The sequence below is a fragment of the Peromyscus leucopus genome, chromosome 12 (assembly GCF_004664715.2).
Source record: "Peromyscus leucopus breed LL Stock chromosome 12, UCI_PerLeu_2.1, whole genome shotgun sequence".
NCBI classification, from domain to species: Eukaryota; Metazoa; Chordata; class Mammalia; order Rodentia; family Cricetidae; genus Peromyscus; species Peromyscus leucopus.
Window position 1 is genome coordinate 4709402 of NC_051073.1, and position 244514 is coordinate 4953915.

The 244514-nt window shown below is 48.3% G+C and overlaps 4 protein-coding genes across 9 annotated transcripts; all 4 read right to left on the reverse strand.

Moving 5' to 3' along the window:
• Positions 1–11188: 11188 nt before the first annotated feature.
• Positions 11189–59172, reverse strand: Morc3 (MORC family CW-type zinc finger 3). Of its 3 annotated transcripts, none has more exons than XM_028879979.2 (17): positions 59034–59172; positions 51102–51174; positions 48888–49020; positions 47446–47660; positions 45548–45695; positions 43587–43734; positions 38232–38360; positions 37536–37655; positions 35921–36018; positions 29084–29188; positions 26863–26985; positions 26687–26761; positions 24108–24150; positions 21963–22126; positions 15887–16778; positions 13660–13817; positions 11189–12495 (listed from the first exon to the last, which is right to left on the reverse strand). In XM_028879979.2, the coding sequence occupies exons 1-17, from the start codon at positions 59070–59072 to the stop codon at positions 12342–12344; spliced, it is 2817 nt and encodes a 938-aa protein (XP_028735812.1). In that variant the 5' UTR covers positions 59073–59172; the 3' UTR covers positions 11189–12341. The 3 variants fall into 3 exon arrangements, with proteins under 3 accessions (XP_028735812.1, XP_028735813.1, XP_028735811.1); XM_028879980.2 differs by having other exon boundaries at positions 13660–13775; positions 24108–24153; XM_028879978.2 differs by having other exon boundaries at positions 24108–24153.
• An 18154-nt stretch (positions 59173–77326) lies between these two features.
• Positions 77327–184689, reverse strand: Dop1b (DOP1 leucine zipper like protein B). 4 transcript variants are annotated; one of them, XM_037209630.1, is made up of 39 exons: positions 184553–184689; positions 184024–184118; positions 181087–181251; positions 159493–159674; positions 158663–158833; positions 151763–151952; positions 150199–150297; positions 149443–149566; positions 148226–148335; positions 147595–147709; positions 143847–143967; positions 141901–142020; positions 139652–139754; positions 138824–139015; positions 136744–137422; positions 135251–135522; positions 134675–134827; positions 133558–133658; positions 132836–133026; positions 127318–128950; positions 126150–126261; positions 124444–124632; positions 121125–121247; positions 120638–120772; positions 116055–116110; positions 115039–115074; positions 114431–114535; positions 114263–114329; positions 99247–99391; positions 87517–87599; positions 86883–86992; positions 86634–86780; positions 85010–85071; positions 83483–83611; positions 81337–81473; positions 80762–80817; positions 80026–80184; positions 78475–78604; positions 77327–77813 (listed from the first exon to the last, which is right to left on the reverse strand). In XM_037209630.1, the coding sequence occupies exons 3-39, from the start codon at positions 181222–181224 to the stop codon at positions 77562–77564; spliced, it is 6927 nt and encodes a 2308-aa protein (XP_037065525.1). In that variant the 5' UTR covers positions 181225–181251; positions 184024–184118; positions 184553–184689; the 3' UTR covers positions 77327–77561. The 4 variants fall into 4 exon arrangements, 2 of the variants coding, with proteins under 2 accessions (XP_037065525.1, XP_028735814.1); XM_028879981.1 differs by lacking the exon at positions 115039–115074; XR_005092496.1 differs by lacking the exons at positions 77327–77813; positions 78475–78604; positions 80026–80184 and having other exon boundaries at positions 81337–81403.
• A 6376-nt stretch (positions 184690–191065) lies between these two features.
• On the reverse strand, positions 191066–198196 carry Cbr3 (carbonyl reductase 3). The gene is made up of 3 exons (XM_028879982.2): positions 197763–198196; positions 196228–196335; positions 191066–191552 (listed from the first exon to the last, which is right to left on the reverse strand). The coding sequence occupies exons 1-3, from the start codon at positions 198049–198051 to the stop codon at positions 191116–191118; spliced, it is 834 nt and encodes a 277-aa protein (XP_028735815.1). The 5' UTR covers positions 198052–198196; the 3' UTR covers positions 191066–191115.
• A 44894-nt stretch (positions 198197–243090) lies between these two features.
• On the reverse strand, positions 243091–243790 carry LOC119088843 (carbonyl reductase [NADPH] 1-like). The gene has a single exon (XM_037210002.1). It carries the CDS (start codon positions 243773–243775, stop codon positions 243251–243253), a length of 525 nt encoding a protein of 174 aa, XP_037065897.1. The 5' UTR covers positions 243776–243790; the 3' UTR covers positions 243091–243250.
• Positions 243791–244514: the final 724 nt, after the last annotated feature.

Here is a 244514-nt window from a genome sequence, read left to right on the forward strand (position 1 = left end):
ACTAAGGCTTCATATAAGCAAGGTAAACAATCTGTAAGCAGATGTACAGTAAAGGGCAATCACCTCAAAATTGTGACAATATACAAAATATCTTAAACAGAGGTAGAAATGTATAGTGCAATATGCAATATGACAGCAATATCCTTAATATGTATCAATATACAAACTATCCTAAATAGAGGTAGAACATACATACAGTGTGACAAATACAATTTTACATTTGTATCAGTATGCAAAATATGTCAAACAGGAGTAGGAATATATGTACAATACGATGAATATAGTTTTATATTTGTATCAATATACAAATTATCTTAAATATGAATATAAAAAATAGTTTACAATATACAAGAATCCATAACAGTGCAAATTATCTAAAGCTGATATTTTACTAAATTATTAGTAGATATAATAATCTACCTTAATATCTTATACCTATCCATTCCTCTTTTTCTTTACTTAAGGAGAATATTTAGTCTAATTTTTATTGTTCCATCCCCCAACCCTATAACCATTATCCATAACCCAGAAAAAAAAATGAAACCTTTGGGAAAGGGGGTATCATTTTCTTAGAATTGTTTCTTGTTGTTTAGGGAGCAAACATATCTCTGGGTTTCTATAAGAAAGCTTAGATAGCCAGGTGGTGGTGGTGCATGCCTTTAATCCCAGCACTCAGGAGGCAGAGCCAGGTGGATCTCTGAGTTTGAGGCCAGCCTGGGCCACAGAGTGAGTTCCAGGAAAAGCACAAAGCTACACAGAGAAACCCTGTCTCGAAAACAACAACGAAAGAAAGAAAGAAAGAAAGAAAGAAAGAAAGAAAGAAAGAAAGAAAGAAAGAAAGAAAGAAAGAAAGAAAGAAAGAAAGAAAGAAAGAGGGAGGGAGGGAAAAAGAAAGAAAGAAAGAAAAAGAGAGAGAGAGAGAGAGAGAGAGAGAGAGAGAGAGAGAGAGAGAGAGAGAAAAGAAAGCTTAGATAGTTAGGTCTCAACAGGACTAGCTGTAGATTGTAGATTCTGGAGTCAGTCTCAGAGTAATGGGTAAGATGTCTGAGATCTGGCTAGAAATGTAGTATGATGGACTATCTCACCTTGGAACTGTCCTGGAGTGTTTTCAGCCCAAAGTTGATCATGGGCACCATAGCATCATTCTGGACTAGATAAAGTTGTTGTTGTGGGCCCCATCTTCCTTCTGGAGACTTAAGAGATTGCTGTTGGAAAGACTTATTTTTTACTGTGGAAAACTTGAACATTATTAATATCAAAATGGAAAGTTTGGATTTATTCTGGATAGAGAAAGGATTCTCTGAAAGCAAGGACAAGCATGGAAAAAAATAGAATCTTGACAACAATGGTCCCTACATTATTGGTTTTCTTCTGTCTCACACCAATTGGCTCTTTCTATATGATACAGGATCACCAAATTCTTCTTATAGCAACATGCTTGGGTTTAGAGAAGCCAGCTTGGTTTATTATTGAATCAGGACCATAACTATTCTAGAGTTAAAGAGATAATGATGTTAGGCAGTTAGATATTGCCTCGAAGTATATACTGGTACCAATAAGTCTTTCTTTTCTGCTGCAGATGTCTAGGTGTCCAAGGCCTTATGATTTTCAGAAGATGGGTATTCCTATTATCCTGTAAAGACAAACACCAGAATCCTGCCCCAACCCTTGTTTGTTAAGTTTTTCTTACAACTTGTAGAATTGTCACATTGGTGTATGAGTTATTACTTCTCTTCATCAAGGTTTCTCCTGTTCAAATTGAATTTTTATTAATTTTGTTGGTATCTATAGTTTTTCTTCTCCTGTATAAACAAAAGCAAAACCCCTTCCCCAACATAGGATGTATCCCGGTTTCCACCCTGAGATCAACATAATGAAAGAACCTAGCCCTTCAGGCTTACACCCCCAAGCCTCAGGAAAGGAGAAACTTCAAGCACCAGGAAATGAGAAACTAAAAATCTAGTTCCAAGAGAAAGCTGACTCAGCCATTGTTCAGTCTCCCCTGCAACCATATAACAATATAAAGAGATTTCTGTTAAGAGATGTGCTCAACTGTGACTGGGATAATTGCAAATGTTCCAGAAAAGACCACTGTGACCTTTGTGTAGACTCCACTCCCGCCCTGATACCCCCTTGAGGTTTCGGGAAGAATGTACCTGTTGACGTGACTGTACCCCCTTTGTGATCACTCTGTGATCAGACCATGATCTTGTGAAACGAAATTGTATGGGAATTGTAACCTTATGGCTTTTGTGGGTTTTTCCTTTAAAAGCCCCCATGTGGCTGCAGTAAGATGCGACTCTTGCTCTCAGGACAAGGCTTTGCCCTTCTGTACAGAAGCTTAATAAATCCTCGTGCTGTTGCATCAACTGGACTGGAGTCTGGGTTCTTGGGGGGCCCACTCGAGACCCCCAGATTTGGGGTCCAACAATATCTTTGAAGTAAACCAGTTGGTTTAGCTCAGGAGTTTTTTCTGTCATCCATTGTCTGTCTGCAGCTGTTGTTCCTTTCTCATCAGCATTGAGAAAATTCAAGGTTAATAAAGTACTATGTAATCTATTTCTAGGGGTCATTGTTATCTCTTTCTGTTTATTTAACATATCCTTTAAAGTTTGATTAGATCATTAGTTTCTATGACTGCTTGACCTGTGGGATTGTGTGGTATACCTGTAACATGGTTTATAGTATAATAAGCAAAACAACAACAACAACAAAAAAAAAAAAAAACACCTGCCTCATTTTATTTCAGACACATGCTGGGGCATTGTCAGTCTTAATTTGTACAGGTTCCCATGATGGCCATAATTTCCAATAGGTGTGTAATTACAGAATCAGCCTTTTCAGAACTCATAGGAGTTGCCCAATGAAATCCTGAATAGGTGTCAATGGTATGGTGTACATAGTTTAATCTTTTAAATTCTGTAAAATGAATTATCTCCATCTGTCAAATTTCATTTCTTTGTATACCTTTTGGATTGCTTCCAGGTAATGGAGTTTGGTTGTAGAAGGAACAAGTAGGACATATTTTTATAACTTCTTTAGCTTGTTGCCAAGTGATGGGAAAGTCCTTCTTCAAACCCTTGCTATTTACATTGTTTTTCTAATGATATTCTGAGGCTTCTAGCATATTATCTATTAATAGCTGATCAAGCTCATCATTACCTTGTGCTAGGGGACTTGGTAGACCCGTATTGGATCTGATGTATGTTACATATATAGGATGTTCCCTATTTCTGATGACTTCCTATAATTGTATAAATAGTGAAGTTAATTCTGTATTATTAGGAATAAATTCAGCAGTTTCAATATGTAAAACAACTCTCTCTGCATATTGAGAGTCAGTGACTATATTGAGGGAGTCCATGAAGTTCATTATTATTATAAGAATGACATACAGTTCTGTCTTTTGTACAGAATTGAAGGGGCTTTGAACCATTTTACTTAAGTCTCCTGATTTATATTCTGCCTTTCCTGATTTATTTGTATCAGTATAGAATGTGGGGACTCAAGAGTTGGCTTTTGCCATATAATGTGAGGAAGGACCCATTCAGTTCTTCTTATGAATTCTATTCTCTTACTTCGGAGATAACAGTTGTTCATCTCTTCCAGAAAAGTTACTGCAGGCTCTTTGTCAGTATTCATTATCTTTCCATAAAGAGGAAATCTCCTCATTTGTTAAAAGCATTAGAATTTTGCCTGGTCCATTCCTGTCAATTTATGAAGTCTTAATTTTCCCTTTAGAATCAAATCAGAGATCTTTTCTACATATATCTTTAACTTCTTACTTGGTTTACATGGTAGAAATATCCATTCCAATATAATATCTTCCCTGTGCATCAAAATACCTATGGGGGAATGTCTAGAGGGGAATATGACCAGAATGCAGTTAAGTTCTAGATTAACACAATCTACATGTGCCTCTTGTATTTTCTTTTCTACTGAAGCCAATTCCTTCTTAGCTTCAGCTGATAATTCTCTTGGACTAAGTCCTTGTCCCCTTTTAGTGTATTGGCTAAATTTACTAGTCCATCTTTAGGTATTCCAATGATGGTCTGTAAGTTGGAAATGCTTCCTAACAATTTTTGAAAATCATTGAGAGTCTGCAATCTATCTCTCTTGAGTTATACCTTTTGGGAGTCTAATTTTTTGGAGATCTATATTATATCCTAAGTCATTAATAGAATTTCCTCTTTGTATCTTTTTAGAAGTAATTTGTAGTCCCCAGTGAAGCAAAACTTTTTTTTTATTTATTTCTTTAAACGTATTCTCTAAGGTACCTAACTTTGGATCAGCTAATAAGATATCATCCATATAATGCTAAATTATGAATTGTGGAAATTTCACATGAATTATTTTCAATGTTTTTGCATAAAATATTGGCACAGGCTGGGACTATTTAACATTCCCTGTGGGAGGACCTTCCATTGATATCTCTTGATTGGCTGAGAATTAATATTATCAGGTACTGTTAAGGCAAATTTTCTCTATCCTTTTCTTGTAGAGGTATGGTAAAGAAACATTTCTTTAAGTCAATAAGTATAATAGGCCATTCTTTTGGTAACATAGTGGGCAAGGGCATCCCATTCTGTAGGGAGCCCATAGGCTGAATTACTTTATTAATGGCTCTCAGATCTGTCAGCATTCTCCATTTACCAGATTTCTTTTTAATAACAAACACAGGAGGATTCCAAGGGCTGATAGATTCTTCAATGTTGAGCATTTAACTGCTCCTGAACCAGCTGTTCTGAAGTTTGTAGTTTCTCTTGTGTCATAGGCCATTGTCCAATCCAGACAGGTTTGTCAACTAGCCATTTTAAAGGTAGGGCTGTTGGTACTTTTGAGCGTTTAATGGTAGTTGTGCTTTGTTTATGTACAGCCTGAATGGTTGGTGGCTGGTTTTTTATAGTATCTTATAATGTTATTCCTAGAAATATGTATTGGTCTGTATTCTCTTTCTGAGAGTGTAGGAATTTGAATCTGGGTATTCCCTGCTGTAACAGATCTCAGCCCCAACGATTCACCACTACATTTTGTAGAGAGCTGCCTGTAGCCATGCCTCAAAGATGGCACTGGCTTCCGCCTTCCACCCTCCCGACTGTGAGTGCTCTCTGTGATAAACAACTCCTTATTTGGCTAAGGCTAAGGATTTGGCTTGCTTCCGCATACCTGGACCTATCCGCAGTACCCACGTGGCAGATTGGGGTTGGATGCCCAGAAGCTATTTAGGTTGTGGGTGGGCTTTCCCAGGGGTCAGAAGAAGATTGTTTCAAGGTTCCTGAATAAACTGCTTGGAGAAGAGCCTGGTGTTGCGTCTTCCTTGCTGGTTGAGGCAGATGCGACATTTGCCACCTATGGCCTCAGCCTTCCTCTCTGTCCTTCTGGCCCTGTGCATTCAACCCATCTCGAACTCTGTTTTAATTGAGATAGGGTGCCAGTCTCTAGAAACTGGACATCTACCTCTTGAAGAAGCCAATTCAGATGCCATGATTTTGGTGTAATTATAATCATGTCCACATCTGTGTCTACCAGGCCTTTCAGAACATCGCCATTAATTTGTACTCTAAGCTTTGGTCTTTGTTCATTTATGGAAGTCTGCCAAACTATTTGTTTTATGGTGTGTTTTTGGAAGTTTTGGAAGATCCATCTATCAGAGCTGTTCTATCTTCCAGTGCAGTATTATTCTTTACATTAGACACTCAGTTATTTAATTGTCCTGGAGAGGAATTTCCTCCACAGTGGCTGGAAATGTTTGGACCATGTTCCATCTGGGGGCCTGTGAGAGGCCCTCTGAGGCATTTCCCACTGGTAAAGGGTTGCCTCGGACATGTATTGTTGATCTGCATTCATTGGTCCAATGTCAGCCTTTGCCATGTCTTCTGCATAATCCAGAGGGTTGGGGTCTCCCGTTTGGGTTATTTCTAGAAGCATTTCTTCTAGGATCATCCTGTGTACAATTTCTTCTCATATGACCTGGTATACCACAGTTAAAACATTTGGTACCTTGAAGCCTTCTTCCACCTCTGGAAATGGCCTCTCCTATCCAAGCCTCATTACCATAGTTGAGACTTAACACCGTTTATATATTGAATCCATTTTTCTAAAGGTGCTGGCCTGACCTTTAGAGGTGTAAGTATTCTGTGAGTTCAAAGCCACACTGGAAACACCCAGGCATGGTGACACACACCTTTAATCCCAGGAAGTGATGGCAGAAAGCAGAAAGGTATATAAGGCGTGAGGACCAGGAACTAGATCTGGTTAAGCTTTTAGGCTTTTGAGCAGCAGTTCAGCTAAGATCCATTCGGATGAGGATACAGAGGCTTCAAGACTGAGGAAACAGCTGAGGAATTGGCAAGGGGAGGTGGCTGTGGCTTGTTCTGCTTCTCTGATCTTCCAGCACTCACCCCAATAACTGACACTGGGTTTTAAGATTTGTGCTACAACTATCAGTGAAATAGTCCTCACCAAGAATTTGAACTTGGGAGATCTCAAAACCTCTGATCTTACCTTGTTGTTCAAAGACTTTAGCCTCTTCTCTAGACCAGCTTTTCCATTGTAATTGCTGGCTGTATTCTAAGACAGCTGAGATTAACTTATTCCAATCATCTGGTGTACCATAGGTGACCACCACTTTCTTAATGTTTTTAAATCCCTCATATGAATAGGCTGCGAGATATATTCTACAATGACTCAGGATGTTTATTTATCATCTGCTGGCTTCTCACGTATGGTGACAGGATAAGCCATTTTATCAGAGCCACCTGGTGATGTTACTACTTGTATGGCTTTGCCCTTTGCTTATTAGTTTCTTTGTTATCTTTACTGAGAGACTCTTCCAGAGCTTGAAATCGATTCACTAACACCTGTTGCAGTGTTTGATCCTCCCATTTTAAAGGATTCTAGAGATTTCATGGAATCATACAATTTTATAAGTCCATCAGAAACATATGATTCCATAGACTTTATTCTATCAGCTAGCGATGACCTTTCCTCCTTATAAATTATCTGAATGGCATTAAGATTGCTCTGAAAAGTTGTTTTATCCATTAAGTATTCCTATTTATTATCAATAAAATTAGATCTCGTTGTCCAGTTATTATTAATTGACTGAAGTCCTTATAGTAAGTTAGCAGATTACACGGAAAGAATCTACTTTGTTAAATCCTCATTAGTATTCTGTAAAGCCTTAAGCTCTTGTGGTAAATTAGGAGGTTCCATAGAAAGAATCCGTCTATTTAAGTCATTATTACCAGTCTGACTCTATTTAAAGAGCAAGGGAATTTATTAGGGGGTAACTCACTACAGCACAGGTATTTATCATAGAGTCCAGGAAAGTCAAGCTATGGCCCACACTGATCTTCTTCCAAGATCTGCTTGGTCAGTTCCAACATCCAAACTATGAGCAAGCAACGAGAGCACCACATATGTGCACCCTAGGTCTTAAGGGTCCCAAGTGGCCATGCCTGGGGGGAGGGCATATACATTAAGGTCATAGGCAGATGTAGCTGTTACCTGCTGCCTCACTGGGGCAGTGCTTCAAGGTCATTAGCTAGAACAGCTACCCACTACAGCAGTAGACACAACCTGCTGATAAGTACATTTTTTTTCTTTTCTTTTTATAGTTTTTTTTTTAAATTTATTTATTATGTATACATGTTCTGCCTGCAGGCCGGAAGAGGGCACCAGATCTCATTATGGATGGTTGTGAGTCACCATGTGGTTGCTGGGAATTGAACTCAGGACCTCTGGAAGAGCAGTCAGTGCTCCTAACCGCTGAGCCATCTCTCCAGCCCCCATCTTTTTCTTTTCTTTTCTTTTTTTTTTTTTCTTTTTTGTTTTTTTTGAGACAGAGTTTCTCTGTGTAGTCCTGGCTGTCCTGGAACTCTATAGACCAGGCTGGCCTCAAACTCAGAGATCCACTTGCCTCTGCCTCCCAAGTGCTGGGATTAAAGGCGTGCACTACCACCACCTGTCATGTAAGCACATCTTGAATGCAGACTTTATTCGGTGTTTTTCCAGTAGACAAATTCCAGAGTTTCAGTAATAGCTATCGTTGGTTTTCATGGCCACTTTGCCTAGGCTTTGTGTTTACCCTTCTTACATACAACTCCTGTGCTGGTCTGAATAGGAATGGGCCCCATAGACTCCTGTGTTTGAACGCTTGGCCCATAGGGAGTGGCACTATTAGGAGGTGTGGCCTTGTTGGAGGAAGTGTGTAACTGTGGAGGAGGGCTGTGAGGTCTCAGATGCTCAAGCTACGCCCAGGGTGGCACACAGTCTCCTTTTGCTGCCTGCAGATCAAGATGTAGGACTCTCTGCTATGTCTCCAGCACCATGTCTGCCTGCCTGATGCCATGTTTCCTGCCATAATGGACTAAACCTCTGAACTGTAACCTAGTCCCAATGAAATGCTTTCCTTTATAAGAGTTGCTGAGATTATGGTGTCTCTTCACAGTAATAGAAATCGTGACAACCAACCCCCTAGTATCACCTACAATTTTTCTATTTTATAGTCTTCCTTAATTATCAACATGTTACAGAAGATCTTGGTTTACTGTTTAGTGGTGGCTGCACCGGCAGTCAATTTGACTGTGCAATAGTTCCTTTCCAGAGCCCTAAAATTAACATTGTAACCAAGAACCTGAATTCTGAGAAGCAATGGCCATGGTTACACTTTCTTTTCCACTAAGCTGGCATTCATGGTTTTGGGGACCTGTGGTTCAGTGTCCAAAGGACAATTTCAGGATCTAGGAATCCACTGAGACTCTCTTAAGTGAATCCATGCATGAAATAAAGTAACTAGTGTTTTCTGATATAGCTGCCTGGATGTTATTAGTGTTTATGGATACATCAGTACAAGCTTTTAGATTCATTACAGCAGCAAAACATGAAAGAGCAGGCAGAGAAAAAGGTCAACACTTTCAACCTAAGACAAAGTGCAACTGTCCTGTTTTTATACATGTCAAATCACTGAAAATCAGTATGATGTACAGATTTTTGGGGGGAGAAGGGGAACAACTCATATACTTAACTGCACAAAGGAATATAAATCCCTGCAACATCTTTGATAAACAATAAAATGTACATTCTCCAACCTTATCAATATTTCCTGCGAAGAACTTACACTCCAGATATATTTGAAAAGGTAATTTGGTATTTATTCATTTGCATGGTATTTTTGACATATTAAAAGACAAACAACATATGCATGGCCCTGTTTCCAACTCCTACACAGCAAAAGAAAACCACAAATGAAGACTTGGAGCACATTGCTCTCAGAGAATGCTGCTAAGATCCCTGGCTGTCAGTAGTGCAATTCAGCCTGTCTTGAACCTTTCTCAAGAAGTGATGCTGAAATGTTACCAACATCTTGCTAAGTACCACTGTAAGTTGAGACATAAATTCAGTAAGTATATGAATGTTTCTATGTATGCAGCTATTTCTGGAAGGCCATACTCAAAGGAGTATGGCTTCAGACCATGGGGAGGCAGTCTCTACACTTCCCACTGGAGTATGACTCACTCTCTTTTCTTGCTTGCTGATTGTTCAATTCACAAACTCCTTGAGTACAGTGCTTGTGGATACCCATCCATGAGCTACAGAATACGGGCTCATCACCAGCGGCAGCTGGAATTAACTAGGCAAGTGTTTTTTAAAAAATGTGTTTATTGCTGGCCTAGAAGCACACACCTATAATCCCAATACTTGGGAGGCAGAGGCAGGTAGGCTCCCTACCACGGGTCCTAAACCAGACTGGCCTACGAGTTCTAGGTCAATTAGGGACATACAACAAAAACAAACAAAAAAACCTGTTATTGGGTGCTGTGGGATGATCTGTATGTCAAATGCTCTGATTGCTCAATAAATAAAACACTGATTGGCCAGTGGCTAGGCAGGAAGTATAGGTGGACTAACAGAGAGGAGAAAGGAGGGAACAGGAAGACAGAGGGAGACATTGCTAGCCACCGCCATGACAAGCAGCATGTGAAGAGGCCAGTAAGCCACGAGCCACGTGGCAAGGTATAGATTTATAGAAATGGATTAATTTAAGCTATAAGATCAGTTAGCAAGAAGCCTGCCATGGCCATACAGTTTGTAAGTGATATAAGCGTCTGTGTGATTATTTTATTAGTGGGCTGTCGGACTGCTGGGGCTTGGCGGACCCGGAGAGAAAACTGTCCGACAAAGCCGTAACAGCTACAAACACAGGCAGCACAAGACTGCTGCTGTAACACTGCTCCTTTGGCTCCTCAACTGTATGGTTCTTGTGTGTGAACTTCACGGATGACAACCTTGTGTCAGTGTCAGCATGAAGAGGCCTGGAGCGTCACGGACAGAAGTGTGAAAATCAAAACATCTGAGATGACGGGCAGTGTCACAGAGGAAGCAGGCACAGAGGGGTCTGGAGTCCAACCCAGGGACACGGGGATGTGCACACCACTCCTATTCTGCGGGATCTCAACTTTCTCTCCGCCTGCAGCCTTAGCTGACTAAAGCGGGTTCTGCTTGTGAGAGACTCTATATCGCTCTGGCTGTCTTGCTTACAGTTTCTGTTTTAGATTGTGCATCAGAACAGGAAGATCGCTCATTTAATCCTGTGCACCAGTGAAGCCCATGCATTTCTCTTTATCTCCACCTTTCAGCCTCTTTTGCTAAAGGGTGGAAGATATGAAAACAACTCAATTATAAGCAAATTATTTTAGGAAGCCTATGATTGATTTCTCATGAAGTCACATCATAGCCATATAAAATACATTTTCAGGGGTGTAGCCAACCAAAAGAAAGATGGCATCTTCCAAGACCCCTTGTACCCACCTCAAACATTCACAAAACTTCTATGACCTACACAGGTGCTGTCACTCAGGCAAGATGAATGGTTTACACAAAAGCTTTCATTTTGGGCTGGGAATGTGGCCAGTAAGATTCATCCCTAGGACCGTGAGAGTCTTCCTGAGCACACAACTCTTACCCTCGAGAGCAATGAGCCTGGCCTCACAGAAGGGAAAGTCTCCTAAGAGCATAGCTTATAATTAATAGAGTACACTATGTCAACTGAAGGCCCAGTGGGTATGTGCTTAAATATCTGAATTAACACTGATTCTTCAAAAGCATGTGAGGATCTGTCATTACATACACTTAGCATGTATTAAAGAGAAAATCAGCTTGACACCAAAAATAACTATCACCTTTATCAAGTAAATAAACAAAAACTTCATTTATTTGCAATTTCCAGAAGGTAATATACATAAAGACTCAATGTTGTATACAACAGATGTGTAACTAACCACACACACAAAATGAATATGTACTGAATTTTCAGAAACAAAAGTTAAAATAAATAGCAACAATAAAACTTTGGAAAAAATAACACATTTTAGTTGTGGAAAATATGATTCTTAATTATATACAGTTCATATGTAATAAAAGGCCATCTCCTCTTTTCAGATTGCACAAGACTTGGGACCAGTAAAAGCATATTTTCCGGCGTGTGACTCTGTAACCGCAGGCCCGTTTGTGATTAACTCCAGGATAAAAACATGTACATTCATAATATCGTAGAAGATACGCAGTACTGTGTGAGAAAGACCGCCCTCTCAGCTCACGTTGATCTGCAGTAACCCTACAGAGGCTATACAGGAAATTTCACAAAAAGAAATCTCAAATAATTATTGTGCCCACTTCATGCTGAATCAACAGCCAAAAATGGGCTTCTAAGTAAACATGGTTTTCGCTGGATATTTTTAATACTTCAAAGATCTTTTCGTTGTCCTGGAAAACATTTGACTTGATGACTAGCAATCTCAGCACAAGAAAAAGCCAGGCGAAATGAAGCTAGCTTTGGCTTTCCTTTCTCCTCTATGTAGAATGATCTCCGACAGGAGTTTACAGAGAAAAGCACTAGCCTCAGCTCCCTTGCAAGCAGTCCTCATCAGGAGGGTCACTACATTATTGAGAATCTTACTTATGCTCATTGAAAAGAAACAACAGTAGCAACATATCCATTTACATTATGGCACAGCCCTCAACTTTGAGAAAAATACATTTTAGGGAGCCAGAAAAATTGCACAAACCGTAGGAACAACCTGAAAACCTCCTGGTGAAAAACACCAGTCTCTAGGGCAATAAAAAAATACGTGTGGGCTCAATACAAATATTTACATTCAGAACAGAAGCTAGGGTAGCTACTAAGTTGCTCGATACCAGCCAGTCACAGGTTATTTCCAAAGTGTGTCCACAGGAGCTGTGACACTGGATGCATAGAACACAGTGAAGACGCGGTCCTTCAGTCTGCTGCCTGTTCAACTGAACTTGCCATCATGAAGGCTGCACCGCATGTCTGCACCTTAAGCACTGCTGATCTCACTCATTTGCTCCACCACCTGTCCTAGAATCTCATCCACCACATCAACGTCATAGTTGACTTGCTGAAGATCCAGATCAGGCACAATCATAGCTAGCAGCTGTCCTACATTGACTCGAAGAGAACGAAGTTTGAGGCTGCAAACACAAGTATTAACTGATTAGGTGAGCACTGCAATATAAATGACTTCTCTTATGGGACTTAAAAATTAAAAGTGAAAATACAGAAACCTCTGTGGAATGATACAGAGTAAAATGACAAGTAGAAACTCCCTCAAAAACTGGATTTAATTCAATAACCAAATGACTCATCAGATGCTAGGCTAAATCCAAGTAGAATATTTCATTAAACTAGAGGCTCTTGAGATAACCTGGACTAGAAAAACACACAAATTAGATGCTAGTTCCAATTTGCTGTCACCTAGGAAGACAGCAATAAGTGAGAACACAAAGAACTAAAACACGGAGCTTTGAATTTCACCTTCTATTGGAGGAAAATAACCTGAACTGTACTTTACTTATGTTAGGAAAAAATTCTGTGGTCAAGTAAGTACCCAAAACCGTGGTTTGAATACCACGAAGCGGGCTTTGTTCACCTGTGAGACTTCTCTAATGTGTGTCCTAGTAGGTTAACTGTTAAGCTGGTACAGCCTAGGCCGCCTGAGAGCAGCTTCAACAGTCAGGCTGGTCTGTATCAGTGTCTAAGGTGCATGAGTCAGGATGGAAGCCAGCAGCAGCCTTCTGCCTCAAGCTCCTGCTCTGACTCCCCTCTTGGAGGGATTGCAACCTGGAAGCTTAAGCCAAACACTCTTTACTCCCAAGTTGCTTTTGGTCATAGAAGAAGCCAACTGAGATCAGGTAATAATTCATTTATTGTTTAGACTTGTAGATCTTACACAGAACCCTGCACCCACGTAGTAAATAGCTGAGATCCTGTATCAAAAAGAACAAAACTCACCACCATCACCTAAAGCTAAACAAAAGCCCAAACCTGAATACCCAGCTCTCACTCAGGTAGTTATCCATTGTTCTGGCCCACTTTTAATGGAGTCCTAGGTCATGGTCATGGTGAAATTCAGCCCAGTGTTCATTTTTTTTTTTTTTACCCAAATAACCCAAACCATTTCCTATCCCTTAATTTAGCAACTTGAAGCAATGTTCCTTCTCTTAACCTTCCGTATCAGCAGCTCTGCCAGGACCACAATGTGTGCAGTGACTACAGAGAAGAGTGTCTCCGGAGCGTATGTGAGCAGAGGTAACTGGTGAGCGGACAACCCCCACTCTGTAAACAAGCTCCAATACCTTTCCCCGTCCACACAACTGACGGATTCCTCAGCATTGCTTGAAGTTGAAACATCTGCTCCTGCCGGCTGACTCGTGGACTTCAACTGTTCAATTTCAGTTTTGAGTTCTTCACACTGCGAATGAACATGTGATTTTTCTATTTCCAATAACTGAACCTGACAAAAAATACAGTTTATAAGCATAAAATTTTAAAAATACAGTCCAAGTGCAAGTCTAAGCGAAGAAATGTAAAGAACCACCCTGATAAAATTACCAGCTGCTAAAACACTCCAGCAAAGTTTTTGTTTTCTTTTTTCTTTTCTTTCTTTCTTTTTTTTCGAGACTGGGTTTCTCTGTGTAGTTTTGGTGCCTGTCCTGGATCTTGCTCTGTAGCCCAGGCTGGCCTTAAACTCAGGGATCCGCCTGGCTCTGCCTCCCAAGTGCTAGGATTAAAGGCATGCACCACCACCGCCTGGCTACCTTTATTTTCTGGGGCTGGGAATATAGGGTCTTGCTCTTATAGGAAACCCATCACTGAGCTACATTCTAGTGCTCAGTAACTTTTCATTAAACAAGTTTCATTTGCTTAAAGTGTTAATGACCATTTGACACACTGTAAGTGGACCCTAGAAAAGTGAAACACCAAGATGTTAATGCTGTTGTTTGAAAAGGCTCTCATTTCATCCACTTAATATTATTAATTACAGTAAAAGCTTGTATTAACTTGCTTGTGTTTTATCATTTAACACAATAACCTATCATTCAGAGTGCATACAGGGCTGGAAAGATGACTCACTGGTTAAGAGCACTGGCTGCTGGCAGTTCCCGTTCTAGGGGAATCCACACTCTCCATGCACCAGACACCCACAAGGTACAAACACACATAGAGAAAACACCTATACACATAAAATAATAAAGTAAAAAAAAACTTAAAAAGCTAACGTTACATTGGATGTGGTGGCACACACCTTAATATAGCATTTAGAAGGGAGAGACAGGTAGATCTCTCTTTCTGAGTTTGAGGCCAGCCTGGTCTACACATCAATTTCCAGGACAGCCAGGGCTACACAGTAAGACCCTATCTTAAAAATAAAATACTTTAGCCGGGCGGTGGTGGCGCACGCCTTTAATCCCGGCACTCGGGAGGCAGAGGCAGGTGGATCTCTGTGAGTTCGAGGCCAGCCTGGACTACCAAGTGAGTCCCAGGAAAGGCGCAAAGCTACACAGAGAAACCCTGTCTCGAAAAACCCAAAAAAAAAAAAAAAAAAAAAAACTTTGCAAATCTGAAGTAGGACATATGCACAGGCTACCATTCATAGCTAATGCTTTTCTTTTTCCTCTGAAGAAAACACCTTCAGTAACTGCATTTTCCAGGCACCGATCAGCCCAGCAGCATATAAACACTGCTTTCCTGCAGCCTGGAAGACACACGTGCCATGACTGGCCCTGAGGAGCCATCTCAGACCACACTTACTGTACACAAGGAGTCTGTGTCTGAACTGTAGAGTTGCCATTTGATTGGACTTTATTATGTTGCTTGCACTCAGAGGTCTCCTCCACAAAAGGAGGGTACTACTGGCTACCCCACATGGTTGTTAAAAGGTGTACTAGTTTTACACGCCAAATTCTGACTATACTGAGTAAAAGTTACTCAGTCAAAGCAACATCCCACTCACTACAGGACACTCACCACCGTAACTGACCATTGCCCAGTTTTCTAGTACTCTCAAACCTCTTTTTTTGCGGGCAGGGGGGATGGAAGGCCAAGGAGGGGAGACAGAGTCTTATGTAGCCCGGGCTAGCCTCAAACTTACCATGTAGTGAGGATGACCTAGAACTCCTGATCTCTGACTCCATATCCCAAGTGCTAGGACTATAGGTATTTACCAGACCTGGTTTAATACATAGCATAAATTTATTTTACTTTTTTGTTTATTGGCGTGTGTATGTGGAAGCCTGAGGCAGACATTACTAACTCTTGCTTTTCATTTACTGAGGCCGCATCTCTTGACCCTAGAGCTTGCGAACCCCAGATTAAACTGCCACACCCACTGGGGTTTTATGTAGGTGGTGGGATGTGAACTTCAGTTCCCATGCTTCTAAGGCAGGGGCTTTATTCACTGAACCATCCAGTCAGTCCCTATTTTAGACGTGTCTAAGAATCGAACAGCGTCTCCGTACCCCTCCAGCCGCCAGAGGCCTCTCCGGTAAAGGCACCCGAGGGCTGCTGACTGGCGGCACTCACCTCACTTTTATACTGGTCCCTCTCCACGATGCACTTGTCCAGCTGTCTGAACACATCGTCCAGCTGCACAGCCATCTCGTCCATCTCGCTCTTACTCTCGCTGCTGCCGGAGCACTGGCTGCACTCCGTCTTCACGTGCTGCAGGGCGCTGCACTGCTTCTTCAGCCTCTCTATCTCTTCCAAAGCTTGCTGATACTGCGACCCCACAGGGTCCGGGCTTTCCGACTTCCCGTTAACACTTTCGAGCACAAACACAGCGTCGGTTTCGGTGGACTGGTGGCAGGTCTCCTTCTTCACGCATTTGTCGTTCATCTCCAGGATCCTCTGCTGGAGCACTTTGATCTCATCAGTGTACATCTCACACTGTCTCTTGTAGTCATCCCTCTCCTGTGTGACGGAAAGCAGCTCACTCCTCAGATCCTGTAACTGACGGCCAGCATCGTCCGCTGACCTCTCCAGGGCCTCCTGCGCCTTGGCTTCAGCACTTACACAGGAGGACAGTGTCACTGGGTCACTCGTCGCACCCGGCTCGCCATCGTCAACACTCTCCTCCTTTTTAACAATTAAACCTGGCGCGTCAGTCTGCGTGGAGCCCACAGCAGTGCCCAGGTCGCACTTGGAGGTGGAGGTGCTGGCTGCACTGGCCTGGGCACAGGGTTCAGGGCTGCCTACAAGTTCAACCTGCACAGCACTCTGTTCCGAGTGGCTCTGCTCCGACTTCACTTCAACATCATGGTCGACCGCAGGTTTGGGGGTACTGTTCTCTTCTAAGATGATGACATCTTCATCATCATCATCTTTGTAAGCTTTTGAATTTTCAAAGGGAGGATTATTTAATCTCCGAGTCTTTGCATTCAGAATTGATGAACGAGTATTAAGTCTCCGTTTCAGGCTGGAAGAAATTATAGACATAAAATGTAAGTTTGTAAAACATGGGCATGACAAACAAACAAAAATTTTACCAGGCGGTGGTGGTGTACACCTTTAATCCCAGCACTGGGGAGGCAGAGCCAGGCGGATCTCTGTGAGTTCGAGGCCAGCCTGGTCTACAGAGTGAGATCCAGGACAGGCTCCAAAGCTGCACAGAGAAACCCTGTCTCGAAAAACAAACAAACAAAAAAACATGGGCTTGACAGAATACAACTCTCCCTGGTGCTGTGTCAAAATATTTGACAAAAGCAATTTAACATGAGAAGAGGTCATTCGGCTCACAGTGTGAGGACACAGTCACCGTGGGAAGAGGTCACGTGGTACAGTGTGAGGACGGTCACCGTGGGAAGGGGTCACGTGGTACAGGGGGAGTCACGTGGTACAGTGTGAGGACAGTCACCGTGGGAAGGGGTCACGTGGTACAGTGTGAGGACGGTCACCGTGGGAAGGGGTCACGTGGTACAGTGTGAGGACGGTCACCGTGGGAAGGGGTCACGTGGTACAGTGTGAGGACAGTCACCGTGGGAAGGGGTCACGTGGTACAGTGTGAGGACAGTCACCGTGGGAAGGGGTCACATGGTACAGTGTGAGGACAGTCACCGTGGTACAGTGTGAGGACAGTCACCGTGGGAAGGGGTCACGTGGTACAGTGTGAGGACAGTCACCGTGGAAAGGGGTCATGTGGTACAGTGTGAGGACAGTCACCGTGGGAAGGGGTCACATGGTACAGTGTAAAGACACGGTCACCGCGGGAAGGGGTCACGTGGTACAGTGTGAGGACACAGTCACCGTGGGAAGGGGTCACGTGGTACAGTGTGAGGACAGTCACCGTGGGAAGGGGTCACGTGGTACAGTGTGAGGACAGTCACCGTGGGAAGGGGTCACGTGGTACAGTGTGAGGACAGTCACCGTGGGAAGGGGTCACGTGGTACAGTGTGAGGACAGTCACCGTGGGAAGAGGTCACGTGGTACAGTGTGAGGACAGTCACCGTGGGAAGGGGTCACGTGGTACAGTGTGAGGACAGTCACCGTGGGAAGGGGTCACGTGGTACAGTGTGAGGACAGTCACCGTGGGAAGGGTCACGTGGTACAGTGTGAGGACAGTCACCGTGGGAAGGGGTCACGTGGTACAGTGTGAGGACAGTCACCGTGGTACAATGTGAGGACAGTCACCGTGGGAAGGAAGCCATAGCAGTAGGAGGTTCGATGGGGATGGACACGTGGAGCTGGGACCCCCCCATCTTGGCAGAACCGGCAGAAAGTAGGGCCAGCTCCACACCCTCCCGTCTGTCCCCCGTGAGGCACGACTCTTCAGTTTCAGTCTTCTAAACCAGCTCCACTAAGGACTCAGTGCTCAAAGGACTTGAGTGATCATTCCAACAAGGCACTCAACAACTCTCTAATTATCTTGAAATTCTAAGACATGCCCAGGTTGACTTTTTCAATGTCACACTATTCAGTCCTAATGCTGAATTAATGACACAAATTATTTTCTACTTTTACTATTAGGAAATAATTGACTACTGAGATCTCTCTCTCTCTCTGTTTTTGTTTGTTTGTTTGTTTGTTTTCCTTCAAGGCAGGGTTTCTCTGTGTAACAGCCTAGCTGTCTTGGAACTCACTCTGTAAATGAGGCTGGCTTCGAACTCATGGTGATCCACTTGCCTCTGCCTCTCGAGTACTACGATTCAAGGTGTGAGCCACCACTGCCGGGCTCTTTTGGGTTTTCAAGACAGGGTTTCTCTGTCTAGCCCTGGAACACATTCTGTAGATCAGACTAGCCTGAACTTAAGAGATTCACCTGCTTCTGCCCCCCAAGTGCTGGGATTAAAGGCGTGCACCACCACAGCCCACCACTGATCTGTTTAGAGTACCAATTGTCTATGCTGACAAACATCTCTTCACGGGTGGTTTCCAAGCACTACAATAAATACAAGGCCTAAATCAGAACCCTTCTTGAAACCAACAGTGATCAAAGCCCAACAGATTCTCTATTATTGTGTGTTGAGAGCTAGTCTAATCCAAGATTTTCATTGAAATATTGTAAAGCAATGTAGTTCCTTGTCTAAAATCAGGAATGAGCTTGGTAGAGCCAGTAATGGCCTGGGGCCAGGCAGGACCTTAGGGGGCTGTGGATGCTGAGAGCCCAACTCCTCCTCCTGCACAGGGTGATGACCCTCAGTCCTCAGGCTGCCGTGTGCAATCTGAATGTTCCCTTGTGTATTACTGTCTGACTAGCTTCCTACTGAAGCTAGTCCTTCCCATTTTCCCTTTCAGGAAAACCTGTGCATAAGATGTTGTACTGAGCTATGTGCCTGCTTGGCATAAGACATAGCTTGTGCCAGACCTCCTGACCTCAGTTTTCCTTTCTTCTTCACCTTCCCATCTGCTGCCCACCTCCCACTTAGGACCCCATCATTGAAGGATGACCTGCTGGCCCAAGTCAATTTCATATAAAATGATTCCCCCAAATTGGAAATTGTCTTGAGGCTGGGGAGATATCTTAGGAGGTTAAGAGTACTTGCTGTTTAAGAATGAGGCCCTGATGCCAGTGGTGATGGCACACACCTTTAATCCCAGCACTTAGGAGGCAGAGGCAGGCGGATCTCTGTACATTCAAGGCCAGCCTGGTCTACAAAGTAAGTTCCAAGACAGCCAGAGCTGTTGCACAGAGAAACCCTGTCTTGAAAACCTAAAAAAGAAAGAATGAATGAAGACCTGAGTCCACATCCCCAGCACCCAAGGGGAGAAGCTGAGCAGGTGCTGCAACGCCAGCCCTGAGCACTAGAGGGTGGAGACAGACTAGGACTGACTCAGTGATGCTGTACCAGACTCCTCAATCAGCCTATCAGACCGCACAGAAAGGAGAAAGCTGGCTGAGCACTAGAGGGTGGAGACAGACTAGGACCGACTCAGTGATGCTGTACCAGACTCCTCAGTCAGCCTATCAGACCGCACAGAAAGGAGAAAGCTGGCTGAGCACTAGCATTCACTGCGTCTGAGTCCCGACCCTAGATGCCATGTGACAACATGCAACAAGTCCTGCTGCCACAACTTCCCTGGTGATGGACTGTACCCCAAGCTGAGCCACAATGAACCTTCCCCAGTTGTCCTTTTTCTTTAATTTTAAAAATCTTATATACATGATATATATATAGTGTTTTGTCTAAATGTTAGTCTGTATATCACATGCATACAATACCCATGGAGGCCAGCAGGGGACGTCAGGTTCCCCTGGGAATCCACACTGGACAGGCGGCTAGTGCTCTTACTCGCTGAGCCATCTCTCTAGGCTCCGTAGGTGGCTTTTGTCAGGGTGTTTTATAACAAGGACAGAATAAATAACTAAGATGGTCACTGGCCATTATAAAGGCAGCGATTTTTATACTACATACTGTTAACAGGCCCCAGACGTTGACACAACTGACACCACGTCAGAGGCGCCATTCTGAAAACTCGCCAAAACAGGAACAAAAGAGCTACTCCACCAAAGACTAGGTCCACCGGTCCAGGAAAGATCTACTCCATCAAAGACTAAGTCCACAATTCCAGGAAAGATCTACTCCATCAAAGACTAGGTCTACAGGTCCAGGAAAGATCTACTCCATCAAAGACTAAGTCCACAGTTTCAGGAAAGAGCTACTCCATCAAAGACTAGGTCCAGAGGTCCAGGAAAGATCTACTCCACCAAAGACTAGGTCCACAGTTCCAGGAAAGATCTACTCCACCAAAGACTAAGTCCACAGTTCCAGGAAAGATCTACTCCACCAAAGACTAAGTCCACAGTTCCAGGAAAGATCTACTCCACCAAAGACTAGGTCCACCGGTCCAGGAAAGATCTACTCCACCAAAGACTAAGTCCACAGTTCCAGGAAAGATCTACTCCACCAAAGACTAGGTCCACCGGTCCAGGAAAGATCTACTCCACCAAAGACTAGGTCCACCGGTCCAGGAAAGATCTACTCCACCAAAGACTAGGTCCACGTCAGGAAAGATTATACCAAAGACTAGGTCCACCGGTCCAGGAAAGATCTACTCCACCAAAGACTAGGTCCACCGGTCCAGGAAAGATCTACTCCACCAAAGACTAGGTCCACCGGTCCAGGCAAGAGCTACTCCACCAAAGACTAGGTCCACAGGTCCAGGCAAGATCTACTCCACCAAAGACTAGGTCCACCGGTCCAGGAAAGAGCTACTCCATCAAAGACTAGGTCCACAGGTCCAGGAAAGAGCTACTCCATCAAAGACTAGGTCCACCAGTCCAGGAAAGAGCTACTCCATCAAAGGCTGGGTCCACCGGTCCAGGAAAGAGCTACTCCATCAAAGACTAGGTCCACAGGTCCAGGAAAGATCTACTCCATCAAATACTAAGTCCACAATTCCAGGAAAGATCTACTCCATCAAAGACTAGGTCCACCAGTCCAGGAAAGAGCTACTCCATCAAAGACTAGGTCCAGAGGTCCAGGAAAGATCTACTCCATCAAAGACTAAGTCCACAGTTCCAGGAAAGATCTACTCCATCAAAGACTAAGTCCACAGTTTCAGGAAAGAGCTACTCCATCAAAGACTAGGTCTACAGGTCCAGGGAAAGTCCCCACATGCACTACCCTTGCTTTTTTGCTTCTGTAGTTCTGCTTCTTGCTAACTACACTTGCTAACTCAAGTGTGTCAACCAGGGTGTGGTTTCTGTGGCTTGTGCACAACAGGGAGGTGCTCACACAAACTATAGTCTTAGGTCTCCATGCTTCTTGCTTTGAGATGGGGTGTATAAAAGCCTACAACTCTTACTCTGTAGCTCCAAGCAGACCTTATACCCAAGGAGCTAGGATTATAGGCCTCTGCCACCAACCCAGCAAGAGGTAGAGATCTGATCAAACCACACACCCACATCCATGTGCCTGTAAAATCTTGCTTTTCCCCCCTAAAACAACAGTTTACATAGGCTGGCCTCAACTCTCCACAGGCGAACATGAACTTCCTGAGTGCTGAGATTACCAGTATGTGCTATTATAGCTCTCAGTTAGTGGTTTTTAGCTAACTTAACTATGTAGTTGAAGACAGTAGGGAAAATCCTTGAGAATTTTCCCATTCACATGAACTCTAGTTTCTTAGAATTGCATTATTGCTGAACAAGGACACCACTAACCTGCTGCTCTCAGGTTCAGACTGAGGTGGAACAAGGTGGTTACTTAGAAGCCTTGTTGTAAAGGGACTCCCGACTTCTGAAAGATGTGGTCTTGGAAGACTCTCCTTCATCGGAGAAAAGCTCTGACTTGAAACACTTGTTGGATACAATAATTCAGGATTAATCTGTTGGAGGAAAAAAGAAAAAGGACCTTAGAGGAACTATTTCAATGTAATAGTTACCAAACACAAGATACATACAATCCATTTTCCTTTTACCTCGGAAGATACTGAGAATCATCCTAAGCATGTGGATCTCTCTTTTTTTTAAAGATTTATTTATTATTTATACAGTGTTCTTCCTGCATGTATATCTTCGAGCCAGAAGAGGGCACCAGATTTCACTATGCATGGTTGTGAGCCACCATGTGGTTGCTGGGAATTGAACTCAGAGCGACCTCTGGAAGAACAGCCAGTGCTCTTACCTGCCAAGCCATCTCTCCAGCCCCACATGTGGATTTCTTTTGCTAATTAGAAATGGGTAAATGGACCAGTAAACTAATCCAGCCTGCTACGAGGGTGGCATGGTTTCACATCTTATTATTGTTTGTATATGTGCACGCATATGGTTGTGTGTACATGTGTGCACATGTGGACTCAAGCTTGTGGAGGGCAGAGGCAGGGCTGGCTGTCTTCCTCACTCCCTCTCACCTCATGTTTGACACAGGGTCTCACTGAACCTGAAGCTTGCCCATTTGGCTGGAATCGCTGGCCAGAAACCTCCTGGGAACACCTGTCTCGGCCTCCCAAGCGCTGGGTCACACACACTCACTACCAGCCGTTTACTCCTGGGTGGGTGCCAGGCAGCCGCACCTCAGCTCCTCACCCGTGCACAGTGTGCTCTTAGCTGCCCGAGCCATTCCAGACTCCAGTGTGCCAGTAAAGAGATAAACAAAGCACACATGAGACAACCTCTAAGTAGCCACAAAGGCAAAGAGATTCACTAGGCTGTGAACCTCACACACACACAGCTTAGAAAACAGAACAAAAACATTCTTTTGAGAAACTGGAATCAAAGTGAAAATAATCATACAGTACTTTCAAAATCAAAGTCATCCCACTGTTCTTCTCCTAAGTCCTGTACTCCCCACACCACACGAGAAAGTATTGCAATGCAATTACAAGTAAACCTACACCCCAGGCAGAACAAAACTTCCTGTCCAAGAAATATTTACAGTCAGCCAAAATATCCCACCCAGCCTACCCATAGCTTATCAGACTGCCTGGCCTCCACCTCACGACTCCCTTGTCAGCCTCCCCCACATACAGCTCTCTAATAACAAGATTCTTTGAAATCCAATCCCGGCTGCCCTTATACCAAGTAGTGGAGAGGTCCACTGGAGCCAAGTCAACCTACAGGAGCCATACCCTTAAAGAAAACTGACCCACGGGACTAGAGATGGCTCAGCGGTTAAGAGCACTGGCTGCTCTTATAGAGGACCCTGGTCCAATTCACAGCCCCCACACGGCAGCTCACAGTTGTCTGTAAGTCCAGTTCTAGGAGATCTAACACCCTCACATGGACATTCATGCAGGAAAAACAAAAACAAAAAACTCCAATGCATATAAAAAATTAAAGGGAGTTAAAAAAAAAAAAAAAAGAAAGAAAAAAGAAAGGGAAAGGGAAAACTGACTCCCCAGTGCCATCCGCAGCTGACGAGGGGAGCTGACTGTCTGACCTTGTGCTGACAGTCACCGAGCTCTCAACTCTCTCCTCCTGGCCCTCTGTCCTCATCATCTTCCCACCACCTCTTCCCTGATGTTTCCTCAACGTGAGGGGAATGAGGATGAGATCCATGCCCCCTTTATGGTTGTGCACTCCACAGACATTTATTCTCCTCATTTCAGCAATTCTGAGTGCCTGACAAGATTTGGAAAGGCTGCCTTACCTCGATGATACACCACTAAGTATTAATAGGACAGTCTGAAGACGCTGTTGGGCTAGGAAGACTTGGGGAAAAGAGCAAGAATGGGCACCAAAGAAAGAGTGTGAAAGCAACAAGTCCCTCTCAGCTGGTCATAAAAGCCCAAAACTTTAGAATTCAGCATCAGTTACACCAAGTACTTCTAAAAATTAAGACAGACATAAAATGGAAGGATTCATTACCCGAGGGATCATTTCCAGGTGTCTGATCCTGTATTTCTCCTTGCTGCTTTAAAAGAAAGATGAAAAATGAACATCTTGAGATTTAGCCTATTAATATTTCCACAATCCTATTTTCAAATGATATATCTATTTTACTACCAAGTTACTCAAATATCTACAATAAACTTAGCTTTGATTTCATTATGATCACTGGTAAACATTTAGACTATGGAGTACCCCCACCCCATACACATTCCCTCCTTTAATTAAAAAACAAGAAAAAACCTTACTAACACTCTGCCTGAACCACAGATCATAAACAAGGATATTAAAGGCTTTAAAGTGGTTTCATTATTTCCAAAACCACTCTAAAATTATGTAAATACTAGCAGACCATGGGTGTGTGTGTGTGTGTGTGTGTGTGTGTGTGTGTGTGTGTGTGGTAACTCGGTTAGCAAGGTGCCTGCTGAGCAAACCTGCGATGAGAAACCAAGCTCAAATGCCCTAGACTCCAAGTACAAGCTGGGCACGACACACATCTAACCCCAGTGCTGCAGAGGTGGAGCCTGGAGGGGCCCTGTCCTTCACTGGCAGGCCAGTCAAGCTAAAAAAAACAGGACAGGAGAGCCTGGTGCAATGGCGCACACCTTTAATCCCAGTACTTGGGTGGTAGAGGCAGGAGGATTTCTGTGAGTTTGAGGACAGCCTGGTCTACATAGAATGTTCTAGGTCAGATGGGGTTACATAGTAACACCCTGTCTCAAAACAAAAACAAATAAAAAAAAGAGCGCAAATGAAGACAGCTGACACTGACCTGGTCTCCACACACACACACACACACATCCATGTAACACACACAAAACGTTCTTGGCCTTCTATGTTCAGTGCATTACTTAACTGCTCCATAGCTCATCTCCGATTCCTGTTTACCCCTAGTCACACTGCTTGAGCCATACAAATGACTGACTGTACCCACATACTAGTCTTCCCACCCGGCGAAGACGGATTATAGAAATGACCTCCTTCATGAAACTTCCTGGTCCATACCATTCCTGCCGTCCCTGGCCAGGCCAGAAGAACTGTCCTTTGAGCTCCTAACACAGGACTGTGCCCTTTACAGACAGACTTCACCTGTTTTAATGCATGTATGTTCTGCCTGCATGTCTGCCTGCGTACCACATGTGTGCACTGCCCTGGGAGGTCAGGAAAATGCTGGGTCCTCTAAGACTGGAGTGTCAGGTGGCTATGAGCTCCCACATGGGTGCCAGGAGTCAAATCTGCATCCTCTGGGAAACAGCTTTTTAACCTCGAGCCATCTCTCTGGGCCAGGCTCATCAACTTCTCAGTGTTAATGTACATGGCACCCTTTCTGTCAAGACGGAGGCCCCTAACAGGAGTGTTTCTGCACAGCTCGTCTAACACAGCCCCAAACGCCAAATTCTTCTTAGCAGAGCACGTGCAGCTGGGCCAGCAAACCTGGGTCCTCACAGCACACGCTGACACAGAAGCAGCATGCCAGTGCTCTCACGGGATCACCGCTCACCACTCTACCACACTGCACACACCAGTGCTCTTCACGGGATCACCGCTCACCACTCTACCACACTGCACACACCAGTGCTCTTCACGGGATCACTGCTCACCACACTGCACACACCAGTGCTCTTCACGGGATCACTGTTCACCACTCTACCACACTGCACACACCAGTGCATTCACGGGATCACTGCTCACCACTCTACCACACTGCACACACCAGTGCTCTTCACGGGATCACTGCTCACCACACTACACACACCAGTGCATTCACGGGATCACTGCTCACCACTCTACCACACTGCACACACCAGTGCTCTTCACGGGATCACTGCTCACCACACTACACACACCAGTGCATTCACGGGATCACTGCTCACCACTCTACCACACTGCACACACCAGTGCTCTTCACGGGATCACTGCTCACCACACTGCACACACCAGTGCATTCACGGGATCACTGCTCACCACTCTACCACACTGCACACACCAGTGCTCTTCACGGGATCACTGCTCACCCCTACCACACCAGCTCTTCACGGATCACTGCCACCACACTGCACACACCAGTGCATGCACGGGATCACTGTTCACCACTCTACCACACTGCACACACCAGTGCATTCACGGGATCACTGCTCACCACCCCCCACACTACACACACTGCACACACCAGTGCATTCACGGGATCACTGCTCACCACACTACCACACTGCACACACCAGTGCTCTTCACGGGATCACTGCTCACCACACTCTACAACACTGCACACACCAGTGCTCTTCACGGGATCACTGCTCACCACACTGCACACACCAGTGCTCTTCACGGGATCACTGCTCACCACACTCTACAACACTGCACACACCAGTGCTCTTCACGGGATCACTGCACACCACACACTACAACACTGCACACACCAGTGCTCTTCACGGGATCACTGCTCACACTACAACACTGCACACACCAGTGCTCTTCACGGGATCACTGCTCACTCTACCACACTGCACACACCAGTGCTCTTCACGGGATCACTGCTCACCACACTCTACGACACTCACGTCTTTTTGTAGGTTTTCTCATACGTGGGATGGACCAAGTCCTCATCTTCAGGTTCTTCTGGAACTTCACAGTTTCTAAAAACAAGGATGACAGGAGGGTCACGCGTCAGCAGCCCCACCCGCCCCTCCCCAGTGCTGTCTGCCTCTCAGGAAGGGCACTGCCGTCTGGTTGGTACCTGAACTGTGGGTCAGGGTTATTGTAGCAGTACCATTTTTCTGGAAGCTGATCTATTCCATCTGGTAATTTTCGCCACTTTAGACAAGAATCACACTGAACCCATGTCTGATCAGGGCGCTTCCTTTAACAAAACAAAAACAAAATATTAAAATGGAATTATGGACTCAAGTATTACATTTATTTTCTACATTGTTTCCACACTAAATATTTCCTTATCTCCAATCCTGAAAACTGTGTGATCAAACTATATTTAATGTATAATGAAGTTTTTAAAGTGGGCAACTTTGCAGAGTTAAGGTCACATACTGTTTTAATAGAACAAATGTCTCTTTACTCCTAGCCCTTGGAAGGCAGAAGAATGTCATTAAGTTCTAGGCCACCCAGGGCTATAATGAGGCCCCGTCTTGGGGGGTGAGGGTAGGAGGTGGTGATAGTGTACACTTTTAACCCCAGCACTTGGTAGGCAGCAGAGGAAGGCAGATCTGAGTTGAGGCCAGCCTGGCCTACAGACCAAGTTCCAGGAGAGCCAGGGCTACCTAGAGAAACCCTGTCTTGAAAGACAAGGGGGAAAGTGAGGGAGAGGGGGAGGGAGGTTGTCTTAGGAAGAGGTGTACACAGCCAGCTAGAGAGAGAACTCATTGGATAAGAGCACTTGCTTCTTTCTAGGAGACCCAAGTACAAGTCTCAGCACACACTTGTAATGCACAACCATCTGGGACTCCAGTTCCAGGGCATCCAACAGCGAGGTGGACACCAGATACTCATGAGCTACACAGACATGCAAGCAAAACCATATACTTAGGTAAAACATTTTAAAAAAAATTATGAAGACACATTTTACATAGGACTTTCTTAAGGGTTTCAACTCTAGACTGACTTCAAACTCTGTAGACCAGGGTGGCCTCACCTCAGAGGCCCACCTACTTCGGCCTCCTGAATACTGAAATTAAAGGTGTATGTCACCATGCCCAGTTGGCTTCAAATTCTTCGTCCTCTATTCTCTGATCACTGAGTGCTGAATCACAGAGCTGACTCACCAATAACATTTTCTTTGCTGTGAATGCTTGTGTGCACCTATGCTTGTGTGTGCACGTGCTCGTGGAAGGCAGAGGTCAACCTGCAGTGTCTTTCTTTAGCAACACCATCCACCCTAGGTTTTTGAGGCAGTTCTCTCGTGGGCCATGTAGGCAAGGATTACAAGTGCATGTTCCCATGCCCAGCTGTCACACCTGGGTTCTAGAATCAAACTCAGATCCTCATACTTGCCAGCAAGCACTGTATTGCCTGAGCCATCTCTAGGCCCTCACCAATAACTTTTCAATAGTTTTAAACAGTGGGTAGAAGCAGAGAATGGGGCACACGCCTTTCATCCCAGCACTTGGGAGGCAAATTTGAAGCCAAAGTAAGCTTAATGGGTCCTTGTTGCAGGCCACAAGAGCTGAACTACAGCTCACTGACATGCTTGCCCAGCATGGGCCCAGGGTGAAGCACAGATGCAGAACAGGTACTCTGTATAAACAAGGCCTCATGAACGTACAAGTTCAAATGAACTCAATGTTTACAAAATTAAGAAAGCAAACTAACCTAATAACCCTTGTTCCCTAAGATTTCTAGGATTTCAAATCCTGGCAAGGTCTTTCATGCTCACAAAGGCACAGGCCCAGTACCTTTCTAATGTTGCCTATCACTGCACAGGGATTTTACTCACTGTTCATTTGTAGAATTATTAGTATGCGCTACATGTACTAATGAGCACATGCCAGGGATCATACTGTACAATTGTTTTTCTTTTTTTCTTCTTTTACTTTATTGTTTCATTTTATGTATGAGAGTTTTGTCTGCATGCATATCTATGCACCAGGTGAGTGCCTGGTGCCCAGAGAGGCCACAAGAGGGTGTAGGATTCCCTGGGACTGAGTTAGACTGTTGCTGAACCACCATGTAGGTGGTGCTGGGAGTCAAAGCTGGGTCCTCTGGAACAGCTCTTAACACTGAGTAATCTCTCCAGTTCCAGTCCTTCAACACCCTCTCCAGCCAGGAATACAAGTGGTGCACAAAAACATACATGCAGGCAAAGCACGCGTACACAGGAAATAAATAAATAGATATCCACTCACTACTGTGGAGTATGGTTATTTACTTTCTCGTGTGAGCCCTACGTTTGTGCAAACCCACAGATGCACCGTCACCTTTAAAAGGACCTAGCACTCAGTACTTACTGTATGTCTTCGACCGGCAAATTTAGAGGGTATTCTGCATTTTTCTTCACTTTCATTTCATTCCAGTAATCATTCAGCTTTTCTCCTAATGCTAGTATTGTAAGCCTTAAAAAAATAAATCATAACATTAATTCAAGAAAAAAAAAAACATCAATTCAAGATCAATTTTTAAAAAGTAAACATAAAACAAAGGTAATCTAACAATGATTATAACAATATTGTGAGCAGAAACAAAAACGTCCAATTGTATGACTAATAAAAAACATTCAAGTATGCCACCTTTCTTAATGCAAAGATTGTTGTAAATTCCTAGATTATTGGGGGGGGGGTATGCGAAAAGTGAGGGAAGGGACAGGAAGGACTGGAGGCACAGCTCAGCAAGAGTGCACTTGTCTATATGTACGAACACCCAGAAGAAAGAGCAGTGGGATACTAGGAGCTAACACTGCTGAGATGCACACTATTGTCTTAGTTGGGGTTTCTACTGCTGCGACAAAACACCATGACCAAAAAGCAAGTTGGGGAGGAAAGGGTTTATTTGGCTCACACTTCCAGATCATAGTCCTGCGTTGGAGTATGTCAGGACAGGAACTCAGGAATTCCTGGAGGCAGGAGCTGATGTAGAGGCCATGGAGGGGTGCTGCTTACTGGCTTGCTCCCCATGCTTGCTCAGCCTGTTTTCTTATAGAATCCAGGACCACCAGCCCAAGGATGGCACCACCCACCATGGGCTGGGCCTCCCCTCATTGATCACTAGATGAGAAAATGCTTTGCAGTGGGGTCTCACGGAGGCATTTCCTCAACTGAGGCTCCTTCCTCTCTGATGACTCTAGCTTCTGTCGAGTTCACACATAACTAGCCAGTACAGCTGCAAAGCAATATACCGAGAGAACCAGAAGACCCTTGCATTTCAATCCTAACTAATAAAGTCACTGCTTCACAGCTTTCTCTCTCTCTCTCTCTCTCTCTCTCTCTCTCTCTCTCTCTCTCTCTCTCTCTCTCTCTCTCTCTCTCTCTTTCTTTCTTTTCCTAATTTTTCATCCAGAAATTCACTATGTAGACCAGGCTGACCATGAACTCAACGATAACACCTCTCCCTGCTTCTGAGAACTATCACCATGTAACTTATTCCCACTCAATGCCCGGCTGGAGGCTTTGTTTTGACCCCTCAGGAAGTGCTTCTGTCACTGACGCACAGATGCCCTAATGACAGCTCATCTTCCTTCCTAAAGTCACACCTGTATCTTTTTATCATCACTCACATAGCTCAAGCTATTGAACTACATTCCTTTCTTCTTAGTGGGAACACGGCTTCAAAGGATGTATATTAATATACAGTTAATATAATATATAATTGTTATATAATTAATTAATTATTATATTATTATTAATATATTAATTATATCATATTTATATTATATAATTATCTTATTATATAATTAATATAATATATAATATAATAGACTACTGTTTTTCAACAATAGCCAATAATCCCACAGCTATCAAGTGATTTAAGAATGCCAACCCTGTTACATGTGTCAACATCTACCAGGTCCTTTCCATTTTTTAATTTTTGTCTATGCTACCAATGTTTTTGGTCCTACATAAAGAACCTGCCTAACTGGGATGGAATCAGTGGTAGAGCACCTGCCCAGCAAGCTTGAGCCAGTACTGCCACAAGCCAACATTTTTAGAGACGATCACTTTGCTACTATGCTATGTCTGTCCTCTACATCTTTTTTCTTTCATCTTATTTTTTTCTTTTGCTCTAGAACATAAAATACTGAAAAAAAAAAAATAAAAAGCTCATGGTACTCTTATAGACTGCAAGCACTTTCTGATTCTAGTAGCTGGCACTTCTAGTGAGGCGAGAATCTCAAAACACCAAATACTCAAAACACATTTCATTCTTTCTTCTGTAGGGACTTAGTGAACAGAATATAAAACAGGCTTATTAAGTACTGACGCCAACACACATGTGTTTCAAGAAATCACCTTCAATTCCATCCCACAATGTTTTATGGTTTAATTTATATGTCTCCGTACTCTCAGATAACAGACTCTTCATAAAGGTGATATTTTTCCCCTTACTCTATTACTACTACTACTATTATTATTGAGCTAGAGTCTCACACCTCATTCTGCAGACCAGAGGAGTCTTGCATTAAATTCTCCTGCCTCAGGTTCCCTGTTACTGGGATTATAGGTGTGAGTCACCAGCCCAGCTAATTGTTATTTTTCTTTCCAGTTTCCTAATATTTGAATTAAATGACTTATATTAATGTACGATGCATGTGTGGGTATAGATGTTGAAGTCAGAGGACCACTTCCAGGAGTGTTCTCCTCCCTCCTTTAACACAGGCTCTGGGGATCAAACTTGGGTTGCCAGGCTTGCGCTTCATTTACCTTCCCTGGATTATGTCAGCTACTGCCCCTGGAACAATGGTGAACAGCTGATATTCTCATTCATTCTCGCTGTTAGAGGAAACCTACCACTAAATTGCCATTAGAAATGTTACTCACTTCCTTTATAAATTAACTCGGCTTAGCATGCCCTTGGTTATAAGCGGTTCCTTTAAAAACCTCACAAATGGGGGCTGGTTATGGTATACACCTTAGATCCCAGCAACTTAGGAGGCCAAGGCAGGCTGATCTTGGAGTCTGAGGCCAGCCTCGTCTGCATAACAAGTTCTAGGCTAGCCAGAGCTACATAGTGAGACCCTGTCTCAACAAACGAGGCTAGAGGGATATCTCAGTGGTTAGAACACTGCTATTCTTCCACAGGACCCAGGTTTGACTCTCAGCACCCACACGGCGGCTCATAACCATCCATAACTCCAGTTCCAGGGGCTCAAAGTCACCTTCTGGCTTCCACAGGCATTAGACATACAATTGGTACATAATTATAGATGCAGGCAAAACACCCCACACATAAAATAAACATGCAAACAACAAGCCAAAAAACCCAAAACAAAAAGTTCACAAATGGGTTCTGAACTTAATGAAGAGCACATAAAACATACAAACAAGCCAAAAAAAAAAAAAAAAAAAAAAAAAACCAAACTCCAAAAGTTCACAAACAGGTACTGAACTTAATGAAGTACACTTCCCCATGGATATGAAGACACCTGGTATTTTTGCTTTTTTTCAATCAATGTGATCAATGACGCTGATTTTTCATTATTGAAACTACCCATCAGGGTCCTGGTATCACACAGAAGTGTTTGTCACTGATTCTGATGGCCCCTTAGGGTGTATGGTGGTAGATAGCTGACTCCCTGAACTTACTGACTTCCTTATGAACCACACAGATGCTCAAAATAAATCAACATAAAACAATTGTTACCAGTAATCTCTCAGAATATAACTCCTTTGGTTTTAATAGTATTTGCTACTATTTTAAAAAAGTAACCGGTCCATATAACCTTCTTTTCACAGTGTGCCTGGGTTTATTATCAAAGCTATGTACTTTCATAATAGCTTCCAAAGAGTTTGTGAGATTCATAACACATCTTCCTTAAATGTTTGCACTTAGAAAATATTACTTATTTTCTGAGTCTGTGAAAATTAGTTCTGTTACCCTCTTAATGGTCTTTTTTGGAGACAGACCCTAATTCTTAAATTTTTATTATATTTACTTACTCTGTGTGTGTGTGTGTGTGTGTGTTTGTGTGTGTGTGTGTGTGTACAGCATGATGCCCTTTAGAGGTCAGACAACTTGGAGGAGTTGGTTCTCTCCAGCTACCGTGTGGATCCCAGAAACCAAACTCTGAGCAGCAGACGTGGCAGCAAGTGCTTTTTTCCCAGTCAACTCCCTTCAGGGCCTCAGTCTCTAAGCTGCCTCAGCTCACAGGTTCCCTTGCCTTAGGCTCTTCAGCACGGGATTACAGGTCTGCCTCATATCTTTCTCACTGTGACCGCGGACACAGACCCGTGTTGGCGTCCTCCCGTCTCACTGTATCTTACACACTTGCTGGTGTGCCCATGTCGGCCAGCATGCTTTCCGCTCCAAATCCAGTCCGGGACAGTGAGGACTCTGTGTTTACTTTATGCTGAAGCATTTTTGTGTCTTCACTGTTACTGAACTTCTGGTCTGAAGGCAAGTGCTCCAGCTGTGCCCAGCTGTGCCCAGCAAGGCTGAGAGCAATATGGACTACTGGGGCGCAGCTCAAGAGGATACAGAAGGAAACAATGTTACAGCTGGGCTAGTGACCATTCAATTGGGCCAAGAATCTGGGTGTTTTTTGCCCTTGTCCTAAGAATATGCCTGAGGCTAAATTGAAAATCTTCAGAATAATTTTGTTGGCAGGGGAGATTTCAAGATAGCCTAACATTAACATGGTTATTAGTGACTATTTTGTTTGTTTCTTTTGGTTTTTTGAGACAGGTTCTCTGTGTCTCTGTGACTTAGAAATCACTCTGTAGACCAGGCTGTCCTGGAACTCACAGAAATCTGCCTGCCTCTGCCTCCCCAGTGCTAGGACTATAAATATGTGCTACGATGCCCAGTTTATCCGTTTTTTTTCCCTCGTTTTTCTAGACAGGCTTTGGAGCCTGTCCTGGAACTCCCTTTGTAGACCAGGCTGAACTCACAGAGATTCTGCCTCCAGAGTGCTGGGGTTAAAGGCACGAGCACCACCACCACCAGGGTTAGCAATTATTCTTATGCAGATACCACCCAGCTAACCTTCCAACTGTACAATGAAAAGGCCTAGGAACTGTCTGTTCCTAAAAAGAAGCAACAAAGGAAAACTTATGTGTAATATGAATCGTAAAGGGTCTAATTAATAAAAAAACTGGGTGCCAGCTATTGGTGTAAATTCTGAAAGGTTAAAGGTGTGTGTGAGCACCACTGTTTTCTGGTCTCTATGTCTAGCTAGTGGCTGTTCTGTTCCCTGACCCCAGATAAGTTTCTTCGGGTGCACAATATATTAGGGGACACAATATCACCACACTTATGCAAATGAATTTCAGGGAGGGGTCAGTCTCCATCCCAAGCAGGAAGCAGAGGCAAAGTGGGGTGAAGGAGCTGTGGAAACTTCTTCCTCAGTTAAGGAAAGCTGCTGAAACCAGCTGTATTGCGGGAAGTCCCTGTATGGAGGCCCGAAGAGGACACTGTGTGAAGCTGTTCAAGTGAAGTCTGGATTGTGCTGGAGACCCTTGGATGTTAGAGGGGCCAGCTGTAGGGTGTCTGCCATGGAGAGTACAGACAGGGTGTGGAACCAGCCCGAGAGGGAGAAGTGTGTTGCAGTCAACAAAGCCTCTAATTCCAGTAGAAGCAAGAGGATCTTTGTGAGTTCGAGGACAGCCTGCTCTACACAACAAGCTCCAGGACAGCAAGGACTACAGAGAGAAGCTCCTTCTCAAAAACAAACAAACCGCTGAAAGAGAAAAGCTATCTAAGCCTTGTGACATCAGGCATAAAGCTATAGGATTGAAGTTTGCCAAGATAGGTTTGGATCTTGTTTTGGTCCAGTATTTACTTCTTTTCTGCACCCTTCCTTACTCCTTGCTTTTGAATGACAACCTATATTTTGTGGAAGAACACAGTTTGCTTTTTTCTTATTTTCCAGGGGTTTTTAAAAGATTGCCTGAGTCTCAGAAGAGAATGAACTTTTGACCTGTGCTGAGACTGTGAAAGACTACAGGGACTTTTGAAGGTGGACTGAATGAACTTTGCATTATAGCTATGACCCTACCTGGGCCAAGGAGTGGACTGTGGTGGACTGAATGAGAACAGCTATCCTAGGCTCTTATGTTTGAATACTTGGCTCCTAGGTTGGTGGAATTATTTGGGAAGGATTAGAAAAGCGTGGCCTTGGAGGAGGTGTCACTGGTGGGTGAGCGCTGAGGTTTCCAAAGCTCACACCACTTCCCAGTTGGCTTTCTTCTCTGCCCTGTGCTGGTGGGCGGATGAAGGTTCGTCACTGCTCCAGTGCTGTGCTTACTTGCCATCATGTCCCACTCGTGATGGTCATGGATTTAACCTCTGAACTGTAAGCCCCAAATTAAATGCTTTTTTTTTTTTTTTTTTTTTTTTTTTTTAGACAGGGTTTCTCTGTGTAGCTTTGCGCCTTTCCTGGAGCTCACTTGGTAGCCCAGGCTGGCCTCGAACTCAGAACTCACAGAGATCCGCCTGGCTCTGCCTCCCGAGTGCTGGGATTAAAGGCGTGCGCCACCACGCCCGCTTAAATGCTTTCTTTTATAAATTGCTTTGGTCATAGCAAATAAAAAGACATCCAGAAAGAAAATGTATGGGGCTGGAGAGATGGTTCAAAGGGTAAGAGAGCTTACTGCTCTTGCAGATGACCCGAGTTCAGTTCCCAGCACCGAAATCAGATGGCTTACAATTCAGCTCCAAGGGACCCAACCCTTTTTTTGGACTCCGTGGACATCTGCATTCACATGTGCACAGATCCACACAGACACACATATGTATACATATTTAGAAAATAAAAAGGAGAGCAGCCCTACACTACAGAACTTTAAAACGGTGAGTAACTCATATAGGAAAGGGGCTGGTCTTCTCTTCCATCTCAGAATTTGTTATCTATCCCACCATGCGGAGAATAGACAATTCTGTATCTCAACAGGATACAGAAAATAGAGCAGATCTCTGCCTGTGGATACTGGGGTACCTACCTGGAGCTGCAGCATTTGGGAGGTGTAGGAAGGACTGTCAGAAGTTCAAGGCAGAGTAGACTACATAGCTAGTTCAAGGCCCGTCTACACAGATCTACCCCATCTCAAATATGTCCTCTGGCTAAAGGGGTCAATATTCCAGCCATCTCAGGAACATGTTTGCTCAGAACATTAGTATATAAATGGGCAACATACCTGTACTCATTAGTATAGTCAAAATCTTGCTTATTATGAGTTGGCTTAAGGAAATTACATTCTATAATTCCAACCACTCCAACGCCCATGTTGTTTGCCTGAAATATAATGAAACAGCATTTCAGACATAACACATGTTTACTATATCCTTCAACAAAGATTTACATCATAAACTGCTTTCTTACACTTTATATGACTCTCCTGAAATTTCCTGGTAAGTGCTTAGTGTTTTTTATTAAGTTAATTCCTGGATATATTAGAGCTTCTTCCACACCCACTCCTGGCAGGTGTCCGTCTAGATGAGAACTGTGAGCAAACTAACAAAGGAAAGGACCACACGGAATTCAGTGCAGGGACTTTCACAAGCCCAGCCACGGGTGAGCAGTCCTGGTGTCGGCGCACCCACACCAGCAGCCCTCACCCTGCTGCCACCTGTAAACCACTCTACCACAGGCACCTGCAGCTTGTGGTTCATGTCTCCTTCTTACACCTGGTACAAACAAGTCTAAACGAATCCACACTACGATGCCGTCAGAACGTATAATACATTCTACAGGAACTCCGAATAAGTTGAAAAGAATGAAACCGAAATACTTGGGGACAAAGAGAAAGCGCGCCTGAACCCTTCCCACGTGCTCACTTCAGCAGCCCATGCAAAGCTGGAAAGGCACACAGGTTAACACGGCCCCTGTGCCACGAGAGTCCTTATCTAAATCAAACAACACACAGGGCCGTGTGTGCTCATGATTATCACCCAATACTAGAAAATAGAGACGCTCTGATGTATGCAGAACAAACTACACGGTGGGTTATGACTAAAAACCTAAACTAATATTACAACAATGAAAGTTACTTAAAAGGGCAGTAATTCTAGAAAAATGGCTCGGGGAACAGGCCCCTGGTACCAAGCCTAACCTGCAGCTCACATGGGAGGAGGGCAGTTCTAACCTATCAGCTACTGCTTTTCAGGCTGGTTCCATAAATACCAATAGAAACAGCCAAGTTCAACAACAAACGAACACCAATCAAATTCATTTCATTAATCACGTGACCCATATCCAAAGGCAGTTGAGAGACTGGCATCTACAGGAGTCATGCTAGCTCAGTTTGAGACCAGCCTGTGATACATAGTGAGATGGTCACACACACACAAAAGACAAAACACCCAAACTTCCCTCCAAACAACTCAATCCAGAGATATACCTCTGCGTCTGAGAACCACACTCCCTAAGTTTGGGGCAAACTACTTATTAGTCCCCAACTCCAAATCTGTAAGATAAAGTAAATCCTCCGTCTCCTCTTGTAGGATGGAGAACCAAATGACAAGTGACCACGGCCAATGACAGGCGAAAGCTGCTTTAAAAGACTGATATCCAGCCAGGTGTAGTGCACGCACCTTTAATCTCCGCACTCGGAGAGGCTGATGGATCTCTGTGAGTTCAAGGGCAGCCTGGTCTACACAATGAGTTTCAGTACAGCCAGGGACACATAGAGGGACCCTGTCAGAAAGCAAACACCCCTTCCCACCTCCAAAAAGACTGACACCTAAAAAGCCATGAGCAAAAAATAAATTATTCTTTTGCTAAAATCATTTTTTTTCAAATATAAACCTTACCTTTAACTGACATCCCACTTTTTCATAAGCCTTGATGAGTCTATTTTTGTGATACATCATTATCCCATAATGATCTTTATTTCTGCAGTTGAACCCAAAAGTAATTCTCACTGTTCTAGTCTTGAAATATTAAGGAAAATTCTGAGCATAACACTTCATCCCCTTGTATGACTCTTTCTGTATACTAATAAACCCCGACATACAGGGACTGCAGAGACGCTCTCCTTCCATGGGATGCAAGTTTGAGTCTCAGCATCTATATGGCGCCTTACAGCCATCTCAGTCCCAGGGGATCTCATACACCACTGGCCTCCTTGAGCACCAGGCACCCGCGTGATATACACACATGCAGGCAACACATCCATACATATAAAATAAAACTATATAAATCTATTAAGAATAAGTACGTGCCAAAGTACACACAGAAAGCAAATCTGGAGACCAGACTGCTGTGGGGAGGGCTCGTGAGATGGAGCAGCAGGCAGGACTGGCCACGAGCCTGGCTAACACACAGACTTCCACCCCTGGGGCCCACGGTGAAAGAGGAGGGCTCCTGCAAGCCGTCCTCATCTCCATGCACCCACTAACCAACACACAAATGAACCTAACTCCGTAACGTCCCAGGAACAGAGAGGGAAAGAACAGCTGACTCTGACTGTGCGTCCCCTGTCTGCACAGCTCAGACATGAAGGATACTAGAAATTTAGGCCGGTACACATCACGTTCAATGTAGGCAAGGCTCTTGGAGACCAGCTGCGTCTTCACTTTCTGTCCACGCAGGATGATCTGCATTCGTGGCTTTAGGTATAAAATACTGCAGTAAGCCTGGAAAGAAACAAAGCAAAATCTGTCTTTTCCAAAGACTTATTCACAGATGGATTCAGTAGTACTCAGATATGAATGTAGTAACGAACGCCTTAATTCCTCACTAAAGCAACACAGATATAGAGGTGGGGTACAGTTCATGAAAAAGGTATGAACTGAACATGTAGGAGGCCCTGGGTTCCATCAAGTATCAAGCAGTGAAAACAACACGAAATGACATTAGTTATTCTGATTTCAAAAGAATTTTTTTTGAGACAGGGTCTCAAAATAGCACAAACTGCAATACGAATTTCTAAAAATGGTCTTTTAATAAAAATCCCGGATCCAGATAATGCTGGAAGCTCAGAGAGACCGGGAACAAGCCACCGCCACACCTCACCTCCAGCACTCCTCAGCCTGAAAAGCCTCTGCTCCTGTCTCCACACGCCTTATATAGCTTTCTCTGCCCAGGCATCACTTCCTGGGATTAAAGGCGTGTGATTCCCCAATACCTGAACAAGATTAGAAGTGTATGTACAGTATATTCTAACAATTTACCTCAAATGTGTATCAATATACAAAATTTGTATACAATATACAAAAACCCAATCCAATGAAAAATATGTAAAACTAGTAGCTGCTTTTTAAAAGTAAATTCAATAATCTACCCTCTTATATCTATATCCTCCTCCTTTGCTTTTCAGAGTAGGTTGAATAATGTGCCCTTTTATCCTATTACTTTTTGTTTTTTTGTTGTTTTTCAAGACAGGGTTTTTCTGTAGTTTTGGAGCCTGTTCTGGAACTCACTTGGTAGACCAGGCTGGCCTCAAACTCACAGAGATCCACCTGGCTCTGCCTCTCAAGTGCTGGGATTAAATCCATGTGCCACCACCGCCTGGCTTATCCTATTATTTCTATGTCTTTTTTTTTAGTAGATTCAATAACCTACCTTTCATCTTATATCTATATCCTCTTTTTTTCTTTTCAGAGTAGATTCAATACCCTTTTATCCTATCATTTCTATTTTTTTTTTAGAGTAGATTCAATAATCTACCTTCTTATCCTATCATTTCTATATAATACATTTCTATATCAACAAGCTACCTAGAACTCAACATATAGCTAAAGACGGCTTCTACCTCCTCAAGGAGCAGTTCGGGGGTGCACCAGCACACCTATAAATTCCAACACTCAGAGCCCGAGCAGGAGGATCTCCACTTTGTGGCCACCCAGTGAGATCTTTCTCCAAAACAAACTCAATTGTCAGAACACAATTCAGGAATGGAGCCGTGTGAGGAAAATACTTCACGCTTGTGAGAACACTTAAACAAGAGTCTTGTGACTTCAGTTTCTTCAGGAAAAACTGTTTTTGGCATGTGCTTTCATGGTCCTCCCGGATGCAGGGAGAGGAGTGAGTTGACTTCAGATTATTCACTACTGCTTGCTGCTGTTATTCAATTAAATGTTTAAACTACCCTTTAGATGTTTGCCTCTACGGGAAAATGTTTTTGCCCTGTGTGGCTTGTCCTTGGGATTGTATACAGCGTGAACTCATGAGAATTTTTTGTTTCTTTGAGACAGGGTTTTTCCGTGTAGCTCTGGCTGTCCTTGAACTCAGAGATCCACCTACCTCTGCCTCTTGAGTGCTGGGATTAAAGGCATACTAACCTCAGAATATAAACTGTCCGAGGCTCTGAATAAAGTTGGCTATTGCATGAGACTTTAGTCTCTTGATTTATCTCTCCTTCTCCCAGGTCCTACCACTTCTAGAGCAGTGACACTCAATGACACTAAGACCAGTGAAAAATGTACATAGACACTGACACATTACTGAATCAAAGTTGTCAAGTGCTATGTATAAATATCATTTAAAATTTGTTTTTTTTTCAAGACAGGGTTTCTCTGTGTGGCCCTGGCTGTCCTGGAACTCACTCTGTAGACTAGGCTGGCCTTAGAACTCACAGAGATCCACCTGCCTCTGCCTCCTGAGTGCTGGGATTAAAGGTGTGCACTACTGCCTGGCTTTATTTAAAGTTTTTAGAAAATGTTCACATATACCTGACTGAAACCTGCAGGAAGGAGGGTCTAAACTTCAAGATGTCAAAGAGGAGGGCCAGGAGGAGAAAATAAAGCTGACGGCTCATGCCAGCAAGTTTATTAAGCTGCACAGCCTCCCATGCACTGTTACAGGGAAAACGGGACAAGGTCAGCTGGACTAATCAAGTCTGGTTGTGCAAAGGGAACACACGACATCTTAAGTGTGTCACAGACCAGCATACCATGTCTCAGGGTAAAAGTTGGGTTCCCACAAAACCTTGACTCCCTAGAGGCCATGTCCCCAGCCCCAAACCAGACCTTGCCAAGTCTGATCCTAGGCAAGGACACAGTATTCCCTTTGTCCTTTCTTCAGGATCTCTCAGAAGGCCTTGGATTGGCTTGGTCCCAACAGGAACCAGGAGTGAAAGCTCACACCTATACCCACCCTGTAAAGTAGAGGGAGGAGAATCAGAGCTCAAGGTCAGCTTTAGTACAGAGTAAGTTTGAGGCCAGCAAGCGAAGAGACCCTGCTTCAAAAGAACAAAGGGGAAGAGAGGGGTGGATATGAACAAAAGACACTGCATACATGTACATATTCTCAAAGAATTGTTGGGGGAAGGCGTTTTTTGAGATAGGGTTTCCCTGTGTAGCCCTGGCTGTCCTCGAACTTGCTCTGCAGACCAGGCTGGCCTTGAAGTCAGAGATCTGCCTGCCTTTGCCTCCCAAGTGCTGGGATTATAGTCATACACCACCACTGCCTGGCCAAAGAATATTTTTTTTTTAAGTTAAAAAAACAGCAACAAATAAATGGATGAGGAAAAAAAAAAACATACAAAGGTACCAAAAAGGACATTTCCTGACCCTGACCTTTCATTACTGGTATTATAATTTAAAGACAAACTAAAACAATGTATTAGGCAAAAAGTAACAAGCGATCTGGAACTCAAACAGGAGAACGTTGTCAGCTTGGCAGGTGTTTTTCTCGGGAGGCCTCGACTCCAATTTATTTCCATGTAGCTGAGAACGACTGTGTACACTCATCCTCTGCCTCCATGTCTCTCCAGTGGTGGGTCCCAAAACTGTGCTAACACGCCCAGCTCAGAGCATGTTTTCATTCCTTTTCTTTTTGGGGGAAAGATTTTTGAAATGGGGACTCACTCTGCAGTCCAGGACAGCCTTGAGCTAAGAGCAATCCTCTTGCCTGAGCTTCCAGAGTGATAAAGAGAGAGATGTGAGCCACGACGCCCAGCTTGTCTTCACTTAACTCGGGACAACCTAAGCTTGGCATAATGGCACGTGCCTGGATCTCAGCAATTAAAAAGCCAAGACAGGAAAGACTGAGATGGAAGGCCAGTCCAGGCTACCCAGGAAACAAAGAAAACCTTAGAAAACTGAAAAACAACCAGTACACGCTAAAACATGTTCTTCCGTCTCCCCATTACTGTAAGAAATCTCTGAACAAAATGTGTTGGATAATTCAGAGAACAGATGAAACTCTATAGAAAGGTAAAATCTGAACATTTCTTACTTTTCCCCTGGCTTCTGATTTCAAGGACACGGTAATGATGTCTTTTCTAAAACCCACCATGGTTTCTGAAAGACTGCAAGGTGAACTGTCTGCTCTCACTGCCTGGGATCTGTTCCACCCTTAACCATGACTTTAACAGGATATGACGAACAGTATATCCTGTTATTTTGTATTTGCTATTGTGTATACCTGAGACCTCGGAAAATGTACATTGTAAAGGTCAGAGTCTTGGCTTGGGTTATGTAATAACTTTAGCACAAAAAGCCTAAGATTAGTATCCTCTCATTCAAGTCAAGAAACACTGATCCTGTTACAACATCGCAGCACTGCAATTTGTGAGTGTGCACACGTGACGTTCACACTGTCAACCGCACAGGACTGAGAGTCACCTTGTGTGTGTGCACACGTGACGTTCACACTGTCAACCGCACAGGACTGAGAGTCACCTTGTGAGTGCACACACGTGACGGTCACACTGTCAACCGCACAGGACTGAGAGTCACCTTGTGTGTGTGAGTGTACACACGTGACGTTCACACTGTCAACCGCACAGGACTGAGAGTCACCTTGTGAGTGCACACACGTGACGGTCATACTGTCAACCGCACAGGACTGAGAGTCACCTTGTGTGTGCACACGTGACGTTCACACTGTCAACTGCACAGAACTGAGAGTCACCTCGTGTGTGCGCATGTGACGTTCACACTGTCAACTGCACAGGACTGAGAGTCACCTTGGAGATAAATCTCTGGGGGTGCCAGTAAGGATTTTCTACATTAGATTAATTTACATGGAAAGATCCACCCTAAAAGTGGGTGGCACCTGGGTTGGGGTCTCAAAATACATAAGAAGGAGAAAGCTGGCTCAGCAAAATCTTCCTCCTTCTGTCCCCTCTGCCTCTTCCTTCTATCACAGCTTCCTCAAGTGTAAGCGGAAGTAAACCATTCCTTCAAGAGCTACTGTAGGGTGTCTGCACCGAGAGAAAAGTAACCAGCACACTTCCTCGCACAAACATAACCCTACTTCTGCAGTCAAACCTCAAGAGATACTTAGTACAAATGTCACTACTGTATATATCTGGTCAATAATGAGTTACTTTAGAAGACAAATCAAGGTGTATTAGGTGTGTATCCTGCAGCATCACATTTTTAAAACACTGATTTGGTGTTCGGTGATTGGAATCCATCAGTATGGTAACCTAACATGTACGGATTGGCCAACTCCAATGAATGCAGTGTACAGTGGAGAAGCAAAAGCACCATATGAACTGATGTCTTCAGACTTAAACAAGGTTTTCCTCCTCCCTGCTCTCTCTGAGACTGTGTCTCCTGTAACCCAGGCTGGCCTCCAACTCTGTAGGCAAGGATGACCTTGAACTCCTGACCCTTTGGCCTTCACCTCCCCTGTTCTGGGATTACAGGTATGCACCACCATACCCAGCTTATGTGGTACCAAGGGTCAGACCCAGGGCCCTGTGCACTTACCAACTAAGCTATACACCAACCCACCTATTAAAAAAGGGTTTTCACAGCAAATAAACCAGCAGTGCCCAAATGAGCAGGTTAGTATGTTGACTCATGTCTAACACACTTTCAGTAGAGACAACCCAAGTGGCTAATGCAAGCCTGCTAAGAGCTCAGTGCTTTCGGAGTTCTCGTTTCCAGCGACAGCTGAGTACATACCCTTAAGGAGTAGTCACTCTCAGGGGCAATCTGGTCCATCCTCTCTTGTTTCTTGTACCCTTTCTTCCCTGCAATGTCATCTAAATCCTCGGGAATTCTGATGTCATATTTATCCTTTTCAAAATCAAATTCTGTTGCATTTTTGTAACTGTAAGAAAAGAATTCAGAAAGAAGCAAAATTTAACTTCACATCAAGAAAAATAAGCCAATACTAAGTGGTAAGAAAAAACAAATAAAAAAGCAAACAAACAGTAGGACAGGGGTCAGGGGTCAAGTACAAAGCAATCCAAGACAAAGAAAAAGCACCAGGAGGACTCAGGAAAACCACATCAACCAGGAGCTGCTGGGCAGAACATAACATGGCACAGTGCCCCTGGAGAAAGCCTAACAACACAGAAACTCCGTTCCTGGGCATTCCCAAGGACACCGCACTGATTTTACAGCCGTCTCTGGTGGTGTCAGGCTATGCACAATCCACATGCTTCTGAACAGGTGAGGTGGTGAACAACTGGACCGGAACTCCCATCAGTGTGAAAAGCTGCCAACCACCGTGCTGATAAGTACAAGAGCTGGAGACACCTGAGGACCCAAGGGTCTCACACTAGTTCCCTTTGGCCGCCTTCTGAAGGGACAGGACCAAGCAAAGGTCAGGGGCTCCTGACTAGAGAAGCACAGCAGAGGAAGCGAGTGTGGCTGCAGCACAAGGTGGGTGCTGCCTGAGCCACGTGCACCGCACTGCACCCTAGGGACGCAAGAGCCACCGCACATGAACTACCAGTTCCTGAAAACCAGCGAGCTTGACTGACGAGAAGAGAACCAACCAGGAAGAGGGACGAGAAGGTGAAGGCAAGCACAAGGAGATGCAGGACATCAGGAAAGCAAACGCTAACGTGCTTCAGTCTCACACCATTGTGCTCTGTTTCCACGGTTCAATTACTGCAGGCTTCTAACAACTACTTACTGAGATTCAAAGCTCTTGACTGTAAAGGAGTGTATCCGAAGACAAAGAAGGACTAATTTTAATTTTTCAATTTATTTCATTTACGTATTGTGTGCATGAGAGAGATAGATTTAAAGATTTAAGAACAACTTTGGGGAGTTCACTCTTCTTCCACACCATCTGAGGGACTGCAGGCGTGGCTGCAAGCTTATCTTTACCCATTGAACCATCTCACAAACTCAAGAACTATACATTTTTAGCAAGGCAAAATTTTGCTGGATTGTTAGCTCATGCAATCTAATTTTTACAAGCTATTCTTCCTAGCTAATATTTCATCTTTTTTTCTTTCTTTTTTTTTTAAGGTAGTTTTTGTTTCTGAGCCTAGGAATGGAATAATAGAGACATAATACTATTAAAAACTAATGATATCCAGGTGGTGGTGGCACATGCCTTTAATCCCAGCACTCGGGAGGCAGAGCCAGGCGGATCTCTGTGAGTTCGAGGCCAGCCCGGTCTACAGAGTGAGTTCCAGGACAGGGCACCGAAACTGCACAGAGAAACCCTGTCTTGAAAAACCAAAACCAAACAAACAAAACTAATGATAGGACCAGGAAATTTTTAGAGCAATTTGAAGTAATTCTTTGAAACCAAAGTGGGTTCAATAAAACATCCTCAGAAAACACATGTTACAGGGCTGGAGAGATGTCTCAGAGGTTAAGAGCACTAGCTGCTCTTCCAGAGGACCTGAGTTCAATTCCCAACAACCACATGGTGGCTCACAACCATCTATAATGAGGTCTGATGACCTCTTCTGGCATTCAGGCAAACATGTAGGGAAAACACTGTATACATAATAAATAAAACGGGAGGCGGGGGAGAAAGAGAAAATAAAAGAAACCACAAATCAGGAAGTATACCATTCATTTCTGGTCTGTGTAACAAGGCTAAACATAATGCAACCAACTCTGTGCATGGACTTTACTTCCCAAATGGTCAACTACCAACAGAGGTCTACAATTACCTTCTAAGATTCCAAATGATGATCCTTGTCCCCTTCTTACCCATAATAGCATCAAGTTCTGCCACTAATTTCTGTTCCGTAGAAAACAGAGAATGTTCCAGAATTGCTGCTAGGCTTGCTTTTGATTCTGCTAAATTAATCATCTGACGTATGTCCTTAGTTAAAGATTGAACTCAACAACAAAATTTATACAATTACAATACAGAAGCAAACTTTAACAAACTCAAAGTAACCAATCCCTAAATTATTTATAACTCTTAAAAAAGCAATGTGATTTCAAATGAACACAAGGAAAGATGAAAAGTGAGCATGTCCCAGGGCTCAGTGGAATCTACCCATAACCCAGCTGGGTGAGGTAAGAAAGGAGGGTGAGTTCCAGGCAACTCACTTCAACTGTAAAAGGGGGAGGAAAAGAGAGCAAACTCATTATTTCTAAATAACTTAGTGATTTATGTCAATAAGTTCCTCAAATCATCCTGCTTTTTTTTTTCACTATTAGGAAAACTTTCAAGCCAGGCCAACACAGTCTTTCTCATTAACCCACATTAAGCTTGAAATAAGGAACTATATATAAGGAAGGCAAAGCGGCTCAGGCCTGTAATCCCACTGCCTGAGAGGTGGAGTCCAGTCATTTCCACCACACACTGAAGCCCTGTCGAAGAACAAGGAAAGCTATGGAGGAAGCTTGCCCTCCTGTGGTCTACAGACCACACCCAGGTCCTCTGCTACTAAGCTTCACCTGCAGCCTGGAAAACAATCAACAGACTAGACATGGCGGCACCTGCACCTCCAATCCCAGCACGCAGGAAGCAGAGGGAGGGCAGGCAATTGCTGTGGCTTTTCAGGACCAGCCAGGGCTACCTGGTGAGACCTTGTTTCAAACCAACCAACCAACAACCAACCAACTACAACCATAACCTCATTATGTTGACGATTTCCACAGCAAATTTCCAGTAAAGAAAAAAACAAACACTGGGCTTCAGGCACAGGGTAAAAGAAGTATATACAGACAAGAAATGAAACACACATGATTTAAAAAAAAACAAGAATTAGGGGGCTGGAGAGTTAGTTCAGTGGTTAAGGGCACTTGTTGCTCTTGTAGAGAGGGTTCTATTCTCAGTACCCACATGGCAGCTCACAGCCATTTCTAACTGCAGTACCAGGGGAACCAACACCCTCTTCTGACCTCTACAGACACCACAAATGCACATGGTGCATATCCACTATGCAGACAAACAATACACACATAAAATAATTTTAAAAAGAACAAAATTTTGCATGAGTATACTGGCTGGTTTTATGTGTGAACTTGACACAAGCTAGAGTCATCAGAGAGGAAGGAGCCTCAGTTGAGGAAAGGCCTCCATGAGACCCAGCTGTAAGGCATCTTCTCAGTTAGTGATCAATGGGGGAGGCCCAGCCTATTGTGGATAGTGCCATCCCTGGGCTGGTGGTCCTGGATTCTTTAAGAAAGCAGGCTGAGCAAGCATGGGAAGCAAGCCAGTAAGCAGCATCCCTCCACGTCCTCTGCATCAGCTCCTGCCTCCAGGTTCCAGCCCTGCTTGAGTTCCTGTCCTGACGTACTCCAACGCAGGACTATGATCTGGAAGTGGAAGCCAAATAAACCCTTTCCTCCCCAACTTGCTTTCCGGTCATGGTGTTTTGTCACAGCAACAGAAACCCCAACTAGGACAATGGTATGGTGCTATGTGCTCTTAACTCCAGCTTTTGGTTGGATGGGATGGAAAAATCAGCAGTTTGGAGGCAAGCCTGGCTAACATGGAGGGATCCTTTCTAGAACAAAAGACAGGGCAAGACAAGAATTGAGGGAGATAAAAAGGAGTGTTCCAGATTTTTTTAAGTTTCTCTGCAGATTAATTCCAAACTCAAAAGGATATGGTGTTTGTTGAATGTCACAATAGGGACAACAACATGTTCCGCCTTTATGACTTCCAAATAGGTCTGAGACAAGAATCCCACACTCATGGTCTCTCCATTTTTGGTAAAAACTATTGCATCTTTGCCCAGTCTCATAGAACCCGACTTGAATCCATTCCCGTACAATCCAACCGGGACGTGACCATTCACGGTGACTTTGTCACTGAAGCCGAAGCTATAAAGAAAAGGGAGATTCAAACAATAAACACTCATTTTTAAAAATTCAGTGAGTATAAGTACCTTTTGAAAATTTAATACCAAATAAAAAGCCTGGATTCAAATGCTGATTCCACCCACCCCGGGTGTATAAATAATCTTGAGCAAATGACTTTGACCTACCTTGATGTGTTTCCACATCTCTGAGAATGGGTTTCAGGGACTTACACCAGCTCATCACCTGGAATGTATGGCCTAATGTCTGGGCTGTAACAGAAGGTCTACAAACCTTCAGATTTCAGGCCACAGATCACTTCCTCTAGATATGAACAATTCTCTTGTTCTAAACAAGGCTATGTGGCATGATTACTGATGGGGTCAATTTGGCTTTTTGGCAGCATAAGGAACATTTAAGAAGACAACTGTAGCCATAAGTTTCTCTAGTCCACCTGGCCCCAGCAGTCTCGAAGACACTTATAAAATAATCACTCAGAGGCTTAATATTAACTGCAAATTACATGGATTATGGCTCAGGCTTCTTGCTAGCTAGCTCTTATAACTTAATTCAACCCGTAACTATTAATCTATGTATCATCATGTGTGCCATGGTTACCTGCGTCCCATGGTTGGCGGTTTGGCGTCTCCCCCCACTGTCCTTTCTCCTCTCACTCTCTCTCTTGGATTTTCCTGCCTGACTCCATCCTGCCCTGCCATAGGCCAGTGCAGCTTTATTTATTAGCCAATCGGAGTAACCCATATTCATGGCATCCAGAAAGACATCCCAGAGCAGACAACAGAAGGCTTCTGCTTCTGAATTCTCCCTCTGCTCTATACTGTTAGTTCTGTACCCAGTGCAGACACTTCACCGAGGCCGCATGAATATTTTCTGTCCCTTCATTCCCCCAAAGACATCCTCGATTCCCACAGTAAACTCTATAGAAACTCTATTAGGTAAGCCTAATTCACACCAAAGTAGAAACAGTGTGCTCTACTACCCGTGTGCTCCACCCCTAAAGGGATGCCGGAGTTGCAGGTAAGGCAGACGCGGGGGGAAGGGTGACGAGCACGGAGGGAGCGCCTACTAATCCAGGTGTAGGAAATAATGAAAGACCTGATCACACTGTGGAGACGGCATTTTGGGTTTAAAAACAAACTTCAGGACATGAAATGGCGTTTTGTATGACACAAGTAAATTTTCAAATAGGCAGAAGCCATCACTTTCCGAAGTATAACGCGTTGTACACACCTCAGCATTTTATGTAACTTATCTGCAGTCATCCCGTTGCCATTATCAGTGAAAGTCAAGCATATACGGTCATTAATCACTGTTTTATCAATCCAGATCTGTTTAGCATTCACATCAGGATCATAAGCATTATCTGGAAGACAAAGGGTTTTGAGAAGTTCTGATTCTGTATTTTAAAGAAGCCATTCATTAGAACAATGTTGTAACAAGCACTAGAATACCATTATTACTTTAAATACTTCCTACGGTTTGAAACACACAACTACACTGCCTCCACTGACCGCATCAGAATTAGTGCTCCCCCAGCCCTTCACAGCACGCAGGGAATGAAGACTGGAGACCACCACACTCAAGTGTGAGACACCATGCTCCCAAAGACCTAAAACCAGCCTGTCTGTCTATCCCGAGGGAAACAGAACTGAGGGCAGAGTACTAGGAGTCGACAGAGAAGCTAACTAACGGTTCAGAATGAGAAGGCAGTATCCCTTTCTTCTAAGCTACATCCAGACGGACGGAAGATTCACCTCCTCCAAGTACCTACCATTGGGATTCGTGTGAAGTTTCTTCCTACTGTACAACTCCATCACTCTACACTTCTCACTTTAACCCTAACATCTTGTTTATATACTCACTTCTCAGAACAGGCACGATAAAGGACTATGTTAAAAAAGAAAAATATTTAACTTATCAGTAATAAAATCAATTTGTGACTTATCCAAGAGCCATGTGAACAGCCCCTAATTGAAATATACTTAGAAGTATTTATTAGAAATAATGAATATTATTTTGAGCCCTTTTCCTCACACTGGGTCGCCTTATCCAGCCTTACTACAGGGGAAGTGCCCCGTCTCACTGCAGCTTGCTAGGCCATGTTTGGTTGCTGTCCATGGGAGGCCTGCCCTCTTCTGAATAGAAACTGAGGGGGGAGGGGAGGGGGAGGGGGAAGGGAAACTTTGGTCGGATGTAAAAAAAAATAATAATAAAAATCAAACTGGGCAGTGGTGGTGTACCCCTTTAATCCGAGCACTTGGAAGGCAGAGGCAGGTGAACCTCAAAAGTTCAAGGCCAGCCTGGGTCTACAGAGTGAGTTCCAGGACAAGCTCAAGCTACACAGAGAAACCCAGTCCTGAAAAAAGCCAAATTAATAATAACAATAACAATAATAATAATCAAAAAATGGCTTTTAAACTAGTGTTCTATAAAGGATCTTAATCTCTTCCAACCACTTCAGGAAAGATAAGATAGTATCTCACTGAGAACTTAACTTGTGAATACCCCAGGGGGCACAGCTGTCAGGCCAGGTTGTCTCTGCTAGGCTGCCATTTCAAAACACAGAACTCTCACAGTGCTGCAGCACATCCATTGTAGAGTTGGGGAGAGAAAATACAGTCAACTGGATGCTCGTTGGCTCTGAGGTTAGAAAAACCTCAGTAGTGTGCCAAAGGCAAGGGGCTCCTGCAAGCTGGGCAGGGTGCTTTCCTGCAAGTCCAGCACTGGAGAAACTGAGGACCAAGACTTACTGTGAGTTCCAGGCCAGCCTAGAGACCCTTCCTTAACAAACAAACACTCAGAAGTCCCTCCTCCTCCTCCCATATCTCAGGTAGGACCTTCCTTTGATAAAGATCCCACTGTAAAATATACAAAGAAATTCCTGAGAATAACATTTCCCCCTTTAAAACATAAGCCTACGTTGAAAAATAAAAACAAAAACAAAAACTATTCTTGCTCATGTAATTTCCTAAGAAGAAAATCATGACCTCATGATACAAATCTGAATATAACTTATATATTGCCTCATGCTCAGTAGATAAAGGCATATTCCTGGACCTCATCATTCCCTTAGAGGAAATAAGAAACTATCATAAATTTAACATATTAATTCTAACACATGAAAAATGAATCCACTCTATATGTTACACACACTGTGAAGCATAATTCTTATTTTTTTACTTTCACAATTAGTAAAAATATTTGCACTGTAAGTGCTTTGTAAACTTAGCACATTAAGAACTAAAAGAAAGCTATGGAAACACCTGGTAGTATGGGGAAGGTGAGGAGTGATTCACGTGCTATGAACTTAAACAACTGTTAAGTCAGCTTTTACACCAATGTTGTTCAGGATCTATTTTAACAAGTATGGTTGCATATTACTTTTCAGAAGTTATTAAGTTATAATTACATTAGAGATAGCATATGAAATACCAATTTACATACCTATTAATTCAGCAACTGCACTGAATGGCCAAGTATGACTAGTAGAATTTGTATGTAAAAACTTCGGGCAAAGCTGAAACAAACAACAATTCATATAATTTAATGTATCCTTAATTATGAGCACAAGACCCAATATACATTGTCTCTGTGTTAAACAACGCTGAGACGAAATAAAAAATGACTTAATTGCTTGTTCCAAAGAGAGAAAACCTTGAAGCTTCCTGGAAGGCTGGGGAAACAACTCAATAGCTTACCCATCAAGACCTTGTCTCCTTATGTCCACGATGCCATAGCTTTCCCATTTCCCTTGTAAGACCTGTTTTTAAATGACCCAGCTGAGACCCTAAAGTCTGACAAACATCATTTCCTAAACCTCACTACTTTGAGACAAGACGTGTTTGCTCATTAGTATCCTGACTGGTCTAATAACCTTACTAAGTAACCACTGCTGGCAGCCTCACAGAGACTTAGTATTGACACTGAGTTGGTTGGATTATCTATTCCAAGTTTACTGAGGTTGAGCACTGGCCTGGTGTGTACCCATGCCTTCTTCAAATCCAAGTTTACTGAAGTTGAGCACTGGCCTGGTGTGTACCCATGCCTTCTTCAAATCCAAGTTTACTGAGGTTGAGCACTGGCCTGGTGTGTACCCATGCCTTCTTCAAATAACAAACCACCGCAGTTTCCAAGGTGTTAAAGCATGACTTTACTCTCAATAACAGATATGAAGACACGAAGGAGGGGAGGCCAATCAGCCCTATGCTATAGGAAGCTTATTGCACACACATAATCACTTAATTTAAACACTTTTTTTTTAAAGGGCAGGGATGGAAAGATAGCTCAGTAGTTGAGGGCACTCACTGCTCTTCCAAAGGTCATGAGTTCAATTCCCAGCTCACAACTGTGGGAAGTCATCCTCTGGTGTACATATGTACATGCAGACAAATTACTCATGTACATAAAAAATAAAATCTTTAACTGGGCTTGGTGGTACATGCCTTTAATCCCAGCACTTGGGAGGCAGAGGCCGGTGGATCTCTATGAGTGAGTTCAAGGCCAGCCTGGTCTACAGAGTGAGTTTCAGGACAGCCAGAGCTACCGTGAGCTACTCTTTTGGGGTGTGGGGGGAGTTGTATATTCTAGGGTAGCCTAGAATTCACCTTAAACTTCTGTTCCCCTTGCCTCTACTTCCCCAACCCAAGAGGATGTAGCTCAATACGTAGACCACTTGCCTAACACACATAAAGTTCTGGGCCTAACCCCCAGCACCTCATAAAACTGCGCATGGTAACCAAGAGCCTGTAATTCCATCACCTGGGAATCATGATATCAGAAAGTTAAGGTCATCCTTATCGAGTTTAAGTTGGGAGCCAGCATGGGCTGTTGAAGATCTCAAGAAAAAACAAACAAATAAAACCTAGGCAACAGAAGACATCAGCTCCCTACAGGATAACCTGAGCAAGCTGCGGCCTCCTAGGACAACCAGATCCACACTACCAAGTCAGCAAGCAGCCTGCAATCAACCCCTATACACACACTGTGAGTGCCGAGATCACTCACAGGATAAAGGCCTTTTCAACAAATGGCACTGGGAAACCAGATTCCTAAATTACAACACATACAGGAATTAAGTCAAAATGGATCAAAAACCTAAAATAACATAAAAAAAAAAAAAGAAAAGCTTCATGACTTTAGATTTGGAAATCATTTCTTGAATAGAACAAAAGTGTATATAAATCAAACTATATCAAAACTTAGAACTACACATCTAAGGGCAGCGGCAACATGAAAAAATATAGCTCTCACCTCAAAGGGGTAAGAGGCAGTTCACTGTAGAGCCAAATCTAAGTGACCATGGCTGGAACACAGGTTTAGGTTACCTTGCACCCATGGTCCAGTATGGGAATGGTTTGATGAGATATTTACAGTAGCAGAACAAGGCAGACACATGTCAAGACCTCTGGTCCATCAGACTCCAGACACAGTAAAGCTAGGAAAAGAAAACACTGCTTTCAGCACCAGCAGCTCTGGACAGCAGTCCTTGACCCTTTGGCTGGATGGAAACCAGGGGTCTATTTGTATGTTTCAAGTGATTTACCTAATGGGCCAAAGCCACAGAGGAGGGCAGTACATGGTTATTAAGGGGGCCAAAGGTGTCCTAAGGTAACTTGGCTCTGAACTTACAGCATCCCAACCTCTCCACACCACAGCTGTCGATCGGCCTCCATAGCACACCCCACTTCCTAGTAACCCAACTAACAGTGAAAACGGGGGTGGGGGTGGGGTGTGCCCATACACTAGGAGCAGAGGACTTGCTTAACAGGTACACGCATCTTGGGTTTTGAAGGGGTTAAACTCTCCCACTTTCACAACTGAACTCGGGTTCCAGTCCTCTGAGAAGGGCAAACAGGTGTCTTCTCCAACAAAGGACCATTTATCTACAAGACCCTTACATTCAGGGCTAAGGGAGAGAATGAACACAGAGGGTCTAAGTCAGCCTCGCAGTGTCTCAAGGACAAACCCAGCAGCCCCCTTCTGAGTCACATCCAAGCTTGGGCAGATGTGTCCAAAAGTGATAAGACTAAACCTCAGCTGATTAAATATATACTAATGTTAACTGCTGCTTGCTTACCCAATTATGTAGCTGACCCTGAAACTCCCCTTAGTTGTGCTTAAAAGGAGCCTACAAAAATAAGCCAGTTGTCAGTGTAGCAAGAATCTTAGAGAGTCTTATTAATAAAATCAAACCTGAGGCCAGTTACCGGGGTGAATGCTGGTAGATCAGAGAAGCAGAACAAGCCACAGCTTCCTCACCTTGCCAGTTCCTCAGCTGATCCTGTTTCCTCAGACTGGAAGCCTCTGAGTCCTCATCCAAATGGGTCTCAGCTGAACTGCTGCTCAAAAGCCTAAAAGCTTAACCAGCTAAAAGCTTCTAGTTCCTGGACTTCACGCCTTATATACCTTTCTGCTTTCTGCCATCACTCCCTGGGATTAAAGGCTCACTTCTTGGGATTAAAGGCGTGAGTCACCATGCCTGGCTGTTTCCAATGTGGCCTTGAACTCACAGAGATCCAGAGGGATCTCTGCCTCTGGAATGCTATGTGAGTGCCACCATTTTCTAGCCTCTGTATCTAGTGGCTGTTCTGTTCTCTGACCACAGATAAGTTTATTAGGGTGCACAATATTTTGGGGAACACAATACATCCACATGTCAGGACCAAAATAAAACCAGGGAAAGCCACATAGGGAGGGAATATCCACGAAAGTATCTGCCAGGTAACAGAAACCATCACAAAAGTTTGCTAAGACCACAGCCTTTATATAGATGAAAATAGTTGTGCGATGTCACCTGTCCAGAAACTTACTCATCAGCCTTGGGCTAACAGGATCCTTGCCTCCTGGTCCTTGCAGTCAAGGACAACTGTTCAAAACACAACCCTTTCCTGTTTCCTTTTAGCATGCTTGTCTTCCTTGGCCTCGCTACATCCATGATGGTTACTATATTCTGCCTGCAATTCCCTGCTAATGCAATCTGCTCTTCTGGAGAGCCATTCTGTTATTTAGGCTGACACTTGGTGGGAATGTAAAATGTACAGCTGCTATGGAACACAGTATGATGGTTCCTCAAAAACTTAAAACACAATCCTGTTATGGGTAAAGTTACCACACTCATCCTTCGGATTGGAATCTTGGGCACAAAGGAACTACACGTCCAATCATCTATGTCAGGAGTGAGGTCATGAGGGCAGGCCCAGCCTATGCTGTGAATCACTAAGCGAGGGCTTACTAAGGCAGTAAGTCTCAACAGTCCTGTGGAAAGGTTAAAGGAAGTCCCCAAGACAGGACTATTCAGTCAAGGACTCCCCACTGATAAATGCTGGGTGTGTCTGAAAAGAGATGAACCCGGGGTCTAAACAACACCCTATTTGGCAACGCTGACAATTTTAAGGAATTTGGTTTGCTTGCTTCCTTTCATTTAATCTTTACTTTTGAGACAGGGTTTTACAATGCTACTCTGACTGGCCTGGACTCATCTAAGTAGATGAAACTCAAGAGTTCACAGAGCTTACCTCTACCTCCAGAGTGCTGGATTACAGGCACAGGCCAAGCTTTCTTGTTTGTTTGTCTTTATGTATACTGGGGATGGGATCTAGAGTCTTGCTCTTGCCAGGCCAAGTGCTCTACCATTAGGCTATATCCCCAGTCCTTATATTTTGAGACAGGGTCTCATTAAGTTGTCCATCCAGGCTGGCCTTGAACTTGTGATTCTCCTGCCTCAGTCTCTTGAGTAACTAGAACTATAAAAACACACTACCAGTCCCAGTATCAATTCAATCTTTTTCTGTGTTGGGTGTCCATGTGTACATGAATGTGAAGGCCAGGGTTGACAATTATGCTCACCTTATTTTTGAGACAGTCTTCCACCAACCTGGAGCTGACCAGTCTGTCTAGACTAACTGGAGAGTGAGCTCAAGATACCTCCCTGACACTATAGATAGATTATGGACACTTTATTGGGGACTGGGGATCTGATCTCAGGTCTTCATGCTTTCAGTGTACTTTACTAAACTCAGCCATTCCCCTAGCCCTTCACGCCCATTTTGAAGAGTCAGAGAATGTAATATGTAAGGAGGTGGGAACTCGATCCAGAACCAATTAAACATCTAATTCACCTTTTTCTCCTATCATGACTCTAGCTGGGAGTACTCTTCAGGCTGTGGCTTATCTTTCTTATTTAGGAAAAGGGCCAAGAAACATGGTCCAAGCTGGCCTGGAACTCTTGATCCTCCTACTTCAGCCTTCTTAGTGTTGGGCTTTATATGTAGTTGGAACTTTCTTTGGGCTACCAACCAGCTCCCAAAGAGACACAGAGACCTATTTGAATGCTCAGCCTTACTTTATGCTTGTTCCATTGCTTTTCTAACTTAATTAACCTGTTTCTCTTCATCTACATCTTGCATCAGGGCTTTTTACCTTTCTTTCCTTCTGTATGTCCTACTTTCCTGATTCCTCCCAGTCTAGCTGACTGGCCCCTAGCATCTTGTCTCCTTTTCTTTCTTCCTCAGGTCTAAATTCCTCCTCCTACTTAACTCTCCCTGCCCAGAAGTTCTGCCTACACCTCCTCCCTCACTACTGGCCGTTCAGCTTTTTATTAGACCAATCAGGTGCTTTAGGCAAGGTAAAACAGCAACACATCTTTACATATTTAAACAAATATTCCACAACAATTATATGTGTGTGCAACTACGTCTGGTCACTTGGATGTGGCTTTTAAAGGAAATAGCCCTTGTCTTTTTTTTCCGTACTGGGGTAGCACCAGGGGCCTAGCACGTGCTAAGTGTGTGTGTCATTACACTAGGCTATATCCCTGACCCAGAATAGAAATTTCAAACTCTATAGCAGAACTAATAATATCTGAGGCTAACTGGTGTGAATGGAAGCTCCCTGAAGCTTCATCTGTGTTCAAGAGCCTGTACGTGTCTGGCAGACTACACACCATGATTGAGAAATGGAATGTTGTAAAGCAGCCAAAATTCCCTTGAACTATCTTTAGTGCCCGCCTCTCAAGTGCTGGGGACTGAACTTCGGCCTGACACATGGAAGGTAGACACTGTCCCACTGAAATACAGCCCGAGTCTGCTCTCCCTTCTATTTTGAGAACGCTGTCCAGGCTGGCCTTGAACTCACTTTGTAGCCCAGGCAGGCCTAATTTATACTCCCCCTTCCTCAGCCTCCAGAGCAGATGAGATTACAACCTGTGCCACAAGGCCTGACTTAGAGCTCTTTACCATCATCAACCCCGTACCTGACCTAACCTTCTCAGTAGGTAAAACTCTCAATGTAGTTAGGCACAGCAGAGCTCTCCCTGCTCTGGACCTGACACTCTAGCCAATTATGTGGCAAATGTACTCATCTATGACTTTATTTTGTTTTTAGAAGCTCCCATAGGACTGGGGCTACAGCAACAGGACACTTTCCTGGCAGACAGGACGAAGACCCTTGTTGGATAACCCCTAACACACACCACCACTACCACCTCATTACTCAAGGCAATCTATATCCCTGCTCCAGGACCTTGGTTACCCAGAACTGACACAAAATAATTTTTCTTTTTTTTTTTTTTAATAAAGATTTATTTATTTTATGTATGAGTGCTCTATCTGCATGTACACCTTTATGCCAGAAGAGGGCATGAGATCTCATTATAGCCGGTTGTGAGCCACAGTGAGGTTGCTGGGACCTCTGGAAGAACAGCCAGTGCTCTTAACTGTTGAGCCACCTCTCCAGCCCCGACACAGAATAATTTCTATTATTTCCCTGGGAACAGGAACCCTTTTGGCTCTAGAGTGGTGAGTGGTATTACTCTGTCCAGAGTCACCCAGTTGGGGAGAAGAACTAAGAACTCGTAGAGAAAGGATAAAGTTACTCTTTTAACTACTAAACACCATTTCATTAAACAAACTATTTAACTAAAGGTCCTTGACCTGGAATATGTAAACAAGTCTCATAAACCAGTACGATTTCTCTCTCAAAAGAAAGGGGAATAATGAATGACAAACTAGGGCTCTCGAGAATTGGCTCGGTGGTAAGAGCACCTGCTGCCCTTACCGAGGACCAGGGTTCAGTTCCCAGCACCTCACAGGCAACTCACTCCCTCAGTAAGTGAAGGGACCTGAATCCCTCTTCTCATCTCCAGGCACACAGGAGGTAACATACATGCACACAAGCAGGCAAACCACTCATGCACATAAAATAAATAAATGTGAAAAAATTTGGGCAAACTGTATGCACAGGCAATTTAAAACAAAAACATAACAACAACAACAAAAAAAAGTGAAGAATGCTCAACCTCACAAAGAGGCAGAGGCAATAAAAACCAGGCAACATTTCCTGCACACTCGGACTATCACACCCCGCGTGAAGGACACCGCCAAATGAATGAATGAACGTGGAGCAGACGCATTCTTCCAGGGCCAGCGAGAAACCGCGGAAGGTGCACCCGGAAATCCTTACCGCCCAGCAATGAAATATTCACAACACGGAGTACCTTGCCGTGCTTGTCTGAGGCAGGGCTTCCCCGTACCCCCGAAACTGTCCTGGAACCGGCTTGCTTCAGTCAGTCGCCCTTTGCGCGGGGTTTGCAGGCGTGCCACACCGCAGCCCCCCGACACCCCAACCCCAGCAGCCACCCTCCAGGCGTCCACCTCCTCCTCCTCCTCCTCCGCGGCCGAGGAAGTACTTTCCCCGGCCTAGAGCCTCCTCCGGGACCGGCAGATGTAAAAACTTCGCAGGGATCATCAGGTGAGGAGGCCACGCCCACCATGTTTTGGGTCCCAAAGTCTGGAGTCGTTTGGTGCCGCGACCCCTCCCCAGCGCCCCGCGAGCGTTTGTCAGAACCGGAGCAGAGGCAGCGAGGCAACCCCGGCAGGCGGGGAGGGGACGAGAGGTCGGGGGCCCCGGGGCCTCCTCGGGGCCGGGCCCGCGCGGCACGGGACAGCATCGGCACCGGGCTGCCGCGCCCCGACGGAGCCGTGCGGCTCGGCGCCTGCGGGCTGCTCGGGGGCCGGGCGGGTGCCGGCCGGGGGAGGGCGCGGCTGCGGCGACAGCTGGCGGCCGCGGACCGGCGGAGAAGAGGAAGCCGGCCGCCGCGGGCGGGGACGGCAGCCCGGCCCGAGCCGCCCGGCGCGCACCGATCGCCTCCCGGCCGGCCGCTCCTCCTGCGAGCGCAGCGACATGGCGGCGGCAACGGCGGCGGCGGCGGCTCCTCGCGGCTCCTCGGCGGCCGCGCCGCGACCCCCCCCGGCCCCCGGCCCCCGCCCCCGGCCGCCGCGCCGGGGCCTCGAGCCGCCGCCGCCCACGGCCACCCTCCTCGCGGGCCCGCCCGCCCGCCCTCCTGGGGCCCGGCCCGCTCCTCCCCTCGCGGCTGCTCACCGCGCTGAGGCGGATCCCGCTGGGTGACTGCGCCGCCATCTTGAGAGGCGAGAGCGAGCTACAAAGCCAGGCCCGGCCTCGGCCGCAACCCGACTGGGAGGCGCGGAGGCCGCCGCGGGGCTCCTGGGTCCCGCCCACTTCCGGGGCGGGCCGCCCCGCGCGGGGCCCCGCCCGCTCACTCACTTCCGCCTCGGGCCAAGCCGAATCGGGAAGGTGGGCGGCAGGAGAGCCGGACTCGGCGGGGGCCGGCTGCGCGCGCAGCTACACCCCCCCACACACCCCCACACAGTCAGGCGTCAGGCGCATGCGTGCGGCCAGCGGGCACAAACTGCTGCTAGCTGGACCTGCTGACTGAAGGTTGGCGCCAAGGATCATGTGTGTGGAGAAGCTAGATAAACTCGAATGAGAATCGCACTGCAAAATTGTAATCCATGTCCACTAGTAAGGATGCTATTGGAACCTTACGAGACAAAACAAAGAAAATAAGTGCTTTTTTGGATTTGCCTGAAAATGATCAGCTTTTATCCTGGTGGTGGTTATGCCATGATTTCGGAGACCCCTGAAAGACCGCAGGAGACGAATCCATACGCAAAAGCAAAGAGCCTTTATTCAAGCATATGCAAAAGCAAGAGCCTTTATTCAAGCTCAAGCTTGGGCTCTCCGTCTGTCTGACATAGCGGTAAGAGCAGAGAGCTCCAAGCCTGGTCGGGGTAGGGATTTTATCATAGCAGAGGTTGGGGTGAAGGGACTTCCAGGGTTCAGGACCCCGATTGGCTGACATTTGTCTAGGGGTATCTTGGTGAAAGGGGGTAGGCATGTGCTGGGCCCAGGGACATCTGGTGATCTTATCTGTGATGGTCAGAAATCCCGAGTTTGGAATGTTAGGTATGTTCCCCTTGGATGCTGATTGGCCTGCTCTGGGGTGGTGCCAGTTTATGACTTTTCCTGGAACTGGGTATTGCCTTACAGTAAACAGAAACTTAGGCCTGCTCTCTGACTGGTTCTTATTGAGCCTGTCTTGGCAGCAGTTTAGCCACGGACACGCTAATTCATCGCGTGTGTTGAGCCCAGTATTGCTCCAGGTCGGATGTACAAATGAATCAAGCAAGGGCTGTCGAATAGTACAAGACCAGGTTGAGAAGTCTGCAAGAATATTTACTGCAACCTTATGAAAGTCATACATTTTTAATAGGTTTTTCTGTAACGGGATAATGGGTTTCTCTGCCGACGCAGTAAGCCAGATCAAGTCGAATTGAAAAAGTAAAAGAACAGGTTTATTTGAGCAAAGCAACTCCCGGGTGAGTCCTCCAGCCCCAGAGATTGGGGCCAGAGAAGTTATGCATGTAGGGTAAAAGAGCCAGCCAAAGAAACACACCCTGACCCTGAAACCAGAGCCAAAGAAACACACTCTGCCCCTAGCCAACTCAGTACAAAAAACAACCAATCTCTAAGCAAGAAAACCAACCAATCCCTGAGCATGAAATCAACCAATCTCTGAGCACAAAATCCAGCCAATCTCTGAGTTTGTCCAAGCTCGGGAATTGAAATCCAACCAATTCACACCCTAGAAATCTCCACCCTGGAAAAACTCCACTCCTAAAAAGACCTACACAAGCCCTGTGCCTGTTCAGGTTTCTGCTGCCTTCTCCCACCCTGGCAAAGGCATCCACCCTCCTGGATTCTTCCCTCCTAATAAATCTCTTGAATGAGGTCTGGGTGAGACCTGCTTTTGCCAGAATGGAGCAGAGCTGAGCAGAACTGGAACACTTTCCCTGGGGAAACCCTCCCCTGCCGGGGCAGGGATGTTACATTGGGGAAACCTTTCCCTGGAGCAGGGCTGTGAGCTGCTGTGTTTACAGTGACTTTGTGTTACTCCTCACCTTCCGACTGCCAGGATCCTTTTCCAGCGGACCTGCAATGCTTACAAGGCAGCAGAACTAAAGCAGGCAGCTCATATACCCTGTAGGCCAGGGGGTGATGACGTGTCCTCCACAAGCTGGGTTTGTGCCCAAGTGTGGTCAAAAGCTGACCAGTTTAGGTGGGGACTTGGGCCGCTGGCAACTTCAGGGGAGGAGCTGCCGCAGCCGCCAAGAATGCGGCACTGGGATTTTGGTGCCTTTTCTTTGTTGGAGATTCTCTGAGAGGGTGGGGTTTGGAGAGAGAGAGAGGAATGAAGCTTTTTGGGATTCAAGCAGGAGTGAGCTGGAGATTCCAGCCAAATAATTTTATTTGTAAAAGTTCAAGTAATACAGAAGCATAAAATTTACCCAGTTCCTCTTGTGCAGATAAAGTGCTCTTTATTCCAGACCCACTGTCTATTAACACTGCCTGCCTGAGACCAGAAGAAGCCATTAGATGCCCTGGAACTAGAGTTACAGGTGTTTTGTGAGCTGCCATGTGGGGGTTGGGAACCAAAGCCAGTCCTCTGGGAAAGCAGCCAGTGCTCTTAACCACTAAGCATCTCTCCATTCATGGATTCTATTCATCTTAAGAATGTGATATTCGGGCTGGAGAGATGGTTCAGTGGTTAAGAGCACTGGCCACTCTTCCAGAGGTCCCGAGTTCAATTCCCAGCACCCACATGGTGGCTCACAACTGTCTGTAATGAGATCCAGTGCCCTCTTCTGGCCTGCAGGGACACATGCAGGCAGAACACTGTATATGTAATAAATAAATCTTTGAAAAAAAAGAAAATTGTGTGTGTGTGTGTGTGTGTGTGTGTGTGTGTGTGTGTGTGTACATGTATATCTAAAAGAATGTGATATTCTTGCATCTAGAGAAGAACTGGTGGGCTCTGGCTGCCCCTTGTCCCCCATCCTAATCTTATCTTCTTTCTTTATGGAGGAGGTCACATGTACCTTACGAGGAGTTTCGATGTAGTCATGCCTTAAGCCCAAGTTGAGAGTCTGGGGAGGATGATTGGAATAAACATGAGTCTGGGGGAGCCAGCTGTGGCCTGGGCCTACAGACAGCACAGAGGTCACCAGGCTTCTAACCACATCCATTCCCAGCCTTCTGAGTGAAAAGCAGACTATCCATCCTTTGAAGAGACAACCCTGCGTGTCTGATCGGTTTCATCTCAACATAATGTGGGGGTTGGGGTCTAGGCACAGCCGGCAGTGTGACCTATGTCCGGTTGAGAATGGTAAAGGTTCTGATAAACTCTTTCCAGCCTCCTGAACACGGAGGGGCTGGCTCTGCTGATTCCTGAGCCTCTATCCCCTAGAGTTATTAAAGGAACTCCTGGGGAAATTGGATTTCAGGGCTTGCCACCTTAGGGGGCTCATGTTCTGGGGGTACCCAGATGGGCCAGTTTGGGCCAATGGATCAGAGGACCCCAAGGGGTTTTTGTTTTCCTGGGACAATGAAGGGATCACCATGCTCCAGGAAGACTTGGTTTCACAACTGAGCACAGTGGTATTTGCCTGGCTCCTGGCAGCTCAGGGAGCTGTCAGCTGGGCAGGCATGGTACTACATAGACTGTCTCTTCACTGGTGGGCTCACAGCCCCAGAGCTGTGTTCCTCCCCAGGAGGAAGCAAACCATCCGTCCCCCGGCAGCCTCTGGGTGTAATATTTTACAGAGCTCTACCTGGAAGGCCGGTTGGGTCTCAGAGAACAGACTGGCCATGAGCTCCTGGGCCCAGTCTTTCTTAATTCCCATACCCAAGTTCCTGGCTCATAGGGGCCTTGGGCCTTTCCCACAGGGAGACAAAAGGACAAAATAGAACAACCATAATTATAGGGTGCATATCAGTCTTATTCTCAGGGGGTCAGATGGCCTGATGACGATCCACCTGTGATTGCCCTCTGTAGCCTCCTTCAGTGAGGTGTGGTGGATCCATGGAATGACATTGGAGGTCTTCACTACTGTGGGAGTGGTGATGACCACGGGGTATGGATTGTACCATGCTGGCTGCAGACTGTGGGTCAGGACCTCTTTACCCATACAAAGTCTTCAGGGTGGAACTTGTGGGCAGGCTCAGATATAGGCACAAGAGCATGACCTCTTGAACCGTCGGGTGAGTAGCCCTTTGGGTCTGTTGCAGGGCCGGTAAGGACTTGAAGAGGAAGTGGATAGTAACTTCTGCTTTATGAATATTTCAGGGCGGGGGAGGTCTCCTAAACATGATTTCAAATGAGGTGAAAACACATGGATATGGGCGGCACCTGGTGCTTAGGACAAAAGGTGGGAGGCTGGTCCAGTTTTCACTGGTCTCAAGGATATACTTAAAGTCTCCTTTAAGGTTCCATTTGCTATGGGATATCTTTCTGTATGCTGTGAATATATGTTGTTCCAATTGGTTAAAAAAAATAAGCTACTTTGGCCTATGGCAAGGTAGCTTAGAGGCAGGCAGGAAATCCAAGCAGAGATACAGGAAAGAGAATGGAAGGATGGGGGAGACGCCAAACCACAGTCCAAGGAGCAACATGTAATGAGACACAGGCAAAGCCAGAGAGCATGTGGCGATACTTAGATTAATGGATATGGGTTAATTTAAGATGAAAGAGCTGGCTAGCAAGAAGTCTGTCATAGGCCATTCAGTTGATAATTAATATAAGCCTCTGAGTGGTTGTTTTATAAGTGACTGTGGAATCTCAGGGCCGGGCAGGACACAGGAAAACTTCCAACTATACCCATTCATCTTTTCTATCTGTCCTGAGCTCTGTGGCCTACAGGCATGATGCAGTTTCCAATCATCAATTAAGAACGTTGCCAGATTTGGCCATGAAGACCGGGCCATCATCAGACCCCCTGGGAAAGGGGCAATCCAAATTGAGGAATGAACTCTTGAAGGACTGTCTTGGTGACTATTGAGGCCGTTTGATTAGGATGGGAAAGACTTCTACCTACCCAGGGAAGGTGTCGATGAAAACTTCCCAGTACTGAGGAGGAACAGTTCCTGCCCAAAGTCAGATGGTCGGCTTCTTTTGTTAGCACGACTGTAGTGGCAATGCCAGCAAGAAAAGTCAGCCAACTGGCAGGAAAAGAATGAAGTCCTTTGGCTGGATGGCCACAGCCTCGGGGTCCTGGGTGCTCAGTGGACGGAGCCCCGGTCTATCAGCCATGACCCAGGCCTTCCTTCGTTACTGTTTTAATTGGGACATTTAGTTTTCCAGTGTCCTTTTTGTTTACTTTGTGGCTAGAGTTTTCCTGCTTTGCCCACAGTCAGAACAAATCTCTGTCACCTGCCAATCCCACAGCCGCTCAGGCCCAACCAAGTAAACACAGAGACGTATATTGCTTACAAACTGTATGGCTGTGGCAGGCTTCTTGCTAACTGTTCTTATAGCTTAAATTAATCCATTTCCATAAATCTATACCTTGCCATGTGGCTGGTGGCTTACCGGCGTCTTCACATGCTGCTGGTCATGGCGGCGGCTGGCAGTGACTCCTTCTGCCTTCCTGTTCTTTCTTTTCTCTTCTCTGTTAGTCCCGCCTATACTTCCTGTCTGGCCACTGGCCAATCAGTGTTTTATTTATTGACCAATCAGAGCATTTGACATACAGGCCATCCCACAGCAGTTTACAATAAGCACATTGGTCCCTCTCTACTCTCCCTCTCCCAGTGTCTCTGGCTCCCCCCCCCCCCGGATCTCTTTTATTGGTCTTTATATTTATAGGAAGGTTGAGAACTGCTGTTCTACAGAGTCACAGTTATTGCAAACCTTGTGAGCAGTCTCTAATAACTGTGACCTATTTTTATCCTCAAACCCTTCCAACTTGTGAAGCTTTTTCTACTACCTGGTGCTGACCACGTAACAAAAGCAGTATCCATTGCTTGCTGTTTTTCTGGAATATTTGGGTCTACTGGGGTCAACAGCAGGCAGGCCTCTCAGAGGCACTCCAGGAAGCCAGGGACAGTTCTTGGGTCTCTTGTATTTCCTTGCTCACCTTAGACACATTAGTGAGTGTCGTAGCAGCTGCTTTCAGTCCTCCTAAAAGGGCCCTGTTGAAACTATCCAGAGTTTCCCGGCCTCGGTCAGTGTTGGGGTCCCAGTCAGGTCAGGAAGAAGGGAACATCTGCTTTATTCAGGAGGCACTGTCCTCAAGCAATCCCCCACCCTGCGGGAGGGCTGCTTTCTTACCCTCTTCATGTCTGAGGTGATGAGGTGGCCAGGAGCTGTTGACAGTCAGCCCAGTTCAGCTGGTGGGTGTAGAGACAGCAGTCTCCAGAGGCTAATGAAAGCCTGAGGTTTTTGGAGAATGGTGGGTTCTGAGTTTTCTCATTGTACAGATCCTTGGTTGAAAGGCATACATAAACCATGCAAGGAGGAGAGTGGGAACTTTCAGGTCTTGGGTTCCCAGACGTGCCTCCCATAAGGGAAGGATGGAGGCTTCCTCTGCCTCAGGGAAATTCCTCCTGAAGTCCTCATAGCCAGAGCCACTCTGTGTGGCGGGAAGAGGGGGTCTGAGGTAGAAGAGACCACCCACCCACTGCTACCACCAGTGCTGCAGGGGAACTATTTTCCCTTTCTTGTACATGCTCCCTAGACAAGAGGAGAGAATGGTGATGCTTCTGCTCGAGGACCAGAGAGGGACCAGAGGAGGGGTAGGGAAAAGGGGCTGGCTAGAGAAACCCACCCTGACCCAGAACCAGGGCAAGAAACACAGCCTGGATCTGGGACCTGAGCCAGAGAAAGAAACACTCTGTCCCCAAACCCAAGGAAACATGCCCTGACTCTAAAACCAGTTCCAAAGAAACACTTTGTCCCTAGAATCAGAGTCAGTGAAAGAAATGTGCCCTGGCCTTACAATTAGAGCCAAAAAGCTAAGAAAGGCCAGTGAAAGAAACACAGTTTGGCTTTGAGATCAGGGCCATCTTTGCCCCTAACCCACAAAGCTAACCAATCCCTGAGCAGAAAAAACTAACCAATCCCTGAGCAGAAAAAACTAACCAATCCCTGAGCAGAAAAAACTAACCAATCCCTGAGCAGGAAAATCTAACCAATCCTTGGACAGAAAAATCTTCTCCCTGTAGAAACTCCGCCCACAAGAAACCCTATATAAACCACCCTGCCTGTTCAGTTGTTGGCTGTTCTTTCCCACCCTGGTAGAGGCAGCCACTCTCCTGGACTCTCCTTCCCAAATAAATCTATTTCTCAAAAGACTTTTGGGTGCGAAAATCTTCATTCACTGGTGCAGAGAAGAACCTTGCTGAGACGTCCCTTAAGGAACTAAGCAGAAAAACCCTTGCAGAGATGTTCCCTTAGGAGGCCGAGCAAGGCAGAGCTGAACAGAAGAACCTTGCTGAGATGCCCCTTAGAGGACTGAGAGCTAGGTGGTACAGAAAAAGTAACAACTTTTTGCTGGAGCCAGAGGAGATTGCTACATTTCTGCAGGGGTTTCCCCTTTAGCAGAGTGAAGCAAAAGAAGCAACATCTTGGGCCAGAGGAGAAGCAGAGCTCTGCTGGCCCCTTAAGGGGGCTGAGCAAAAGCTCAGCTGTAGCAGCTCTCTAGGAGAGGAGCAGGATTGCTATATCCTGTGGGGAGACCATCTCCCACCACACCAAGTATAGCCTGACTCCCCCAAGCAGTCAGGATACCTCTCCCTCCAGGGCTGAGCTGTCCCAGCAGCTCTGGGCCTGACTCCCCCACCCCCAGCAGTCAGGCTACCTCTCCCTCCAGGGCTGAGCTGTCTCATTGCGGCTCCAGCTGTCAGAGCTGTCCTAGCAGCTCGAGGTGTCTGGGATACTTTCCCACTAGGGCTAAACTGTCCCATTGCAGCTTCCGTTGCCAGGGCTGTCCTAGAAGCCGCCTGACTCCCGAACAGTCAGGATGCCTTTTCCCCAGAGTTGCAACACACTCACCTACGGGAGGTGCTCCCAGAGTTGAGAGCACCATTCTGGGGAGCAGAGCGAGGACACGGACTGAGACAGAAGGTGACAAGCAGTCAGAGCCAGGGTGGGCATGCTGGGAGGAGCTGAAGGAGGGGTTTCTAGGTGATGTCGGAAGAGAGGGGGCTGAGCTATAAGAGACTAACCCCCAACACACACACTGGCAGGGCAAGAGGCACTACTTTCTCCTCCCTGGTGAGTCCAGGGGCTACAGTGAGACATACGGAGGGGAATGTCAATTTCCTGCCACAGGGCTGAGAGAACAGGTGGAGGTTTTGGGCTTCTCTGGGTAACTGGGTAAGGATTTGGTCACAAACAAGGCGGCATAGGTCTTGAGTCAGGGAGGTGGGTCTTGCCCAGAGAGAGCCAGTGCTCAGTATATCCATCCTAGTCTGTAGACTCCTCCCAGACCTGTTTCAGCATGCACCTCAACGGTGTCTTGGTACTGCTCACTCCCCCTTCCATTTTAGATCTGTTTCTCCAACCAACAGACGTGACAGAGACACACAGACTGACAACAATAAAGACAACCATGGGTGACTACCACTGACTGAAACAGGGTGATCCAGTGACGTCTCATGCAGATCCCAGGCAGGAATTAGGGCTTTGTCCTGTCCAACGCAGAAGGTACCATAAGCAGACTTCCCTTCAGACGGGACAAGCCAGGTGACTTTCTGTAGTTTCTTGTTTAGGGTGAAGGCATTAGGAACCTCTGTCTATAGGAGCAGAGACAAGAGAAGTCCCTGGGGTCCTGGAATGTCTCAGAACGCACACCACCTAGGAACTGTATATTCCCCAAATGTTGGCCACCCAGGGGATCTAAGACCCCTGGCATCCTGATGTTTCAGTCTCTGGAATCTTGCTGGCATCTCCAAAATGCTGTGAGGTAAGTCCACCAGAGAACACACAGAGACACTCTGAAAGCTGAATAGAAAGTCTGTAATTGCTGGCCAGCATCTACACAGGGAACTTGCCCAAATCATGCATCCCCTTTGTGTGGTTGACCCCCATCAGTTAGTAAGAACAGTTAGCAAGAAGCAGAACTACAGCCAGGTGGTGGTGGTGCACACCTTTAATCCCAGCACTTGGGAAGCAGAGGCAGGTGAACAAGATCCAGGACAGCCAAAGCTACACAGAGAAACCCTGTCTCAAAAAGAAACAAAAACAAACAAGCAAACAAACAAACAAAAAGAAGGCTTCCCCGATAAATGTGTTCCAGCTCTGCTTTGGGTGAAGGTTTCCCCAGTGCGTGTGTAGCAGCTCTAAAGGGAAGGGAGTCCTGCTGTAGGGAGCCAAGGAACACCACAAAATCACACCACATAACGAACCTCACACAAGAGACTTATTGGGAGGGCAAAGCAGCAAAGGACTGAGCAGAAGACAGGGTTTATATAGGATTTCTTGGGGGAGGGTGCTTTCCAGGGTGACCTGGGATTGGTGGGATTTTTGTCGCCTGATCTTGGAGTAGGCTTTGGGATTGGTGGGATCATGAGGTCAGATTCTGTGACAAACTCAGGCATGGGATTGGTGGGATTTCATGCTCAGGGATTGGTGGGATTCTGTGGCCTGATCTTGGGGCAAGCTCAGGGATTGGTGGGATTCTGTGGCCTGATCTTGAGGCATGCTCAGGGATTGGTGGAATTCTGTGGCCTGATCTTAAGGCGTGCTCAGGGATTGGTGGGATTCTGTGGTCTGATCTTGAGGCATGCTCAGGGATTGGTGGGATTCTGTTTCTTGGTTCCAGTTTTGGTCTTGCAGGTCAAGTCTGGGTCAGGGTGGTTTTTCTTGGCACTTATTACACTAAGGTGTGGGGGCCTGTTACAATTATGTAGATTAGCATCTGTGTGTACACTTTGAAAGCATCTTACTGTGTACATCTGGTTAATGGTTTATTCTGAGTTAATCTTACATCTAGATGTCACCCACATTGGTGGCTGAGAAGGAATGTAAGACTCAGTGGACTTGATGTTTGCAACTGCCCCCCATACACACCACCCCCCCCCACAGTACTCAGTGGTGGGGGCAGAAGTTGAGGTTGAAAGAGACAGGGAATCTGACCCACCAGAGGAGAGGAGCAGGACAAACTTGCCATATTGCCATTGCTCTGGTTCTCTATAAAATTGCTAATGATAAAAAAAATAGATGTTCCTCTGACCCAGACTTCCCAGACTGTCTCTGGATGAAGCTCAGGTTTGGCTCCTGGTTTGTGTTTATGGGATGGGCAGCGGTGGCTGAGCGGCGTTCACCAGCTTCTTCTCTAACAGTATTCGTCCTGAATGTTCACTGGTCTCCTTTGCCCCATTGAGCTATAAAAAGGTACCTGGTGGTGTCTGAGATAGAGGAAGAAGATGCATCCCCCTCACCCCCCAACCCCTATCCTCCACCCATCCTCCATCCCTATCCTCACCCCCATCCCCAACCCCCATTCCCATACCCCACCCCCTGGGCGGCCAGGCATAGCATTCTGAGTTCTTTTCATCCACAGAACCTTCCTTTCACTGCAGAAAAGAATATGACAACCAGTATGAAACAGTTCGAGTTCATGGCACAGATTAAACATAGGAGTTAATACAAAGAGGGGCACTTTGGAAAAGATTAATATATACCCAAGTGTGAGTATAGGCTTCTCAAGGGAGAGTCACATCTTTTATATGGATCCTGTGGCTCCCCCCCCCCCAGCCCCAGACAGAGCGTCTCTGTGTAGTTCTGGCTGTACTGTAGACAGCTCTGGCTCTGGCTCACTCTGTAGACCAGGCTGGTCTCGATCTCACAGAGATCCTCTTGCCTCTGCCCTCCCAAATGCTGGAATTAAAGGTCCACACCATCACTGCCAGGCTACGGATCCTGTGGCTTCCTAAGTTCTATTGTCTAAAGAGCATAATTCACAACAAGTTTGAAAAGATTGAGTGAAGCTTAAATCCAAGCATCTGGCCGTGTCTACTTGTTTTCCTCACTAGGAGGTTCCTTTGTAAATGAAACTGTGCCCTGGCTCCCTGGAGTGTGGAGCCTGAGCTATTGGGTCAACAGGCTGAAACTCAAGGTTACAAACATTCTGACCCAAAGTAGAGCCCTGTGAGGGGAAGGGGAACCCAGTACAGCGGCCAGGAGGCCCAACAACAGCGGGGGTAACCTAAACAATTGGGAAGTATGGGGAAGGGCAGCCCAGCCCTCTGGGCTGGAGAAATTTGGGGAGGGGGAGGGGCCTGCAAGCCAGTGGGACCCTGTAGGGACAGAAGGTGCAAGGGAGAACCTGGAACTAGGTTGGCTTTGATATGTTAAGTAGGCATCTTAGCCTTTTGACCCAGGGTTTGTGACTTAAGACTCTTCATTTGCTATGTTTGAGTTGTCTTTGGGAAAACACACATTCTCTCTGCAGATGATTGGCTGTATCCGTGGTGCTGGAATTTCTTGACAGCAGGGAAGACAACTGAATTCCAGGTTTAATAGCTTCTTCCTGTTCCCCTCCATTTCCTTCCTTGCCTGGGGAAGGCCTCCTCTGTGCTGTGGCCCCAGGACAGGCTGGTTTCCAGGAAGTTGTGGCTAGGTGGGGCAGCTCAAGAAACCAGTACTAACCGGCTTTCACTGCCTGCTGCCTCTTTCCTGTTCCGGATTTCTTAACACCAGGCTGACAGTGCGGAGCTCAAGGGAGTCTGAGGGACTTTTGGTTTCGATTCCTGGCCTCAGCTCTGCTGCCTTGGAAATGTTAACAGAACAGGAAGAATCAAAACCGTGCGTGTGAGGTGCTGGGCACCCTGCCCGGTCCCTGCAGCAGGGATCGTTTTGTGCGTGTACACACAGTCTTCACTCAGCCGACACCCCTGAACTTCTTTGTCTCCTAACTCCGGGCTGTTAGAAAACACCACGAGTGTAGAGTGTCGTTGTCTGTACCTATTACCCTTGGCCAGCACCACCTCTACCAACACACTGCCTACACCAGTGTGGCGACTCTTTGGGTCAATCTCACTCTTTCTGGGAGGAGAACGGAGCCGGGGCAGTGGACTTCCTGGTGGGTACAGACACTCATTCATTGAGGAGAAAGAAAATACGAAACTGAGGCACAGATGGATTGGAGATTTGGCTCAGTTGGTCGAGTGCTTGCTTAGCTCTGGGTTCGAGCACCCACACTGCAGAGGCTGGACGGCATTGCACACACCTGTAATCCCAGCATGTAAGAGGCAGGGGCAGGAAGATCAGGAGTTTAAGGTCATCCTCGGGGACAGAGACATTTCGAGATCACCCTGAGATAGATGAGACTCCATATCAAAAAACAAAGACAAGAAACTGAGGCATAGAGTGTCTGCCAGACGAGGACATGGGCGTGGAAGCTGCTGTGGAATAATCCCTTTGTACACTATGAAGATGTGTGGCTCTCATTTGTTTGAGAGCCAGCTGGCCAATAGCTAGGCAGAAAGAGGTTAGGCGGGAGAGTGAGACAGAGAACTTGGGGAAGAAGGGCAGAGTCGCCAGCCAGACACAGAGGGAGCAGGACTTGAGGCAACAAGCCATGAGCCATGTGACATCATGTAAATTAACAGAAATGGGTTAATTTAAGTTGTGAGAGCTAGTTAGTAACAAGCCTTAGTTATCGTCAGAGCATTTATAATGAGTAAGTCTCTGTGTTGTTTATTGTGGAATCGGTGGCCCCGACCAAAAACGCCGCCTACAGGAAGCTGAGTCAAACTCAGACAACTTGAGTCCACATGCCGCCACATACGCCTTCGAAACAGCGAAGAGGTACATTCACATCACATTGTGATGTTTTCTTCTTGGGTACCTTGCATAAACCTACTTAGTAAGATCCTAGTTAATAAATGCAGATTGTTATATCTGGTGTTTTCAGAAATCAGTAAGATGTTCTAGATACCTGCTAGGTCTCAGGCCCTCTGTATGTCTAGAAATGAGCTCAAGCTAGACTATAGGGTTTCAGTGTTTGGCAGGAACTTGTGAAATAGGCTTTTTATCCCCAGGAGTCCCTCCCCTGAGCTACTCAGTCCCTTTATAAGTCCCCATGCCTAAGCCCTCTGACTACCTTCTCCCTCCCTCCCTCCCTCCTCTCCCTCTCTGTGTCTTTTCTCTCTTCCACTTCCCTAGCCCAGGCCATGTACAGTGCTTTTTTTTTTTCTCTCTCTAGAGTCTTCCAGATGCCTCTGGATAGTTCCTCTCTCTTATCCACAATAAGAACCCTCCCCCTAATGGAGAGGTCATGTCAATGGTTACTTTGCTGCGCCCCCCTCACATGCAATATCAAGAAGAAAAACGGTGCTTGTCTTAGGGTTTCTGTTGCTGTGATGAAACACCATGATCCAAATATAGAAGAAAGGGTTTACTTGGCTTACACTTCCACATCGCCACTGTTCATCATCAAAGGAAGTCAGGGCAGGAACTCAAACAGGGCAGGAACCTGGAGGCAGGAGCAGATGCAGAGGCCATGGAGGGGTGCTGCTCACTGGCTTGCTCTTCATGGCTTGCTTAACCTCTTTTTTTTTTTTTTTAACTTTCTTTTTAATTTATTCGTTGTGTCTTTCACATCATGTGTTATGCCCAGATCGCAGGGACCCCTCGAAAAACCACTGTGGAGACCGAATCCCACATGCGAGTGTTCACAGTAGTGAGAACAGAGAGCCTGAGCCCCGGAGGGCTTTTTCTTCATAGCAGAGATTGGGTGAGATTTCCAAGGTTCAGGACCCTGATTGGCTGACATTTATTTGTCTAAAGGTATCTGGGTAAAAGGGGAACAGGTGTATGTTAGGCTCAGAGATGATCTTATCTAATCATATCTAAATGTTGGAATGTTTGGAATGTCAGATACTTCCCCTTAGATGCAGGCCCATTCGTGGGTGGTGCCATGGTGGTGTATGACTTTTCCTGGATCCGGGTATTGCCTGCCAGTAAGCCTGTCTTGGCAGCTGTGTGGTCAAGCTGTTTTGGGCAACCCCCCACATGCATCCCGATCCCACCCATCTCTGGTCCCCTTGTATCCACCCTTGCCCCTGCAACCCCCCCCCCCCCCCAAGATAAAACAAAATAAAATTTAAGATAGAAAAGGGAGGTAAAAGGAAAAAAAAGGGGGAAATGTCGTCATGGAATCTGCAGTGTGACACAGTGAGTCACACAGTAAACCCCTTTATCCGTACATCTTTATATTCAGGCGTTCATTGCAAAGAATCGCTGGTCTGGCTTGAGGCCCCTGGTCTCTGCTACGCTATCAACACTGGTCCCTCACTGGGACTCTTCCTGGACACCCCGTAGCTGCCCTGTATCCTGGAGGTCCTGCATCCTTGGGTCCACAGGACCACTGCTCCCCCTCCACCCCCAGAAGATCACAGATGGGGTGGATGTTGGGTTGGGCCAACACTTAACCCTGGTTCTTGGCTTCGGTAGTTACAGTGTTGGTCAGCCCGCCCGCTCTCCCCATCTTCACCGCCAGGGTGAGCTCTCCTGCACTGCCCTGGCTAGTTCACCCCTTGCAGCGATGAGCAAGGGCGGGGCAGTTCTGTTTTCACACCCCACACCTAGGGCTGGCTCTACTGAATTGCCCAGGACTGGCTGATAAGGGGCAGTTATGACCTCAGGGCCAACTCTCCCATCTGGGGTAGGTTATATCTCTCCCCAGCCCGTGCCACCACATGACAGATGAGGAATGGGGACAGCACTCCCATCTGCCTCAGGCTCAACCTGCTTTCTTCTAAAACCCAGGGCCAGCAGCCCAGGGATGGCACCACTCGCCACGGGCTGGGCCCTCCCCCATCAATCACTAGTTAAGACAATGCCTTGCAGCTGGATCATATGGAGACATTTCCTCCTCTCACATGACTTTGGCTGGTGTCAAGTTGACACAAAACTACCAGCACAGTGCTAAATTTGTAAATCTCCACATAGACGTCAAGAGTTGGAATTCATGGTCTAATAGAAACTGATGACGTAAAGAAGATACTGATTTGTGTTTTCTCCTTTTCTTATACTTAATGTGTGTATACATGTGTGTTTATGTATGTACCCATGTGTGTGCACACGTGTGAGGTCCGGTGACAGCTTTTGGGAGTCTGCTCTCTTCCACCTGGGTGCTAGAGAGTAAACTCAAGTCACTGCGCTTGGCGGCGAGCGTCTCCACCAGCTGAGCCATCTCATTGGCCCTGGGTTTTTCTTTTTTTAATGTGTGTAAGTGTTTTGCCTGCATGTATATCTGTGCATCCCATGTGTGCAGTGCCCAAGGAGACCAGGGAATGGTGTCAGATCCCTTGGAACTGGCGTCACAACCATTTGTGAGCCTCCATGTGTGTGTGTTGGGAATTGAACCCAGGTCCTCTGCAGGAGCAGTGTCTTAGTTAGGGTTTTTCTTGCTGTGAAGAGACACCATGACCACAGCAACTGTTATGAAGAAGACATTTAGTTGGGTGGCTCTCTTACAGTTTCAGAGGTTCAGCCCATTATCCTCATGATGGGGAGCCTGGTGGCCTGCAGTCAGACGTGGTGCTGGAGGAGCTGAGAGGGCTACGTCTTATAGACAACAGGAAGTCGACTGTCAGAGTGAAGCTTGAGAAAGACCTCAAAGCCCGCCCCCACAGTGACACGCTTCCTCCCACAAGGCCACACCTCCTACTAATGCCACTCCCTTTGGGGGCCAGGTTCTTCCAAACCACCACAGGCAGCCAGTGCTCTTCACTGCTCGGCTGTCTCTCCTGCCCCTCCTAGTTTTCTCTGATAACAGGTTTCCTCGGGCATTCTGCCTCAGCCTCACAAATGCTGGGGTGTACGGGTAAGTCATCAGGTCGGTTGGTTTTCCCCCTTTTCCTCCGAGACAAGGTCTTGCTGTAGCCAAAGCCGGTCTGAAACTCTGGACACAGCTCAGGCTGGCAGAGATCCTCCTGCCATAGACTCCAATGTGCCGGGATTACAGGCGTGAACTCCCACCCGTGATTTTTGTCCTATGTTTTGACTGTGACGTGACACTGATTATTAGGCAGGGTGTGGCTACTTCCTCATACTGTGAATTGTTTGCACCTACGAGTACAAGCAAGTGTGAGTCACAGAACTTCCAAGTACGAGCAAGTGTGAGTCAGTCACAGAACTTTCAAGTACGAGCAAGTGTGAGTCACAGAACTTACAAGTACAAGCAAGTGTGAGTCACAGAACTTACAAGTACAAGCAAGTGTGAGTCACAGAACTTCCAAGGGAGCAAGTGTGAGTCACAGAACTTCCAAGGTTACACGGATAGACTTTAGTGACCCATTGACAAATGCTTTTACTTTAAGCATATTCCCTTGACCACCATGCCCATGTGATTTCCAACAGGTATTTGTGTGGCTACCCATACACCTAGATGTATTTTTAAAATATACGTTCCAGCCCTTGTTTAGGCAGACCAGGTCCTGGGAGCCCCCGTGCTGTGTTGAGACCTGGGACATAAACTGCTTTTCTGTTGTACAAGATGTGAAATGCTGAGAGAGGGTTAAGAGGGCTCAGTGGATAAAGCACTTCCTGCCAAGCCTGAGGTCGGGAGTTCAATCCCAAGAACCTACAAGACAAACTGGAACTGACTTTCACAAGTGACCTCTAACTGCCCCCCCCATTAGAATTAACAAAACAAAACAAAAAACAACTCGCACTTCAAAAACAACACAAACAAAGAGAGCAGTAGTAATCAAATTCAGAACTCCCAGCATAGTATAGTAGGCGTAGTAGGCTCCGAGAGCGCGTGCCTCACGAGGCCTGGAGAGTAGAGTACACAGTGCTCTTGCCTAAAAAGTGTCGCCAAGCAGGCAGGTGTGGAAGGCCCATGGCACTCCCTGGCAGAGTTAGACGTGGCTCCAAGCCAGGACGTAAGTAGGGGAGCTGGCAGGAGACAGTGAGAGCCGATGCCGCCAAGCCCAAGGGATCATTTTACTGCACAGCAGCGTCAGCAGAGCGGTAAGGAGATCCCGGGGAGGAGAAAGCAAAGGGAAGAGGCCGGAGATCAGCAGTCCCGACTGCTCCAGGCCGTCAGGGCAAGACTTGAAGAGTACCAGAGGTGGCACTAGCTAGGGTCACGGCTGTGGGGGTCTGAAAACCACACGCTTCTTATACAACTGGACAGTACAAGTGTGCATTTAACACGCCCAAAGAGATCGATCTACCTAAGTGCTCCGACAGGCTAGTATTGCTGTTGAGAGCAGGTCTCGGTATCCAGGCCGGCCTTGAACCTGCTATGGAACGGAGGACGAGGAACCTCTGATCCTCACGCCCCCACGCCCCTGGTGCTGCAATTACAGGCTGCAGTGACCTTCTCTGTGGATGCCAGGCGAGCGCTCTACCAGCACAGCTGTATCTCCAGCCCTGGGCTATTACTGGTTTTGAAGAGGAATATGGGAAAAAAATTGTATGCTTGTAGCCTGTACGCATATTTCTGAATGTACTAGGACTGATAGCTGCTCCGCCCCTTGCCCTGCATTCTCCCAGTTAGGGGGAAGGCAATTTAAATGACCCTCGACTATGTAAACATTTTAAACTCACACCCTCTAATCAGTAGCAGTAAATCCTGGATCCCCCTCCATCTCAGAGGAGCCTGGAGAGTGCTAGTTCAAGACACCGGGACGCCCGAAATGGCATAAATCCTCAAATGTACTCTCTGCGCAGTGCATAACCTGTGGCTATAAAAGGAGCTTGCAGCCCTTCCTCGGGGTTACAGAGTCAAATCATTCTCTGTAGCTCTGACTAGTAGAATCTCTTCCCGAGCTGATTTTGAATAAACGTTGCTTCTGGTTTTTAGACTTCGGTGTTCTGCTCCCTGTTGTTTGCACAATTCCAGGACCCTACAGTTATTTTTTTTTTTATACCTCAACCAAAGTTCCCCCACTCCACCCACTCCTCCTCTGTTTCTCTTCAGGTACAGGTGGGTCTCCTGTGGCTATCAGCCCGCCATAGTATATCGAGCTGCAGTGAGACCAGGCTCCTCTTCTTCTGGGTAAGGCTGGGTGAGACAATCCGGCAGGAGGAAAGGATCCTCAGAGCAGGCAAGAGTCAGAGACAGCCCCTGCCCCCACTGTCAAGAGTCCCACAAGAAGACCAAGTCACACAACTGGAACATATATGTAGAAAAAATTTCAAACTGCAGTACCAAAGTAAGTGCTTTCAAGGTGATTGTGTGAAATGTTAAAATTACACTTTTGATAACCATTAAGAAAAAAACAAAACCCAAACACCCTTTAACTCCTTTAAATAAAATTAAGTGTGTCTATGTGTGTGTGTGTGCGCGCGCGCGTGTGTTTATGCGTATGTGTGTGCTTGTGCGCGTGTGATGTATGGAGGTCAGAGGACAATTTGGGGGAATCATTCTCTTGTCATCCATCTGTGGTCCCGAGGACTTCACCTGCTGTCACCCTGCCAGCCTAACAACTTGCTAAAAGTTTTAGAGAAACAACAGAGAACAGACCTATGTATTTGCTTCAATAAAGACAAGGACTTTCGCATGACAATCATGTGTGGTTAGATTATATATTAATTTTATTTCCATTACATAAAGTGAGGAAGAAACAGAGAGACTGAAATATATTACAAGGCATTTAAGGGAGGCGTGTTTGGCGGCTGGACAGAAAATACCTGACTGGACTTTCAGGGCTGTGGCAGAGTTCATTCAAATCCTCAGCTCCCTTCTTCCCAGAATATCCTGTCCTCTTCAGGGACAGAGAGAAGCATGAAGAGGCCCTCCTGGGGCGCTAACACTCTGGATGTTCCAGGAAGTCATGCTCCACACACTCCTCCAGCTGCTGTAAGACCCTGGGGCTCTCCGTGACAGGGAACTCCGGCACAGAGCTTCCCGGAGCATCGGAGGGCAGTTGGCTTTGGGTTTTGAAAGCACAGTTTAACGTCTTGAAGAACGGCATCAGTTGCCTGACGCTGGATACGGAATGTTGGCGCAGAAGGGGAAACTCACTCTCCCTGGTGATCTCATCCGAGCTGCCAATTTCCTGCAGAGAGACCCAGAGCCGGGGAAGTGACCTTGGCTAGCGCTGAGATGCCCGTGCACACCTGCGGCAGGCTGTCGGCTCATGCCGGTGCTAATAACAGAGGCGGGGCCTCACATTCTGATCTTTCATCCTTTCTGTCGGGTGTCGGCCCAAGCCCAGTGCAACGCCAGGCTCCGGCCATCCCTCCTAGCAGGCTCCTCCTCTAGACTCAAAACCATAGAGCAAGTCGGGAAGAAAGTCGACTTCTACATCACCGGTACCCAGGAAGCTTTATTTCCCCGCAAGAAAATGAGGGATGGAACTTATAACCATCCCAAGCTTTAAAACTAAGAGAGGAGGCTTCGAAGTTCTTAAAAATCAAGAGACACTAAGGGCTCTGTCACTGCTTAGTCTGGACGCCTCGCTGGGATCCTTTTTTGTTCTTTTTTGAGGCAGCGTCCTTTATAGCCCAGGCTGATCTTGAACTCACTATGTGCCAAGGATGACCCCCAACTCCTGATCCTTCTAGCTCTACTTGCCAAGTGCTGGGATCACTGATATGCACCACTCACCCTGTTTACACAGCGCTGGAACCCAGGGCACTGTGTGTGCCAGGCAAGCACTCTGCAGCGGAGCTCCGTCTCCGGCCTGTGAATGTGTCTTTTGAAAGGAAAGCACTTACCCCGTATTTTGACTTTAGAAGTTCTAGAATCCTGACAGTGTGAGGTCTGCATTCTTGGTGATTCTCTTCTAGCTCTGACAGGAAGGCAGGGTGCTCAGTGTCCACTTCTGGAACAAACGCCCATCTATAACTGCAGGGCACAAACAAGGCCAGGTATGCTGAAGCAGAGCTCATGGAAACTGTCTACAGTAGTTCGAGTGAAATAATTTTTACATCCCACGACTCAGGTGCTTAATATTTTCATAGACTGCATTGTATAGCAATGCACACAATTGATTTCTGTTCTATTAGCCCAAGAAGAAATCCTGTCTCCCTCACCATTATTGCTCAGTCTCTAGGACGAAGACCTAGGCAACCCACTAACCTATTTCTAACTGTAGATTTCTCATCTGGACCTGAGGAGTGGAATCAGACATGCTCCTGGGGGGGTGAAGGGGGCAGCCTCTGTCATGGGTGTATTCTCAAGTGTCAGCCATGGTGGAGTAGACATCAGCATCTCCTTGCTTTTTATTGCTGACTGATGTCTCATTACATGGACAGACCACATTTGTCTGTCCATCTGTTGCTGATGGACACACAGGCTGTCTCCAGCTTTTGGAGACCATACATAATGCCATTGTTCACAGTGTCCATGGGAATGCTCTTCTTTCCGTGGCCTCTTGTCTTAGTCTCGCAGCTAAACGGAACAGCAGTGAGGTTTCCTCAGATCCGAGGTGGCCATGCACAGCCCTCTACAGACACCACACAGAGCACAGTGTGGCCACCGCTTGGCCTCTACTGGCAGGCACCTCCCACTCAAGCCTATGGTTTCTGTTAGGTTCCCTTGATGCTGCAACGAGTACTGATCTGTCCACCAGCTGGGGGCCAGTGCAGTTCCACTGCCGTAAAACTGTGCCCACCACCCCACATCTGTGCCCCCCGCAGCCACTGCCCTTCTCCCTTGTTCCTAGGGTGGTGTACTTTCTAGAGTATCACACAAACGGAATGATACAGTGTGTGGCCCTTTTCAGCCTGGCTTCTTTCATTTGATAAGAGTGAAGAGAATGCACACGTGTTTTTACCCATGACTCCTCTCTTCCTGGGGGGAAGCTAGAGAGCAGTAGCCTTTGGGGCCAGGCATGAAACTCAAAGCAGGAACAGCTGTGTTAAGCCTGGGGAAGTGCGTGCCAAAGAGGCCAAGTGACCCGGAGAGGCGGCGCTCCAAACAGAGCCTCCACATCTAACTGCAAAAGACAACTGGAGCTATACAAATGCAGGGAGGATCAGCAGCGGTGACCGGTTCAGAAGCATTCCGTAGCGAGAGCCACCTCAGCAGACATAAAAATACTCATCGGTCACGGGGCCACATTTGCAAGCCTGCCCGTGAGTGAGCCAAGTCATGAAACCACAGCTGTTTGGGGAAATCTGAAACCTGGGCTGTCGTCGGCTCACAAGCTGCTGGGGTGCTGCGGCTTCTCACACACTCACTGCACATGAAAGGAAAGTGCAGTGCTGCAAGGCAGGCAGGGAAAGCCACCGACTTCAAAGGGGGTGTGGTCTCCTCTGACTTACATCTGAAACAATGGCATCTTGTCAGGTGGGAAGGAGAGCGCCGTGTCCAGGAATTTGCAAGCAGAGAGGTACATGATGAGATCACTGGGGGACACAGCCCCGCCCGAAGGCCCGTTCCCATCGGCAACTGGGACTTTTATTCTGTTTTTGTTGCTGTTTCTACAAATTCCAAAAGAAATGTTCATTATACATTCACCCACAACTTCTGCTCTTCATTCACTTGGGAAAAGTCCTTAGACACATTTCCCTGGAAATAGATCTTCTGACTATGGGCGCAGTGATGCATGCTGGCTGGGGCTGTATGGCGGGAGCATTCACTCAAGGTCACCTTCAGTTACAGAGTCAGTCTCAAGACAACGGACCATATAGGAGACCCTGTCTGAAAAACAGGAGGCAGCCAGAGAGTCGGCTCAGCAGTTAAGAGCCCTTGCTGCTCCTCCAGAGGACCCCACTTCAATTCCCAGCACCCACACTGGGAAGCTCGCCGCTGCCTTTACCTCCAGTTCCGGGGGATCTGGCACCCTCTACCAGCCTCCTCAGACGTTTCATGGACATGGTGCATACACACACACAAAGGCACACATGTGCATACGCAAAATAAATGCATCTTGAATAGAGAGGGGGAGAAGTCTTCACGCTAGCTAGTCCCATCACAAGGACTCCCAGAAGACGGTAGGTGGTGTGATGGCCTGCACTGTCACCTCCCAGCATGCAGTGCGGAGCTCCCATGGCTTACCTCAACGATTCATCTTCCTCTTTCAGATCTTCTTCAAGTTGTATGAATGTCTGGATCTTAGGAAGAAAATGTATATTTAAGTCACTATGTGGGAGAGATCCCATTTATCTAAATGTATCTAGCTATAAAAAACCAGCAGGCAGGGCATGGGGACACACATCTTTAATCCCAGCACTTGGGAGGCAGAGGCAGGTAGGTCTCTAAGTTTGAGGCCCAGCCTGGTCTACAGAGTGAGTACCAGGACAGCCAGGGCTACACAGAGAAACCCTGTCTCCAAACCAAAGCAAACTAAAACAAAAACCTGGCAGATGGAGCCCAGGTAGAGCCTAGAGAGCAGGGAGGCCCTGGGGTAGATCACCACAAACCAACAAAGAGGAAAACTAGCAAATAATATCATAATGTGTGTAGGTCACAGAATAAAACATTTTCTGTTCAGCTGAGAGGTAACTATGTGCTATCAACACGATTACAAACACCTCTTAGAGAAGTCAGATGCCCACAGAGTGGATATTGTCCGACAACAGAAAGCATTTTAAAAGCGTCATCTTGTCCAAGATGGACACAAGTGCACTCACCAGCTCAGAGACCATGATTGGCCACAGTGAGGTCAGATGCTGAGGAGATATTCTTAGCAGCAGAACTCTGAAAAAAAGAAACATCTGAGCAGCGACTGTGGATGTCTGTCCGACTCGGAGGTTGTCTGTCAGGCGCTCTGAGGAAAGAGATTGTAGAGAAGTCATACAAATATGCAGGGTGGGCTTTCTTGTTAGCTAAAAAAGAAGAAACCACTTTGATATTGTGATGACGACCCAGTATAAGTGATGAATCCTTTCTGGACATGCAGGCGCACACCTGTAATCCTGGGCAGAGGCAGGAGGACTACCACAATGCAAAGCCAGTCTGCTCTACGCAATGAGTTCTGTGCTAGTCAGGGCTATAGAGTGACTTCTACTCCCTGTCTGTGATGGAGGAAAAAAAAAAAAAGGGGTAGGTGGAGGATGCAGCTTAGTTGGTTCAGGCTTGCCTGGTGTGCATGGAGTCCTTGGTCTCCTTAACACTACATAAGCTGGGCGTGGCAGCACACACCTGTCATCCAGAGGAGTTTGAGGCCAGCCTGGACTATATGAGACTCCTGAGATAGATGGGGAGGCAAAAAGTATGTGTTTGTGCCACAAACACCCAACAGGGTCCTGTTATGTAGCCCAGGTTATCCTCCAACACAGTGAGCCTGGCTCAGCCTTCCAAGTGCTAGAATGTGCCACCACACATGTCTGTCCCACCTACCCTGGTGACAATCACCCTCTGATCACAGTTGCTGGCTGGAGTCCTCACGCCATGCACCTCACCTCACCCTCATGCGGCAGGTGCATCTGCAGTACTGCATGCAGCCAGTACCGCAGGCCTCCCCATTTTCCCATCACGCTAATGACGCTGTCACTCCCAGCCAGGTGTGTGCTCAGCTCTGCCCTCTGTGTACTATGCCCAGTGATGCCCTTCAGCACGAGAGCCCAGGCCTGCCCCGTCAGGACAGTGGTCACTCCTGAGGAGGCCGCATACCACAGCCAGGAGAGACTGGGTGATCCCTGAAGCTCTCTCTCGGACGGGTGTGTACTTCCTAACAGCAGCTTCTGCCTCACGGCTCTAACTAGAACACGGCTCCTCCACACTCCTGTCATGTATACTATGTTAAATTAGATCACATGATACGAAACTTCCCATCAGCCCCCACCAAAGCTTATTAAAAGTCTGCTTTTTCCTTTGTTTTGGGGATTTTTTCAGGGGATTTATTCCAAAGAGGCTCCTTCCTCTGCCGGCCCTCAACATCCCTCTCATAGCATGCCCCCATCTCTCATTTCTCACTCCTTTTAAAAGAGATTTTTTTTTTTATTAATTTTAACGCTGTGTATGTGTGTATATTCACACGAGTGTAGGTGCCCAAAGAGGCCAGAAGAGGGCGCCGATAGCCTATGGAGCTGGAGTCCCATAGGCAGGCGTCAGCTGCCTAACTTAAGTGCTGGGAGCTGAGCTCGGTCGGTAGAAGAGCAGACTCTTCTCTTGGGTGTCAAGCCCGCTCTCTAGCTGCCACATTGTAGCTGTAAGTTTACACATATGGTGCACACATGTGGATATGTATGTGGTGTATATATGAGGTTCACACTATCACACTGCCTGGCTCTCGTTCCCCTTCAGTAGAAAGACTTCTCAGAGCTGTTTGCTGGAACTCTGCTCGCCCCTGCTTGAGAAAGGCTGCTGTGTACTTTATTTACTTTTTTGGGACAATACAATGAAGTGACCACTTACTGAATAATGCAGGCATATATCTAGAGACTCATTATATCCAGCTCTACCACAGTGACATAATACAGGAGCCATTCTGTCTCGTAAATAGGAACCTACAGTTAGGTGGTTACTGATGCCTAAGCAAAGCCTGGCTTCTACACACCCTTGCAATTCTTTAGCCCTCTGGGCCTCACCTACATGTCATGGGAGATAGGGAAGAGGAGGAGTATTCAGACTGGAAGGACTGGGGTGCAGCACACCCCTCCCCACAAAGGTGGAGGCTTTAAGGGAATGAGGCCCAGGACGCATGCGGCAAGCAGCCCTGGACTCTGCAGCAGCTCCAGGACTGTGAGCAGGGATCATTTTGTTCACCGTGAAACCCCCAGCACCGGGTCTTCTGCGGCACAGCTCGGAGCAGCCGATGGCGGGCGGGCGTCTCACCTTGTATCAGAGGAAGGTACAGGTGGTACTGGTCAAGCTCGCCACTGAAGACAGCAAAAGCCTGGCGCTTCAGCAGCATGGCCTTCTGCTCCACACTGGAGAAGAGCTTTAAGGAGCTGCTCTGCATATCTGCAGTGAAAACATCACAGTCAACTCGTGAGAAGATCATTCAGTCTGTGACGCTGCCCCATCCCTTCAAAGAGTCCGGTTCTCCTGTGAGAACGTACAGAAATCAGTCCTGCACACGTTAACAAAACAAAACACTGCCTATCTCGGCTACAAATGGCGGTGCACGTCTATAATCTTATCACCTGAGAGGCTGAAACAGGAGGATTGCCAAGAGTTTGTGGCTAGAGTTGGAGTGGTGATGGTGGCGCTCGCCTTTAGTCCCAGCACTCAGGAGGCAGAGGCAGGCGGATCTCTGAATTCAAGGCCAGCCTGGTCTACAGAGCGAGATCCAGGACAGCCAAGGCTGTTACAAAGAGAAACCCTATCACAAAAGACTAAAAAAGAACAAAAAGAAGTTTGAACCCAGCCTAGACTACGTAATGATGGATTCCAGGATAGTTCTCTAGGCCACAGATCTAGACCCTTTCTCAACAAAACAAAATGCCCAACCCAAAATGATAATACCACCAAACCTAACCCTACCCCCAGGAAAGAAACCAAAATAGTTGCTCTGTGGGCGAAAGGCAAAAGTTTATTCCAAACTGCCAAGACTGTCTCCTGCGAAAGCAAGGAGCAAGGGGAAGAGTTGGGGGGCAGGGGGTGTGATGACTGAGGGAGCCTAGGGCTAGCGTGGACCTGACAAGTTAGGAAGCACCACAGCCACACGTTAATGGAAGAGCCACATGTCCTCTTGCCAGAGGTGAGGAGAACGCTCTCTTTTTAGCAAGCAGGAACTTTCTTCAAGCCCCTGAGGGAATAGGGGCTTTTGTCTAAAGGCTGGACCTTGGAAAAAGGAATTTCTTGGGGGACCAGACACCCCCAAACAAACAATTCATGACGCACTATGTCAGGGAATCAGGAAAGGCCTGGGCTGGGCATGGCAGTGCTGGCCTGTAAGGGGCATTTGGAGGCCAAGGGAGGAGGATTGAGAGTGGGAAGCCGGCCAGGGCTACAGAGTGAGAGCTGCCTGAGACAGGAGGCTGACTTGAGCTGTTCCACGACAGCTGCCAGGCTGGGGCCCACGGCCTTCAGCAGCCTCTCTCCTGGAAACTGTGAAACACGGGCAGGCAGGGCTGCCAACAGCCTGGGCGACTACTCAGTCCTCTCCAAGTCTACACACCCCACCAGCCGTCACTCAGCACCAAGGAAGCTTTTGTGGAGGGGCACGGTGGAGCACGCCTTTAATCCCAGCACTGGGGACGCAGAGCTACACAGATCTCTCTGAGTTAAGAACCAAGTTCCAGAACAGCTAGGGTTACACAGGGGGACCACCCCCACCCGTCTCAGAAAAAGTGTGACATGGCAAAAGCTGATTATGAGGGTACCAGTCCTGAAGCGTGCAATTAATTTGAAACTCACTCATTAAATCCTTAAACATTGTTTTCTCATGAGTCAGAAGATGGTCTATAATGGATTTCCAGCTGGATATGAAAAAGAAGCAAAATTAGTTAAATATGCAATTAATGACAATTTGATTAAGAGCATCAAGAAAATAACATGCCTTTCTAAGAGCTATTAAAACTGCTCTGCGGAACTGGGGAGATGGCTCAGCCAGTAACAGCACATGCTCTGAAGCCCAAACCTCAGCAGCTACGGAAAAGCCAGGCCTGGAAGTTGACATCTGCAGCCCCAGCACTGTGGGCTACGGTGTGTGTGTGTGTGTGTGTGTGTGTGTGTGTGTGTGTGGTGTGTGTGGGGGGTGTGTGTGTGTGTGTGTGAGGTCACTGGGGCTTACCAGCTGCTAGCCTTGCCCAAGGTTCAGTGAGAGACCCTGTCTAAAAAAAAAATAAGGTGCACCTGGGGGCGGGGTGGGAGGGGAAGGGGATGGTGATGGTGGCGGCGGCAGCAGCACGCCTTTAATTCCAGCACTCTGGAGCAGAGCCAGGAGGATCTCTGTGAGTTCGAGGCCAGCCTGGTCTACAGAGTGAGATCCTGTCAGAGTGAGATCCAGGACAGGCACTAAAACTACACAGAGAAATCCTGCCTCTCGAAGAAAAAAAAAAAAATGGAGAATGACTGAGGAAGACACCTGAAGTGAACCTCTAGCCCCAACTTGCTTGCTTGCTTGCGCACACGCACACACACACACACACACACACATACTCGCGCATGCGTGTGTAGCTACATTCATCCAGAAGTGTAGACAGGTTTTTCTTTGGGTCCCCAGCTCACAAAAGAAAAAAAAAAAAACAAAACCACAACTTGGAGAGTTAACCCACATCGTTTAATCTATGTTCTTTTATGTGGCTGGGTTGCCTTTCCTCTGTCCTCCCCAGTCTGCTTCCTCTCCATCTGGCTGGCGACTCCACCACCTTCTTCTTCCCAGAGCTCTCTGTCAGGAAGTCCTGCCTACACCTCCTGCCTAGCTACTGGCCGTTTAGCTTTTTAGTAAACCAGTCACAGTGACAAATCTTCACACAGTGTCATCAAATTTCTTGCAACACAGAAGTGTACACACACACACACACACACACACACACACACACACACACACACACACACACACACGAACTTGGACTGCATGGGCCAGGAAGCCGGGCAGAAATACTGCCAGGGACACCATGGGCTCTACTATCTCATGACTGAGATGGACAGGGGCAGACTGGGCACCCCCAAAACCCCCCACCATGCTCCTTCCGAACGACAGGCTCCCTCAATCTAGTGTAGTGCTTCTTTTGATAAAAAGCCACCTCGGTATTTCGAAGGATTTAACATCTTTTCAGCAAACACTAGACGGACGTGAGCACCCATGACAGGGACATCTTAGGGGGTGTCACTATCGGTCTGCTTTCATTTCAGCACTGAGAATCATGCAAACCCAAGCACTGAAGACAGAGCACATGTTTTGAGACAGGGTTTCTCTGTGTAGGGCCCGGGCTGTCCTGAACTCAGAGCCTGCCTCTGCCTCCCTAATGCTGGGATTAAAGCCATGCGCCACCACTGCCTGGTCGGAGCACGCGTTTATGGGAAGAGCGTTTCTTACTGAACGCAGGAAGTATCCATCTGAAAGAAAGTGGGGTCCAGATACAGTTCCAGCACTTCCTTCTTCCACGCCCGTTTGGTATAGGCATAGCCGCTCAGGGAGCTCAGCAGCTGGGCGCCGGCTCGGAAGCTGGGAGCGTTGTAGGCACTAAGGGAAGAGGAGGGCCAGGGTCAAAGACTGTCCAGGACCACCACTGGGCCCACGTCTCAAAGGACACATCTCCGTGTGTGGGCGGGACGACGCCGTCACCTGTGATTGCGCAGGTAGGGAAACACGTAGTAGAGCAAACGGGAGATGAGTGGTACGGCCTTCTCTTTCTCGTCACTTCGATACACCATGTCCAGGAGAGAAGCCAGAACCTAAAAGAACGAGGAGGCCGTTGAGAAGACGGGCGTCTGGAGTGGCAATCAAAAGTGCCACACCACAACCTGATGTCTATTCTAATTTGATCTAGAGTGTCCCCCTATGTGTCAGAGACTTGGTTGCCAGCCTATGGCACCACTGAGAGAGGCAGAGACTTTAGGAGGTGAGGCCGAGGGGCAGGAGAGAGGTCCCTGGCGGCATGCCCTGCTTCCTGAAAACCAGGAAGCGATGCGCCTCCACACACTCCCACCACGAGGCTGTGCCTCACCACAGCCCGGAGCAACACGGCCAACCGCCCGGACTGAAGCCTCTGCCTTCTTGAGCCAAACAGACCTTCCCTTCCTTTAAAACGAGTCTCTCGGGTATCTTCTGTTGCAAGCACAGAAAGCTGACTGACTCAGGTCCGGACGTCAGAACTCATGCAAGAGGAGTTCTGGCGTCCAGAATGAATACAGGCCCTCACGATGGCTGGAGAGGGAAAGCGTTTCCACAAGGGACCCCACGTCGGGCCCGCGTTTACCTCTGCCAAGAGGGAGAGCGCCTGCACGCTGTACACGGAGGGAGCAGAAGCGGACACCATCGCCGAGGCCGCAGCAGCAGCATCTGCGGCAGAGAGAGAGGCATTGGTTTAGCTCTGAGGCCGAAGCCCGCACTTCGTCCCCAAGCACCTTCACTCTGGATTTGCATCACACTCGAGTTCACCCACGAAGGATGTCTACGTTCCGCTTCTATTTATTTCTGTGATAAGGATCACGACCAAAAGCCAACCGGGGAGGAAAAGTTCACTTCGGCTCACAGCTGTTATCCTCCATGGAAGGAAGTCAGGGCAGGAACCTGGAGGCAGGACCTCAAGCAGAGACTATGGAGGGGTGCTGCTGACTGGCTTGCTCTCCATGGTTTGCTCAGCCTGCTTTCTTATACAATGTAAGACCACAGGCCAGGCATGGCACGGCCCCATTATTCTGGGCCCTCCCACATCAATCACTAATCAAGAAGATGTCCTTCAGACTTGCCTACAGGCAATCGGATGGAGGCATTTTCTCAACTGAGGTTCCTCTTCCTGGATAACTCTAGCTTGTGTGAAGTCATACAACCTCATCGGGACAAAGAATGTAGGTATTTGGATCAAATACACCAGCACCAGCTCACTGTCTCCAAGTCCTTTTGGGTGACCAGCCAGCACTGTGGTCTCGATGCTCAGGGTCCATCGTCCAATACTGGCTTTGCTCCCAGTCTACCGATGGCCTTGGCGCCCAGCTCTGAGCACACGTGACCGTCTCTTGAGCTCCCACACAGCCTCTGCCCCTGAAGGCTGTCTCCACTGTTGGGGAGCTGCTGTGGGACACACTCCTCCATCTCCACACAATCCTGCCTCTCACCCATCTGTGTCCTCTACTCTCCTGCTTCCTCCCTCCCTCAGAAGGGCCCACCCAGGAAACGGAAATGCTGGCCAAGCCCACTGAGTGTAGGTGTGATGATGATTTGTCTCCTCTGGAATTACTGCGCGGTCAGTGAAATTCCAACCTGCATTTGCTGAAAGCAGACTAATACCAAAATTAAAAGAAACCTTCTAAAATGAGTATCCATGTATGGATTTTGGTTGATAAACAATGATGTCTGTTATCTGGGTCAGTTGGGGTTGGCGGAGCCAGTGACTCAATCCCTCCTCGTAAAACTCAGTTAAAAGATGTCGCTGATGTACCCCATTCCTTCCCCGACGTGATGTTTTCTGGGCTGTTCAATAAATACGGAGCAAAGTCCTTTGTTAAGCAGACACACAGTCACACAACAGCCAGACACAGGCACACTCAGACACAGGGATGGAGTCACGAGACGGCACTCGGGCAAGCACACATTCAGACAGACAGACACCGGACAGAAGACGCAGAGAGCACGAAGCAGTATTCAAATCTGGATTCACTCTTGCTTCAGCGACTCCAGGGGGAAGTGCTTTTATTTCTCCCCTTAAAGCGTTATTGGTGACTCAGAGTTAAACACTAATGTGTCTCATGTACGCAGCACAGGAGAGCTCCCTGCCCATTTTATACATTGTTCTTAAGTAGTCACCTTGCTGTACAATAGCTCTCTTGAAGGTACCCTTCCTGCCTGAATAAAATCGGTGTGTCCTTTGACTAACATTCCCTCCTCCCTTATACAATCTACTTGCCAACCTTTAGCAATAGATTACAGGTTAAAAATCTTTTTTGAGAATTTCATATATGAGTACTGCCTTCACACCATTTCTGTCTTCCCTCTGTGATGGCTCCTTAATGGTCAAGAAACTCAAAACTGGTCAAGATGCAAGGAATAAGGTCCATGGGGGCACAGTCCCAGTTGCTCCATCTATAACGGAACTGCTGCACCTAAGGCTCACTGAACGAGGTGGAAGAGGAGGTGGAAAGACTTAAGAGCCAGAGGAGCAGAACATCTGCTGCTTGGTAGTGTCTGAGAGGCATGACAGACAGGGAGGGTGACTGTGGGAGCCCGTTCTCGGGTTCCTCATGGCTTTACCCAGCAGGTCCGAATAGAGGATGATCAGGACCACGGGCCTGAGTGCAGGTGTCTGAGATGGCCTGCACTTGGCTGTGCTGGAGGAGGAGGTCTTTTGCTCCACCCCTTGGCGTCTCTATAAAAACCCTGGGCCAGAGACAGTCGGGGCCCCGTTGGAATAGGTTCCAGGCCCTCTCGAGGCTATCCTTTATTTTCTATCTGTTTATCTCCGCAATATTCTCCGCTATAAATCCTTCTATCTAATATTTCCTGCTGATCGCACTCAAGAAAACTCTGGGGAACTGTGGGGTGGTGGGTAAACGCCCCACAGTGCACCCACAGAACCTCAACAATATGACAGCCTGAATAAACCTGCACAAACACTCCGTGGACGTGATAATCAGGGGGGATTCCTCAAGGCCCTGCCCCTAGATGAAGAGCTACAGGCAATCTATGGCATAGAGAGGGAGAATTGGGGGAGCCCACAAAGGTTTCCTAGTGAGATCTGAGCTTGCTTTACCCAGCAGGGCTGCATAAGGGGATGGACTGACTGCGTGCATGCGTGCGTTCGTGGTTACAGGTGTTTGGAAGGGTCTGCACTTGGCTGTGTTAGGGGGAGGTCTTTTGCTCCTCCCTTGGCATTCCTATCAATAGCCCTTTAGAAGAGCCAGAAGGTGCTGGTGAGTTTTGATCCAGGCCTGCCTGAGGCGATCCTGCGTTTCTAGCTGTCTCTCTCTCATCTATTTTTCTATCTAGATCTCTTATCCCTCACTCCTCAAGAGTCTCTGGGGGGAAAAGTGGGAGCTGGTCCCCCACAGAGAATCAGTCTTCTCCAGGGACAAGCCACCCGCTGGGTTATCCAGTCTCAAGTGCTCAGCCCCAAATACATAAACATGGGAGCAACAACCAAGCAGGGTGTTCATAAAACAGTAGTCATAGAAGAAGGTGTCGTGAGCTTGCGAAGAAATAAGGGGACGTAATGGGGGAGGGGGAGGAAAAGGAGGGGTGGGCATGATGTAAATACAGTACTCTGATATGAAATTCTCAAAAAATGCAAACATTTAAATTTTACAAAGATGGATAGATGACTTTTATGAGGGACTGGGTTAGTTCCCGTGAGAACAGGTTGTTAAATGGCAACTGTTCCTGGGTAGATGCTTGCCCAGCATGTATGTGAGGTCCAGCATGTATGTGAGGTCCAGCATGTATGTGAGGTCCAGCATGTATGTGTGAGGTCCAGCATGTATGTGAGGTCCAGCATTGTGTGTGAGGTCCAGCATGTATGTGTGAGGCCTAGCATGTATGTGTGAGGTCCAGCATGTGTATGTGAGGCCCAGCATGTGTATGTGAGGCCCAGCATGTATGTGAGAGTCCAGCATGTATGTGTGAGGTCCAGCATGTATGTGTGAGGTCCAGCATGTATGTGTGAGGCCCAGCATGTATGTGAGGTCCAGCATGTATGTGTGAGGTCCAGCATGTATGTGTGAGGTCCAGCATGTATGTGTGAGGTCCAGCATGTATGTGTGAGGTCCAGCATGTATGTGTGAGGCCCAGCATGTATGTGAGGTCCAGCATGTATGTGAGGTCCAGCATGTATGTGAGGTCCAGCATGTATGTGTGAGGTCCAGCATGTATGTGTGAGGTCCAGCATGTATGTGTGAGGTCCAGCATGTATGTGTGAGGTCCAGCATGTATGTGTGAGGCCCAGCATGTATGTGTGAGGCCCAGCATGTATGTGTGAGGCCTAGGACTCAACCAGAACTACCGCCTGTCATCCCAACACGAAGAAAGTGGAGGCAGATGGACTGGGAGTTCAAAGCCATGCTCAGCTATATACTAAGTGTGAGGCTAGGCTGGATTGTGTGAGAGTCTGCCTCAACAGCAACAAAGTCCCTAAATCGAAAACAAAACAAGCAAGCAAGCAAGAAGCTGGAAGCCAACAAGAAGCCAGCAGCAAGCCACAGCATTCTAGAGTCCTTATTGCTAACAGGTCATGATCCTGAGACCCGGCTTTGAGGGGTCCTGAGCATCAGTCTCCTACCTGCCTCTTCTCTGCTGGCCCCACCCAATGCTCCCCCTCCATCCTGATCCTGGCCAGATAGGTTTCCAGACATCATCCTTCCAATCCCTGCTCTACCAACCTACTTCAGTCACACACACACACACACACACACACACACACACACACACACACACACACCCGTCCTCCCCGCCCCTTTGGGAATTCCACCCCAGAATCTATTACTGTGCGGGCTGTTTTCTCAGCTGGTGACTTCTGACTCACCCTTGGGGGTCATCTCTCTTCTCCTGACATCTCATGTGTAATGCTAACTCACCTCTCCCACTCTTCTCCAAGCCAAAAACCTCAAGCGTCCTTGACCACATTTTCAGACCACGACATCTAAGCTCTGGATCAATGGCAGACCTCGCGGGCCCTGAGCTTAGATGACTTCTCTCAACTAGCTTTGCTGCCAATCAGCACTGTTTCTTGTGCAAACCACTCTGAAATCCTTTTGACGGCACTACTGGTTTCTGCTCTTGCACAATGTAGCCAGCCTTAACAACAGTCAAAGTGCTGTTTCCTGATGATGGAGTATGATCACATGACTGCTCTGACTAATGCGGCCAGGGTTCTATGCCAAGCCCGACAGCCTCCAGTCTCTACCTCATTTCTGAACAGTTTCATCAAGACAGTGTTCTCCACCTTGAGAGACTAGGAGATAGGCAGACTCCCTGGTAGGCAGAAAGACAGGGAGGGGGGCCATGGCTGGGAATAAAGGTGGCGAATCACCAAGATGGCCGGCTTCTTCCTCACCCTCCTGATGAAGACAAAAGCCTGGCAGCGTTTGTCTCTCACCAGCAGGCTGCCTGCTGACGGACTAGCCAGTCCACACAACAGCTGCGGACCAGTCAACCATCCTGTCTGTCTTCAAACCAACCAAGCCTAGTTAGTGCAAGGGAGGAAAGCTCTTCAGAGGCTTTAAACCTCAGATGAAGCTGGATCTTCAGCTTTCCAAGACCCCTCTGCTGTGTGAGGGTCTTTCTCTCTGCTGTGTGCATGTCCACCCCCCCAGATGCCTTCCTTCAACAGCTGATTCTGTCTGCTGTGTGCATGTCCCCCCCAGATACCTTCTTTCAATAGCTGATTCTGTCTGCTGTGTGCATGTCCCCCCCAGATGCCTTCTTTCAACAGCTGATTCTGTCTGCTGTGTGCATGTCCTCCCCCCGATGCCTTCCTTCAACAGCTGATTCTGTCTGCTGTTGTGCATGTCCCCCCAGATGCCTTCTTCAACAGCTGATTCTGTCTGCTGTGTGCATTCCCCCCCAGATACCTTCTTTCAATAGCTGATTCTGTCTGCTGTGTGCATGTCCCCCCCCAGATGCCTTCTTTCAACAGCTGATTCTGTCTGCTGTGTGCATGTCCTCACCCCCCCATGCCTTCCTTCAACAGTTGATTCTGTCAGCTGGGTGCATGTCCTCACCCCCCCCATGCCTTCCTTCAACAACTGATTCTGTCTGCTGTGTGCATGTCCTCACCCCCCACGCCCTCCTTCAACAACTGATTCTGTCTGCTGTGTGCATGTCCTCACCCCCGCCACGCCCTCCTTCACCAGCTGACTCTGTCTGCTGTACTTGAGAGCTCTCTGCTGCCACCTGTTGTACTTCAGATTTTTCCTGCTTTTTACCTCTTTTACTGGCAAAGAAAAGAAACCCCTATCAGGACCCCTAGACTGTATCAACTGGGGCTGGGGAGATGGCTCAGCGGTTAGAGCACTGGCCTGCTCTAGCAGAGGACCCGTCAATTCCCAGCACCCACACAGCAGCTCACAACCATCTGTAACTACAGTTCTAGGGGATCCAACACCCTCTCTTGCTTCTGTGGGCAATTGGCATACATGTGGTATGCCAATAGATAGACACACGTGCAGACAAAACCCCCACAACACCTAACTGCTGTGGGATGTCTTTCTGTATGCTGTGAATATGTGTTGCTCTGATTGGTTGATAAATAAAGCTGCATTGGCCTATGGCAGGCAGCTTAGAGTCAGGAGGAAAATCTAAGCAGAGATACAGAGAGAAGAAAGGAGAGGAAGAGGAGATGCCAGCTGTCGTCCAAGGAACAAAGATGCCAGCAGACTGGTAACACCACGTATGGATGAATAGAAATGGGTTAGGTTATAAGAGCTAGCTAGCAAGAAAGCTTGCCATAGGCCATACAATTGGTAATTAACATTAAGCCTCTGAATGATTATTTTATAAGCGGCTGCGGGACCAGAGAAACCTTCCAGCTACACATGACAGACAGACAGACAGACAAACGACGCTTGTTTTCCAGTACAGGTGTCTCAACTTGATGCAAGGGTGCCCCTGAGCACCTGCACACATCCTGGCAGCACAAACACGTCAGGTGGAGGGGCGCCCCACTGCGGACAGCTTCCCACGGCCGACACGACGGCGGTATCTGTGCATCACCACTGCCACAGACGCAGCCGGAAGCCCAAGTGCTGCGTGCTGCTGTGACCTCTGCCGAGCAAGGCTTATGGAGAGGCTGGGAGTGGGTCACAGCGCTGTCACCAATCAGGCGGAGCTGGGCGACTGAACAGCAGACAGGCGACAACCCCCGGTACAACAGAATGGGTACAGCCGCAGGGGGCGTGCAGCTTGGCGGCGGCTGCGACCAAAGAAACAGCTCAGAGTGCGCGGTCGGGGTGGGGGTGGGGCGCTCTTTCCCTGCAACCACAGTCCTAACCACAGCACCGTCTGGGAAAGAGCGGTTATTGGCCTAAAGCAGCAAAGGAAGGGGCTGGAAGAGAGCTCGGTAGACAAGCGCGGGTGCAATCCTGAGGCCCGAGTTTGTCTCCCAGAACCGTGAAAAAAAAAAAAAAAAAAAAAAAACTGGGCACAGTGTCTGGCTCCCGTGACCACGGTGCTGGGGAGGCAGTGAGTGGTGGCTCTCAGAAGCCGAGAAGCCGGGGGGGGGGGGGGGGGGGGCAGCCAACTAGTCCAGTCAGTAAGCTCAGGTTCCAGGGAGAATACCTGTCCCAAGAAATGAGGCCTGAAGAAAACTGAGGCCGACCTCTTGCCAAACCCAGACCATATCATCACCATCACCACCACCACCACCACCACCACCACCACCACCACCACCACCACACCATCATCACCGCCACCATGGCCATCACTGCCACCGCCAACTACCACCACCACCACCACCCACCGCACACTAGCAGAGCCTCCCCGTGACAGATTATCACTACGGGACAAAGTATCACTATTTCTCAGCTATCCAGCAGCTGGACAGGACTGGTGGGCTGAGCAACCAGGTCTGTCCCTCCTCTTTGGGTGGCAAGATATACCACGTGGCTCCACCCCTTTCAAACAAAAGATTTTCATTTTTGTTTTTAATTACATGGGTAAGTGTGTCTCTGATGAGAATTTGCGCATGTGAGTGTGGTGCTGAGTCGGTCAGAAGGGGGCATCAGATCCCCTGGACCAGGAGTGACGGGCAGTTGTGAGCAGCCAGCCAGGGATGCTGGGAACAAAATACAGGCCCTCTGCAGGAGCAGGAAGCACTCCCAGCTTCTGGCCAACCTCTCTGGCCACAGGCTCCAGCCCTTTTAGCCCCGCTCTGAGTCAGCCTGTGCCCCAGAAAGAGCCACCCAGAGTCTGCAGAGAACTCCACTTAAGCACTGGGCTTGGATGTGCCTGGAGCCTGATACCGATCAGAACTTCTCACCTGTGAGGTTTCGGTTTGTGTTCTGGTTTCTCATACACCAAGACTCACCTCTGCGTCCTCAGCTCTCTGCACTCACCTCTGCACTCACCTCTCTGTGCCACCTCTGTGTCCTCAGCTCTCTGCACTCACCTCTGCGTCCTTAGCCCTCTGTGCCCACCTCTGCAGAATACCAACCTGCACACCCCAAGCAGTTTCTCAGTGCTGAGGCTTGGGGATGATGTGAGTGTCCCTTAGGGCTTTACGTGTTAAACTGAATCCCCGGCTGTGAGGTGTTCAGAGGATGAGGACGTAAGCCAACTATGGTATCCTGGGGTGAGGCCTTCTGGTGTGGCTAGGGTTACATAAGGTCATGGGGTGACATCATCTTACTTCGGAACTGTACCAGCAGGGAGGATGCCACCAAATGTGACCCCCTAGGCTGTGCCCCCAGGACCACAAGCCCAAATCAAACTGCCTTCCTTGGAACAGCTACTGGCAACCGAAAATGGACTAGCATGCCCGCCTGGGAAGACCAGCCACACAACACAACTCAGGGACAGACATGCCCCTCCCTCAACTGCAGTGGGCCACACCCCAAGACCTGCAAGGGACAGCCCACACTGTGGCTCCTTTGGGGCTCTTGACCTCTGCCCTGGGAAGCTCTGGTTACAGCGGCATCCCCAGCACTTCTCAGCCTTTGGCCAACATCAAGCGGACACAAAGCCATGGAACTCCGAAGCCTGGGAATGAGCTGGGATGACACTGGGGGATACCCATGCCTGGCCGATTGCTGGGTGTTCTCTCCACACACCTCCGCCCCTACAAAGGAAAACCACATGCTCTGTGTCTATCACCAGGATCTTGTATAATTGGATGCTACTCTGGAGACTCCCATCTAGGTTCAGAAGAAGTTGACTATGGCAGCCTATGTCCCTGGCATCCCAGAGATGATCAGAAGTGAACCAGACTTTCTCGCTGGGATCCCCAGGGCCCACACCGGACTCCGGTAAGCGCCTTGCTCAGCCATCGCCGGGGAAGGGAGCCAAGGAGGAGACCCTCAACAGGACAGTGTGACTTTGGAGCACTCAGTCCTAACTGGGGATATCTCAACCAAACCCCTCCACGCAGGGCTCAGTGCCCAGGAGGAGGCAGGGGTGGGGAGGCCAGAGGGGATGGAGGACTCCAAGGAGGCGGTGTCTCCCAGACACAACAGACGGACACACACGTCAAGTCACACAGACTGTGGCAGCACAGGTGGCATCACAGAGACCCAGCAGAGCCGAGCCCCGTGATGGCTGCCAGGCCACCTCTGGTTCTCATCTCCTCTGGTCACATACTTGGGGCACTTCTAATTGTACAATTTGAGGATGTTGGGTTGATGGAAAATTCCTTATGAGTCATTTATGCCTTCTCCCCAGGAATGCTGCTGCTAAGCTTCCCCAGGACAGTCCTGAACATACTATCCCCCCCCACACACCTTCAGGGAGATATCCTTATCTACTTGAAGGTCTTCCTTATGTCTTGGAGGTTGTAACACATAAAGAAGCCAGAGGTCTCTTTATGAGGCTATGAGACATTCTTGAAACATCCGTCCCTGTACTTACTCAGAAACAAGATATTCAATACACAGTAAAATTAAAAAGGTCAACAAGATTTGGTGGGCTAGAGGAATTGTCCACAGTTCAGATTACAAGCCTCTTCCCATTGTACACTCAGACAATTACGTGACATACAACTCTGCCCTACATAGAGACACATTGATGAGCAAAGTGTGGAGTGGAAAGATGATAAAAGTATGAGGTGTCAGGACCTCCCTCTCTTAGAGTTAGCTCATGTAGAGCTACTATAATGTCATATGACCAAGGAACAACAGAATGCCAGGATTAGACATATAAACCAATTCTATAAAGATAGAAATGTGAACATTGATTATATTATGCCAGAATTTGAATAATAACAGCAGCTTTGGCCTGAGGATTTTTTCCTGGGCACTCTGACCACTAAGAGTTAATAGTACATTGCTTGAGACATGACAAAATGCCCAGGGTGGTTGAAGATTTTGTTTTGGTCTAGTGTCCTTGAAGCAACCAAAACAACCAGCTTGAGCACAGACTGCCATATGCCTCTAGATTCTCAAAAAATTGGGTTATGGGTTTTATGAGTAAGAATGATAACTCTGTTTATTAATGATGTTAAAACTTGAGGGAAAATGATTGGAAATGGTAACTCTGTTCTGTTATAGTTTATTAATGATGACTAAAAAAGATGAGCAAAAGGAAGTGAAACACATGTCCAAATACAAAAATGATATGATCTATGTTTTGGAACATCATGAATGTATCCCTGCTAACTAAATTCTGAATAAATAAAGAAACACTCTGGCTGCTAGTCAGTAGGCTGCAAGATTCTCCTGACCACCATGGCCTGGCTCACTTCCTTCTCCCGCCGACTCCTGACATCCTCTACAGGACCCCTCCACCGCTGGGGAATGGCTCCTGCCACACAGGGACTGCACAGGCCCAAGTCAGACGGTCTCAGTTGTGAGAGGAGGAAATGGACACCATTTCCCACCCCTCACCAGACGCTTCTCCAATCGACATCAGCTCACAAAGGGAAAGCTAGTTCTCTCCAGGGGAGTCTCCCTGGGTATACTGACCACACTCAAGGGAGGCCCCACACCCATGAGCAGGTGGTCAGCACAAGTGACCTCAACAGTAATGTTGTCTCATGTGGCTTTGCCCAAGCTCTTTTCCCCCTGACCCTTTGCCCGTATATTATTGTTTACTGACAACTTTGTGTTTTCATGGTTTCTGTGGATCGTATATGCTTGTGTGTGTTTCTTATGCTTTTTCTTTTTCATTCTGTTTTCTTGTTTGTTTGCCTGTTTGTTTTCTAAAGAGAGAGAGGGAGAGATCATGGAGTTGGCTGGGGTGGGGAGGATCTGGGAGGAGTTGAGGGAAGGGAAACCATGATCAGAATATATTGTCTGAAAAAATTATCTTCAATTATATATATGCATAAATATATATGTACACACACACACACACACACACACACACACTCACATAAAGCACGTGAACATGTGCAGTCACTTGGACCACAAGGGCACGGATTCGCAAGATGGAATGGGGTGGGAGCCTGGGCCCATGACCAGCCTAAGAAGGCAGTGTGCTTGTTTGTGTGCTTAAAGTGGGTTTTCACTTTCCAGCGCCTCCTGAAGCTCAGCCAATGATATCTGATGGGTAGAAATGGCGCACATTGAAGATTACAACCTGATGTTTCGATGTATGTCAAAACTGTGAGGTCATCGTAATCAGGTTCATTAACATCACTCCTGTCCCCACACAGACCCTGCGCTCTCCCCTTTTTGTATATGAAGAAGACTGAATGAACACTGACACTTGGTGAACAATGCCTCGGGAACTGTGAGGGAGGCTCCAGGAAAGGCAGAGGGTGTTTTACCTCAGGTACATTTTGTTCCCTGGATTGTTCTTGGACATGATTTCGTGCCTCTCACAACAAACATTAACATCCAGTTTACAAGACGTGTTTACTCTTGTTGGATGTCAGATCACAGCTCTAGAAGCCAATCTGGTGAAAGGGTGTGCTGGGTGCTGTCCTCGGGGCACCCTGAGTCTGGATATGGCTCTCTGCCTCGCTTTCCTGCTCTCCCAGACAAAATCTACAGAGCAGGCCAGGCAACTGTGTTGAACTGATCTTTCCTGAGAAAGTTCTGGGAAAGGACTGCTCTGCCCGTGTTTAGCATGTGCTTCCTGGGGTTATTTACATGTTTTTCTGTAGCCAAGAAGCTTCCTTGGATCATCACTTTGTTTCATTCAGGTATAAAGCACACTGAAACTGAAGTACAGTTGTCTACAGCGTTAGACTGTATCTGCCCCATTTTTTCAGGTCCTCAGATCCCAGGTCTCTCTGATACAGAACTGCATAGGTCAATGAAAGTCCAAAGAACACCTTTTTCTTAAAAAACCAGAACTTGAGCCCCTGGCTGAGGCAAGCGTTTCTTCCGAACCCTCCTCCACATACCGTGAACATCGTCTTCAGCATCAGACTCTTCCAGAGAGACCTGAGGCTGGGCTCTCACCTCCAGGTTTCTGCTCAGCCAGCTGGTTTGTTCCAAGGAGGAGCCAGCAATGGTCCCTACCGCTTCCAGGATTTTCTGCGTGATTTCCTGGAGAGCCAGCAGAAGCAAAATGGGACTCAGTTAGGCAGAAGGAAAGCTAAGGTCCAGTAGAAACAGGGTACAGGCTACCATCGGGAGCCACTGCGGCAACATCAGACTTAATAAAAGATTCTCTACCTAAAAGATACCAAATAAAACAGTGTCGTTCTGACTGGCCACGCTCCAAGTCTTCACTCAGCACCTGGGGCTAATGGCTGCTGTTCTCTACCAGCCGGCAGACATAAGAGACAGAGCTCAAAGTCAGCAGGACTGATAGGAAAGCTGTACCTGCACCCTTTACTAAGCTGCTGCATCAACCCTACCACGCTAGGACGAAAGGGGGACATGGAGTCACTCATGCTGAAACCCTCCTCACTGGCAGGGTGGCAACACTTTCTCTGCCTTAATCCTCAGGCAGAAGCAAAGCAACATGGACCAATTGCATTCTGCTCCTGTCCTGCCTCCCCTTGCGCTCCTGACAGGGAGAACCTCTGGGGCAATTTTATCCTTCGGTTTTGTTTTCCGGAGTCTTTCTCTGTCTTCAGAACCACTTACTCTAGTTCATGGGACGAAGTATTACCTTACTCTAGAACCACAATAAAGCCAGTCAAGATCTGTGTAAATCACGCAGTGTGCAGTAGCGCATGCTTGAAATCCCAACACTTGGTAGGCAGAGAGAGGAGCATTTGAGCTGGTGCTACACAGGGAGACTCCTCTCTCTCAAAGTTGTCTTTAAGATAAATGGCTCTGGAGTTGTTATTTGCATGAGAAATACATCTTTCAGTAATATAAGACGAAACAAAATTAAGTAAACAAAGTTGGCTAGACTGGGGTGACATGAGCAGACATTTGCAATCAGGAGCATTGTCAGACGAGCACGGTGTAAACATGAGGACCTGAGTTCGAATCTCCAGCACCGACGTGGTTGAAAGCATGCCTGTGACTCCAGCATTGCGGGGCATGGACAGAGAGGGGACCACTGGCCTCGCTGGAGGCCAGTCTAACTCCAGGTTCACTGAGAGGCTCTGTCTCAAGGGAGTAAGGCAGAGAGCAGCTGAGGAAGACAGCCAATGTCCTTCTTTGGCCTTAGCATGTGTGCACATGGTAGAACACACATGTGCATACACCATACACACAGACACACATACACAAAAAACAAACAAACAAAACTACCCCAATAAATTCTTTAAAAAGGAGACAGACAGACAGACAGACAGACAGACACACACACACACACACACACACACACACACACACACACGGTGTCTGCTCAGGGGCTGGGATGTAACCCAGTTGTTAGAGGACAGCATGAAGCCCCCCGGGTTTGATCTCCAGCACTGCACATAGCCAGGTATGGCACACACCAGCAATCCTAGCATTAGAGAGGGGAGGCAAGAGGATCATGAGTTCAAGGTTTTCCCCAGCGTCAGAGAGTTCAAGGCCAGGCTGGGATCCATGAGACCTTGTCAAAAAAGAAGAGTCTGGTCAGTAGCTAGATTCACAGGATGCCTGAGCAGGTTCCTACCACTACCACCATGTGTCACCAATGAAGAGTATCGATGTCCTCTGACATCTGAGAACGTAACAACCCTAGTGTGGCGTGAAGATCCAGGTTCCACAGGACTGATGCAAACCCTGACTGTGGACGGCTGGGACGATGCAGACCCACGGCTGCTGGCTCTTGGGTCGTGTTCACTTCCCTCAACAGCCATTTTGCCACGCCTGTCTGACCCGGCATCTTTATGGATGTCAGGGAATATGAACTTAGATGAACACTAGTTTCTACTTGTCCAGAAGTTCAGACATCATCAGTGGCAGCTGAAACCCACAGCCAAGATCTCTCACCTCTACTTAGACACAGAAGTCTGGTGAAAGGGGAGGCACGGGGCCCTCACCTGGATTGCCTTTCCTGCTGACAGGAAATTTCAATACCACTGTTGAAACCAGAATTGCCTGAAGAGACAATCCATGCTATGCAAAAGTTATCTCAAACAAGGATGTCAGGTATGGTACATAAACTGTGTTTACTCACTTTGGGCAAAATGACCTATGACCTGGAAGTTCCAGTTCTCTCATGAGTGAAAGTTCCTGAAGAGAAGCTGTCTCTTCTGTGAAGAGAACTCCAGGGAGGAGTCTCTGTCTGCAGAGACTGATGGACTGATGGGAGTTATAGTGGAGACACTACAATTTTCATGTTCAGAGGCTAATTACTTTATCTTGGGCTGTTTTTAGCTTCTGGAATGGCCATTCCTTGCCCAACTCCGTATCTGAACTAACACCTCATGATAATAGTTAAAGACCTCTCAGGAGCTATTAACTCAGCAGAACCCTGGCGTCCACCAATCCAGGAGCTAAGGAAGCTCTCAGACAGCCTCCTGGGCCTAGAGCACACTCCGCCATCTCTTTGTAACCCGCCTTCTGGTCTACCCACCAATGTATTTTAAAGTTGTCTTGATTTATGACTTCCTTTGTTCTGAAAAACTGTAAAACCTTCATGAAACTGCTTCCGAGCTGGAACATGGGACTTGTGGTAACCTAAACCTGTGTTCCCGGGCCATGTCATTCAATGGATCCTGTGGTGATATCATGTCCCCCAAAATATTGTACACCCTAGTAAACTTATCTGGGGTCAGAGAACAGAACAGTCACTAGATACAGAGGCTAGAAAATGGTGGCACTCACACGCCTTTAATCCTAGCATTCCAGAGGCAGAGATCCATCTGGATCTCTGTGAGTTCAAAGCCACACTGGAAACAGCCAGACGTGGTAACAAGAGCCTTTAATCTCAGGACGTGATGGCAGGAAGCAGAAAGGTATATAAGGTGTGAGGACCAAGAACTAGAGCTGGCTAAGCTTTTAGACTTTTGAGTAACAGTTCAGCTGAGATCCATTGGGATGAGGACTCAGAGGCCTCCAGTCTGAGGAAACAGGATCAGCTGAGGAATTGGCAAGGTGAGGTGTCTGTGGCTTGTTTTGCTTCTCTGATCTTGCAGCATTCACCCCAGTACCTGGCTTCAGGTTTGTTTTCATTAATAAGACCCTTTAAGATCCGTGCTACAGGCTCCAGTATAAACGATCTCTCGTTCTCTTTAGGATGACAGCTGTGATTTTTTACACACTTCTCATTGCTAAGCCCGGACAGCACCCCTCATAGACCCACCACACAACTTTGCTCACAAAAGGAAATTCTTTAACCTTCGCATATGAGTCACACTCTGAGGATGTCACTTGGAAGCCACAGCACCACCGTACCGTGCACACAGCTGTTGTGAGGACAGTAAACAAGACCCGCCTTTGAGAAGCTCTTATCCACACTTACCTTCCCTGAGAGTCCCTTTCTCCCCTGAGCCTTGCGCTTAGAATCTGCACTGCAGTTTCTCTTAATAAGCTACAACAGTGTTACCCTGGTTTGTCCTAAAATCTTCCTGTGTAGAAGCCAAGAGTCCTGGCTTGCCTGGACGCAGCTTCCAGGGGAACAAAACTCCTCAGACTAAGCTGGTGACGGCTCACACCTCCACCCGTGTATCTGAAAATGCCTTGAGTCTTGGCTGTCTGAGTTCTATAACCATGCAAACTTCATGACGCCATCTCTCCACTGGACCACGGTAGTGAGGACAACCCAGGCCAGTCACTCTCCCCGCCGACTCCCTCTGAGGTGAGGGCGGTGTTCTGTGTGATCCTGTGAACACAGCTGCACTACTTGTAAGAACACATCTGTTGTAGAGGTGAGAGCCCGGTGCCCCCCGGGCAATCAGCTGGTGGGTAACTTGGGTTCGCCCAAGGCAATGACCAGAAGGAAGGGCCATAGCAGGGACTGTGGTTGAGAGGCGCCTCCAGGAGTCTCGGGGCCGAGCCATGGGTGTGACACTCAAGTTCTTCCTGGTATACAGTTCTGAAAATTCTCGATGGCGATGAGCCAGCCTGCTTCCATCTTGGGCTTAGTAGCCACCTTACAGGAAAGACAAACTAGGCCCATTCCTGTTTAGGACTGACCTCTGTTTCTCAAGGATTGGGCTGTGCCCCACCTGTAACCTTAACTACAAATGGTTCGGTACCTCCTGTTCCAGGAAAGGGTAGCCATGTCTTTGTTCCAAAAAGTTATTAGAACCATCTTGCAGCACTATCTTTGTTTCAAAAGGCTCTTAGGACTGCCTTGTTAGGACCACCTTGCAGTCATGTCTGTTTCAGGAGGTCGTTAGACTAACTTGTTACGCTCATGTCCTGTTCCTGGAACCCTGCCTATTTTGCCCGCCAAACCCCCATTGGAAACTGCCTTCTGCTGAGCCTGTAAAAACCTTGTCTTCCTCACATCTGATGCTGACCTCTCAAACCCCACCTTAGGGGGAGGCCGCCCGTGCTTTAATTAATTTGGCCACGATGGTTTGGGTTGGTAGTCTTTCTCATCCAATCTTTGGGATTAACAGATAGCACTCCCCAAAATCCTTAAAATACAAAACGATAAATGTCCTTCTGAATGTTAATAATCTGACCAGTGTCTGCGAGTCCCTGGAGCGCTTCAGGGATGCAAAGACCAGGGCGGGAAGAGAGGGTTGAAATGTGCAGCCCTGCCCCTCAAACTCTCAGGGTGGCTCTGAGAGTTGGACTGACCACTGACAGCCAGTACCCCACTCAGCTCCTTCATGCGGGAGCTTCCACAGCCCTTCAAGGGGTTGTTAACCAGCCCTGGGAGGGGAGAGCCCGCAGACCGACAGTGGGGTCCTGGAAGGACAGTGTTGGGCAGTGGCTCTTCACCTCTGGTGTCCTTGGTAACAAGCTGCCACTGTGCTTCCAAGCTGTCCAGTTAGAGGAGGGACTGGGAACCCCAACTTACAGTCCAATGAGAAGCTCAGACAAAGTCACCCGGGGGCTGGCCAAGGTGGCACAGTTTGTGATCTCAGCACTCTGGAAGCTGAAGTGAGAGGGCTGCCCACAGAATGAGACTAGCCTGGGCTACGTCGGGAGACTCAGTTTCAAAGAAACAGAACAATACCCCACCCCCCCAACACTCCCCCTCAACCCGGGGCTTGTGATTAGCACCTAAGGGACAATCACTGGTAATGAGCCCCACAAGGTGACAACTAAGGATGAAGTGCACTGGCCACTGCATCCCTGCCTCTCCATCTTGACCCTCTCTGGCTCTGCATGAGCCTCTTTATTTTCTCGCAACATGGCAGTGGATAAACATCTTCATGACATGGGCCTCACAGTATCACTGAGCTGCGCCAACTGTAATACCGTCTCACCAGAACCGGACTGTGCCCCTCAAGTGAGGACACCCACAGAACCAGTATGGATGCCACAGCCAGACCACATCTTAGCCAGGACTGCCATGACCACCTCTTGCCCCTGCCTCAATTATTGCTCTACATAAACCTGAAGTGCCCGTCAGGGCTCTGAGGATGGACTTGGGGCCACCGGAGCCCTTTGTCTGCCCTCTTGGCTGGTGTACTGGGACCAGTGGCTGAGCCTAGCTCAAATGGGGATTCTAGTAGTTTCTTTTCCCATTGCTGTGACCGAGCATCTGACAAGAAATAAGTAAGGCAGGGGGGAGGGGTTTTCTGGCTAACAGTTGGAAGGAATAGCTCCTGGGGAGGACATGGTAGCCTGGAGAGGACATGGTAGCCTGCGGAGGCCAACTGGATGTCCTCCATTCATCTCAGAAAGCAGAGAGTGAACCGGAAGATGATGTCAGTAACACACTTCTCCAGAGAGACTCCCACTCCACAATCACCAAGAACAGTGCCACCAACCAGGACCTTGATTTCAGCATACAGCCTGTGGAGGGCCGCGCAAGTGCTTTCCGGGCTCGCACAAGGCCCTGGGATCCTTCCCTCCTCTAGTTTTGGCTTCCTACGGTTATACGATGCTGAGAGCGAAAGCGGGTTGCCTCCAGAGCTGGGCCTCACCTCCCAGACCCTGGCTGTGCCCAGAGACTCATCTCAGTAACCGGGGCTGTCACCAGGGCTGGCGGCTCAGCCTCCGGGTGTGTTTGCTGGCCGCGACTCCGACCTTTCTAGAAGGCACATCACTGCTTTGGGCAAACCAGAGACAACTAAGAATTTCTCTCCAACTATTTTAACCAAAAGTATCCATACATCCACTTTCCTATTTATATAAATATATTAATTACTTTATGGGCAAGTGTTCTAACCCAAAGCCAGGTCTTGTGGCAGGGCCTCTAGTAACCCTGGTGACCGTGGATGGACAATTCATGACAGTGTCACATGGACGTGTCACTTCTCGAGTTGACGCTGATGGCTCACTGGCTTTGGACAAGAGAGTGTCAGGAGGCAGACAGGATGAACTGCCTAGCAAATCAGACAAGTCCATCTGCCTAGAAGATCCCCAGGTCAGCCAAGCGGCCTGGAGAAGCCAGAGACCAGTCAAGCGGCCTGGAGAAGCCAGAGACGGGCCAAGCTGGCTGGAAAAGGCAGAGACCGGCCAAGCGGCCTGGAAGAGGCTCACATCAATTGAGTAGCCAGGAAACAGATACTCAACAATCCTCCATCTGCCTGCAGGCTGTCAGTGGTCCAGGTCCCCAGCTGTCACCCACGCTGGGGTGGGCTCCGGGGTGCAGCTGTCTTTGAGTCATTTCTGCCCCTGTAGCCCCTCACCCATACGCCTGTACGCAACCCCTGTAAAACTCAGCGGTTCACCAAGTGGGACTCTGGTGGGTCCCTTCTCTTGGTCTGTCATTGTTCCTGTCTGGGGCTAGAGGATGTTTGCTCATGTCTCTCAGGAACAGCATCACAGGACAGATACAAACTGAATTCTAGAGGGTTGTAATTAAGTGCTATATTCTTATCAGAATTTTTAAACTCAAGAAATGTAATTTTGTTTTTTCTTTTCTTTTTCAAATTAACTAATTTATTTTTTATGTATATGACTGCTCTATATGCACGTATGATAAAATTCCTGGCCACTCCCCCAGCTACATGACTGCACATGCGCGGTCCAGAAGCCAAGGAAGAGGCTTAGTCATCCCAGGGCCTTACGTCCTACACCATCCATGTAGGGGATCATGTAATCGATGCCCATGCATGGCATATGCACATGTGTGAAGGGAATCTATAAAAAGCGGGCTCCATCTTATCCCTTCTCTCTCGTCCTGCACAATCATTTCCCACAGGCCTAGCACCCCCTTCTGTTCTCTTCCCCAATAAACCCTTACAGTGGGTTTTGTCGTGCCTCGTGGCTTTTCTTGCACAGTAAACAGCGCTGCCTAATGAATAACAAACACAGCGCCACATAATAACTAACAATGTACAGCTGCACTCCAGAAGAGGGCACCAGAGCTCATTACAGATGCGTGAGGGAATTGAACTCAGGACCTCTGGAAGAGCAGCCAGTGCTCTGAACCTCTGAGCCATCTCTCCAGCCCCTATTCTTTCTTTTTCTTGTCCCTAGCCTGAAGTGGACACAAATATGTCAACAGTGGATTTAAAAAGCACCAACAGCACACACATCACTAAAGCCCTCTAGGAATTATAAAAGTTCTAAACTACACTGGGAGAGCTGTAAACCACTGGTTTTATAGAAATGATTTGTATCTAATTAAGCTGGCTATAAAAGGGGGCACTATTCATATTCTAAGAACAAAACTTAATGCACATACAGAAAACCAGAATCTAGGAATCGAACTACCTCAAGACCCAGCCATCCCACTCTTGGGCATATACCCAAGGAATGCTGATTCATACCATAAAGATACATGCTCAGCTACGTTCATAGCAGCACTATTTGTAATAGCCAGAACCTGGAAACAACCTAGATGCCTGTCAACGGAAGAATGGATGAAAAAAATGTGATACATATACACAATGGAGTACTACTCAGCAGAGAAAAACAATGAAAGCATGAAATTTGTAGGCAAATGGATGGAACTAGAAAAATCATCCTGAGTGAGGTAACCCAAACCCAGAAAGACAAACATGGTATGTACTCACTTACAAGTAGATTCTAGATATAAAATAAAGAACAATCAGACTACAACCCACAGAACCATGGAGGCTATATATATAGCATGGAGGTCCCTAGGACGACTGTGGCTTATAATAAATTTTGGTTTTACTCAATTACTGAGCAAGCCTCAATGAAACATCTCACTATTAAGATAAGAATACATACTCTATCAAGATGATAATAGAAAAATTAATAAATTAATTAATTTTAAACAATAAAAAATAAAAATAGAAAAATTTGAAATATTAAACAAATAAACAAACAAATATTTTACTAAAGTTAAAAAAAGGGGAGAACTAGGGACTCATCATTCCTCTCCTCATTCTATTCTTTCCCTTGTTTTATATATTTTAAATTTTTTTATCAGTGAATTCTGCTGGAGGATCCGATGCAGATAAGCACTGGAGGGCTCCTGTTGCAAATCCCCCTCTGAAGCGATGGAAGGATCTTTCTACTAGCATGTGGAGGAGACCCGATCTAGTGTTGGTGTGGCCCCAGAGTTTGGTTTATGTCTTTCTTCAGGACAATGAGGTTCCTCTTTGGATTCCTGAGCACTGAACGCACCCTGTGGCTGCTGCTGAAGCCCAACATGACAGAGACCTAATGGGTCATCATGAAAAAATCTACCCTTCTGATGCCAATGGAGATTGAGAGCCCAATATGGCCAGCTTTGGCAAGCATTAATGTAAGCATAGGAACTGTAGCCATGAGATTGGATTCTCCAGAACAGCTGCCAGCCAAAGTCATGCTCGGATCAAGAAAAACGGGCCTTGGCGGTTCATGTTCCTAGAGTTGTATCCATGCCAGTGGATGTCCACACAATCCAGAAGAGAATTTGACATTGCTGCTGCCGCTGTTGCTGTTATAACAATGGTGCACACCACTGCTACTGTTTCTGGGATTACCATTTAATAATTGCTTACTACAGCTAGCACAGTGGAGACCCTGGCAACAAAAGTTGCTACCACAGTTAGTTAATCTTCCATTCTATTTGGGCATGATAAATTTAATTCAATAGTTATATACATCTTGATTGGCTTTGAAAATTATAAATTTATAAACTCAAGTTCCAGTTGCTTTTGGGATACTATCTTACAAGGACTCCAACATACAGTATGGCTCAATAAGGAAGGGAATGGCTCAGTTACCTTTAGCCTACTGGCTATGGGTGAGATAGGACCTCTGTTGGTCTTTTCTGTATCGAACACACAGATTGCAAGCCCAGTGCCACTTTGAGATCTTTGGCAGCAATTAACCATGCAGCTCACACGATTGAGCCAGTATGATAATGAGTATTCAGAGACGGGTAATGCCTGGGGGGCACTCACCAACCTAAGACAGAGCGCCTGTGTGGCCTGGGCAGGCGTCTCCATGACGGGTAAGGTGACCTGCTGATGTCCCACGCAACCCAAGTCAGAAGCTCATTTTTTAATAAAAGGGGGACCTGCAGGGCCCTGGCCCCCTTTTTGGGTAACTGTTGCCTTGCTTGCGGACCTTGACCTTGATATCCTTCCAATGCTAATTCCCTGCCAGGTTCCACCCTCCTGAATGCTTAAGGGAAGTTCCTTGTCTGTGTATCCTGAATAATGGGCATTAACAGTTTAGATGCAAGATTGTAAAACATCAGTAGCAAACTTCTGCCCTCCGGGGTTCTCCCGTTATGCTGTAAGCCTGTAATTAAGACCTCTTACCCCCTTCAAGAAATGACATTCGACATTTAAAATTTATATATATATATATATATATATATATATATATTTGAATAAATACTGTAAATGTAATCTATGAATACCACAAATGTGATTAACATCATGAGTGTAATCTAAAAAAAAAAATTTGAAAAAAAAAAGTCTTGGTGATATTTTAGCTTTTATACACACACACACACACACACACACACACACATACACATACATATGCATATATACACATATATGCATATATACACACACATACACGTATATATATATATATACACACACATATATATATATGTATGTATGTGTATGTATATGTATATTAGCTGATTCCTGTAATAATTTTCTTGTGTGCTATGCATGGTTCCAAGAACTCCTAACAGTGCATTTACCTGAAATTTGTCTCTAGCATCCTAGGCATAGCTTTGTTTCTTGTGCAAATGAAGCTCAGACCCTCCTTTCTCTCACAGCCCAAATGGTATTCCAGAGCAACTGACTCAGAACAAAAGGGCTTTTTGCATACCAGGTGCAGTGTAGCTATGAGGTAGGTTTCCCAGCTCCAAGCAGAGTTACCCTGCCCTGCCAGTACATGGCAGCATAGGAAAATAGAGGCAGTTTTATTTTAGTAACTTATAGAATCTGTTACCTAACCACCTGTAAGACTGTAGTTTGAGCACATTTATGATAGACTTGTAATGTTTCACCTAACCACTTATAAGAACATATTTTGAGCGTATAAATTCCCTTTCTGGCTTTTTCCAAGCCTAATGTGACACTACCTCCTCTATTCACTCCCCTTTTGGGTTGCAAATGAAGCTGGCTATTCTGGCTCTTGTGAGGAGCTTGGAAGCTTTGCTTTGTATTTTAAGAGTCAGGCTTTAGTCTCAGCACTTGGGAGGCAGAGCCAGGCAGATCTCTGTGAGTTTGAGGCCAGCCTGGTCTACAGAGTGAGTTCCAGGACAGGCACCAAAACTACACAGAGAAACCCTGTCTCGAAAAACCAAACCAAAAAAAAAAGAGTCAGGTTGCTGGGACCACAGGGGTGGGGGTGGGGAGAACCAAGATGGAGAAGAATATGAATGAAGATGAGGAAGGAGATGGAAAAAGGGTCAGAGTTATGAGAAGACAGGAGAAGAAGGGACCGAGAAGAGATAAATATGAGAACAGAATTGAAGCTGTGTAGACAGAATTTAACCTCAGAGGAATAAAGTAGATGACGAAAGAGCATCGTGTCCTTAGATCGTTTTCCTACAGATTACCCCCGCCGTCGTTAGCAGCGTCTCTTCTGAGCCCCTGGTGTTAGGATCCTGTACATGTGCAGCTGGTGACTACATGATAACACAAACTGCACCTTAAAAAAGTCAGACATGGACCCCCCACTCTCTCTGTTCTCTCCCTGCTCCCTGCTCTGCTCCCTCCCCTACTTCCCTCCCACCAGGCCTGGCTCTCTGCTCTTCCCCCACCTCCCCGCCTTTCCCTCCTAATAAAGCTCTAAAAGTCCCACTGGGTTCTGTCGTGACTGTGACCTTCCCACACAGTAGCCAGTGCTGATAACTGTCATTTGGTGCCCTGACTCGGATAGGAAATTCCTCACCTCCAGCCCTATTCACTTGCTTTTTATAATAAGCAAAAAGTCTGGAATGTTAGGATCCTGTACATGCGCAGCTTGCGGCTCTCATCTTATGTCATCAGTGGGCACTGGTGACTACGTACCTGCCTTGTGGTCACGCAATCCCCACCTTAAAAAGCTGGACTCGGACCCCGCCCTCTCTCTCTGCTCTTTTTCTGTTCCCTCTATGCTCCCTGCTTTCTGCTCCTCCCCCACCAGGCCTGGCTCTCCTCCCCCACCCCACCTTTCCCTCCTAATAAAGCTCCAAAAGTACCACTGGGTTCTGTTGTGACCGTGACCCTTCCATGCGGTAACCAGCGCCGCTTACTATCACCTGGGTAGGAAATTAAAGAGGCTGGACCTCAACAATTTCTGAAAGGTAATGATGAGGAATGAATGTGATCAAAACACATGTGTGAAGCTGTCAAAGAATAAATTAGAAAAAGAGAAAAACTGGCCCACTCTTAATAAAAGTCACAAAAGCAAGCGGATTTAAATTAAAGAACAAAAGTTTTTACGCAAGATAAGCTCTTGTAGGCTTCACTGTTTCTCTCCTTAGAGAAATTAAATCTTAAGAGAATCACTATATTTTAGCATCTGTCTGTTTTAAGGCTGGCTTTAACCTCCCCCCAGAGGGTCTCAGGTAGAACAGGCTGGCTGGTCTTGCCCTAAGAAAAACCATGAACTCCCAATTCTCTGCCTCCACCTCCTGAGATCCTCCTCCTGAGATCCTCCTCCTGAGATCCTCCTCCTGAGGTCCAGGGCGTTCAAGCATCTCTGGCACAGCGGGCTAAAGGTATTTTCTTAACTGTACTGTTTGCGGTCACCTAGAAGCTAAATTGCAAGGAACACTTAATATGTGTGTGTTCTTAACTTCTAGTAATTTTTTATTTATGTGTACACAGCTCTGTGTGGGTGGATGCTGGCAGAGGCCAGAAAAGGGTGCCAGATCCCCCGGGGCTGGAGAGTTGATAGTCTGCTCCCTGTTAATTCCAGGACCCAACAATAGCTCTGTAGTTCTGGTTAATCCTCAGCATCTCAAAAACAGACTGGGAAACAGCCCTAGGCATGGTGGCACGGGCCTATAGTCCAAGCATGAACACTGAGGCAAGAGGACCATTTTTCAAAAACCAGGGGCTAGGAGGAAGGAAAACCGGATTAGATGTCCATTAAGAGACAAATGGGCTGGGTGGTGGTGGTGGCGCACTCCTTTAATCCCAGCGCTCAGGAGGCAGAGGAAGGCGGATCTCTGTGAGTTCGAGGCCAGCCTGGTCTCCAGAGAGAGATCCAGGACAGACTGTTAGGATTCTGCCACTCCTCCAGCTACATGACCGCATACACATGCAGTTCAGTAGCTAAGCAAGGGGTCTTACGTCTTAGATCATCTGTGCTCTGTGTGATTACGTAATGCGTGCAGTGTGGTCACGTAATCTGTGGTTATATAGCTCCGTAAGCCCACATGTGCATGTGCAGAGAAATCCCTAAAAAGCCGGACCCTGACTCTTCCCCTCTCTTCTGCTCTCTCCTCCCTGCTCCGTATGTGTCTTCCACAGCCTGGCCACTCTCTTCCGTCCTCCCTGCCTCCTAATAACGCTCTGATACTGGGTTCTGTCCTGCCTCCGACCTTTCCTCACAGAGCAAAGGTGCCGCATTTAAAACCAACACAGGCACCAAGACTACACGGAGAAACCCTGTCTCGAAAAACAAGGCAAAAGAAAACAAAACAGAAAAAGAGACAAATGGACAAAGAAAAATGTGGTACACTGGAGTTTCACGGACGTGTGTACAATGGGATTTTACACGGCCACAAGGGAAAAAGGAAATGACGACATTTGCAGGAAGAGGGATGCAACTGGAAGTCATTATGTTAAGCAAAATAAACCAGAAAACAAATACTGTGAGTTTTCTATACGTATGTATGTACACTGTGTGTGTGTGTGGTGGTGTGTGTGTGTGTGTGTGTGAGATGAAACCAGAAATGGGATTGTGAGAGAGGAGGACGAGATCTTACGGAAGGTGGAAGACAGTGAGGATGATGGGACTTACTCAGTACAAAAGAAGGTGAGGAACCAGACGGGAGGGGGAGGGAGCATGGGGAAGAGGAACAAACAGCACGAAATCTAATGACACAGATCAATGAAGATGCCATGATGAAACCATTACTTTGCACATTACCCTGAGATTAATAATAATAATAATAATAATAATAATAATAATAATAATAACGATGATGATGATGATGAAAACCAAGGGCTGGGATGCAGCCTGGTGGCAGAACACTTTTCTGGGTCTTGCCATGTGCACAGGTCTGGGTTTGATCCAGGGAGAATAGAAAAAAAGCAAAGGAGTGGGGGGGGGAGAAGGGAGCGAGAACACCGGAGGCTACGTCTGCGCTCTGGCAGACACTCTCAGTTAACACAGGGACCTGGGCATTCTTGGATTTCGGCGTCTTCTGTGTAAGTGTGGCAGTGCAGGGCAGAGGTTCCTGGATTCTCACTCAGATCATTTCGGGTTTAACTAGAATTTGATCTCCTCGATGGAGGATCCAGTGGAAAATTACCCAACCCTGTTCTAGGACCTGAGGCCAAGATGTCCCTGCTAACTCACCTTAACTCCTGTAAACTGCAGGCTTGTGCAAACCTCCCCTGCAGCTGCAGAGCGAGATGCGAGGATGTGGTTTTCCCTTTGACAGTCCCTTGGTCTAAATGCTCGGGGCCATGCTTTGGTCCTGCATACCTGAGTGTAGTCCCGGCCGATTGGAATAAAGACTTTTTCAGATGGCTGTGAACTGGTGGGCTCCCTGTAACATTTGGTTTTGGAGTCGAGGAATACTGCACTTATGTGTTTAAACTGAAGCCTTTGATAAAAAATAAAAATAGCCATAGACTTAATCAATATTAATAACTGTAGAATAGTGATGTTTTAACTATATCATGATGTTTTTTTAAAGTGGAGTCTCACTAAGTAGCCATAGGATTTCCTGGAACTCATAGCAATCCCCTTGCCTCAGCATCCCAATTTTAGCATTCTGACCCTCAAGTGCTGGGATCACAGGCAGGAGCCACCATATCTGGGTAAGTTTCACTGTTTCTAGTATTTCTGAATTTTCTTATGAACACATAATTGCTAGCTATTTTATTTATTCATTCATTCATTCATTCATTCATCCATTCATTCATTTATTTATTTTGGTTTTCTATGTAAGAGTCCTGGAACTCACTCTGTAGACCAGCCTGGCCTTGAACTCACAGAGATCTGCCTGCCTCTCCTGGAATTAAAGGTGTGTGCCACCAGTGCCTGGCCACATTGCTTTTATGTTGGGGCAAAGAGAAGGTTTTGAGGAAAGCATCCTGGGATGAGAAACATCCATGTTTCACAGACGTCAGCGTACAGGCAAGCAGGAGGGCGTCTCACAGACTCCCCAGCAGGCAGCTCCAACATGACTCCGCTTTCAGAGAAAACCCCAGCCAAGCCCGCTTGACCTCTTCACTAATGGGAGGGACTCAGAAGCTAGGCTGAGGCTCTGCGTACAGGTTCTTTGCAACAGTGGCATCCTGAAACCGTGTGGCACTGCAGGATGGCCGACCTTTTCAAACACTTCCACATACACACCTGGAGGTCTTTTTGGTCCTTCTTGCTTTCCAGGTTGGGTGTTCTTGTTACAAAGTCATTCAGCATGCTGTTGGGAGACAACCAGCTTCAGGTCAGACTGTTACAGCAATCAAGTGTGTTCCTATAGTGAACACTGTATCCCCCCTGCATGTGGAGGGACACTCTTACCTGAGAAGCAGAAAATACCCAGGGGGGGCCAGGTTCAGCTGCACAGACTCCTTCAGGACACCCAAGAGCGAGGGGAAGTTCTCCTGCAGGTCTGGTACCGAGAGTCTATTGGGAAAGCAAAGCCAGGGAAGCAGAGTCTGAGCGTGGGAAATAGAAGCAGGTTTCCTCAGAAGCACATTTCAGATGCAGGAGAGCAGATGGGCGAACAGCAGATCTGACTGGCCCAACGCTGGCCTGTTTTTAGTTTTTTACAGTCTGTGCAAGCTTGGTTTTAGCACTGGGGCAAGCGTCTGCAGTTAGGAACCTGGCATTAAGCTTCTGGCATGTGGGGTACTCTGGGTTTCACTGTCTGTAGAATGAAAGTCTCCACCAGCCGGGCAGCTTTCCTCTCTGGCTGCGCTTGCCCAGCACCGAGGGCAGCATGCATCATGGGTGGTAAGGATACATCGTAAAGGAAGGTGATAGTGACCACTGCCCAGGGCTGCTCTCCAGCAGCTAGGAGGGTGATGATGTCACCACGATACAGCCAGGCACTGCAGCACTGCAGGGTTTGCCAAAGCTCAGATGCTCGCAGTCAGGAGGCCACACCTCCACACGCTGGTACCTACCTCACTACCTGTGGCTCCACTTTGGTGACTCCTCCTCTGCAGCAGAAGGATGACAAAAAACCTACCCTGAATCTGCTGGGCTTCTCAGAGCACAGAAGCCACTGAGGTCAGCTGGTGTCACAATAGCACTGGCTATCCCAAGGAGTGGCGTGCCTAGCTCAGAGGACTGCAAAGACTCTCGCGAGTGAAGACTGACAGCTAGTTTGAATTTAATCGTCAACCCAGTGACTGCTGGGATTACAGTCCTCAGTTTACCTTTCTGAGATGTAGACTGTGAGGAGCTGAGATGTTAACTGTGTGAACCAAGGGACTGCACTGGGTTGTCAGAATATTTACCGTGAACCACCCCCAACCCCCGCTCCCTCCCCCCAGCCAGAACACAACCCCAAACGACAGGCTCACATGTTTCAAACACATGGGTTCCAGATGGTGGCGCCATTTTGGGAGGCTGTGGAATTTGGGGGGTAGGAGGCATGGCGGGCTGAGGTGTATGCTTCCCCTCCACCCCTCATTACCCTAGCACAGATGGCCCTATCCAAGCAGTACCAGGGCCATAGCTACAGAGGCCCAGCTAAGTGCTCTTTGCATGCTGGGAACCCCCCCACCCCCACCCCACAACCAGCTTCAGTCCAGACTGGGATTCAGCTGAGTAAACCAAACCAGAAGTCACCCGGCATAAACCACATAAGGCACACATAAGTACACAAAACATTTCTCCTTTTTCTAAAAGAGGCCTTGACCCTTTCCTAGCTGTGGGTCTCTAAAGTCAGCCTCATGTAAACCTAAACATTTAAAGCTCGAAAGGCCTCATGCGCAGCTTCGCTGAAGCGCAGAAATGGGTTTTGACGATGGCAGCTCAGCTCTTCAGAGAAAGAACAGCACAGTTACTGAGGCCACACCCTTGCCCTGGGAAGGGCGAGGCCACTAAGGGGCTCCCTGAACTCAAGCCACGCGGCTCTCCTCGGGGTCCCACAGGGGCGCCTGCTGCGGACGGGCGCGCTGGAGGAGCCGCCCACCTCTGGATGAAAGCGTAGCAGAACTGCAGCACAGGAATGTCCACCAGCGGCGATTTCTGAAAGGAAGACGACAGCGGTCACTCAGGCTGCTAGGAAGGCGGCCGTCAAAGAAACGCAACAGAAGTCTCGCAAGTCTGCAGCTGCTGCGGTTGGAACGTCACCGGTCCCCCAAATGGAAGTGCTATTCAGGGGTCTGTGGGAACTCGCCAGGGGGAGGGAGGGATGGCGACAAACTTTGAAAGTCACATCCTGGCCTAGGCCCCCCTTGTCCCTTTTCCTGGTCTGCTGTGACACGAACAGTCTCCACACACATTCCTCCTGTTACCACGAGCTGAGCGGCTTTGCCATGCCTTCCCTACCCCGATGGATGGAGCCTTCTGAAGCCACCAGCCAGGTATGTGTGTCTGCTTCCTCAAGCTGTCCGTCTTGTGGTCAGGCGACATGAGACCAATAGAACACACTAGTAAAGCGGAGCTTTGAGCCCAAGAGTCGCTCGTGTGAAACAGGAGGACACACCGAGACAGCCGTGCTGCTGTTGCGCTGGAACATCCAGCTCACCCCTGCTCTATCCGGAAAATCCACTCCTCTCTCTCCAAACCCCAACCTCTCAGAGAATCTCCAACAAAGAAAAGGCACCAAAATCCCAGTGCCGCGCGTTCTTGGCGGCTGCGGCAGCTCCTCCCCTGAAGTTGCCAGCGGCCCAAGTCCCCACCTAAACTGGTCAGCTTTTGACCACACTTGGGCACAAACCCAGCTTGTGGAGGACACGTCATCACCCCCTGGCCTACAGGGTATATGAGCTGCCTGCTTTAGTTCAGGAGTGTGACTTCTCCGGCCCTGATCTCTGGGATTGGAGTACGTACCCAGGAGTTGCTTTGCTCAAATAAACCTGTTCTTTTACTTTTTCATTTCGGCTTGAAACCGAAATGTGTCGGCGGAGAAACCTATTATCATGATACAGAAAGCCTATTGCCTGTGCAGCCCCAACTTCCCTGCGGAGGAAAGGGGGAGGTATGGACCACCATAAACACACAGAATGACCCTAGACCAGGGAAGTGCCCGGTCCTCAGTGTAAGAGCTTGCCCTGCCTACCTCAGACTTCTTTAAGTCCCAAGTAGTTGGAATTATGTAAAAATGGTCCCAAAACACTTTTTCTCTTTTTTCTTAGAAAACTAATTATGGAAATTGAACTAAAATAACCAGAGAACCATCAACTTCAGCCAGATAAAACCTAGTTTCTTTTCTACACTCTCCAAACAAGAAGTCACAGTTTTCTATAGACTTTCAAGTAACTTGCAGACACACAACCCGAAGAGACTCCCACTGGCCACTCCAGTGACGTGTGTGCCTCTCAGGACAGTGTGAGGGTGCCTCCAGGCGTGGTGGTGCCTCCAGGACAGTGCCCTGTGAGCGTGTGTGCCTCTCCAGGACATCTCCCTGGGCATCCATGGCAGCGGAGCTAGCCTGACAGGGACCCCGTAGCATGCATTCTAATTGGTCTTTTTTTTCCAAAGATTTATTTATTATGTATACAAGTATTCTACCTGCATGTATGCAGGCAGGCCAGAAGAAGGCACCAGATCTAACTACAGATGGTTGTGAGCCACCATGTGGTTGCTGGGAATTGAACTTAGGACCTCTGGAAGAGCAGCCACTGCTCTTAACCACTGAGCCATCTCTCCAGCCCCATCTCTCTCTCTCTCTCTCTCTCTCTCTCTCTCTCTCTCTCTCTCTCTCTCTCTCTCTCTTGGTTTTTTGAGACAGGGTTTCTCTATGTAGTTTTGGTGCCTGTCCTGGATCTTACTCTGTGGATCAGGCTGGCCTCGAACTCACAGAGATCTGCCTGGCTTTGTCTCCCGAGTGCTGGGATTAAAGGCGTGCGCCACCACTGCCTGGCCTCCAGTTATTTTTCAACCTAGAATTTAGACAAACTGAAACAACACATTCAGTCTACTTTGCTTCCAGTTCATGTGTGCAATCCATGTGCGTGCTGTTAGCATTTAGACATTACCTGCCTGGCTCCTTGGGAATCTTGCCAGTAAGCAAGTAGTACCTTGGCCAGCTCAGGGTCCTGAGAACATCATCCTATGGAGTCCTGTTTTCGTAGTCCATTTATGCATGCACCAAGGCTCTTTTAAGAGGTGGGCTCCACCCCCCCCTTCCCACGAGGTCGCATCTGCACCTCCTCTCTCTCCCCTTTCCTGTCTTTTTCTCTTCTCTTTTTCTCCCTCTTCTCTCCTCAGCTCCCTTCTTTCCCTTCTCCCCAATAAAACTCTCCACAAGAGTACGGTCTATATGGTGCACCTCTCTCTGGCTCCCACCTGCCATGACCGCCGAGCGCCATTTTTAAAACACAACACCTGCAGTTGGTGTGTGTGCACTTCATGTGTGTGGGGCTAGTGCGCATAACTAGAAAAGGTCTTCATAAGGACTCCATAAATGGTTAGGCAGAGACTTGCCGGAAGAACTCAAGAGCGTCACAGTTCATCCTGCCACCTCTGAGAACCAAAGCTCTCATCTCTTCAAGCATCCTCAGATGGACACTGTCTGAGAAGGACCTCCAGAATGCTGCAGATAAAGAGCCCAAGCCACCTCGGGCCATCTTTAGGTCCTTCGATAGGCACTTCTGTCAGGCTGGATCAGATCTGCTGGCCTTGGGCTCCGTTAGGACTGGCTGTCCTCAGTCTCCAACCTTACAGCTGCCAACTTCACAGAGGCAACACCCGATCCCTGGGGCGCAGGGGTCCCGGCTTGCTGCAGCCCTCCTGGAGACCACAGAGCGGGCCTGTAAACACACTGCTTCGTGACCCTCTTCCGTCCTGTAACTCTACACTCACGTAACCTTTTCCACAGCAGACATGTCCTTCAGGATACTTTAAATGTGTGTTCCTCACAGGGTCACTCACATTCGGCTCCAACTATTTTTGTATCTCTCTCAGGCAGAGGTGATTCACTGTCAGACTCTGAAGTCTTCTGTTTCACTGTGGCTCATACAGTGTCCTCCTTCCCCGACTGTCTGAATAAGCTCTGTCTTCTGACTGTCCTCTTCAACTTGTCCTCGGCCAGGGATTGACTTTGTACTGTAAGAGCCATGGTCATCAAGACTGTTTTCTCTAACACCCTCAGTCACACAAGACACTTGAGTCAACACTGGCCCAAGCTGCGTCACTCAATGGCCGCAGAGAAAGCTCAAGGTTGCCAGAGGAGTCTGGTTCACCCCGGCTGGTCTCTGTGCACAGCTCCTTACCGGCTTTCCTAGAGCTTTTCCTCACCAGAGCTGAGGACTATTAACACACCCGCTGTCCCCGAGTGTGCCTTCTACAACTCGGAAGTGTCTTTCTCAGGGACACGTGGTCCTTCCGAAGTGGGACGCGGGGAAGCCTGACCTATATTTCTTAGGCGCTATGGGAGGGTCAGGCCTAACTGACTTCCACGAACACCGGAGAGCAAGTCCAGATGGCCTGACCCCACCCAGCCTGTGCCTGGTCCACTGTGGCCCCCGCCCTGAGCCCACGCCCCTGACCTCACCTAGTCTCTCCTTTCCTCACCACTGCACACGGGGACCGAAGCCCGGCACCTCCCCTGCCACGGTGGCTGCCGAGTCGCAGGTGCCCGCACCCCCACAGCCTGCTTTGTTTCCTCTCCACACCTCTCAGGCTGTGGGGCTCCCGAGGGCAGGTGCCATTTCCTCTTTCTAAAAACTGTTCCACCAAGTACACAGAAGGTGCCAAGAACTGAGCACCAGGCCGTGTGTGTGTGTGCGTGAGTGTGTGTGTGTGTGTGGCCGTGCGTGTGTGTGTGTGTGTGTGTGTGGCGTGCGTGTGTGTGTGTGTGTGTGTGTGTGTGGCCGTGCGTGTGTGTGTGTGTGTGTGTCCGTGTGTGTGTGTGTGTGTGTGTGTGGCCGTGGTGTGGCCGTGTGCGTGTGTGTGTGTGTGTGTGTGTGTGCCGTGTGTGTGTGTGTGTGTGTGTGTGTGTGTGGCTGTGCGTGTGGCCGTGTGTGTGTGTGTGTGTGTGTGTGTGTGTGTGGTGTGTGTGTGTGTGTGTGTGTGTTGTGTGTGTGTGGCCGTGTGTGTGTGGCCGTGTGTGTGGCCGTGTGTGTGTGTGTGTGTGTGTGTGTGTGGCCGTGTGTGTGTGTGGTGTGTGTGTGTGTGTGCCGTGTGTGTGTGTGTGTGTGTGTGTGTGTGTGTGTGTGTGTGTGTGTGTGTGTGTGTGTGGCGTGTGTGTGTGTGTGTGTGTGTGTGTGTGTGTGTGTGTGTGTGTGTGTGTGTGTGGCCGTGTGTGTGTGTGTGTGTGTGTGTGGCCGTGTGTGTGTGTGTGTGTGTGTGTGTGTGTGTGTGTGTTGTGTGTGTGGCCGTGTGTGTGTGGCACAGGCAGGCAAGCTAACTCCTGTCTCTAAACAACACTGGGACCCTGGAGGCCTTCTCCAAACACAGTGACAGCCCCTCACTACATCCCGAGAATCCCGTGGTTGCCTCTGGGCCACAGCTTATAGGAAGCAGCACAGGAAGGACTCCGGAACCCCTGGAGATTTCCCGGGGCATGCTCCAGGGTGTGCTCCCCTGGGTGTGCTCCCGGCGGCTCACCTCATCCCCTTTGATCTGCAGTGGCCTCTTCACCACCTCCTTCACCAGCTGCAGCACCGAGTCTGTCTGCAGGGTGCTGAGAGCACAAACCAGGTCGACAAGGGTGTGCTGGGATGCGCTGGCCGCGGGGACGATCTGCCCGGAAGAGAGGGATTCCGTGAAAGCTCGTCGGAGAAAATAACCATGAAATGCACACACACAGTCTTCCACAGCGGCTGTCGCTGGACAAAGGAGTTTGCTTCCCCCGTAGTGTGTATGGAGCGTGTACATGTGCGAATCCACGCACACATGTGTGAGTGTGTGTGCGGAGGCCGAGGCTGATGCTGGCTGTCCTCCACAGCCTGTGTCTTTTTCACCTCGTGTCATTTGTCGTGTGAGCGCACAGGTGTAGGAACACACGCTACAGTGATCGGGAAGAGGCTGGAGGACAATCTGTGGACATGAGTTCTCTCCTCTACCACCCGGCCACCCCTCCGCTTCCATCTACCTTTGTCTTGCTGTGGCGTCGAGCTTGCTTTCTGCTCCACACTGTAGCCACTGCGGCCATCAGCTGAACCCCGAGATGGGCCGCCAAGGGGTTCAGCAAGTCTAAAATTTTCTGTCTTAGGATCTGGTGAACGGAAAAGCAGGAAATTAGTCGCAAATAGAAAGATCTTCACAGAGCCGGACCGGGCCCTCGCCTGGTGCCCACCTAGCTGCCATTGAAGGTGAGACCTGACTCGGAATTCCAGCGGTGTGTTTCACCGCTGAGGGGGCTGGGACAGAGGACGGGGCAGAGACCCTTGCAAGAGCTGGCTAGGAGACCAGACCGACACCCCTGCAGAGGGAAGCAGAGTGGCCAGGAAGGAGAGACGCAGCCAGGTGGGGTGCTGGCAGGTCTTGAGACGGTAAATATTCCCGAGGGATAACTAAACCTGGTCGTGTGTGTGTGTGTGTGTGTGTGTGTGTGTGTGTGTGTGTGTGTGTGTGTACACCTATGGATGTGCCTGTTTGTGTGCATTCCTCTGCAGCACTGGAAATGCAATCCAGGGTCTGGAGCATGCTTGGAAAATGCTCCCCCACTGAGGTGCGTTCCTCTCACACGGAAACCCCACAGCCTAGGTTTATCTCCAGCAGCTGGAAGAGAGCCTAGATTCACTAGAAACGTTAATATTCACGTTCTGAAAGTATACAGCATCCACCAAATTGTGCCAGTTAAGCCATTCAGGATCAAGCTGTAACCTGGCTCTAGCTATCATATGCTCTGCCTCTGGCTTCTCCCACTTCCTGAAGCTGCTGTTCATTCTTGCTGCCCCAAACACTCTGCCCTGGTTCTACCCTCCTTCCCTGGTCTCGGATCAGCCTCTCTGCCCAGTACTGCACCCTCCCTGCAGCACAGAGCAGCCAGCTCCATGCCATGCACTGTCAGAGCATGTGGCCTCCCGCAGGGTGCCCTCCTCTTCTCATCTCGGCCTCGGCCATGAGGGCCGGGCTCTGGCTGACTGGCCCACAGGAGCATGGGCAGAGGCCACTCTGTCCTCACTGCTCATGATTACTTCACGGTAGACGAGTGCTCGGAGAGCATTTCCCTTGACTGCAGATAGCCCATCCTCCCACGAGGCAGCAGAGCCCAGCAACAGCCTCGTCTTCCAGGTGAGGAGATCGAGGCCCAGACAGAATGAGTCCGTACAAAGGGTTTTCTGGACCTGCTGAGAGCGGCTTCCTGCAAGCAGCGGGAATTTGCACAGGCTTCCTTTTTTTTTTTTTGGTTTTTTGAGGCAGGGTTTCTCTGCGTAGCTTTGCGCCTTTCCTGGAGCTCACTTGGTAGCCCAGGCTGGCCTCGAACTCACAGAGATCCGCCTGGCTCTGCCTCCCGAGTGCTGGGATTAAAGGCGTGCGCCACCACCGCCTGGCTACAGGCTTCCTTTTAATGTACCCACTGGGTTCAGTTTTCCTGTAGAGATGTGAAGATCTATTCACCATGAAAGGGCACCAATGATAGACCAAAGAAATGTTGTCACCCAAGTCCAGCTTGGTAAACCCTGAGTTTGTTTATGAGAGTCTGTCTCACTATTGGCCTGGATTTTACTATGGAGACCGCAGTAGGTTTGAACTCAGATATCCCTCTGCCTCTTGAGCACTGGGATTAAGGGTGTGCACTAACTACCATGCCCAGCTTATTCATTTTTTAAGAATCCAGTAACTGACTTTTATTTACAACTAGTGTGTGTGATGTGTGAGCATGTGATGTGTGTGTGTGTGATGTGTGTATGAGAGACCACGTGTGTGCCACAGCACACGCGAGGTGGTCAGAGGACAATCCTCAGGCTTCAAGCTGTTGTGTGAGTTTGGAGGATCAGACTCAGGTCCCCAGGTTTGAGAGGCAGGCGCTCTACCCACTGAGCCACCTCACCAACCCACAGTGAGCTTAACTGGGTCGGTCTACTCACAGGAGCATGTGTGGGAGGGGAGGGTCACCCACAGGAATGCAGGTAACGTACACCACAGGGGAAATCTCCTCAGGGAGGGGTGGAGCACCCCATCCTCTCCCACACAATGGAGCGTTAGTGGGCCCTCTTGTCAGAGTCTTACGGGGCCCATCACAGCTGCTCTGATTCCACGACAGCAAGGGCCATGTCATTCCGGGGACGGCACTCGACAGAGCACCCCTGGAGCGGATGGGAGCACCCCCGGAGCGGATGGGAGCGCCCCCGGAGCGGATGGGAGCAGGGGGGGGGGCACCCCGGAGCGGATGGGAGTACCGCACATGCCAGCCCTGCCGAGCGCTGGTGACCGTGAGCCCGAAGGCCACGCCTGGGAGACCCGGCTCCTGTGCGAGGTAATTCTGAGCCACCACCGTGACATAACCCCAGGCCAGCTCGCGTGCCTGCAGCCCTCTGAGGCGGAGATGTGAAAACTAACAGGGTCAAGGTTTTGGGGCCGGTATGTTTAGTAAGATAAACTCCCCCAAGCACACTGACAGCTCGCACTGGAGTGCCCCGGCCTCAGACGCACGTCTAGGAGCTGGGCCGAGTTTAAAAGCGGGACTCCTTAGACACTCAGGTGAGGACTAACTCCATCAGACTTTAGCTTTATCAATAATGCATTTTCACGAAGGCTCAATCACTCACGCTCCTCTGTTCTGTATACAAATGTTTGTTTTTGTGAGAAAGGGTCTTAGGTAAAGGTGGCTGCAAGCTCCATTTGTAGCTGAGGCTAGCCCTGAACTCCTGGCTTTCCTGTTTCCACTCTCAAATGCTGAAAATGATAGGCGTGTGCCATAATATTATCTTAAGGGGAGATTTCTCCATTTGATTTCAACTGTGGGTCCCATTAAGTATTTTTTTTGTGTGTGTGATTTGTGTATGTAATTCCATACATACACATTTTTCTTTCTTTGTTTATTAAGACAAGGTCTGGGGTTTGGGGATTTAGCTCAGTGGTAGAGTGCTTGCCTAGTAAGCACAAGGCCCTGGGTTCAGTCCTCAGCTAAATAAAAAAGAAAAGGAAGGAAGGAAGGAAGGAAGGAAGGAAGGAAGGAAGGAAGGAAGAAAGAAAGAAAGAAAGACAGGGTCTGGCTACGCAGCCCTGGCTGGAACTCACTGTGCAGATCTAGCTGGCCTCAGACCTGCAGCAATAGCATTCTCCTGAGAGCTGGGAACACAGGCGGGGGCTGCCACGCCTGGCATCCAGAGACAAAAGAACTGAGAAGGCAGGAAGGAACAGCACAGCGGTAGGTATAGCGTACAGCGGGGTGTCTCTCTGAGGCCTGGCTCTCGGGAGGTGGGAGGCAGAGGCCGGCGCAGACCGGCGAGAAAGGCGCTCACCTTGGTGGTTTTGAAGTAAACGGAGGAGGATCCTTTTGTGGCTCCCAGGAGATCCACCGGTCTCTTCTGACTTTCCTCCTTTCTGAGAACATTCCAGATGAGGGCCATGGTGTTCACGATTCGAGGCAGCTCCTCCAAAATGGCGTTCTTGGCGTTCCTCAGGTTGATGGGGTCACTGATGGCAGCAGTCTGAAAGTTCAAACGGGGGTGGGTGGGGGCAGGAGGCTCACTGCACCAGCCTGGTCCCCTCTCCCCGGGGATGGCGTCGCTGCTGGGAGTTGGGGTGGACCACCCATGTGGTGGTCTGGAAGCGACATTTGTCCCGGGATGTGTTGAGCTCCTGCTTGTTTTCAGAGAATGAGCTGACATGCAACACTTCAAACTATAAACTTTTTGTTTTTTTGGACAGGGTCTCTATAATGTAGCCCTGGCTGTCCTAGAACTCACTAGGTAGACCATGCAGGCCTCAAATTCAGAGATCCACCTGCCTCTGCCTCCCAGGTGCGGAGATTAAAGGTGTGCTCACTACATCTGGCTTAAACTTTTTCCAATCAGTCAATAGTAGGGGTACTTTAAGATTGTGTTTTGTTTTGCTTTTTTAATTTTTTTATTTTTTTCTGCGACAGGGTTTCTCTGTGTAGCTTTGCGTCTTTCCTGGAATTTACTCTGTAGACCAGGCTGGCCTCGAACTCAGAGATCTACCTGCCTCTGCCTCCCGAGTGCTGGGGTTAAAAGGCGTGCGCCACCACCGCCCAGCCTGTTTTGTTTTTTTTTTTTTTTTTTTTTTAAGAGAGGGTCTCATGTAGCCCAGATTGGTCTCAAACTTGCTACTTAGCCAGAGCTGACCCTAAGTTCCTGATCCTCCTGACTCCGCCCATCAGTGCTGGCAGTGTTACAGGCATGTACCGCCAGGCCCAGCTTTTGTCCCGAGACTTAGCTAGATGGGGTAGAGCAGCCTCCTCAGATTTCACAAGCACTGTATCACATCAGGAGGTAAAAAAAATACTTAGACTACCGTGAGTGCAGGGCAAGGGAGATGGTTCGGTGAATACCAAGAGTGTTCATTGTGCAGGCATGAGGACCTGAGTTCAAATCCCCAGCCTGCACCTGAGTTGGACATAGCTGTCTAGGCCTGTCACTTCAGTATGAAGAGGGGAACAGGCAGATGCCGGGGCCACCAACCAGCTGGCCAGGCGGCCAGAGCCAGCCTGAACTTACGGTTCAGTCAGACTCCTTGTCTTAGGCAAAGGCAGAGAGCAGTGGAGGGAGGCACCCGAGACTTCCTCTGGCCTCCATGCGCATGCACACAGGCTCATGGGTCTGCCCATGCATGCACCACACACACACACACACACACACACACACACACACACACACACTTACACACACATCACCGTAAGCCTAAAATCAAACAACCGGCTTTACACTTTATCTCCACTGCCAGCTGACTGAACAATGCGCAACAGCTGAGGAACTCACCCGTATTTGTTTCCTGAGTATATATACCTGCGTGTGTGCACATTTGCATAGCTTGCATATATTTGCATAATGCACACACATCTATTCATACTCACATTTGCATCTCTTACATATATTTACATGACATTTGCATCATGCATTTACTATTATAGACTCGACAAAGTCACAACCCACTAAAAACAAACAATACAAGCAATGTGCCTCAAATTCAGGGAAAGAAAACATACCTTTTTGTTCTGGGTGGGCTGTTCCAAAAGACAAAAATGGCTAATGGTTGTTAGACCTTCCAGAAGAGTGAGCGGGTAATCTGGAGAAATGTTTTCCTTCTTTGAGGTTGTGCTGTGGCGAAGAAATAAGAAACTGTTAAATAAAATAATTGGGCGGCGGGTGGGGGTGGGGTGGGGTGGGGAGGGCAGCAAGATTATTCAGTGGGTGATGACCTGAGTTTGATTTCTGGAACCCACTTAGAAGGAAAGAAGTGAGTCCTAAGATGTCCTTTAAAATACGCGCGCGCGCGCGCACACACACCACACACACACACACACACACACAACTGGTCAATAAACATTAGAAAAATATTAAAAATGAGACACTGATGGCTTCTGGCTGGGGTGGGGGTGGGGAAGGACTCGGTTCTCTTTAGGCTGGCCACTGGGACTTTGACCATGCTCCAGTGTGTATATACGGGAACACAAACTGGACTTGGTATTTTCTTTTCCTTTTCTTCGGGGGAGGTCACAATGGGGGGGGGATGGACCTAGGAAGATAGGGAATGAATGGGATCAGGGTGCATGATGTGAAACTCCCAAATAATCACTAAAAAATGAGACCCTGGTTTTGAGAATTTAAAAGGTCATGAAGCCATGAAGGTTTTCAGTCTGACACGTAAACTCAGGAAGTAGAGAGGTCACTCTGCTTGATGAACTGGGGCTCCCAAAATAAAATGTACAGCATCTTTGGTGTTCTTCTACGTTCATGAAGTCACATGGAAGAACGGCTGAGGGGTTTTGGACTTACTCTGAGGCTGGTCCTAGTTTTTTATTTCTATTTTGCAAAACTGACAGACTCCACTGACTGGCAGCTCCGAGATGGCCTGGGGAGCTGGGGGTTATTTAATTTCACTTTGAGACAGGGTATCACGTAACACTGAGCCAAGGATGGCCTCGAGCGCTGGTTTTATGTGGTGCTGGGGACTGAACCCCCGGGTTTATGAATGCTGCCAGGCAAACGCTCTACCAGACTGCGTGGGGTTAACGCCAAGGGATCCAAACCTACACGCTCCTGCTGACTGTCCACCAGCCTTCTCGGGGGGTTCGACTATCTTTCAGTTGGTAGCTTTGGCCAAACAGACAGTCCTTACAAAATCTGCCCGTAAGAGCATCGAGTTCGGCATACCTGACGGACAACTTGATGGATTCACTTTCATACTGCTTGACCAGCTCGTCCAGGTTTTTGCAAATCTGGATAACAAAGGGGGTCACCGTCCAGCCCAGAGACTTCCCAAAGTAAGGCAGGGAGTGTGTGACCAAGCTCACCCAGGCGGGGTGCATGCCATAGCCATAGGCCGGCTGCAGGCCCCTCACCACCGCCGAGACCAGCAGGCCCTGGGAGGTGAGGGGGTGGGGCTGCACGTACTGCATGGCGCCGATGGCCTGCTGAAAGTTAAGGGCCCTCTGCCACTCCCGGGACAGGGCCGGCTGACTCTGGGCGTCCTCCTGACCCTGGCCCAGGTGGTGCTCCAGGACGATGAGGGCCTGCAGGAGCTTGAGCAGCTCGATCTGCAGCGGGTGCTCGCTCCAGATCTGGTCCTGCCCCAGGTTGATGAGGCTCTCCTCAAAGAGGCCGTCCGGCTCCACCAGGCCCCTGCCCCGGTCGGCGGTGGCCAGGCCGTAGCGCTTCTGGCTGGTGTACATGGAGGCCGAGAGCGAGAGCAGGACAAACTCCTGGACCTTGCATCTCTGCAGCAGGCTGCGGATAAACTCCACGCTCTTCCCTTCCGACGACTTGGCCACCGAGACCAGCTGCGTGGTTATCCTGATGAGAACCTCCACGCTCTTGACCTGCACGTCGCGGTTGCCGAGGACGTCCCTGTGGCAGACCTTCAGGTGGCAAGGGTAGTAGGACCGCAGGAAGCTCAGGCAGAGGTAGGTGAGGAGCTCGATCAGCAGGGAGTGGGGGCACACGCTGGGGGCCTGGGTCTGCAGCTTGCCGTAAAAACTCTGGCCAACGAGCGCCTCCTGGTGGCGTGCCAGGAGATTGGAGATGAGGTTGAGGTGCGCGGTGGAGCTGGTGTCTATGCCGGTCCTGGACACGGCCTCGATGAACTCCTTGGGGTTGGTCTTGAGCACAGCCTCCAGCACGGAGAAGGCGTAGAGGACCCTCTGGGAGTCGTAGGGCTGCAGGTAGAGCAGGATGTGTTTGAACAAGGCCTCGAGCGTCTCCTGCCTCTCCCTCTGCTGCTTCGACAGCCTGGCTGTGGTGAGGGCCTGGAGCTCCACGTCGGCCTCCTCGTCGCTGGAGAGCGACTCGGAAGCCTGCGTCTTGTCCGAGTCTGCTCGCACCAGGCTTAACTTGGCGCTGGGCTTGAGGCCTTCTGGCTGGAAGGCTGCCAGCAAGGCCGCTCGCTTCGAGTATGCCCTGCCGGCGACTGGGATGGGCGCACAGCAGTTCTCCTCGTGGCTCAGGTCCTGCGGGTCGTGGGAGGGAGAGGAGAAAGTGGACGTGTTTTCGCTGTCGGTGTGGCCCGAGCTCGTGTCGGCCGACTCCGTGTGCTCGCTGCTGTCCTGGCCGCCAGAGGCCACCCTGTCGGAAAGGTCCATGTAGTAGGGCGTGTCTTCCTCGCTCAGATCGCTTCTCGGTGGGCATTTCTCCGGTTCCTTCTCCACTTCAGCCCAGATGGCTTCACGATCCACTGTGGTGAACTGGCCGAGGGGCAGGTGCTCCTCGGAGGCACCTTCTTGCAGCTCGGACGCCCCACATGCCTCTTTGAATGTGGGTTTCTTCCTGTTAAACCAACGATGGAAATCCTCTAGAAATCACAAAATGACAAACAGCTTTAGACCAGAGGGGCTAGGATGACAAATGAGCTCTGAGGTGATCTCAGGCCTAAAGCAGACAATGCCCACCGGGCCTGCACCCAGGTCTAGATTACCTCACGGGTAAAACAGACACAGCAACATCAACATGTTTAGCTGGGAGGGGTAGCACAGTCAAAAGAGAGCCATCTTAGAGTGCAGAAGGCCCTGGGTTCGAGCCCCAGCACCGCATAAAGCTGGGTGCTGGTGCACACAGGTACATCGGCTCTTTAGAATACTCAGGAGACCGTGAAACTTAGTTCTGCTGTCACGGGTGTGTTCTAACAGCTTTCGGGGTTGTTTTTATTTTGTGACAAAGTCTCACTGCACAGCTCTGTTTGTCCTCAACAACAGTCCCCCAGGGCCGGGGTCTGTGTTATGGGCCACTGTATCTGTTGAACACATCATTTTTGTTTTTATTGTACGTTTTAGGAGAAGGCACTTTGAGAAAAAATACGAATGATTTTGTTCCAGAAATCCCCTCTTTGGAAATGCATTCCACAGAAAATCAGCATATTCCAAAGCTGTGAGGTCAGGGCATGCGCTGAAGGGGGCTGGTTAGGAACATGCCTGTGACAGACGGCGGCTGGACTGTTCAAGTGTGTACCTATGTGCATGGATATGAGGCACGTACAGGACAAGTGGAAGGGAAGAGCCAGCTGCAGAACAGCTGGACAGCATGAGTCTACTTGGAGCGTATCCATGATGCACAGCTGTGGGGCACGGGTAAGCCGCCAACAGCGCCCAGCTCATCAATGGGCATTGTCGGTCATGCCTTTACCTCTGAATTTCTGTGGGGTGTGTGTGTGTGTGTGTGTGTGTGTGTGTGTGTGTGTGTGTGTGTGTGTGTGTGTGTGTTGTGTGTGTGTGTGTGTGTGTGTGTGTGTGTGTCTGTGTGTGTGTCTGTGTGTGTGGTGTTTCTTTGTGTATATGTACGCTCAGATGTATGTGGGGACATTCATGTGGGCATGTGTGGAGGCCTGAGGCTGACGTCCAGAGGCTTCCTCTGTTGATCTCTAAATTATGTACAGAGGCAGGGTCTCTCAGGGGAAGTCAGAGCTCCCAGACACAGCTAAGCATTCTGTTTCCTGAGTGCTGGAATTGCAGGAGGACCATTGTGTCCATGTGGGCGCTGAGGATCCTCACTTTATCCACTGAGCCAGCTCCCCAGTTCCATACCAAGATGTTTTGTTCTTGTTATTGTTTTAAGTGGGGATTTGCTTTAAGTAGCTCAGATTGGCCTCAAGGTGATGAACCTCCTGCCCCAGCCTACCAAGTGCTGGAATTATAGGGGTGAGCCACTATGTCTAGCCACTATCTAATTTTTAAAGTAAGAACTTCTGTAATGAGGAAATGTACAGCACTTTTGCTGGGCGGTGGTGGTGCACACCTTTAATCCCAGCACTCGGGAGGCAGAGGCAGGTGGATCTCTGTGAGTTCGAGGCCAGCCTGGTCTACAAAGCGAGTTCCAGGAAAGGGACAAAGCTACACAGAGAAACCCTGTCTCGAAAAACAAAAAAAAATATTATATTTATATATATATCACTTTTAAATATCAACACCTCTTTTTCTTTCTCTTTTCTTTTTTTTTTTCTCTTTCTCATATGAGTACTCTGTCTGCATGTATCCTTGCAGGCCAGAAGAGGGCACCAGATCTCATTACAGATGGTTGTGAGCCACCATGTGGTTGCTGGGAATTGAACTCAGGACCTCTGGAAGAGCAGTCAGTGCTCTTAACCTGTGAGCCATCTCTTCAGGCCTCAACCCTCTTTTTAAGAGAGGCAAAATCAAGACTTCGATACTATGAAAATTCTTGCTAAGTAGCTTTCAACAGGTCTATGCCACGAACACCAGCAAGATCAGGAGAGGAAGGAAAAGCAGAAACAGAGGTGGAGTCTGCGAGTGCACAGCCCACAGCCACAGCCCACAGGACGGCAGAGGCAGGCGGGGCGGGCGGGGCTTCTCTTTCCTCAGTCTCTTGCATTAGTAGGGAAGCAGGCTGCATCCGCACCAGGCAGAAAACAGGAAGTGGTGAGGCGGTGCAGAGACAGAATCCAAAGGACCCGAGTAGGGGACTTTTTAAAGAGGAGGAGGAGGAGGAGGAGGAGGAGGGGCGGGGGCTGGCTGGCAAGATAGCTCACTTGCCACAAAGCTCAAGGACCACAGTTTGATCCTTGGGACTTGCCTGGTGAAAAGAAAGAACCAATTCCTGCAAGCTGACCTCGGACCTCTGCACATGTTCCATAGCATTCATGTGTCCACACAGATATATGTGTGGGACACACACACACACACACACACACACACACACACACACACACCATGTAAAACAAAAGACAAAAGAAATACTGAAACGTAGAGCTGGTGTGCAGAGCGTCATGAAGGTGCTTGGTTTATATTTCTCTAAGCGTCCCTTTCTTAGGATGTGGAATGACTCGGTCTCCCCTCTGAGAAGCTGGCCAGCTTCCCCTCACTCCCCCATCAGCAGTTACAGGTTCTGGGAAGAACCTTGTACAGGGCAGCGCATTTCCCTTTTCTCCACCTACCTCAAGGTGGCGCTGTTTCTCTCTGTAAGATTAGCACAAACATAAAGGACTGTGGTGATATACTACTGTGTGCACCCTAAGAAAATTTGCCTGAAGGTCAGAAGACAGAAGAAGCCACTAGTTTAAACACAGAGGCCAGGCAGTGGTGGCACACACCTTTAATCCCAGCACTGGGAAGCACACACACGCCTTTAATCCCAGGAAGTGATGGCTGGGTGAAGAAAGGTAGATAAGGCCGGAGGAGACAGGAACTAAAGGCTTTTCGGCACAAGCAAAGTCCCTTTCAGCTAGAGGCTTTTTTGGCTGGAGCATTTCGGGTGAGGACTCAGAGGATTTCAGTCAGAGGATTCGTGGAATTGGTAAAGTGAGACGTGGCTGTGGCTTGTTCCTTTGTCTCTCTGATCTTTCAGTATTCACCCCAATATCTGGTACCGGGTTTTTTAATTATAAGACCTTTAGAAATTCGAGCAAAAAAGGACAACTGACCAGATTCCACACAAAAATCTGACATTTTTAGTCACCCAAAACTATCCCAGATTTGGGGTGCAGACCTATACAGAGTGCCACTGGGCAACCTCACTTAACAATGGTGCTCACACACAGGCACCATACCTCTGCTAAGCAAGTCCGGGCGGGGGAGGGGGGGATCACTTTGGGGAATGCCGGCAAGGATGTTCTAGCTGTACTAGAGACACACATGGATTCTTTTCTCCGTGAAATAATCAAGAATCCCTGGGCTTATTTGAAAAAGGGGCTACCCACTTGAAAAACGACAAGTATGTATCGTGGCAGGGTGGAATGTGGTTTTTTAATTGTGTACCTACAACCATGAAATAGTTAAAACATCACAGACCTCACGTCACGTCACCGTTTCTTTTGTAGTGAGAACATTTGGAATCTACTCCCACAGAGGTGAGAACAGAGGCAGCTGCCAGGGGCTGGGTGTGGAAGGCACGGGACGTGCTGGGCATGAAGCATGTATGGGTGTGAAGGTATGAGGGATGCCACCTAAGAAGGGTGAGTGGTTTTGTGTCCTGTTGCACAGCAAGGTGACCACAGCTAATAATAACAACAGATTGCATTATTTCAACCATTTCCTTTCAATAACAAAATACTGACTGTTCAGTGAAAACAGCAACCCACGCCTTCTAGTTCAAAGTGCCAGATCCCGTGGTGCTTGCATTTCCAAAGTCCCCGTAAGCTTACAAGGTGCAGTCGTCACACTGTCAGGCAGAGGAGACCCCAGCCCGCTGGCCTCCCTCCCCGCGCGCGGGGACTCCGCAGACTGCTCACCGGCTGAGGTCTCCTGCTTGAGGCAGTGGATGGACGTCCTCTGGGTTTTGGGCTGGAGCAGCAGCAGGAGCATGGGTTCCAGGATGCGGGCCACGTCCCCGAGGGAGAGTGCGCGCACCAGCCAGCCCTGGGCTGCGGCACTGATGGCCCCGTCTGTGCAAGCCAGGCTGTCCAGGACGACAAACAAGGACCTACAGGTGGAGAGCCGCCAGTCAGTCCCCATTCTGCTGCCCCGGCCAGCCAGGCACAGACACCCCGGGGAGCTTCATCATGCTGGTCTTAGGGACACCAAGTGAGTGACAGGCTGTGTGCCTAGCTGCATGTCGAGCTTTTAGAGACAGAGTGGGCACGTGGCGAAGACAAAGCAGAGCAGAATACGACAGCCTAAGCATGTAGTTGACGCTGTAACAAGTGAAGAGGCTGCCTGAGGTCTAGACCACCTGCATCTCGCAGGATGTCCTCTCATCAGGGCAAGCTGATGCTGAGGCAGGGTGGGTTCCTCATCCCCATCACATTAAAAACTTTCAGAAGCGTCTCACACTTCTGGGCTAAATGAAACCACAGGACTCTGGATGTCATGTCCCGTGCAGCATGGACTGAGGTCAAGGCCGGGGTCACAGCTCCAACGTGTCAGTCTCTTCCTCCCGCCCGCCCGAGCCCTGCACAAGCCCGGGGTCCCCGCGTGGCTGAGGACGGTAGATCATGATGGAGAACGGCCTCACCTGTCAAAGGAGCGGTTGTGCGACGTCACGCGGCTGCCCTGGATCTCCCGTGTCAGGTGCCAGATCACAGAAAACCGAAACAGAGCCTCCAGCCTTGTTCCCTTATCAGGAAATAAATGGGAGGAACTTGGTCTCGTGACTCTGTATCAGTCACTGTAAGGCTCTTATCTATGTAGTTATTTGTGGTACTGGGGGTGGAGCCCTGGAGTACTCCAAGCAATTACTCTACCTGGGCTTCTTTCAACGTTTCTGTTTTGATTCTGACACGGGGGTCTCACTTAGTTGTGCAGGCTGGCCTTGAACCTGGAATCCTCCTGCCCCAGCCTCCCCTGAAGGGATCACTGGCCTGTCACACCAGGCTCAGTGCCTTATTCTGGCCTCAAGAGGCACCAGGAAGATATAGAGTGCACATATATACATGCATGTAGGCAAAACATACACATATAATAAAATTAAAGAAATATTTCTTTTTAAAGAATTATTTATTTATTATGTATACATTGCTCTGCCTGCATGTATGCCTTTATACCAGAAGAGGGGACCAGATCTCATTACAGATGGTTGGGATCCACCATGTGGTGGCTGGGAATTGAACTCAGGACCTCTGGAAGAACAGCCAGTGCTTTTAACCACTGAGCCATCTCTCCAGCCCAAATAAATCTTTAAAAAAGAGATTTGGCATCACAGTGTCCGGATTCACACCCAAGTCCTATGGTCCAAGGAAAACACAGAACAGAGTTCCTTTGTGTACCCTGGAAATGCCAGGCCCAGGGGCCTTAAAGCACAAGACAATCAATTGGCAGAACATTCTCAGAAGTCCAACAACTGTCTACGACTAAGCCTTACAAACAGCTCCAAAGGCTCCCAAGTCCCAGCTCCCAGGGAATCGGGGCAAGTGGCCACGGTGAACCTGGACATGGACACACTGCGCTTTTCAGGACCCTAAAAGGAATGCCTCCATCTGCTGGAATCTTCCAGCCCTGGGCTTCCAGATCACCTCTGCTCATCAGGACACCCACAGGCCCAGAAAAGTCTTCGCCTGGGTGGGTACATGCAAAGTGGGGCCGACTCAGCAGCCTGTTGGCCACAGCACAGAGGATACAGGTGCAAGGCTGACCTTGTCAGGGTCCAGCAGGGCATGGCAGATGATGTCCTCACAGATGTTGGCCGTCGGAGCCAGGCAGTGCAGGCGATAGAAGAGCTCGACGCAGGTGATGTGATGCTCGCGGGTCTCCTTGTTCAGCTGATTCCAGAGCACACGAGCCACCCTCTGTGGGGGGAAAGGAGTGGGTGGGGTGACTGGAGCTCAGAAACGCCTGTGTCTTTCCTCCTCGTGGGAGCCTGCCTGGCTCTAGAGTGCAGGCGTCTATTTATAGTTGCTAAGTGAGACTCGCTAGCACTCATGCCATGCCACCAAGGCACAGGGCCGAGCAGAGACCCACCAGCAGCTGCCTGGGGAGAGGCCCCAACTGCTCCCCTCAGAGCTTGCTTGGAGGGTGGAGGCTACACGCCGAGAGAGGCTTCTGCCTGTGCCTGCTGAGGGGCACAAACAGCAGGAGCTGGATCCAGAGACACCAGACAGTCCAGGTCCCCCAACCCTCCGGTTGCCGCTGGACCCTCACAGCCCTTGGGCCAGCCTGGTCTGAAAAAGAGGCCCACTGACCTACACGCACATGCTCCCTGTGAGAAATACCTGATAGAAGTCTGTCTTCTCTGCAATGACCTTCAGGATCCCGGGAGCAATGGGAGGGACCGTCACCATCTGTAACTTGCCAAAAAACGGGTTGTTCCCAGAGGTTTTGTAGCGCTTCATCTTGTCCTCGATGACGAGCGCCAGGGACTGCGAGTGGTTGATCACTTCCAGCAGGGTGGCGATGGCGATGTTCTGGAGGGAACAGTCGTTCACGCAGCAGCAAATGGTCATAAGGGATTTCAGCCAGGACGGAAAACTGCAGTCGCCGGCTCCTGGAAGGGCAGCGGACAGGGAAGAGAGGCAAGCCGGTGACAGCGGTCCCCGCTCAGGGGCCACAGCACCCACTCTGGACAGCGACTCGCGTCACCTGGACAGCAGTGCGCTCATCGGTAGGTGACCTACAGGGTGAGACTCACTTGAAAAGAAGGTCTTCCTAGCGACACTAGGGTGAAGAGGAGCCCCACCAGGGTGGGCCTCTGTTACGGTTTGGAATTGAACTGTCCCCGAGAGGCTGGTGTTGGAACACCTGATCCCCAGCTGGTGGCGCTGTCCTGGGACGTTTTGAAGCCTGCGTGTTGGAGGCGGGTAGGTAGCATGTGGCCGGTTAGGGCCCGCCAATGTCTCTACTGTCTTTCTCCCTGCTTCCTGATCTGCCAGGACTCAAGGGGTGGCCACCTCACGCTTCCATCCCCCTAGGTCAGCTGTCCGTCCCTGTTGTCACCAGAGACAATCTCCTGAAACCCTCAGCTGAAAGGAACTTCTCTTCCTCAGGTTGCTTCTGTCACAGCAGCAGCAACAAAATTAACTCACAGACCCCTAACCCACCGTGCCTGCAGCCCTCCCTAAAGGAGTTGTCTGTGTGAAGACAGGCTGGGTGATGGGGCTGTGCTCCGAGGACCGCTTGCCACAGCGGCAGCCTGGAAGACACAAAGGGTTGTCCCCACCGCAGACAGACGGAGTACAAGTCTGCTGACGCCTTGCTCTGAGGCTTCTGGTCTCTAGAACTATGAGACAGGGAGTTTCTGCTGTTCAAGCCGCTCGGCTTTGTGATGGGCGGCTACGTCTCTAACAACACTGGGTACCTTCCATGAGTCAGAACTCTGGGTGGGCCAGACAGGTTTACAGACGAGGCCCAGAGAACCTGCCTGCCGAGTAAAGCCACAGGGGTCAGAGGAGAAGCCAGCAAGCTACCACTGATGCGGCCAGTTAGGATCAGGAAAGGGAAGAGTGTGGCTGGGACAAACCCAACCCCTAACCAAAGGCTGGGTGTCCAACGTGCTTCGAGCCACACGTTTTCAGACTTGGGGACGTTGGCAGAGTTTCCTGAGTGATCTTCCCTAATCTAAACCGACCGTGAATGGTGTATCAGCGTCTGACTGGGAGGCTGTCGCTGCCCACTTCCTGGTGGGCATGATGGTAGGTATTTGGACATCAGGCCTCCGTCACAGGATTCCCAACTGGCCGGCCCTGCCCTGGGAGGGCTGCTCTCTCACCTGGCGTCTGGAAGAGCATGTCACACAGCTGCTCGGTCTCCTCCTCAGACAGGTAGACGGGGAAGGTGGCGCAGTCCAGCAGCAGGTGGCAGGCGGCCACGAAGGCCTCCCTGCAGTCCTCCTTGGGGCCCACCAACTCCATGACCACCTGGTCAATGTCCCACTCGGTTTCCGCTTTTCTACGCGGGCTGCTGGGCACAGATGACGGCGACTCCGAACTTTTTGTCTTAAAGGGAGACCCGCGCGCCGTGAACAAGTCCGAAAGCATTTGTTTAAACTGGGGCACAGTGATGGGTTTGGGCTCCCAGGAGCCCTTCCTGCCAGAGTGGCTGACGCTCTGTGTCTGGCCCTTGCTGCTCTTCCCTGGGGGCTCCTCGGGTTTGCTTTCCTCCCCAGACACGGCCAGGGATGCTGCAAAGATGTTCTTGCTGGCGAAGTTGGCAATGAGCTCCTGGATGCAAAGGAACGTCCTCTGCATGCTCCCGTCCTTCTTCCAAATGTCGTCTCTGTCAGCAGACACCCGGGGCACCCTTAGGTGCTCAGAGAGCTCTGGGGACGAGGCGCTGAGCCCGATCCCACTGTCTTCAGATTTCAGTGGGGGGAAGGAAGCCTCCTCATCACCTGCAACTACAACCTTTGTTTCCAAAATGATGTCACTGTTTTCTCCTTTTACTGGACTCTGCAAAACATAAAGAAAGCCTGTATCCCATCCCTTATGGCTCTTCCGCTGCAGTTAAACCAGGATGATGACGGTAACCACAGTAGTTTGGTTTCCAGATTCTTGCCTTCCCTGCCCTATAGACACCTCCCCACACCCCCAGTAATGGCCAGCAGGAAGGACACTTAGGACCACCTGACATTCTTTAACTGACCACTCGCAGGTCACTTCTAGCAATGCTCAGCTGGGGATGAAATCAGGAGCTTTCTAATCTTCTCACCCATGTTACACCAGTGGAACACTGAGAAAGGAAGGTCACCGCCACGTGGGCCTGAGCTCTCCTCAGAGGCCCAGCATGCTGCTGTCCACCTGTCAGTCTACAGCATTACCAACTCATCCAAGAACTCTCACCCCTAAAGAGCAATCTGCCTCAGTATCCCCCGGAGCCCCAAACCCGTAACTATTCAGCTCATTTGGCAACACCTCTCACAATTTCAAAGGAGCAATCATGCCTTTCAGTCGCAGCCCACTGACTAAACTGTATCCTTCAGAGACACAGGCACCCACCTACACACACCGTGTGAGCATGCTGTCTGCAAACCTTCTCAACGGCCAAAACCAAGGGAAGCTAGACAGTGGATCGTGGGTACAGTTACGGGACAAGTCCACATCACAGAGGGACATGCAGAAATTACCACACACACAAGGGTGCTCTCATGGTACAGTCTGAGAGAGCAAAGTGACCACACAGAGCGGGTTACGATGGACTGCGCCCCAGATGGGTGCTCAAGTCCTAACCTCCAGAGCCTGGAGTGGGGTCTTATTCAGGGAAAGGGTCTTAGCAGATCCTAAGCGGGGGCATCTGGGTAGCCTAAATCCAAACAGGCTGTTGTCTTCATAAAAAGGGGGAATTTAGGCACAGACTGCACACATGGAACACCATGTGCATGTGAATGCAGAGATGGGGTGGGGGTGGGGGTGGTAAAATTCTGAAAAGCCTCAAGTACCACCGATGGCCAACAAGCCCAGGAGAAGCTTGCAAAGGGGTCTGGGGCAGCTTCTTTTATTTATGCTGGGAGAACACAACCCGGAACTCCAAACTGAGAAAACTGATTCCTGTTATTTAAGCCACACTGCCAATTCAGGGCGCATTCTATCTTCTATCTGCATTTTAAGTGAGTCACGTCACATGCACACAAACTCGCAGTGAGAGGGCTGTCTGTGGTTATTAGCACTGTCTAGCCATTCATGGCAGCTATGGGGCATGGGCGTGGGTGACATGAAGGAGATCAGCTACTCTAAACCTTACAAGTGTCCTGAACACAGTGGCTATACATCTTCTTGTCCACATTGTTTTCCAAACCATGCCAACTACCTCCCACTACTCAGAGCACCACAAGCGCCCCAGCCCAGGGCACATACCGAGTTCCCACTGGTGGACTCCATGTCTAGGTAGGAGGGAGGCATCTGAACTTTGCTCAGCACCTTGAAACATGTCTTCAAGGCATGTGTGAGCTCAACTAAGCTCAGGGCGTCCACCTCCTCAGCCAGAGGCTGCAGCAGGCAGCCAAGCAGCTGTGGGAGGTACTGAGTCTGCACCTCCGAGTACAGTTCCTGCAACAGAGAAGAAGGGCCGGTCACTCCCCACCTCTGGCCACACCAGGAGAGCAAGAGCCTCAGAACAGCACCTTAGACCATTGAGATTTCAGAGTCAGTGTCACATTAGCCCCAGACCAAGAGTGTCGTCCTCTCCTTTCCGCTGGCATTATCTTCTCTTGGATAAAGTACTACCACTGCCACATGCCTCATATGTATTCACTGTCACCTCTAAAACTGTCCATCATCTGGTTTCCATACTTTGGCTCAGCCTATTACCAGGCCCAGAATTTACAATCCCTTTAATTCAAACAGCAAAAATGAGCCAGGCGGTGGTGGCGCACCCTTTAGTCCCAGCACTCTGGAGGCAGAGGCAGGCAGGTCTCTGTGAGTTTGAGGCCAGCCTGGGCTACAGAGTGAGTTCTGGGACAGCCAAGGCTGTTTGTTACACAGAGAAATCCTGTCTTGAAAAACAAAAACAAAACAGCAATAGCTCGGTTTTTGCCATAGCTCAGTGGCAAGCGTGTGCTTGGGAGGCAGGAAGCACTGAGATTGGTCTGATCATGAGAAAGGAAGGTAAGATTGTCCGGGCTACACTCTGACAAGCCAGTAGAAACAGCACTGAGCGCGCAGGAGAGCATCGCGTTTACCTACCAAGGGAATCACATCCAGCAGGAACACGAGGAGGGTGCAGAGCTCCGAGACGCTGGGGGGAGGGCCGACGGCGTCTCCAACAGCCGCAGTCTGCTTCGCTGGCCTACGTCAGCACAGGACAGGAGGTTAGTCCTCTCCCACAGCCCCTGCAAACACCTTCTCTTTCTGGTTTACCAAGACGGTCTCTCTGGGTAGCTCTGGCTGTCTTGGAACTCACTGTTCTGTAGCCCAGGCTGGCCTTGAACTCAGAGATCCGCCTGCCTCTGCCTCCTGAGCGCTGGGATTATAAAGGCTTTTTGTTTTTGAAATAAGACCTCACCGGAGTAGCCCTGAGTAGCTTCAAAGTCATTGGCATTACAGGCAGGTGCCAGCATGACCAGCTCAGTTTCAAACATCTTATGGTGTCCAGCAATTACTCTGTTTCAAACACTGGAAGACAGCTTCTGGGGGGGTCCCACCTCAGTTTTGGTGACAGACTGCCTAATGTGGAGAAGTACTGGTCAGTGTCCTGCTTGAGTGTCTCTGAAACGAATTCTTCTGACTTAATTTTCATCTGTTCAGGTGTGGACTCATCATCCAACAGACACACACAGTGATATCACTATGTATGGCTGCAAGTCCCTAGTGCCAAACCAAAGACGGGTTTCCAGGGGAACCGGCCTGCTTTGTGGGAGCCCGTTTTCGGGTTCCTCGTGGCTTTACCCAGCAGGTCTGCATAGAGAGGATGATCAGGACCACGGGCCTGAGTGCAGGTGTCTGAGATGGTCTGCACTTGGCTGTGCTTGGGGAGGAGGTCTTTTGCTCCACCCCTTGGCGTCTCTATTAAAAACCCTGGGCCAGAGACAGTCGGGGCGTTGGAAAAGGTTCCAAGCCCTCTCGAGGCTATCCTTTATTTTCTATCTGTTTATCTCTGTGAGATTCTCCGCAATAAATCCTTCTATCTAATATTTCCTGCTGCTCACACTCAAGAAAACTCTGGGGAGCTGTGGGGTTGGCAGGTAAACGCCCCACACTCCGTTCCACAACATGGGCCAGAGGCTGTTTTTTTACTGTTTGTTTTTTTCTGTTTGTGTTTGAAACAAGGTCTCACTACACAATCCTGCTGACCTGGAACTTGGTATGTAGACCAGGCTGGCCTCGAACTCACAGAAATCCTCCTGCTTCTACCCCCTGAGCACTGAGGGGTCAAGGGTGCACGCCATCACACCCAGCTTATGTTTCCCTTTTGAAGTCCCTGAGAGACGTCTTCTAGGGACTGCAGCCCCACTGACTAATCAATCCACTGCCAGGCGCTCATCCCCGGAATCAGGAATCAGCGTTTGTGTCTGAACAAGCAGAGCTGAGCAGTGGTGGTCTGCACGAGACAGGCCCTCACGGTCTCGGGCACGGAGCACGTGGCCCCCAGTAGGTGGCGCTGTTTGGGGAGGTTTAGGAGCTGCCACGTGCTCTGGGCACAGGGACAGTCAACTCGGGACACTTCTGGGGCGGGGGGGGGGGGGGGGGGGGGGGGGGGGAGCACTGAGGAGCCGCTGAGAAGTCAGGCATGCCTGGCATCGGAGTCTGGCAGCTACTGACCTGCTGTGCTGGACAAGACCCTTTAGTCTCTGGGCTCCAGCTACCTCACAGATCCACAGAATGAAAACAAAATGCCTGCTTCTCAAGTGGCTGCCCAAAGAATTCCCCTCAGGCTTTGTAGCCACAGGACAGGCACAGGGAAAGTTTACATGGGAAGTTAGTTTCCTGCACAGTTCCAGGCCCCTGTAGGATGGGGTTGGAGTCGGGAGCCCACACAGTGTGCAGGGCTGGGTTAACAGTGGCACAAAGCTCATCATAATAGCTTAAAACGTGAACACTGAACCATTTCATGATAATTTCCGTAAGAACTTAAGAAGACTGGAGAGTCTAAGTTCAGCACCAGAGACATGCACCTATGCGGGGAGGCAGACGGGGCCTGCAGGAGAAGCTGCATCGATGCATGCAGGAGAAGCTGCATCGATGCATGCAGGAGAGCACTGGCAGGAGGCATTCTAAAGTTAGAATTTTAGGAATAATAAAGTGGCCCAGGGTCCCGCCACAGATCCAGTCTCTGTCCTATCAGAGTCCTACACGACAACCAGCCTGTGTCCGCTGGCCTCTGAAGCTCAGGAGAGACCACTTGGAGTCACTACCCCTGAGACCCTGGCCCTCCACATAGCCACAGAGCCGGCCCCCTGCTCCCCCGTCCACATCGCCCTCATCAGCACACTTACCTAAAGCACGCCTCGAAACACCGCGCCATGTAATCCCACAGGAAGTCCGTGCTGAGCGAGGAGACCAGCAGATTGACCGTCTTCACAATCTCCGAGGCGTGTCTGTTTTCTTTGATTGTGCTGTGAAAGAGAGAAAGCGAGCGGCTGAACTCACGGACGGAGGATCCGAACCACAGAGGCGGTGCTGAAGAAGCCTCTGACCAGCTGATCGAGACACAAACGCTGCTCTTTCAATAACAGGAGAGGAGTTCCACAACGCCTCCTGAAATAATAGCTTTTCCAACGTCTTTCATCTCTCCTTTGACAATCTCATCCATATATACAATGCACCATGGCCAAGCCTGCCCCGACCCCTCCTGCCCCTAACATGTACCCTCACCTTCTTTTCGTAAACAACCCACTGAGTCAATTATCAGTGCCTGCAGGAGCAGGGCAACATGCCAGCAGCCACATCCCTGAAGACAACGACTCCCTGCTAAACAGTGTTCTTACTGATGGGCCTCTTAGAACCAGACGTAAGGGTTGTTGTGGAAAGAACATGACGTTCAGCGCTGGTACCCAACCCCACCCTCACCCCCACCCAACTGTAGGTTCAGCAGAGAGACTTGGCTACCGTTTTATGTCTTTGCTTACTGTGATGCTGGGCATCAAACCCAGGACCTTGGACATACTAGACATGTTCTATGCCAAGCTACACACCCGACCCATCGCTAACAGTTTTAAATGCATATGTGTGGCTCAGTAAAGCCCTCTGGGAACACCACAGAAATCCTTACATAGAATACAAAGATACAGGACCAGTTGAAAACGTGGAAGCCACCTGAAAGGTGATGTCAGTCAGTAAGGGACTGGTCTTTTCATCAGGATTTACTTAATGACAAGTTCCTGAAGAGGAAGCTCAGGTAATCACATTCCAGAGAAAACCAGTGAGACCTGGTCACAACTGTACTTAACGACACTATGCAGCTCCAGTTATGGGCTGGGCTGGGGTTGATGTGTTTAAGCATGCGGGAGGGTCTGGAAGGAAGTGGAGACCTTTTTCCTCGAAGGGAGGTAGGATTATGGAGAACAATATTTTTGTTGTTTTTTTGATAGCTTCAAATATCAGGGTATTCTACAATAAACATCTATTGCTTTCATATTAAAAAAAATCCTCTAATTTTTTGAGAGAGGAAAAAACCCACCACAACAGAGTCCTAAGGACATTTACAACAAACTGAAAAATATAAGAATTAAATTCAGAGCCGGGCGTTGGTGGCGCACGCCTTTAATCCCAGCACTCGGGAGGCAGAGCCAGGCAGATCTCTGTGAGTTCGAGGCCAGCCTGGGCTACCAAGTGAGCTCCAGGAAAGGCGCAAAGCTACACAGAGAAACCCTGTCTCGAAAAACCAAAAAAAAAAAAAAAAAAAAAAAAGAATTAAATTCAGTATACACAGTACCGATCCAGGCAAAAACTGAGGGCTTATCAGCGAAGTGTGAAGAGTTGGCTTTATTTGTTTATGTAAAGACAAGGTCTCAAGAGGCCCAGGCTGGCTTTAAACTCACTATGTAGCCAAGGATGACCTTGAACTGATGGTTCACTAGCATCTAGAGCCTGCCCTCAGTGTCAAGCCTGGCCTCTCCTCCACCTCTGAGGACTGTCATGCCCATTTCTGAACTCCCTCCCTCCCTTCCATTTTCCAGTTCCCCTTCTCCCTGGCCTCACCACCTGTGCACTACAGATCCAGCTGCCTTTGCTGAAAGACGTTCAAGCTTGATCAGTAATACCCCTTATTGCAGGCCAGGAGGGGACCGGACAAAGCTCTCCCCACATTCCCAAGGAGGGGCTGACCATGGGGCTCCGACCTGTGGCCTGCCCCCCACCCCTCAGCACTTGATGATTCATACTGAAGAACAGAGGAGGACCATGGAGGAGGGAGATATCCAAGCGGAGACTGTGCTCATACCTTATTAGCAGATTCCCACTCTGAGTGTAGCTAAGTTTAAGGTCAGAGCCAAGGACATCATGGCAATAAGCATAAAATGCTCTGATAACTTCCAGAAACAAATTCTCAACCACTTGAGGTCCTGAAATCAATAGAAACCAGTTAGAAAAGGACTAATAATATAGTTCAATGTTTGTTTTGAGACATGGCCCAGGCTAGCCTCGAACTCTCCACATAGCCAAAGATGACTGGATGCTGTTTCCTGATGCTGGCCAGGCACTCTACCCACTGAGCTACATGCCCAACCCTTAACCATCAAATTTTAAACTAACAGTACAAGACACACATAGAACACACGGAGTAACTCCATACGTGTAGTCTCTTTAGTATAGGTATAGTTGAGGGTGGTGGTGGTGGTGGTGGCGGCGGCGGCGGCGGCAGGAACATCTTGGAGAAGACAGCTGCACTACCGCACAGCGCACTAGGTCACACACTGCTGCATCTGGGCACAGCCTGAAGCCTTCCCACAGCCACACACGCAGGGACTGCGCTGCTGTCCCCGACTAGACAAGGTGACGGGTCACAGCAGGCTCCAGCAGGTTGTCCAAGCCAGCTCCCCCTGGGTGGAGTTCCAAACCTGTGGCCTGCTTGGCCCAACACCACTCCACAGAAATGCCACAGGAGACAACTCCCCTGCCTCCCGCTCGCAGTCGAGAGCAAGAACACCAAACGTGTGTCCTGAGCAGCTGGACGAGAGCCACGGAGCTGCACCAGCCCCACCCATGTCAGCGCCGCATCCTGGCCCACAGGGTCGCATGGAGGGACGAGTGTTCAAAGCGACTGGTCCTGGACATATCGGGAGGGCTGAAGGCATGCCCGCTCTCAGCGAAGGGAAACTCCGCCTCGCTGTGCAGATGGCAGAACACGCTCCTCTCATGTGCGTTTGTTTTTCAGCGCTATGACCAAACCCGTGGCTCACCGAGCAAATGCTCCACCACCGAGCTACACGCTGAGCCCCGAATTCATCCTGGACGCTTTTCACAGACTCACAATGTGCCTCTGAGAGAACTCTTTTCATAATTTATTTATATTTTATGTGCATTGATGTTCTGCCTACATGTATGCTTGCGTGAGGGTGCCGGATCCCCTGGATCTGGAGTTACAGACAGCTGTGAGCTGCCATGGGGGTGCTGGGAATTGAACCTGGGTCCTCTGAGAGAGCAGCCAGTGCTCCCAACTGCTGAGCATCTCTCCAGCCCGTGATAGAGCTATTTTATAAGCGCTGTGTGTGTCTTATCTGCTGGAAGGGTGCCAGATGCTTCCTCCCACAGAATGTTTTGCAGCCTCTCTCATGGAGACAAGAAGACACAGCTAGAGCCCACCTGTTAAAAGGGTGGACAGGACCGAGTGGCTGCCTTGTGCTCCTGTCTCTATATAACTGACTCTTATCTACTTACACATGTGTCCCTCAGACAACCACGTCAGCAGAAGAGCAAACTTAACAACTGCTCTCTTAAACACTCACCCTCTTCTACAAAGTCCAGCCTGCAGCCGGCTACACGGTGCAGTGTCTTGGCTCACGACAGGGCAGCTTTGACACGGAACACACATCTCCTAAGGCTAAGTCCCATTTCTTCTTTGAATGTCTCCCTGAGCCACACAGCAGGCACCCAACAAGCTAACACCACTCGATCCACTCCTTAGGTTAAAACACGACTTTCTGAGATGGAGTTTACATCCAGGTACAGAGAAATCTTAAGAGCCATTGCTGGTGGCTGGAGGTGGGAAGGGAGGAAAAGAATCTGAAGGCACAGGTACTTTAGGAAGAAAGGCTCACACTGCGGGTTGGTTAAAGCCAATGGGGGCTGGGAGGCTCAGCAAAGACCCCATTTGTAATTTATCAAGCATCTCCGGGCAGCTGCGTTTAGCACACCAGGCCAGCAGTGCTTCTGGGAAAGGAAGGCTCGGGCACTGGGTGACCTCAGGGAAATGAATCACCTTCGGACTCTCCCTGTGGAAAGTGGGTATCACAGAGGTCCTGCCTCCATGTTGGAGGTGTGGAGACACGAGGCATGCAAGTCACCTCAACAAAATAACTGATGGGAAAAAGCTGCAGGCAGGGCCTGTCCAGACATGGGGAGACGTCTGCCACCAAGCCTAGCAAGCCAAGTGTGAATCCTCAGAGTTGTCCTCTGACCTCAATAAGAACACGTGAGAGTACACACACATGCACAGTACATACACATGTAACCGTTTTTAGAAAAGTGCAGTGAGTGTGGTGGTGTGTCTGTAGTCCCAGGACTTTGGAGGCAGAGGCAGGAGGTGATGGATTCAAGGCCAGTTGCAGGCCAGCCTGGGGGGTACGGACAGACGGTCTCAAAAACCCAACGACACAAAGAAGACCAGCGTCCCAGTAGCTGGGGTGTCCCTTCCATCCTGCTGCCCTGGAGCACACTGCAGACACTTCCCACACTGTCCCGGCCACACAGCACACTACCTTCCAAACAACTGTCCACACGCACACACCTCACACTGTCCCGGCCACACGGCAGACACTTCTCACACTACCCCGTCCACACAGCAGATATTCAGAGCCGAACTCTGAACTGACGACCGGAGGACTTCATGGCCTACGGATGCTCTTGGCTTTGTTCTGGCCAGAAGGCGCACATACCCTGGCCTCTTAGTACCCTTGAGCTTGCAATGCAGTACGGGGTGGGGGAGGGGAGTCTCCGTCCTGTTATGGGGCTCAGGTGACTAGACATCAGATCTGACATGAAGGGCTAACAGAGGGAGAGCTAACTGTCCTCAACAGATTCTCGGGGTCACAGTGTGTGTGCAAGAGGGGCCAGGGGTCACAATGTGTGTGCAGGAGGGGCCAGGGGTCACAGTGTGTGTGCAAGAGGGGCCAGGGGTCACAATGTGTGTGCAAGGAGGGGTCGAGGGGTCACAGTGTGTGTGCAAGAGGGGCCAGGGGTCACAGTGTGTGCGCAAGAGGGGCCAGGGGTCACAGTGTGTGCGCAAGAGGGGCCAGGGGTCACAAGTGTGTGTGCAGAGGGGCAGGGGTCACAATGTGTGTGCAAGAGGGGCCAGGGGTCACAGTGTGTGTGCAGGAGGGGCCAGGGGTCACAATGTGTGTGCAGGAGGGGCCAGGGGTCACAGTGTGTGCGCAAGAGGGGCCAGGGGTCACAGTGTGTGTGTGCAAGAGGGGCAGGGGTCACAGTGTGTGTGTGCAAGAGGGGCCAGGGGTCACAGTGTGTGTGCAAGAGGGGCCAGGGGTCACAGTGTGTGTGCAAGAGGGGCAGGGGTCACAGTGTGTGGGGGGGGGGTCACAGTGTTGTACAAGAGGGGCCAGGGGCCACAGTATGTGTGCAAGAGGGGCCAGGTGTCACAGTGTGTGTGTAAGGGGTCAGGGGTCACAGTGTGTGTGTTAGAGGGCCCTCTAAACGCAGAGTCTAACTCAACCTTTTCCATTTTGTGCTGAAATGTTTTCATTTTAGAGAGGAGCGGCTTGCTCGCGGTCCAGGAGTATGGGGTCCCTTACGGGTTCTAGCCAAGGCTCACCAGCGGTTACGACAATGGAGTGAACAGATGCGCCCTGCAGGACCCACACGCACCACAGCAGGAGTCTGAACTTCTTCATCCACTGTGCGGAGCAGAACACCGAACCGCACGCTTTCAAGACTCTGTGTGCTGACCACATCTGTGTTTAAACTCCCCAAACACGTGATCTACATCTGTCCGGCGGCAGCGGCTTTCCCCACAGTACCTATTTCTGGCTTGTCCAACAGACTGACGAGGATTCGGAAAGGCTTCAGGTAGGCATGGTGGCGCTCCTCTACGTCAGCGTCTGAGAACTTCTGATGTAGAATCTCAGCAAGAGCCTGTGTGTGTTCACAAAGCCACACATTAGGATACGGTATGTGGGAGGGTACAGCATTAGTGGCTGTCTTAGTGTTAAACACAGAGGGAGAATGAGGTCCAGCCCCAGCCCATAACACACGCATGCCGGTCCTTCAAAGGCCATGCTCAGTGTCTGCTTGGAGGTCTCACAAACAAATGCACTGAAAAGCTATGATAAGGAGCTGGGGCAGGGGTCGGTGGGTGGAGGGCCTGCCTAGCATGCCTGCCATCCTGGGTTCAACCTCCGGCACCAATAAACCAGATCCAATGGCGCATCCTTGCAATCTCAGCACATAGGAGACAGAGGCAGGAGGGTTAGAAATTCACGGTCATCCTGGGCTACACAGTGAGCTTGAGGCCAATCCGGGAAACATGAGATTTGGGCTTAAAACAAACAAACACCCAAAACAAAACACAAAAGCAGAAAGAAAGAAAAAAGACTGTAATGAGAAATGTCCTGATTGTGGTCAAATTTCCATTTTCAGAAATGTCCTTACCTCAACTAAAAGATCCTTGGAGTATTTATCAAAAAAATATGAGGACTGGTCTTCATAAGAATTCGAAATGACAGATTCTGGCACAATGGTATTTCCTTTAATGTCTGAACCTATAAAGAATAAACACAGGCTGTAAAGAGACCCTGTGTTTCACGGGGATACCGCATTGTGCAAACTCCTCACGCTGCAGTATTTTAATAATCCAACTCCTTCAACAGAAACGCAGTCCAGTCCCTTTTCCCTGCTCCGGGAGGTACATGTACGAGGCGAGTGTCCTGCAACTGAGTCCCGTGTCTTCTGACAGTGACGTCCTAGCTCAGATCAGGCAGGGAGAACTCCTCCCCACGGGCATCAGTCAGTTTGGGCCGATCGTTCCATACCCTCTTCTGCAGCAGGTCATAAGGACTGGGACAAAGATGATTTCACCTCACAGTTTGTCCAGACTGCCTGACCCACTGTCTGCCTGCCCTCATTTGGGGCTCTGGACTAGTTAGTGGGATCTTCAGGGCAAAGAAGAACATTCTCATGGTATAAGCAAAACCCTGAGGTCCCAGGTCACAGCTAAGCAAGGCTTTCTCTACACAGAATGCCATGGTCTTTCTTTTATTGGTTTTTCAAGACAGAGTTTCTCTGTGAAGCCCTGGCTGTCCTGGAATTCATTCTGTAGACCAGGCTGGCCTCAAATCAGAGATCCGCCTGCCTCTGCCCCCGAGTGCTGGGATTAAAGGTGTGCGCCACCCACTGCCTGGCTGGGGCTGGAAATCTGCTTTGGTGGTTAAGAGACATCCTGCTCTTGCACAGACCTGAGTTAAGCTCCCCGAACCCATATTAGGAGGCTCGTGACAGCCTGGACCTCCAGCTCCAGGTAAGCTGGCAGCTCCTGGCCCCTGTAGGCACTGCCCCCTGGTCCTTTGGTTAACACAAATGTCCCATCACACCTGGGTTTGTAACAAGCTTCTCATTAAATATAATTTAGCTATAGATTTTTTGGTATTTCCAGACCTTAAAATGGGACTCAGCTGGAATTTTAAAACCCCACTTACTTCTCTTTTTAAAAAAGTTGCAGATAATCACAGCTCCTGTAGGAAGCCGACCTCAACTGGCCAGGGCTGTTAGTCACGGCTGTCTTTCCACAACTCGTGATTCAGAAACATCACCGAGGCACCACTTATCCCACAAACGGGCACTGAGGCGCACACTCACACACCGCTCAGTACCTAGTAACCAGGCGTACAGTCTTCTGTTGAGAGACATGTCCCTTCTCAGTAGGGTCTGCGTGGCAGCAGAGAGAATGTGTACAAGATCACGTCTGAGCAGGGGGATGGCTCTCTCCTCGGGATCCTAGCGGAAGGATGGAGAACGCATTACCTGAAGGGAATGCTGAGGAGGCCTCTGCCTTTTGACATGTCCCACCCCCAGAAGACAGCTGCCCACCAAAGACTCCAGTCCATCACTGCCTGCTTAGCAGCCAGTTCCTCAGAACTGACAGTCTATCCTGGAGAGACCAAGATGCGGAAGCTAAGGAAACGTCACCAGAGTCACAAGGTCCTTCCCAGTGATGTGTAAGCAGTATAACTAACTGCCAGGGAGAGGAGACTCTGCCGTGAAGGTGGGGAGTCTCCCCGGGGGTTCCAGAGAAGTTTCTCTGAGTCTCAGCAATGCCAGGGGAGGCCCTTCCATGATGATAATGCAGCTGCCTCTGAGTCACCAAACAAAGCCATTGTTTCTCCAAGCTGGGCTAGGGGGCGTCACTCCCTGGCCTGTCGCTGGTGCCCTATCTGGCATAAAGAGCCATCTGTTCACCTCTTCCCAGGACACACCAGGCCCACAGAATAAGTAAGGGCCATCCACGGGCTGAGGTGAGTGGAGCCTGCCAAGTGGCGGAGCTCCATGACTGAACTGCTGTGGATACGAACACCTGCCCTTTGCCTTTGAAGTAACAGGAAGTGTCCAGGAGGGCAGACATGACTCACCAGGCAGGTATAAAATGGGAAGAAAAACAGAATGATTTCCAGGTTATTTCTTTGTACAAGAACATTCGAGTCTAGCAGTGATGCACACAGTGATTTCACCTGGAAAACAAAAACAAAAACAAAAAACAAATCATAGTGCTTGTTCCTAAGAGACCCAGTACCTTCTGCCGGCTGCTCTTGTGCAGCCACAAAAATTAGGTAACCTTTGCTGGGAGTCTTGACAGGACATTAGTCCACACAGGAGGATGGGGGTAGCGGCAGGGCTTCAAACTCTGGGGACTATGAGGCTACATGACGTGAAGAAGACACAGAGCTGTAGACCTCACCCGAGAGCTGGGGGGGGGGGCTGACTGTGCACCCAGTTCGAGATCTTAAATTCTGTAACAGGGTCCTCACATAAAACGAAAGGAAGACAGAGGGTCCAGTGGGTCCCAAGTCAAGGCAGTGCCTACTGAGTGTCCTCTCTGAATACAGAGGAGGGTGCAGACGCACCGATGCTGAAAGCCAGGAGGCTTGTGGGAAGCTATGAGGTTATGAGGCGTGGGGGCCGAGAGTCTGAGGAGAGCCGGCTGAGCAGGAGCTGGGAGCAGACGAGGACGCTCCTGAATTGGGACTGTGTAAGCCACGTATCACAGCAGCACCAGACAGGTGTGAGCAAAGTCTGTCTTTACCACAGCAATCCCTCGGCAGCTGACAAAGACCCGGTGGAAGTGGGTGGAGCAGTCAGTGGGAAAACTGTCGGCCCAAGGGGGGCTTAGGCAGGACAAACAGGGCCGCAGAAAAGGAGAGAACAAGCAGGTTATACTCACAGGGCAGGAAAGAGGGACACACACACATGCAGGGATCTCCTACATCTCAATCACAGCCTGGTGGGGGGGGGGTCTTCAATGCTATCATGTGATCCCCAGAATGAACTATGGGAAAGTTCTACCACTCCTCCGCAGACAGGAACTCCTGCTAGTACAGACTTCGTAACCCACTGATTTAATCTGGAAACAAGTGCCGGTTCACGACCAGGTGGTGGCAGAGAGCATGCCATCAGGCACAGGGTCACCGGTGGGGAAAGATAAAGGTCTGGGGTGCTCCCATTACCCAACTCATGGGCAGGGTTGGGGTTACCGGGGAAGGCGGGTTCCCCTGAAGGGCCTGGAGAAGAAGGAAGCTGGGGAACCTGACATCTAGGTGTGAGGGCAGCCTAAGAGGACCAGGGCACAAAGAACAGGGCAGGAGTCAGCAGGACGCCAGAGCAGGGGAGGGAACAAGACCAGAGAGAGGCATGGCAGACTCCTGGCAGCGGCCTCGGGCACCTGTGTGCACAGACACGGGTCCCTGAGGAGCCACGCTGCCAGGCCAGGAGAGCGGGATCGCAGGGAAAGGGAGGGCGCTGCTGTTCCACGGGACAGGCACCACGTGCCCCCAGGGCTCCGGCGGCGTCTTCTGGCCTCTGTAGGTGCCCATCCATCCTAACGCCTCTCTCTTTCTCTGTCTCTCTCACACTCCGCAAATAGGAGTGCTCCCTGATGGAGAAGCCATGCCCACATCTCCGGGGGAGCCAGGCACCTACCGCGAGCTGGTAGTCAGTACCCAGCATGTACTTCTGCTCCTTGCCCGGCGAGTCCCTGCTGATGTGGCTCACCACAAACAACGAGGCCGGGAGGCGGATGGAAGGGCTCGTCAGGACGCTGCCCCACAGGGCGGCATAGAGCACCTCCCGGCCCACCACCAGAGACAGTCTCAGGAGCAGGGCATCTGTTCTGTGGGGAGAGACAACGCCGTTTCAGGGATCCTCCCACCTTCTGCACTGTGGGAGAGCAGGGCACTCAAGGGTTCGCCCCTGGCCAGGGAACCCCACCTTCCTGTCACTCCAGACCGCGGTCATGTCCCGCCCACCGGCTGTCACGTGTCACACCAATGTGGTTCCGGGGGTGGAATTCAGGCCGCTGGGCTTGGTGACAAGCACCTCTACCCACCAGCCCCTGTCCCCTTGACGACATTTTTAAGTAGATTCACTTTATTTACGTCTGTATGTCTACGTGTAGGTACGTGCTTGTGTTTGCAGGCACCTGTGGAGGCCAGAGGAGGGTGCTGAATGCTCTGGAGGTGGAGTTAAAGGAGGCTGTAAGCCACCCAACATAGAAAGTGGGAACCAAACTCCAGGCCTCTCAAGGCAGCAAGTGCCCTTAACTGCTGAGCCATCCCTCCAGCCCCACACATTTAATTAATGCATTCGTGTGTGTTTTGCGTGTGTAGTGTGTATCCCTGTGTGTGCATAAGTATGTGGCATGTGCTTGTGTGCCTGCATGCTTGAGCAACAGGCATGGACAGTTTGGAGGACAAGCTGGAAAAGCTGACCTCTTCTCCCACCATGCGGGTCCGGGGTATCAGACTCCGGACACCAGGCTTGGTAGCAGCCACCCTAACTGCCGGGCCATCTGCCAGCCCCCTTTATTTTTAGACAGGGAGGCTCTGGTGTCCCAGCTGGCCTCCCGCCTCAGCCTCCCGGGTGCTGGGAATCTCGGGTGTCAGTCACTAGCTTTGCCACACCTCTTCACTTCATCTTCCCCTGACGCAGAGTCAGCAGCCCATGACGAGCGTCACCATCAGTGGATCAGGGCCCGTTTTCCATGGGTGCTAAAGCGAGGCTCTGTTCTGTGGTGCTGGCTCTGAAAACCGCGTGTGGGCTGGTGACAGGCTGCCAGTGACCCGGCAGAGAGGGTACACCCCCGGGTTGACTCGTCACCTGCAAGGACTCCATCTCTCATGTTTCCTACCTGCAGAGCGTTGGGAGGAAAGAAGGCCAGGAGCCGCTCAGTGTAAAGAGCAGCTCACAGCGTTCCTCAGCTCAGCCCTTCTGTGTTCAAATCCCGACTGCGGGACCTGGGACAGGACTGACCTCCGAGCGAACCCACACTCAGCCAGGAGAGAGAGCCAAGAGTCTCTGCTGCCTCGGGAAGACGGTGCAAAAGTGGACTGGGAGTGTGTGTGTAAAAAAAGCAGAGGGCAGCGGTGGGTACGCGGGCTACACCGCTGGACAGTAGCCCTAGTGCTCCGGGTCCCTCACGGTCCCCAGTGCTAGATGAGGAACACCACACACCAATCACCTTCAGCTTGCTTTTTGATTTCAAAAGCAAATGAACAAAAGGAAAGGGAAAAATACTTCCTGCAAATATATACCACGGTTATATATTAAAACAGAGTTTGTTCTTAAACATGAGTCTGGGCGATTACTACAGAGACTCACACCTGGTAGAGACTAGAGGACTGTAGAGTGCCGTGCTCCAAACAGAGCACCTGGATCACCCTCCTCCCCTGAGGCTCAGGGGTGGAAGGACCAGGAGCCAGGGGCCCGGAGGAGTGCCGGGACGCAGTGTCTGCCGGGCACCAGTGCCGGGACGCAGTGTCTGCCGGGCACCAGTGCCGGGACGCAGTGTCTGCCGGACACGAGTGCCGGGACGCAGTGTCTGCCGGACACCAGTGCCGGGACGCAGTGTCTGCCGGACACCAGTGCCGGGACGCAGTGTCTGCCGGCACCAGTGCCGGGACGCAGTGTCTGCCGGGCACGACATGGCCGACGAGCTCACAAACTCACCGCACCTGTGGTCACTCGCACAAGACCAGCAGAGACTGGGTCTCTCAACAGTTCATCAAGAGAGAGGAGGGGCTGGCGAGGCCCCACCCTCCCTAGGGGGTCACTTTCTGCAGTGAGGTAGCCATTCCTTTTCAGGAAGCCCTGTTCACACTCAGTGGGTCACACACACAGCAAAGACATGAACGTGGGAGCCTGGCTGGGGAGAGGACGGGCTTTGGGGCCCGGAGAGGGTCAGGGGCGCAAGAAGGACAACATTCATTGTATACATTCACGAAACTGCCACAGAATCAAAAGTTAATGAAAGTTTTCAATGCGCCTGAACCTTACTGCCTCACAAACTATCTGCAGGAAATGACGCACTGGGTCTTAGGAGAACAGGGCCGAGGAGGTGAAAGTCAAGCCAGGGAGGGTTTGCGGCTGAGGTACTGATTGGTCCTCTATTACAGGCTGAGCAAACACACGGGCGTGGCTCTGCTCAGCTCTGGGCCGTCACACTGGGCGGAAGGACAGCTCAGAGGCTGCAGTATGTGGAGAACTGGACGGTGTGTGCCCTGCTGGGCAGCCGCCGGGCCGGGCGACGAGATGCTCCTACGTGAGGAAGAGACTCCTTACCAAGGACTTACGTCAGGAACTCCCTGCCCTCAACCTAGAACCCACTGTGAGCACTAGAACATCCGTGCACAAGCTCTTTTGTTCTGAACAGGCCACCCCCGAGGATAAGACACAGGATGAGCTGCCAGCCGCTTGCACAGCTCCCCCAAGGCAGGCTCCACCATCAAAGCCAGGAGGCTCTCCTACTGATCCAATGCTCAGGACACTGGCTGGCCTTCTGTACCGAAGAAATGCAACTGTATATCTCGCCACATTGTTCTCATTACAAAAGAAAGGCCAGGCAGAGGCAGGCAGATCTCTGTGAGTTTGAGGCCAGCCTCGTCTACAGAGTGAGTTCCAGAATAGCCAGGGCTGTTTCCCAGAGAAACCTTGTCTCAAACAAACAAACAAACAAACAAACAAACACCCCAAACCAAAACAAAACAAGGGGCTAAAGAGATGGCTCAGTGGTTAAGAGCACTGACTGCTCTTCTAGAGGATCCGGGTTCAGTCCCCAGAAACCACATGGTGGCTCACAACTGTCTGTAACTCCAGTTCTAGGGGACAGGACACCCTCACAACAGACATACATGCAGGCAAAATATCAATGCACATTAAAACAACAACAAAAAAAAAAAAAAAAAAAACACAAATAAAAAAGGTCACAAAGAATAACTCTGACATAACTATTCTCTGGAAACGCAAAACAACTAGGGTGAAACACTAGGAAACTTTCTATCATGACAGAATGACGCAGATTACCTCTGTGGTTAGGATCTAAAAATCAGTGTGCAGTTTATAATACAGAACCCTAAACTCTTCTTCAAAGCCCACTGACAGCGATCATCAGCCCCATAACCGCTCCAGCCCACGGTATCTCCGTTCTTCCCCTTTCTCCCCGGCTGCTGCTACCCTGTCCCTCCTGCAGACACAAGCGCCATCAGGTGACGGCGACCTTTACAGAGTGTGACGTAAGCGGGTAGCCTGCCTAGGGATGGTACCACAGCCCGGCACCTCACAAGCCCGGCTCTGACAGACCGGAGGCTTGGTGTCGCTGGACCACACAGCTCGGTGTGACCCTTTGAACAGGCAACACAAATAAATGTGCACGAATATCGTCGGGGATTCACATCAGCATTTCTCACCACCCTGCGGTCCCAGTTATGGGACAGAGGCCAGGGAGGGGCTCCCAGGAGCCTTGGGATTTAAGACCTGTGGGGGAAACATAGCAAAACCCACTCTCAAAAGCCAAAACAGATAAATCAGAGTGTCTTAACCTAACACTGCTGACTTGGGGCTGGCGCTCTGTCCCAGGAGAGCTTACGAACCTAGGTTGCCTGTGGCCCTGTAGGCCTCTGCCAGCTACCCACCAGCAGCCAACCCTCCCCCAACCTCCCACCAGAAAGTTCCAGGTCCTGCCGAGCACAGCAGTATCACTCTGCAGAGGAAGAGCCTGACTGTGTTGTTGTTGAGACAGGGTCTCACTATGTAGTTGGGGCTACCTTCAAACTCAGGGTGATCCTCCTGCCTCTGCCTCCTGAACAATGGGATTAAGTATATGTACCCAAGAGCAAATGACTTAACCGGTCATTTCTAGTTAAGCTGTGTCTCTTTTTCTTTTCTTTCTTTTTTCCTTCCCTGTGGATTTGAGGCAGGGTGGAAGCTGATCTGGGAGATGCTATGTATCCTGGCTGGCTCTGCCTCGGCCCCTCGGGGGCTGGGATCCCAGTGTAGGTCACTACGCCTGCCTCTAGCTTTCACTTTCTCACAGCCATCAAGGCACTCCCCCCTTCTTCTCCTAGAAAGGAGTCTGGTGAGTTAATCTCATTTTCTTAGTGCAGCAAAGCACAGGTGTGTGGCTTTGGTACCTTCAAAGGGCTCTGGAATAGGTAATATGCCGGCCTCCAGAGGTCAGGAGCCAGAACGGTGACACTGTCACACTCGGGCCAAGAGTCCCGTTTGTTTGCGTGCACTGAGAACTGCAAACGGGAAGTTTCCACCTACGTGAAAGCAGTGCGTTACTTCATCCGCACAGCTGGGTCTAGCCCAGCCCTTCCCAACGTCTCCCAACACTGACACTGTGACCCTGGTCCCTCCTCTTCCTGTCTAGGCATGAGAATTATGTGCTGGGGTATTTCACTCTCTTCCTAAGGGCTCAGGAGTCCAGCTCTTGCTCAGATCGAAACAGAAACAGCCGAAAACATCTTCTACTGCCAGCTCGCTCACTGTGCCTGTAAACACTCAGACATCACATCAACCTGGACCAGCGTCTGCCTTGGAAGCTGGTCACCACATCTGGGTGTGGCAGACAGGCTTGGTTTCCAGTGACAGCTAAATCTACCCAGTGATCCACGCAGCTACCCAGCTCTTGGTTCAATGTCAAGAAATCACAACGTTGGGGGGGGGGAATGCCAATATTAAACAACACTATCAACTGTTCAAACAAAGTCTCATTCCTCCACCAAAAGAGCAAACAAAACTCCAACTTTCAACATGTTTCTAGTGTGAGGAACACAGATTTGAAAGACCTTTGGGGAACTAAGTAATGTGTCCACCTGTTAGAGAATGTAAAAACTGGGTTGGGGATTTAGCTCAGTGGTAGAGCGCTTGCCTAGCAAGTTCAAGGCTCTGGGTTCAATCCTTGGCTCAAAAAAAAAAAAAAAAAAGAGAATGTAAAATCTCAAATATGCACATGCTAACACACACAGACACAGACACACACAGACACGCACTCGCGCACACACCTGTTGTCAGAACATGAACGCACCAGAACTTGCAGGAAGTCAGGTAATGCCTGCCCTGTTACCTCCAGTGTCACCATGACTACTGAGTCCACACCCTCCCAGGCCTCACCAGGTGTGCTGGCCACCATGGGTGCAAGGAGACAGATTCTTCCTCCAGAGGTGTGACCATCATGGTGGGCTCTCCGCTGGGGAAATCAGACCTGAGCTGTGAAAGCCTCAAGCAGTCCACACTAACCCTCCAGTTAGGCTCCTCCGATCCAAGTCGAGATGCCAACGAAATGCAGCCTGGGCGGCTGTCACGGGCTACCATGCTCCACGCTACTCCATTCCAGGTTTTCTGGAGCTCACGGGAACACCCCAAGTACGGCTGGGATTCACTTCCTGAGTCTACAAGGGGCCCCAGGCACCCACCGCCCCAGTGCATGCCAGGGTGATGAGGCTGAGGCCTGGGAACAGCATGGCCAGAGGAGCCCGGTGCCAGCACGTGGAGTGTGCACAGGCTCAGTCAGCAGCCACCACAGACGGGCCGGAACACGGGCCTATCGCCAGGAGCTAACCATTGCACCATCTCAGCACGGTCAACGTGGACAGCAATTCTTTACGACGCTTGGAAGGGAATTTAGAGAGGGCTTTGTGCACATGCAATGTTTTACATGCCACAAACTTTCTCCGGCTTTGGAGCGTCACCAGAACCCTGTGAGAAACTTCAGGGCTTTAAGCACTTCTTCAGGCCCCGCTGAAAGCCGTGAAGAGATTCCGCTCTCTCTGGGCAGCACGTGCCTATGATCCTAGCACTTGGGAGGTAGGGAACTGAGGCAGGAGGATTGCAGTTAGATACCAGTTGGGGCTACATAACGTAGCAAAACCTCTGTGTCAAAAAAATAAGAAAAAAGAAGAAGAGGGGAGGGGACCCTGCTCTGCACACTACTGATGATCTAAGTCCTGCCTGTTGAAGAACCTGGCTTTGCCTTATTATTTAGAAACTGAAAGGGCAGTTCTGGAATCTGAACCACGTGGATTCTACTCCCAGTCTGTTGCTCCCTGTGGCAGCGGCACTGAGAACCCTGCTCATCTCCCCTCCCCCACCTGTGACTGGAGGTGCCCATCAGGGGATGCGTCCTCCACCAGAGGAAGCGGGCATGTGCATCTGTGTGTGTCTTCCCTCCACAGACTGTGACAACGAGGACAACTCCCTAACGGACAGGAGATAATGGGTGCCCTGCACGAGAGCATCCCTTAACAACTAGGCCTCTCCTCAAGGTCAGGGTCTAATATCATCTCTCCAGCCTTTGACGTCCCCTCTAGTAAAGAGCTTCTTGGGAGCGTGCGGACTCTGCTAAGTGGTGAGCAGACAACTGTGAGCTAATCCTGCCTTCTCTGCATCTTCCAGTCCCATCGTGTGCGCGTGCGTGTGTGCGTGCGTGCGTGCATGCGTGCGTGCATGTGTGTGTGTGCATGTGTGTGTGTGTGTTGTTCTGCAGTGGGAGATCCCAGACCCGGCACAGGTAAAGCCAGCACCCCAGACATGCAGCCCACCGACCTGTCATAGATCTCGGAGCCCTCTTCCAGGCCGGGCAGCAGGCCCACGAGGAAGGCCTGGAGACTGGGCAGGAGCAGCTTCTGCAGCGGGAGGAAGTACTTCTCGTACAGGCCGAGCAGCACGGGCCGCACCGACATGGCGGCGTAGGCCAGCAGGGGAAACAGGCCACAGCTTCGAGAAAGAGAAGAAGGGCAGGTGAGCGCAGTCGGACACCTTGTCACAGATCCCAGGGGGCAGCTGCGGAGCGGAGGGTTGGGGTTTGCTTTCCTTTCCTTTCAGTCACTGGGGATGAAACACAGGGCCTTGCCCAGGCAAAGCTCCACCCTAGGCCCAGAAGGGAACTGTAAGGAGCAAGCAGAGCCATTTAACTGGTGACAGATGCATGTGTGACACGAGATGGTCACATGACACCGTGAAGTCAAAAGCAGGCCACCAAGCTAGATGCACATTCCGCTCCGTACACATACCATGGAGCCTGGATGCAGGTCGTTCTGAAGGTGACCCGTTTCCTGGTCATGGCTGCATGACCAGATACTGTGTGGTTTTTCTCTCCTATGCACATTTTGCTTGTCATTTTCCTTTAAATTTTTTTTTTTTTTGAGGTAGGACTGCATGTAGCCAAGAGTGACCTTGGACTGCTCTTCCTGCCCTCACCTCCCAAGTGCTGGAATTAGGAGCAATGCACCACGACACCTGGCCTGTCAGTGCTGGAGGCAGGCGCCCTACCCGCTGAGTGACACCCCAGCCCTTGCTTGTCCTTTTCCGCCTGTGAGCTGGAGCACTCTTGCCCTGGGGATGACAGTCAGTCCTGCACTGGGAAGCGGCTGTACCTGTACAAGAACAAGTCCTTGGCCAGCCATTTGGTCCCCACAATCTTAAAGATGATCTCGTAGGTCTCGAGGGCCTTGAGGTGCACGCCACTGGGCAGGGCGGGATGCAGACACTGCGCCAGCCTCTTGCTGATGAGGAGTCTTCGCGGCAGCAGGGAGTACTTGAGGTTGCTCTGGAGGGCCTGCGAGACCAGAAAGGGAGGTGAGAGGGCAGCGGTGCCATCTCCAGAGGGAGGCAGCTCTGGGGAGGCCGGAACACAGCATGGGCTGAGAGACAGACGTACGGACTGTGTGTGGAGGCGCCGCGGAGACTCACAGGCCAGGCCAGTGCTGGAAGGGAGGCAGACGCCAAGCTTGGTGACAGACAAGGGCTGGATGCACCTCCCTCCCAGGAGGCCAGCAGCCCCACAGAAACGAAGGAGGACACTGGGCTGTAACCAGCCCAGACAACGCTGTCTCCCTACGAGAGCCTGCTATGTGCATGGGAGCCCTGGCTGTTTGCTTAGGGAGAAGGGGTCCGTCACTCTGCAGCTCAGCGACCTAACCATGCAGTTTTGGGTGGAGCTCATACATGGGGGGGGGGGGGCAACTTCTGGCATCTCTACCAATTGGGGATTGTGCTGAGAACATCTGAATCCCACAGGAAGAACACATTGCAACCCCACTGAGATGGGCACAACAGTGTCCCCAAGCAAGGGACACAGAACCCAGGACAAGGGTTTCTCATACAGTAGCTTCCAGAGCCGGGGACACAGCTCCCAGCTAGGGTATTTGCTTGATGTGTTCAAGGCCCTGAATACTGAAAGCAAACAAGGAAACCTGCTCTTCCCAGCGTCGAGGAGCAGAGGCAGAGGGCCATGGCTGGGAGATTTCAATTCCGTCTGACGCTGCGGTCTATCAACCCACACCTCAGGTGATGTGCGCACACATGTGCCCTGTATTGAGAGCACACGGGGTGAACTCCAGGTTTCCTGAGAGCCCCTCAAAGGCCTCCAGAGCACGGCTGTGGTCTGCTCGGCCTACCTCATTTCCACTTTCTTCTTCTTCATGTGTGTATGTATTTGCACATGTGTGGAGGTCAAAGGTCAACACTGGGTGTTTTCCGCCATCATTTTCTACCTTTAGAAAATGACTTATTTAGTGTGTGGAGAGGGCACGTCCTACAGCGAGTGTGTGGCGGGCACAAGACAACTTGTGGGAAGTAGTTCTCTTCTTCCACCACGTGGGTTCCAGGGATGTCAAACTCCGGCTGCCGGCCTCCGCCTTACTTCCTGAGATGGAACTCTCACTGAACCCGGAGCTTGTGAACTCACTGGGCCGGCTGGCCAGCCCGCCCCTGGGGTCGCCCATGTCCACCTCCCTGGCACCGGGTTTACATGTGTGCACTGCTGCACCTGCTTCTTTACATGGGTTTTGGAGACTGACCCCAGGCCCTCAGGTTCGCACTGCAAGCCTTCACCAACAGACCCACCTCAGCATCCTGTTCCCTCACTTCCTAGCGGCCTGCTCCACATCTGGTCACGACACGGAGCAGTCCTTGCTTCCTGCCTCCACTTGGCAGCGCCTCACCTGAACACCACCCCCCATCCACCTTGCTCACTCTTCCCCACGTGTGACTCGGCTCAGGCCCCCTCCCAGGGAGGCAGCAGGGTCCCCAGACAGGGCACTTCCTGCCCACAACTCTGGGCAAGGACTATCTCACCCTCTCTGCAGTCCTCAGCATCCCGGCAGCGCTCGACACCAAGCAGGTGGCCTGGGACCCTTGCTGCCCCAGCCATGTCCCAGGCCCGCGTCAGGACGCTGACCCTGGGCCATGTGCCCTGGGAGCCATGACAGTTTCTACTTATAAACAGAGACTGCTTCTACCTCTAAAACAGCCCGGGTTAGGTGGGAGGTGAAGGAAGGGAAGAAGAGAAGGAAAATATTTTTCAGCAGAAGTCTGTAATCTACATGAACTCTCAAATTTAATACAACTGCATCTTTAAGAAAAGTTAGATAAACTGGAGATTATCAAGACAATGAGAAGGCAGAACAGAAAGTCTATAAAAAGACAAACACACAGGAAGTAGGTCTCTTGCTGAAGAGGACAGCAGCAGCAGTGAAGGGTAAGGTTTTTAGCTCTTGGCTCTGACCTCTTGGGCCATCATCTCTGCATTGGCTCTGTGTTTCTTATTTAATGAGATGGTTCCATCTACACAACTTGAAGATCTTGAGGCACTCACTCCTGCCTTGAGGACCCTGATCCATGGCTTGAGGAAGCCACTCCTGGCTTAGGCCCCTGTACATCACCAGCTGACAGAGGAAGAAGCCACTGAGGAACCACTAGGATTTGGGGGCCTGTTTTGTTGCCGGCCTTCCCTATCTTGACTGATGTACCTCTTCTCATAGGTCCCCCTTATCCACAAGAATCTGAGACCCCCGTGGATGCCTGAGACCATACGACAGTACCAAGCTCTGTGTAGATCATGTTTGCCTACACATACACCATCCAGACAACAATCACCTGACAAATTAGGCTCCATAAAAATCTGACAACAAAGCTGGATGGTGCTCGCGCACGCCTTTAATCCCAGCACTCGGAAGGCAAAGGCAGGAGGATCTCTGAGAGTTGAGGCCAGTCTGGTCTACAAAGCAAGTTCCAGGACAGCCTGGGCTACAAAAAGAAACCCTGTCTCAAAAATCAAACAGCTGACAGCAATGTAATAGCACCCTGTAAAAAAAAAAAAAAAAAATGATAAAATGTCTTTGGTGCTGTGCTCACACTTCTTGTGACGAGGTAATTAATAGGTTTTTCCACCGTAAGCCAGATCAAGTCAAACTGAACAGGTGTATGGAGCAAAGCAACTCTGGGGGGGGGGTTCACTTGTCTCAGAGAACGAGGCCAGAGAAGTCCTGTGCTTGAACTAAGGAAGGAGATTTTAAAGACTGTAGGCCCGAGGGTGATGACGTGTCCGCCACAAGCTGGGTGTGTGCCCAGGTATGGTCAAACGCCGAGCACTGAGGTGGGGACTTGGCAGCTGGCATCATCAGGGGAAGTCAGGGGAGGACGTTGCAATAGTCATCAAGAATTCAGAACTGGGCTTTTTGGTACCTTTCCTTTGTTGGAAACTCTCTGAGAGGGCCAGATTGGGAGAGAGATAGAGATAGAGATAGAGATAGAGATAGAGATAGATAGACAGACAGACAGACAGACAGACAGACAGACAGATAGATAGATAGAGGGGGGGTGGAGCTTTCTAGACCGTGCAGGGAGAGCCAGAGGCTCCAACTCAACAGTAACAGGGGCCTGTGTGGTGAATGAAGACATGACCCAGGCACAGTGAGTCAGGGTGAGGGTCACTCCAACATGGCACCGTGACATCCCCACGGCCGACAAGCTGGACAAAGGACAGACATCCTGAGGATACTTAACATCATCAAACTGTATTCCTGAAAAGGGCTAGGGTGGGTTCAGGCTGTGCCTGCCTCCTGTCTCGGCCACTCTGTGGGCTGATGTGGGAGGGCTGCTGGAGCCCAGAAGCTTGAGGCTCTGAAGACGACAGCCTGCACGACACAGCAGGACACTCTGTCTCAGAGGATTGAAGTGTTAACTTTTATATTATGTCACAGCGATTTTAAAACGGAAAGGTTCTGTACTTCAGCCTCTTGCCAGCTGGGGTTTTGGAAACAGGGTCTTGCTGTGTAGTATGGAGCTGGTCAAACACAAAGCAGTTCTCTGGCCTCAGTTTCCCAAGGCTTTGAAAACAGCCCGAGTGACAGAGCAGCACTCTCAAGGAAAGAAAGTTAGAACGGCGACTTCTACACTGTGTATATGTTACAATTTAAAAAGGAAGAGACCCCATGTCTCACAGCAACAGAGGAGTTGTGGGCTAAGAGCCAGCTTTACAGATATTTTGTTGTTGTTGTTTGTTTGTTTGTTTTTTTGAGACAGGGTTTCTCTTTGTAGTTTTGGTGCCTTTCCTGGAACTCACTCTACAGCCCAGGCTGGCCTCGAACTCACAGAGATCTGCCTGGCTCTGCCTCCCGAGTACTGGGATTAAAGGTGTGGGTCACCACCACCACCGCTTGGCTTACAGTTATTTATTTATTTATTTTTTTTAAAAGAGAAAGCCAAGAGGTCAGAGCTCAGAGCTAAAATCTCACCCTTCCTCTTGCGGTGGTACTAGCTTCCCGAAAGAGAGCTATTTCCTGTGTGTAAGTCCTTTCATAGTATTTTGTTCTGCCCTCTCATTGGTTGTAAACCCAAATACGTGACTACCTCGTCACTGTCTGAATGTACAGCCCCCTAGGTCTTAAAGGCATATGTCTCCAATGCTGGCTGTATCCCTGAACACACAGAGATCTGTGGGATTAAAGGCGTGCGCCACTACCGCCATGCTCTTTCTATGGCTCTAATAGCTCTGACCCCCAGGCAACTTTATTTATTAACATACAATCAAAATCACATTTCAGTACAATTAGAATACTACCACAATGCTAAGCATGTGCCACCGTGCTTAGCTAGCCATCGCCACTCTCTGCCAGTAACATGCCTTAACGCCCACCCGCCCATGTGTCTGACATCACGACCTGTCAAACCTGGCTGAAAAAATGTGAAGACATGAAGTATTTGGGTATTAAAAAGGAAGCCCTAGCCACAGAGTTAACTCTCAGGCTATCTTCCTACCTCCCATGCAGCAGGATGAGGCAATACCCTGCCTGCACATCCCGTCTTAGAGACTTTCCCCCATACTAACTCAGGGTTATTCATGAAGAGCTAGCCTCTTTTCCTAGTCCTTATCCCCTGTCCTCATCCCTCACACATGCCAGCATCCCAGCCCAGGTGGGAAGGGCCATCCACTGTGCTGCTGTTTCCAGCCCCTGTAAGAATGCTGCTGTGGAAAAGACTTCTTCTCAGTGAGGAGACCTTAGAAATACTCCCAGACCAGGTCAGAGTGGTGTAGAATGTTCCTTTGCACCGTGTGAATATATTCCGTTATGTTTTGTCTAATAAGGAAGCTGCTTGGCCAACAGCTGGGCAGGATAATCTTGGGGGAGAGCCAAACAGAGAATGCTGGGAGGAAGCGTAGAGTCAGAGGAGTTGCCAGCAGACATAGAAAGAAGCAAGATGGGCATGCTGTACAGAGAAAAGGTACCAGGCCTCATGGCAAAGCAAAGATAAGAAATATGGGTTAACTTAAATGTAAGAGTTAGCTAGTAACAAGCCTGAGCTATTGGCCAAGAATTTATAATTTATATTAAGTCTCTGAGTGGCTATTAGTGAGAGGCTGTGGAGACACCTCTCTAGCCACTGTGGGAAAAACCCTGCCTACAAATGGCGCCCAAACATCCAGTACCTACATCCACATAAGACCTGAGAAAGCTTAAAAAAGGTTCTGAACACACAAAAATGGAGCCAAACGTGGTTTCCTAGTCTTGCGTCTCTCATGCCAGCTGCAGTACAGAGACACATATCCTGGCAGCTGCTAGCATGCCAGGAGCTAAGCCGCATGGCGGGTTCCAGCAGTCTCTCACACTACAGAGGCGTCTCCCAGCTGCTGCCTTCCGACCTGAGCTGCCAGCACGAGCTCCGCCAACTCGCTGCACAGAAGGCTTGGGGCTTTGCTCATGCAGACAGAAAAGACTACAGATATGCAGTAAGGACAGATACAGGCAGAAAAAAAAAAAACCCTGAATGAACTATACTGTGTTTAAAAATGTACAAAGCTTGGGAGAGAAAAGAAAAAAGGTATAGACAGTCATAAAAAAAGAAATACACAGTTTTAAAAATAATAAAGTCCTTAAAAAGGGAGTAAAGTTATATAAAAGAAAAAAGCCATGTATAGATGGGAAATACAGAGAGTCTGGTCCTGTGTGTTATTGTGTTGTCTCTGAACTTTCTGGCTGCTAAGAGACATTGGATTATAAAAGCTGCTTGGTTAAACTAATCTATATATTTTTAAAATGTCTTGACTTCAAAATGGAAGTCAAAAGATATGTTACGTTGGGGAAGAAGTTCTGCCTTTATTTACACAGAAAATGAAAGGCTATGGATTTGTTCAAAGTTAAAGATGATCAGGTTTGATGGAGGAAGACCCCCTGGAAATCCTGACTACAGACATAAAGAAATAAAGCTAGAAGAACTACAAGACACATGATGTGTACTTTACCTGCTCAAACATAAAACAAAAAAAATCATCTTTGGCTGACTTGTGTACAATACACAGTTTATATTTGTATTAAAACAGATACGTATGTTATTTTTAAAATTTTATGTATTTTCAGAACAAGGGGGCCAGACACCAATAAAAATGGATGCCCCAGGTGATCCAGCATCCAAAACAGCTTCAAGGCTGCTGGCTGAGATGATCCAGTCTGACAGAATACTCCAGCCAAGACAGAACAATTATCCTGATTTTTCTCAAGGTTCCTCCAAAGATTCCAACACCCCCAAGCAACAGGAAGTAGTCTAGAGAGCAATGCCCATATTCCCAAAAGATGGAATATGGATGTTTCTTGTCATTTAAGGGGTGTTGGTTACAAATTGTTATTGGTCTTAAAAAAAAAAAAAGACTAAACAAAAGCATTAAATTAACAAAATCTCTTTCTAAAGGAAAAAAGGGGGTATGATATAGACATGATGAGATCAAAGGTAGACTACTGAATCTACTTTAATCCAAAAAACAACCACTAATCTAAAAATATTTTAATTGATATAGATTTTGGTTTATTGACACAAATTTAGAGTTAATTTTATTATACTGTATGTATGTTTCTACTCTTGTTTAGGGTATTACATTTGTGCAGTTCATTTTTAAAATGTAATATATAATTAAGAAATACAGATAAATAGTCATCTATAACAGTCAAACTTATAGTCATGTTAGGTATGTTTTCAAGGTCAAACACAGATATACTTAGATTGATAGATGCTCTTCAAACACTTCAAAGACCTACAGAATATGGCATTTAATATGTTTAATAACCTAGGGTTTTTCATGACAGTGAGATACGTCTGCTCCTGGCAGCATCAGTCTACTTCAGAGAAGCTGATGGGCATCGAAGAAACTCCATATGGAATTTTTCTTTCTTTCTCTCTCTCTCTTTCTTTTTTTTCTTTTTTTTTTTGGTTTTTAGAGACAGGGTTTCTCTGTGTAATTTTGGTGCCTGTCCTGAATCTTGCTCTGTAGACCAGGCTGGCCTTGAACTCACAGAGATTCTCCTGGATCTGCCTCTCCAGTGCTGGGATTAAAGGCGTGTGCCACCACTGCCTGGTGGAATTTGTTTTCTTTATGGCAAAAGCTAGCCATGTGGGAAAAAAAAACTGCCCTTGCCTCAATTGCTGACAGTATACTGTCTAAATTGGACCAGCGGGACACAAAAAAGCAATGGCCAAAAGCTGTGGGATGGTCTATATGTCAAATTACTATGATTGGTCAATAAATAAAATACTGATTGGCCAGTGGCTAGGCAGGAAGTATAGGCAGGACTAACAGAGAGGAGAAAAGAAAGAACAGGAAGGCGGAGGGAATCACTGCCAGCCACCACCATGACAAGCACCATGTGAAGACTCCGGTAAGCCACGAGCCACGTGGCAAGGTATAGATTTATAGAAATGGATTAATTTAAGCTATAAGAACAGTTAGCAAGAAGCCTGCCATGGCCATACAGTTGGTAAGCAATATAAGTCTCTGTGTTTACTTGGTTGGGTCTGAGTGGCTGTGGGACTGGCGGGTGACAGAGATTTGTCCTGACTGTGGGCAAGGCAGGAAAACTCTAGCTACAGCCAAACTTTGCCAAGACAAGGTAGGACAGTCCTTCAAAATTCCCTTCTTCTCAGAAATGTCTGTCAGATACACTAGGCCTATAGGCCAAAGTTGGATGCCCCAATGTTACAGAAGAACCTAGGTGACTGTCCTGACAGTCAGATGTCCCTGTCGTTAGGTAACATTTAACTTTCTGGGGTCTTTGATGAAGCTGAAGACTAGACAGTCATGGATAAAGTTTTCCTTTGTTATGATAAAAGGTAAATTAGGTATAAAACTTTAGAGTCACAAAGATAAGATAACTAATAGAGTGTTTTCTCTAAATCTGCCAAATACAAATGGACTGCAGCCCCGGAGACACAGAGGAACTCCACCTACACAGTGGAGGTTTATTTTCAGGAAACTGGAAGCCCAGATTGGTTGGTCACAAGCCTTACACACACGCACAGTTCATGACAAACAGTCTACAAATACAGAACAAACTCAGAGAAGCAGATGAGCTGGTAGGGAAATTAGTCAGGGTTTCAACATCATTTTCAGTCAGCTCCATGGAAAGGAAAACAATGATTAAACAGGAAAGTAAGCTTCCCTATTCATTTCACTCAGGAGCTATATAATCCCGAAAGAATTCCTGAAAGTACAATTAGGATATAATTACAACATTCTTGACCTCATTGCATCCACAGACGCAGCAGACTGACCTTAAAACAAACTACCAAGGGCCGTAGGCGTAATGTCCCTAAGTAGTTCTGCTCAGCATGCAGAAGCCCTCGATTGGATCCCTAGTCTCAAAATAAATAAATAATAAAACAAGAATAAAATGTCAGTTTGAGAAAAAGGGCTGATTACAGCCTAGTTTCATGACTAGAAACCAAGAAAGACCTATGTTCCACCCCAGGGTTCCTCTGCACCTCGCTTTGGTTCCTTCTGACACAACAGTCGGACAGCACGATCTTCTCTAGGACGCAACTGGATCTGAAACTGTGGACCATGCACTTAAAAAGGCGTAAAACAGCCAGGCGGTGGTGGAGGCAGCAGCGGTGATGGCGGTGGTGGCGGTGGCGCACGCCTTTAATCCCAGCCCTCAGGAGGCAGAGGCAAGTGGATCTCTGTGAGTTCGAGGCCAGCCTGGTCTACAGAGCAAGTTCCAGGACAGTCAAGAACACAGGACAGTCTGAGACACAGAGAAACCTTGTCTCAACAAACCAAAAAAAAAAAAGAAAGAAAGAAAATAAAAGGTGTGTGTGTGTGTGTGTAAGGTATGTTTTATGTGTATTTTAACCATTAATTAAAAAAATAGTTTAAACATATTTAAACTTAACAGCACAGGCATGAGTTTGATTTTAAAATGCTTTATTTAGCTAGTAAATGTCTCCTCTTCAAATTCCCAGAATTGGGGGGGGGCGGGGGTGTGGGTGTGGGAGGTGGCTCAGTGGGACCAGACCTCAGGCCCCGACACATAAAGCAGGATGTGGCCACATGCACACTGTATTCCAGCCCTGGGCTGGGGAAGCATGGGGGTGCAGAGATCAGAGGATCCCATGGGCCTGTTGGTCATAAGTTTAGCTCCAGGTTCAGTGTGAGACCTTGACTCAACATCTCCCTCTGATCTGTGTGGATACACATCCACACACGTGTACATACTACAAACATCACACACACACACACACACACACACACACACACACACACACACACACGGCACAGTCCAAACTGCCCTTGCAGAAGACAATGCTTACTGCAAGGGTCACATTCCATCTATCAGAAATGTAAGCAAGCTGGTTTAACATATGTCTCCTGTCAGCACAACAACCATCTAGTACAATACTCCACGCCTTCCTCTGGAAGTCTGCCATCTTTATGAGGATGCCTGTTTTACGAAGCAACAACCAAGCCGTAGATGTCACAGTGAGTCAGGCTGGCCAGGTGTATCGAGCTTCAGCGCTGGGTTATAGCTTTGCCAAGGGACACCAACAGTGCCCTTTAGACCAAACGGGACGGGAACAGATATTGAGTAATAACAAATTGGCCAGGACTTCCCACATTAAGGCAAGCCGCGGACTGACAGCAGGAAGTGTCACGCCTCACTTGAGATGGCAGTGGGGGGGGGTGTCTACAAGGGACACACTGGAGAAATGGGTCTCCTGCCTCCCCTGAGAGCCACAGCTGGAGTCAGGACCCACAGCAAAGCTGGCCGGTGTTTAACTGGAGTGGGGGGGGTGACGTCACTTCAACTTCTGGGCAAACAAGAAGCTTCCTTCTCCAAAGGTTGCAGGCTGGACAGCACCGAGCTGCATTTAGTCGGTGAACTCTAACCCGGAGATGCCGGGATGAGTCAGCTCTCCACGCAGCTCCCAGCACCCCCGTCCTGGCACCTCACCTGGTAAAGCTGCCGGAGAGGAACCTGTGTGGGTTAATTCAACTGCTCGTCTCATGTAGAGAGACTAGAAAGCCAAGGTTTTCTTTTTACAACTTCTTAAGCCAGGTATGGTGGCATATACCATTAGTTCCAGCACTCAGGAGACAGAGGCAAGTGGATTCCTGAGTTCAAGGCCAGCCTGGTCTATAGAACAAGTTCCAGGACAGCCAGGGCTACATAGTGAAACCTTGTCTCAAAAAACCAAATATACATATAGATATAGATATTGTATTTATAGATATAGATAGATGAATAAATAAAAATTCTTATTAAGTCAGATGCAGAGGCTCAGGCCTATAATCCTAACATTTTCAAGGCAGAGGCAGGAGGACTGCCATGAGTTCAAGGCCATTTGTTCTTGCTAGTATCAGCCAGTGCTTTCTGGGCTGCTGCTGGGGTGATGAGTAGCAGCAGGCTGACGATTTGAACTAGAAGAGTCCCACAGGTGCAGGCAAGAAGGTGAAGGGGCCTGACTGCTGCAGGCCAGGCCCAGAGGCCAAGTGCAGCCAGTGGGCGGTGGGCAGGTGCAGAGACAACATTGATCATCCACCCAGAGCCGCTCTGTCAAGAGGAGATGCTTGGGAAAGCGCTCAGGAAGCCACCCTAAGGCCAAGGGTCTGTACCTAACCTGCCCGGCTGGGTCTGAGTCAGGGATCCTCCTCTCATTGGCTGCCAGGCTGTCACAGGCTACCTGAGTGCCCCAAGGTTTTTTTCTCACACTGAAAATGTGCTGCCACCTACTCACTGGCTGGCCATGTAGGTTAAACACGGAAAGGAGCTGAGACACCCGGGGCATCCACCCCACTTCTCCAGTACCTTAACACGTAGTGTGCAGACATGCATACACACAGAGCCGTACAACCTACACATGCATATACACACTCCGGCACAAGTATATGCACACACAGGTGCCCTCTACATATGCACACACTCCACACATGTATACCTGTGTGTATTAGACACGTATTCCTTCCCTGTGTGTGTGGCTCACACATGTGTGTGGAACCTCAGGCTAATGTCAGGGGTTTCCTTGGTCACCTTCCCCTCTATCTACTGGGACAAGGTCTCTCACTGAATTTGGAGCTCACAGATTCAGCTGGACGGGCTGAGCAGCAGGCTCGGGGCCATCTGTGTCCCCACCTCCTCAGCCCAGGGTTCCAGGCATGCACCGTGTCACATGGGCTCTAGGGGTCTCAGCTCGGGTCCTCAGACAACAAGCCCTTATAGCCAGAGCCTCCCTCCCTCCCCCGCCCGTCAGGACTCCTTAACTTCTCCCTGGAGCCGCACCCCAGCGACACCACCCCTTCACTGTTCCCCTTTGGGCAGCAGAGTGGGGCTCGTCTGGTGTACACCGGGCAAACCGAGCTCTGCCCTCAGCCCCATCCTGCACCTTGTAAGGACACACCAACACTTCCACTGTCGATTGTCAAGTGTGTCTGCGTGGCCCCACAGGGGAACCAGGCGCCAGCTCCGACGAGGTTAAAAGATGGGCTTGGTTGGGACACATTTGGCTGTATGGACACAGAGTATCCAGCCACACGATTTTAAATAAAGAAAGCATAATGTAACTTATAAAACCAAAAATCCAGGGCAAGGTTCCCCTCCTTGGGAGGGGGCACTCAGAAATACCTGGAGACATTTATGACGTTTTCTATTCGGGGGCAGAGGAGGGATGACTGGGCTGTACTGGTACGTCGTGGACAAGAGGCCAGGACGCTAACAAACATCTTACAGTGCGCAGAAGAGCACCCACCTCCACCCCAGATGCCCCTGGACCGTGGCCGAGACACTCCCCTACAGAGGAGCAGGGTTCCATCTCTGTTACAAACATAAAGAGAAGCACAACAAAAATAGCTCACTCTCAATGGAGCAAAACCAAGCAAACAGTGTCTGCTCCTTTTATGTCTTCGGAGCAGAGGAAACCCCTTCCAGAAGCTGGCCTGCAGCCTCCCTCCCACGCCTCAGGGGTCCCACAAATCACAAGGCCACGTCTAAAGTAAACTGCGTCATGGAAAAGGGAATCAGCAGGATTCAATCTGAGAACCAGAGCATTACGCCTCCATCTACCTCAGAGCTCACTCCCACGTGATCTCTCCACAGAACAGGGGTCTTTTTAACAAGAGAAGGGACTGGCTATCGGGTGGGCAGCCACATGCCTGCCCCACATTCAGAAGTGAGGAGTCTGAACTGAACCCAGTTGCTCCCTCTGAGCATGCTCAGTGCTCCTGCCTTCCGAGGCGGCAACCTCATTAGACTATCTGCCAGCATACCAAGGCACTGAGACATCTAGCTGGGGAGTCAGCAGAAGCAAGGATCTTTCACTCGCGTAAAAAGTAACACTTTGTGTATCATTCATATACACGCACAATGATGGCTTATTTTATTTAAAAAAATTAACATATAGGTATCCATGTGTGGGTATGTACATGTGAGTGCAGGTGACTTCGAGGCCCAGAGACACTGGCTCCTCTGGGTTGGAGCTACGGCGGTTGTGAGCTCCCTGGTGTGAGCACTGGGAACCAAACAAGAACAGCATGCACTCTTAGCTGCTGAGCCATCGCTCCAGCCTGACACTTCACATGTTGATCAGCTAGTGAGATGATGCACACAGTAACTAAGGAACACACTGATTCTCAATGACACAAGCACCAGAGGCCGGGCAGGGGTGAGGCAGTGAGAGGCACCAGAGACCCTTCCGTTAGGATCACTGCCTAATGAGATCACCCGCCCATTCTCCCACAGTAAAGACTTGCTGGGCCATCTGCTCAGCCAGGGCACATTTTTCAGTGTGCCTGGAAGATGTGAGTGGAAGGAACATGTGCCATTAAAACTTACCAAACGTGTTGGGGCTGGAGAGATGCCCAGTGGCTAAGAACTTGTTCTGTTCTTACAGAGGACCTGAGTTCTGTTCCCAGCATCCCTGTTGGGCAGCAGCTCATAACTGCTGGTAACTTGAGCTCCGAGGGGTCTGACACCTCTCTGGAGCCACCTGCTCTTACACGCACGCACGCCCGCACGCCTGCCCGAGCAGGTGCACACATGTGCGCACATAGGCAGGACGGAGAGAGCTATGTAGAAACTATCCATTTCCTTTTCCCTCCCTTCACTTTATCCCGGGAACATTCTCCTTTAGACAACTGGTCTACCTCATCTGAAGACCACTTAAGCCACTGCACTGTCACATCATGATTTACTTCAAGGAGCGCCCTAACTGACACAGTTACTTCCCATTATTTGTTACCATATTCAAGAATAAAGGCCCTTATAAATAAATAAATTTATAGTGGCCCATGTTAACATTCTAATTGTTTATCATGTGAAAAAATGCAAAAGTCACAATGAACTTTTACTCCATTCCCTCTGAACAGTGGCTCAAGTCTGCTCTCACCGAGTGCTGGGGACAGGGAAGGGCTGTAGTTCTCACACATGAGCAGGATGTAGAACGGTGCATCCCCTTGGCAAACCTCTTGTGGCCTCTACGGACATTAAACATGCAGCCAGAGAGGTGGTTCAGCAGTTAGGAGCACTTGCTGCACAATCCTGAGGACCAGGCTCTGGGGCTCAGCACCCTCATTAACGCCACGAGATCCTAGCTCGCTTCTGGCCTCCACTCAAGCATAGGCACATCACCTGCACATACATACACACACACACACACAAGTAAATAAAAAATAAATAAAGCTTTAACAAATTAAAACAGGAGCTGGAGAGATGACTCAGTAGTTAAAAACACTGACTGCTTTTCCAGAGGACCCAGGTTCAATTCCCAGGATCCACATGGTAGCTCACAACTCTCTGTGACTGCAGTTCCTGGGGCTTCTCACATAGACACACAAATAAATCATTAAAAAAAAATTAAATACATACTCACTGGAAGAGAGTCAACTGTCTTCAACAGGAAATGGATCTACAAACTGTGTATCTGGGAAGCCCAGCAGCACAAGGTAAATGAATTATCAATATCTACAGCTTTGTTAACCTTCAGGATAGCTTTGCTAACTGCCAGAGGTCAGAGCAGGAAAAACAGGGAATGTGTTCCTTTATACAAAGTGTAGAGTAGCTTACTTTTAGGACTGTCTTAGGTAGCCCAGGCTAACCTTACGCTCGTTCACTATGCAGCTGGAGGCTGTCTCTGGCATGTAGCACCCAGCTGCTGGGATTACAAACCTTTACCACCACACCTGGCTCTGCTTACATAAAACTTTTTAAAATGCAAATTCCTTTACAGTGGCAGACAACAGGAGACAGTCATCTGGTGATGTGGATAAGAAACACCAGGAGGGAACTTCTGGAGGTGACAGACACACACTCTGGATGGCGGTGATGGTCTCACAGGACTGTGTGCATGTCAAACCCCATCGAATCCCACTGGATATGTGCAGGGCTGGTGTTGTAGCTCAGTGGCAGAGTCTTTGTGAGGACCTGGGTTTGCAGAACTGTGTTCAGGCTACCGTGCGTCCATACAGCTTGGCTGGAGGTATGGGACCCACTAAAAAGGACAGAGAGGAAAGCCTATAATGGACTCAAATACCAGCTTGAAGGTTGGTGTTCACGTCCGAACCGTTGCCTGGATTGAAAGGCAGCCAAGTTTAACTTCGCCCTTCTGTTTCGGTCTGATTAGGCTACTTTTACAAAATACTACACACTGTGTCTTTCCAACAACATGAATTTACTCCTCACAGTACCAGAGGCCATGAGCAAGGGGCGGCTGACTCCGATCTCTTCCTGGCTTGCAGATGACTACCTTCTGGCTGTGTCTTTGCATGGAGTGCTTGGAGAGAGCAGACAAGGAGGGAGGTGACTTTTCCCCCTCTCTCAAGGGCATCATCCTACCTGATAAGGGCCCATCCTATGACCTCATTTAACTTAAAGTGCCTACTAACGACCTACTAATGACACTTTCTCCAGAGTCACGTGGGGGTTGAGTCTTCAACATACTGCTGTCCGTGTGGGGAAAGTCCAAGCTTCACTTTCTAGACAGAGCAATGTAATGGGTCACTGTCTCTTTCCTGGACCCTGAACTCCATTCTGCTGGATGACACGCTGCTGTTGTTTGGTTATTGGTTACTACAGAGTTAATTGTCTGTGTGAACCTGGCTGACTTCCATCCCTCCAGCAGACTGGAGAGGATGAACTACAAACAAAGTCTTTCACTCAAACACAAAATAAGTCAGCTATCCTGGTCACAAATTATTGGAAAGCGTGACGGACTCCTCTGCAGACAGAAAGCTCTTCTCAAAAAAAACCGCCTCAACCTTGTCAGGTTTGAGAAGCTCACGCTGGGCAGCTGAGTCAGCAATGCCCTGGGAGTCTCGGCAAGAGCCCGGCAGTCTGGGATAAGGACCATGGTGTCATCTGAACCCCTGAACCGGGCACCACACATCAGAATTCAGCAGCTGCTGCCACACGCTGGAGCCAGGCGTTTGAGCTGATCACTACCAGTGGAGAACATCAGACCGTAGCTAGCAAGTAGCTAGACCATAGCCTCAGACAGAGGGGTCACTGCCAGCAACGGACAAGAGACAGCACCGGCATCCTGTGGCTGGGAGGGGCGTCTCATCACCCCCCTTCTCAGGGCCCAGGCAGCAGGGAGAGAGGGGGGCTGGCCTAGCTCCTCAGGGTCGGGAAGAGATCCTCACACACATCTGTAGGCCCCCCCCACACACACACAGTGTTGTCCCTCCTGGAAGGAGCGGGTGTAGTGTGCATCACTGCAGCCAGAGCTCAAGTCATCAGGAAGACTGCCTGGGGAGGGCAGCAGTGGAGCCTGTGAGGACGTCCCCAGGGTCGCCGGCACTCTAGCACTACACAGGCAAAGGTCTCCCTCCACAAGGCTCCTGGGCAGTGAAAAGGTTTGAAGAAAGAGCACCGTAGCCTCCATTGGTGAGAAAAGCCCATCTGAGCATCTGCGAGAAAGGAGCTTTTGAACTGTGATGTGGACAGACGTCTGGATTTCACTGTCAGATCTACTAATTGCTGTCTGAAGTCCTAATACCCAATGCCTTCCGGCGGACCTGCATGTGGAGAGACCCTTCAAAGGTAATTAGGACAGAGTGAGGCAGTGGGGTGCGCCTTTTCCAGGGAGCGTCACTGGTGTCCTTGTGAGACCGGACAGAAGACAGGGAAAATGCAAAGGGGGGCATGGGAAGGAAAAGGAGCCCCCACCTCAGATGAATGGAGAATTTTGACACAAATAACTAAGTTCGCTGTGGAGGTTGCCTAACTAGGAATACTATTCTTCCATGGAGGTATTTCCTATAGAAGTGTTAAAATGGCCCTGAACCATACTGAATGCCACAGTGTACACAACCTTGGATTAAACCTTACTCCTTTTCAAGGGTAAGACCCCAAACTTCCTGAGAATCTCACAAACAAAATTAGAGAGCTTGCCTATGGCCCAAACATGTCTTAACTCCTGTGTCTTATTATCATAAGGATCCCTTGAATTCCTGCGACCTCGGATTTTTGTCTCATCAGACCTCAATCCTGTCCAACACACCTCAGGAACCACCCTCAGATCCCATTTCCTAAGAAGGAAAATAAAAAGAACTCCTTAGAAACCTGTGGAACCCTCTAACTTCAAAATCCCACATGCAGCCGTCACCACGACACCTGAACGCAGCCTTCTCCTGAGAAGCTCACCAACTCATTCAGGGGTACAAACTCGTTTTCTTCAGCGCCCCTCTTGCTCTCTCTAACGCCTGGCTGAAATCTCTTCCAAACCTTTTCTTAAGCCCTGCCCAGCTACACACAGATTCATCCTGAAATCCTCTTCTGCCCTGAAGCCAAGAGTCCTGGCTTCACCGGAGCAGAGGTCTCAGCAGGAAAACTCTGTTTCCGCTGCCTACAACACTTAAAGAGAGGACAATCAGGACATAGTGACGCCCAGGGGACATCCAGGCTGTGACAGGGCTGCCCCTTTACCACCACCACCACCGCTGCCGCTTCCCGCTTCCCGCTTCTCCCGAATTCTGCTAAAGAGAATCCACACCTAGCCAGGCACAGTGGTACACACCTTCAGTCCCAGTACCCAGGAGCCGGAGCCAGGAGGATTGTAAGACCAAGGCTAGCCTGGGCTACACAGCAAGACCCTGTCTCCAGACTCCAGTAGAAACGCTCCCACCTAGCTGGTTAAAGCGCTAACTACCAAAGGAATTTTCTTTAGACTGGGATTCCCCAGGCCATCGGATGGTCTCTGTCAGGTACCGCCACAGTTTTGCTAACCAATCCCTGCCCAGCAGTTGTCTTCCTGCCCAGCCCCTCCTTTCCCTCTCTATAAAAACCCTGCTGCCCCCCACAACTGAAAGACTTAATCCTAGGACTCGCCTTTTCTCTGTCTCTCTCTCTGTCTCTAAAGCAGCCATACTTCACTGTGCCTTGGACTCAGGCCTTCAATCACAGACAGCCTCCCTGCCCGCTCACTCAGGCCTCTGCTCGAATGTCATGTCATCAGAAAGCCACCTCTGTCTAAAAACAGTCACCGTCCCCCTTCTCCCCCCCCCCCCATCCCACATTTAATTTTCCCTCCTAGAGCTCAGGACTCAACGTCACGCTGGTTGCTGTCCCACCGATAAAGCCTCATGTTCCACGTGAACAGGGGTCCTGTGTTACTGCCCCAGCCTGGCCCCCAGATGTTCAGTCTGCTGCGGCATCTGGCATCCTCTGGCGAACCTGCTCTAACAAACGCGGCTCACAAAGTGACTTAAACTGTGTTCTGTACCGGAGAGTGGCTGAAGCCCCTGTCCGCTCACACACTCCAGGTGTCAGCACGCTGGCTCCTCCTGAGAGCTGACGAGGCTCGGCCCCCACGTCCCGGCTGCTCTGACAGTCTGCTGGTCCGTGGTGTTCCCTAGACGGCACAGTCCTGTTCTCGTCACACATGGTGTCACTTGTCCATACCTGCCTGTCTGTGTGCAGGTCCCTCCTCTTTCCACAGAACCGGGGGCTGAGCCCGGGGCCTAACGCATGGTGGGCAAATGTCCTACTGTTAAGCCACGGCCCTCTGGCCCTCTCTCTAATTTGTCAGGTCAGAGTCTCACAAACTTGCCCAGCCTGGCATCAGACTCTCTCTACAGCCCAGGTGGCCTTCAGACCTGCTGTCCTCCTGCCTCAGCCTCCTGAGTAGCTGGGATTACAGGCCTGGGCCACCAGGCCTGGCGCAAATGTCCCCTTTCTGTTTCTGCTCACCTTTACTTCCACTCTGGGGAGGCAGAGGCAGGTGGACCTCTATGAGTTTGAGGGCAGCCTGGTTTATATAGCAAGTTTTAGCCTAGGGATACATAGAGAGACCTTGTCTCAAAAAACACAAGGAAACATGCCCCTTTATCATAAGGATACCTAACACAGGGGGTTCCACCATCACTAATAACTTCTCTTCAGCTTGATCAGCTCTGTAAAGGGCTTATTTATTTGCAGATACAGTTACATTCTGAGGACCCAGAGTGAGGATTTTGATAAGAACAGTTCAACACACAACGGCCACTAACGGCTGAACGAGTCAGTTAATAGCTCCTGGCAAAGAAATGGCACTGGCCTCACCTGGGCAACGGAGGGGGCTCCTTGGCCATGAGACGGCACAACCCATCCTCCACATATAAACTGCACAGACTTTGGCAAGAAGACGCAGGAAAAGACTAACAATAGTGTAGCTCTGGGGGTCAGGCACGTGGGCTGAGCCTGTGCAGGGGCGTGGTCAGAGCTGGGTGTCAGCTTATTTTACAAGTACCTTTCTTTTTTATTCTACCCTACAATACTGGGGGATTGAACCTATACCTCACATGCCAGGCAAGAGCTCCACCACAGAGCTGTACCCGAAACCCTCCTTCTACTTTTTATTTTGAGACTATGCTGCGCCTTGCCCAGGCTGGCCTTGAACTCACTCTGTCGCCCAGGTAGGCCTTGTATTTGCCACACTCCTTTCTCAGCCTCCCAATAGCTAGAACGGTGGGCCCGCACCACCAGGCCTGGGGTGTGTTACAGGTACGACACGACACGGCGCGGCGAGTCCTTCACCCACAGGAAGTTCTCAGTGAACGTCAGCTACGGAAGGCAGAGCTGAGGACAGTCTTACTCTGGCACCCTTGTCCCACTGAAGTCTTGCAAATCCTTCCGGCTGGACGCTCTGACCCACGGCCTAATTACAGCAGCAGGGAACAAAGGGCCAGGGCTGCAGCTCAGCTGCCACACACGGTTCAACGCCATCACCACATACACCGATGCACCGTCGTGGGGGTGGAGGGGAGGTGGAGGTGGCAGAGAGGCTAGTTGGCGGGGTGGGGTGGGGTGGTGGGTGGGGTGGTGGGGGGTGGTGTTAAGCAATACGGCCCCAACGACAGGGTGGGATACCTTGGGTAAAAATCTGTAGAAGAAGTAACCTTTCAAATCAAATCTTTATCCAGGACCACAAACAGGGGTCCTACCAGGGGACGATCCTTAGGAAAATAAAGTGTTAGGAGCTGCACTCGGCCCTTCCCAGAAGGGAGGATGACTCGGTTTCTACCACTTGCTGAGGAGCGTGTAGATGAGACAATCCGGCAGGGGGACGGAACCCGCCACTCCAGCTCCATTCCACTCAGCCTTCCACACCTCCAGGTCTCAGAATCTGCTCCCACGACAACAGGGCAAGCAACAAAAGTAACGCCCGCTGCAGGCTGGACTTAGGAATCAAGCCCTCCAGAGCGTCCGAGACACTGTCCATCCAGCACCCATGACAGCCCTGGGCACCAGGGCTATAGCAGGAAGACAGAGCCCCAGGGTGCCTTAGCTGCACCCACAGTAATAGATGAGCTCTCCGGGATTCTGTTCTCTCACCCGAAATGCATCTGAGAATGTCAGCCCTCTCCTGTAGGAGAGTCCGTTAAAGAAACACATTTCTTTCCGACTGCCGCTATACCACAATAGCTCAGGCTGGCTTTGAACTCATCCTCTACTTGCGGCGGGAGCCTTCAGCTCCAGGTCTTCTCCACGTCCCCGTGCTGGGGGAGCCCAGTAAGTCAGTAGCAAAACATCTGGCAGGACTCAAATGTGCCTGGGTCTCCTGCTGTGCCTCTTCCCCCCCCACCTGCCCCCGTAACCGGCCTCTGAGAGTCCCTAAGTGTTCACCTCCCCCCCAACCCCCACCCCGAGTATTCCTGGGCTGAGGCTGTCCAACCAAGGAACCTCAGGCTCCAGTACTGCCTAAAAAAAAAAACCCCGGGAGTATAATTTGTCTATTCTATGGAGCACTTACCTGCCGGTGACATTTCCAAGTAGATGTGCCTTGCAGGAAACCAGGCCTTTCCTGGCCAATGAGCTGCGACCTCCTATCTCTCACCGAGCCTGACAGCCATCTGCCAGGCTGAGCCACCTGCCCCGCCCCCACCCCCACCCCCTATGCTGGGAACTGAGCCCAGGGCCTTAGGCCAGCCAGGCAAGCACTTTGGGAGCTGCTTTCTGGCCCCAGAGTGAGGGTGTTAAGGTGGGTACATGGGGAAGGGGGGACACACAGCTGCCTCATTCTTCACCACACCCCCTACCCCTGTTCCTGGAAAATAAAGGGAGGCACTCTCTCTCCTCAGTGGGGTTTTCTGGGGCTCCCTGACCTGCAGAATAGAGATGGAGGGGGAATCCTCCTACTTCCACATGATACTCATGCTCCCAGACAGCCTGAGAGTTCTCTACTATGCACCACAATGGCCAGAGCGTGCCTAAGAATCCCTGAGGTGCCTTCCCTTTGGGCAGGACAGGAAAGTCATATAGAGATAGCTGGAGCCCCATTTGATCCGCTTGGATCTTCCCAGACCATAACCCTTTCTCCACACCTAAACACATATACACACATACACTCACTCTCACACACGCATATACTCACATGCACACACACTCACATACAATGTCACACAATTAGTTTGCTTTCTATTCTTCTACAAGTTACCAGTCAGCAATGAAGGGGCCTAAAAAGCAGAGCACAAAAGAAACAGAAAAACCCTCAGCAGACACGGAATGATCTTTCAATAACTAGGCCGACGATTTTAAATTGCCAGTACACAGACTTATTGAGAAAAGGCTACCCACAGGTTAAGTGTGGTGGCGCACACCTTTAATCCCAGCACTTGGGAGGCAGGAGCAGGTAGATCTACAGAGTGAGTTTCCAGGACAGCCAGGGCTACACAGAGAAACCTTGTCTCAAAAAAACCAAAGAAAAGAAAAAAGAAAAGGCCACTCCACTGTATCAGTGCTATAAAAACCAACACAATAAATTCTGTGCTCAGCATGCTGGAAGAGTTCTTTCTGTGTGCTAAGCATGCTAAGTCTGAGGTACAGAATCTCTGGCTGTACTCTCTTCTCTGTACTCTTTTTCTAGATGTTCTACCCTTCACAAATTCCTTACCATAATAAAAGGACAACTCCGTCCCCACCTCCACACCTTCCAAACAGGAAATGTCCCGGTACCTTGTTGAGTTTGCCCAGTGAAGATATAAGATCCGCCCATTCACTGGAGGACTCGAAGTTTCTTAAAGCCTTTTCGATCACTGAGGAGTAACTTCTGTATCTGTAATCGCTTAGCAGCTCCTGCTCCTCTGGGTCCATCGTACATTCTCACACTGAAGGAGGGATCTAAAGGCGAAATCAGGAAAGGACATGAGGGAGCCGCTCCCAGGCAGAAATCCTTCCCAACTCCGAGTTACGAAGGAGAGACCTGTGTCCACAAACTCACTAGGCAATCCAATTCAAATATTTAACAAGGCTCCTAGGCCAGGCACTATGTAAATAAAGATAAAGAGTTCCCACCCTCATGGATTCTGGGGGACACAAGTGTACTGGACAGAAAGAAGAAGGATGCTAGGACCTGTCTAACGGACAAAATTAATTCCAGGAGAGAAACTAGCAAAATTACCTCTTACTGCTGGCTGGTCATTCTGAACGCAAAAGGCCCCTCCCACTACAAACCTAAGGGAGTGCTTTCAACCTGAAGGGTCCACTTAGCAGCTCAGTCTTCTACAACTAGACTAGGGTATTGGAAATATTCTCCACAAAAACCAAGTAAGAGAGCCGGCTTGATGGCTCACGAGGGAAAAGTACTTATTACAGGAGCCTGGCAACCTGGCTCTGGGCTAGACATGGTGAGCATGCCTATAATCACAGCACTAGGCAGTGAGGCAAGAGCATTAGGAGTTCGAGGTTATCCTCAGAGACACAGTGAGTTCAAGACCCACCTAAGACACATGAGATCCCGGGGCTCATGACAGATGGAGACAGACAGACATACGTAGACTGGGGGAGGGGGACATGAGATGCTGCGGGGTGCAGGGAAGAGAAAGAAAGTATAAGCTTAGTGGAAACGGTCAGCCAAGCAAGATCATATATTGTATGACTTCATTTGTATGAAACACCCAAGGTGTGCAAGTCTCTCGTGATGGTAAGCAGGTTAGTGGTTGCCTGGGGCAGACCAGAAACAGATAAAGATAGGATCATTTGAGGTTGAAATGTGGTTATGGCGATCGCTCCTCAACTCCGTAAATCTACTGAAAAGTCGCTGAATTACACACTTGGCGAATTTTGCAGTCTGTAAATTATACCCAAATTAACACTTTTTTTTTAAGCTAACCTAAACTGAATTCCATCCACTCAGCACACTCTTCCCTCATCTTCCGTTCTATAGAAGGTGGCCCCTCTGTGGTCCAGACATGTTGCTCTAGACTCTTCCTTCCCTTGGCCTGCCACACTCAACCCAAGTCCTGCTGGTTCTGCCTTGTCACTCTGTCCCGAGGTGCAAGCCCCTGTCCCTGCCCCCTGCAGGTGTCCGGAGTCTCCCACCCACTGTCATTCTTCTCCCTGTCCCGTGTTCTCACACAGCACTCCCAGAATCCTCCTGCAGTGTAAGTGAACACTGCCCACACTAACGCCAGTCTCCAAGGCGCCCCTCTCTGCTCCCTTCACACTGCACGGAGCCCGGAGCCCGTTCCAAGACAGACTCATCCTGCCACAGAGTCTCTGCGCTGCACTAAGCAAATGAATCCGCAAAATCCACTCTCAGGAGGACCTGTTAGCCTTTTCTGAAATAACAAGCTTCACACTTGGTGAAATCAGAGTGAAAAGGTGCCGAACTGAGGCAGCGGCTTATTTTGTCACGTCAAGTCTATGAAGTTCCTGTAACCATAAACCTATAGCTGAGCACCCCTTTTTTTTTCTCTAAGGAATTCCAGTCTGAACTCAAATATAACTTCAGTCCTGAAATATCCCATGTACAGCTTTCTTATTAAGTGTCCCAGAACCAGGGAAAGAAACTTGAGCAGGACTAACAGGGGAATTACTTAAGTCGTTGCAGCTGAATTTGGCATACGGTGACCGAGGGTGGGCTGGAGTCAGGAAAGCGCTGAGGATCTGAATTCCACCCCCAGATGTGGTGGGGCACACTCTTGTGATCCAGGCACTGGGGCTCTCTGTCCAGAAGCCCAACACAACCTGAGCTCCAGGCTTAAGGAGAGACTTTGCCTCAAAACAAAATGAATGGCCTTCCTGAGAAATGAAACCCACACGTTTGCCCCCAACACACACACACAGTCAGATTGGACAAGAAGAAAGGGAAGAGGAAGTCCAACTATCAGCAGACTCGTCCTCAAGGTCCGCAGGTGTGGACTCTTGTGTTACCAGGAAGAGAGCCACCACTGATAAGATCAGTGTTCAGGACACGGGTGCCTGGCGGCTCCCGGCAAGGAGGCTCTCAGCCAGGGATGAAGGCCGCAGGTGCAGTTCTGTGTTATGGTCTGATGCTGGAAGAAAGTGCTAGCTGGTAATAACAGTACAGCTAAGATTCTTAGAAGTTATTCATGCAAGCTGTTGAAACACCTTCAAAACATGGGGCATGGGGAATTACAAAACCACACGGCGTCTGTGTCTGCTCAATACACCTCTCACTTAGGAAACCCACTGGAGTTTCATGAGGGACATGCCAGCCGAATGATGGGAATATTAGGAATTAGTGGTATGCGTAGGATTCAGGGCTCAGTTCAGCGGGAATCTCTGTTATACCAGTGCAGAGAATGACCAGGTCAACCTCTATCGTGCTCTTCCTGCAAGCTATGCTGGACACCTTGGTGAGATGCAGCAGTTCGGTAATCTGATAGTGCTAAGTAAGCTATATTATATATATAAAATATATATGCGACGGCTATACACAGAGGAACAGGTGTATGCACCCGAGTCATTAACCTCACAACAGAAAGCGTCAGAAGAGCTCTCTCACATTACCCATTCCTAATTTCGTAGCTCAAATGAAAACCCCAAACCATCTGCTAGATCCGGAAGTCTATTGTAAATACGCTCACAAGGAAGCAGTCGAATGAACACGGTAAAAACCGAGACCCAGCAAGCAGCCTTCCCATTTACCTGTCGATGATGTCCCTGCGTCTACAGCACATCAACCCTCTTCACCAACTGGCCCAGTTTTTGACTTCGTTCTTTCAGAGCGAGATCAAATAGCACTAGGAAAAAAAAAAAAAGCAGGCACCTGACATCTCACAGCAATAGCTTTTAAATGTGGGGTGTCCTCAACAAACAACCCTAGACAGGTCTCCCGAGAGGGAGGCTGCTGCCACCGGGGGAGAACCTCCTCGGCGGCGGATCATCCTCAGGCGCAGAGCCAGGCTGGCTGGTGCACCAGCACGGAAGCTGGGACCCCATCGGGGAGCCGGGAAGCCCTGCCCGACCCAGGCTGACCTTCTAGAACCGCCCTGGGCCGGCTAGGCGGAGACGGGTGGCCGTCCGACCTCCACCTGCTCGCAGGGACCCTGCCCAGGCGCAGAAGGCCGGGGCTGAAGCCCACACCCACGCGCGGCCGTACCCGCAGTGCAGCAGACGCGCCGCCGCCCGAGCCCTGCGCACCCGCCGCTCCCGGGCCCGCGGGGACGAGACTTACCGGCGGCCGTGGGCCTCGGCGGCGGGCGTGTGGCGAGCCTGTCGGGCTGCGGGAGACAGCGGCTCTGCGATACGGCTGCGAGCGGAGGCAGCGCAGCACCTCAGCCCAGCCTCCGTCGCCACTCCCGGGGCGGGGGACCAGGCGGCTGGGGGCGGGGCCGGAAGGCGGGGTCTCGGGGGCGGGGCGGGGCCTCGGGACGGGGCGGGACCTGGAGGCAGGGCCCGTCGGCGAGGGGCGGGGTCCTCGGGGTGACGGGGCGGGCACCATGGTGAGCGGAGCCGTGACCTTGGCGCATGAGCGGGTCGGAGGGGCGGGGCCTCGACCTGATGGTGATGCCTCTCCTCCTCGTGGGCGGGAATCTAGCCGCGTGGGCGGGGCCTTTGGTGGCGGGTGGGTGTGGCCTATGCAGGATGGGGCCGGGCCCTGACCACATAGGGCGGAGATTTGGCGGCGGGGTGGGAGGAGGTTGGGCAGGGTGGGCGGGGCCTCGCGTCTCAAGGCGGGGCTCTGGGGTGCCTAGAGACCCCCCCGATTGACGGCTGGTGGGTGGGGCCTCTGCGGGCTGGGCACTGGGGGTCAGAGGCCGGTGTGGGCGAGGTCTAGACTGAGCGTCCGAGCGGCCCAGGGCTGCCCGTGGTGGGCGTGGCCTCGCGATGCAGCCTTGCAAGCCTCCCACAGATGGGCAGGTGGCCCTGGGCTTTCCTAACACAACCAGAGGACAGAGGACGTCAGTCAGGGCCTGCCCAGAGCCGTCCGCCCCTGCTTCTTTGTCCCACGGAGGGCTGTTCCCAGGCTTTGCGTCAGGGCCACACCCACATCCTCCACCGAGGGGAGGAGGCAGGAAGAATCCCAAGCTCCCGGAGCCGAAGGCTGGGGGGGACTCCGGGTTAAGGTGTCTTTGCATCCTCGAACGTTAATATCTCCGAGCCCACCCAACCGATGGGTCCGACAGCTTCGGATCAAGAAGAGTGGTGGTGTCTGGGAGCTCGCAGGTCTCACCCTGACGTTGACCCTGTCTGGATCGCTCCAGCTGCAGCTCCCAGCCAGCTGAAACAGCGCTGCCTACCGTCTGAGGTTGTCACTTCAGTGGTGGCCTCTTCCCCTTTTAACCCGTCAGAGTCCCTCGGTTTTAGAGCTGCTCTGGGGCTGGGCAGTCCATGACAGTTTAGAAGGAGCCATCTGTGCTGGCCGGTTTTATGTCAGCTTGACACGAGCCAGAGTCATCTGAAAGGAGGGACCCTCAGTTGAGAAAACGCCTCCATCAGATCCAGCTGTAAGGCATTTTCTCAGTTAGTGATTGATGGGGGAGGGCCCAGTTGGGGTCAGCTCTGGGCGGGTGGTCCTGGGTTCTTTAGGAAAACAACTGAGCAAACCATGAGAAGCCGGTAAGCACCTCCCCTCTGTGGCCTCTGTATCAGCTCCTGCCTCCAGGTTCCTGTCCTGTTGGGAGTTCTTGTCTTGACTTCCTTCAGTGATGAACAGTGCTGTGGAAGTGTAAGCCAAATAAATCCTTTCCTTCCCAAGTTGCTTTTGGTCGTGGTGTTTCATCACGGCGAGAGTAACTAAGACGCCATCCAAATCCATTTAGTAATCATTTATAATGTTCAGTGAATATAGATGCACATTTCTGGGAGAAATTTAAGTAGTTTGTATCACATTCCAAAATAGATGTATCCAGGTGGGCAAGATGTCTAAGTGAGTAAAGGCGCTTGCTGCTAAGACTGAGTTTGATCCCAGGAGAAGAAAACCAACTCATAAAAACTGCCTTTTCACATACACTTACAATGTAATACAGGTATGGACATATATGTCACACACAAACAAATGTTAAAAAAAAAATCCACAAAAGCAAAGCCCCAATGATAACCCCAAACAGAAAGAGTTATGTTAATGGTTAAATCTGGGATGCTGGGGGAAAAAAACAAAACAAAACAAAACAAAAAATTGGGGCTGGAGAGATGGTTCAGTGGTCAAGAGCACTGGCTGCTCTTCCAGAGGACTTGGGTTCAGTTCCTAGCACCCACATGGCAGCTCACAACTGTCTGTAGCTCCAGTTTGAGATCTGACACGCTCACACAGATGTCCATGAAGGCAAAACACCAATGCACATGAAGGGAAAAAAAAAGGCTGGGTTGCTGGGCGGTGGTGGCGCACGCCTTTAATCCCAGCAGAGCCAGGAGGATCTCTGTGAGTTCGAGGCCAGCCTGGTCTACAGAGTGAGATCCAGGACAGGAAGCAAAACTACACGGAGAAACCCTGTCTTGAGAAACGGGGTGGGGGGTGGGGGGGTGGAGAGGGGGGGGGGGGGGGAGGGCTGGGTTGCAAATGTTTATTCCATCCATTTGCTGGATAAAGGCCCTGGTCTTCTAGTGACAGGTTTTAGGAGTGGTCTTAAAATGGAGTGGGAAAACAAAGAATCGAGCCAATTTAACAGGGAAATGTTGATTTCAGGAAAATTAACTTCCTAGTGAAGATATGATGAACGCTTGTCTTAGAAGTTGTTCAAAGCAGGGAGACAATTGGCAGCGTTTTCTTTTCTTTCTGTCTTTTTTCTTGGCTTTTGGAGACAAGGTTTCTCTGTGTAGGCCCGGCTGGTCTGGAACTTGCTCTGTAGATCAGGCTAGCCTTGAACTCATAGAGATCCACCTGCCCCTGCATCAACTGAGGAATTGCCTCTGTTAGACTGACTGTGGGCACATCTGTCCGGTGTTAATGATGGATGTGGGCGGCCCAGCTCACTGTGGGGGAAGCCACCTCAGAGCAGGTAAAATAAAAAAGCAGACTGAGCAAGCCATGGGGGGCAAGCCCAATAAGAATCGTTCCTTCAAGGTCTTTTCTTCAGTTCCTGCCTCCAATTTTCTGCCCTGCTTGAGTTCCTGCTTCTGCTTCTGTCTTAGTTACTTTCCTGATGCTGGGACTAAACATCATGACCAAGATAATTTATAAAAATGTATTTAACTGGGGGCTCATGGTGTGAGAGGATTCGAGTTGGTCACCTCAGAGAGCATGGCCACAGGTGGGTAGGCAGGCAGGCATGGCGCTGGAGCGGTAGATGAGCTTACATCCGGTCTACAAGCACAGGAGGCGGGGCGCAGAGAGGAAATGGGATGGTATGGGCTTTTGAAACCTCAATGCACACCTACTCTTTCCCAAACAGTTCCACTAATTGGGGACCAAGTATTCAAATATATAAGCCTATATAAAGGGACCATTCTCATCCACACCACCACAGCTCTGCCAGTGATGGGCTGTAATCTGTAACCAAATTAGTCCTCTCTTCCTCCAAGTTGGTGTTGGTTAGTGTTCATCACAACCACAAGTAGCAAAACAGGATACTGTCTTAAAAAAAATTGAGGTAGAGGATGGAGCTCAATGGTGGACTACTTACCTACCATGTGCAGCCTCTGGATTCAGTTCCTGTTAGGAAGGAACCTAATATCTGTCTTCTGCCCAGAAAGCTAAATCGGACCTGCTTTCTAGCCTTTGCTCTGTCTGTGTGGATAGAGACTTCTCCAGCTCAGGACACGCCCCCAGACCCTTATGGTAACTTTGTTTTTCTCAGTCGCTCTATGGAACCTCTCTTTACGGGCTTTTCAGTGTAGTCACATCTGATCCGCATTTAGCTTACTTTGTTCCTAAAGGAGATTTATGTATGATTTGTTCTGCACATGGGATTGAGTTAGTTATCACCAGAATAATTTTCACAAAGTTGTGCTGTGCTTACATATGCCTGAAACAAAGCATTCAGGGTCAAAACACCAGAGGTTTGAACCTGGCTGTTGAGTGTTGAGGTAAATTCCTGTGGCTTGTCTCCCTACAGCCAGTGAAGGTCACAGAGACCCTGAGATCTCCCTTAAGTTTTATAACAGAGTTACCCATGTATCTTAGGGTTTCTATTGCTGTGAAGAGACACCATGGCCACAGCAACTCTTATAATGGAAAACATTTAATTGAGGTGACAGCTTACAGTTTCAGAGGTTTAGTCCATTAACATCATGGTGGGACAGATGTGCAGGAGTTAAGAGTCCTACATCTTGATCCAAAGGCAACAGGAAGTGAACTGAGACACTGGGTGTGGCATGAGCATACATGAGACCTCAAAGCCTGCTTCTGCAGTGACATACTTCCTCCAGAAAGCCACACCTACACCAACAAGGCCACACCTCCTAACAGTGCCACTCTCTATGGGGGCCATTTTCCTTTAAACCACTACACCATGGCTTCTAATAGAAACCAGATGCGCCCCGCGTCAGGTACCAAAGGACTTTATTCAGACAGTCCTGGATATACCTTGTTCTCCACAGCTGTGTGATCCAGGACAAGTTAAGGTCTCTAAGATTTTATATCTTCACTTGAAAACTAAGAGTAAATGCAGGGTATGGTAGCTCATGCCTGTAATCATCACACTCGAGAGGCTGGAGCAGGGCTCTGATACAAGTTTGGGCTACATAGCTCTAGGCCTGGACTATGGAGCAAGTCCCCTGCTGTGGGAGGTCTTTCTGTACGCTGTGAATATGTGTTGCTCTCATTGGTTGATAAATAAAACTGTTTGGCCAGTGGCGAGGCAGAATAAGGTTAGGTGGTTCATTCAAATTGAAGATGGAGATGAAGAAGGGTGGAGTCAGGAGAGACTGGGCAGACGCCAAAGGAGCAAGATGCCAGAGCACTGGTAAGCTACGGGCCACTTTGCGATACAAAGATGAATAGAAATGAGTTAACTTAAATGTAAGAGCTGGTCATAAGTCTGAGCCATTGGCCAAACATTTATAAGTAATATAAGCCTCTAAGTGATTATTTGAAAACGACTGTGGTCCGGGACCAGGCGGGATATAAAAAAAAAAAAAATCTCTGATTACAGTGCCTATCTTAAAAAAACTCCCAAAATTGGGCTGGCAAGATGACTCAGAAGGTAAGAGGACTTGTCATACAAACCTGAAGACCTCAGATCCCTGGCAACCATGGTGGAGAGAACCAATTCTTGAAAGTTGTCCTCTGACCTCCACACACATACTGTGGCATACAGATGCCATGACTTACTGGTAACATGACATTAACACACATCACACACACACATACACACACACACACACACACACACACACACACACACACACATGCATCCACAGCAATAAACAGATAATAAAGAACAAAATATGGTATATATGTGCAGCAATGTCACCGATCACTTCCTTCTTTGTATGCTATACCCTCCCCCTAAAAAAAAAAAAAGAAAAGAAAAGAAAACCAAACAGAAGGAACAAAAAGGAAAATGATAGCGTCATCAACGCCGCCTTACCACGCTGGTCACACAGAGCCATGTTGGGAAACACCAGCATGACACACAGGCTAGTTAGTAAATGGTGCGTCTTTAGGTCGTGATTTTGCTCTCCTTTGGGTTCGAAGCCTGATTATCATTTTCTCTAAGCACATGAGAGCATCTTGCAGCATCTCCTGGATGCCCATGCTCTCGGGAACTCTCAGGCAAGGGAAGAGACACCTTGGGAAGGGGACTAGTCCCCACGCCACTTTGTAAATGCTCCTCTTGAGGGTTGACCTATTTTTTTCCTCTTTCTGTGGCCTGCCTGGGTCTGTGCCTCTGACCACACGGCTGACCACATGGTTGGGGTGTGGCCATTCACAGCTCTAGCCTTGAGCCAGTTCAACCAGTCCTGCTTTTATTAGATGGAGACCAAGTCGCTACACTTGTCACTCAACCCTGAGGATCCAGAGGAGGGGCAGCACATCCGACCGGTGTCTCCTGTGTGCTGCAGCTGGCAAGGGTCTCCTAAGTCTCACAGCTTCACCCTGGAAGCTGGGATTGGCTGGAGAGGGAGCAGAAACAGAAAAGAGGCAGGGGACTTCTCCACTTCCTGTGTTTAGGCAGAGCCTGTAAAGTTGGGAGCTTCCTCACTAAGTCCCCACCAGCAGCAGGACCTTGGAGGCTGGCTGCAGGGGGTCCCTCGGCTGTGGAAGCTCCTCAGAAGCTCGCTGAGACCATTGGTGTTGTAGGAGCTACAGCCTGGCTGAACGGATGTTAGAGTTACTCAGTGAAATAAAAGCAGGCTGAGGGGCTGGAGAGATGGCTTGGTTGTGAGGAGTGCTTGTCGCTCTTGAAGGGGTCCTTCACAAGCACCTGTGACTCCAGTAACTCCAGTTCCAGGGGGTCCACCACCCTCTTCAGGCCTCTATGGGCACCAGACATGCACATGGTACACGTACACACATACACACACATGTACACACACACACACACACACACACACACACACACGCATGCATGCACGCATGCATATATACATAAAATAAAAACAACCCTCCCTTTTTTTTTTTTTTTTTAATTTGAAAAACAAAGCAGGCACAAGTAACCGGATGAAAAAAGTCAAGGACCAAAGAGTTTGGACATAGCAAATTGTTCAGATTTAGATTGTGGAACCCCACAGGTATGAACCCCACGGGTATGAACGGACCTTCCTTCTCAGTGTGCAAAGAGAATCAAAGTCCATCAGCCTCCACTCATCTCTCTCACCAGCGTTTATTAAGCCACTAAGTCCCAGAGCGGACCGTCACCACGTCTGCACGACTTTGTCACGGACTAGCTGGCCCTGAGGCTCCGTGGCATCTGGAGGCAGGAGGGCCAAGTAGACAGGGGTCTCAGCCCCCTCCTCCACGGTCCTGGTGCCCTGGTCCCTCGCCATGTCGGTCTTCACCCATCCCGGGCAGCAGGCGTTCAGCAGAATCCTGTCTGCTTTCCGCTTCTCATCCAGCTGCCGGGCCAGGATTCTGGAGAGGACTGTCACCCCCAGCTTGGACACCCCGTAGGCCGAGTCTGGCCAGCCTTCCCTCTCGTGGACCTCATTTTTTGTGTCCTCCACAAACTTTTTCATGAGGTCGACCAGGTCCCCCTCTGTGAGTGTGTCACACCGGAACCTTTCCTGAAGCTCTTCACTGCAGTTTTCAAGGGCCCGTGACCCCTGCAGACTGCTGACGTTCACCACTCTCCCTGCAAGAGACAACACGGGAGAGAGCACGGCGTCACAGAGGACACGCCGCGGGCCCACGAGGCCGTGCCCGCCACAGTCGCAATGCAGTCCGGGTTTAATTGCTGATAAAAATAGAAGGCGGAGCCTCCAAGACAGCTCAGCAAGAAAGGCACTTGCCTCCAAGCTGGATGACCTGAGTTCCATTCTGAGGCCCCACAGTGGAAGGAGAGGACCAATTCCTGTGGTTTTTCCTCTCACATCCACACACGTGCACACACACACACACACACACACACACACACACAAAACACACACACGCATGCATGTATATGCATGAGTGGACACCCCAAATAAATTAAACAAAAAATAAAAATAGAAAGCAAGTCTAGAAGACATACAGTCCATGTACCCACTGTGTGTGTGTGTGTGTGTGTGTGTGTGTGTGTGTGTGTGTGTATTCCAAGGGGGCAGACACATCTCTACCACTGGCCACCAGGCTTTCTTTCCACAGCAATTCTATTCTACTATTGCTGGAGTTGCTGATTTAAGTTTCACAAAAATTAGTTTTTTTTGGTTTTTTTTTTTTGTTTTTTTTTCAAGACAGGGTTTCTCTGTGTAGCTTTGCGCCTTTCCTGGAACTCACTTGGTAGCCCAGGCTGGCCTCGAACTCACAGAGATCCGCCTGGCTCTGCCTCCCGAGTGCTGGGATTAAAGGCGTGCGCCACCACTGCCCAGCCAGGTTTCACAAAAATTAGTAAAATGCATTTTTTTCTGGTTTTCGAATTTCTTGTAGGGCATATCAGATAAATTTCCAACTGCCTTTGAAATGGCCCCAACATACTTCCACCATTTTGTAATATGTATTTATGTGAAGAGGTGTTCTTGGCCCTAATGGTTATAAAATCAAAATACCGATTGGGAAATGTTGAAGATATGCTGCATCCTACAGCATCAAATGTTCAACTAAGATCAAACCTTCTATGTAAATAAAGAAGCACATGCATCTCATTAGTATGCAAATTGGCCTTAATCTTAAATGGTAAAACTGTGTGTGTGTGTGTGTGTGTGTGTGTGTGTGTGTGTGTGTGTGTGTGTGTTTTGAGACAAGTCTTCTCTGTGTTGCCTTGGCTGTCCTGGAACTCAATCTCTAGACCAAGTTGGCCTCTAACTCACAGAGATCCACCTGCCTCTGACTCCAGAGTGCTGGGATTAAAGGTATGCTCCACCCCCACCCCCACATAGTCACTCATGTAGCTTAGGTTGGCTTCAAACTCTCTTTAAACAGCTGAGGGTTAGGGTTAGACATTAGAGTTAGGCCAGATCCCCCTGCCTCCACCTCTGGAATACAGGCATATGCCACCATATTCCATTACTAGGAATTGAACCTAGGACCTTGTGCATGCTAGGAAAGCACTCTACCAACTCAGCCACATCCCCAGCTCTAAATGAATTATTTTAAAAATAAATGTCTTGATGGTTCATTATCTGAAATGTTGGTTTATATATCTATTTCATATTCCCGGTGTTGCATTAAATTTCCCTCAGAGTAAAAGGTCACGGATGGAAAAGGTTTAAGAGGCCTTGCTTTAAAGATGATGGTATGTTAGGTCTGTAGGAGTCTGTGGCAGCTGAGGACCACCCAAAAGGAACTAAAATACTGAATCAGGGAAGGAGTCCTCGGGATCACATCTGTTTTATGTTTTCACAGCAAAGACACAGGGGCATAAGTGGGACCCAGGGGCCACCCACAGCCCCATAGTTAAAAAAGCTACCTGGGCAAACACATCCTACTCACAGGCCAGGGCCAGCCTCCTAACAACTTGCTCAATCAGGATGGGATGCCCTATGTAAATTGGAATCCTCAGTCCTTCCAGTGTCAGCTACTTGTCTCTTCCTTTGTTCAGAACGATGACTCCCATCCAGGTGGAGCAGACACCCTTTGGCTGCCACTGTGGTTCTGTTTTGTAAGCAGCTGTCATAACAGGAAAGCTTCACTTATTACCCCCCTTCCTTAGCCCCCCCCCCCCCCCCCCCCCCCCGTCCAGACCCAGCAACAACTTACTACTACTATTTCTAGTCCCAAGTCATCACGGCAGGTGACAGAATCACCAGACAGCTCTATAAAACCCCTCTTCCTTCGACACACGAACTCCACCTCCTTACCACCTGCATCCCAGCGGACCCTGCCCTTCTTCGGGATTAACCTTCTCAGTTCCCTAAATTTGCACAGTTGGCTAGGGCTGTGGGCAGCCCCTCCATCCCTGAGCTCCAAGTGCCTAAACCAGAATCGGTCCATGGGGTGACCAGCCTAATGATGACCGCATCTACACAGGAGGAGGCCCGTTCCCCACCCTGGTTCTGACTTCATTAATCTAAGTTAACCACAACATGCTAAGTAACCGATTCATGAATATGAACTGAATGTTCACGTTGACAAAAATTCACAGCTACTAAAGAGGCCTCTGAGTTCATAATATAATTCCAGCACGTAGGGGGCTGAGGCAGGAGGACTGCTATGAGTTCAAGACCAGCTAAAGAGTTTCAGGTCTGCAGAGTCTACACAGAAGGAAGGGAGGGAGGGAGGGAGGGCAAAGAAGAAAGTAAACAATAATTGTCGGAGCTGCTGGACGCCTTCGAGGAATTCTGATCCTTACGATGGGGAGTCGTCTGGTGTCCTCTTTGATCTGAGGGTACATGTGTGGGAGGCGCTGGGGGTTGATTAAAGGTCAGCCTCATAACCAGATGGGTGTGTGTGTGTGTGTGTGTGTGTGTGTGTGTGTGTGTGTGTGTGTCTCCATGCATCCAGAAACACTGCCCGCCTCTTTTTAGAGAGAACAGGTAAGTAGCTCCCTCTTGTGGCTCAATTGTTGCTTAAGTTATTATTTTTGTCTTGAGCAAGTAAGCAAGACCCATGTTCCTTAAAAGTAATGTGCTAAAAGCTAGCTAGAAAGTAAGAGGCCGTGATGGTTAGCACTGTGTCCCTCAGTGGCCATACCTTTATCAAAGTCAAATATTCTTTCTATACTATAAGTCTGATTTCCCTTTGCAAAGGAAATCACCAACTTAATAAGACATGGTTCCTCTTGTTCTTATACCCTGAGTTAACCCCACACCCCACTCTCCACAGGACTTTCCTTTATCTTTCAAAATAGCCTGGTTCACATTTGATGCCATATATATATAATTTTTTTTTCTTCAAGAAATGGTTTATTCGTAGCCTTGGCTATGCACAAACTCACTCTGTAGACCAGGCTGGCCTCAAACTCTCAGAGATCCACCTGCCTCTGCCTCCTGAGAGCTAGGATTAAAGGTGTGTGCCTGGCTGATGCTATAATTCTTATTTCAATAGAATGAATTGTATTAGATCAGATGGTGTAGGTCATGTTGACCTCTAGAATCTCAGGCTCCTGAGTTTGGGGACTGCAGTTGTGGAGTTCCTGTAGACTTTCTGTGACCCTGTCCCCTAAGAAAATGACGGAGGAGTGACCTTGCAGGTTGGGAGCGAACAGGTGGGTGGGCAGGAATTCAAGTTCATCTCTTACCACACTTTTCAGATTGAAAATTTCTTACAGCTACACTGATGTGGTGGTGCACCCCTAGAATCCTAGCATCCAGGAAGCAAAGGTGGGAGGGAGCATCAGAAGTTCAAGGCCAGCCTGGTCCACGCAGCAAATTCAAGGATAGACAAGACTATAGAGTGAAATCCTGTTTCAACACAACAACCACCACCAAACCAACCAACCACACAAAAACAGAGAAAGAAAAATTCTTGTATCTTGAGCTAATTCTCATTCAAATGTTTGAGATTTACTTATGTGTATGTATGAGTGTTTTGCCTGCATGTATGTATGTGCACCAAATGCATGCCTTGTGCCTAAGGAAGTCAGAAGAGGGTGTTGGGTCCTCTGGAACTAGTTACTGATGGCTGTGAGCTATGTGGGTGACGGGAATAGAACCCACGTCTTCTGCAAGAACAAGTGCTCTTAACTGCTGAACCATTTCTCTAGCTCTGAAAATTACATTTAAAAAACAATAGCCACAGGGTTTCCCCTCAGTATCACAGCTAATCTTGGCAAAAGGAAATCCTCAGAGAAGTGTTCTGCCCTCCTCCCCCAGCACAGCTGCCCATCTCCCATGCTTAATTAATCAATGTTAATTAATCTCTGTATACCAACTCAGCTCCAGGATCTGTGGATGAGATGGTCCTCATGTGTACATCACCAGTACTGGTATAAATATTAAAGGAAAAATTAATAATCTATAGAACCCTCACAGGCTGGAGGTAGGTAGTTTCCCATCAGAGAGCATTTCTTTTGGATTCTCTCAGTCAGTTTACAACATCTAGAATAAAAACTTTCACATAAGTTTTCTGAAACTTTACACAAGAAGAAAGGAATAGAAGGAATGTCATAACGCTGGACAAGTTGGGGTGGCCCCATCCTTGCAACATCAGGGGAGGACTCTCAGACACCACAGACCTTTGGGGACAGGCTCCATCCCGTGTCGGAGGGTTGAGCTCATGATCTGTGCCACCAAGTGCTGACAGCCACAGCTTAAAGGCTCCATCGAGAAGCCAGACACTTTGAGAAAATAAGGCAGTTCTCTGTCCCCAACTCAGGGTGATTCCTGTAGGTGGCCCTGTCTGGGGGACCTGTGGCTGCTTCCTGAGGGACACCAGTCCCACGCTGGACTTACCATGTGGTTTTATTATGGGCAGTAACTCAGTGCAGACGTTTCTGGTGGCGAAAAAGTTTGTCTTCAGCGTCGTCTCAGCTTGAAGGTCGAACGGTGTTGGATCATCCACTTTGAAAAGCATAAGAGAAAAAAAAAAAAGGAATTACATTTCTCTCTGAAACTCCTATGAGAAGGTGGATCCCGTCACATAACAATTAAATTTGTAAGCTAAATTTAGAACAGTCTTGCTGGGCATGGTGATGCTCACATCTGCGAGCAAGTGCGCGCGCACACACGCGCGCACACACACACACACACACACACACACACACACAAATCTTACAATCTATATAAACTAAACGTTAATAGTTCTAAAGCTATGGTCCACACATCAAGTTTCTCATCAGCAGTGTTCACGCCACACCTCAAGAACACCTAGTTTGCCTTTCCCATCTCAGGCTTGAATATACGTAGGTGGTTCCTGGGGACTGGGTGAAATGCGGCAGGTGGTAAGACCTCAGTTTCTGTGTGGACAACTGGAGCTCAGATATGCATATGTATCGCATCGCATTGCATCGCTCACACTTCCAGAAGCAGGAGCTTCCGGGGCCATCGTTCACAATCCCTCCTCCATCAGAGGCTCACGGTTGCTGGGGTGGTGAACTCTCGCTTCCCTTTCTCGAAAGTCCAAGGACTGAGTTTGCAAATGCAGGCTGGTGGGGGGTGGGGGGGTATCCTTTGGTCTCAGGCAAGGTGCCGGTGGCTGCTCAGGACCACAGGATAGAGACTTCTGCTACACAATTGTCTCCGTCCCTTGAGTCTCACTTCTCCCAGCGTTTTAAGTGAAGCCGGCCTGTTTGTTTTTGCTCCCAGCACGTGACAAATAGATAATTTTACTAATTGAGCATTTGTTAGAGTAAATGATCTTGATTTTTCCCCCCTTAAGGAAGATGCTTTTCAAAAGAACACTTGCATGTTTGGTGACAAACCTTAGCTCCCAGGAGGAGGGAAGCGGGGTTCGCTTCCTTTTTGCTAGAGCCTCTCAAAATGCTCCAATAAAGCCCAAAGGAAACCCACACTATCGTGCCAGCGCGCGCTAATTGTGTCTGGGCGACGCATTTCCTGTCCTCAGCAGATGTCCCCTGGCATCTATGAATGCGCCCTTGTTTCACGTGAAGCGAAAGCTCCAACCGCTTTTGGAAACCCCCTTTCTGAGAAAAGCCTTCTTGCGTGGGGCAGAAAGCTGATGAGCTTGGCAAGGCGTGGCCCACTCCCAGAAGGCCGGTTTTCTTGCAAACAGGCGCCGCTGAAAGTTCCAAGGAGGGCCTCGGGCAGCGCACAGGCCGGCACAGGCCGCCGACCGACTGGGCAGGCTGGGCGTGGAGTGGGGAGCCTGGGCAGGCCCGCACCCAAGTCACCGCACGCGGGAACCCGCCTCGCAGGGTGTGAGCCGGGCGCACCCAGAGGGGATGGCGCAGCCCTCCCGGATCGCCAACGCTCGCTGCCCAGCACCCTCGTAGAACCCCGCGCACCTCCTCCTGGAACCCCGCACCTACTTCTAAAGGCGATGCCCGCGTTGTTGACCAGCACGTTAAGTCCCCCGTACTCCTTGCGCAGAAAGTCGCGCAGGGCGCGGATGCTCTGCGGGTCATCGATGTCCAGCTGGTGGAAGCGCGGGCTCAGGCCCTCCGCCTGCAGCTGCTGCACCGCCGCCTTGCCCCGCGCCTCGTCCCGCGCCGTGAGCACCACGTCCCCCGAGAACTTCCGACAGAGGTCACGCGTGATGGCGAAGCCGATGCCCTTGTTACCCCCGGTCACCAGCGCCACGCGGCTGCAGGACGACATCTCGGAGGGACACGCGGACCACCGGCTTGCTGGGCCGGCTGGGCAGCGGACCACGCGTGGTCAGAACCGTGGCGCAGGACTAAGTTCTGGGACCCAGCGCTGCGACTGCTCAAGAACAAGGCCCTGGGAGTCGGTCCCTCCCCTCCGAGGAGGGGCCATCTGTTCCCGAAGGGTCCGCCTCCTCCCGCACGCCTGCCAGGATAGGGATACAGGCTCGGGGCAAAGAGTGGGTCAGGGACCTGCTCCCAAAGGAACCGTAAGGGGTCAGCGGGACTTGTGGCAGTCGGATTGAAGCAGCTATTTTGGGGAGAAGAAAAAAAAAAAAAACTCAAAAGGAGGAAAACAAATGCTACGTAATTTTCTTGGGCTGGAGCTCGTGGGCTGGAGCCCGTCGTTTTCTGCAAAATGTAAATGCTTGCTTCCGCGGAACTCGCACTTGAGATTCCTTAACGCAGAACTACTGCAGAGCCGATTCCCCGCTGCTTGCTTTAGAGAACAAGCCGGGAGTAGGTTTAACAGGTGTGGGCGAGCTCTGCGCGCCTGGAGGTCTCGGCGCGCCCCCACGTGGGAGAGCAGGCTCGTGTTTACGGACCATTTTGTGTAATCCGAACACCCACGGGAGCCAGCAGCGTCAGGCCGTTGGTTTTACCCAGCACAGGAGTGTATAGATGGATCAGTATGGGTCTAGGTGGACGCAAATCCTCTCCCAAGGAGACTCTGAATTCAGGAACAAAATTCCAGGCGCGCCTAAGTGTGGGCATGAAATTAGACCTCCTCCCATCTTTAGTGGAATCCCAGCCTGTGTTGATCCCAGCAATTGGCTAGCGATTCGGGGTTTAAGGACAACTAAGTCCTCAGGGTGATTCAGCTTTTCCAAGCCGAGCCTGTCAAACTGCCCTGGCCTCTTGTTCCCGACTCCACCTTCTCTTTCAAAAGATCCCTGAGGTCAGAAAGATGAGCTCCGTGGGGGCCTAGTGTGCCTGAGATGGTTAACTTGAGAGGACCTAGACTCACCCAGGAGACAGACCTCTGGGCATGTGAGGGACTTTCTCAATTAGGCTGACAGGGGTGGGAAGGCCCATCCTTAACGCGGGCAGGATGGGATGATGCGGGCAGGATGGGATGATGCGGGCAGGATGGGATGGCGCGGTGAGGCTGTGGAGCTGGCTCAGTGGGTAAAGGTCATAAAGCCTAGAGTTCAAATCCCCAAGATCCACATAAATGTAGGGCAGGGTGGCTGGTCTGTAATCCCAGCCTTTAGGATTCCCGAAGCAAGCTGATTAGCCAAGTTGGCAAGGTCTGGGTTCAAGTGAGAGACCCTGCCTCAAAACCTCTGGAAGAGACGGTGGAGGAAGGCGTTTGATGTCAGCCTCTGGCCTCCGTGCTCATAGGTACCCCCATCCCCCACACATGGTAGCACATACCTGCACACACACATACACATGCAATGGGAAATGACGTGAGATGAGCCCGAGTGTCCGTCTCTCTCTGCTCCCTGACTACAGACAGTTCCACCATCTGTCTTATGCTCACGTCCTTACGATCCCACAATGGACAGGACCCTCAAACCGTGAGCCAAAATAAACCCTCCCTCCCTCCCTTCCTCCTTCTTCAGGGTGGGGGTGGGGTGGGGCAGGGTTTCTCTGCTTAGCCCTGGCTGTCCTGGAACTTACTTTTTAGGCCAGGCTGGCCTCGAACTCACAGGGATCCTACAGTGGGGATTTGGAGTGTTGTTCAGTGACAGCACACTTGCATAGCACACCCTCGTGAATGAAGAAAGTTCCTGAAGAGAAGCCGTCTCTGCTGTGAACAGAACTCCAGGGAGGAGTCTGTGTCCGCAGAGACTGACTGGCCAATGGGACTTTCAGTTCTGTGGAGACACTGGAATTTTACTTTATCTTGGGCTGGTTTTAGCTTCTGGAATGGCCATTCCTTGCCCAACTCCGTATGTGAGCTAACACCTCATGATAATAGTTAAAGACCTCTCAGGAGCTATTAACTCAGCAGAACCCTGGCGTCCACCAATCCAGGAGCTAAGGAAGCTCTCAGACAGCCTCCTGGGCCTAGAGCACACTCCGCCATCTCTTTGTAACCCGCCTTCTGGTCTACCCACCAATGTATTTTAAAGCTGTCTTGATTTATGACTTCCTTTGTTCTGTAAAACTGTAAAACCTTCATGAAACTGCTTCGGAGCTGGAACAAGGAACTTGGGATAACCTAAACCTGTGTTCCCAAGCCATGGTCCCTCAATGCCTCCAGAATAAACTGTTTTGTTATGGAAATTATTTTAGCTATGTAAAGATGTGTTACATTTGTTTAATGAAGTAAGGATGTGTGTTCATTTATGTAAAGATGTGTTGCATCTGTTTCACCTTACCTGCCTAAGGCACCTGACTGGTCTAATAAAGAGCTCAGTGACCAATAGCTAGACAGAGAGAGGTTAGGTGGGACTTGGGGGTGGGGGGAGACGCAGAGAGGTCTCAGGGAAGAAGACAGGCACAGTGGCCAGCCTGAACACAGAGGGAGTAAGACATACAGGAGGAGATGTAAAAGCCTTGACTCACATGGCAACACGCAAATTAACAGAAATGGGTTAATTTAAGTTATAAGAGTTAGTGGGACAAGTCTAAGCTATAGGCTGAGCTTTTTTAAAAACTGTAAGTAATAGTACGTCTCTGTGTCATGATTTGGGGGCTGGCAGTCCAAAAAAGCCTGCTACACTGTCTCTTACTCCTTTTAGGATGAGAACTATGGGTTCTATTTATTCGTTTATTAATTAATTAATTAATTAATTAATTTGTTTTTCGAGACAGAGTTTCTTAACAGCCTGGCTGTCCTGGAACTCACTCTCTAGACCAAGCTGACCTCAAATTCACAGAGATCCTCCTGCCTCTGCACTACTGCCTGGTTGAGAACTGTGGTTTTTACGTCAACACCTGGTACTGGGGGGGGGATTTATGTTAAGTGCATACTCTGGGCCGGGTGAGATGGCTCAGTTGTGAACATCCAGTTTCATAGCAGCAGGGACGACTCCCAACTTAGGAAGTTATTGGTTAGGGCTGGGTTTCCACTCTAAGATCTTTTTGTTTTTGTTTTTCAAGACAGGGTTTCTCTGTGTAGCCCTGGTTCTCCTAGAACTCCATTTGTAGACCAGGCTGGACTTTATCTCAGAGGTCTGACTGCCTCTGCCTCCAGAGTGATTAAAGGCGTGTGCCTGCGCCGCCGCCGCCGCCACCACCGCCACCCGCCCACTCTTAAGATTATTAAAGGGGAAAGGGCACTTGTCACCAAGCCTGACGACTTGAGTTTGATCCCTGGGGTCAACATGGTGGAGTGAAAGAATTGACTCTTGCAAGTGGTTCTTACACACACACACACACACACACACACACACACACACACTCACTCACGCACACACTCACGCACACACATGCACATGTGAGTGAAATAAAAATGTAATAATTTTTTTAAAAGAACAGAGTTCTATTTAATTTTTCCCTCCTTTCCTTCCTAGATAAAATCGCTTGTTGCTTCCCCCAGATGACCTTGAGCTCAGCAGAGGATGACCTTGAACTTCCTGCACTTCCTGCTGGAATCACAGGCCTGCATCACCTTGTTTCTTTCTGAGTCTTATTTTTCTGGCACAACACCAACGTTTTGTTTTGGTTTGGAGACAGGGTCTCGCTGTGTTTCCCTGGTTTGTCTTGAACTCCTGGTTCCAGCCATCCCCCAGCCTCTGTCTCCAGAGGAGGCGCTGGCTCCACAGACACACACCACTATCAGGCTTTCCATCTGTCTGTCCTCTTAGCATATCTGACAAAGATTTAACATCTTCAAATGAAAATTTCCCAAGGAACCAACTTTTGCATTCCTTAATCCTCTTTTCTCCATTTCTCCTGATTATTTTAATTTTGTTTATGATTTCTACTTCCTGCTTTTTGCTTACTGTGGGTTTTATTTGCTTATTAGTCCCTTGAAGCAGAAGCCATGGTTGCTGGTTTGAGATGTTTCCTCTTTTAGTAGCATTCTTAAAAACTGCTTTGCTTTTGGGTTTGGGTGCTGGATCTAGAGCCAGAGCCCAGTGCAGACTGGGTAAGCACTCTGCAGCTGAACTGTACCACCAGCCCCTTCCAGTTTGCCTTTGGATGCCTTTTTTGACGAACATTATTCAGAGAAAACTTCTTTTAATTCCAAGCTATTTAGATAGGGTTCTGGCTATTTTTCTGTTGATGTCTAACAATTTCATTTGTTATGAAATTAGAGATGCCAAACTCCAATGGCATCTTTTAAAAAGAGTACACAACCTGTAGACGGTCAAGGGAGGAGGATGAGGCAGGGGCGTGGGTTCAGACCAGGAGTTCAGACCAGCCTTTGCAATGCAACGAAGCAATATTCTCCCCCCCCCCCTTGTTTGTTCTCCAGTATGCTCTGGAATTTGTCATCCACCTGCCTTAGTCTCCCAAGTTCTGAGCTTATAAGTCTGTGCCCCCATGTCTGGGGAAACCTGTCTCTTAAAAAGAAAAAAAGAAAAATCTTTCAAAAGCTGAGAAATAATGAAAGAGTGTTTTATGTAATGATAATTATTTCAGAGAAATGTAAAAATTATCGGAGACAGAATAATTGGAGAACAAAATGTGTGGGAAGACAAAGAAAGTTGCCGGTTCCAGGTGTCCCATGGAAACCTCAGCTGGCTGGGTCCCTGTCTACTGCGGAGTGGGAGGGAAGCTGTGGGGCAGACACGCAGTCCTACCGCGGGTCCTACCACCAGCACAGTCACGTGCTTATTTCCCAAAGAGAGATGGGTTCTTGTGGTTTAACAAAACTTCCCTTTTGGTTACCATGACAACGATGTGTTTCATTAAGACGTGCACACCAGTCTGCTCATTTCCACCCCAGTACTCTCCTGACCCCACTTCCTTTTGCTCCTTCTCCCCTCAGTGTGTAGTCCCCATCCTACTTCCTGTCCTACATATATCAACCTGGTCTCTGAGTAGAGAAAATGGGTGACGCTCTTGTACATGGCTTACTTCACTTAACACGATGCTCTTCCTCCAGTTCCGCTCATTTTCCTGCAAATGATACCATTTCATTCCTCATGGCTAAATAAAACTCCACTGTGTACAAATGCCACATTTTCTCTCTCCATTTGCCTGTGTGTGGCCATCTAGGCTGGTTCCCTGTCGTGGCTATTGTGTGGCTATTTACTGTGGCCTCAGTAAACATGGATGTCTAAGAATCTCTGCTGCATGCTGACTAATATTTCTTCAGGAACAATCCCAGTCACAGTATAGCTGGGTCATATGATAATTCTGTATCAAATGTATTTGGAGGAACTTGCTATTCTCTGGAGGGTTCTTAATTAATATGATGAACTTCTTAACTTGTCTTTGTTCTCATTGAGGCTATGACTACCCCTGCCCCCCAGCCTCCCTCTGCCCCTGCCTTCTATAAGGTCTCATGTAGCCCACTTAGACCTCATGAATTCAGGGATCACAGACACACTCCCCCTTACCTAGAGACGTGTTGTGTTTCTTAATTGTAGAGTAAAAACTGAGTCCTAACCAACAGCCTGACGAACTGAGGCTCTCTTGAGACTCCTGCTGCGTATCTGTGGAACTGGGTGCCCACAGATAGTCCTTCACGGGCACCATTCAGCCGAGGTTAGGTACAGGGCCTGTTCAGGAGTGAAGCTCCCTGCCCTGGGGCTGCTCCCATCTCTGCTGTTTTCTGTGTGATTCTGGGCAAGATTCCCAATCTCTCAGTGCCTCAGCTTTGTTCACCTGAGATGATTGTAGTGCTGGGTTGAGTGACAGCTGTAAGTTCCTACAGTAAACATGCTGGAGTGAGGGGTGGGGGTGTCTCAGCTGGAAGAGCACCGGTTGTTCTCCAGGGGACCTGTTTTTTTATTCCCTGCACCCACACTATTGCTCACACTCATCTGTAACTTCATTCCCATGGGCTCCATTGCCTTCTTTTGGCCCATGTAAGCACCAGGCACGTACATGGTGCACAAACACAAATGTAGGCAAAGCCTACATACATACCTATATACATAGAGTACATTTTTCAAAATTAAAGGTAGATGCTGAATCCTTGGATCATGTCTGCTTTAAGCTGTTTGTAGACAAAATTCTGATGCCATCAGACAACGTCCATGCTCCAAGAATGAGCAAGAAAAGGTTTGACTAGAAGGTTCCTTCTTTCACAGAATTATTTCAGGATCCATGTGCCGAGTTGGTGTCCTAGTTAGGGTTACCCTTGCTGTGATGAAACACCATGACCAAAGCAACTCGGGGAGGAAAGGTTTTATTTGGCTTATGCTTCCATAGCACCGGTTTTCACTGAAGTAAGTCAGGGCAGGAACCTGGATGCAAGAGCTGATGCAGAGGCCATGGAGAAGTGCTGCTTTCTGGCTTGCTCCTCATGGCTTGCTCAGTCTTCTTTCTTTCCTTCCCTTTCTTCCCTCCCCTTTCTCCCCTTCCCTTTCCCTTCCCTTTCTTTCTTGTATTTTGAGATAGGGTTTCTTTGTGTAGCCTTGTGTCCTAGAACTCACTCTGTGTAGATCAGGCTGGCTTGGAACTCACAGAGATCTACTGCCTCTGCCTCCCCAGTGCTGGGATTAAAGGTGTGTGCCACCACTGCCTGGATCAATCCACTTTCTTATAGAACCCAGGACCACCTGCTTAGGGGGTGGCCCCACCCACAATGGGCGGGGCCCTCCTACATCAATCACTAGTTAAGAAAATGCCCCACAGGCTTGCCTACAGCCCAGTTTTATGGAGGCACTTTCTCAATCGAGGTTCCCTCCTCTCCAGTGACTCTAGCTTGTATCAACATTAAACTCCCCAGCACAGTTGGCAACTTCAGACATCATCAGATTGGTGCTGGAGACAATCCATCTATGTGGAGACATCTGCGGATGAGGACACCCCTGAAGCATACAGTCCTGGGATCTGGTCTACGGCAACGCTGACCAAACACAGATGCTTCCCGGCTTTTCATTTAAGCTTCCGAGACATGGCAGACACACGGTGTTTGGGAAGATGAAAGCTGGCAGGAGCACCCTGTAAGCCACGGGGTGCTTTGTGTCCAGGAATGTCAAAACCAGCAAGAAGGTCACCATTGCCAGCTGTGGACAATGACAGCGCTTTTCGTGGGGAGCTTAGACAGCCCTGAGTGAACATGTATTGTTTGATATGGGTATGGCCATGTCAGGATCCAAAGCCTCAGACTCCTGGGAACCAGCTCAGAGGGACGTCAAAACCTTCCTCTGGCCCCGGTGTGAATATTGGCAGTGTGTGCAAAGACTAGCAGCAGCGAGGGCTTCCTCCCCTGGGATGTGCACAGCTGGGGTCTGCGGAGACCTCTGGCCTACAGGAACTGCCCGTGGAGGCCAGCTGACTCCTCCCTGTGCGGTAAGTCATGAACTCAGTGAGTTTCTGGTTGTCGAGCAGCAGGTATGCTCTGTCAAAGCAAGTGCCACCCCCTGATCCCAGCTTTCCTGTACGTGTGTCTGTCCTTTCCTCATTCCCTCGATGCCCCGGGCAGATAAAGTTCCAACCACACTGGATGTGGTAACTTTTGACGTGAGTTCCTCTTAACCACCAGACCATTCCTTCTGTAGCTCAGGAGAGTGCCCTCCACCCCATCTGCTGTCAGTATCTCATAACCTTTGTGCTCTTGTGTGAATCTCAAAGATTCAAGGGGAAAGATCACTGACCCAAATCATCTTGGCCAAACTAACTAAAGCAAGCAATTAATTAAAGCAAGCTTTTTTTTTTTTTAAATCCATGTACACAGACTGCCTCGCTCTAAAGTGGGGTTGGAGAGGACATGAGGAAGACAAGGTTTTTATAATTCAGTGGTAGGAGGGTTTCCAAACGGAGAATTTGGCAGGTAAAACAGGTGGGGTTACAGGAGCAAAACATAGTATGTCATAATGACCTCCTGTAACAAAGACGTGTATTGTGGAATATTATTTTAAGGTGTGTTACATTTGTTTGTGCTATGGAACATTTGTTTAATGATACAAAAATGTGTTGCATTCTTTTTTATTATTATGTATATAGTGTTCTGCCAGAAGAGGGCACCAGATCTCATTACAGATGGTTGTGAGCCACCATGCGGTTGCTGGGAATTGAACTCAGGACCTCTGGAGGAACAGCTGGTGCCCTTAACCTCTGAGCCATCTCTCCAGTCCCAAGTGTTGCTTTCTTTTATGTTTCATTTGTTTAATTCTGTGAAACTGTGTTACTGTGCCTGTCTAAACCACCCGATTGGTCTAATAAAGAGCTGAACAGCCAGTAGCAAGGCAGGAGAAAGGATGGTTGGGGCTGGCAGGAAGAGAGAATAAATACGAGGAGAACTCTAAGAGGAGGAAGATGTGAGAAAAGAAGGGGACAGCCATCCAGCCACACAGCCAGCCATGGAATAAGAAGGAAAGAAAAATCATACAGAAATAGAGAAAGGCAAAAGCCCAGAGGCAAAAGATAGATGGAATAATTTAAGAAAAGTTGTCTAGAAACAAGTCAAGCTAAGGCTGGGCATTTATAAGTAAGAATTAAGTCTCCATGTGTGATTATTTGGGAGCTGAGTGGTGGGACCCCAAAAGAGCCAATGAGCCAAAAGGGGAAAAAAAAACAAGTACAGACATAATTGCAAGGTATTTAAAACAAGGCAATCACAAGAACCTTTTGAAACAAAAGTAGTGCTTCAAGATAGTTATAATAACTTTTTTTTTTGTTTGTTTTTTGAGATAGGGTTATATAGTAACTTTTTGAAACAAAGACATGGTTGTCCTTTCCTCAAATAGGAGGTACTGAACCATTTGTAGTTAAGGTTACAGGTGGGACACAGATCAACCCTTGAGAAACAGAGGTTCAGTCATAAACAGGAATGAACTTAGTTTGTCTTTCCTATAAGATGACTACTAAGCCCAAGATGGAGGCAGGCTGGTTCATCTTTTCTCCCTTGTCTATGTATCCCTTGATATGGTCTTAGCATTCTAATTATCCCGGGGGTGGGGAAACAAAATTTGCAATGCATGGAAAGATACATGGCCCACTTACAAATTATACCTGTTGGTTAGCACAGAACAAAAATTTCAAGTCCATATGCTCTTGGTATGCCAATAAGTAGCTGTTTTGTCTTCTTTTCCAGGGAGTTTCCTTTGGAGCTAATATTTCAACTCTTTGTTGAGGGGGCAATGTACTCTCCTCTGTAACTACTTCCTGCTGAAATTAGGATATCCTTGTCTGGGCCCAGGAAGCTGGAATATTAGCCAAAGGCCAGGAGGGGATTAGGGGAATGGGGCATGCATCAGAAGCATCTGATTCACTGGCCCAGCAGAAGAGTCAGGGAGAAATCACATTGACTGGACTGGTCCACGTCAGGTTTTAGCAAGCCCAGGATTTTCTGGTTTTGAAGGACTGGTTGTCCTTCTGGTTTTGAAGGACTACCTGGGACTGGTGTGGTATAAATCACCTTTGGAACAGTTTGTAGTCCACAGCTGATCTCTGGATGGTGTCTACCAGCAGTGTAGAACTCTGACCAGACAGATACAGACTAGGTACCAAAGTTAACATTATAGAACTTAAAGGAGAGCCACTGACATGTGATACGATGCCTCTTATTTGCATGCTGCCCTTTGGGGCAACTCCTCTCCTAGTGCTAAAGACATTAAGAAGATACTAGATAGCATGGGCATCGAGGGAGCGTGGGCATAGAGATGGATGATGATCGGCTCAACAAGGTGAACTGAATGGAAAAAACACTGATGTCATTGCCCAGGGTGTTGGCAAAGTTGCCAATGTGCCTGCTGGTGCGGCTGTGGCTGTTTCTGCTGCCCCTGGCTCTGCAGCTCCTGCTGCTGGTTCTGCCCCTGCTGCAGAGGAGAAGAATATGCAAATAAAGCCTTTTTTGTAACAACAACAACAACAATGAAAGAACTTAAGGGAATCATATATTTGGAGCTTCCCCCTCAGGAATAGGCAACAGGGAAGGAGGAAGCTTAAGCTGTTGACTGACAGGAGTACTAATCTGCAGTCTTTTTGACCTGTGAGAGGTGGATCTAAGTCTTGAGACTTTTTCAACTCTCTGGAGCTTATATTACCACTGTTGTAATCTGCATTGAAAGCCACAATGTAGAACTGGCAAGCAGCAGGAAGAGAAGGTTACATTGGGTATGGCTTGAGCATCTGATATCTCAAACCCCACCCTGTAGTGACACACTTCCTTCAACAAAGCCACACCCACTGCAACAAGGCCACACCCACTGCAACAAGGCCACACCCACTCCAACAAGGCCACACCCACTCCAACAAGGCCACACCTCCTAATAATGCCAATCCCTATGGACCTATGGGGGCCGTTTTCAGACCACCACACTCCTTAAGTTCTATATTTAGAAGACAACCAGAGGAAATTTAAAATCTTCTCTTTGTGACTGATAATAGTAATCAGTGCTTTAGCAGCTCACCAGAGCTTCAATGATTAATGTTAAAACTCTGAATTTTTAAAACCTTAGCATAGCTGGGCGGTGGTGGCACACACCTTTAATCCCAGCACTGGGGAGGCAGAGGCAGGCCGATCTCTGTGAGTTTGAGGCCAGCCTGGTCTACAGAGTGAGATCCAGGACAGGCACCAAAGCTACACAGAGAAACACCGTCTCAGAAAAAAACAAAAACAAAAACAAAAAAACAACTTAGCATAATAATAGCATAGAGTAACTCGTATTTATATACCTTAAGTCATACCTTAGATCCTAGTCATACTTTGTTTAGATTTTTATATCTTTAGATGTCTATAAATTAAATTACTTTTAGATCTTTATAATTTATATAATACTTGAGCTTTTTAAATCTAATTATTTACCATTAGACACACATAAGTAGTTGGTTACTGAGGGAAGTCTTTGCAAAGCAAGCTCCTTTAAATAGTAAAAGTTACATGTGAAACCTGTTTAACTTTTCATATGAAGCCTGTTAGTCAGGCAAACCTGCCTCTGAGTTTGCCTTTTTCATCAAGAGACCTCATAGCTCTAGAAGAGCAAGACCTGGTTTTTACCTTTGAAGTGCATTGACCAGGGAGCAGCTGCTAAAGTGCGGAAGCTGCAGTCATCTGCCAGCCAACACCACCCGAGAGCTGAGCAGGACAAGTTACAGCGGGAAGCACAATCCAAATGGCCTGGGCATCAGTTAAGATGACAGAGGCTTACCCTAGGCTCCCGAGGGCTTCGTCAGGGGAAGAGGTAGTCAGTCTTTGTCACACAGGACAGCATTAAATTTTCAGTTGCTGCACAGGACAGCATAGGCTTTTAGCTGTCAGACTCGGGAGGTCCAAGAGGTTTTCCCGCGGATGAGGAACTTGTAAAAACTGACCCACTTTGACCAGGCAGAGCAGGGCAGCCAACCCAACCGTTTGGGCAAATCCCTGGTGGCAGGGCAGTTCTGCCCAGTGGTTAGCAATATTAATTTTGGTGGAGTCATCTGTGCCTCATCATCATCTTTGGAGACCTTAGGGTCACTTCTAAGAGCTGGCATCATAGAAGAGTTTTCCATTAAACATTTTAATTACTGTATTCAGCAGAACTCTGAAAACATTTTGAGAGCCAACTAAGTATACCTGATTTTAAAATAAACTTTACTTGTTTTTAGTTACTAGGAGGCTAAATAAACCTTGTCCTTGTAAATGAATTATATTTGTAAAGAATTTGATCATTTTTAAGGTGACTGTTAAACTTCAAGTTTTAATTATCTCTAACAGTTTACAACAAGGTAGTAGCTTTTATAACATTAGAATTTTACAGTTTTATCCATGTTAAGTTTAGTCTTAAAAAATTGCTATTCTTAAATTGAAGCTCTTTTAGTATAAATCATAAATACAGTCCATTGGGTGACTAGCAACTTTATTTTCCTGGTCCTTTCATAGTGCACCATTGCAGAATATCACAGTTTTTTGTATGACTCAGTTTATCAAAATATAGCTAAAGCTTAACCAAGTTAACAAAGGCAAGAAGGCTATACATACATTAAGTCAGTTTCTGTTGGCCTGAATAGACCTTGGGTAGAGACACGTTCTATAGGCTCTTTGCCAGACTGCTTACAGGAGTATCCCAGTTTCTGGTGTTTAGTGTTTGGTATTGCTGTGGAACAGTCCTTTTCTACACTGTGAATATGTATTGCTCTCATTGGTTAACAAAAAGCTGACAACAGGCCGGTAGCTGGGCAAGGAGTTAGGTGGGAAAGCCAAACTGAGAATGATGGGAAGGAGGAGGGTGGAGTCAGGAGATGCCAGCCAGCTGCTGAGCAAGCAGGACTTGTGAAAAATGAGGTAATAAGCCATGAGCCAGGTGTCAATACATAGGTTAATAGAAATGGGTTAATTTATGTGTAAGAGGTGGCTAGTAATAAGCCTGAGCTATGGGCCGATCATTTATAGTTCATATTCAGCCTCTGAGTTGGTTTATCTGGGACCTGGAGGTCAGGATAGGAAACATCTGTTTACAGTTTATAGTTGTGGCCCTAACTTTAGTAAGGTCAATGACATGCTGGTGTTTAGGATCCCAGTGTAACTTTGAGCCTTTCTCAGGGTGAGTCCTTAAGCATTTAAACCATGTTAGCAAGAATCATTAACCAGAACTGGGATTGTAGGAGTTTAAAAAAACAAAGTTAGTAGATTTGGAGACTTGCCCAGAACTCTAGAGTGTGATGGATTATGTCTTTGTTTTGAGATTACCCATGTAGTTTTCTAATTATTAACCCTATGTTATAGTTTTGAGCCAACTTTTGTTACATATTTTATAGATTTTTAACGCATATCCAAAAAATTCATAAATCCTGAGGTACAGAAAGTTCGTGTAATAGTCTTAACATTTTTGAGATAAGGTTTATATCTTAGCAAAAGTTTTAGACAGTTGGATGAAACAATATTCTAACTTTAATAGCTGCATTGCCTTGTTCTTTTTTTTTCTTACCATAGGATTAGAATCTTTCCAACTTCAGAGGTAGCTTTTCAATCCAGCAGAATAGCATAAAACAATGTTTCAACATGACCTATACCCAAAATGACATTTGGATCCCTCCTAAACTGAAACAGTGACCAGAACTAAATTTTGAGCCTTGGCTATTGTACTGGCTGGTTTTGTGTGTCAACTTGACATAAGCTGGAATCATCAGAGAGAGGAAGGAGCCTCAGTTGAGGAAATGCCTCCATGAGATCCAGCTATAAGGCATTTTCTCATTTAGTGATCAATGGGGGAAGGCTTGTCCATAGTGGGTATACCATCCCTGGGCTGCTGGTCCCGGGTTCTATAAGAAAGCAGGCTGAGGAAGCCAGGGAAGCAAGCCAGTAAGCAGCTCCCCTTCATAGCCTCTGCATCAGCTCCTGCCTCCAGGACCCTCCCCTGTTTGAGTTCTTGTTCTGAGTTCCTTCAGTGATGAACAGCAATGTTGAAGTGGAAGCCAAATAAATCCTTTCCTCCCCAACTTACTTTTTGTTCATGGTGTTTCATAGCAGCAATAGAAACCCTAACCAAGACAGCTATCAAAGTGGCTATGGCAATAGGCAGTGGTGAACTGGGGCCTGCGAGGGGTGCACAAAGCAGCCCAGGGTGGCATGCTGGGGTGGGGGTGGTGTCGGCATTGCTCTGGTTAGCCCTCATGGGAGTGGTAGCAGCTAGAGCATGGTCCAGCACCCATGTGCGCCTGTAACTGGACAAGATTATTGGGGCACCCAAAGCATACTCAAGAGATGGAGACATGGGCTAGAGGACCGTCCAGCTTGTTGGTCTTATGACCCATGTTGAGAAAGACAGGTGAAACACAAGACAAGGCACAGAGCAAAGGTAACAAGGGACAATGACCATAGCAACTGGGGTCACTTAGAGGGGTCACCAGTTTGACCAGAGAAGCTATTATTCATTTATATATTTTTATTTTTATTTTTAACAATAGGAGACTTTTTCTCACTTGCTTCCCTGCACAACCAGGTGCCGGAAAACCACCAGAGGCTTCCTAAGCATCGACTTTCCCTGTTTCAGTTAGGCAGGGCCTCTTGGATTTCCCCGCCTTCGCTCCTGGTAACACCCGATGTCTAGTGCTGTGTCTTTTTAGTAGCTTGGCCCCAGTATCACGGAACATCCTCAGGGGTCTTCAGCTCTGTTGGCAGCCTAGGCATTGAAATCCCGCCAGTGGCCACTCAGATACTGGATCTTGTTAGGGTCCTGGAGATGTCCCACCAAAGACCACCATCCACATATGCAATCAACAAGAGCATTTATTACCAGCATGCTGGGGCCATCTGTCCTACACAAAGACAAAATGGTAACAACCCCCAGAGAAGCTCACAGGCTCCTTTAAACACAACTAAGGAGAGTTCCTAGGGTAGTTAGATCATCTCAGATGTGACTGGCTAATCAAGTGGCAATCATATTAGTATGTTCTAATTGGCTAGGGCTAGTCAGGGGCTGATTAAGGCTATAGCTTTACCATTTTGGGGGCAGACCTGGACAAGTCCCAGGCTTTGTCCTTATTTGGGTTATTACCTTGGCTGCTGTGGTTCAGGCCTGGTACTAGGCCTCCTCATCCTTGCTGTCGGGGTGTTGAAGATTAATTGTCCTTTGTTCATGGCTCTTTCAGAAACTGCTTGCTCAGTTCCAAGAAGCAGGAACTGAGGCTTAGATCTTAACTGAGTTACTAGGATGGCTGTCGTGATATTTGCCTGGCCCTCTCAGATCTCTCTGTTTTCTCAGCTCCCAGTCTTACCTGGACATCCCCAGGGTCCCAGTGAGGGTCAGGAAAAAAACTGGTGGCTCTGGGCAAATTCCCAAGTAATGAGATGGGCGCTGACATGTTGCCCTGGACAGGGGAATATCGGATCTTGACAGACCTCCCCTCCACCCCAGGTCAGCATCCCACAGACCTAGAACAGAACCAGGTCCACAGATCGTATCTGTGACTTATCAGAGGGGGCCTCTGTAAACCAGTGCTGCACACCTCCTAGAGAGCAGCTCTTCAGTCTGGAGGGCCTGAGGGAAGGGCCTGCCTTATAAATTTCTGAATTTGTGTTGAGGTCTTGATCTCACAGAGAACTCCAAAGGTTAATTCCAAAGATGTGAGGAGAAAGACCACCTCCCAAATCATCATGGCCAAATTAATTAAAGCAAGCAATTAATTAAAGCAAGGCTTTTTATTTGTGTACATAGGCTGCCTCCCCCTAAAGTGAGGTTCAAGAGGTCAGCATTGGACATGAGGAAGACAAGAGTTCTGGATGTAGGGGGTTTCCAAATGGGGGATTTTGTAGATGTAACCAACCATCTTATTAAATAAGAAATACAGAACCAATGCAAAGAAGAAAGCCAAGAGATCAGAGCTAAGAGCCTTACCCATCTGCTGTAGCTAGCCTCTTCAGCAAAAGAGAGACCTACTTTATGTGTGTTTGTCTTTATATAGACTTTCTGTTCTGCCTTCTCATTGGTTGTAAACCAGCCACATGACCGCCTCGTCACTGCCTGTCTGTACAGACCTCCAGGTCTTCTATGGTTGGTATTGAGATTAAAGGCGTGTGTCTCCAGTGCTGGCTGTATCCTTGAACACAAAGAGATCTACCTAGCTCTGCCTACCAAGTGCTGGGATTAAAGTGTGCACCACCACCGCCCAGCTTTTGCTATGGCTCTAATTGCTCTGACCCCCGGGCAACTTTATTTATTAATGTACAAATAAAATCACATTTCAGTACAAATAAAATATCACCATAGGATTTGGCAAGCAAAATAGATGGGGTTACAGGAGAGGAAGGACCTCTTGAAACAAAGACATGATTGCAAGGTAGTTGTGTAAACAAGGTAGTCACAACAAGGTAGTCACAACAACAGGTAGTCATAATAAAGTGGTTGTAACAACTTTTGAAACAAAGTTAAGGTTGTAAGAGGATTATAATAACTCTTTGAAATAAAGGCATGGTTGCCCTTTCCTGGAACAAGGAGTACAGAACCATTGCAGTTAAGGTTACAGTAGGGCACAGCCCAGCCTTGAGAAACAGAGGTTTTTTGTTTGTTTGTTTTAAGATTTATTTATTTATTATATATACAGTATTCTATCTGCATGTAAGCCTGCAGGCCAGAAGAGGGCACCAGATCTCATTGGGTGGTTGTGAGCCACTATGTGGTTGCTGGGAATTGAACTCAGGACCTCTGGAGAGCAGTCAGTGCTCTTAACCTCTGAGCCATCTCTCCAGCCAGAAACAGAGGTTTAATTATAAACAGGAATGAACCCAGTTTGCCATTACTATAAGATGACTTTTAAGACCAAGATGGAGGCAGGCTGGCTCTTCACTCACAGCTCTCAGGGTTTTTTGTTTTCCCTGTTCTGCTCTTAAGTGTAGCTGGATTGCAGAACTCAGTTCATAACTACGAATAAAAACTAAGTGAGAAAAATATGCTTATGGCAGTGTGGTCACATGGGTGTATAAACAGATGACATGACTGCCCCGTGGTGTGGATAAGGAAAGGTCTTTTTGTAGAAATATGAGAGAGAACAGCCAGAGGTCTGCAGAGTCCAGAGAGAGAAAGAAGTCAACTGAACATGGCCAGGGCTATCTGTGAGAGAGGGGAGAAGAGCAGGGGATCGAAAGTAGAGACAACATAATGAGGCAGGAGGGGAGAGATAACACGATCTCACGATGATATATGTATATTACACGATGCTCTTCCTCCAGTTCCGCTCATTTTCCTACAAATGATACCATTTCATTCCTCCTGGCTAAATAAAACTCCACTGTGTACAAATGCCACATTTTCTCTCTCCATTTGCCTGTGTGTGGCCATCTAGGCTGGTTCCCTGTCGTGGCTATTGTGTAGAAACTGTGCCTCAGTAAACATGGATGTCTAAGAATCTCTGCTATATGCTGTTCCAGTCACAGTATACTGGTCCCAGTCACAGTATAGCTGGGTCATATGATAATTCTGTATCAAATGTATTTGGAGGAACTTGCTATTCTCTGGAGGGTTTTAATTAATATGATGAACTTCTTAACTTGTCTTTGTTCTCATTGAGGCTGTGACTACCTCTGCCCCCAGCCTCCCTCTGCCCTGCCTTCTATAAGGTCTCATGTAGCCCACTTAGACCTCATGAATTCAGGATCACACTCCCCCTTACTAGAGACTGCTGTGTTTCTTAATTTAGAGTAAAAACTGAGTCCTAACCAACAGCCTGACGAACTGAGGCTCTCTTGAGACTCCTGCTGCGTATCTGTGGAACTGGGTGCCCACAGATAGTCCTTCACGGGCACCATTCAGCCGAGGTTAGGTACAGGGCCTGTTCAGGAGTGAAGCTCCCTGCCCTGGGGCTGCTCCCATCTCTGCTGTTTTCTGTGTGATCTGGGCAAGATTCCCAATCTCTCAGTGCCTCAGCTTTGTTCACCTGAGATGATTGTAGTGCTGGGTTGAGTGACAGCTGTAAGTTCCTACAGTAAACATGCTGGAGTGAGGGGTGGGGGTGTCTCAGCTGGAAGAGCACCGGTTGTTCTCCAGGGGACCTGTTTTTTTATTCCCTGCACCCACACTATTGCTCACACTCATCTGTAACTTCATTCCCATGGGCTCCATTGCCTTCTTTTGGCCCATGTAAGCACCAGGCACGTACATGGTGCACAGACACAGATGTAGGCAAAGCCTACATACATACCTATATACATAGAGTACATTTTTCAAAATTAAAGTAGATGCTGAATCCTTGGATCATGTCTCGCTTTAAGCTGTTTGTAGACAAAATTCTGATGACATCAGACAACTTCCATGCTCCAAGAATGAGCAAGAAAAGGTTTGACTAGAAGGTTCCTTCTTTCACAGAATTATTTCAGGATCCATGTGCCGAGTTGGTGTCCTAGTTAGGGTTACCCTTGCTGTTTTGAAACACCATGACCAAAGCAACTCGGGGAGGAAAGGTTTTATTTGGCTTATGCTTCCATAGCACCGGTTTTCACTGAAGTAAGTCAGGGCAGGAACCTGGATGCAAGAGCTGATGCAGAGGCCATGGAGAAGTGCTGCTTTCTGGCTTGCTCCTCATGGCTTGCTCAGTCTTCTTTCTTTCCTTCCCTTTCTTCCCTCCCCTTTCTCCCCTTCCCTTTCCCCTTCCCTTTCTTTCTTGTATTTTGAGATAGGGTTTCTTTGTGTAGCCTTGTGTCCTAGAACTCACTCTGTAGATCAGGCTGGCTTGGAACTCACAGAGATCTACTGCCTCTGCCTCCCAGTGCTGGGATTAAAGTGTGTGCCACCACTGCCTGGATCAATCTACTTTCTTATAGAACCCAGGACCACCTGCTTAGGGGGTGGCCCCACCCACAATGGGCGGGGCCCTCCTACATCAATCACTAGTTAAGAAAATGCCCCACCGGCTTGCCTACAGCCCAGTTTTATGGAGGCACTTTCTCAATCGAGGTTCCCTCCTCTCCAGTGACTCTAGCTTGTATCAACATTAAACTCCCCAGCACAGTTGGCAACTTCAGACATCATCAGATTGGTGCTGGAGACAATCCATCTATGTGGAGACATCTGCGGATGAGGACACCCCTGAAGCATACAGTCCTGGGATCTGGTCTATGGCAACGCTGACCAAACACAGATGCTTCCCGGCTTTTCATTTAAGCTTCCGAGACATGCAGACACACGGTGTTTGGGAAGATGAAAGCTGGCAGGAGCACCCTGTAAGCCACGGGTGCTTTGTGTCCAGGAATGTCAAAACCAGCAAGAAGGTCACCATTGCCAGCTGTGGACAATGACAGCGCTTTTCGTGGGAGCTTAGACAGCCCTGAGTGAACATGTATTGTTTGATATGGGTATGGCCATGTCAGGATCCAAAGCCTCAGACTCCTGGGAACCAGCTCAGAGGGACGTCAAAACCTTCCTCTGGCCCCGGTGTGAATATTGGCAGTGTGTGCAAAGACTAGCAGCGAGGGCTTCCTCCCCTGGGATGTGCACAGCTGGGGTCTGCGGAGACCTCTGGCCTACAGGAACTGCCCGTGGAGGCCAGCTGACTCCTCCCTGTGCGGTAAGTCATAAACTCAGTGAGTTTCTGGTTGTTGAACAGCAGGTATGCTCTGTCAAAGCAAGTGCCACCCCCCTGATCCCAGCTTTTCTGTACGTGTGTCTGTCCTTTCCTCATTCCCTCGATGCCCCAGGCAGATAAAGTTCCAACCGCACTGGATGTGGTAACTTTTGACGTGAGTTCTTCTTAACCACCAGACCATTCCTTCTGTAGCTCAGGAGAGTGCCCTCACCCCATCTGCTGTCAATATCTCATAACCTTTGTGCTCTTGTGTGAATCTCAAAGATTCAAGGGGAAAGATCACCGACCCAAATCATCTTGGCCAAACTAATTAAAGCAAGCAATTAATTAGAGCAAGCTTTTTTTTAAAAATCCACGTACACAGACTGCCTCAATCTAAAGTGGGGTTGGAGAGGACATGAGGAAGACAAGGTTTTTATAATTCAATGGTAGGAGGGTTTCCAAACGAAGAATTTGGCAGGTAAAACAGGTGGGGTTACAGGAGCAAAACATAGTATGTCATAATGTCCTGCAACAAAGACATGTGTTGTGGAATATTATTTTAAGGTGTGTTACATTTGTTTGTGCTATGGAACATTTGTTTAATGATGCAAAAATGTGTTGTATTCTTTTTTATTATTATGTATATAGTGTTCTGCCAGAAGAGGGCACCAGATCTCATTACAGATGGTTATGAGCCACCATGTGGTTGCTGGGAATTGAATTCAGGACCTCTGGAGGAACAGCTGGTGCCCTTAACCTCTGAGCCATCTCTCCAGTCCCAAGTGTTGCTTTCTTTTATGTTTCATTTGTTTAATTCTGTGAAACTGTGTTACTCTGCCTGTCTAAAACACCCAATTGGTCTAATAAAGAGCTGAACAGCCAACAGCAAGGCAGGAGAAAGGATGGTTGGGGCTGGCAGGAAGAGAGAATAAATACGAGGAGAAATCTAAGAGGAGGAAGATGTGAGAAAAGAAGGGGACAGCCATTCAGCCACACAGCCAGCCATGGAATAAGAAGGAAAGAAAAAAACATACAGAAATAGAGAAAGGCAAAAGCCCAGAGGCAAAAGATAGATGGAATAATTTAAGAAAAGTTGTCTAGAAACAAGTCAAGCTAAGGCTGGGCATTTATAAGTAAGAATTAAGTCTCCATGTGTGATTATTTGGGAGCTGAGTGGTGGGACCCCAAAAGAGACAATGAGCCAAAAGGGAAAAAAAAACAAGTACAGACATAATTGCAAGGTATTTAAAACAAGGCAATCACAAGAACCTTTTGAAACAAAAGTAGTGCTTCAAGATAGTTATAATAACTTTTTTTTTTGTTTTTTGAGATAGGGTTATATAGTAACTTTTTGAAACAAAGACATGGTTGTCCTTTCCTCAAATAGGAGGTACTGAACCATTTGTAGTTAAGGTTACAGGTGGGACACAGATCAACCCTTGAGAAACAGAGGTTCAGTCATAAACAGGAATGAACCTAGTTTGTCTTTCCTATAAGATGACTACTAAGCCCAAGATGGAGGCAGGCTGGTTCATCTTTTCTCCCTTGTCTATGTATCCCTTGATATGGTCTTAGCATTCTAATTATCCCGGGGGTGGGGGAACAAAATTTGCAATGCATGGAAAGATACATGGCCCACTTACAAATTATACCTGTTGGTTAGCACAGAACAAAAATTTCAAGTCCATATGCTCTTGGTATGCCAATAAGTAGCTGTTTTGTCTTCTTTTCCAGGGAGATTCCTTTGGAGCTAATATTTCAACTCTTTGTTGAGGGGGCAATGTACTCTCCTCTGTAACTACTTCCTGCTGAAATTAGGATATCCTTGTCTGGGCCCAGGAAGCTGGAATATTAGCCAAAGGCAGGAGGGATTAGGGGAATGGGGCATTCATCAGAAGCATCTGATTCACTGGCCAGCCGAAGAGTCAGGGAGAAATCACATTGACTGGACTGGTCCACGTCAGGTTTTAGCAAGCCCAGGATTTTCTGGTTTTGAAGGACTGGTTGTCCTTCTGGTTTTGAAGGACTACCTGGGACTGGTGTGGTATAAATCACCTTTGGAACAGTTTGTAGTCCACAGCTGATCTCTGGATAGTGTCTACCAGCAGTGTAGAACTCTGACCAGACAGATACAGACTAGGACCAAAGTTAACATTATAGAACTTAAAGGAGAGCCACTGACATGTGATACGATGCCTCTTATTTGCATGCTGCCCTTTGGGGCAACTCCTCTCCTAATGCTAAAGACATTAAGAAGATACTAGATAGCATGGGCATCGAGGGAGCGTGGGCATAGAGATGGATGATGATCGGCTCAACAAGGTGAACTGAATGGAAAAAACACTGATGTCATTGCCCAGGGTGTTGGCAAAGTTGCCAATGTGCCTGCTGGTGCGGCTGTGGCTGTTTCTGCTGCCCCTGGCTCTGCAGCTCCTGCTGCTGGTTCTGCCCCTGCTGCAGAGGAGAAGAATATGCAAATAAAGCCTTTTTTGTAACAACAACAACAACAACAACAACAATGAAAGAACTTAAGGGAATCATATATTTGGAGCTTCCCCCTCAGGAATAGGCAACAGGGAAGGAGGAAGCTTAAGCTGTTGACTGACAGGAGTACTAATCTGCAGTCTTTTTGACCTTTGAGAGGTGGATCTAAGTCTTGAGACTTTTTCAACTCTCTGGAGCTTATATTACCACTGTTGTAATCTGCAGTGAAAGCCACAATGTAGAACTGGCAAGCAGCAGGAAGAGAAGGTTACATTGGGTATGGCTTGAGCATCTGATATCTCAAACTCCACCCTGTAGTGATACACTTCCTTCAACAAAGCCACACCTACTGCAACAAGGCCACACCCACCCCAACAAGGCCACACCCACTCCAACAAGGCCACACCCACTCCAACAAGGCCACACCCACTCCAACAAGGCCACACCTCCTAATAATGCCAATCCCTATGAACCTATGGGGGCCGTTTTCAGACCACCACACTCCTTAAGTTCTATATTTTTAGAAGACAACCAGAGGAAATTTAAAATCTTCTCTTTGTGACTGATAATAGTAATCAGTGCTTTAGCAGCTCACCAGAGCTTCAATGATTAATGTTAAAACTCTGAATTTTTAAAATCTTAGCATAGCTGGGCGGTGGTGGCGCACACCTTTAATCCCAGCACTTGGGAGGCAGAGGCAGGCAGATCTCTGTGAGTTTGAGGCCAGCCTGGTCTACAGAGTGAGATCCAGGACAGGCACCAAAGTTACACAGAGAAATACCATCTCGGAAAAAAAAAACAACTTAGCATAATAATAGCATAGAGTAACTCGTATTTATATACCTTAAGTCATACCTTAGATCCTCGTCATACTTTGTTTAGATTTTTATATCTTTAGATGTCTATAAATTAAATTACTTTTAGATCTTTATAATTTATATAATACTTGAACTTTTAAAATCTAATTATTTACCATTAGACACACATAAGTGGTTGGTTACTGAGGGAAGTCTTTGCAAAGCAAGCTCCTTTAAATAGTAAAAGTTACATGTGAAACCTGTTTAACTTTTCATATGAAGCCTGTTCGTCAGGCAAACCTGCCTCTGAGTTTGCCTTTTTCATCGAGAGACCTCATAGCTCTAGAAGAGCAAGACCTGGTTTTTACCTTTGAAGTGCATTGACCAGGGAGCAGCTGCTAAAGTGCAGAAGCTGCAGTCATCTGCCTGCCAACACCACCCGAGAGCTGAGCAGGACAAGTTACAGCGGGAAGCACAATCCAAATGGCCTGGGCATCAGTTAAAATGACAGAGACTTACCCTAGGCTCCCGAGGTCTTGGTGGCTTCGTCAGGGGAAGAGGTAGTCAGTCTTTGTCACACAGGACAGCATTAAATTTTCAGTTGCTGCACAGGACGGCATAGACTTTTAGCTGTCAGACTCGGGAGGTCCAAGAGGTTTTCCCGCGGATGAGGAACTTGTAAAAACTGACCCACTTTGACCAGGCAGAGCAGGGCAGCCAACCCAACAGTTGGGGCAAATCCCTGGTGGCAGGGCCAGTTCTGCCCAGTGGTTAGCAATATTAATTTTGGTGGAGTCATCTGTGCCTCATCATCATCTTTGGAGACCTTAGGGTCACTTCTAAGAGCTGGCATCATAGGAAGAGTTTTCCATTAAACATTTTAATTACTGTATTCAGCAGAACTCTGAAAATATTTTGAGAGCCAACTAAGTATACCTGATTTTAAATAAACTTTACTTGTTTTTAGTTACTAGGAGGCTAAATAAACCTTGTCCTTGTAAATGAATTATATTTGTAAAGAATTTGATCATTTTTAAGGTGACTGTTAAACTTCAAGTTTTAATTATCTCTAACAGTTTACAACAAGGTAGTAGCTTTTATAACATTAGAATTTTACAGTTTTATCCATGTTAAGTTTAGTCTTAAAAAATTGCTATTCTTAAATTGAAGCTCTTTTAGTATAAATCATAAATACAGTCCATCAGGAGACTAGCAACTTTATTTTCCTGGTCCTTTCATAGTGCACCATTGCAGAATATCACAGTTTTTTGTATGACTCAGTTTATCAAAATATAGCTAAAGCTTAACCAAGTTAACAAAGGCAAGAAGGCTAGACATACATTAAGTCAGTCTCTGTTGGCCTGAATAGACCTTGGGTAGAGACACGTTCTATAGGCTCTTTGCCAGACTGCTTACAGGAGTATCCCAGTTTCTGGTGTTTAGTGTTTGGTATTGCTGTGGAACAGTCCTTTTCTACACTGTGAATATGTATTGCTCTCATTGGTTAACAAAAAGCTGACAACAGGCCGGTAGCTGGGCAAGGAGTTAGGTGGGAAAGCCAAACTGAGAATGATGGGAAGGAGGAGGGTGGAGTCAGGAGATGCCAGCCAGCTGCTGAGCAAGCAGGACTTGTGAAAAATGAGGTAATAAGCCATGAGCCAGGTGTCAATACATAGGTTAATAGAAATGGGTTAATTTATGTGTAAGAGGTGGCTAGTAATAAGCCTGAGCTATGGGCCGATCATTTATAATTCATATTCAGCCTCTGAGTTGGTTATCTGGGACCTGGAGGTCAGGATAGGAAACATCTGTTTACAGTTTATAGTTGTGGCCCTAACTTTAGTAGGTCAATGACATGCTGGTGTTTAGGATCCCAGTGTAACTTTGAGCCTTTCTCAGGGTGAGTCCTTAAGCATTTAAACCATGTTAGCAAGAATCATTAACCAGAACTGGGATTGTAGGAGTTAAAAAAACAAAGTTAGTAGATTTGGAGACTTGCCCAGAACTCTAGAGTGTGATGGATTATGTCTTTGTTTTGAGATTACCCATGTAGTTTTCTAATTATTAACCCTATGTTATAGTTTTGAGCCAACTTTTGTTACATATTTTATAGATTTTTAACCATATCCAAAAAATTCATAAATCCTGAGGTACAGAAAGTTCGTGTAATAGTCTTAACATTTTTGAGATAAGGTTTATATCTTAGCAAAAGTTTTAGACAGTTGGATGAAACCAATATTCTAACTTTAATAGCTGCATTGCCTTGTTCTTTTTTTTTCTTACCATAGGATTAGAATCTTTCCAACTTCAGAGGTAGCTTTTCAATCCAGCAGAATAGCATAAAACAATGTTTCAACATGACCTATACCCAAATGACATTTGGATCCCTCCTAAACTGAAACCAGTGACCAGAACTAAATTTTGAGCCTTGGCTATTGTACTGGCTGGTTTTGTGTGTCAACTTGACATAAGCTGGAATCATCAGAGAGAGGAAGGAGCCTCAGTTGAGGAAATGCCTCCATGAGATCCAGCTATAAGGCATTTTCTCATTTAGTGATCAATGGGGGAAGGCTTGTCCATAGTGGGTATACCATCCCTGGGCTGCTGGTCCCGCGTTCTATAAGAAAGCAGGCTGAGCAAGCCAGGGGAAGCAAGCCAGTAAGCAGCTCCCCTTCATAGCCTCTGCATCAGCTCCTGCCTCCAGGACCCTCCCCTGTTTGAGTTCTTGTTCTGAGTTCCTTCAGTGATGAACAGCAATGTTGAAGTGGAAGCCAAATAAATCCTTTCCTCCCCAACTTACTTTTTGTTCATGGTGTTTCATAGCAGCAATAGAAACCCTAACCAAGACAGCTATCAAAGTGGCTATGGCAATAGGCAGTGGTGAACTGGGGCCTGCGAGGGGTGCACAAAGCAGCCCAGGGTGGCATGCTGGGGTGGGGGTGGTGTCGGCATTGCTCTGGTTAGCCCTCATGGGAGTGGTAGCAGCTAGAGCATGGTCCAGCACCCATGTGCGCCTGTAACTGGACAAGATTATTGGGGGCACCAAAGCATACTCAAGAGATGGAGACATGGGCTAGAGGACCGTCCAGCTTGTTGGTCTTATGACCCATGTTGAGAAAGACAGGTGAAACACAAGACAAGGCACAGAGCAAAGGTAACAAGAGGGACAATGACCATAGCAACTGGGGTCACTTAGAGGGGTCACCAGTTTGACCAGAGAAGCTATTATTCATTTATATGTTTTATTTTTATTTTTAACAATAGAAGACTTTTTCTCACTTGCTTCCCTGCACAACCAGGTGCCGGAAAACCACCAGAGGCTTCCTAAGCATCGACTTTCCCTGTTTCAGTTAGGCAGGGCCTCTTGGATTTCCCCGCCTTCGCTCCTGGTAACACCCGATGTCTAGTGCTGTGTCTTTTTAGTAGCTTGGCCCCAGTATCACGGAACATCCTCAGGGGTCTTCAGCTCTGTTGGCAGCCTAGGCATTGAAATCCCGCCAGTGGCCACTCAGATACTGGATCTTGTTAGGGTCCTGGAGATGTCCCACCAAAGACCACCATCCACATATGCAATCAACAAGAGCATTTATTACCAGCATGCTGGGGCCATCTGTCCTACACAAAGACAAAATGGTAACAACCCCCAGAGAAGCTCACAGGCTCCTTTAAACACAACTAAGGAGAGTTCCTAGGGTAGTTAGATCATCTCAGATGTGACTGGCTTAATCAAGTGGCAATCATATTAGTATGTTCTAATTGGCTAGGGCTAGTCAGGGGCTGATTAAGGCTATAGCTTTACCATTTTGGGGGCAGACCTGGACAAGTCCCAGGCTTTGTCCTTATTTGGGTTATTACCTTGGGCTGCTGTGGTTCAGGCCTGGTACTAGGCCTCCTCATCCTTGCTGTCGGGGGTGTTGAAGATTAATTGTCCTTTGTTCATGGCTCTTTCAGAAACTGCTTGCTCAGTTCCAAGAAGCAGGAACTGAGGCTTAGATCTTAACTGAGTTACTAGGATGGCTGTCGTGATATTTGCCTGGCCCTCTCAGATCTCTCTGTTTTCTCAGCTCCCAGTCTTACCTGGACATCCCCAGGGTCCCAGTGAGGGTCAGGAAAAAAACTGGTGGCTCTGGGCAAATTCCCAAGTAATGAGATGGGCGCTGACATGTTGCCCTGGACAGGGGAATATCGGATCTTGACAGACCTCCCCCTCCACCCCCAGGTCAGCATCCCACAGACCTAGAACAGAACCAGGTCCACAGATCGTATCTGTGACTTATCAGAGGGGGCCTCTGTAAACCAGTGCTGCACACCTCCTAGAGAGCAGCTCTTCAGTCTGGAGGGCCTGAGGGAAGGGCCTGCCTTATAAATTTCTGAATTTGTGTTGAGGTCTTGATCTCACAGAGAACTCCAAAGGTTAATTCCAAAGATGTGAGGAGAAAGACCACCTCCCCAAATCATCATGGCCAAATTAATTAAAGCAAGCAATTAATTAAAGCAAGGCTTTTTATTTGTGTACATAGGCTGCCTCCCCCTAAAGTGAGGTTCAAGAGGTCAGCATTGGACATGAGGAAGACAAGAGTTCTGGATGTAGGGGGTTTCCAAATGGGGGATTTTGTAGATGTAACCAACCATCTTATTAAATAAGAAATACAGAACCAATGCAAAGAAGAAAGCCAAGAGATCAGAGCTAAGAGCCTTACCCATCTGCTGTAGCTAGCCTCTTCAGCAAAAGAGAGACCTACTTTATGTGTGTTTGTCTTTATATAGACTTTCTGTTCTGCCTTCTCATTGGTTGTAAACCCAGCCACATGACTGCCTCGTCACTGCCTGTCTGTACAGACCTCCAGGTCTTCTATGGTTGGTATTGAGATTAAAGGCGTGTGTCTCCAGTGCTGGCTGTATCCTTGAACACAAAGAGATCTACCTAGCTCTGCCTACCAAGTGCTGGGATTAAAGTGTGCACCACCACCGCCCAGCTTTTGCTATGGCTCTAATTGCTCTGACCCCCGGGCAACTTTATTTATTAATGTACAAATAAAATCACATTTCAGTACAAATAAAATATCACCATAGGATTTGGCAAGCAAAATAGATGGGGTTACAGGAGAGGAAGGACCTCTTGAAACAAAGACATGATTGCAAGGTAGTTGTAACAAGGTAGTCACAACAAGGTAGTCACAACAAGGTAGTCACAACAACAGGTAGTCATAATAAAGTGGTTGTAACAACTTTTGAAACAAAGTTAAGGTTGTAAGAGGATTATAATAACTCTTTGAAATAAAGGCATGGTTGCCCTTTCCTGGAACAAGGAGTACAGAACCATTGCAGTTAAGGTTACAGTAGGGCACAGCCCAGCCTTGAGAAACAGAGGTTTTTTGTTTGTTTGTTTTAAGATTTATTTATTTATTATATATACAGTATTCTATCTGCATGTAAGCCTGCAGGCCAGAAGAGGGCACCAGATCTCATTGGGTGGTTGTGAGCCACTATGTGGTTGCTGGGAATTGAACTCAGGACCTCTGGAAGAGCAGTCAGTGCTCTTAACCTCTGAGCCATCTCTCCAGCCAGAAACAGAGGTTTAATTATAAACAGGAATGAACCCAGTTTGCCATTACTATAAGATGACTTTTAAGACCAAGATGGAGGCAGGCTGGCTCTTCACTCACTGCAGCTCTCAGGGTTTTTTGTTTTCCCTGTTCTGCTCTTAAGTGTAGCTGGATTGCAGAACTCAGTTCATAACTATGAATAAAAACTAAGTGAGAAAAATATGCTTATGGCAGTGTGGTCACATGGGTGTATAAACAGATGACATGACTGCCCTGTGGTGTGGATAAGGAAAGGTCTTTTTGTAGAAATATGAGAGAGAACAGCCAGAGGCGTCTGCAGAGTCCAGAGAGAGAAAGAAGTCAACTGAACATGGCCAGGGCTATCTGTGAGAGAGGGGAGAAGAGCAGGGGATCGAAAGTAGAGACAACATAATGAGGCAGGAGGGGAGAGAGAGAAGAGAGAGAGAGAGAGAGAGAGAGAGAGAGAGAGAGAGGAGGGAGGGAGGGGGAGAGAGACAGAGAGAGAGACAGAGAGAGAGGGAGGGGGGGGAAGGAGGGAGGGAGAGAGAGAGAGAGAGAGAGAGAGAGAGAGAGAGAGAGAGAGAGAGAGAGAGAGAGAGAGAGAGAGAGAGAGAGAGGAGAAAACACAGAACCATGCACTGGAGCATGTTTAGGGTAAGGGAGGAGGTGAGGAGGGCTGGGGTCCTGGCATGGACTTTGAAATGTACAACAGACACTTGTGATGCTGAGGGCCTGGGGGCCAGCACGGCGTTGATATGCTGATAGGCACCACAGGCAGCCATTTGTCCCCCTGCCAGAGGAAAGGGAAATGACTCCTGTTGGTAGAGGTGAACCAGTTTCACCAGCTCCCGAAGAATGCTGGCTGCTATCTTAACCACAGAAGTCCTCTTATGGTCGGGGTGAGCCCGTTTCTGGATATTTGAGCTGCCTTTTGGAGTTCGGGGAGCTGGAGTCTGGAACCTGACGATGGCAGCACACAAATCCCGTGTTGTATTCTGCAAAGCAAGGGGACACCACCACCTAATATGTCTGTCTGTTTATCGTCATTTATCAGTGCCCTCCCAGACAGGAGCCGGAGCAACCATTGACTCACTCCCAGCCACCGGAGCGGGTTAGAGGAGAGAGTGTCTGCAGCCCCACCCCAAGGACGCACCATGACTCCCGTCTTGTAAATGACAGGGCAGCGTGGAGGCAGGCTGGGGCAGGAATGGGACTCATTATCCCCCTGGAAGCAAGGGGAAGGTCAGGCTCCTGAGTCAGTAGACTAGGTAAACAGACAGGATGGTGTCCCCCCCCCCGCCCCCCGCCACCCCTCTTCACCATCCACCAGGCCTTTCTGTCTCTCCTTCTCAGGGGTAGACTGTAAGGTGAGCTAGGGTCAGAACAGCCCTGCTGTGAGGGCTGTGGAGATGGCAGAGTCCTGGTGGTAGCTTGCTGCCAAACTGTAGTCCTACCTCCGGATCCCGTGGACTCTGTGCCCCGGTGGAAAGGATGGGACCTGAGCAGGTGGGACAAACTGGTATCCGGCTCTTCTCGAGGTTACCAGGGTGATCATCCCTTTGGTACTCTGGAATTGGTGGCTTTTAGACTCAGAGTGACTCGGGGAGAGGTTTGACTTGGAGGAAGATGCTTCAAATGCAAATGGTGAGTGGAGCTGTTTATGTGTGGTGTCCAGGAGAATCAGTTAACTAGACTGGGTAAATTGTAACTTTAGCATCGTTAAAAGTAAAACACTGGCCGGGCAGTGTCCTAGCACTCAGGGAGACAAAGGCAGGTGGATCTCTGTGAGTTCAAGGCCAGCCTGGTCTACAGAGGGAGATCCAGGACAGTCAGGGCTACACAGAGAAACCCTGTCTCCAAAAACAAAAAGCCCCAAAACAAACAAACAAAAACCAAACCAAACAAAACCCCACTGTTGATAAGGCTGTCAGTGATGGCTGTGAGCAGAACTCATTGGCCTACAGTGCCCTCTAGTGGCCATCCCCGCCCTTCACGCCAATGTCAACTTCTTCCCTCCCCTCCTCTTCCTCCTGCATCTTGGGAACTAGGCAAGTGCTTTCTCACTGAGCTGCATCCTAGCCCTTCTGGGTAGCTTAAAATGATAGAATTTTATCCTCTTACGGTTCTAGCAGAGGCCCGAGGTCAGTCTCTGCAGGCCTGTGCACTCTCAGGGATCGCCAGTGAAGGCCCCGCCCCCACCTTTTCCCCCAGGGTACTCTTGAGGAGAGAGGGATAAGAGGTTTAGATAAAAATACAGAGGGGAGAGAAACAAACACAGGATAGCCTCGGGAGGGCCTGGATCCTTACCCACTGGCCCAGAACTTTATGCAAAAGGACTTTTTATAACAATGCCAAGGGGCGGGGCAAAAGACCTCCCCCTTGCTAGATACAGCCAAGTGTAGACCCTTCCAAACACCTGGTACCCAGGCCCGTGGCCCAGTTATCCTCTTATGCAATCCTGTTGGTTAAGCAAGCTCAGATCTTACTAGGAAGCCTAGGTGGGCTCCAACAACACCCCCCTTTCCTTTTAAAAATTCAGGCCTCAAATTTACTATGTAGCAAAGAGTGACCTTGTACCTCAGATCCTCCTGTTTCCATCTCCTGAGAGCTGGTATGACAGACATGGGCTACTGTGCTCTATTTTGTGTGGTGTGGAGAATGGAACCCAGGGCTTTAAGAACGTTAAGTGTTCGACCAACTGAGCTGACCCCAGTTCCTCCTCTTTTGCTTTTTGTTTTTGAGACAGGGTTCTGGTGGTATTGTGTTCCCCCAAAATATTGTACACCCTAATAAACTTATCTGGCGTCAGAGAACAGAACAGCCACTAGATACAGAGGCCAGAAAATGGTGGCACTCACACCTTTAATCCTAGCATTCCAGAGGCAGAGATCTACCTGGATCTCTGTGTGTTCAAGGATACAGCCAAGCATGGTGACTCACGCCTTTAATCCCATGGAGGTGATGGCAGAAAACAGAAAGGTATAGAAGGCATGAAGACTAGAAACTAGAAGCTTTTGGCCGGTTAAGCATTCAGGCTTTGGAGCAGCACAGCTCAGCTGAGATTCATTTGGATAAGGACACAGGTTTCCAGTCTGAGGAAACAGGATCAGTTGAGGAACTGGTGAGGTGAGGTAGCTGTGGCTTGTTCTGTCTCTCTGACCTTCCACCATTCACCCCAATACCAGGTCCTGGGTTTGTTTTTATTAATAAGACTCTTTAAGATTCATGCTACACAGGGTCTCACTGGATAGAGTTGGCTGGCCTAGAATTCACTGTGTAGCCCAGGCTGGCCTGCAGTGGTCCTCTCCCTGGCCTAGAATTCACTGTGCTGTGTGCAGGCTGGCCTGCAGTGATCTTCCCTGGCCTGGAACTCACTGTGTAGCCCAGGCTGGCCTGCAGTGATCTTCTCCCTGGCCTGGAACTCACTGTGTAGCCCAGGCTGGCCTGCAGTGATCTTCTCCCTGGCCTGGAACTCACTGTGTAGCCCAGGCTGGCCTGCAGTGATCTTCTCCCTGGCCTGGAACTCACTGTGTAGCCCAGGCTGGCCTGCAGTGGTCCTCTCCCTGGCCTGGAACTCAGTGTGTAGCCCAGGCTGGCCTGCAGTGGTCTTCTCCTCAGCCTGGAACTCACTGTGTAGCCCAGGCTGGCCTTGATCTGCAGTGATCCTCACCCCTCAGCTTCATGAGTACTGGGATTAGAGGCATGCACTACCATACTGAAAGGTCTCTCAGACCCAGGTTCCAGGGGGACACTGAGTGGATTGCTAGGGATGGACAACACGTTTAGCAGAAGAGTATTAACTTTGTGGATGGACAGACAGACAGACAACATGGCAGAGGCACTGAGGGAAGTTCAGTCTTCAGTGCTGGAAACAGAAGGACAGGAACTCTGAAGGGGAGTCAGGGCCCACGTGGCAGAGTTGGGGTCCTTTCTTACACCCTCTGAGGAAGAGGCAGCCCCTCTGATATACTGGCAGGCGGCTGAGAAAAGGGTGGGGGGCAGGATGTGTGGCCACTATTACCCTCTATGATGTAACCTCACTTCTCAGGATGAGCGATCCTGGTGCCTCCAAGTCCTTTGGCTGTGGACTCACAGGCAGTGCTCTCAGCAGGGTGGCTGGTGGTCAGCGTGTGAGAGGGGATGGGCCCGAGCAGCCAACTGGACTAGATTCGAACATCACATTGTTACATGTACCTGGCTTAAAGTCTTAGTCCTTGTGCGCTGGCTCTGTAACTCCAATTTCCTTTCATCTGTGTGACCACCTCCTTTCTGCTTCTTATATAGATACTGGCTGTTAAATTTAGCACCCTCTCCAATCTAGTATAACTTTTTTGTTGTTGTTTCTTTGTGTAGCCCAGGCTGGCCTGACCAGACTAGCCTTGAACTCCAAGATCTGCCTGTCTTTGCCTCCCGAGTGCTGGGATTAAAGGTGTGCGCCACCACTGCTCTGCTCGGTATACTTCATATTAGCCAATTACATCAGAAGACTTCTTTTTGAAATGCAAAAATAACATTTATCCTGTGGGATAAAACTGAGGGAAAGTGGCACTCTTTAGGGCTTGTGACGGAGATGTCAATTGGTTTAACTAAATAAAAAGTCCAAAAAGTAAAAAGATAAAAATCAAACCCAGACTGAACATTGTGCTGAGGCTGGACTCCAAAGACAGAGTCACGGGGTCTTTGGCACAGGAGGTGTGTATGGCTGTCAGAGGTGGGTCACTAGGGCCCCCAGCCTTTGAGAACAGCAGATGGTTCTGTCCCCAATCCTGTCTCTCCCTGGTGGGTACCACTGGAGACACAGCGGCTGTCAGATCCCCCCTGCTGGCAGATTCACTCACTCCGGCCACCATGCCTTCCCTACCATGATGGACCTGGCTCCCTTTGAACCAGGAGCTGAAACCTGTTTCTCCTTCCTCACGTTGCTCCTGCCATGAGCAAAGTAACTGATACTGAAACTTGGTGTCAAGAGTGGATTGCTACAGCGATAAGCCTGACCGGTGTGGAGGCTGGCTTTTGGAACCGGTTTGTGAGGATGGAAGAATTTGGAGCTATGGGCTAAAGACAACCTAGGCTAGCCTGCTGGCAGCAGAGACAAGTGAGCTCTTGTGATGGGGTGTGGCAGGCAGGGTGCCATTAGAGACCCCGTGTTCACGGGTTTTAGAGGGGAACCGGGACACCATTGGGAACTGTAACATTCGTGTTACATTCAAGCAAAGGATTCTGTTTGTGTCCTGACCATTTGAATGTGGCTTAATTCAACACTAACGGGCAAATGATTTGGTGGAGGGCATTTCCTGACATCATAGCGTTGGGGTTATACTGTGGGTGTTGCTCACTGTGTTCAGCCAGGTGTGTCATAAGAACTCAGAGCAAACAGTATGACAGAAAGACAAGAAGACGTCCATCTGGACGCAGGACTGAGCCATGTAGTTTCAGGGTGGGTTGTTAAAAAAAAAATTGTGATGTGACAGGGCAAGGTGGTGTCGAGTTTCTTCATCTCGAACTCTTGCCATTTCAGGTTTAATTAGAATTTGACATCCTTGATGAGGAATTCCATGGAAAATTACCCAACTCTATTCTAGGAACCAAGACGCTCCAGTTAACGCACCGTCTGCTAAACGGTTGGCACAAAACCTCCCCTTGAGCTAACAGCTTATCTTAGCTTCTGCTCGGCTGCCTGCACAACACCCTCCCCCCCCCCAACAACTTAACTGGTGTGGCACCTCCCCTCCAGCTCCTGAGCAAGAGAACAGGAGGTAGTTTGGCCTTTAAAAGCCCCTTGCTCTAAATGCTCAGGCTACCTGTAGCTCGAATCTTAACAGGTCTTATTAATAAAATCAAACCTGAAGCCAGGTATTGGGGTGAATGCTGGAAGATCAGAGAAGCAGAACAAGCCACAGCCACAGCCACCTTACCTCGCCAGTTCCTCAGCTCATCCTGTTTCCTCAGACTGGATGCCTCTCAGCTGAACTGTGCTGCTCCAAAGCCTAAAAGCTTAACAAGGCCAATTCCTGGTTTTCACGCCTTATATACCTTTCTGCTTTCTGCCATCACTTCCTGGGATTAAAGGCATGGGTCACCATGCCTGGCTGTTTCCAGTGTGGCCTTGAACTAACAGAAATCCAGATGGATTTCTGCCTTTGGAATGCTAAGATTAAAGGCATGTACTAGCACTGTCTACCTCTATGTTTAATATTGTGGCTGTTCTCTTCTCTGACCCCAGATAAGTTTATTAGAGTACACAATGTTTTGGGGAACACAATACCACCACAACTACCCCTGGGTCCCAGAAACCTGAGTGCAGTCCCAGCCCATTGGAATAAAGACTTTTAGTTGGCTATGAACTGTACCTGAGTGGTTCTCTACAGTGTGTAACAGTGCCACCAAAGAGAAGCCAAGTACAGAAAAGATATCTCGGTGACAAGTTCTTACCCCCAGGAAGCTCCAGGTATAAACATGAAGACCCATCCGAAAACCTTGCATTTAAAAGGATAGTCCAGGGGGGAGAGATGTCTCAGCTGGTGAAGGTACTTGCTGCCAAGATGGCAGCCTAAGTTCTATCCCCTGGACACACATAGTGTAAGGAAAGAAGACATTGTCCTCTGGCCTCCACCAACGGTCCATGACAAGGGCTTGGAAGTGCATGCGCGCACACACACACACACACACACATGCACGCGCGCACACACACCCACTCTAAATAAGCAAACAAATAAATGTTATAATAATTTAAAACATTTCCTGTAGCTGGACTTTTCTCTCCTGGTCCCACCAAGCCCCAGCAGTCCAACAGCCCACTTATAAAATAAACACACAGACGCTTATATTATTTACAAACTGTATGGCCGTGGCAGGCTTCTTGCTATCTAGTTCTTACATCTTAAATTAACCCATTTTTATTAATCTATAAGTTGTCACGTGGCTTGTGGCTTACTGGTATCTTAACATCTTCTCATGGCGGTGGATGGCAGCATCTCTCTGCCTCAGCCTCCACTTCCCAGAATTCTCTTCTCTGCTTGTCCCACCTATACTTCCTGCCTGGCTACTGGCCAATCAGCATTTTATTTATACAGAGTGATATCCAGATCAATTTCCAAGAAGAGATCCTGAAAAGCTGGTGCCTGAGCACAGCCTGCTGCTGTAGGGCCTCCCGGACTTATCAGGACCACATAGGGAAGTGTTTTCTCACGTAAAGCTGCCCGGACTCTCGGAGGTAGCTGAAGCTATGGTAAGAGGGCGAGGGCCCGGATTTACCCACTGACGACAGCTTCCGACCTCTAAGGGTGCACTTACAGCAAGCAGCAGCCATCACAGCAACACCGTCCTGGTATTCTGAGACCACGGTGGCCTGGCTTATCCCATCTGATCACGGCTGTGTGGTCCAGATGACCCCGGTGCCAGCATCGCACAGCTCTGTAACACAGACGGAGAGGAGTGCAGCGTCGGCCTCAGGAATGGACTTAGGTCATGGGATGCCACCTGGAAGTCAAGGTTATAGTGTTACAGCTTGGTAACTCTTCAGCTACTGTTTTTTAAAAGACACCGGAGCCATGGCTCCGTGGCTAAGAATGGTCACTGTCCTTGCGGAGGACCCGAGTTTTGACACTAGCACCCACCGTCAGGCAGCTCACGCCCCCGCCACCCAGCTCCAAGGGATCTGACACCTCTCTGGCCTGGGCAGGCACCTGCATTCATGTACAGAAACTCACACACACATGCACGCAATTCAAAATAAAAATCCATCTTAAAAGTAGGCTAGGCATAATACGAATATTCACTGTTCCTTGAATTGTTTACTGGACATTTTCCCCCATCACATTCTCTTTCTTTCATGGCGATTTATTTGTCTAGTTTTTAAGTTTTTATTTTTGTATTGAGGGTTGAACCTGGGTAGGAATTAGACAGGCTAAGAAAGTCAGACAAGGGACTGGAGAGGTGGCTCAGCGGTTAAGAGCACTGGCTGCTATTCCAGAGGACCTGAGTTCAATTCCCAGCACCCACACGGTGGCTCACAACCATCTGTGATGAGATCTGGTGCCCTCTTCTGGCCTGCAGGCATACGTGCAGGAAGAACACTGTATGCATAATAAACAAATAAATCTTAAAAAAAAAAAAAAGTCGGACAAGTTCTCAGACTTGTGAAATCTCCCTGAGAAACAAGTTCCTCTAGCTGGCAACAGGCTTCAGACTGTTCCTTTTCTCAGCATGAACTTCTTGGGGGAAATTCCAATTTTTTGGTGACCATTATAATAATAATTATTGTTACGGTTTTCTGAGACAGGATTTCTCTGTATAACAGCCCTGGCTGTCCTGGAACTCATTTTGTAGACAAGGTTGGCCTGGAACTCACAGAGATCCGCCTGCCTGTGCCTCCCAAGTCCTGGGCTTAATGGTGTGTGCCACCATGCCTGGCTGGTGACCATTATTTTAATAGTCTGATGGCCAAAGAGAGAGCCACAGCATCTCTATGAGATCTTCATGTCTGCCAGAATGTCTTCACTCTGCACACACCCAGTGTTAAGCTCAGGGTCAGAGCTGAACTGAGTCTCACAGTAACTTGAGCTGCAGAAGTGAGGTTCAGAACCACAGACACTGTACAGGCTGGTCAGGGTCCAGACAGACAAACGGATGGCAGGTCCAGATGGGTAAACAGGCAGACAGACAGATGGAAATTCAGGTGGGCTGTGTCAGCAATGGAGACCAATTTAACCTGAGGCTCCTGGGACAATTGGGTGTTCTCTGCCTGTTGTTCTCTTCACACACACACACACATACACTAGACTCTCTCACATACACACAGTCACACACAGTCACACATGCACCACATACTCTCTCTCACACACACACCCTGCATACACCACACACACACACACACCACACACTCTTTCACACACATCACACACACTCACACACCCCACACTCTCACACATACATACCCTGCACACACAGTCACACATGCACCACACTCTCTCTCTCTTACACACACACCCTGCACACACAGTCACACACACACACACACACTGCACACACAGTCATGCATGCACCACACTCTCACACACACACCCTGCACACACAGTCACACACACACACACACACACACACTCTCTCTTACACACACCACACTCACACACACACACCCTGCACACACAGTCACACATGCACCATGTTCTCTCTCTCTCACACACACAGCCTGCACATATAGTCACACGCACACACACACACACACACACTCTCAGATGACAGGTCAGTGGGGCCATCACCGTTGCTGTATTAGGTATCTTCCTCTCTGAGGTTCAGGTAAGGGTGTTGGACCCTTTCTTCAGTAAGATATGTTTGGTAAGTTCTAAGACCTGGCTTTCTCAATATAATTTTTAAATGTTCATGTGTTCGTATTCTCCTAATTTAGGTTTTGATACATTTGAAGGACAGTGCCCTCTGGACTTTCAGGAATAAGATCTGTCTCTTCAGTTGGTCATGCCTGACAGACGGTGATGTGTATGTGCAGGTCACCATGAGGCAGTGACGGGTCAGTGACAGGTGGGATGACCCCTTGACCGGGACCACTTAGTGTGCTTTTTTCAGGCCTTCTGTTGAAACCTAAAGCTCACGTTAGGACTCTGAAGAGGGACTTTGAGGTCGATGGAACCTTTTATTTTTTTCCCAGTGTGCCATATTGAATAAATATTCTTTCTCTGCTTTTCACTGTTCACAAAGTCAGTGTTCTGAGACCATCTTGACTACAGGGAGATGAAAGTCATTCCAGAACTGACTTGTAGAATAAGCCCACATCTTCACTATCCACTAGTTTAAAGCCATTGCTAGTTTTAAACAGCATAGTTCCATGGTTGGTACAAGGGAAGATTTAGAAGAAAATGTCACTCACGTGAGGTATGGAGCTGCTTGCTTCCCTGGAGCGGATTGTGACAGTGCTCTTCTTTGTCTAGTTACCTTCCTGGCAGGTTCAGTGAACCTTGATGAAGGGTTAGAATACCCTGTTTCACCCCTGAGCAAGTTGTGGCTTGGCTGACTTTGTTATAAAAACAATTCACTTAATGCCATCAAAGAGCCAAGAGCAGGTGCAATGAACTAATGAAGGATTCCCTTGGGGGTGAGGTCCAGCGTGGCCTGAGCAAATGCCTGTTCAGGCACCATGTCTGTAAAATGACAGCTGTCATGATTACGACCATAGACCTATAGATGGGGTCCTTTCTTTCCGAATCACTGCATTTTAATGAAATGGCGACAAGGTCTGTTCTATTTAGATTTCCTCCACTTTTTTCTTTTTTTCCCTTTTCTTTTTGAGACAGGGTCTTACTACATAGCCCTAGCTGGCCTGGAACTTATTAGATAGACAAGGCTGGCCTTGGACTCACAGAGATTTGCTTGCCAGGTCTCTGGAATGCTGAGATTAAAGCTACGTGCCACCTGGCTTGTTATGTAGCTTTGATTTGATCCAAAGAAACTGTATTGCTGGTAGTCACAGGAGAGAATGGTCAGGTCACGTGCAAAGATCACCTGAGAATTACAACTGATTTTTCAATGGAAAGGTGTATTTTAAGTTCTGAGGATCACAGGCGCCAACCAGACCAGGATGCCAGGAAACCCACCTATCTAAAGAGAAGGATAAATAAAAACTTTCCATGATGGAAACTGGTTAAAAGAAAGCTAACCACTGAGTTAGCCTTCCAGAGGATACTGGAAGGAATATTGTGAACTAAAGAACAAGAAAAGGCCCAGAGGTTAAAGGTGCAAAATAAATGGTATTGGGCCCACCCAGCTACAAAAGCTCCCCAAACAAACAAACAAACAAACAAACACACCCAAACACACACACCACACACACACACACACACACACACACACACACACCACACACCACACATACATACAACACACACACACTCTCACACACAGACACACAAACAAACACTACAGGCCATTGCTGTCGATCTTGGGTGCCCAACAGAGTTAGACCCATTACTGCTGACTCAGCACACTTTGGTTGTAGGACAGAGAAACTCATTTCTGAACTGGCCAGGAAGCTCTGTACCTACCGGATAGGGCTAGAAGATGCGAGGCAGATGCCTAGGGAGGAAAAGATATTAGTGGATTATCAAGTAGTGAACCCTGCATGTTAAAACCGCATGTCAGTTGGTGAAGGTTATGCGGTAACCGACTGCTTTTGGGTTGAGTCTGAGGTCCGCTCTACAGGAGATCATTCATACCTAGTGTTAGCATTCAGGCAGTTACGCTGGCCTGCTTGGAGTCCTGACACAATATGTCCTCAGCTATGGCACTACATAGTTCCAGGACGCATGCGCTACACCCCCTTAAAAAGCAAGCTCCGCCCATCCTGCCTCTGCGCTCCCTTCTCTTCCCCTCCTTTCTCCCCCTTTATCTCTTACCCCCAAATAAACCTCCCAAGTGAGTTCTGTTGCGTGGTGTGACTTTCTGGTGCTCCGGCTCCAACCTGCCAAGGTCTCCCTTGTGCCGTTTTTAACTGTAAAACTGGGTAAAAGACATAACCTAGTGTGGTGGTTTGGTTGAGGATGGCCCCCAGTTTGGTGGAACTGTCTGGGAGGGATTAGGGGGTGTGGCTTTGTTGGAGGTGTTACTGGGGAAGGGCTTTGAGGTTTCAAGATCCCACCGCGGTCCTTGTTGGCTCGCTCTCTTCCTCGGACTTGCAGAGAAGGATGGTGCACCCTCAGCTGCTGCTTCAGCACGGTGCCTGCCTGATGCCACGCTCCCCACGATGGCCGTGGACTCACCCTCTGAAACTACAACCTCCCCAATAAACTCTTTCTTTTATCGGTTGCTTTAGCTGTGGTATCTTGTCACAGCAATATGAAAGTGGCCCGTGAGCTCACAAACTCTAGGAGGGGAACCTAGTACTCTTGCCTCGTTAAATGGATATGTTGTCAAATTGCCTATGCGACATTTATGTTCATACCCGTAGATAAGTGCTTCCTTCAACCTTGGCCGGGGAAGTGTCTCTCTGCCGTGGTCAGCAGTCAGTGCTGACAATAAATGACTATTGAACGGTCAACCCCAAATAAATCGTGTCTATCAACCCCCCTCCCACAGTCTCAGGAAACATCTTGGAAGGGGAGGGGAAGTAGGAGCTGTGAGGAACGCTGTGAGATGCTGTCCCCTGGACACGCCATGGCCATTGTTTTTATTCTCTGCAGCTACGGTCACAGGCATGCCTTGTACAAGGTCAAGCCCAAAAGAACACGGTATTCCAAGAAGCAGCATTAGTTGAACCCAGTGAGTTCAGAAAAAAAAAAAAAAAAAAAAGGGACTGGAGAGATGGCTTAGAGGTTAAGAGCACTGACTGACTCTTCCAGAGGTCCTGAGTTCAATTCCCAGCACTCACATGATGGCTCACAACCATCTGTCGCCCTCTTCTGTATACCTAATAAATAAATCTTAAAAAAAAAAAAAAAGATAAAATGGGAAGGGAGACTTGTTAGAGATGCTGGGGTAATAAGAATAGGGAGTTGTGATGGATATGATCACGATACATTTTTTTTACACCTGTAAAATTATCAAGCAATAAGTGAAAGGTATTCTATTACAATAAAGAGTAAGTAAAATTCTAAAAAGAGAAAATTAACATCTATACACATGAAAGTGAAATGGAAAAATTAAGGCATAACATCTCCCATCACTGAGCAAGTATGAAGTCTTCCTACTACTTCAAAACTTAACATTTCCTTTGAACAGAGCATGAAGTTAAATGTGTTTTCTAAAATGTTTTTCATGTTAGACTGGACTTTCTCAGTGTAACCAGCACTATGACCTTACATAATCACTGGCCTGATTTTTGAGTTGATAACAAAATAAAAATATTAATTAAAAATCAATTAAAATGTGTCAAAGACTTTAACATTAATACTTCAAACTTTGAAGCCGTTAGATAAAAACAGAAGGCACAGAGTATAAGACAGAGTGCAAGGGATGGGCAAGGGTTTTTCCCAATAGCCCAGGAAACAATATCAAGTATAAACATCCAAAAAAAAAACGAGCAAAGGAAACAACAGCAAGGGGAATTAATAGCTGTAGTAGATGATGAACTCAAAAACTAAAAGCAAAAGCCAAAAACACCAAAAAAAAGCCCAAATAAACAAACAGGCAAATGAATTGAGCAGATAGTTCAATAAAAGCACAAATAACCAATAAATACACCAAAAAAAATGTTTAATGTCCTTAGCCATCATGGAAATATAAGTTAAACCCCATTGAGATTATTTTTCACCCTAAAAAAAAACAACATTAAAATTGAACTGATAATCCACCCACATTGCCCCAGTCAAAATGGCTACCATTAGCAAAATCAGCTGGGTTCAGAAAGACGCATCTCCCACATTTTCTCTTATTTGTAGTAGGTTCAAGATAAAGTAAGAGATACAAATATATAAAAGTGGGGACTGATTATAATTCAGCACATGGTGCAGGTGGCTGATAATGTCCTAACAAGACTCATTATTCTGTTCTAATTAAAACAAAAAAGGAAACTTAAGACAAAATGAGCTATTGCTACTGTAGTGGAATGTTATTTTAAAATGTGTTACATTTGTTTATGCTGTGGAACATCTGTTTATTGATGCAAAGATGTGTTGCATTCTTTTGTGTTGCATTTGTTTAACTCTGTAAAGCTGTGTTGCTTTGCCTGTCTAAAACACCTGATTGGTCTAATAAAGAGCTGAATGGCCAATAGCGAGGTAGGAGAAAGAGACAGCTGGGACTGGCAGGCAGAAAAAATAAATAGGAAGAGAAATCTGGAAAGAAAAGAAGGATCGAGAAAGAGGAGGAGCGAAAGACTCCAGGGGCAGCTACTCAGCTACACAGCAAGCCATGAAGCAAGGACTAAAGGAAAGATATATAGACATAGAAAAAGGTAAAAGCCCAGAGGCAAAAGGTAGATGGGATAAGTTAAGAGAAGCTGGCAAGAAACAAGCCAAGGCCTGGCATTTTTAAGTAATACTAAGTCTCCCTGTGTATTTATTTGGGAGCTGGGTGGCAGGCCAGAGTTAAAAACAACCAGCAACATGCTCCTTGGCTCCTTCTGTCTCCACCTAGCCTTGAAGCACATTTTCTTTTCCTTTGACCTAACCTTTGCATTGTTATACCCTTGAGATGGAGCTGGTTCGACTTGACGGTCTGCAGAAATGGATAGGTATGGGGTAGGTTGAAGGCAACCTGCAGAGCAGATATGCATCAGGTAGAAAGATGGTTTGGTATGGAAATTGTTAGCCTCACAAGTGTGGAGATCTGAGCTCAGATTCCAAGTACCCCTGTGAAAGGTGGTCGTCTGCAGTCTCGGTGACGAATGAAGACAAGTGGATTCCTGGAAGTAAATTGGCCAAACGAGCGTGCAACACAGGGTGAAATTCTAGGCTAATGAAACCCTCATTCTGATTTAATTTATGTTGCTGTTATCAAATACTTTGACAAAAAGCAACTTAAGAGAGAGAGTTTTTCAGCTCACAATCCATCACCATGAGAAAAATCAAGGCAGAAACTTCAAATAGTTCTAACACACCCACAATGAAGGGGAGAGATAGATGAATGAATGCATGTTTATTTGCTTGTGCTCAGCCTAATTTCTTCACCTTCATGCAGTTCAGGACCCCCCTGCCTAGGGTATGTTGACAGCTACCATGTCTTGGGCATTTCCTCATCAAATAACTTAAGACCCGCTCCCCACCCCCAACACCAGGCCAAGTCAATGTGGACAATCACACCTTGAGTCTTTCTTCCCAGGTAATTCTGAATTGTGTCAAGTCGGCAACTGAATCAAATGAAATTATAAAATTTGCAGATAAATTGATGGAACCGGAAAACAGTATACTGAATGAGTGAGCCAAACCCAGGAAGACAAATGTTATACGTTCTCATTCATATGTGGATCTTAGCATAAAATCTTTAGGTTTGTGTGTTTAATTTGCAGTACCTGTAGAATACAGGAAACTAGAAAAGGACTGTTGTTGGGGAAGAGGATGAAAGTTCTTAAGGGAGAGGACAGAATAGAACACAGGTGATAAGAAAGAGAAAGGGAGAGTAATGGGGAGTGCCGTGGTTGTTTGAATAAGCACGGCCCCCCTAGAATCATAAATTTGAATGCTTAGTCTCAGGGAGTGGCAATATTTGGCGATGTGTCCTTGTTGGGGTAGGTAGGTATGGCCTCATTGGAGGAAGTGTGTCATTCGGGGTGGGCCTTGGAGTTTTCAGAAACCCAAGCCAGGTCCAGTAGCTCTCTCTCTTCCTGTTACCTGAGGATCCAGGTGTAGAACTCTCAACATCTTCGGAACCGTGATGTCTGCCTGTGTGTCCCCATGCTTCCCATTAGGACAACAATGGCCTAGACCTCGGGAACTCGAGGCAAGCCCCAGTTAAATGTTTTCCTTTATAAGAGTTGCCGTTTTTATGGCCATCTTCGTAGCAGTCATACAATGTCGAAGACAGAGGTTAGGTGGGGAGAGGGATGAGAGCGGAGGTCAGAGGAGGGGTGGACGGAGGGATGACTAATACTAAGGATATTTGAAAAAGCCACATGGGAGCATACTTATAATTACATATTACAAATATATGTAATAATTTAATTGGAATTAACCTATGCAGGGGATAATGCTCCTCCAAGAAGTCATAGGTTGCCAAATAAAAATTCCAATGACAAGTGAGAGAGAGCACCCCCCCCCCCCAGGTACAGTTCAGGGATCTCCTGAGACCATCAAACAAAACAGGATATCTGCACTTCCCTTGGCTACCCACCAGAACTTAATGGAGAGACCTTAATGCTGAAGACACCATACACGGCGTTTCTAGGATGTGGAGAAATCATGTTAGTACAGACCAGGAAGTTTTCTCCTTGTTGGCTAGTTCTTGCGGTGCTTTTATAGTGGGTGCTAGGTAGTCTGCTGGTAGAAAAAGTCATCAACAGTCTCACCTCAGTGAAGGACCAACACAGCAAGATATGCCCAAGGGTACAACAGTGATGTGAATATTATGAGGGTAACCAGCTGCTTTCTGGTTGGATTTAAGGCAGTGGTTCTCAACCTTCCTAACGCTATGACCCTTCAATATTGTTCTTCATGTTGTAGTGACCCCCAGCCATAAAATTATTTTGTTGCTACTTCATAACTGTAATTTTGCTACTGTAATGTAAATATCTGATATTCAGGATATACAACCTGATATATGACCCCTGTGGAGGTCATGGCCCACAGATTGAGAATCACTGATTTAAGACCTGTGTCACAGGCCTAGGACTGTGAATCTGGCCATGGTTGAGGAACTCACAGCTCACAAGGTTGAACTTGCTACTATTATTTTGTTGAATGGACATCGTATGTAACTGCCCTCTAAATTTACACCTCCATACCTGTAGATTAGTTTATTAAGCTCCCAGACTTCATCAGAGAAATTTGTTTGTGTGCAGTGGATGATGGTTAATGAAGAAACTTATAATTGGTCAAAGAACAGATAATTAGTGTCTGTGGAGTGCTCACCAACAATTAGGATGACTATATCACCCTTCCCACAGAGATTCAGGGGCCATTAAGTCAAGATGCGGAGAGATTATTAGAGCCAGAGGTTGGGGAAGACCAGAGCAAATCAGTATCTCCTCAACATGACAGGACCACGGCACTCATGAACTCATGGCATCTGTGATCAGCTGCACACAGACAGTCACGCTCTAGCACAGAGTGGGTGGTACCCATGAGCCTGCATCCTTAACTGAGGGGCTATTGACAGCTTCTAGGGGAGGAGAGTCAGTTTTCTTTAAGGGTGAACCCCCTGCTGGGGTAGATCAACCAAGCTTGTGTAAACAGCAGCAGCAGCAGCAAAAAAAGAGAAGTGGGGTGAGTGGATCTGGGGGAGAGGCAGGGGATGAATATGATCAAGATACATTGCATGAATGTATGAAATTCTCAAAGTATTAATAAAAATATTAAAGCTATCACAACGTTATTTCAAAAATTAAAAAAAAAAAGAGGAGGTCACCTGAGCACCCACACCTGAGGTTTTTTTCCTGCCATCTATGTGCATACCTACTGTGCATGGATATATGTCAAGAATAGTGCACACACACACAACACACACACACACACACACACACTCTAAATGAACACACATAAAGAACCATTTAGTTCATCTTGATTTTCATTCTTTATTTCCAACAATTTCATTTTCTCTCTTTGAGGAGGTCACAAAACTTCTTAGAATTGGAATTAGAGGTCTGTATCACTTCAGGACAGGACAGAAAGCAGGGAGGGGCTGCTGTGGGCAGAGGTGAGAGCTGAGTTCACCACGGCTCAACTTTTTTCTCCTGAACAAACTGCCCGTGGGGTCCCTCTGCATCTGGAGGCAAAAGGGCCAAGTACACGGGGGTCTCTGCTCCTTCTTCTGGGCTCTTGGTGGCTTTTGGTCCCGCCATGTCGGTTCTCACCCACCCAGGGCAACAGGCATTGAGCAGGATCTTGTCCCCTCTCCTCTGCTCGCTGAGTTTCCGGGCGTGGATCCTGGACAGGACGGTCACCCCGATCTTGGTCACCGCATATGCACTGTCCGGCCAGCCTTCTTTCTCATGCACTCCTTTTTTCAGATCTTCCACAAACTTGTTCATGAGCCCCACCAGCTCCTCCTCTGTGATGGTCTCACTGCGAAACTTCTGCTGCAGCTCTGGGCTGCACTTTTTCAGGGCATCACGCATTATTTGGCTCGATACATTCACCACTCTGCCTAAGACACACAACAGGAGTGATGAGTTCCAAGGAGCAAGGGTTGAACATAGGAAATTTCCACTGGAGAGAATCCCAACAGTGTGCATTTATAAAAGAGCACACAAAGATGATAGTTGCCATGGTAGCCCAAGGCAAGCTTGGGGCAGATGGAGCAGGCAAGTGGTATGGAAAAGAGCTGCCCTCTGAGGTCTATGGAGCACAGCCTTAAGAAGCACTGGAATCTTCTAGGAGGGTAACTGGGACAGGGGATGGGAGATTAAATTGCATGTGTATGTTTTTAAAGTGGCTGCTTGTCTTTATTGGTGTCTATCACAGAGACAAGTGTGTCATCCACGGTCCATAGCAGATATCTTTGATGCCCCCATTGCCCCTTTTGTTGGTGATGAGGTGGGACTTTCCAGGTCCACTATGAAGGGCTAATGTGGAACAACAGAGTTCCCACTGTTTACTTGTGTCTATTTTATTTCCTCTCTCATCACCACAACTAACCTGCCCCTGTGAAAAGAGGAGGGGGCTATATGCAGTGGGATGGGAAGCCCAAAAAGAACGCCACCTAAGAGAGGCTGACTCACTGGCCAAATTATTTGTGGCATTAGAAGAGTTTATAATGAAAGACGTATGCTAGTTTGTCATGTGCCGGTCATTGGGGAGCTAAGAGGAGCCCGGAGGAAAGTGGAGTCAGATCATAGTAATCAATATAAACCATGCTAAGGCCTGGGCTTCCCACTGAAGGATTTTGGGTGGGGAATAGCAAGTCAGATCACACGCAAGGAAAGGATAAGGCCCGGGTGAGTTTGTAACTGTGTGGATTGTCAGCAGAGGCCT

Coding starts and splice junctions, on each gene's coding strand:
- Morc3 (XM_028879978.2), bottom strand. CDS start 59,072: ATGGCGGCGCAGTCACCCAGCGGGATCCGCCTCAGCGCG. Junction 29,189..35,920: donor GACTATACTAATGAGTACAG/GTATGTTGCCCA, acceptor TATTTTTTTAAG/GCTTACAATACTAGCATTAG. Junction 26,986..29,083: donor TTGCCGGTCGAAGACATACA/GTAAGTACTGAG, acceptor GTTTTGTTAAAG/GAAGCGCCCTGATCAGACAT.
- Dop1b (XM_037209630.1), bottom strand. CDS start 181,224: ATGGACCCAGAGGAGCAGGAGCTGCTAAGCGATTACAGATACAGAAGT. Junction 133,027..133,557: donor CACAACCGCTCCTTTGACAG/GTGAGGCCGTTC, acceptor CTCCACCTGTAG/GTCCTTGTTTGTCGTCCTGG. Junction 77,814..78,474: donor TTCTAAAGTCAAAATACGGG/GTAAGTGCTTTC, acceptor GTCTCTCTGCAG/GAAATTGGCAGCTCGGATGA.
- Cbr3 (XM_028879982.2), bottom strand. CDS start 198,051: ATGTCGTCCTGCAGCCGCGTGGCGCTGGTGACCGGGGGTAACAAGGGC. Junction 196,336..197,762: donor CGCGGGCATCGCCTTTAGAA/GTAGGTGCGGGG, acceptor TGCTTTTCAAAG/TGGATGATCCAACACCGTTC. Junction 191,553..196,227: donor GCCCATAATAAAACCACATG/GTAAGTCCAGCG, acceptor TGTCTCTTGCAG/GGAGAGTGGTGAACGTCAGC.
- LOC119088843 (XM_037210002.1), bottom strand. CDS start 243,775: ATGCACACTGTTGGGATTCTCTCCAGTGGAAATTTCCTATGTTCAACC.